The 212,358-nt window shown below is 46.9% G+C and overlaps 1 protein-coding gene across 2 annotated transcripts; it reads right to left on the reverse strand.

The window, feature by feature from the left end:
* Window positions 1–48,617: 48,617 nt before the first annotated feature.
* PLB1 (phospholipase B1) lies at window positions 48,618–197,921 on the reverse strand. 2 transcript variants are annotated; one of them, XM_011956290.1, is made up of 58 exons: window positions 197,829–197,921; window positions 176,999–177,060; window positions 175,385–175,451; window positions 174,174–174,232; window positions 168,693–168,733; window positions 168,055–168,098; window positions 164,571–164,663; window positions 164,192–164,241; window positions 161,797–161,883; window positions 155,388–155,450; window positions 154,590–154,669; window positions 153,020–153,095; window positions 151,690–151,794; window positions 150,215–150,271; window positions 144,604–144,675; window positions 143,463–143,537; window positions 140,436–140,499; window positions 130,367–130,425; window positions 127,968–128,041; window positions 126,481–126,524; window positions 119,692–119,800; window positions 114,805–114,856; window positions 113,267–113,347; window positions 110,850–110,915; window positions 110,492–110,592; window positions 107,136–107,217; window positions 103,130–103,234; window positions 102,914–103,009; window positions 102,607–102,678; window positions 101,547–101,585; window positions 100,958–101,018; window positions 99,967–100,025; window positions 98,626–98,699; window positions 94,697–94,740; window positions 93,976–94,084; window positions 91,870–91,921; window positions 91,398–91,478; window positions 90,775–90,840; window positions 89,837–89,937; window positions 88,744–88,825; window positions 88,044–88,148; window positions 86,851–86,946; window positions 86,231–86,302; window positions 78,390–78,455; window positions 74,697–74,757; window positions 74,079–74,137; window positions 71,834–71,901; window positions 71,542–71,585; window positions 71,233–71,332; window positions 67,130–67,181; window positions 65,741–65,821; window positions 63,645–63,710; window positions 63,091–63,182; window positions 61,616–61,694; window positions 60,182–60,286; window positions 59,287–59,382; window positions 51,369–51,443; window positions 48,618–49,529 (listed from the first exon to the last, which is right to left on the reverse strand). In XM_011956290.1, the coding sequence occupies exons 1-58, from the start codon at window positions 197,881–197,883 to the stop codon at window positions 49,326–49,328; spliced, it is 4,380 nt and encodes a 1,459-aa protein (XP_011811680.1). In that variant the 5' UTR covers window positions 197,884–197,921; the 3' UTR covers window positions 48,618–49,325. The 2 variants fall into 2 exon arrangements, with proteins under 2 accessions (XP_011811680.1, XP_011811681.1); XM_011956291.1 differs by lacking the exon at window positions 110,850–110,915 and having other exon boundaries at window positions 155,388–155,483.
* Between the last annotated feature and the right edge of the window lie 14,437 nt (window positions 197,922–212,358).

The raw sequence follows: 212,358 nt of genomic DNA on the forward strand, positions 1-212,358 counted from the left end.
GAGCCACCGTGTCTGCCCCGTTTTTGAAAATAAAAAGTTTTTTTTAGAACACAGTCATGTCTATTCATTTACATATTGTCTACGGCTGCTTTCACACAACAACAGTGGAATTGAGTAGTTGCAACAGAGGCCATGTGACCCACAAAGCCAAAATATTTGTTATCTGGACCTTTATAGAGAAAGTTTGCTGACCCTGGAAGATGGCTATATAATCAGGATGAAGCTATTTGGAGGAGAGGTAGAGATCATTTAAAATGATGGCCCAGAAGGAGAGAGAATCAATTCTGACTTGAGTGGGCATCAGGGCTTTAAGCCAGGCTGTGAAGGCTGAGAAATAAATTAATCCCCAGAGCCTGAAAGTAGGGGAGGGGTGGGAATGGGCATGTAAAGTTTGAGCACAATTTTAAAGGGATATGATCCATATGCGGTAGAAGAGACTAGGGATTAAATGGCTAGTCCAAAGTCATGCAATTTGGAGTCAGAACTTGAACTTGGCTCATGATATGGTTTGGTTCTGTGTCCCCACCCAAATCTCATCTTGAATTGAAATCCCCACTTGTTGAGGGAGGGATCTGGTGGGAAATGATTGGATCATGGGGGGCGGTTTTCTCCATGCTGTTCTCATGATAGTGAGTGAGTTCTTTTGAGCTCTGATGGTTTAAAAACGGCACTTCCCTCTTTGTTCTCTCTCTTTCCTGCCACCATGTAAGACGTGTCTTGCTTTCCTTTCACCTTCCCCCATGACTGTAAGTTTCCTGAGGCCTTCCTAGTCATGTGGAACTGTGAGTCAATTAAGCCTCTTTTCTTTATAAATTACCTAGTCTTCGGCAGTTCTTTATAGTAGTGTGAAAATGGACAAATACAGCTCAGGGCCTTGGAGAATTTACATGACCTTATATTGATGTAGCATTTTATAGGATGTAAAATACATAAACACATATAACATTATTCAGTCCTGGCAACCACACTCAGAGGCAGGGATTGCTAGTCTTATTTTATAGATGAGATTAAACATTACATCCACGAAGCAGCATTGCTGGCCTTGAATCCAGGGAAGATGCCTGTGACTGTGACAAGGGTACAAAGCCTCTGCAGTTTCCAACTCTGTCACAGGATATGTCCTGGTTATCTGGCACAGATGCAAATGATGTAAAAACATAGGCAGGGGAGCTGCTGCTGCTGCTGCTTTTTTTTTTCTTTTTCTTTTTCTTTTGAGACAGGGTCTTTCTCTGTTACCAGGTTGGAGTGCAGTGGCACGATCTCAGCTCACTGCAACCTCCACCTCCTGTATTCAAGTGATTCTCCCACCTCAGCCTCCTGAGTACCTGGGATTATAGGCATGTGCCACCATGCCTGGCTAATTTTTTTGTATTTTTAGTAGAGATGGGATTTTACTATGTTGGCCAGGCTGGTCGTGAACTCCTGAACTCAGGTGTTCCACCCTCCTTGGCCTCCCAAAATGCTGGGATAACAGGCATGAGTCACTGCACCTGGCCCTGGGCAGGGTAATTTCTGACCTGTACACCCTGTTGGTTATTTAAAACCCAATATGACTTTAATGAAGGTCTGTTGTATAATAGGCAACATTTCTCTAAATGCTGGGAGAAAAACCCAAGGAGAAGCACAAGACAAAACCACCCCTGGCCCTCCAGGGGCTGTGGGTTTAGCTGAGGACATAATCTTCAAAGACCCATAATGGCATGAGACAGTATATGCCAAGTCACCAATGTGTGGTGCAGACATGGGGACGGGAGTTGGAGGCTGTAATCAGGAAGGCTCCATAAGGGGTGTGAGGCTGGAGCTGGGGTTTAGCTGATTCTATGCCATGGATTAATGGAGGCGGCCATCTTCTCACATTACAAAATCCCCATCAAACCCCAGAACCTCAGAGCTGGCAGGGATCCCAGTTCTTCCTTTCCATTTACAGATGGGAAAACGGAGTCCCTAAGAAAGGGCTGAGTAGCCCATGAAGTCCTGATATGGAGCTCAACTCAGGTTTCCCTTTGAAGTCCAGGACTTTTCTGTAGCATTGTTTTGTCCCTTTCCTCTAAATTAACCCCCTATACTTCAGTTTTTCCCTTTTCCTTTCCAAATTTACCCTATAGAGAGTTGGTAGATGAAGACTCCAGAGCCTCCAGTGGTGTGTGTCACTCTTCTTGCTCACCTCTTCCTCCTTCCCATTTTCCATATCTCCTTGCTTCCCTCAGAATAAAGACCAAGACTTAGCTTGAGTGACTGGAGAGGATAGTGGCTGAGAGTGTAGGTTCTTGCACCAAGTTCTCAGGGTTTGAACCCTTCCCTTCTCCACCACTTAACCACTGTGTGGGCCTGGGCGAGTGGGAGAACTTTTCCATGCTTTAGTTTCCTCATCCTTTTTCCTCAAAGTGGGTATAATCATATGCAGACTGTGTAATCATAGTAATTGCCTCATAGGACTATAAGGAATACATGAGATAATCCATGAACAAAACATAAGTGTTTGGTATCCAGCAGGCACTCAATGAAAGTTAGCTAAAGTCATTGCCATTAAGCCTGGTATTCATCAGCCCTTGAAATTGGACTCCGCCCATTTCTCCAACCTGGCCTCCCCAAACCAGTCTATTCATTGTCTCTTATTAGCCATGCACCATTTCTCCCTTTTGAGCTCTCCCTTCTACTCCCTGCTCCTCCCTGTGTATTTGTTTTACTGTGTGCTGTTGGGTCACCTCCTCTTCCTCAGAAGCCCTGCAGCACCAGTCTGCACTTCGTTCTTATATTATCCATCCTCTAAGTCCATATCTAACGGTTTCCAAGCAGCAGGGCTTCTGGGTTCTCCTAGCACTTAACACTGGATTTTGCACATGGCAGGCGGGCACTCATCTAATATGTCTTCATTTTTTGAGCATCTACTATAAAAAGACCTTTGTACGCCAGGTGCGGTGGCTCATGCCTGTAATCCCAGCACTTTGGGAGACTGAGGCAGGAGGATCACCTGAGGTCAGGAGTTTGAGACCAGCCTGACCAATATGGTGAAACCCTATCTCTACTAAAAATACAAAAAATAGAGCCAGGTGTGGTGGCTGGTGCTTGTAATCCCAGCTACTCTGGAGGCTGAGGCAGAAGGATTGCTTGAACCCAGGAGGCAGAGGTTGCAATGAGCCAAGATTGTGCCACTGCACTCCAGCCTGGGCAACAGAGAAATACTCCATCTCAAAAAAAAAAAAAAAAAAAGACCTTTGTAGACACTGGGGACATAGGATTGAGTAGCCCCTTCTTCATCCTCACAGTATGGAGGGAGACACAGACTCATAAACCAAGTGATTAGGACTAGAATGGAAGGAGTACCTCACTCGGGGAGCCCAAGGAGGGAGGAAGTAATTGGTATTGTATGTTTCAGGGTCTTGACAAAGAAGGGTAATAGGACCCAAGAGAGAGATTCCAAAGTCATTATACCAGAGGAGTAAATGGGTCTGGGCACTGAAGGAGAGAGAGGAGTTAAAGCTGATTCTGGGCTTTTCAGCCTGGACAACTGAAGGCATCTTTTGGAGACGTGCCTGAGCTAGTTAGGGTCGCCAAGAGGAGGGAACAAAATGAGAACAAGGACCCCACTGATGTCTGTTACTTCATTCTCGGGCACAGCCATGCCTGGGAAAGGAGGAAACTCAAGTCTGAGGCTGGAAAACAGCAAGAAAGTTGAAAGTTAAGGAAGAGGGATTGTATTGGGTCGTTCTTGCATTGCTATAAAGAAATACCTGAGACTGGGTAATTTGTAAAGAAAAGAGGTTTAATTAGCTCATGGTTCTGCAGGCTTTACAGGAAGCAGGATGCTGGCATCTGCTTGGCTTCTAGGGAGGCCTCAGGAAATTTACAGCCATGGTGGAAGGCAAACGGGGAGCAGGCATGTCACATGGCAAAATCAGGAGCAAGAGAGAGAGAATAGAGGGAAGTGCCACACACTTTTAAATGACCAGCTCTTGCAAGAACTCACTATCACAAAGACAGCACCAGGCAATGAAGGATCTGCTCCTGTGATTCAAACACCTCCCACCAGGCCCCGCCTCCAGCATTGGGGATTACAATTCAACATGAGATTTGGGTGGAGACATGTATTCAAACTATATCAGGGTCCTTCCATGCATGATGCAGGAGAGCGTGGCCTGAAAAAGATGGATGGGTTACAGGGGAAGGCTACAGGGGAGACAGGCATGGGTAGGGTGAAAGGGCATTCAAGAATGAATTCTGAGAATGCCCATTCCATGAGTGGCTGTGAGCATTTGGGGGCCAGGAGGGGTTTCAATAGCCCTGCGTGCACTGGGCAGTGACTTCAAGGGACTACCTTGAAGTCAAGAATTGCATGTCTCCCAGCTTTGTACATCCTACACCATGGCAGAAATAGGGAGGTCAAGGAAGAGGAAAAAGATTTCACTTTTGGATTTATGTTAGTGAAGGTAGTTCAGGTATTATGGGGGCTATAGCATGCTGATTCCAAGATGCTAACTGCATGTACAAGCACCAATGCTCAGAGAACTGTCTGGAGGTAGGAACTTGAGTTTTGGAGTCCACAATTCTGCAGAAATGGTGGAACCTACAGCAGCAGCGAGTCCATCCTTTAAGGGAGAGAACCTTTGGCATGTGAACCTCCGGGGATGGGAGATGGAGAACTGTAAGATAGAGAGTCTCATCTCAGGGAGCTTCCAAGTAAATGGAATAAGAGAGACCCAGTCCTAGGTGGGGTGTGACAAGTGACACCACCCAGGTCTAAAATGCAGGAGAAGTCAGAGGAGATGGAGGTCATTTCAGGAAATGGGTGGGGCGAGGAGGAAGAAGGGGTTTTGGGAAGTCTCTCTGAGGGAAAAGGTATCTAAGGCAGATCTGAAAGTGTGGGCAGGACTCCAACAGTGGAGCCCGGGCGAGGCGGGCAAGGTGTTCTAGGTGAAGGAACCAGCACGAGTACTGGGGGTGAGGCTGGAAGGGCAAACTGGAGTCAGATGGTGAGGGGCACCAGATGCTGGGCTGAGGAGTTTAAATAGGAGTTTGGCACGGGGAAGCAGTCACTGATGGTTGAGAGTTGGGGACAGACTGATACTGACATGACTCAAACTGGCTTTTAGAGTTCAGTGTGGAAGCCCTATCTAGTGGACTGAGTAGAGAGCCCCTGGCACCACGGAGACCAGCTAGAAGGCTGGTGCTGAGTGGCCCATCTTCCTGATGGTCCTGGAGCCACTCTTCCGGTCTCCTAGCTGTGCTGCCCCTCACTCCTGGAAATAGACCGAGCTCCTGATAAGGCGGGCCGGGTTACAGAGGCTAGCGGGCAGGCAGGCGCTAACTGCAGCTCAGCAGGCGTGTCACTGATAAGCGGTGATCCTCTTGTATTTGACCTTATCCTGTGCGGAGCTCTTTGTGGGAGAGGGGAGAGAATCTGATATCTGCACCTGGCTCTTCTCTTTCCAACCAGGCCTCTGCTCCAAAACTAGGGGTTTTTGTTTTTTGCTGGTGGTGGTATTATTATTATTATTATTACTTTTTACAAGCGCTTAATGGCCTAGAGTTCTACCTTCCTTTCGGATTATTTCTCCTTTTTTATTCACCACTATTTATTTACTCTCTTGTCTCTTTTCCAGGTACTAACTAGGCCTGACCCTGCTTAGCTTCCTAGATAAGGCGCATTCAGGGCAGTATGTCTGTAGACTCATTACTCTCTTGTGTTACAAACTACCTTGAAGTCAAAAATTGCATGTTTTTCAGCTCTGTACGTCCCACACCATGCTTTGTACATAGTAGGCCTGCAACATTTTTGGTGACCTCAAACCCAACCAACCAAAGTCTGTCTTCTACTTCCAGAATTACTCAGTTCTGCTTCTGAGGTGCTCAAACAGGTCCTCGCCTTGGATAACCAGCACGACAGCATGTCCTCGAGAGGCAGGAGATAATAACCAAATGAAAACATTATTTTGGCATCAGTACCTTCCAAGGACAGAGGAGGAATTGTTCTCCGGTGTAGTATTTTGCAAAGGCATGTAAAGGGTTAATTAAATCCCAGCCCACAGGACTTTGCCATATAAAGGCATTCCCGCAGCAGGAATGTGGGAGTAATGTTGGGAAGCAGGTTTCTCTCCAGGCTCCAGGGCCTGGGGTTGGAGGCTAATGTCTTGGGCTGTGCAGAGCTAGGCAGACCCAGGCCTCTGGGGGCCAAAGGGCATGATGCTGAGTACCTGGTTTGCTCTGCCTGGCCTGTGCCTACTGAGGAGGAGCCCATGTGGGTCCAAACAGCGATCTAGCTCCTGAGTAGAGAAGGCTTAAAATAGTGGTAATCATTCGAACAGCTGCCGTTTGCTGAGCGCTTGCTGTGAGCAGGCACCCTGCCAAGAGCTCTTCGTGTGTGACCTCATGTCCACCTCTCTCCCTGGGAGCCAATGGCTCTTAAGGACACTTGGCTATGGCGTCCACCCGGAACACTGGGCCTCGAGCAGCACAACTAACCCCCATGGGGCACTCACCATGCGCCAGGCCCTTGCATGCACTTCACCTCGTTGAATCCGTACAGCCATATTTTGGGGTAGGTGTATTTGTCTCCATTTTTCAGTTTAAGAAACAGGCTTTCTGAAGTTAAGTCATTTGCTAAGATGACACGAGTGAGGGGCAGAGCCAGGACTCAAGCCCAGGCTGCAGATGCCGAATCTCTGAGCTGTTTCACAATGGGACCTCCTCAGTGACCAAGGCCACTCTGGTCCTCGGACCCCATTGACAAGGAGCCCAGTTTGCCTTCTTTTGGGGGCCCCTGATCTGGGAACAGCATCCTTTAAGGACCCTGACACTACTCAGGGTTTCAGTCATCCTCCATCATCTAACGCTGGAATCAGGGACCTTGTTTCATTTCTGTCTCATCAGTGTCCCAGGAAGATTGGCATAGATGACAACTCCTTTTTCAAAATCTCTGTGTCTCTCTGTTCCACCTTCTGTGGGCCCTGCTTCATCTTGAGTTTGATTTCCCTCTGGGTGGTAACATGGCTTCAACTGCTCTTGGCCTCACATATACACCTGGCCCGACTCAGGAGAGATAGATAGGGTTTCGGGGAATGGTTCCAGAAAAGCAAGAGAAGCTTTCCCCGAGGCACCTGGCACACCTGCTGTTCCATGGTCCTGAGATGGGTCAGGATGTGGCCCTTGGACTGAGGAACGTGGAAGTCCCCATGATGGGTCTGTGCTCAGGGCCCCTGCCTGGGGTCAGGCCCACTTAGCTGCACTGCTTTCCTTCAGGGGTTGTCACAAGTGAAAACTCTCTAAGCTCTCTTGGCTCTTGCCAAGTGATCTCTGACCAGCTCATGTGTCTTGACCCTCAGAACGAAACCTGTAGTCAGTGGGTGAGACCCTGCCCCAGAGTAGGTGGGGGTCACAGGGCTGGCTTCTCCCAAGGCCTGAGCTGCACAGGAATCTGGGTTTACCAGGAATGGACACCGGGGAGGCCCCCCAACATCCCCATCCATCTTCCGTCCCCTTCCCTCCTCTGGTCCTAGACCTGCTGTGTACCCGCAGTGTCTGCTTTGTTTTTGGCTGAATCCCTAGGATCAGGCACATAGTAGGTGCTGAAGAAGGCGTACATTTAGTTGTCCCACCTTTAATTTGAGCATAAAGAAAACAACTCATTATCTTCTCCCTTCAATTTCTCTGGCCCTATGAGGGGTATTATTATCCCTTGGCTTTCTGGGTAGAATATTTATCTTTCTTGTTCTCTGTTGATTAATGCTCAGTTGCTGGAAGACTGCCCTCAAATACATTTGTTCTGTAAAGCCTTACTAAATGCATGCTTTCAGATCTCCTTCATTATGTATGTGTATATATGTAGGTAATTATATGGTGCATATGCGGTTGGGAAATTTCTTTTGTATTAATCAGGGTTGTTGTTGTTTCTTTTTCTCTCCAAGCATTTCATTCCCCTGTGCCGCCTCCAGCCCCAAGTGGCCAGGCATTTCTGAATCTATTGCTTTGGGGGAGGGCTGTGACAGGACAAAGAAGGAAACAAAGGCGGCTCCTTGGGGACAGGAGAGGAGATCTAATCAGCAATCGCTTGGCAGGGGCCAGTAGAACTTAAAAGTTTTGACGTGGGTTAACTCTGTGGCAAACTGTAAGGAATTATTCCTTAATTTCAATGATGAAACCTTCCAGGAAAGTGGTGCAAGGCAGCTAAGTGGGCCTGACCCCAGGCAGTGGTCCTGGCCACAGGCCTGCTTGCTGCGGGCGTGGGGATTTCCCACACGCTTCAGTCTCATTTCCTGAGTAGCGTCAGCAGGGCACAATGGTCCTAGATGTAGAATCGAAAGTTTAACTTCGCCCCATCCAAGAGGTGTGATCTTGCCTGAGTGACCTAATCAACCCCTTTACATCTCAGTCCCATCTATAAATGGTAGCCTATAGCATCCACTTGGAAGGATTCCTGTTGGGATTAGATTATGCATGCACAGCCTTTTGTCCTGTGCCTGGCACAGAGGAGGTGCTTCCAACTGTGGTTTTCATCTCCTTTCTTTCTTTTCTTGGAAGAACAGGAGTAGTGAGGAAAACCCTGAAAGCAGGCAGTGGGAACTTTCATCCCGCCTGGAAGGAAATGGTTCGCATAATATTTGCCTGTGATTAGGGGCAAAATTTTACCAGGTGTGCAGCTGTTTAAGGGATGCCAAGAGTCCTCCGCCTCCTCTGGGTCATAGAAGGGCAGGAGCTTGTTTGATAAGCAGCGTATTGTGTTCAGGAGACATTAGACACTGTATCAATATTGGATGAGGCTTGTGGGGTACGGTTGGCCGACCAACTGCTGTGTGGGACTACAGGCTGTCCTGTACCTGGCATGGCACGTGAAGACTGATGTGTTCAGGGCTGGAGAGCAGCATGTTGTCTTCTAGGGAAGACACCAGGGCTGATCTGGCTCCAGCTTGGCCATTCTCTGTTTCCTGCTCTCCCACTGGAGAGGAAAATCGTACCAATACCTACCAATTACCGTCTGCTGCTTCTGGGCCAGGCACTTAACAGATGTTATCTCTTTTAGTCTTCAGAAGGCTCATTCAAGGAAAATGCTGAGAAAACTGAGGCCTGGAGAATTAAGAAACTTGCCCAAGGTCAAATAGTAAGCCATGGTCCTAGGAGGACCAGCTAACAATGTTTAGGACATGAGTCAACTTGACGTGAACAATGAGGTCTTTAGAAGCACCGTTTTCATAAACTGGGCTGTGAAGCTCTGGAGAATTGGAAGGACACAGAAAAAGGGGTGAGAAACCTTGTTCCCAAACACCTGCTACCCTGCTTCAATCTTTTTTTTTTTGAGACAGGGTCTCACTCTGTTGCCCAGGCTGGAGCGCAATGGCATGATTGCTGCTCCCTGCAGCCTTGACCTACCAGGCTTAAGTGATTTTTCCATCTCAGCCTCCTGAGTAGCTGGGACTACAGGCACATGCCAGCACACCTGGCTAACTTTTGTGTGTGTGTATATAAATATATATATATTTTTTTAAGGTTGAGATGGGGTTTTGTCATGTTGCGCAGGCTGGTCTTGAACTCCTGGGCTTAAGCAATCGGCATGTCTCAGACTTCCAAAGTGCTGGGATTATAGATGCAAGCCACCATGCCTGGCCCTGCCTCAATCTTAATACTCACAAATTGTGGGATTGACCTTCATCCCTTCATTTTTTTCGGGGGGTGGGGTGGGTTGTTGTTAGAGACAGGGTCTTGTTCTGGCACCCAGGCTGGAGTGCAGTGGTGCGATCATAGCTCACTGCAGTCCTGAACTCTTGGGCTCATAGGATCTTCAAGTGACCTTGAAATGGCTGTGGCTGCTCCTTCAGAGGACCCCATCCTGACCCTCTTCTAGCCATGCCTCTCACTGTGGGTAAGGAGTCTATAGGGTCAAGGAGATGTGACTCTGTGAAGCCCATGCCTCCCTTCTAAAACATTCTCTGCATATTCTCTGTAGTCTTGAACTCCTGGGCTCAAGTGATCTTCCCGCCTCAGCCTCTGGAGTAGCTAGGATACAGGTGTGCACCTCCACGCCCAGCCCTTCCTTCAGTTTGAACTTTCCTCTTTCAACTTTTGCTCATTTTCCCTGACCCAGGCCTCTCCCTTTAAGAGCAAATATAGTAATTCCTGGAATTCCCCACCTGAATGGCTCCTAGCCTGTTCCAACCTTTTCCAGGCTTCTTTCCCAGGTCTATCCTCCCAAAGACTGAGGTCACAGCCAGTATGGCTAGTCTGTGCACCCCTAGGCTCAAGGCATAGCAAAGGGGTGGCTGTGAGTGGGGCATGTGGATGGAGCTTGGGCCTGGGGGTTGGGCTGGGGGCAAGTAGAGTGAGAGATGGGAGGATAAGTCCATGAGTCCAGGACTAAGCATCTGGGAGCTGGCATTCTCTAGGAGACTGAGAATTCTAAATTTGAAAGTAGCCTTCTAAGTCATTGTGCATATATATTTTCAAGATAGGCTAGTAGAACATGTTTAAGTTTGTTAGCTTGATGTGTAATTTTAAAGTATTAGACCTACCTCTGAGTGCCTCCATTTGTGCTCTTGCACCGGGTGCCACAGATATCAGGGAAGTTTGTGTCACTGTGATCTGTTATGAGAGCGCCAAGGGGAACCCTGATGAGTAAGAGAATCACCCACTGAAATGACTGCAAGAGTGTGACTGTTTCTCTCTCTTCTTTTCCCCACTGCCTATGAATGTTCAGACACATCAAAAAGCATAGCCAATCACATGGGGAATGTGAATGGGCTGTCAGTGAGGGTCAGAGAATCACCTGCACTATTGTGATAACATGATAGACATTCTTGGAAACAGGTGACTCTTTGGCCTTCTGATCAATTTTACATTAAAATTGAAGCAACCATTTGAAAATGCTTTGAAGAATTTACATATGAGGCTTTTGAAGGCTTTCATCCAGACCAACAAGGCCTCTAACAAGTAGCATTTTATTCCTCATTTCCCAAAATAGAAGGTTCAGGGAGGGTGTGCAGTTTGCCTTACATATGACTCTTTCCTTTCCTCCTTCCCATGGGGAGCTGCTTCGCCACAGACCCCACCCTCTTGCTGTAGGTGACTGTGTCCTTGGTGCTGTGGGCCATGCTGCCAAGGTTTATAGGAAGCTACACCCCTGGGTTATTGTGTTGCCTGTTCTCCCCGAAGGCAAATCTCTTTCCCTTCTCACGAATGGCATGTTCCGCCATCTCTATTTATTGTCTTGCCCAGCATCCAGTTCCCAGAACTCCCTGGAGGATTCTCAAACCTCCAACAATGAAGTGTCTCATTCGGAGCAAAAGTAAGAGCACAGGAGTCACCGGAGTCCACGTGAACGTAATTCCACAAGTGACCTTGAAATGGCTGTGGCTGCTCCTTCATGTTGACCGAAGCCAGCTGGCAGTGGTCAGGATTCTGACCGTGTTGCCAAAAAGAAGAGGGGCAGGAAGTGCTCCAGCAAGTGCTTGGAGGGATGGCTGAGGGCTCATCTCAAAGGTCAGAGGGTGGAGTCTTGTGGCTCCTCATGTAGTATTGCAGGCTGTAGTTATTCCCCTATAGCCTAAGCTGGAAGGCTGAGCTTCAACAGGATTATGAGGTCAGACAAGGTTGTATTGGTCAAACCTCCTTCTATGCCTCTCCCCTTAGAACCCAGATGAGAACCTTGCTGTCCTGGCCTCTTATCCAGCATTTGTTCATGGCTTCCAGCTTCTCAGGGCTAACACTGGGTTTCCTGGGGCTCCCACCATCCTACCCTCCCTCGCCATACCCTTGAGGACTAAGGTTTACACACACACACGTGTGCATATGAGTGTGTATACACATGTATTGAGCATGTGTATGCACGCACATGCACACACACACTCTCATTCCCTCTCACACACATGCACGTGAGATTCACTGGTTGGAGTTTCATTTTCCCCGAGCTCAGTTCCATGTATTTATCAATGGGAGGCAAGAGAAGAGTGATCCTTCCATTTCAGATCGCATTTGCTCATTTAAACCCTGATAATGTGTTTTCTAACCTCCTCCAAGCAAAGTATATGCTGGCCCGTGTGGCAAACCACCCATAAGAATTAGAGAAAAGCACCCTCCCTCTGGGCAGTCAGGGGCCTTGGTGGGCAGAGTTTGGGTGGGATTCTAGTCCCTACTTGCCTCTCCCCTGGAGACCTTTGTGCTCTGAGCTATCTTACAGATATTTTGGAGGAGTGATTCTAACGGGAAGAACTCTAGGCTGGGGAAGGAGGGGAAAGTTTTGGGGGTAAATGAAGCCTTGTAGTTGCCCACAAATCATCCCATGTAGGTGTCTGTCTATTCGGTGTACTCAGAGAGCTGGCATTGCGGGCTGGGCTATGGCTCACTGACACGGCAGGATTGATTGCTAGGTGCCCCTACAAAGTGCCTAACACTGCAAGGAGCATCAGTGCCCATTTTATGTGCCCAGTTCATATGGCCCCTTTAAAGTGGGCCATATTTTTAGAAACATGACCTTAGTTGATCACTTGATCATGTTTGATCAGTCAAGGTTGACCTGTGACAACTCTGGGAAGTAGGCAGGGTAAGAATATTAAAACCATTTTAAAGATGAAAAAATGAAGACTCAGAGAGGTAAAGTGCTGTGCACACGGTCACCCAGCTGGTGAGCAGCAGGGCTGGAACCATGATCCTTTAGTTCTGTCAATTAGGCGGCTATGTCACGTTGCTTCCTACCAGACAGACTCACGAATGCCAGATTGAAGCTTAATTTTCTAGAAAGTATAAATATTTAAGAAGTCCTGGTTGGGCACAGTGGCTCATGCCTGTAATCCCAGCACTTTGGGTGGATCACTTGAGGTCAGGAGTTGAGACCAGCCTGACCAACATGGAGAAACCCTGTCTCTAGTAAACTACAAAATTAGCCAGGCGTGGTGGTGTACACCTGTAATCCCAGCTACTTGGGAGGCTGAAGCAGGAGAATCACTTGAACCCGGGAGGCAGAGGTTGCAGTGAGCCAAGATTGCACCATTGTACTCCAGCCTGGGCAACAAAAGTGAAACTCCATCTCAAAAAAACAACAACAACAACAACAAAAAAGTCTTTTGTGCCTCCGAAGTATGGACCATTTGCCCCACACATTCTCTCATGTCCAATCAGCCATTCTGACGGATTCCCCTAACAATATTACACATAGGTTTAGCACTTAACATTCTACAGAAGCCTTTTGCTTACAGCAGTCTAGGAGGGTGCCAGGGCAGGTGTTCTGTCCATTACATATGAACAAATGGAGACCCAGAGAGGACAGGTGAACTGCCAAGCTCACATGCCTGATTTGGGACGAGCATCCAGGTCTCCTCATTTTCAAGTCCAGTGAGCTTTCAGCCATATCATGCTGCCTCTTCCCCAGAGGGCTTAGGAAACAGGAGCAACTGCCTACAGGAAATATGCTTCACCTTCCTCCACAGACGCAGGCTTCCAGAAGAACCAAGCTCCATGGAAACAGAGGGAGAGAGTGTGTATATGGCATTTCTCTTAGGGCCACTCCAGTTCTCATTAGAAGCTGATGAACCACAGCATATTTTCATGGTGGGTCAATCCTAATCCATGTTCTCTTCAAGACAAACCAGAATAATTGAATCACAGAATGTCAGAAAAGAAAGAGAACCCCAGAGTCTTCTTTCTAGTCTAATGTCCTCATTTTACAGATGAGAACATCATTTGGGGCTATGATGAGGACATCATTTGGGGCTGCTCAAGGCCACCCACCTAGTTATGGGTAGAGAGAATATTCTACAGTCCCACGTTGAATTTGTTAGTTTGGTTTCTGCCTATGTATATTCACAATCCGAGGATTAGGTCCTGAGAAAGGTAAATGGCTATTGTCATTTCAATCCTATACTTTACTCTGAAGGAGGCCCAGGAGGGTGACAGAGTGAGGAACGTGGAATAGATTGGCATCATATTGGTCACTCTTTGAAATCTGAAATCTGGCCCCCTCCCACCTTGATTTCCTATAACCTGGAAGAAAAAAAACAATCTTTACCTCAGCATTGACCTTGAAGACTCTCTGAGTCCTAAGCCTGTGCTCGATCACCTGCAGATTCCCACTCTTCTCTGGGAGCAGTTGCTCTCTCCACATACATTTACTGAGCACCCATTTCATACCAGGCCCTGTGCTAGGCCAGGGGACACCCAATGAGCAAGGCAGACATGGCTTTGGTCCTCAGTCTAGCAGAAGCAGAAAGGCTGCTTAAAAGGATTCATCCTGTAATTTATTATTTATTTCCTATTTTAAAACCTTTTTAGAGACAGGGTCTTGCTGTGTTGCCTATGCTGGAGTGCAATGGTACAATCATAGCTCACTGCAGCCTCAAACTCCTGGGCTCAAGTGATCCTCCCACCTCTTGAGGCTCTTGAGTGGCTGGGACTACAGGTACATGCCAACATGCCCAGCTAATTTTTAAAAATTTTTTGTAGAGAAGGGGTCTTGCTATATTGCCCAGGCTGGTCTCAAACTCCTGGGCTCAAGTGATCCCCCTACCTCAGCCTTCCAAAGTTGAGGATTACAGGCGTGAGCCACCATACTTCTATTATTAATCCTAAGAATGCCCTGGCATCAGCCTTCATAACTCGGGGTGTTAGGTGTTCCTACTCATCTGTTCTGGACCCTGAGTTGCCTTTCCCAGTCTCTGCATCTGAAAACCATTCCCTGTTTGTTTCCTGATGCTCATCCCAAATTGGATTCCAAATCCTGATTTATGGGAGCCTACATGAATGACCACACCCATGTTCTCCTGCCTGGCTTGAGCACCTTAATTTATCAGTGTGCTGGGTATTGGGGATAGGATGCTGAACAAGTGACACATCATCCCCACTCTCAGGACTGGATGCTGGCTCCAGGCTGCTACCCTCCAGCCAGCGCTAGGCAGTGTTTTCCCTGTTCTCTTGGAACTGATGAGCATTAGCCATGGCTCTCTAATTCAGATGCTAAGTCTTTTGCATGTTTTTGCTTTGATCTCATGTCAGTCTCTACCCTTTTTTGACATTTGGATTCATGGTAACCTCCCTGATGAAGTGGCCCCCAACTACAATCTCAGGCATGGCAACTTCCTGCCACTATGCTCACCAGCTTGGTCTACCTCCTAGTTCTCCTTTTTCCTGGCTCACTTCATCTGAAGCAACCACGGCCTAGAGCTGACCTGTCACCATAAATATTTATGAAGTTGAATCAACTCAGGAGCAGTTCAGAAATTCCAGGAGCCTCTAAAAGAATACCAAAGACTTGGCTGTCATATCATGGTATGTTCCAAGTTGAAAAGAACTCTTTTCATCTCTGTGCTTCTCTGTGCTCCAGAAATTTAAAAGAAAGCAGAATCTCATGGTGGGTGAGTCAGGGAGGGCCAAGGGGGCAGCTCTCCATACAGGACTTGCATGTCTAGGAATAGTTTGCAGCCTCAAGCCCAGCCCTTTGGGAGGCCTGGACAGCCCTGGTTGTTGGAAGTGCTGGGAACAGGTCCTACGTAATACTGGCTGATCTGGTATATTCTTGCCTCCACACCTCTGCGTGACAGGCTCTGTCCACACAGAAAGCAGAAGTAGTGCCCATTTCCCTTGAATGCCTCTTTATGTTTTTTTATAGGCTGTTCACTCTGGGTTAGAAACCTCTCAGCCTTCATGAACTTTCTTCATACCCACGTAAGGTAGGTGCAGGCAACTCACCTGGGGCACCAAAGCTAAAGCCTTGTGCAGTCAATGATGAGACCTTTCCTGAGGGGCAGTCAATGGCCATTTTTCCTGTCATCTGGCTCAATTCAGCCACCATGTCACTAACTGGAGCACACCCTGGTCCTGGCTTACAGTAAAGTAAGCATTAGCTATGGCTCTCTAATTCAGATGCTAAGTCTTTTGCATGTTTTTGCTTTGATCTCAAGTCAGTCTGTACCCTTGACTTTGACATTTGGATCCATGGTAACCTTCCACTTTTCCTGAATTCTGTTTGCATCTTGATGATTTCACCCCCAGGATGAGAGAAAGATTTTGCCTTGTGAAAGAGTGGTTGAGCCTGTATATCCTGATGACCCAGCCTGTAGGATGGCCCCCAGTGCCCCCCACTTCCTGGTATTCATGGCCTTGTGTAAGGCCCTCCCCTTGAGCTATTCATGTATTCTAACAAATAGAATACAGCAAAAGGGATGGACACCATTTCTGAGATTAGGTTATAAAAAGACTGTGCCTTCTGTATCAGGTGTCCACTCCTTTCCTTTTCCCTTCCCTCCTCTTCCTCCCCTTCCTTCCCCTTCCCTCCCCTTTCCCCCCTTCGTTCCCCTTCCCTCCCCTCCCCTGCCCTTCTCTTCTTTCTCTTTCTCAGATCATTCACACTGCGGCAAGCAAGCTGCGGTGTTGTGAGCAACTTTACGGAGAGGCCCACATAGCATGGTGAGAAAGCGAGATCCTCAGCACAATAGCCTGTGAGGACTGACGCCTGCCAACTTCCCAAAGAGTAAGCTCGGAAATGGATTTTTCAGCCCTAGTTGAGTCTTGAGATGACGGAAGCCCCAGCCAACAGCTTAACTGCCATGTTATCAGAAACCCTGAGCCAGAATCACTCAGTTTAACCACTCGTAGATTCCTGATCCCCAGAACTGTGAGGTGAGAAGTGTTGTTGTTTGAAGCTGCTAAATTTTGAAGTAGTTTGTTATGCAGCAATTGATAAATAATACTTATCCCCATATAGGAACTGCAAATACACAGCTTTCATTTCTCCCCTAGTCACTCATTTATAACCTTCTTGTCATATGCCTTCTCTCCCCAGCAAGGCTGCTGCTAGCCCATAAGGCATCTTTGTGCCAGTTATGAAAAGGACTCATTCCTCAAGATGCTCTTCTCCCGTTGGCTGGAAAATTGTCATAAATCTCCAATCTGTGAAGGGAGCCATGCTGTATTAGTCCATTCTCATGCTGAAAATAAAGACATATCCAAGACTGGGTAATTTATAAAGGAAAGAGGTTTAATGGACTCACAGTTCCACATGGCTGGAAGGCCTCACAGTCACGGTGGAAGACAAAGGAAGAGCAAAGGGACATCTTACATGGTGGCAGGCAAGAGAATGTGTGCAGGGGAACTCCTATTTATTTTATTTTTTAAGTTTTATTTTACTTTAAGTTCCAAGATATGTGCAGAATGTGCAGGTTTGTTACATAGATAAACATGTCCTATGGTGGTTTGCTGTACCTATCAACCCATCACCCAGGTATTAAGCCTGGCATGCATTAGCTATTTGTCCTGATGCTCTCCCTCCCCTCACCCCACTGACAGGCCCTGGTGTGTGTTGTTCCCCTCCCTGTGTCCATGTATTCTCATTGTTCAGTTCCCACTTATGGGTGAGAACATGCGGTGTTTGGTTTTCTGTTCCTGTGTTAGTTTGCTGAGGATGATGGCTTCCAGCTTCATCCATGAGGAACTCCCATTTATAAAACCATCAGATCCTGTGAGACTTACTCACTGCCAATGAGAACAGTAAGGGGAAACCGCCCCCATGATTCAATTATCTCCAGCCGGCCCCACCCTTGACATGTGGGGATTATTACAATTCAAGGTGAGATTTGGGTGGGGACACAGCCAAGCCATATCACGTGCCCTGTAGATTGCTGACTTTGTGCAGCGCATAATCCACACCACTGCATATAGCAACCCTGGCCCCACGCCTGCTGAAAATTTTGCCTCCACTGTTGTTGATGACTTGCTGTTTTGCAAGCCTGATGATCTTTCCTTAGTTCCCCTTTGCTTTGATCTCTCAGCTTTACTTGACACTGTGGACCACCCCTTCACCCTCACAGTTTGCTACGTGGGATTGCAGGAGAAAGGACTGACATCTTGCTGGAGAGATGGGTGATTACATCAATCCCAAACCCCAACACAGCTAAGCTGGTCCTTTAGGGTAATATACCCCAGATGCTGCTTGGGGTCTTCTTGGTGTCATTTTCACAGTCACTTCTGGTTCCAGCTTCCTTTCTCCAATGAGCTCTTGTCCCCTGCACTTGCCTTGGGCCTCTGCCTTTATTGGTACCCTGATGTTGTGCCAACACGGAAGTCATATTTGTTCCTTCCTTTTCCCCCAAACCTCCCTACTTTGCTAAAGTTTGAGGAGACAAAGGGTATACATTTTCATTAACGTCACAGACAATGGCCTATGAGAAGCTTCTGTTCTGAGAAGTTCTTTGGTGCCTCTGCAGAGCTGCTTGCTCCCTCTCTGTCCTCCTTCTCCTGCACTGATGCAGCTCCCTTGCACTTTCTCTTTTGCTAGCTTGCCTACTGAGAGCCTAAGCTCCCAGGCTTACCTTCTATCTCAAGGCTTCTAAAGGTACTATGCTATGGCAAAACAGTTTCCTCTCTAAGAGGAATTCTGTTTGCAGATATTAAGCTGAGTTTTTTTTTTTTTTCCCCTGCATGCCTCAGTTAGTCCTTAAAGTGACCATACATTCATCATGTGTTAAATGTCACCTCCCCACGCAAATTCTAAGTGGAAGAAGCTGTTTGCAGACAATGAGGCTTCTTTTCCAGAGTCCTTTCTCTCTGGGACCATCTTTTACCTCCCTCTTTGTTGGTATTTCCCCCAGCATGCTGCAAGTACTTTTTATTCCACATTGCTGAGTTTCTACCACAGCCCAGAAACTCACTTCTAATTTGATGGATTTTCCATTGTGCTTCATGCAGGCAGCCTTTTACTTTGAAAATGATGACAATGAAATAGATGCCTGGGTTGCTCTTCATGCAGGCCCAGTCTTGTACGTGATATTTTCTTTGACCAGCTTTGAAAAAAATCCAATTTAGATGGTCACCACCTGCAGTTTCAGCCTTGCACTCAGCGCTAACTCAGAGGTTCCTTTGTTATCAAAACAATTTGGCTAGAATTTGTTGAATAAACCCCTTCCTCCGCCCTCTGGCATTGCTACTTTTCAAAAATTTGCTAATGGTGTCACAAATTCTTTCCCTCCCTGGCTTTTGTGACATGAGATCTTTCCTCCCTCTCTTTCTGCCTCTCAGACCACCCGTCTCTCTTTCTCTGGAATTGCTTCCTTCTGCTGTCACTCAAATGTGAGTCCTTCCGGCTCACTCTTCCCTCTTTCCCAGGATGTTTCATCTACTTTTGGGGATTTTGCTATTGCTATTTGTTAAGCTACTAAATATTTCCTTCATTTATGTATGTATTTTGTATCAGCTTAATCAATTTTTGGGGGAAGGGGACAGAGTCTCTCACTCTGTCTCCCAGGCTGGAGTGCAGTAGCTCGACCTCAGCTCACTGCAACCTCTGCCTCCCAGGTTCAAGCAATTCTTGTGCCTCAGTCTCCCAAGTAGCTGGGATTACAAGCATATGCCACCATGCCTGGCTAATTTTTCTCGTAATTTCAGTACAGACGGGGTTTTGCCATGTTGGCCAGGCTGGTCTCGAACCCCTGACCTCAAGTGATCTGCCTGCCTCAGCCTTCTAAGATGCTGAGATTACAAGTGTAAGCCACCATGTCTGATCCATCTTAATCGTTTAAAAATGTACAGTTCAGTGGTATTAAGTACATTCAGCTGATTTTGCAGCCACCACCACCATCCATCTCCTCTCAGCCCCTGCAACCACCATTCTACTGTTGTCTCTAGGAGTCTGACTACACTAGGTACCTTATATAAGTGGAATCTTACAGTATTTGTTCTTTTGTGACTGGTTTTTTCACTTAGCATAATGTCCTAATGTCCTAGCATATTAACTATTATTTTCACATGAGTGATTCCAGCTGTGCAGCTCCAGTTCTTACCCTTCTCTTAAGATTTGTTCCTGCATCTCCACCTCCTTTTGGAGCCTTTGACACAGATGCATTGCAGTTGCTTCAAAGATACTGAGAAAAAGTGGCTTTTTATTTTATTTTTTTGAGACGGAGCTTGCTCTGTCACCCAGGCTGTAGTGCAGTGGCATGATCTTGGCTCACTGCAACCTCTGCCTCCTGGGCTCAAGGGATTCTCGTGCCTCAGCCTCCTAAGTAGCTGGGATTATAGGCATGTGCCACCAGGCTCATCTAAAATCAGGCTCATCACCCTTCTCCCCAAATCAGAGTTGCTCATTTCTATCAACGGAAATATGCTTTCACAGTCTCCTTCAATCTTGGGTTATTTCTATTCCTTTTTCTTTTTTCTCTTCCACATCAAGTTACTCTGCAGCTTATAAACTGTCTATTCTATAGGCTCCTTATTGCCTATAGAATGAAGTTCAAAGTCCTTAGGCCACTTAGTTTGGCCTTGAATTGGAATTAGTCTCATTTGTATATGTGTGAGAAAACCCAAAATAATAGTGGTTTTAAGAAAACATAAAAGTCCACTTTTTCAGCTGGGCACAGTGGCTCATGCCTGTAATCCCAGTACTTTGGGAAGCCAAGGCAGGCAGATCACTTGAGGTCAGTTTAAGACCAGTCTGGTCAACATGGTGAAACCTCGTCTCTACTAAAAATACAAAAATTAGCTGGGCATGGCAGCGTGCACCTGTAGTCCCAGACATTTGGCAAGCTGGGGCATGAGAATCGCTTGAACCCCAGAGGTGGAGGTTGCAGTGAGCTGAGACCAGGCCATTGCATATTGCACTCCAGCCTGGGTGACAGAGTGAGACTATCTCAAAAAAAAAAGAAAGAAAGAAAGAAAAAAAATTCACTTTTTCTCATGTTAATAAATTTTGGAGATAGCCTGGAACTGGTACAGAAGTTCCACAAAGCTGTTAGGGATCTAGTTCCCTTCCAGTTCACTGTTCTACTATCTCAAAGACATCACTATCCTCATGGTGTATAATGCAGCTGGAGCTCCAGCCATCACATCTGAATTCCAGGCAACAGGGTGGAGGAAAGGGTAAGAAAGGGCACATGCCAACTGCCATTTAAGGAGGTTTCTTAGAAGTGTCCCATTGGCCAGAACTTAGTCACATGGTCACATCTAGCTCCTAGGGAGGAAAGGACATATAATCTCTATTCTAGGTGAATTCATATCAAACTAAAAATTGGGAGTTTGGTTACTAAGGAAGAAGGGAGAATAGATACTGGGTAGGAACTAGCCTTATCTGCCACAGGCCTTCTCTCTGCATGTCCCGTCAACACATTATGCTGAAATGGAATTATTTGACGCTTGCTATCACCCCCACTAGGCTCTTTAGAGCCAAGAATCTTGTCTGTTTCATTTTGGACTATGGTGTTTGGTGCTAGGCCTGACAAGGAGAAGGGGCTTAACAAGTGATTGATTAATAAACAAATACCACTAAAAAAAATGTTGAGGATGGAGGGGACTCAAGAAAGTGTTCCAGAATACAGGAGAGGCTGCTTTTGGATAAATAATACTGTCTTAGAAAACAACCATACTAACAAAAATAAAGAATGTCACACATCATCATTATGTCATTTGTGATAACTTACTAAATGCGACAGGGCAGATTTATTTTTTGCTTTGACAGAAGAAAAAAAGGATTGAGGGCTGTCGAGAGACTCCTTGGGGTCACATACCTAGTTAGTGGTGGGCAGGCCTGGAACCTGTGTTCTTTCACTCCAAGCCCAGTCCTCTCTTCCCTAGAAAGTTGGAGGCCAGAGCAGGCTGCTGAATCGCTCTACCTCCACTTCCAGATACTCCTTAATCCTTTTGCTTTGTAAACAAACGGAGGCCTGGAGGCCTGCTTCAGGAGGAAACAGCAACTCCCGGGAGAGGCCCCAAAAGGAAATTCAGGGCATGCCTTCCCCAGGTGGGGCTGCCCCTAGCAGGCCCCCAGCAATCACCAGCCTTGTAACCCACAGCAGGGCAAGAGCCTGGAATCTGCTGCTGCATGGATTTCATAGGAAGTTTATCTTGGGCCCATCCTGCATGGTGTATTATTAAAGTGCCATAAAGGTCTCATTTAATTGTTGATTGCCCCAACACAGGAACGCAAGGACAATATTATAGCCAGGCCTCTGCTCAGGGTGAATGATGCCTTGTGTTAGATGAGACAGCAGGGTTGTTGATGCATTTTCCTGTCTGGCTCCTTCTTGGGCTCATGACAGTCAAGTTTTGGAGGATGGTGAAGGAGTCCCCTCCACCGAGTCAATGCACTCTCAGTCATTGCCTTGCACACGTGGTTCTCCTAGTGTGGTCCCGGCACCAGTGGCATCAGCATCACCTGGGAACTTGTTAGAAATGCAAATTCATAGATTCCCTCCAGTCCTGCTAAATTAGATGGAGCCCTGCCATCTGTGTTTTAACAAGCTTTCCAGGTGATTCGTAGAAACACTGCTCCTGTAGGTGCCCAGGTGAAAGTTGAAAAGGGCAGTAAGCAATAGTTGGCAGACGCTCTGGGCTGTGTGAGGACCGTGGGGAGGCTGATGAGGTGGGTCCTGGCCTACCTGGGGTGCTGGCTTTGAGAGCCTGAAGGCCTCCTTCCACGGCACCCTGATTCCTCGAAGAAAAAGCTCATTCAGAAGGAGGAGCCATGGACAGCAAAGGACAGATGACAGGTAGGGAAACTGAGGGGATGGGACATTGAGAAGCAGCTGGGACAGGCAGGCCTGGTCAGGCACATCAATGTCTAAAGTGCAGGCTGGGCCAGCATAGATACCGGTCTCTTGGCCAGCTTTTTTTATGCTCTTGGGTACATGTCAAAGATTCCAGGCCACCCTGCTGACAGGGAGTTATTGATTCCTGCCTGGTTGTTGGGTAATGCCATTCACAGCTGCCTTACGTGAGCAAACATTTTCAATGAGCAATTCAGCTTCTCCATATTTCACAGTGTACTGGGCACCTCTCACACCTCTTTTTTTTTTTTTTTTTTTGAGTACGGAGTCTTGCTCTGTCGCCCAGGCTAGAGTGCAGTGGCGCAATCTTGGCTCACTGCAACCTCCGCCTCCTGGGTTCAAGCAATTCTCCTGCCTCAGCCTCCTGAGTAGCTGGGATTACAGGCATGCACCACCATGCCCAGCTAATTTTTGTATTTTTAATAGAGATGGGATTTCACCATGTTGGCCAGGCTGGTCTTGAACTCCTGACCTCGTAACCCACCCGCCTTGGCCTCCCAAACTGCTGGGACTACAGGCATGAGCCACTGTGCCCGGCCTCTCACACCTCTTATAACTCATCTTCCACCAGTGGCTTGCCATGGTCATGTGGGACTGCACATCCTTCCAAGGCAGTGCAGTTGGATGTTATGGATACAGGCACCGTCCACTTGATTCAGGCTTTCATTTCACATCTTTGCCTCCTAGAGCTATGTCATTCCAGCGATGGGAAGATGAATGAGATATTGAGATGATGTGTGGTCAGGAATGCCTGAGTTAGATGTGTCCCGTTAAAGTCAGTAAGTCATTTTAATGAAAAGTTGTCGATGAGAAATCATAAATTATTCCAGTGCTGTGACTAAATCCTGTAACTGCATTCCTACTGTCGGGCAGGGAATGTTCTGTTCTACATGTCTATTTTGCACATTTATGCTAAATAATGCATCAGTCCTCTGTTAGCACATCATGGTCACTGTGTCTGTACGTGTGAACAGGAATGGCTCAGATAGGCTGGGCTGGAAGGCATCATGGCAGTGGAGGCAGGGATGAGGTTGGAAATAGGAGGACAAAAGGAAGAAGGCACTGGGGGAGGAAGGGCGACCTGTAAGTGGAACTGGACTCTGAGGGAGGTGGCCAAAAAATCACTATGTCTACATCAGTTTGAAAAATGATGTGGGCTTTTCAGGGTCCAGCTGTGGGACACAGGAAAGAGTCTCTTGCATCGGTGAGAAACAAGGGTAGGTAGATAACCACCTGAAAGCCCATCAGACGTGGAGCTGGGGGAGATGAGCTGGGAGAGACCTGCCAAATATACAGTGGCTCCAGGCCTCGAAAAAGGAGCTACCCAGGAACTAGGGTGATAACTGGGATGGTGTAAAGACAGTTGGTGGACATGTGGCATCTGTTGCAATAGAGGTGTTTCTGGAACGGTAACTCCATCCTCCATGACTGGCCACACTCTTACCCAGCACTGGCTCAGGATGGTGAAGGTGTCGGGCCTGCAGGAGGCAAGACTGCCAACACCTGGGCCCCAATTCCATTGCTGGAAAACAACGTGGGGTAAATTATCAGTCAGATAGTTTCCAAAGATGTCATGGATTTTCCAAGTGTTAATTACAAGTCTACCTCTCCTGTCCATGGCCCTGCCCATGCTCTCCCTGGAGGAGGTTTCAGAAACTTTGTTGGCTTCTCAAACACGGTGAGTTATAGTGGAAAGCACTTTGGAATCAGACCAACTAGGCTCTGAATCCTGACTTTGCTTTGTAAATTCAGCTCTTTCAAGGGAATGTCTCTTCATCTTGCTCAGCTTCAGTTTCCTCATCTATAAAAGGGGATCATCATGTCTTACAAATACCATTTCAATAGTGAGGATGAAGGAGATCAAACACCTATGGCGTCATGGAGAAGGCTGGGAGTCAATGTCAGTCCTCTCTCGTTCTCTCTGCTCCCTCTTCCAGTCCACGTGCATTATAGGGCTGGAATCATGCAATACAGGGCCTCTGGCGTTTGGGTTTTCAAAGTAGGAGGGGACTTCAGCCTCTATAATGCATGTGGACTGGGAAGAGGGAGCAGATTATAAAGACACACGTACATTCATTGCAGCGCTATTCACAATAGCAGAGACATGGAATCAACCCAAATGCCCATCCATGATAGACTGGATAAAGAAAACGTGGTACACAGACACCATGGAATACTATGTGGCCATAAAAAGGAATGAGATCATGTCCTTTGCAGGGACATGGATGGAGCTGGAAGCCATTATCTTCAGCCAACTAATGCAGGAACAGAAAACCAAACACCGCATGTTTTCATTTATAAGTGGAAGCTGAACAGTGAGAGCACGTAGACACAGGCAGGGGAACAACACGCGCTGGGGCCTGTGTGGGGAATCGGGGAGGCAGAACATCAGGAAAAATATTTAATGCCTGCTGGACTTACTGCTTAGGTGATGAGCTGATCTGTGCAGCAAACCACAATGGCACACATTTTCCTGTGTAACAAACCCGCACTTGTACCCCAGAACTTAAAAACCCAAATGCCTTGAGGTTCATACATATTAGTCTGTCCATGTTAGCTTTGTTGTAAATAGGGGCTTGGAAAGAGGGAGTCCAGCTAAGTTTCTTTCACTTGGAAAGCTAGAGGCAATTTTCTTTCTTTCCTTTTAGTAAGAGAGCATCTATGTCAGATATTCTATCTTGGAGATCAAGTTCGGTCCTCTGGGCACAGTCTGGTCACACAATATCCATCGCAATTACAGGAGAGGTTGGGATCTGGGCTTCATCCACAACACTGATCGTGGACAAACAGTCTAGCTCTGGTTTCACATTGGGAGGAGCCGAGGTGGAGTGTGGGCTCAGGCACTCGGGCAGCCCATCCGCTCTGTACCACAGGTTCAAGACAACTCAGTGATTTATTCTCCTCTGTAGGAATACATTTCTGAAATTTCTGCCTCATAGCCAAGACACGAATTTGGATTCTGCTGCTTCAAACAGCCCTGCTTGCTCCGTGTTCTCCCCCTGTCCCCATAGGAGTTTGAGCTGCATTTGCTGCTGTTGGCAGAATCTGCCAGAGGAAGGGGAGGGACTTTGGACCTTCAAAATGTAATTCAACTGCAGGGTTGTCTGGCACAGCAGAGCATCACAGCTGTACTTAATCTTCCTGGAGCAGAGCAGCTGGAGGCCTCCCAGCGTCCTGGCGCCTGCGGGCGGATGATTGGCTTGCCCCAACTATGCATCTGAGCCAGTGTTCAAAAGGAAGAGTCAACGTTGCAAGGCTATAGCTGTTCCTAAGTGCTGTGTGTGACGTGTGTGTGTCATCCTGGCTTTAAACAGGAACTTTTGAGAGCTGTAGCGTGTCCAGTTGTTTTTGCTGCACAGACTAGTAAAATACATGTGGAGATATCTGGCAGAAACAGGAGGAAACAAATGGTAGGAAAGAAGATAGGAACCCTCTTTGGGGTCGGACAATTCTGGAAGAGGAGAAAGAAGAGGAAGGGAGAGGAAAAATAGAGGAGAGGACCAGGAGGAGAAGGGTGGCCAGGAGGAGAGGCCCCACTCAGCAATTGTCAGGTTCCAGCCCCAGCTGAGATCCAAGGGGAGTGGGTGGACAGGGCAGGGGGGTGGCTGAAAGAACACTCGAGAGACGGTAGGTAAATGAGACATGGCTTTATTCAGCAGCTGTCTCATCAGCAGTTCTCTTACACTGTCTGCTCTGTCTAGGCTGCTTATTCTGGCCACTCCCACACATAGCTGCGCAGCCAGATCTCCCTTGCCTTCAGGGTCAGCAGCTTAACTCTTTCTTTGGGTACGAGTGGGCTGAGCTGTGTCCTGGCTTCTCTCTGTTCATCTGCAAAAGACAGACAGCTCGCTCGCTCTCTCTCTGGGTGTGAGCATGCCTGCACAGTGTCAGCAGGGCAATTATGCCTTTACAGACAGTAGTGGCTTAGAGCCAAATGATAAGCCTTCCTGTGTTATGGCTACATGGCTGTGATAACAGGTGGAGTTACACGCCTGCACTCTAAACTCACTGATTCACTCTGGATGTATACCTTGACCTGTCCTTGACCAAAGCACAGTCATGTTCCTTCCAGCAATTCAGCTCCACATACTGTGCCCTCACTGTAATCCAGCACCTGTAGCCTAAACAGCTTTCTGTGCCCTGCTATTCAGCAAGGTGAGGTGTCTTCAGGGGAAGGTGTCAGGATGAATGTCCAGTGCTCTGGGCATCTCCGAGTTCAGCCAGGTAAGCATCTGCCCCAGCAGATGGGCTATGACCGTGATTTTGGTTTTCACTTCTTTTGACAACATTGCCATAAGCTCTATGAGGACCTAGACTGTCAGTGTTATTTACTGCCGTATCTCCAGTGTCTAGCACAAGGCAGGTACATAGTAGTTATCTGTTGAATGAACAGGAATGAATATTCAATTGAATACTGTGGAAAACACACCAGAGACCAGCGAGGGACTTTAAGCGCAGACACAGCACTTGGTATCAGTGCCTCTTAAATTTTAATATGCGTATTAATGTCCTGAGGATCTTGTTAAAGTCCCTCATGCACTTCACTTGAGAGGCTGCTAGAAAGGCTGAAGGTGGCTTCACCAGAAAGTGGAAGATTGCAGGTTGAAACTCAAGTTTAGACCCCGGTCTTGTCTGTAGCCTCCTGAGCTCTGTGGTCCTGTGACCCAGCACCAGATAAAAAGAGAAAGCCAGCATTTCCCCTCCTCCCTCTGCTGGTGCCCTGGGACATTCCTACAGCAAAGAGATTTTCCTGCAGCCTGTACTGTGCACCCGTTGTGATTAAAGCCTTTCTGAACTCCCGGGAGGTGGGCAATAGAGTCCCATGGGCACAGGAGGCCAATGATCATTTTGCTAGGGGTCTTTGCCAACTTCTGGGCTCTTTGAGGTTCAAGGTTCTTGTCTAGCTTGGATATTAATTCTGGTGATTTGGGACAGACTCACTTATTCTCTTCTGGAATTCTAGCTATCCATAACTACCAACAACACCTCCATCTCCACCTACATTTTACTACTGCTGCCTCTACCACTTCTGCAGCTTCACCGGCACCACCTCCAGCTTGCATTCATACAGTGCTTTGGCAGTTTTGATACTGCTGTCACTTCAGCCTATAAAGTAGGCACCATTATCACCATTTGAAAGAAGTATAAAGGCTTGAGAAACTAAGTCCTGTGTCTGAGATCTCACAGCTAGTGAGTGGCAGGGCTGCAGCTGGAATCAAAGTCTTCTGACTCCAGAGCAAATGCTGTTACTCGCTCCCCCGAGTGTTGGCTCTAAGGGGTGCTACATCCCTCTCCCTTGGCAGTCTTGTCACCAGGTCTTCGGCTTGTACTCTGGTGGGGGGGCTGGAGGCAGACTCCGCCTACCCTTGGCACGGTGCTGATCTCAGCCAGAGAGGGAACTCAAACCTCCCTGGGCACAGCGGTCAACCCTGGCTTGTTTATAGCCATGCATCTGTGCTGAAGCAGCCACTGAATGGGCCACTTCATTCATACAAACTCTCAATTCACTGGAATGGATGGGGGTGTGGCCAGTGATGTCACCATCACTTCATAGCTTAAACTTGGAGAGTCAGCCTTTGAAAAACATTTGTGTCGCAAAATAAATCAGCTGCCTCACTCTGGCCCCATCCTGACCCTGTGATGTAGACAGAAAGATACAAAGTCATAAAGCACTGATAATAAGCACCTTGCATTGTTTTGGTGATGTGCACTTTCAAAGAGCCCATAATACTTTATTTCATCTTAATCCTCAGAATGCCTCCTTTTAAGGTAGCTAGGGACAGGTGGTATCCTCACTTTATAGATGGGAAAACAGGCTCAGAGAGGTTGAAGGTCACAGGTCTAGGACCAGCATGTAAATAGTCTGCCTCCAATTCTTTTGACCACACTGTACACATTGGCGTTTTCACCTGCCTTGGACACAGTGTTGCCATCCAGCAGAGACGCCACCCAAGCCCTGACAGATTTATTACCAGCAATTTGTCATTGCTTATTTTATTACCAAAAAATGCAACTCTTCAGAAAAACATCTGAAGATTAACCAACAAAGTGTGCAGAGAGCTGAGCTGGCATTGGAGTGATGAGATGTTATGCCCAGGGGAGAGGCAGGGATGTTTCTAGATGGGAGGGGCACAGGTACTGGAAACAAGCAGATCAGAGGTCACACCCAGAGATGGAGGGAGCAGCAGGTAGAAGTGTGCCAACTGGCAGGCCTGGAAGAAGCAGGGTCTGGGTTTTAAGAAGCCAGGCTCAGAATTCTCCAGGAAAAATGGTCAGGGACTCATATCTGACAACAAACAGAGACTGGGCAAAAAAACCAGAAGGAGTCCAGGCAAGAGACCAAGAATACCAAGAGTGGAGCCTGATACTGAGCCTTGCATAGAGCACAGGCTGTTTCTAGGCTTCATGTCTAAAACAGAACTAGATTTCAGTGTTTAAGTTGGCTGGAGCCCATGGAGGGAGGCAGGGCGGTCAGTGGACAGCAGTGAGAGGCCAGGGAAGTTCCAGACGGATGATTTTTGTGGGCTGTGTTTCCCAAGCTGACATTCTGCAGAACAGAGCATCTCTGTGGGAGGCTGTGTGTCACGAAGGGTCTGTACGCGATGGGAAATACTGGACCCAATGAAGTTCAACAGGTTCCTTTATTACAACATTTCTCTGCATCTTAAAGAAATGCAATGTGTGTTTCCAAGGGAAAGCTATTGAAAGCAGAGTTTTCCAAGCTTTTTTGACCTTGGCCCACATGTTAACATCTGGAACACAGTTTGGGAAAGTCAGTCCAACTCTTCCTTACTAGGGCCAATGGTCACAACTGCAACACTATTTGCTTTCTATACCTGACCCCTGGCCTTTTCTCTTATTACAACTATCCTGGAGGAAGGGATTGGGGTAGACACTTGAATAAAAGAGTACTGTGATTTTAAGAATTAGTCCACCCTTTCACCTCTGATTTGGTGTGTTTCCTTCCTTTTTTTTTTTTTTTTTTTTGACAGAGTCTCACTCTGTCACCCAGGCTGGAGTGCAGTGGCATGATCTCAGCTCACTGCAACCTCCACCTCCCGGGTTAAAGTGATTCTCCTACCTCAGCTTCCCAAGTAGCTGGGATTACAGGTGCTCACCACCATGCCCAGCTAATTTTTGTATTTTTATTAGAGACCAGGTTCTACCATGTTGGCCAGGCTGGTCTCAAACTCCTGACCTCAAGTGATCTGCCCACCTCTGCCTCCGCCTCCCAAAGTGCTGGGATTACAGGTATGAGCCAATGTGCCCGGCTGCCTCGAGGCTTTTAAAAATCCACATTGCTGGGGCTGGGCGTGGTGGCTCCTGCTTGCAATCCTAGCACTTTGAGTAGGCGGAGGTGGGTGGATTGTCTGAGCTCAGGAGTTCGTGACCAGCCTGGGCAACATGGTGAGATCCCTTCTCTACTAAAAATACAAAAAATTAGCTGGGCATGTTGACTTGAGCCTGCAATTCCACCTACTCAGGAGGCTGAGGCAGGAGAATCACTTGAACTTGCGAGGCAGAGGTTGCAAGTGAGCTGAGATCATGCTAGCCTGGGTGACACAGCAAGACTCTGCCTCCAAAAAAAAAAAACCAGATTGCTGGGTCTCAGCCCTAGAATTTCTCTTCTGATTGAATAGGCCTAGGATGAAACCTTAGGGTTTGCATAAATTCCCACCAGACGCTAACGCTGCTGGCTTAAGGAACACATGTTGAGAACTACGGGTCTATAGTTTCCAAACCTGAATTGGTTGGGAAGCTTGGTTTTATTTTTTATTTTAAATTTCCTTATTGTTTAAAACACTTTATTAAAAAAGCACTTTTTTTAATTTTTATTTTTTTTGTAACAGATACAGGGTTTCACCATATTACTCAGGCTGGTCTTGAATGTCTAGGCTCCAGCAATCTGCCCACCTCGACCTCCTAAAGTGCTGGGATTACAGGCAAGAGCCACCACACCTGACCTAGTTTAACAAAAATGGATTCCTGGGGCTCATTTCAGACTAAATGAATCAAAATTGTCAGGGGTCAACATCCTTCCTGCCTCTCCCAGGCCTTGCCTCTGCTGGTCTGTTTCCTCTCACCTGTGCCCAACAGAGATGCTGGGATGAAGGCCCCTCAACTGCCTGTGTTCACAAAAACTCATCACTGCAACTGGGCTGCGAAAGTTCAGAAGAACATACATTTACCCTTTGATTAGTTTTAAGATGGTCCCTACCTGGGTATATTGTTTTTTCTCTATAGTGGAAGTAAAAACAATCACTTGTACTTTGTCAAATGTTGAATTTTTTTTCAACAATAATCCTGTGGGATATCATTAGCCCTATTTTATATGCGAAAATACTGTGGCTCAGAAGGTTTAAGACATTTACTTATGACTCTGAGTCCCATGAGTTTCCTATTTTCCAGTGCTTGGAGGCCAGGTTCCAGGTGAATGTAAAAACCTTGATCTAGAGGTTAAGTGCCTCTCCCTTCTACCTGGGGACAGGTGTGCAGGAAGAACTAATGGATCCACCTGAGGCTAGGCAACACTGCAGTGAGCCCTAGAGCATCAGCCTGTATTTTATTTCAGGTAGTTTTTATACAAAAACATCTTGATGAGGCTTTTATATTAGAACTTCAGACAAAGGAATGGAGATGAACTGAATATATGTGGAATATATATAATATGTACTGAATACATATAATGTGGATGTAATTAGATATGTTAATTGAATTGAACAGTTTTCATTTTCACTTGTTGCATAAAATTCCCTTGCTTGAAAAATTGTTATTCTCATTTTAAAAATGAGGAGACTCAATAAGATCAGATGACTTATTTATGGTCATGGAGTTAGCAAGTGACTGAACTAGAATTTAAAGCCTGTCTGACTGTTAATCCTGTGTTTTTGAAATTAAAAAGACTAACAATAACAAGTGTTGGTGAGGATGTGGGAGAACTGGAACCCTCATACCCTGTTGATGGGTATGTAAAAATGTCACAACCACCTTATAAAACAGTGTGGCAGTTTCTCTTAGAGTTAAACGTATTTTTGTCATATGATTTAGCAATGTTATTCATAGATTTATACCTAATACAATGTTGATAGCATTTTTGTTCACAATAGTCCAACACTGGAGACTACCAAAATGTCTAACAATAGGTGAATGAAATAAACTGAGGTATATCTGTACAACAGAATACTACTCAGCAACAAAAACACACCATGAAAAAGACTCACAATGTGGATAAATCTCAAAAATGTTAAAGAAGCCAAATATCAAAGTGCCTATTCTCATTCCATTTACTGAAAATTTTAGAAAAGGTAAAACAAATCTATAGGGATACATGTGCAAGAATCAGGGTATAAAACAGGCTCTGTTTTTAACTATCCATTTGACAGCTGAGAAACTGAAAGATCAAATAGCTTGTCCAGGATTACACAGCCTGAAAACAGTGTACTGGGGACAGGCGAGCTTGTTCTGGAGCTTGTCTACTTAATCTCTAAGCTGTGCTGAATCTGGACCTACCCTTCTCTTCTTGATCTTGGGCTGTCCTGTTTGACTTTGGTCATTTTTCTGGTTCCCTCTTCTCTTTGAGAAGGAGTCCACTTACTTTTCCTGGAGTCTAAGCCTGGGCTTACTATTTCCCTCTGCAAGTAACTTGATACCCTGTAAGGCTGATGTCATTTGGAGTTTTCTGCTTTTGCTCTATACCTTTAATTTCACTTGATAGTCCCTTTTCCCACATTTGCTGTCCTCTCACCAGTCTCTCAATGCTCCTGCTTGCTCTCCTCAAATCTTCTCTTTTGCTTCCTCCTGGTCTCACTCTGTCTACATCTGTACCTTGCTGTTTGAGTGGGAATCTTTTTTTTAAAATTTTTTATTTACTTATTTATTTTTTGAGATGGAGTCTGACTGTGTCATCCAGGCTGGAGTGTAGCAGTGCGATCTCAGCTCACTGCAACCTCTGCCTCCCAGGTTTAAGTAATTCTCGTGTCTCAGCCTCACGAATAGCTGGGACTATAGGTGTGAGCCACCAAGCATGGCTAATTTTTGTATTTTTGGTAGAGTCAGGGTTTCACCATGTTGGCCAGACTGGTCTTGAACTCCTGGCCTCAAATGATCCTCCTGCTTTGGCCTCCCAAAGTGCTGGGATTACAAGCATGAGGCACTGTGCCCAGCCATTGGGTAGGAACTTCCTGTTAGGCTAAGATTCTCAGACAAACATGACAAACATACTCTTTGATAAGGAAACTCTGCCCCTCCTAAGGTTGGCAGATTTAGGGTGACAGGATGACCAGTTAAATGTCAATTTCAGATAAACAACCATTTTTTAGTATAAATAAGTCCCAAATATTGCATAGGACACACTTATACTAAAAAATGGTTGCTTATCTGAAATCCAAGTTTAACTAAATGTCCTGTTTTCTCTGGAAACTCTAGGCCCTCCTAATATGCCATCATTTTGGTAAGAAAGGGGAGGGTTTTGACAGAAACTCCAAGATAATCTCCCTGGGAAGGAAAGTAGACTGGCCCTTCAGGGCTTCTTCACTCACTTGCCTCTCATGGTCCTGATCTGGTTTCAGCCTTGATCCCTAAGTGTTTCCTCTTGGTATCCCTGGCTCTCTGCCCTGTCCTTCATCTCCTTAACTCCTGCCACCTTTCCTTGTCTCCTACCCCCTCACGTTGCTCATTGGCACGTGGCTTGATCCCCTTTCTCTAGCCTTGTACGTATTATACCTTCTCAACTCCAACTTGCTTTTGCTGTAGGTATATACCCTGCCCCACCCGATCTGGGAAGGCCCTGGGACTCACCATGCCGAGATCAAAGCCCTAGTCCATTCAGCACATCAGTGCATTCCACTCATTCAGAGCTTTCACTCCTCTCATTTTCCACCTACTACGTGTGAGTCACATGAATAGACCCACATTCATTGCCAGGGTGGAAGCTAGAGAGGTTTCTGATCTTCTAGGTTGTTTCCAACTGGTTACTGGAAAAAAAAAAAAGGACTTAGAAATATATCCTTAGTTGGCAAAGGGCAAAAAGGGCCTATGTTTAGTTTATGTCAATAAGATTCTGGTGATTGTTCTAGGCAAGGAACAAAGGAAATCTTCTATTAAGCTACCTGGTGAGAGATTTTGTAATTCTTTCTATTTCCTTTAAGATTTTGTAGGCACAAAACACTTAAATCACTTGGCCTTTGGAAAGCTAAGTGAAAAGTTGTTTGTGGGCACGGTTGGCTAGTTTATAGCCACAATATTTTAGAGGGAACAAAGCATTTGTTTCAGACATTGGTCCAGAAGTAAAGGTGGGATCAATCAACCAGTCCATAAACATAGCACCATTTCCCTGTAAGAGCAGCAGTAAAAAAAAAAACCTATCCCCCTAGTTTCAGGGAAGACACACAAAACAAGAAAATCTCATATGAGGCTGGGCTCAGTGGCTCATGCCTATAATCCCAGCACTTTGGGAGGCCAAGGTGGGCAGATCACTTGAGGTCAGGAATTTGAGACTAGCCTGGCCAACATGGTGAAACCCCTTCTCTATTAAAAATACAAAATTTAGGCCAGGCATGGTGGCTCATATCTGTAATCCCAGCACTTCGGGAGGCCAAGGCAGACAGATCACGAGGTCAGGAGTTCGAGACCAGCCTGGCCAACATGGCGAAACCCCATCTCTAATACAAATACACAAATTAGCTGGGTGTAGTAATAGGCGCCTGTGGGAGGCTGAGGTAGGAGAATCACTTGAACCTGGGAGGCAGAGGTTGCAGTGAGCTGAGATCTTGCCATTGCATTCCTACCTGGGTGACAAGAGCAAGATTCCATCTCAAAAATAAATACATAAAAAATTAGGCCGGGTGCGATGGCTCACACCTGTAATCCTGAGACTTTGGGAGGCTGAGGTGGGTGGGTCACCTGAGGTTAGGAGTTCAACACCAGCCTGGCCAACATGGTGAAACCCTGTTGCCACTAAAAAGTACAAAAATTAGCTAGGTGTGGTGGTGGGCGCCCATAATCCCAGCTACTCAGGAGGCTGAGGCAGGAGAATCGCTTGAACCCGGGAGGCAGAGGTTGCAGTGAGCCGAGATCATGTCACTGCCCTCCAGCCTGGGTGATAAGAGTGAGACTCCATCTCAAAAAAATAGAAAATAAAAAAGTAAAAATATAAAAATTAGCCAGGTGTGGCAGTGCATGCTTGTAATCCCAGCTACTCAGGAGGCTGAGGCAGGAGAATCAGTTGAACCTAGGCGGTGGAGGTTGCAGTGAGCCGAGATTGTGCCACTGTACTCCAGCCTGGGCGACAGAGCAAGACTCCATCTAAAAAAACAAAAACAACAAAAAAGAAACTCTCATGTGCAGTATTATTTCGCGTGTGCAGTGCTGGAAAGGAAGCAGTGGTCCTGGCTGGGAGAAGAAGGAATCAAGGAGAAGATGCTATTGTGTGTATATATATGTATATTTTTGGTAGAGGTAGGGTCTCACTCTGTTTCCCAGGCTTGTCTTGAGCTCCTGGCCTCAAGCAATCCTCCTACCTTGGCTTCTCTAAATGCTGGGATTACAGGGGTGAGCCACCACACCCTGCTGAGAAGGTGCCATTTGAAGTTGGGTCTGGATCGCTGAAAACGTGTGTTTCAGGGAGCAGAGAATGTGCCCTCCTTGGGTCCTCCATAGGACTGTCCCTAGTACATGAGGTGTATAGGAGGAGGTGGGGGCAGGCAACAGCTTGGCCATTATTCCTGGCTTAGGCTCCCACTGGAAGGTTCCTTTGCAGGGTGCTGGGGAGTGGCAAGGTGAGTGCATCTCCTGGAGGGGCTGCCCTTCCAGCCCAGAGGACCCTGAACTCAATTTTAATGTTCTCATATTTTAATGTGTGCCTGAGTCGTTTTGGGGTGGGAAGGAGGCAGTTGAGAGATAGATTATTGTAGGAAAAAATTTAGCTGGAGAGTTTGTTGAAATACAAATTGTTGTCTATATCTACCCCCACAAAATCCAGATTCTGAAGTTCTGGCATGGGGCCTAGTAATCAGGCTTTTTAACAAGCTCTCCAGTGATTCGATGTCAGTGGAACTTGGACTGTATTTCAGCATACCCTCAGCAATGCTGTAGGAGATAGCTAATCATGCCACACCCCTGCCTGCAAGATACTGTCAAATGCATCCTGGGCTAAGTCCAACTCTTTAACATGGCTTTCAAGTTTCTTCACAATTTTCCAGACCCAAGTACTAAGGAGGATAACAGAAGCAGATACCATTTCTCACCAAAGAAATAAAGCATCCCCAATTCTCTCTTACGGAAACACGACACGTTGTTAATGGGAGGCAGGCATATGCTAGGTTAATAGAAGCCAGTTTCACTCCCGTTCCTTTTGATCAATTCTGAAAATCTTGACATTCCCCAAACATTTCACTGTTCACTCCATAGCTCTATGCCGTGGCAGATACTGTAATCTGTGCCCCGGCTGCTTTCTCCCTCTTATTAAAGTTCCAACCTTCTTTTAAAACTCGGCTCAAAGGTCCCATCACCACTGCTCTGAAGCCTTGTTGAGTTTTCCCTTATTCTGCCTAATGCAGGCCCTTGTATGTATCCTTATGATAGCATTCACTATGTTTGTTTATGTGTTAGTTTCTCTGTCTAGCCCAGAAGTTCTCAACTATTTGTGGTCACTGCCCAGGACAGGTGACATCTACTTTCCCCTCCCCCATGGGACATTCCCCTGGTCATGCCCAGTTAAACTGGAATCCAGGTGCCAGCTTTAACTTCAGACCATCTGTTCTTATTTAGGAAAGCACATTGGGTCGCAAGAGGGTTAAAATGATAGATTGCAGTGATAACTATGCTACTTTGATAAATTGCTCCCTGGGACATAATACATTTTAGTAGAGAAGGCATCTTCAATCCGGAGTATGTGGGATGATTCATTAGGATGTAAGAAGAAAATATTAAATGTTCTACTTACATGCATTCTTAAAATCTAAAAATAAGTTAGCCTTCCTAATATTGTATTCGTGGATGGAATAAAATTCCATCGCTAGTGGAATTAGTGCCCTCACTAATGTGTCACATGTCACATACTGTATGGGCAGTCTCTTGAGAGTTGACAGGGTAGGCCCAGCACAGAGGGGTTGAAAATGCCCTTTGTTTACTTGTTCACTTCTAATGTGCTGTCATGATTGTCCTCTAAGGCCGTGGAGTTAGCAAATAACAAAACCAGATTTTGAAATCTGTCTGACAACACGTTGTCAGATAAATTAAAGCAAAGTTCTTGACAGTAAGGACTCTTCATAGCCCCATTGTGAGATAAAAATAATAACAACCTAATTGGATCTGACAAGAAACAACATTGAAACGATCAAGAAGTCTCTATCAAATATGGATATATATGTACCTCTTCTAGTAATAATAAGCCATACCCCCAGGTGCAGGTGGCACGTTAGAATATAAGCAAATGATATGAAGCCATATGGATTAGCAAGATATTTAAAAACTAGGCATTCAGGCCAGGCACGGTGGCTCATGCCTGTAGTCCCAGCACTTTGGGAGGCTGAGGCAGGTGGATCATGAGGTCAGGAGTTTGAGACCAGCCTGGCCAATTTGGTGAAACCCCGTCTCTACTAAAAATACCAAAATTAGCTTGTCATGGTGGCATGCGCCTGTAGTCCCAGGTACTTGGGAGGCTGAGGCAGGAGAATCACTTGAACCCGGGAGGCAGAGGTTGCAGTGAGCCGAGATTGCACCACTGCACTCCAGCCTGGGCAACAGAGTAGACTCTGTCTTAAAACACAAAGAACAACAACAAAAAACTAAGCATTCGGTCCATAGTAACAAACTACTACACTCTTTAACACTCTTTTTTTTCCAAACAGAGTCCCGCTGTCACCCAGGCTGGCCACAGTGCCCGGCCTAACTACACTCTTTAAAAGCGATGTTTCAATAATTGAAATAATTCAATACCTCTTAAATACCTTTTTGAATTCAATACCTCTTAAAACTTCACTAAACGTAATGATAAATATTTACAGATTTTCTTCTGCCTCCTTTTTTTTTTTTTTTTGGTTTTTACTAGCAAAGAGCCACATGCCATAAATGACTAAAATAAAACAAGCAAAATCACGTAACAATGAAAAGAATAGGTAATTCTCTGCACACACAGTTGGAAGATGGATAAAAAAACATTGCCAAGAGTTAGAAGAAATTATGAAGCCTTGGGCAACTGGACACGATATAGATTAAAAAAAAACCAAAAACACATCTTAGACTATTAGATCATTTCAGTTATGAAATATAGTTGCTGTGTGTGTGTATGTACCATAGAAAGAAAAATGTATCAGTGAGGATACTCTCAACGGAAAATTACTTCTTTAGTAAAAATAATGTTTTGAAAAGAACGATGGACATGTTCTTACTAATAAGTTACTGCTTTGACTAGAATAAAAAGATTACTGGGTAAAAATACATACAATAGTACCAGAAATGAAATTCCTTCACGGTATCATTTCCTGGTGAGTTTTTGCAGCAAATCCGGAAGTACACAATCTGTGATAGTATACCATCAATGTGCTAATTGTTACAAGAGCAAGACTTACAAGTATAGAATTCTTGTTTGGTAATGAAATGGAGAGTCACCATAAAAGTATTTTGGCAATGTGCTTAACAGCTGTCAAGCCTGAAGGTGAATTCTGCATTTTAAATCAGTAGACAACTGTTCAAACTTGCCGAACTGTTCTGTGATGACAATCGGTTGTCAGTAATATGTTACCTAACAAATGTTTTAGAAAAAATAAACTGACTTCATAGCAAAAAGGAGAGGAAATAATTGTTTTTTGAAAGTTACATGCAGTGTGGGACGTGGCAATTTTTTAAAAAGGTCGGGGGAAAGTTGATTTTTGAAAATAAATGTTTGGAAATGTTGCCACTGTTACATGATGCTGTAGATAAAAATGAGCCCCAAGTATATCATGTCTCATATCTATGTACATTAAAAAAGTCTGGAAGTAGACTTTTTAAACTCTCTCTAAAAATTTCAAAATCAAGAGTATCAGTGGGGTTTGAACTCATTTGCAAAGAATGGAGCAGCTTCTCTTCCAGAGAAAGAATACAAATTAAAAAACCCCAAAACATAAGTATTAAAATAAATAAAAAGAACACCTTTCAATTAGGTTGCCATCCTCCTCAAAAATGATTGACATAAGCCAGGTGGGGTGGCTCACGCCTGTAATCCTAACACTTTGGGAGGCTGAGGCGGGTGGATCACAAGGTCAGGAGTTCGTGACCAGCCTGGCCAATATGGTGACACCTTGTCACTACTAAAAATACAAAAAATTAGCCAGGCGTGGTGGTGTGTGCCTGTAATCCCAGGTACTTGGGAGGCTGAGGCAGAAGAATTGCTTGAACCCAGGAGGCAGAGGTTGCAGTGAGCAGAGGTTGCACCATTGCACTCCAGCCTGGGTGACAGAGCAAGACTCTGTCTTGGAGAGGGGAAAAAAAAGACATCAGGGAGAAGGGTAGTCTATTGGTGACATTTTAACAGAAATCTTTCTATAGTTGAATGAGAATCATTATTTATGTAATACAACCAACAAGAGGCATCTTCCATTTCGAGTTACCCATCTTTGTAAGGAACCTTACAAGTAAAACTAATGATGTTTTAAATCAAGATTTTAAAAATAGTGAAACATTCACTCAAAATACTTGGCCTTAACATATTACTATTTTAGCAAAAGCAAAATGCTTACTTCATCTTAATCTTGTTCTTTACAATTTTTATTTGGTGATTGTTTTGTGATTTATATAGTATGTAAATTATATATGTATATAGTAATACCTGCATACTGTGGACCCTCCATATCTATGGGTTCTGCATCTGTAGATTCAATCAGTCTTGAATTGAAAATATTTGGAAAAGAAATTGTGTCTGTACTGAACATGAAGAGACTTTTTCCTTGCCATTATTTTCTAAACAATACAGTATAACAACATTTATATAACACATTGTATTAGGTATTATAAGTAATCTAGAAGTGATTTAAGGTATACAGGCACACCTGTAATCCCAGCACTTTGGGAGGCTGAGGCAGGTGGATCACTTGAGGTCAGGAGTTTGAGACCAGCCTGGACAACATGGTTAAACCCTGTCTCTACTAAAACTACAATAATTAGCCAGGTGTGGTGGTGTGCGCCTGTAATCCCAGTAATCCCAGCTACTCAGGAGGCTGAGGCAGGAGAATTGGTTGAACCTGGAGTTGAGGTTGTGCCACCGCACTCTAGCCTAGGCAATAAGAGTGAAGACTCCATCTCAAAAAAGAAAAACGAAAAAAAAAGTATACAGGACGATGTGCATAGGTTATATGCAAATACTATGCTATTTTATATCGGGGACTTGAGCAGCTATGAATTTTGGTACCGTCAGAGGATCCTAGAATGAATCCCCATGGATATGGAGGGACAACTGTGTCTAAAACTTGTAAATAAATCTCTATATTGATGTGCATGTGCTAACATTTTTTGTGGGTACAGGTACATTGTCAAAGTGGTGATCCCTGCACAGACTGTGAAACCTTGCAGGCAGTCATCCAGGTTTCCTCATGGCCTGCACAGGACACATGAGGAGGCTCAGCCGTGTTGGCTGAGTGAGTGACTGAACGAATGGAGGTGTATAGGGGAAAAGGTATTCCTGGCATAGGAACAACATAAATATCCATTTGGGGTGGGGGAAATACTGAATAAATCATGTGACAAAACAACAAAAGCAATAAAAAATATGAAAACAGAAGAGGCATTTATGACTAACGCTAATATCTAAACTTACTGAGGGCTGATGATGAGCCAGGCAGTGCTCTCGCCCCTACACCCAGGACCACCCCAAATTCTCACACCAGCCTTGTGAGGTAGAAGTCAGCCTTAGGATGCCAGTGGGGTTGATTTCACAGGCACCTGTGGTGCCTTCTGGAAGGAAGGCTGCCCTGGGGACAATTTGGGAAACTGTTTGTCTCCCTAGGGGATTTCAGACCCAAAGAGATCCTGATCATGTGCCCTGCTGTGTACAGTGAGTTCCAGAATTAGAACCGGAAAAGAAAGGTCGTCATTGAGCCTCCATATACAATGATGTTATAATCCATCCTCTGGTCACAGGAGACGTGCTCTGAGCAGTTTTCCCAGCAAGTGGAAAAAACCAAGTTGCCCTGCAGGCATTGCCATGGGGCCATTCCACCTTCCTCTCTAGCTGGTTGAGATCTCTTGGCCTCCTCCCTTTTTCTGCCCACAGAGAGAGGACAGAGGTGCTGTCATGCCCTGTCACTCCCGCTTTTGAAGAGCACAGAGAATCAAATGGTTCAGGCAGGGCCAGCGTCATGGGTGTGTGACCCATGAGTCACACAGGGACCCACCTTCAGAAGGGCCTCCTGCTTGGTTTAATGCTCTGCTGTTGCTGTCTTAAAATTCATCATTTTTCAACAAGGGGCCCTATATTTTAACTTTGCACTAGACCCCAGAAATTCCACCACCAGTTCTAGGTCTGGGTCAGGATGGGGTATTCCTGACAGGGGCTGGCTTGGGGGACTTGCTCCAGCTGGTAGCAGACCTCAGGCCCACTGCCGCATTTGAAATCAAGTCTAGAAATGAATTTAACCTCAGACCAGACTGAATAATTGTGTTACAAAGTCCCCTGGCAGAAGTGGCAGAGAAGGCATTTGCCTCCCATGGTGATTTGGGGTTTGGGGGGGTTAGGAGCCCGCCCTTCTTTTATTCCTGGATGCTGAGATGTTCCTGAGGTTTAGGGCCCACCCAAGACGCTAGCACATGGAGGCTGTACTGTCAGGTGCTTTCATTGACTTTTTGGGACATCAGTGAAGACAACTCAGAAGAGAATTTTAATAATGCTCAAAAGAGCAGTCACAGGCAGGCTGTGTGAGTGCTGTGCCCATCATGGAGTGTGGGACCCAGAGTTGCAGCTTTAGTTGTTCCACCTAACAGAGGGACCTCCCTGTAGGCAGGAGCATAAGGCTAATACTTTTCTTCCAGGCTTTGGATGAAAGTGTCTGGAGAACCCGGGTGGGTGATGTGTGGTGGAGCATGGTGGGGAGGGGGTGCAGGTTGGCAGGTCTAATGGACACACTTCCAGCCCGGGCTTGCACACGGGGAATGAGAATAACTACAGCTTCACTTATCAAGCACCTGCTCTATGCCAGACCCTTTCACACACTTTCTCATTTAATCCACAGACAGCCTTCTGGGGAGGCATGATCCCATTTTGTTACAGTTGAAGAAATAGGGTCATTCCTATTTACTCAGGATTAGAATCATTTTTCTCCCATCTTATCCCCTACTCCCTGAGGAGTGCGGATTCTTCAGTCATTGAGGTTGATTGTATTTCAGACCTTAATTGACCATAAAAAATAAAATTCAAATGACTAAAACACTGGAATATTTAGGGGATTCCTTAATTTCCTCTCCTTTTCATCCTCCTCACTTTCTTTTCTGTGTCTACTCCCCTGAGCACTGTTTGAAATTGTTCTGACAGCAGCATACTTCTTGCTGGACGATGTAGCCAGGGTCCAATAGTAGTAGACTCTAGGCCTCTCCAAGATGGCAGACAGGCCCTTGCTATGTCACAGTGCCAGTTGCCAGAATAGTGGATCGAGCTTAGAGTGACTTATTCGGTTTCTTCTGAGCATTGCACGAAGATGGGAGTGGTGGTAGTGGAGCAATGGAGTGTCATGCTTTTGCTAAGCCCTGGCAAGCTAAAATGCTTTTGCTAATAGATACAAAACTGGTTAATGTGCTATAGAGGCATAAAACCATAACCCTGAGGTTATCTTTTTTTGCCTGTCAGAAATCCGCAAGTCAACGTAACTTCATAGTGTTCAGGCTCTAATTAAATAGTCATAAATGGCAAAGTCAAACACAGGTACGGTCTAGATAACTAAATATTTCTTAGAATATTGTTAAATAACATTGACAGGACATGTGGTCACTTATTTCTAAGTTTGAGATACATTTTCTTAATGATATAGTCACCCCTCCTTATCTACGATTTAGTTTCTGTGGTTTCAGTTCCTCAAGGTCAGAAAGTCAATAGTAGCCTAACCTCATTCCCCTCACTTCATCTCATCCTGTAGTCATGGTACCATCTCACATCAACATCAACACAGGAAGGGTGAGCAGGCAAGAGAGACCACGTTCACATAATTTTTATGGTATATCATAATTCTTTTATTGTTGTTCATCTCAAGTTACAAATTAAACCTTATAGGTGTGTATGTATAGGAAAAAGCATTGTATATATATAGTTCAGCACTACCCATGGTTTTAGGCATCCAGTAAGCCACGGGGTTCTTAGAATGTATCCCCTAATAGGCCAGCCATGGTGGCCTGTTACACCTATAATCCCAGCACTTTGGGATGCCGAGGCTGGTGGCTTACCTGAACTCAGGAGTTCAAAACCAGCTTGGGCAACATGTTGAAGCCCTGTCTCTACAAAAAATAGAAAAATTAGCTAGGCATGGTGGTGTGCGCCTGTAATCTCAGCTCCTTGGGAGGATGAGGTAGGTGGATCGCTTGAGTCTGGGCGGTGGAGACGACAGTGAGCTGAGATTGTGCCACTGCACTCCAGCCTGGGCAACAGAGCGGGACTCTGTCTTGGCGGGGGGGGGGGGGGGGGGGGGGGGGGAGAATGTATCACCCACTAATAAGGGGAGGCACTGCTGTACTGTACTTTGCTCACCTTACAAGTTTGTGGTATGGATCAAATAAGAACATATTAAAATGTTTTGTTAACTGTAAGGTGCCAGGTATATTTTAATTATTGTGATTATTTTACAAAGCCCCTGAATCATATTGTATTGGAATTAATACTGACACAGAAGAGAGAGAGAGCGCGCTAATTATTAAATACCTATTTTTTGAATATTGTTTTTATCTCATTTAATTCTTACAAAAAGACTGAAAATATACAGAACATGCTTCATTTTCTCTGTAAGGATTATAATAGCACCCACTTCAAGGGGCTATTGTGAGAATTAATAAAAAATACAGACTTATTGCTTAAAAACAGTACCTGGTATACAATGAACACACAAATGTTGGTTCACTAAGGGCCCAGCCTGTTATTTGAACACATTTACTCAAGTTTATTCCTCTCTAATAATAATGTATTTCATCTCTGTAAGTTTTATCTGGACTTAGTTCTTTCACAAATCTGCCTTTATTTTTAAAAAATAACATGGTGTTCTTGCCTCATGTTTTAAATTCCTTTTGTCTTTATCTTTCCAAACATAGTCTTTTCTTCAATGTTGCTGTTATGTAAAATGTGCAAGTCTAATCTTGCTAGTTGTTACATTTGATTCTCACAGGGACTGCTTTTTCTAACTAAATGATTTATTCGCTGCTAGAACAAAGGTATTCAATCTTTTGGCTTCTCTGGGCCACATTGGAAGAAGAAGAATTGTCTTGGGCCACACATAAAATACACTAACACTAAAGATAGGTGATGAGCTAAAAAAGAAACATACACACACACAAATCTCAACATGTTTTAAGAAAGTTCACAAATTTGTGTTGGGTGGCATTCAAAGCCATCCTGGGCCGCATGTGGGCTGTGGGTTGGACAAGCTTGTGCTATAATGTCACACATACACTAGCAAAAGAAATCTTAGTCCCCATAATGTTTTAAATCATAGATTATTGGCTGGGCACGGTGGCTCACCCCTGTCATGCTAGCACTTTGGGAGGCCAAGGTGGGTGGATCACTTGAGGTCAGGAGTTTGAGACTAGCCTGACCAACATGGCAAAACACTGTATCTACTAAAAATACAAAAATTAGCTGGGCAAGGTGGCACATGCCTGTAATCCCAGCTACTCAGGAGGCTGAGGCAGGAGAATTACTTCAACCTGGGAGGCAGAGGTTGCAGTGAGCCAAGACTGCGCCACTGTACTCCAGCCTAGGTGACAGTCAAAAAAAAAGAAAAAAAACCGATGGTAGCAAAATACAAAATTTAACCGGGTGTGGTGGCGCACATCTGTAATCCCAGCTACACGGGAGACTGAGGCATGAATTACTTCAACCTGGGAGGCAGAGGTTCCAGTGAGCCAAGACTGCGCCACTGTACTCCAGCCTAGGTGACAGTCAAAAAAAAAGAAAAAAAACCGATGGTAGCTACCATTATAATTATTCCACCAAATTAACGTATTTCTAATATTCTTGAATGAGGGCAGAGGATTTTCTTAAGTGGTCCCCTTTCAAAGTGATTTAATACTGCACACACCCAAGACTGTCTGCCTTGTTTTTTTCTGACTGTTCAAGTTCATTAGCCCCTGTTTTTTGTTTTTCGTTTTTGTTTTTGACTGTGGGAGCTTCCAGTCTAGGCCAGCTGGGCCTGGGCACGTAATAGCAAGCTACTCACCTGAACACGCACCTCTGGAGGGGCTCTCAACTCACTTCCCTCCGAGAAGTCAGGTGAAATTTTTGGATCCACCCAAGGTAAGCAACTTCCCCACCCAAAGTGTGGAGATAGATGTGGAGCCCCAGAAGGGTCCTGGGAAAGCATCCTGTATCCAGGACACCTGCGAAAAGCTCCCCAGATCACCTTTCCAGACAGTAAAGAACTTTGTTCTCATCACCATCTGAAAGAAGACCGGTGGCCACACACATGTGCGACTTCCACTCAGCATCTAGCACACCCCTTCCCCAACCCTTGCTGAACTGTCCCTGAGCCCTTAAGAAGGACACGCTGCGGTGTCCACCCACCTTTCAGCTACTAACCCACGCACCCGAGTGTCCTCACACTACACCCGGAAGCCCCGCTGAAATCTGGTAAGCTATGTCCTGGAGGGTATGTTTCCATCATACTCACTGCATGGCAGTTTATTCACAGACGACCACCCAGAAGAAGCCAAGAATGCTTAGACATTAATTTCAGGCCAGGAATCAAGGTCACATTTGGTCTGAGCTCAAAGACATCAAAGGGTTTTCTCATACTGCAAATGCATGCACACAAGATGCTCCGAGATCACGGGAACACCAGTCAGCGCTGGCCAATCACGATCACTGCGACTTCCACCTGCCCTCAGCCTGACTGATGTGATGAGGGAAGGGGACAAAGAATGAGCTCCGAAAGGACATTTCAGGCAACGACCAGAAAATCAGCAAATGCAGTGATCCCCACTTAACAATTTCACAAATTCCAAGACTCATTCCAAGTTTCCCCCAACTGAAAGAAAATAATATTAAGGGTCGGGTGCAGTGGCTTATGCCTGTAATCCCAGCACTTTGGGAGGCCAAGGTGGGTGGATCACCTGAGGTCAGGAGTTCGAGACTAGCCTGGCCAACATGGCAAAAGCCCATTTCTACAAAAAATATAAAAATTAGCTGGGCATGACGGTGGGCACCTGTAATCCCAGCTACTCAGGAGGCTGAGGCAGGAAAATCGCTTGAACCCAGAAGGTGGAGGTTGCAGTGAGTCAAGATCATACCACTGCACTCCAGCCTGGGTAACAAAGTGAGACCCTGTCTCAAAAAAAGGAAAAAAAAAAAAAGAATATTAAAAACATGAAGTGGCTGGGCGCAGTGGCTCACGCCTGCATACCCAGCACTTTGGGAGGCTGAGACAGGTGGATCACTTGAGGTCAGGAGTTCGAGACCAGCCTGGCCAACATGGTGAAACCCCATCTCTACTAAAAATACAAAAATTAGCCAGGCCTGACAGAGTGTCTATAATCCCAGCTATTCTGAGACAGGAGAATCGCTTGAACCTGGAAGGCAGAGGAGAGGTTGCAGTGAGCCGAGATCACACCACTGCACTCCAGCCTGGGGCACGGAGCCAGACTCCATCTCAAAAAAAAAAAAAAAAAAAAAAAAAATAGATGATTAACTAGAGATAGCTGAGTTTTTCAAACCAGTTGGAAGCAGAGGAACAATGGTGCCATCATGACATTCTAGGTCTTTATTTTATACCACATTTATTTGCAATTTGGCCCAATTCACTGCTGGAACTGGTGGTGGTTTTATTTTTCTGGGTTACCACCCTACTCTGGGCTCTAGTATTCATTTGGACGAATGCTGCATTATGTAATGAAAGTATAACTCTGGGCCAGTTACTTCTTCCCTGAGTCTTGGTTTCCTTCTCTGTAGAAAGGGAATGGTAATAGGGATGTGTGAAGTTTCATTATTGTGCACCACGGTGCCCACCACAGCATAAGCACTTTATGTCAACTTTTATTAGCATTTTCTTTGTACAAACCTTTTCTCACTAACATTTATATTCCCTAGTCAAGTGTAGCCTGATGTCACAACCATCACAACAACGTAATCGCTATCAACTCCTCATCCTTTCCATCACGTCCTCTAACCCATATCCAGCTCACCCATCTTTATTTTTCCTGGCCGCCTCCTGGTCCCCCATATTCACTATGCTCATCTCTCCACTTACACAGAGTTTTCCCAGTCTGGACAACACCAGTCCTTTTGGTAACCATTCTCCATCTTTTCAGAGCTCAAAGTTCCATGTCCTTTAGGAAGGCGTGGACCAGGTTTAAGCCACACGAATCTTTCTTTTCTGAATTCAGAAGCCTTTATGGGGAGTGCCATGGACTGTGGCTTCCTCGGGATTTGGTGGCTTTGCTCATGGCGTGGCTGTGGGTGCCATCCTAACTAGACTGGACATTTTCCTACAGAAAAACAACAGGGCGCATAGCCAGTGTATGTATGTAATACCACCAGTTTCAAGTGGGTGCTTCTCACATATTTTTAATTTTTGGCTTCTTAGCACGTACTTGCTGGGAATTTGGTGCCTGGTTTGTAGCTGTGTCTGTGTCGCTCCAGAAAGGATTTCTTTGTTTTGCCAAGTGTTCTCTGGTGAACCAGCTGGGACCATTTGTTGATGTTTTAGTCTGGATTACTCTGGCAGTGTGAGTTCCAACACCCTCCCCTCCCCACACCCAAATGAGGGGCGCCTGTGGTTATGAATCCTTGCTGCTTTGAAGTAGGAACTGCTGGAAGAATAGAAACTTGCAGGAGAGAAAAGGGGTAGGAGAGCGGAGGGGCCGTGAAGCGAAGCGAACTCCTAGACTTCCTATGTTACCTTTGTCGTTACACTGTCTCAAGCCAGGAGTGTAAGGGTTACCTTTGTCGTTACATTGTCTCAAGCCAGGAGTACAAGGGTTACCTTTGTCGTTACACTGTCTCAAACCAGGAGCCTAAGGGTTACTTTTGTTGTGACACTGTCTTAAGCCAAGAGCTTAAGCTGGGATGTGTGACTCGGTCACCACGTTTTCTAGTCTATAGGAAAAAGTAGGGGAATGCATGCTGTTCCCATTGTATACAGACAGACACTGAAGCCCAGAAGAACATGGAACTGGGTGTAGGTCCTCCAGGTTCTCTGTTGTGCCAGAAAGAGATAAGATGATGAACCTCTCTGAGAGGAAGGCGGGCAGTCTCCACCCATATGTTATTACCCCATTTCGCCAAACTCATCTCTGGGTCTCACATCTTCCCCAACAGTCTGGGCCTTATCCCAACTCTTCACAGAGGAAAAAGGCCATTTTCATTTGTGCAGCATTTTAGAGTTAGAGGTTTACACACAGTTCCTTACTTTTCAGCAGTGCTGTGAGATAAGCAAAATGTGTACTCTTATTCCAATTTTTACAGATGCGGAGTCTGAGAAACTGGGCTCAGGCTGGCGAAGGCAGCTTCAGGGCACAACATTTCAGTGTTGCATCCGGGATTCTGACTCAGGCTCTTTGTCATCCCGGACTTCAGGATCAGAGAGAGGTTTAAACTGCAGATGATGTCTACCTCCCTGGATTCTTTTATATTGAAGTGAAATTCACATGATACACAATTAATCATTTTAAATGGAACAATTCGTGGCCTTTAGTGCATTCACAATGTTGCGCAACCATCATTTCTATTTTCAAAGCTTTTCCCTTTACCCGCTCCCTGGGCTTTTGTGCAGAATAAAAGACACCATCTGTAGAAGGCCTCCAGCGCGGGGCCTTGCCCCTAGCAGGGGCTCAGTGAATGCAGCCTATATTTTCAGACTCTCTTTAGCTTTCTCTCAGAAACCTGGTCATATAGAAATAGGATTTTTTCCCTAAATTTAGCACCTTGAGAAAATCAGGTGGAGGATACAGGAGGTATTTGTGTCTCAATCATTTTTTTTCCTTTTTCTCAAAATGACATGTGAAAGTTGCTCTCTCCCAAGAAACTGTCCCCGAAGAACCCTTTCTATTCTTTAAAATAAAGAGACACATTTACCTACTGATGCCCTAGTAGTTACACATCATTACATGGCTTCTTGGTTACTGAAGGGGTTTGACTTCTCGGCCAGGCTGTGACATGCACAGCCTAGGAGGCACCTCAGTGCTCCGCATTGTCCTGGACACAAAACAGTTACTTAATAAGTATGTGTTGGATTGGACTGAATGGCGGCCAGCCAGCTCCAAAATTCCAGCCACCACCTGGTGACCAGTGTTTTTTCTGCCTTTGAAATAGTGAGTTTGGTGACTTGAGGATATGCTCGTGGTGGCAGGCAGTTTGGGCTCTGACTGGCCGTGGCTTGGGCAGCCCTGCCAGAGGCAGGCCACGAAAGGTGGCAGTTCCCACACCTGGGCTGCACAAGAGATGACAGGCAAGTGCTTACATAGGCAAATCCAGGAATAAAACAGCTTTGAACTTTATTTAAATGTACCCCTTCCAGGAGCATAGGCCTGGAGGAAGCCCAGGCCTCGAGAAGTTGTGACTATCCCCTGGGATAGCACCAGGTGTTGAAGCATGTCCTGGTGGCTGGGAGTGGCTGGGGCAGAGGGCAGTGAGGAGAGTGGCTAGGGATGGACCCACCCCTGGGCCTAGAGAGCCACAGTGCGCAGGCTCATTGGAGGATCTTCCCTCCGGCCACCTCTTCTGCACCTCCAGACCACTGCCCCGATGACGCCGACCACAAGGCCGACTCCCGCCGCCACTGGCACGGCCCAGTAGAGCACACTGGGGGCTTCTTCAGCCTGGTCTGGGAGCAGCCGGCTATTCCGCAGGGTGTAGAGGTAAGGGCTCTCCTGTGGGGGGGAGGGGGGGAGCAGCGGAAAGGACCTCAGTGAACCATCCATCACCAAGCCAAGACTTGCCTAGTCCCCATCCCTGAGACGCTGTGATAACCCTGCACGTTTTCACAGCACTTCCCGTTTGTAGAGCTCTCGCATTTACACTGTGCCCAAACCCTCTTTAGCGGGATGGGCCGCTGAAGAGGTCAACACACAGTTAGAACCTTCTTTTGGTTTCTCACCAGCATTTCCTTTGCTGTCAAACCTGATTTTGAAAGATTGGGAACTGATAGGTGACCAGTGGCAGAGAGCCCTGGGGAGCCTGTAGAACTCCTGCCTCTACTTCTTCTTGGTCACAGCTGTCCCCATTCTCCCATCCCAGGAGTGCCCAGAAATCAGGGAAGGGCAGCATGGAAGGACAGTTGGTTTTGTAGTAGATGAAAGATTCCCAAATCAGAAGGGCCGGGAGGGGAGGCATGTGGGCAGACAGTGTGCATTCCTGCCTTCCTACGCCCCTCTCCACTCTCCTTTCTCTCAGTGAATGTGAATTGTGTGCCTGCTGTGTGGAGCCCCCATGCTGGGAGCTGTGATGAGACCGGAGGGTTAAGACGTGCTATCTTTTCTTGTGGCCCAGGAGGAAGGTGAGATGTGCAGAAACAATCACATCATAAAGGAGACTGGGTCAGTGTCTTATGAGAGGTACAAATAGAAAAGGAGACCCATACGGGTGAGTGTCTGGAGACAGAAATGGTAGGTAAGAGAAGGTGAAACTGGAGCTTAGTGAAGGCAAAATCTGGGCCTGGAGGGAGGCAGATGTTCTCATAGGCAGATGGAGGATGAACCTCCAGGAGCAGATGACAGAAGGAAAGTCCTGGACACGGGCACTCCCATCCTGGGAGATGGATCCACCAGCCAGGAGTGTAGCATGTGTATAATGGAGGGAGGTGACCCTCCCTCCGGACTCTGGTCAATGGGCAATAGGGATCAGGCAAGGATTTCAAGCAGCCTTGATGGGGCAAGTTATTTCCAGGAAGGTCTATCTGTGTCTGGCAGCAAGTGTAGGGTAGATGAACAAGAGGGAGAGGAGAGTTGGGGAGACAAGTCACAAGCTTCGAAGGTGGGCCAGGCGAGGGCGGTGGGTGTGGTGAGGGGGAAGACCATTGCGGGCTCCAGGAACAGACACTGAGTCTTTTTTATCTTTGCCTCCCGATCCCCAGATCTAGTATACTGCCTGGCATGGGAGAGCTGCTTGATGCACTTTTATTTTTGAATCAGTTAGTCTGGAGTGCAGTGGCATGATCTCAGCTCACTGCAAACTCGGCCTCCCGGGTTCAAGTGATTCTCCTGCCTTAGCCTCTTGAGTAGCTGGGACTACAGGCGCCCGCCACCATGCCCGGCTAACTTGTGTATTTTTAGTAGAGACGGGGTTTAACTATATTGGCCAGGTTGGTCTTATACTCCAGACCTCAGGTGATCTGCCCACCTCGGCCTCCCAAAATGCTGGGATCACAGGCGTGAGCCACCATGCCTGGCCTTGATGCACTTTTAAGACTGAGGATGCATCGGAGCTTTCAGAAGGAATGGGTGACCCCAGACACCCGCCAGTGCTCATCTGCCTCCCTGACCATCCTCACTTCGGCTGGAGCTGTTGAATGTCCTCTCCCCTCATTCCATGGCTGCCCACACCTGAGAAGTTTCCATGGCAGTGGGGACAGGTGGGATTTGAGAAGATGGCAGTGAGTGAAGCTGCATTTGAGGGAGCCTCCCAGGGGACTCCTTTGTGCTTCTAGGGGACAGGACAACCCCCACCCCAGCATCTCTGTTCCACCTGGGGCGGGCGGGATGTTTACTCACAGGAGAGGGGCACTTGAGTTTGGCTCGGCTGTGGGTGAAGTTGTTGGAGGTAGTCTTGCGGCCCACTGGTTCCAGCTGGAGAGAGAGAAAGGACACCTTGATTCTCTCCAAAGCTGGGAGACATTTTCTTCTCTGAGGGGGTGTCTCACACCAGAGCCCCTCCCTCGGGAAGGGGGTGGGGGGTAGAAAACAGCAAAGTGGCTGGTTTTTGGCCCACAGCAGGGACCCAGTAGCCTGGGGCTGAGCGGGAGCTGACTTATGAAGCACAGAGGGACTAGGCAGCATCTGTCCGCAGGGCAGGACCCTGAGTCTGTGCCCCTGGATTTGCCAGGTACAGCAAGGCCCAGGAGAGACCACTGGTCCTGAGTCCACAGGGAGTCTTTGGAAGGGTTGGGACCATCTCTGGCTTCCTTTGTGAGTGGCTGTGATTGTAAGATACCGTGTTCTCAATGTTATAAAATGATGACAATCCTACTTACCAACTTCTCGAAGTGCATGGGGCTAGTCAATTTCAGGAAACGTTGAAAACATATTGGTTACAATGACATCATTACTGCACTTGACTTGTCAACCTTAGGAAACTGGAGTTTCTCACTTGAGCCACTTTGTATGTTTTCCACATAGATGAAAAGATTTATTTGAAATATTCCTGGGTGTAAATACCTTTGATCCCAGGACCCTCTGAGAGTGAGCTAGGAGCTGCTGTATCCCCCTCCCCAGCATCTTTTAGCCAGTAGCCAGGCCCAACATGTGGCCAGCACTGAGAAGAATGAGCCCCTAGCACTGTCACCTATTCAGAGTCTGTCTGGAACATCTAGCCTCCACTCTCTGTGTAATCTCCCTGCTCCTGACCACAGGGCATTGCCAAGGAGGGAGGTGAAAGTTCACTATCTGAGCTCATGACCATACCTGGCCCATGATCTCACTTTGTGTTGTCTGAAAGTCTTTTACACCTGTTCCTTAGTAACACAATTGGAGGAGGGAGGGCAGTTCTGTTCCTGGGAGAGATGCCAGGGTGACTAGATTGAGCACAATGGGCTGGGATCCAGGCTCTGCTGGTAACGGGCTGTGCAGTGCTGGGAAGGCTACTTCTCTGAGGTTAGGGACAGGCATGACATCCTGTCCTGACACCTTGGTTTGTTGTGAGCATCAAATGAGAAAATGGCATGAAAGCACGTGTGATTGGGGTGGCTTACATACATAAGGTAGTATTATTTCCACTTTCTTAAGAGCTAAGGAAACTCAAGCCTATCGTAAACTCACGCCTATCGTAACGTGACAGAATAAACGCTAAAGATCAGGGTGGCTGATTCCCGATGCTATTCCAGGAACCCAGGAAATAATTCACACAGAAGATGATCATGATTACAAGGGTCTGATGAATGTGTCAGTTTCTCCCTTTCTACTGGTTCTCCCTTTCTACTGGTCAATAGTACACAACCTGCTCTGACATCTCCCCTCCTTCACCTGCCCTCTCTTTGATCCACATCCCCTCCAGTGACATTGGCTGTTACTTCTCATAACTTCCTGAAAGAGTTTTCTATAGGTGCTGGCAGCACTTTCTAATCTCTCCTTCTCTCTGCTGCTCACTCCAGTCTGCAGTCTCCATCGCTGGATGGAAGCTCTGGCCCTGGCCACCAATGATCTCCATATAGGCAGAGCCAAAGCTTTGTGTGTGTGTGTGTGTGTGTGTGTGTTCATCTTGCTTGGCTTCTCAGGAGCATTCATCAAAGTTGACAGCTCTCTCTCTCTCTTGAAACACTGACTTCTCTTGGCTCTCTGGACACAGCATTGCTTCTCATTTCCTTTCTACCTCCACACTCTCCTTCTCATCTCTCACTGGAGTTGAAAGCTGGAATGAATGCGCAGGGCTAGGTAGTTGGCCTTATATTCTTTTCTACTTATTCTTTCTCTAGGAGCTCTTAGTTGATCCTGTAGTGGTTGCTTTTTTTTTAAAGATGAAGTCTTACCCAGGCTGGAGTGCAATGGCACAATCTCGGCTTACTGCAACCTCCGCCTCTGGGTTCAAGCGATTCTCCTGCCTCAACCTCCCTAAGTAGCTGAGATTACAGGTGCACGCGACCACGCCTGGCTAATTTTTGTACTTTCAGTAGAGACAGGGTTTCATCATGTTGGCCCTCTATGCTAATAACCCCACCTTTTTTTTCCTATCTCCAGCCTTGACTTCCTCTGTGAGCTCCAGACTTCTGTACCCCGATACCTCCATGTGGATGTCTGGAAGGCAGTTCACACCATGTCCAAAACAGAAGTCTTGATTTGTTTCCTCCCAAGCTGATTTTTCTCTACCTGCTCAACCATCTACCCAGTTTCTTAGACCCCAAACCAAAAAGTCATCCTTGTTCCTCTTCCCTATCATCCATCTGCCAGCCCACGACACATCCTAAACCTCACCGCTTCTCTCCTCCTCTGCCCTGACTCTAGTCTCAGTCCCCTTCTTCTCTCACCCATCACCAGTGGCCTCCTAGTGGTCTTTCCAGATCCACCCTTGCTTTCTTCCAGTCCAGGGGTACACGGATCCGGGGGTAAGCCAGAGCATATCACCCTCCTTCTTAGAAGCATCCAAAGAGTTGGCCCCTGCCCAACTCTTTGACCTTGTTCACTTCCCTCTGGTCACATTGGCCTTTAAGTTCCTCAGACAGTTCAAGCTCATTCTTGACTCTAGGCCCACGTGGGTCCTATTTCCTCTGCCTGGCAACCTCTTGACGTGCACTTCTCAATCCACCGTCACTTCTTCAGGGAGGCCTCCCTCTCCCCCACCATCACTCTGTGTCACATCGCCCTGCTTGAGTGTTTCTTAAGGTACAGATGTGGTCAGAAATGACCTTGTTGATTATCTGTCTTTTCCCTACTATCCTGTATGTCCCATGAAAGCAGGAGTCATCTTTTTTCACTGCTGAGTCCTCAGTACCTGGAGCAGTACCTAGCACACAGCAGTGCTCAGTAAATTCTTGTTGGATGGATGGATGGATGAATTAATTGAAGTCACAGAGATCTGAGTGGAGAAGCTTGGCAGGGGAAGGCTTGGAGCTGGTCACAGGGAATGAAATTGTTTTTCCTAGAACCAGCCTTTCCTAAGCCAGGCACTGTGGCTACCAACCACGTAGCAAATGACAGGACTGGGTAGGGTGTAATGGACCTAGGTGGGCCACTGGCCTGTCCTGGAGATTCAGAGGAGGCTTCCTGCAGGAGGTGGCACCTGAGTTGAGAGGTGGAGTGGGGAAGGGCAATCCAGGGGGAGGAGGAGAGCAAGAGTGAGCAGAGGTGTGGAACACCACGGGTGGTGCAGGACGCTGCTGGAGTCACTAGCCTGCAACATGTGAGGCAGATGCTGGTGGAAAGGGTAGCCAGAGAGGTTAATCAGGTGAATCAGGCCAAGTCCCAGAGGCCTAGTGTGCTGTGCTATGGGGCCTGGACTGCCTCCTTCAGAGGTGGGAGGCTTTGGAAGTTTGAGAGCAGGGGAGTGACTGGGTCAGGTTTTCTTTTATACAGATTACTTGATTTCTCTGTGGGGACCAGATCTAAGGCAGTGGGTTCATAAACCCTGCACATTAAAATAATCTCAGGAGCTTTCACAAAGTACTGAATCCAGCTCGCACTCCAGACCAATTAAGTCAGAATCTCTGGGGATAAGCCCGGTCAGGCACTGATACTGTTTTTCAAGTAAACTTTCTTTTCTTTTAATTTGAGGAAGAGTTTTACTCTTGTCACCCAGGATGGAGTGCAATGATGTGATCTTGGCTCACTGCAACCCCCGCCTCCCAGGTTCAAGTGATTTTCCTGTCTCAGCCTCCCAAGTAGCTGGAATTATAGGCACGTGCCACCACGCTTGGCTAATTTTGTATTTTTAGTAGAGATGGGGTTTCACTGTGTTGGCCAGGATGGTCTCAAACTCCTGACCTCAGGTGATCAGCCCGCCTCGGCCTCCCAAAGTGCTGGGATTACAGGTGTGAGCTACCGCGCCTGGCCTCAAAGAAACTTTTAATTGAAGCTAACATACACATAGAAACTAGTACAAATCGTAAGTGAGCAACAGATAAGTTTTGATAAAATGAACATACCAGCATCCAGTCAGGCAATAGACTATTATAGTCCTCAGAAGCTCCTTTCCACTTTCTTTCAGGACCATTCACCCCCCAGTGAGTCTCTACACCATCATGCTGACTTCTAACCCCGTATGCCAAGCTTCTTGCTTTCGAACTTTATAGATATTATTGTATGTTGTTTAAGTTTGCTCAACTGTCACTTCTTCAGTGAGGCCTCCCTCTTCCCAGCCACCACTCTGTGTCACATCGTCCTGCTTGATTTTTTTTTTTTTTTTTAAGTCACAGATGCGGTCAGACCTGTATGGTATTCCTCAGTATGAATGTGCCACAGTTCATTCATCCATCCTACTGTCAGTGGACATTTGGGGAGTTTCTGGTTTGGAGCTGTTTATAAATAGTGCTGCTATGAATATTCTTGTGTGTATCTTTTGGTGGACACATGTATACCTTTCTTTTGGGGATATACCTAGGATTGAAACCGTTGGATCACAGGAAATACATGTGTTCAGTGTTATTAAATAGACCAAAGAGTTTTCCAAAGTGGCTATAGGCACTGATTGTTTTTAAAAGTCCCTGGATGACCGAGCGCAGTGGCTCACACCTGTAATCCCAGCACTTTGAGAGGCCAAGGCGGGTGGATCTCCTGAAGGCAGGAGTTCAAGACCAGCCTGGCCTGGCCAACATGGCAAAACCTTGTCTCTATTAAAAATACAAAAATTAGCTGGGCATAGTGCCATGCACCTGTAATCCCAGCTACTTGGGAGACTGAGGCAGGAGAATCGCTTGAATCCAGGGGACAGAGGTTGCAGTGAGCTGAGATCGCGCCATTGCTCTCCAACCTGGGCAACAGAGTGAGACTGTCATTCATTCGTACATACATACATACATACATGTCCCTGACTGATTCTAATATGCAGCTGGAGCTAAGAGTTGCTATTCTAAGGGCTGTGAGTCTGAAGACAGGGATGTCAGTCAGGAGGCTAGAGCTGTCACCCAGCACCTGGGGAGATTCAAACACTGGCTGAGAGCAGGATTTCCGCAGAAGACGGAGCAGGCAGCAGTAGAGGACTAGGCCTCAGGAAAGAGTAACTCTTGATAAGAAGACAAAAGAAGGCAGAGGAAGAGGAAAACAGCCCCTGGTGCTGCTGGTGCTTCTGGCTTTGCCTTTGCAAAGGTCTGGAGAAGGACGTGAGAGGAGGGGCGGGAGGTGAAATAGTTTAAAGTGCTTTTTGTTTCCTAGTAGGGAATCCTGGGAACATCAGCCAAAGCCTGCAGACACTATGTCATAGGACTCTAATTGTGAGACATGAATTCACCGGGTATATATGTGCTTAGCAGGTTGGGAGTAGCAGGGAGGGTGGTGGTGTGGCCAGGTCGCCAGGAAAGGGCTAGAAAAACCTGGACTCTCATCCCCCTTGTGCCATGAACAGTCTGTGTTATGTTGGGCAAACTGCTTCATGTCTCTATACTTTAGTTACAGAATGTCCTGGCTAGATGATCTCTCAGTCTGTTACAGCTCTAATGGTCTATTATTTATTTTCTGTTACTCTAGGGGTGAAATTCCAGCCAGAAGCCAATCTGAAAAGTTGGCATGATGCTACAGCTTTATGTCTGAGATTGGCTTTGGAGGAAAACATTAGACTGTATAATTATTTCCCCAAATTATAGAGCCTAGGATAAGAAACCCCTGGATGGCTTTAGCTTTGTTTTTGTTATTTTGAAGTTCGGGCTACGGCTGAGATAATAATGTCTGGGGAACCATGGACAGTCTTGTTTTGTTTCCACAATAGCTCCAGTGCAGTGTTGACGTTTTGTTTTCATATCTAAACTCCTCCCACTTATCTTTATGAAATAAAGGCCTCTTACCAGGGTGAATGGGAAGAGCTACTGAACCGCTTTGGAAGAGAAGGCCAGAGTTACATATATATTTTTTCTTTTCTATTTGTTTTCTGAGATAGGGTCTCACTCTGTCACCCAGGCTGGAGTGCAGTGGTGCCATCTCGGCTCACTGCAGCCTTGACCTCCCATGCTCAAGTGATCTTCTCACCTCAGCCTTCTGAGCAGCTGGGACTACAGGCATGTACCACCACACCTGGCTAATATTTTGATTTTTTTTTTTTTTTTTTGGTAGAGATAGGATCTCCCCTGTGTTGCCCAGGTTGGTGTCTAATTCCTGGGCTCAAGGGATCCACCTGCCTCAGCCTCCCAAACTGCTGGGATTACAGGCATGAGCCACTGTGCCTGGCCAGATCTACTTTGTTAATTCACATGAAGAGAAACCAATGGCCTTTTTTTCATGTTCCAGCCATCACTGTGGCTGTCCAGCCCCAGGCGATTCCTGAAGGGTCCCAGCTTTAAGGAGACTTTGAGTTCCACCTGGGTGGGAAGGCCATCCCTTGATGAAAACACTGGGAAGGAAGAGCCAAGGGCTTAGCTCTCTTTGGCTTTTCTTGGAATCTGTGGATTCCCTTGAGGTCTCAGGGGAAAAGGAACAGGGAATAGGTACCCTTTCTTTTGGGAGGATTTTTACAAAGGAATAAAGTCACATGATTCAGCCACTGAAGGACAACTAGGCTTCAAAACAAAATCCACAGAAGAAACAGGAATTATACCATATCAACTGATTTAAAAATTGTGGGGCAAACTCAAAGATATTTTGGTTGCAATCCAGAGTCTTGGGCTGGAAGAGTACAACAGAGGTTCTTGGAGTGGGCAGATATGTGATGTCCACGGGAGGAAAACCCCAGGACAATGGAAGTCAACGTAAGCTGAGTCTGTCATTAACTAGGCCAAGGATAAAGCCAGTTTACATGCTGTTCTTAAAAGATGTTGCTAGAGAGGAAGAGATGGTGTAGCTAAGGAGAAAGTCAATATTGTGAGTCAGCCGAGTGAGATGCTGGACACACTGGATGAGCTGACAGGGGTGAGAATGTTTGCACAGCAGTGGTTGGCAGAGACACTCTGGGCCTGAAACTGTGATAAAAGGAGCTGGAATGTAGCTTGTTTAGTTGTCATAGGACAAAGGAAGGAACACACAGGTTGGGGTGGGGATTGTGTTACCCACTGAGCCTGGATTAAAAAAAACCATTGGGTTGGGAAGGCATTTCATTTGCTCTGTGCAAGAGGATTCAGTTGTTGGGGGTGACAGGCCAAGTGCTGTGCAGACACCGTTCAGTTGTTGGTGGCCAGCCACAGAGGGAAGAGTGGAAGCACCAGCCAGGTGTCCCTGAGAGATCCCTGGTCTGGATGTTCATTTCATAAGGTACCTTCTCCCCATCAGAAAGGACTGGAATAGGTATCAGCCTGGGAAAACAGGCTGTGTGGATCTCCACTTTGCGATGTTTAAAGAAATGAGTTGGGTATGAGTTGAGCCCGGAGTCCTTGGAAGGCTGATGGTGCTGGCATTTGCTGAGTGCCAACTATTGTGCTGGGTGCCACGTACACATGATCTCAATGCGTTTTCTGAGACCTGTCTTGTTTTCAGTTTTATAGATGTTGATATAGGTGGCCAGAGAGATCGTTTGCCCAAAGTCACACAGTAAGAGGTGGAAGTCGGTATTTTCATCCAGCCAACCTATTTGATTACAAAGGGATCCCCTCACAATATCTGGGCATTGCTGAAGGAGCAAAGAATAAAGTTGTGTGTGTGTGTGTGTGTGTGTAACTTTCAAAGGGTGTTGCATATAGGGTATTTTCCCTTTGGAATTAATCTATCAGGACCAATAAGGTGTGCTGCCATTTTGGGCTTCAGGGAGAAAGGAGCCATGTCTCCAGTAGGTTTGCCATTGTGAGACAGAGAGTCAATATCCTTGGATTCCCCCTTGACAAGGCCCACCAGGCCCTCGGCTGCTCACCATGTTATTCCAGAGCGCAATGGCCATCTCGGCATGCCCACGGTCTGAGAAGTGAAAACAGTCCTCGGAGAAGAAGGTGAGGTCAGTGTCCCCTCTCTGCAACCAAAGGCAAGGAGGTTACCATCCTGGGAATAGGGCTCTGCTACCTGAGCCCCAATCCCACTCCCAGCAGGTGCCCTGGGCATGTCTCCTTTCATCCTTCCAACTCTCCTGCCAACTGGATCAGATACTGTTGGAAAAACTCCCAGAATTTGGAATTTTTTTTTTGTTTGTTTTTGAGACGGAGTTTCGCACTGTGAGCCGGGCTGGAGTGCAGTGGCATGATCTCAGCTCACTACAGCCTCCGTCTCCGCCTCCTGAGTAGCTGGGATTACAGGCGCCCACCACCACGCCCAGTTAACTTTTTGTATTTTTAGTAGAGACGGAGTTTCACCATTTTGGCCAGACTGGTCTCAAACTCCTAACCTCGTGAGTCACCCGCCTTGGCCTCCCAAAGTGCTGAGATTACAGGCATGAGCCATTATACTTGGCCAGAATTTTCTTTTTAAACAGACATGAATTGGACCCACCCATAGCCTCTCCCTTTTCTTGCAGCACCCCTATCCTAATAGTTGAAAAGAGTAACATTTTTAGGAAGCTTTCCATTGTATCCCAATCCAGAAAATATCAGGGCCAGGCCTGGGGAGCTTAGTCACTGTAGATTTCCTTTCCAACCACATCTGAGTTCCAATCACAGCCCAGCCCCCACAAAAAGGAGATTATAATGTGGAAAAAGCCACCCTCAGGAGCCCTCTTGGAGAGAGATGGTTAAAAAAAATGCCCACTTAAAGAAGTACATCCATTGTCTGTGATAAGGCCTCCGTACACGAGCCTCCCTGAAATGCCCACGGCTCACCTCGTTCAGTGGGATGAGTGTGTTTTGGAAGAAAGGCTGGACCACAACTGTGAAGTCCTCACGCTGTGTGTATTGGTGCCAGTAGGAGAAACTGGAGATGCCATTCTGGGGATGGAGAGAGAAGCTACTCAACCCTCCTGGCAAGGCTGCACAGACAGGGTTCAGTCCTGCTGCCTTGGATTGGTTGTGACAGGAGTCAACTCACCCTAAACGACAGTGACTTTAACACACTACTCTAGTGGGATGCATGCATGCTTTTATTCTCCACCCATTCATGGGCACCCGCATTTCAAGGCCCTATCCTGGTTCTCAGGATCAGAGATGAGTTGAACCCAGCGGCTCCTGGTGGGAGAAGCTCCCTATCCGCACAGCTCTACCCAGTCCCATTCCAAAGCCTCTGCCTGCAAGGCTGGGTCTGAGCCACTGATCAGATTGCCTGGGCCAAAGGCCTCCCTTGCTCACTGCATGAAGAGGTCAATTAGAAAATGGGGCTGCAGGTCAGATGGGGAGCATCTCAACACCAGCTCCCAAGGAGAGTCCATGGTGGCTGGATTTAAGTACCCAAGCATGGAACATAAAAGGAACAGACTAGATGTACTTATCTTCAAGGAGTTTCTCATCTATCTGGGAACATGAGACAAGATGTGAAAACATGAGGGCCATTTGGGGCTTTCAGGGCCCATCAAGTACAGACTGAAAGTGATGTAGGGAGATGTCTGCGGGTGAAGTTCAGGCAGGGGAAACTCCTCAGGAGGAAAGCAGACTTGCCTTGTGAATGAAGGCAGGTCAGTTTGCAGAATGGAAATGCTACCTGAGCTTGAGAGGGAACAATAGAGGCAGAGACATGAGCAGGAGCGGAGGTGGGGAGATGGAAGCGGGTAGAGAGAGGGCCAGGAGAATTGGAGGTAGAGGTAAGTAGGGCAGGGCTAAGCCTTTTTCTCTTTTCGAGATAGGGTCTCACTCTGTTGCCTAGGCAGCAGTACAATGGCATGATCATAGCTACTGGCAGCTTCCAACTCCTGGGCTCAAGCTGTCCTCCCACCTCAGCCTCCTGAGTAGCTGGGACACCAAGCGGGAGCCATTGTGCTGGGCCTAAGCCTTTTGTTTTGAATGAAGGGAGGAAGTGAGTAGTAATTATTACACATGGTTCTGGACGGGGAAATGGGCCCCACCACAAGGAGTCTACTCCAGGAGTCTCCTGCTGCCTGCCTGCTGGGAGGAAGATTCTCTCAGCTTCCACTTTGGGGTCTCTCATTCCTTCCCTGGCCTTGGTGTTCAATTTGCAGGGATAAGTATTTCAGGGGCTGTGATCTGCTTTTAGGGAGTGGCTTGCTCTTGGCCAAATCCTGCTGAGCATTCGACTTCCGAGTCCTTGCTCAGGAAGTACAGGGGGCCCCCCAGCTGGGTCGGTAAGAGAAGGGCTGCAGGGCTTACTTGGAGGTTCCAGTTCACTTTCTTCAGTTCTTGCTTCTCCAGGGAGCTTTGAGAGTGTCTGAGGCAAGTGCAGTTGTTCCTGTGAGACAGGGAGTTTTGTATTGAGGCTCCCTGGGGCACCGTGGCTCTGCCCTCCTGTGAGGCTGGTTCTGACACACGCGCAGGCTGCCACCCCAGGGGCCTGCAGCCTGTGCTGCCTTACCTGGGGCAGGTGGTGACACACAAGTATTTCCACAATACACCTTTGACAGACTCTCAGACCCAGGTTCAGAATGCTAACTCAGGAGCCCTGAGGTCCAGAGGATGCTTGTTCATAGAGAAAGTGGGAGAGCTGGCCCCTGGCGCCTGGACCTTCTTGTGGACAGAACGCCTATTCCCCTTCCTCCTTAACTGCTCCTTCCCGAGGCTGTGGTCCCTGGGATTTCTCCAGAGCAGGACTGGGTGGGCAGGAGACTGGAGTTCAGGAAACCAGCCTGGGATTTCTCCAGAGCAGGACTGCGTAGGCAGGAGACTGGAGTTTAGGAAACCAGCCACAATGGCTCTCTCTGTCCCTGGGTTTGGAATCACTCATGTTCCTGGGGCCTCTCAGCTCTTCCTGCTACTACTTAGGACCCTCCCTCAGGGCTCCAGTGTGGGAAGTCTGTGGGAAAGCTGGGGAGGGCCAGTCCTGACAACATGGAACACGATACAGACAGACTCTGGAGGAGCTGTTCCCTGTGAGAATGGGAACCAGCTGGTCACCTTTGCAGCAAATCCATTTGAGCCCAGGTATAGGACTCCTCAGCTCCCTGGAGAACCTCCTCTCTCATAGCAATAATCACTCAAACTTTGGGAGGCCCTCTGCCCTCAGAACATGCCAGCCCCCGACAGGAGCTCCTGTCTTGCCCATCAGCACCTTGCCTCCACGCCCAACTGTCAAGGACCGGTCCCATTAAGGATGGAATAAGAGCTATTTCCTAAGACCCTGCTCTCGGTAGGCCGGGTATCTTAATTGTTTCCTCTTGCCCTCACATCTACCTTGCAGGGAAGGTGTCATCTCCCCCACTTTACAGATGAGGAGCACAGAGGCTCATAGAGGTTATGTGGTTTGTTCAAGGTTCCACGGCTCCTAAACGGCAGAGCAGGTGAGGCCGGATATAGCAGCCTTGAAAGCTCATGGCCCCATGCTGCTGCTCAACAGGGAGCAACATGCCGAGGTTTGACCTGGCAATCACTGACAATGTCAGGGAGCCTTAAGGATCATTTGGTCTGTCTCCTTCTACAGAACAGCAAACAGGGGTCCAGAGAAATGAAGCGTCTTGCATACAGTAGGCATTCACAAACGTAGAGGTACTTCCTGATGTTGTCCAAACCCCTGAGCCATGTCTGCCCTCTGGCAGGCTGGCCTGGCTCTGCCTCAACTGGTCTCCTCTGGCACCTGCAAGCCCTCCTCACCCCAGGTGCCCTTGCCTTGGGACGGTGACCTGTCCACTTACTGAGCTGGCAGCACAGCACATTTCCCATCTTGGCCCTGGTACAGGCTGGCCAGCTCCATGACCTCCACCACGTTGACAAAAGTCCTTGGGAGCTGCAGAGAGTGGAGGGTGGCTTTGTTAAGGCACTGGCTACTGCTGGGAGGAACCTGGGGGTCATCTGCAGTCCAGTTCCCACCCCCCAATTTTACCAATGAAGAAACTGAGGCCCAGAGGGTGGATGCGACTTGTACTATCTCACTGAATCTTCTTGAGTGGCCCCGCTTTATGGATTGAGAAGCTGAGACACAGAGCAGTCACTTGCCTGAAGCTACAGTGCTGGGTGCAAACCTGGGCCGACTGGTGCCAAGGCAAGCTCATTGCTGCCACACAAGCCTGTCTCTGGCCAAGTGAGATTTCCCCTGCAGAGGAGCTTGATAGCCACCTCCCTCCCTACCATCCAGGTGCCCACTCATGGCGGGTCTCTGCTCAGTGAGCATCTCAGTGAACACAACCTGCCTAGATGCAGCCCAGGGAGGTGGCTGGCAGGACCCGGGAACATGCAACCCCTCTCCTACCTCCTGAGAGAGGATGTCCAGGGCCTGTTGGATGTGCTGAACATACTCTGTGGCCAAGTGGGCCTCCTGTAAGGAAAAAAGGGAACTCTCTTTAGCCCCTGGTGCCCACTCTGAGAGAATGGTAAGAGCGTAGGAGGGCTCTGGGGCCTGGGCTAATGACTGAGTGGGTACAGAGGGGCTTTGGTGGTCCTGGTCAGGCTGGGAAGCCCAGTCCTTGTTGCTACTGAGTCTCTGTAAGAAATCATCCCTTGTCCCCTACTAGACGCCATGAACAATCCCAACCCCCTACGCTGCTCCACATAATCTCAGACCCAACAGTGGGCTCTGCCAGTGCTGGGTCCTGCCAGTTTTCGGCCTTGGCTCTTGGCAGTCCCATCTATCATCTGACCTCAGCCTTCTCCAGCCACTTGCCGTGCCCTAGGTGGCCACACTTTTTTCCTTTGGGCTTTTTGGTCCATGCTGGTCCCGCTGCCTGGAATGTTTTGCTCTCCTGTGTTCCCCTAACTTCTATCCCCTGTGACTCAGTGTAAGGTTCTCTTCCTGTGAACCATCTCCCCAACAGGAGGCTGATTTAGAGGTGTGCCCATAGCATCCTGGGTGATGCATACGAGGTACATAGTAGGTGCTCAGTAAGTCCTTGCAGGCTGAATCTTAGAGCTTTGCTTTATAGCAGAGGGAGATGGTCCTATATTTTCAGATGTGGCTCTGGGCTCCTTAGAAGGTGTCCCAGGCTGATACCAGCGCAGGTGTGGGTGGTGACTTGAAGCTCTTATACTCATGGAAGAACGCATGTCTGCAGGACGTGGGAGTTGAGGCACCCACGAAGCAGCACCATTCAGGCAGGAGGGGATAGCTCAGACAGCCCATTATTTTTCCTGGAGACAAAGAGCTGAGGCCGGGTGAGATACTGTGCACTCAATTCCAGCACACTGATGGGCATAGAACAAGTGCTGCTCGCTGAGTTTCTGCCCACAGCTACCAGAAGGGGTACTGGGAGTTGGGAAGGAGAGGAAAGGAACAAGAAGAGAGACAGTCCACGCTGAAGAGTTAAAATAAAGGAGAGGGGACTTCATGTCCCCCAGAGTTTCTGCCCTTCTCCCTTTCCTTCTTTTTAAAACAGTCTGAGTTAATCCTGGTGGTGGCATCCTAACCCTTTCAACTGAACTACACTCTCAGGAGTATAAACCTGACTGTTCCCATGAAGAACACACATTCTGGGGCTAGTAGAGGGCATTTCCCTGCGCCAGTGTCCACGGGCAGCTCTGGGGTCCAGGTCTCCCCCGGGGCCAGGACGCAGCAGTCCTTAAATCCCCACGAGGTAGGGCTGTTTCTGCCTCTCAGGGAGAGAACTGAGGGGAAGGGGTTTGGAAAACCAGCTCCTGTGTGTGGGAGGACACTGCTCATCAAGCCTCTGGTAGTCGGCCTCTGTGAGCCACAAGGAGTGATAAATGCCTTTTCCCCCCACCACCATCTGTGACTGGCAAACATTCGACCACAACCTCTGAGGCTGGGCAGCTGCCTTTTCCTGGCCAAATAAAATACAGAATGTCCCCAACTTAGAACAAGATGTATTCCAAAATAAAAACTTTTGGAAGTTACAACTTCCAGAAGTTTGAGAGTCTGGACATATTTCCCCATGGAAACATCAGGAACAGGTTTGGGCTGCCAGGGCCACCGCTGAGGTCTGGTTAACTCATGATAGGCCATCCAACCCCATCTGGAACATGGTTTTGCCTTTCCTCAAAATGAAACAGGGCAGGGACGGGGTGACAATGGCTAGTCCCCTATCTGGTACCAGAGGTCATATTTGTGTGGATAACAGAGGCCCCGCCTCAGCAGTACCTGCAGTGGATCCACCTAGATCTTACTTCCGGAATCGGGGAACCAACACACCTGCTCTTCCAGGGGCCACTCAGGCAGTAGAAAAGGCTGGGCCTCACCCGGCATGTGTAAACCAGGGAGGGCCTGGGGCAGCAGGCAAATGTGGCTCCTATGAGCAGGGAGCTTGGGGCAGGGCCAGGGGTGGATGGGCAAGGATGTTGCCAGAAGCCAGCAACTTCCCTCTCAGGTCCTCACGGGGTTGGTTGGGGACCTACCGGATTCTCACAATAATGACACAAGTCGTTGCCCCCAATGAAGAGTGTGACCAGCTTCCAGTCTTTCTCCAGGTTGATGTCCTGAGGGGACAGAAGATCCTGAGTTTAGACCTTGGTGGGAGGCACATGCAAATGTTGCTACTGGGCCAGCCCCTCCGCCTCCAACTGCCTTTTGTCCTCTTTGTATTGTAACAGAGCAAAGCAGCAAAGTGGGCCGGGCGCAGTGGCTCACGCCTGTAATCCCAGGACTTTGGGAGGCTGAGGCGGGTGGATCACCAGAGGACAGGAGTTTGAGACCAGCCTGGCCAACACGGTAAAACCCTGTCTCCACTAAAAATACAAAATGTAGCCGGGCCTTGTGGCAGGTGCCTGTAGTCCCAGCTACTTGGGAGGCTGAGGCAAGTGAATTGCTTGAACCCGGGAGGCACATGCTGTAGTGAGCTGAGATCGTGCCACTGCACTGAGCCTGGGTGACAGAGTGAGACTGTCTTAAAAAAAAAAAGCAATAAAGTGGGGCTCCCTAGCCTTCAGTTGGTGCTGGGATAAGGTGTTCCACAGAGAGGATTTTTTTTGGGGGGGGTGGGGTGGGGGAGTCTGCTTACACAAGGGAGAAGGGCTATTTTCCCCTTGAAATCTTAAGAAAGTTGTGTCCCTGGAGAAGTAGAATGTGGATGTGGCCTATTAAATGCCGAGGAGATTACCACCGTCCCACGCCCCCCACCACGAATGAAGGCCTTCCAGGGAGCTGCGGACAAAGGATGCAGCTAGAAGCAAACGCCCTGAGCTGCCCCTGGGATGAGTTCTTAGGGTCCGGGAAATGAGACTGGAGGAAGAGCCCAGCGTGGACTGAGAAGTGGGGTTGGGAGGCCCTCTAAGCAGCTGGCTTTCCACTTGGCCACCTCCATAATAGGAATCCCACTGGGAGCTGAATTCCTAGGTATAAACACTGAACAGTAAAAAAAAAAAAAAAAAAAAGCGCTAGTGAGAAGTTTCAGAGGGGCAGGGTGAGGGGAAGGAGGGAGAACCGGATTGAAACGAGAAGCCTATTTTTAGAACCTTGCATTTACATAATAGGCCTCTGGGAAGCCACCTCTTGGTTAAAGTAGGAAGCTGTCAGAGGCCATGGCCACCACTCTCAGCCAACTCCCTGTTCCACCTCGCCCTCCTGCAGCTGGCCCTGGGGTGGGGGGTGCTAGAGCCTACATCTAGGGGTGTGGCCAAAGCAGCCGCCTCCTTGGTAAGGCCTGCTTCTCGGGGATCTTTTGGCCCTCTACAGAGGCCAGCCCAGAGCAGAAAGTGCTGTGGTGAGAGGGACCCTTATGGGGCTGTCCCCTCCCCAGTCAGCAGGAGATGGGCACCTTTCAGGGGTGGCCTGGGGCCTGTACTCACGGGGCTGTTTTTCATTCGCTCTACCAGGTCCCAGGCCTGGGCTGGCATGTCCCTAGGTAGGAGGAAGAGAGAGGGGCGTTAGTGCTGGTTCAGGAGCGAGGACTCAGGATGTGGGATTTTGGCCTAGGAAGAGAGGTGTTTCAGGAACGGTGATGTTACCAGTACACAATTCATTCCATTCTCAAGAAATCTCAGCTGCGTAACAATTACAGAGATGCCATGGACCCTGGAGCCACACTGATCTAGCCCCTGCCACCCAATAGTCTCATCGGCCACTCGGGTTGGGATCCTGTCAATCTTCCCCTCAGAGACTTTTCCTCAAGCTCCTTCTTTGTAAGCCAAGCCTGTTCATTTCTTCTTCAGTTGCCTGTTTTAAAAATAACCTTTTGTATATTTGAGAAAAGTCACAGCGCTCAATTATCCCTCAGTTTTCTCCTTTCCAGGCTTAATGACTCCTTTAACCTTTACTTCTAAGCCTTGCTCTCTGCTCCTTTAATCCTTTTGTTTTTCTTCTCTGTGGTTACTTAGATTTCTGCACCATTCCCCATCTCCTTGCTTTTCTTTTCCCCCTCTCCAGTAAAACAGGATGGACAGGATTAGTTCTCCCTCCATCCCCTGATGTCTGCCATAAATAAAACAATGCCATTTGGTGTTCTGGATGAGTGGCATGAATGCCAATGGAACACTACTCAGCCATAAAAAGGGATGAACTATTGGTATACCAGTAACATGGATGCATCGCAAAATCATTTTGCTAAATAAGTCAGATAAAAAGTATATCCTCTTTGATCCCATTTATATAAAATTTTTTAAAATGCAAACTAATGTACAGTGAAGGAAAGAAGGTTCGTGGTTGCCTGGGGTGTGGGGGTAGGGACAGGAAGGAGCAGGAGGGAGAGATTACCAAGGGGCCTGAGAAAACTCCTGTGGGTGATGGACACGTTTTTCATCTTGATCGTGGTGATGACTTCACAGGTACAATATTAAATTGTATCCTTTTTGAGACAGGGTCTTGCTCTGTTGCCCAGGCTGGAGTGTAGTGGTGTGATCATGGCTGACTGCAGACTCAACCCCCGGGAGCTCAAGTGATCCTCCCATCTCAGCCTCCTGAGTAGCTGGGACTACAGGCCCATGCCACCATACCCGGCTAATTTTTTGTATTTTTGGTAGAGATAGGGTTTCAGGATGTTGCTCAGGCTGGTCTCCAACTCCTGGGCAATCTGCCTACCTCGGCCTCCCAAAGTGCCGGGATTAGAGGCGTGAGCCACCGCACCCAGCCAAATTGTATCCTTTTAACATGTTTATTGCATGTCATTTATACCTCAATAAAGCTGTGTTTAAAGAAATGTCTATGAGAAGTTAGGTCAGCAAAGGGGATACAGCCAATGAAAGCTTCCATGGAAGAAGCCATAAAAGCAGTAACTGGTGTGAGTTGGCCACTGAAAATCTTTGGGTGTCCCCAGTAAGCTAGGTATGTGGCACCAGCCCCACCCTTGTTTCTCATTAAGGAGAATTTACAGATCTAGGATCATATCCCATACATTATTGCTATTGATGAGTACATCAGAAAGCTATAAAGACAGATTTTCCTGGTCAAAGGTGACCACAGAAGTGCCATTAACCTTTTAATAGGTTCAAGATGTGACTAAGACAATCCACGGGCAATAAGCCCTCCTGGGTAGGAGGGGAAGTTACAAACACTGCTTCTTCCCCTCTTCCTAGCCATCTTCTTCCCATCCTTCAGGCCCAGACCAAGTCCTGCTTCCCCTTGAGCCACCTCTCTGGGCTCACTGATCCACACATCCTGCATTTCCTTTTTCACCCCAGTGACCAGTGGTTCTACTTTCAGCTCTGCTACTGACTTGCTGTGTGAGCTTGTACAAGTGGCAGAATCTTGCTAGAATTGACTTTTTCCATCTTTTAAAGGAAGAAGTTGGACTGGAAGATTTCAGGGGTCCCTTCTGGGTCTGCATCTGTCTTTAGACAGTGCAGTTCCCACTGTGTGCTCTCCTGTTCTCTTAATTGCACTCCATGACGAAGCACTATATTGCTGCCATACCCAGCATTTTCTTCTTCGGAAAGTTACTTCCCATTTGTTTAGTCTCCTTACCTAGAGTGCAAGCTCTTCATGGGCAGGGAGTTCATCTTTTGTTTCCTTTGTATCTTTTATTTATTTTTGGAGATGGAGATTCATTCTTGTCATCCAGGCTGGAGTGCAATGGCACAGTTTTGGCTCACTGCAGCCTCCACTTCCTGGGTTCAAGTGATTCTCCTGCGTTAGCCTCCTATGTAGCTGGGATTACAGGTGTGTCCCATCAAACCCAGCTAATTTTTGATTTTAGTAGAGACAGGTTTTCACCATGTTGGCTAAGCTGGTCTTGAACTCTTGACTTCAGGTGATCCACCCACCTTGGCCTCCCAATGTGCTGGGATTACAGATGTGAGCCACCATACCTGGCCCTTTGTATCTTTGAGTAACCACCTTGGGGTTGAGTCCTTTGCAGGTGTTGAATGAATTCTTATTGATTGATGGAAGGAAAGTTAGGTGAAAAGAACTTTGAAACTAAAGATCCATTATTAAATGGCAAACTTTTGGTACATTTGTACTGTGCTACTTTTTTGGTGGGTATTACGTACTGTACTACATTCTTTTCATGGATTATATGTCTCATTTAATGCTTATGACAACGCTGATAAGTACTATTATTATCCCTATTTATTGCTGAAGAAACTAAGACTCAGAGATGCTAGGCAACTTGCCCAAAGTCACACAGCTAGCAAGTCTTGGAGCTGGAATGTAGACACAAATTATCTGACCCCACACCCTATGATATTAGGTACTCTGCTATGGCATATATGTTTCTCTTTAGGTGAACTCATCTGTATCTATGCTAATAAACAACAGAATAGAGATAAAGGAAAGTTATAGAGCAATTATCCAACCTTCCTTTCTTAAGTCAATGGATTACTTTCCTTTCCCCTAACATCAGACATCAGAGATACCCACAAGCAGCCACATGTCTCAACTACTTCCCTGGCCACTGACTTCACCTGGCAGAGGTGCTGAGCAGCAGTCAAAGAGAAAAGGCAGTAAGAGAAGTGAAGTTTGAGAAAGGAAGAAGGGGTTTGATTGTCAACAGAGTGAGAAATCAACCCCTGGAAAATGAAGCCTGTACTGTACAAGAACAATAGAATGATGATGACAATAACAGTGATGATAGCAATCACAGTAACAGTAATTAGATGTTGCTATAATGACCCCACAAAGCCCAGTTTTTGCAGAAAAATAAGTTCTTCCTGCTCGTGACGTTGAGGAACTGACATCGCTTCCTGTGGCTTAGAGACTCAAACAGAGCATGGGGCCCACGTTACCACTTCTGAAAGGAACATTCCCTGTAAACAGAGTGAGTCAAGCCAGTGTCGTTTCCCTGGTGATCAGAGCATAGTGATCCTTCTACAAAGCATACACCCAGCACGCTCCATGCAGAAAATCAATGAGCCTGGTCAGGCATTTCAGCTTTAATTATCTGAGTTGTTGTCAACAACAATCCCAGTGAAAACAAACAGCCACCATGCTGTTTTGGGGGCCCTGACGCCTAACTCCCTAGTGTCAGAATGTAGCTTTTTCAGAGCCAAAGACTGAAGAGAGGTGGGGAGAGAGAAAGGGCAGCTATCACCGGTGTCATGCACTCAGTTCTCCAGGTGCTGAGAGCCACCCTGCATGTTTGACCTGCTGGGCAGGAGGTGGAGCTGGAGCCAGCAGGGACAGCACAGGAGTCCAGGGCAGATGTGCACCTCCTGCTGCCCTGGAGAGGTAGTAATAGCACAGCTGTCAGAGCAAAGGCTCCTGATTCAGCCATGGTCCGATCCTGCCTCCTCTGATAACTTGCCGGATAATCTTGGTGGTTCTGGAAAGCTTATAAGCCTCAGTGCCCCTGTCCAAGGGTGTGAGGATCTCAGGAGATAATTCACATGGAAAGTCCTGCACAGCTGCTACTGCCCCCAGGACCAGGCTCCTGGACACCACCCTCCTCTCCTCCGGTTTCCCACCCTGATGTCTCCGCCTTGCCTTCCACTCACCCTCCTGTATGGCATCTACTCACCTAGCTCTGGCCCCTTCCACTGCCACATTTAGTCCTGCTGTCCCCTCCCAGGTGCCGGTAGAGAAGCCAAGAAGGTAAGGGTTGAACTTCTTCAGAATGTCTTTAGAGGAGGAGGAGGAGAGCACAGGTGAGAGCCTGCAGGACCCTCACAGAACTGAGATGAGCATGCAGGGTGGGGACACAGGGGTGGGACACAGGAGTTCTGGGGATTTTCAGGGCTGGCTGACTTCCCTCATTGCAGATAACCTCCTCTTCCCCTCCTCTAGCAGGAAGGCCACAGTGATGGTGCCTCTCCGGGCTGCTACTTACTAGGCAGTGTGGTGTGAGTCTCCAAGTTCCCATCCCCTCCGATGCTGGGGAGGAGAAAGCATATTTATTAAAATCATGCCAACATGCTGCTCCATGTGTCAACATATGCATAAGTCAGACCCAGAACCAGAGATTCTGCCCCTGGGGCATCTCTCCCATTACCCTCAGGGGTAATGCAAGCACTGCGCCCTGGGGACCCAACTGCATCCTGGAGGGGTGACAGGGGAAACACACTACTCATGCCTCTTCGAGAGAGCATCATCAATAGAGCATGCGTCAAGAACATTCTCACCTCCAAGAAAGACCCCTCCAAGATGTGGGTAGGTCACTGGAGTTGTTTGGTCGAGCTCCCAGTGCTGTCTATAAAAAGCAAAAAGAAATTTCAGGGCTGGGCTGGGGTATAGGCTGAGGGCACTGGAAGAGCCTCCTCTGGCCCTGGAGTAGCAGCTGGGACCTGGATTTGCCTTTTCTACAAATAGTACCGGCTTTTCTCCAGGCCACCTTAAACTTGGAGTGGTCTTGATACATTCTTCTCCCCAGTACTCTACCTACAACCAGTAACCAAGTCCTGTTGGTTCCTCCTTCCCACCCTCCCTAGCACCCGCCCCTTTCTTTTTGTTCCCTTTGCCATGTTCCTAATTGAGACCCTCACCTCCTTGCCACGGGCAACACCCTGGCCTCCGGCCTGAGCAAACTGACTCCAGTTTCTGTTCCTCCTGAACATGCCTCTTTCTTCATGTTCCCCAACCCCAGCCCTGACCCTTCAATGAGTCTCCCTTACCTTCAAGATCAGAGCCAAATCCCTTCACCAATCTTCTGAGGTCACCATAATCTGGTTTCTACTTTCCTTCCCCTTGTTTGCTCCCTCCTTCCCAGTCCACACAAACCTTCAGGCCTAAGCTAATTACCTGCCATTATTTTGGAAGCCTGAGGGCCCTGAGCTGGTCTACCCCATTACCACCCACTCCCATCCCCTCCTGGAATGCTGAACTCCCTCCTTTCCAGCACCTTACATTTCCAAATTCATTCTCTGAGACCCTCATCAGTTCCTATCTCCTCTATAAAGCTTTCTCTAAATGCTCTGTCTTAAAAAAAAAAAAAAAAACCTTGAAATTTACAAAAGTAACATGTTAAATGATACAAAGATTTAAACAAATGAATGATCTACCCCTACCTTAAGAATCCTGCCCCTTGCCACAGATTCCACACGCAAATACCACCAGAGCTCATTAGTAGTGAACAGACTCGTATGTGCCTTTCCACATCTTTTTCCACGTTCACGCCAAAATGGAAACACCTTCACACATGTGGGGCTGGTGTTTGTTTCTACTGAAATAAATACCCTATTTTAAAAGTCCCATGTGGAGGCCGGGCGTGGTGGCTCAAGCCTGTAATCCCAGCACTTTGGGAGGCTGAGACAGGCGGATTACGAGGTCAGGAGATCAAGACCATCCTGGCTAACCCGGTGAAACCCCGTCTCTACTAAAAAATACAAAAAACAAGCTAGCCGGGCGAGGTGGCGGGCGCCTGTAGTCCCAGCTACTCGGGAGGCTGAGGCAGGAGAATGGCGTAAACCCGAGAGGCGGAGCTTGCAGTGAGCTGAGATCCAGCCACTGCACTCCAGGCTGGGTGACAAAGCGAGACTCTGTCTCAAAAAAAAATAAAAATAAAAAAAAATAAAAGTCCCACGTGGAGGGGAACAACGCACACCGGGGCCTATCATCAGACAGTGGAGGATGGGAGGAGGGGAGAGGATCAGGAAAAATAACTCAGGGGTACTAGGCTTAATATCTGGGTGATGAAACAATCTTTGCAGCAAACCCCATGCCACAAGTTTACCTGTGTAACAAACCTGCACACGGATCCCTGAACTTAAAAAATAAAAATAAAACATCCAAGTCCTATATGTCATCTATGTGATTATGCATTTCTTTCTGTGTATGGTTCTTGTTTTTCTAGCCAGACAGGTTGCTGGGGGGATATGACTGTGTTGCATACCTTATTTCCTTTAGAATTACTAATAGAGTATTGTTGTACACAGCAATGGCTAAGTAATCGGGCGAACACAATTCACTTAGCAAGACTGTGCTATGTGCGAGGAACTGGGCTCCCTCTGCCCCAAAGCACATGTCCCCCCACATGGAGTAGGGAGCATGGGGCAGTGTGTGTGTAAGACCTGCCACTCTGAGTCTGGGTAGATGGAGATGAGTCCCTTGATAAAAGCAGGCCGACTTGGATGAGTGCCATCACATACCAACAAAACGCCTGTCCCTGCGAACAGCGGGGAAGGCTGGGATTGCTTCTCCGTGGGAATTGAGGGGAGGCCTCGTGGAGGAGGGGGATTTGAGCAGAACTGGGAAGGTGGCGAGACAGGGCATTCTACACCGCCTGGTTGTGTTTCAGTGCCTGACACAGGTAGGCCCTCAGTAACATGGGCTCAGCACTGAATGTGGAGCCAATGTTGGGGAAGAATAGATTTTGCAAGGGGCCTGGCTGGACTCTGAGCTGCCCATCCTGGTTCACGGCTCACTACTCACAGTCAGAGAGTCACCCAGGGCGGCCACCACTTTGATGTCTGCTGGTTGGAGCTGGTGGACTAGGGGAGACAAGCAGAGAGGTGGTTGTGGGGGCTGGGGGTGTCTACCTTTTAAAGTACACATTTTACCAGAAGTCTATAACTCTGTCCCACTGCTCCCCATTGTACTTATTTTCAGCTTAAGGCTTTAGCAGATTTGCCCCTTCCATTCATTCAGAGCAACCAAGGCACTGAAGGGAATGGGTTTCATGGCTATTGTCCATCCTCAGAAGAGCCTGATTCACACTGGGGTGGTCCAGGAAAGTTCCAGCTGTGGGGTCATGTAGCACAGGCAGGTTGAACCCCAATCCCTGACTCTACCTGCCTCACTGGGCAGGGACGCCTAAGGGACTGCCACTGGGACTATAAGGAGACAAGAAGTGCATTCAGTGGAGAGGTCTGTGCACCTCCACCTGGAGGCCCAGCTGTGGCTGCAGAGGCCGTGGGGCAGGATCTAGGTCTGCACTGCATGGGAATTAGCAAGTCCTGCTTAAAGCTCCAGGGTATATTTGTAGGGTCTCCCCCACCCTGATATTTGGCAAGGCCCTTAATCAAAGGGGATGACGATGATTTCACTCACCAGAGGTTGGAACACTATTGGAAGCCTTCCACTCTGTACACGCGAAGTCACTGCCCCAGTTCTAAATCAACAGGAGAAAAGATTCAGTGCCCAACACTCATTGTGCAGGGAGATAAACTTCAGCCCAAGAAGAACCAGCTAAGGGATTTTTCATGCAGGCTAGAAATGAGTCACCATACAGGATCATGTGAGGGAAAGAACTGTGAGCTATAGATGGGCTAGGAGGGAAATTAGGGGAAGAAATGGGTGTGTCTAGCTACCCCTCTGCACAACCCATAGTGCATGTCCCCACATGTGCACCCACACACAACCTTTCTTATGCCAATATGTCTATGCTTTGAATGGAACCAGTGGCTGCCCCAAAGCAGGGAAGAAAACCATAAAGTCATATACAGGTGAGTCTCCCAAAGGAACACAGCATTTGGATGCCTAACATGAGATTACAGGTATGTGTGTTTTATAAAATTAAGCTAATTGACACTAATTATAATGCTAGAACCTAAACAATAATTAAAAGATTTTTAGAATAATAACACAAAATATTTTACAATTGTAAAGCTCCTAGTTTCTGCCTATCTTTTCTGGATACCTGTATGTCTTTTTGCATATTTAACTTAACAGCCTTATTCCTTATATGTTTGTAAATTAATGCAAGCAACCCTGGATGCTTTTAGTAAATTTTCTCTATCTCTAACACAGAGTATATTTTCCAGGTGCTGGGGGAAGGAGTGGGAAGGGAAGCAGAGGGCACAGAAATGATTAGTACCAAAAATCTGGGGGCAAATTGAGTATCTTCCCAAAGTCCCAAATATATGCATGCTGAGTGTGGAGTAGGGCTTGACCAGGTTGACTGATTGTCCAGGAGTCTGACTGCCAGACACTATGAAAGCTTATCCTTCTCTTCAGTCAGATGATGAAGACAAGCCTTGTTGAAATATTCCTATCATGAGGGAGCAAAAATGGAACTTTTAAATATTATTTGCTTAGTCCAATGGAATTTAGTTTTTTCCAAGGGACTGCTCAATTCATCATACTGATGGATTTCTTGTTGAAAGATTTAATGAAATCAAGAACATGCTTGTGTGCAGATGACAAATACTCAGAGAAAATGCAACGTAAAAGTTATTCAGCCATCAGCACATGAGATATAGCTCAGATAGTTGGTGAACCAGAGATAAGCATATTCCCTGTAGATGAACAGACCCTGGCTGGAATTTAAACGTGTTCATCTGTCACAAGGGAAGAACTATGCACCGCATTCAAAATCAGTGCATCCAAATCCCCTGAAGATCTTAAGCTGCAGATTCTGATTCAGCAGGTCTGGGGTGGTGCCCAGGACTCTGCATTTCTAACAAGCTCCCAGGTAAAGCCTCTTTGTGCCTACTTTATCAGTTTTGCTTTTATTATTTTTAATTGACATATAAGTGTACATATTTATGAGGCATAGTATGATATTTTGATACATCTCTACAATGTGCAATGATCAAATCAGGGTTATTAGCATATCTCTCACTTCAAATATTTATCGTTTCTTTGTGTTGGGAACATTCAAAATCTGCTGTTCTAGCTATTTGAAAATATATGGTAAACTGTTAACTATAGTCACCCTACTGTGCCATAGAACACTAGAAATTATCCTTCCTATCTAGCTATAATTTTCTGTTAATCAATTTCTGCTGTCCCTACTCTGCAACCACCATCCACCCTTCCCAGACTCTAATAACCACTCTACTTCTGTGAAGTCAACTTCTTTAGCTTCCGCATATGATGAGAACATGTAGTATTTGTCTTTCTGTGGCTGACTTATTTCACTGAACGTAATATCCTCTAGGCTCATCCATGTTACCTCAGATGACAGAATTTTGTTTCTGTGGCTACTTTGAGTAGAAAGCTGTTAACACACGCCCTTCTAGCTCTGGGATTTTTAGCTTTTCCAGCAGCAAAAGCAAAGACACATGAGACTGAAGAACCAAGAGGGCAGATCCAGACCCATTCAGCTCACCATTGTCTACCCAGCATTTAGCATAGTGCCCATTCCACGTAGGCATCCAACAGGTAAATGTTGAATCAATGAAGAAATGCCTGATTCATAAGATGCAGCTGACATTTCAATTCTCATGGAATTTGGTCACTGGTTCAATGAGGACAAGCCTCCACTGGGCTAACGTGAGCCTGAGAAAATTCAGAGAGGCTGGACACAGCATAACCTGCAGCCAGCAATCTGGTATTGCTTGTACTGCAGAGCTTAGCATCCCACAGTCCTTAACAATTTCATATGGGTTAGTTTCTTCAGCTGGCTTATAAAACGTCTTTCCCCAATCACTCCTGCGGATGCCCAGTCCATTCTACAGATAGCAGTCAGGGAGATCTTTGAAAGACATGAACCAGATCATGTCACTCTCTCCTGAGACCACCAATGGCTTCCCACCTTTTTCCACTTGAAATCCAATGTTTTTACTCAGGAATTCAGGCTTTGTGTGATCTGGCTTCTTGGCACTCCTGATCTCATTTCCCCTACTCTCCACCTCATTCTCATGCCCCTAGTCACTCTGACCACCTCTCTCTTCCCCAAATACACCCAACACAGTCTCACTTCTGAGCCTGTGTGGTCCATGGTCCTTCTGCCTGGGACTGTGTTTCTGGCTCTCTGTGTAGCAAGTATCTCTTCATTATGCATTTCTCAGTTTAAATCTCCCCTTAGAGAGGCCTGGACTGCACGGTGCACCTGAATGTGCCTCCCTTGCCCCGGCCCCATCACCCTCCTCAGAGCTGTCATCACTATCTGAAATGACCATGCCTAGCCATGTACATAAGATGCCTTTCTCTGTAGATTGTAAGTTACGTGAGGGCCGGGAACCATCTGTCTGGTTGACACTTCTGTCTTCCTGGAATAGTGTCTGACACATAGTGTGTGCTCAATAATTGTGAAACTCCACTGGGCTCTCACTTCTCCTGGTCTGGACCATGTTCGATACTTCTCTGCATGCCTTCTAGCCCCCAGCATGAGACTGGATATAATATAGGTGTGAAACCGAAACTGCTGGTCGAACCCTATCCTGGTGACCAACAGACCTGATCTGGACCAGGCCTGACTGCCAGTCATGGTGTAGTCCAGGGTCGTCCAGGCCGTCTTTGCAGTGGCCGTCCTAGGCCCACAGACATGGTTCATCCAGTGGAATTAACCATGGGCTCTGAATCCTCAGCACTAGAATGACTGACTTGAACCAGACAAGGCCTAGGGGCCCACAGGAACATGAACATGAACATGAACATGAACACGAACACGCCTCCACTTCCTTTTGGGCCCCACCCCTGGAATTGCAGTTCCCTCGCACTCAGCTTTCATCTTCTGAGAAGTCAACGCCACATCACACCCGCAGCCTCTCCCTCTTGAGAGGCTGAGCTGCTTAAGCAGTAACCATGTCTGTGAGCCCAGGATTGCCAAGGTCGAAGAAAATCAATCCACAGGCACTTCCTCTGCTTGGGGGCTGACGTCAGGTAAGCAACTTGAGAACATGTTAGGGCAATCCTGGGGCTTCGTGGTTCGGGAGCCTTTTCTGTACATTCCAATCCCCAGTATGTAAGAAGCACATTTCTGCTTCAGTGAACACTCTGAAACCTGTACCACACCCGAGTCCCTGGCAGGTGGAAATGGTTTGTGTCTGAGAGACGCCGATGTGAGTCAGGGGTTACCTCAATGGCTGGCTGGGTGGGGTATGTGTAGTTACTGTTCCGAGGGGTTCTCAGGAAGGGCTCGTTCTAAGAGAAAAGAAACCACATGGAGAGGTTATCTGACAGCACCGAAGTTTGCTTGAGAAGGAGAAAAACTAACAACCCTGCCCTGTAGGCTTATTTAACATGATTCTTCTGCACTTATATAGAAAGAACTATATAAACATAATTTCGTTCGTTCCCCAGAGGGTTTTACATAACAGCTCTGGCAAGGGATGGACAACACAAGGTGCGCAGAGGGTTTCATACCCACTGTAGTCTGGGGTCTGCACTTCTGTGTTCCTCCCAGCAACTGCACAGCTCCCTAATCCTCAGACCTATCTATTTTCTTGGCTTTGTCATTTCTCTAGCAAGGGATTCATGTTTCAGCATTTTTTTTCTCTTCCAGAAAGTATTATGATTATCAATATATTTGAATATCTGTTATGTTTTTTCGTTCTGCCTCCTTTGAATTACATGTCTTATCCTCTTTAGGTTGGGTTCCTGTATCTTAGTCTTTTTTTTTTTGTAAAACATCCTCTACTTACCTATCTGTTTCACAATCAGTTTTCACACAAGCCCAGTCAAGAACCCAAGTCCACCCAGTTGCAGGTAAGGGGTTAATTAAAGAAGGAAGAAGGAAGCAGACAAAGGAGAAATGGGGAGAAAGTTAATGAGAAAACGTAAAAATGACAGGGAAGCAAGATCAAGTTGATAAGACTGAGATCAGGAAACATTAACTGGGCCCAGGGCTATGAAGACTCCCACAAAATGTGCTCAGTGGAGTAGTAAGCCCATGGTCTGAAAATTTGGGAATAAAATGGGAACAAGCAGAACAAACCAGGCTGGCACTGTGGCTCATGCCTGGATTCCCAGCGTTTGGGGAGGCCAGGGTAGGAGGATTGCTTGGGGCCAAGAGTTTACTACCAGCTTGGGAAACATAGCAAGACCCCATCTCTACAACAAATTACAAAAATAAATTAGCTCAACATGGTGGCATGTGCCTGTAGTCCTAGCTACTCAAGAGGCTGAGGCAGAAGGATTCCTTGAACCCAGGAGTTTGTGGTTACAGTGAGCTATAATTGTGTCGGTGTACTCCAGCCTGGGCAACAGAGTGAGATTCTGTTTCAATTAAAAAAAAAAAATTTAGGCTGGGTGCAGTGGCTCACACCTGTAACCCCAGCACTTTGGGAGGCCAAGTGGGGGTTGATCACATGAGGCCAGGAGTTCGAGACCAGGCTGGACAACATGGTGAAACCCTGTTTCTACTAAAAATACAAAAAAAAAAAAAATTAGCTAGGTGTGGTGGTACACACCTGTAATCACAGCTACTTGAGAGATTGAGGCACGAGAATTCTTTGAACCTGGGAGTCAGGGGTTGCAGTAAGCTGATATCTTACCAGTGCACTCCAGCCTGGGTGACAGAGCAAGACTCTGTTTCAAAAAAAAGGAAAGGGAAAACCAGAATGTTGGAAAAGTGATCTTGTCTCATACCTGACCACACGTACACAACCATATTCTTGCCTGGCATTGTCAAAGGTGACTAACTTTGCACCCTCCAACTGCCCCACTTTACAGATGAGCAGAAGCTGAGCCTGAGTGAGGAAGGGACTGCTTCCAGGTTAGGGAACAAGTGATGAATGCCCAACTAGGGCCAGAGCTGACCGGACAGGCCTCTTGCCTGGTTCCATTCCTCACACTGGAGGTCAGGCCAACAAAAACCCTGTTGGTCAGACAGCGGGAAAGGAAGAGAAGGACTCAGCAGAGACTGGAAGGACAGAGTCCACCCACACAGAGCTCTCAGCCCCCAGCTCAGATCCTGGTTCCCTGAGGCACCCGACAAGTCTTCCCTTTCCTCTGGTCTCAGCATTCCTGTCTGAAACAGGGGCTGGTAACGGATATCCTTTCTTTTTTCTTTTTTTTTTTTTTTTGAGACAGAGTCTTGCTCTGTCGCCCAGGCTGGAGTGCAGTGGCGCGATCTCCGCCTCCTGGGTTCACACCATTCTCCTGCCTCAGCCTCCCAAGTAGCTGGGACTATAGGCACCTGCCACCACACCCGGCTATTATTATTTTTTTTTTGTTTTTTGTATTTTTAGTAGAGACGGTGGTTTCACCATGTTAGCCAGGATAGTCTCGATCTCCTGACCTCATGATCCGCCTGCCTCAGCCTCCCAAAGTGCTGGTATTACAGACATGAGCCACCGTGCCCGGCCCCTGACATCCTTTCAAGGAGAGGTACTCAGGGCCAAGTGGGAGAAGTGAGCCCTGGACCACCTACAACAGCATAAGACAGAAGAGGGCTTATGGTGACAGGTCCATGTAGCTACTTGGGCTTGTCTCGGGTTAACAGTTAGCATTCCCTCAGCATTCACCAACAGAGAGGGTGATCTGGGAGCATTCTATAAATAACTGACCCATGCTGGTTGAGCAGCTGAAGCGTTAGAGAGCGTTTCTAGGTGCCAGGATGAGGGGAGGAGAGAAAGAGACAACTGGCTCAGGTGGGGAGACAGACTTGAGAAGCTGAGGCCGTGAAGCATCAGAGAACGGCGTGGCCAATCAGTGCAGCACCTGCTGAGGAACTGTGGCAAGATGTGGAGATGTAGGGTCCTCAGAGACAAGACTCAGTGGCATTCTCCCTGCACTTCAAAGGAGCCCAGACTGGGCTTAGAGTCCAGCGGCTGGAGCCAGTCCTACCGTGACCAGCATGGGAGGCACTGAGGGAAAGACAAACCTGACCTTTTTGGAAGTGCTGTGAGTGCAACTGGAGAGTGTGCTTCACTGAATCTGTTTGATCACAAGATCTACAGGTTGGGGAAAAGGAGGCAGAGCTAGAGGGCCAGAAGTCAAGGAGACACTAGACTGTGTTACAGACTGAGGCCATGGCGACAACAGTAACAGCCCAGGGTTGTGGCGGGTGCCTCAGGGCTTCCTCCCCACTCCCCTTCTTTTCTTTTTTTCCCAACTCCTATGTCCCTGTCTAATGGGTTTTTATTGGGTTTTATTGGGCTTGTTTTTAGCTGGGTTTATTGACCATTGACCACTTGGTACATGCATGAGTCAGAGTGGTTTAAAGGCCTGGAGCCAAGCAGATGACGTGAAAGACGGGTTCGATGGAGCCTGACTGGCTCTTGAAGGCTAGGTTTGGAGCCCCCGTGAGTAAAAGGGGGGGCCAACTGAATGGTAGCGCAAGGAACCGGTCTAGTAGTTCCAGCCATGCAAAGATGGTGTGGGCTGCCTGGGGAGGCAGAGCCCAGACAGCCTCCTGATGTGAGTCAGCAACATGAGTCAGTGGCTGCGGGACAAGGCCATTAACATCCTGGCTGCATTACTAGGTGTAACGTTCCACAGGGAAGGAGGCGTGATTTTCTTCTCTTCTGTGCTGGTTGGATGAAACCAGATGTACAGTCGCCACCTTACAGGGGGCCACATTCCAAGGAGAAATACCCGTATGAGGCAGGGGTTGGCAGCCATGTGTGCAACGAGTGGTTGGAACTGAGACGACTCTCAGCTGGGTGGTGGCAGTCAGAGGCAGAAGGACATAATGGTATTTCATGGGATGTCCTATGAGGTTTTCTTTTTTTTTTTTTTTTTTTTGAGATGGAGTATCGCTCTGTCGCCCGGGCTGGAGTGCAGTGGCCGGATCTCAGCTCACTGCAAGCTCCACCTCTCAGGTTTATGCCATTCTTCTGCCTCAGCCTCCCGAGTAGCTGGGACTACAGGCGCCCGCCACCTAGCCTTGCTAGTGTTTTTTTTGTATTTTTTGGTAGAGACGGGGTTTCACCGTGTTAGCCAGGATGGTCTCGATCTCCTGACCTCGTGATCCGCCTGTCTCGGCCTCCCAAAGTGCTGGGTTTACAGGCGTGAGCCACCGCGCCCGGCCCCTATGAGGTTTTCTATCCCATTCTATTCAAAAAGTGCTAGCACCGGGTGTGGTGGTTCACACCTGTAATCCCAGCACTTTGGGAGGCCAATGTGGGAAGACTGCTTGAGCTCAGGAGTTTGAGACCAGCCTGGGCAATAGAGTGAGACCCCATCACTATTAATTAAAAAAAAAAGTGCTGGTTCCTACCTACACTGATTACAGGTGGTTTGAAAGTTCACCTTAAGAAAGTGTGAACATTTGGGGATGGAGAACATTAGGACAAATACCTAATGCATGCATAGCTTAAAATCTAGATGACAGGTTGATATGTATAGCAAACCACCATGGCACATGTATACCTCTGTAACAAACCTGCACCTTCTGCACATGTATCCTGGAACTTAAAGTAAACTAAACTAAAAAAAAAAAAAAAAACTGTGAACATTTAAGCAGAGGCCATAGGGTGTCTTGGGAGGGATGTGGTAGAAGAATTCCATTATTCTCTGAGAGACTGCATCCACAGAAGTCTAAGGCCCTCCCCACTGAGAACCTAAGATTACGTAAGTCTATTGTTTCATGGGTGGGAAGGTGGGACTAGTTAGCCTTTAACGTGCAAAGTGATGAGGATCTGAGCCCCTGCAGTGGCAGTGGGAATGGGAAGAGGGCCAGGTGGGAAGAATCCTATTAGATTCTGGAGGACTGGTAAGAATCCTGTTGGATAGGGTCCCTGACATTTCATGCCTGCAGAACTTGAAAACTCCAATGACACTGACAGAAATAGAGAAATCCTAAGGAGCAGAGAGTTTGGGAAGACAAAGAATTAGTTCCTATTTAGACACTCCTTGCTCAGAAAATTATTTTTTGAATGAATGTGAAGCATGAGATGGATGGTGGTGGGGTCATGGCAGGATTAGATTTAGAAGCTCTGAGCATCAAAAAGATAACAATGTCACTTATGTAATTCAATACAAAACCACTGCTAAACAGCAAACTAAATTCAAGGGAATTTGACAGACTTCTGCTTTTTCTTACGAGAAAAGACAGGGTGTAATACATGAACTTATTTCAGCGCCCCTCCTGCTTGATCACACATTAATCTGCCTTTTGGGTAGCCTTATACCATATACAGCATCCAAGGAGAAATGTATTTTAAAGGTCGGAAATAGAGGATTGGAGTTCGGGAAAGAAGAAATGAAGACACAGATTGAGAGACTGAGGAATCCAGCACAAAGAAATTTCACAGGAAATCCTGAAAATGGATGTCTCAGAGTGAAAGGATGTGGAGACAGAGAAAAGAAAACAGAGGCCAGGCACAGCAGCTCACACCTGTAATCCCAGCTCTTTGGAAGGCTGAGGCTGGTAGATCACTTGAGTCCAGAGTTCAAAACCAGCCTGAGCAACATGGCAAGACCCCACCTCTACCAAAACAAACAAACAAACAAACCAAAATTAGCTGGGCATGGTGGTGCATGCCTGCAGTCCCAGCTACTCAGGAGGCTGAGGTGGGAGGATGGTTTGAGCCCAGGAGTTCAAGGCTGCAGTGAGCTGTGATTGTTCCACTCACTTCAGCCTGGGAGACTGAGCAAGACCCTGTTTCAAAAAGCGAGTGAAAAAGGAAAGAAAACAGAATGGAGACATGAAAATTGGAGAATATCTACATTTTCAAGACTGGGGAAAGGGAGGAGGAGGGTCACTAAAGGCAGCAACCAGAAGACCAGAAAAATAAAGGCAATTCAGTGTCCACAAACCCAGGAAGGAGTGAATTTCAAGGGGGAGGTGGTGACCTTTGACAAGGGCTTCAGAGAGGTCAAGAAGAATGAAAGCTGAAAAAAGGACCAGGCATTCAGCCAGCTGCCCTGGGGTTAGGAAGGGACTGGGCAGAAAGCCCATTAAGGCAGAGTATAGGCTCAGTCCACAGAATGGTTAGTCAAAAGTTGGCTGTAAAAGAACTGTCCAACTTGAAAGTACAACAGAAATCCACGGTATGCTGTTAAGTCACCCTACCTGGCTCGCAGAGTGTATGAGCAGTTAGACTGGGGATGGGAGGAGGCTGAGAAAGCTCATGCTCACAGCCATCTCGGCCTCCTGCCTCCCGCCCCCCACTGCGTCCTGCCTGTCGCCTGTTGCCTCTATGTTTAGATACATCTAGGACAAAAATATGTGCTGCCTGGCCCCTGTCAGCTCACACTGAGATGCTGGTGGACTTTTATATCACTCCAAGGCACATGGGAGGGAGCAGATGGGACCCGAGGAATGCAGAATGCTCAGAACGCAGTGAAGTTGGGCTGGCCAACAGATGGACCCTTTCAGAACCAGCTCCAAGGTTGCTTAGCAACACCTTCACCCGGGCTGGGCTTCTACTGGTTCCACGAGGCTGGATCTGCTCACCTCTGCAAATCAGTGCAGTGGCTCCATCAGGCTCTGTCTAGAAGGGAGGCGCTGAGCCCACTGTGCTTAAGATGCTGCTGGGTGGAGCAGCCTCCTTTTGGGGGTCTCTGCCTGATCTGGGGCAGAGCCTGGAAGCGGCTGCCTTGAAGCCCACGGTGACAGGGCTCTCCCTGACCCGGGGCTTAGGCTCCAACTCAGTAGTCAATACACGTTTGTTGAAAGAAAGAGCAAATGATGGCTGCTTTTGTTATGTAATGGAAGGGGAGTGGACAGTTTGGAAAGGGCGCTCCATGGCTGATATTCAGTATGGCTACAGGGCTGGTAAAATATTGAAATACCTACAGTATGGCTTATGGTGGGTATTTCTGAGTCCCCAAATGCCCCCACTACTCACGTTCCCTGGCTTCTCCCCTAGAACCCCCAGGCATTCTTAGGAAAGCAGTTAAAGAGTTTACACCTGGCACAGTAGGGGCCTCTAAGGTTTTGCTCCAGGCCTTTGGCCAGCATCTGACCACCTGGAATAGAGGCATCTGTGTTGCACTAGTTGTTGCAGAATCTGACAATCTCCTTAGCTCCAAGCACAAGACCCAGCAACTGAGCCCTCTGCTACGACTATCTTCACTTCCCATCCCCTCTTCCTGCCATTCTTGCTCTCCTGATGGCACACGAGACTGAGCCTGAGCCCAGGACTGGGGTAGGGCAGGCAGCCGACAGGGAGCAGGCAGTGAACAGGGGTGCCCACTCTCTCAGGATTCCCAGCAGACACACGGGGGAGCTGCAGGTCCATTCCCCAGCAGGGAGGGTGGGAGAGGGTGGTGTGGCCAACCTAGGAGGGAAACCCAGCCTCCCAGATTGGGTCAGGCTTTCTGCTTTTATTGCTGCTGAGGGTTCTCTGGTCTTGGCCTTATTTGGTTAAAAAGCCGTAAGACAGGGCCTAGAAACAGGAGCTGAAGACAATGTGGCTGAGAACCTGCCCCCACCCCAGCCCTGAAGTCAAGCTGAACAACCACTTACAGATTCCTCCTTAAAAGGAGCCTGTAGCTGTCGTGTCCTTGTAGGTCCATCCTCGTCCCTCCTCCATACAGCTCTGGGCTCTGCCCTTTGCTGCTCTCCTCTGTGATCCTTTCCTTGTGGAATCTCCCTAATCCAGGCTCTCCTGTCTCCAGCCACAGCTCCTGAGCCTGCCGGGGTCCTGCCTGGGCCCTCTAGCCTGTAGTCAGACTTTTTCATCTGCCCCAAACACTGCTGCTAAAAGAAGCCTTCCTGCCATTTTCCTGGCATCCCGATTGCCTCTCTCAAGAGCCCACTTTTCTCACCAGGATCCCCTCCTTCTGCTGGGGCCTGGGCCTCCTCTCCCTGGTGCGTCTCCTGTTCCCAGTGGCGGCTGCACTCTTGTCTCCCCTCTCGCCTTCCCTGTCCATTCTCATGGACTCCCCTCCATCCTCCAAATCTCTCAGGTGTCAGTAAGGGGGCGAGACGGGTGCTGAGGAAGCTGGGGTGGAAGACGAAGTGGGAAGGGTGAACTGTGTGCCCTGGTTTGTGGAGAGGAGCCAGGCAGGTCCTCCCCTCTTACCTGAGTGGGGCAGGTGATGGGGATCTCTGCTCTCAGGTCCAGGGTCTCTGTTTTGCTTCCAAGTGGTTCAAGCTGATCAGGGAAGAAAAGAGAGACACGGGTGTAGTGGTTTGTTTCCATGGAAGTGAACATTCCCTGGCAGCATCCTGCAGTGGGGAAAGCTCAGAACTCAATTTCAGGGGGGCTTGGCTCCCGCTTCTGGCTCTGCCAGTTGCCAGCCGTGGGGTTTTGGGCCAGTCGCTTTGCTTCTCTGGGAGTAGCTTCCTCGGAGACTCGTCATGCTTCTCTAGCAGGGATGTGGAGAGCCGTAAATGAGATAACATGGCTTAAACTCCCTGACATGGTGGCTGGCACACAGGGAAAGTTGAATGAACGTGGGATTTTTGGCTTGCGTTTCTGTAGAGAGGCCCCTCCTCAGAGTTCAAAGCTCTGAGGAGAGGGTGCAGCCGAGCTCAGGCCGAGCAGGCTCTTAAGGACTCCACATTTCCAGCCACATAGACGTCTACAGATGTGCCAGCCACTGCCCCCTCAGCCTCACTTGCAAGGCTCCATTCTGTAGGGGCTGGTGCTCTGCCCTAGACTAGAACCCCAGGGAACAAGGGACATCCCACTTATTTTACCATATTGGCCCAAAGGGCTCTGGCGAGCTGGGAGTGGAATTTCTGACTTGGGTGGATGCAGTCTGGGGCGAAGAAGGACGTATCTGGGAGCCCATCCTGAAAGAGACCAACATACCCCCTCAAGATCCTATTGCTTCAGAGGGAGCCACCACCAGCAGGCCTGGCCCCTGGGACTGACCACTCCACACCTTCCTTCCTCTGGGAGTGCTCCAGGTCACCAGCCCCTACAGGGCCCTCTCACCTTAAGAGACAGATGAGGGCGATCCCACAAATAATAGTTTCGGGTAACCCCAACCCCTAACCTTCCTTTTTGACCCTATAAGTGCCCCTTATTTAATTAGAAAAGTGTCATTTATTTTGGGGCACATTCATGTGATGCCTGAGGCCATGCCATGGATGAAGGAGTGAGATCCTGGTCCCGCAGAGAGTCTTGGTCAGCCAGATGGGAAAAGCGACTTCCCAGCTTTTGGTCTGCTGGTCCTGCTGGTATTGGTGGGGAGAATGGAACAAAGCCTTGGGGAAGGCCTGCGTAGCTGGGTCTCCTGACACCAGCCTCTTCGTCTGGAGGTGCTGGGGGTGCATAGAGCTGCTCTCCTTCCCACTTCCCTCCAGTTAGGTGAGCCTCTTGGGATGGCAACCCAGGGGAACAGACCTCAGTCCTCACTGGGTCCACTCACAGATCTGTTCTGTTCAGAGTGGAAGTGCCAGGCAAAGGGCATGGCCCGGGTGGAAACAGAGAACCCCCAGAATGCTCCCTTATAACCGCAGTGCTGCACACGAGAGAGACCACGTGTGTGGCAGAAAGTTAGTCATCTGGAGCTGGCTGTGTTCGTGTCGGCCTCCCTGTCCCTCATTTCCTAAATGATCTTAGGAAGGACGCTTCACATCTCTACACCTGTGTTCCATGCGGATGATCACACTCATTTCCAAAGACAGATGTGACAATTTTATTTTTGGAAAGCACAGTGCCTGGCACTAGTAGTTGCTCAACACAATGGAGGCTGTTACAGGGGTCATGGGAGCCTCACACATACGGATACGGCTCAGGCATTCAGGGAGCCTGCACCTGCCAGCACAGCCCCTGGAAAGCTGTGTCTTTCCCATTTTATGCACATGCTCATGGAAGCAAATGGCATTTCTGCCTTGAATTTCTTCCTCTAAAAGAGCACCATGGGTGAGGGCAGGGGACATACCGCCAGGACGGGGAGCTGGACGTTCTGGAAGAAGGGCTGCAGCACCACAGAAAAGTCCTCCCGTGTGTCATAGCGGCCTGACTCCACCAGCTCACGCATGCTGCTCTGGGGACACACGCACAGGGTCTTCAGCACAGGCCCTGGGTGGGCCCAGGGCCCAGTGAGGCAAGAGCAGGGGTGATGGGCAGCCCATCTCCCTAGATGAAGGGGCCGACTCAGCCTTTCCCTTGAGAACACAAACACACCTGATGGCAAGTCCCTTTCGAGAATTTGGAAACAGGTTGGGTCACCTTTTTGTATTGATGGTAAGTAGACTACTGTCTCTGAAGGGCTAGGCAGGAAGTCCCAAAAGGGATAAAAACCTGGGAAGACCCTCCAGAGGCTCGGCACCTGCCTTTGGAGTGGGAGTGTGGGGGAGGGAAAGGGGGGTCTCATGAGGCATCCAGGGCTACGGGCCAGGAGTTGGGGTTAAGCCCTCAAGGGTAGCTGGGCCATGAGGGCTTTCCCACCTGGATCCTACTGGGATGATTCCAACCAGGGGGCCTGAGACACCACAGTGACGCGAGACAGAGGAAGGGAACCAGGGTGCTCCCCGTCTCCCCGCAAGCCCTGACCAGCTCTTCCTTCCCTGGGGGCTCTGGGCTGTGTGTCAGAGTGAGCGTGGGGGAGAGGACACAGGATGGTCCCTTCTTGGTCTTACCTGGTAGGCTCGGCTGAAGGACTCCAGCCTGGCCAGCTCTTGGGAGTTCTCCCGCAGGGTCAGAACGCAGTTACACAAAACGCTGCACAAAGATAGGGAGGCAGGAGGTCCCAGAGCCTAGGCTTCCATCAGGTGCTGGTTCTGATTGCCCAGGTTCAGGGGAGGGGTGGAGAGGCTCCCTCCCACCCTGGTTTAGGAGCACTGAAGTCCTGAGCTCTGGCGCACATGCTCAGGGGCAGGCTTCAGGCCTGACAGGGGCATTGGAGAAAGCCCAAGGGAGGGAGCCGCTGTGGGAATGAGGACCCTCTCAAACCAATAGAGCACAAGTGTTGGACTGCAGGTGCTGGGCCTGCAACTGATTACTCAGCTGAGCAAATGAATTTGGGCAGTGAAAATTTAGTGTTTAATTAAAAAGAAAATGCATCCTCTGGTGTTGGAGCTGGTATTTTTGGGCCTCTGATGCTATGCCCTAGACCTCTCCTTCATTCACGTAAGTGCCCTTTTCACACCCATCACATCTACTTAAAAGAGAGATTTCTAAAGCACTTGAAACAATGCCCGGTACACAGGAAGTTCTGTGAGATTGCTAAGTAAATAGATGTGTAAAATACAAAGAACAACAAAACACACACCCATGTACTTATGGCCCAGTTTAAGAAACAAAACATTCCCAGTTTGAAACTCCCTGTGTCCCTCCTAATTCTCTTCTTCCCCTGAAGGTAACTGAGTTGCTCATACCTTTTCCTTGCTTTCTGTTACAGTTTGACCACACATGTCTACATCCCTAACCACTGCCCATGTTCCGTCTGGGCTATCCTGTCTCTCAGACACCAGCCTCTGTCCCAACTTTGATCCCCCCCCTCTGTGGCTGCCTGGTATCACAGAAGTTCCTGCCAGGCACCTTGAGGTTGGGTAACAGGGGAGTCATGGCTCCAGTCTCCCGGAAGGGGATCGTTCTGGCAGAAGTCATCCTTTACAGACTTGGACACATGGATAGACCAAGTCACAAAGACCCTGAGGCAGCACCACTGCCTGTGGGCCAGACCAGGAGGTGAGGGCATCTCCAGTGTGGGGACAGCCAGGACCTGCCTACCTGGCCTGCTGCACTGGGCACTTGTCCGGGTTTCCCAGGAACACCTGCCGCATGACACTGGGGTTCAAGAAGTCCACGAGGTTGACCAGGGCTCTGGGCACCTAAGGGAAAAGCTGCGGATGAGAGGGGGGCTCCGGGGGCTTCTTCCTGGGGCTGTCTCAGGGCCCTGAGGAATGAGTTCCTTTAGCAATCCAGCTTGGTCTTTCTGGAGTTGGGTTCCGAGGAGTCTATACAGGTCTACCTTGTAGGGTCTTACAGGCCGTACATCACACAACTCCATGGGTGCCACCCAAAGGGGCTGCAGCAGCAATGGCACCTCCTGGAGTGGGACAATAAAGGCTAAGAGATCATCTCTGTTTGGCCATCATGTAGTGAGCCCAGATACATTAGAATGACCTTCGGTGAGATAGGCGACCTGTTCCCTCCAGCCCAACCTGGCCTAACTCTGCTGAGTAGGCACGTGGGCTCTGCCCGCCAGGGGAGCATCCGGTGCTCAGAGTGCCCGTGTCAGGCAGCCAGGGCAGCTTGTCCTTGCCAGAGGGTGGTGGTGGTGGAGGGGGAATGTGCTGCTGGGTGCAGGACCAGACAGGAGCTTGCTCTAGACCCACCCTGTGGCTCAGAATGCAGTGCCCAGCCTGGGGGCCACCTGGCTGCTACCACCAAAAAAATGTCCCAGATAGTAGTGGGGAGACATTAGACAATTCCACCCAGTGTCCCAGGTAGTGGTGGGGGAACAGCCTTCCCTTCTTCAGACCTGGGACCCTTCTGGGCTGATCCCATATAGAATAAGCTTTCCTTGGGGTTCTGAAAACGGAAGGAACCTATGCCCCTAGCTGTCTCCTTGAGAGAAGGGGGTTCTTCTCCCATTCTTTCCCCCCATCCACCTTCACCCTCACCATGCTTGAGCTGTTACCAGCTTGTGGGAGCCCCCTACCCACCTCTCTATGCAGGACATCCAAGGCATCGCGGAGATGGTCAACAAAGTTGGCTGCAGAATACAGATTCTAGAAAGAGACAGGAAGGAGGAAGAGGAGAAATTGATTAGGGTGAGAGGGCAGTGGAGGCAGTTCTCAACTTCCCTTCTGGCTCCAGCCCTGAGGACTTGTTCCCCCTCTAGCCTCCAGCTGTGGCCAGCTCACCACGTCAAAATCTGAGATGAATAGTTGACTACTTGCTGTTGTCAAAGATGGGTCAGTGGGAAGACTAGAACCTTCAGCCAGAGCTTTGGTTCAGGAGCAGAAAGTGGAGACTCCTCCTTCCAATTGCTTGCTACAGTTTCCTCTTTCTGAATTCTCAGGAGTTATAGGAGAGAGGAGTAGAAATACCATATATCTGCCACCTGCTACCTCACCACCTAGGACATGGAGATGGTGCCAAGAACCTGGAGGGTGGCGGGGTAAGAAGAGTATGTGTGTGTGTGTGTTGTATATGTATATGTGTAGACATGGGTGTAGCTGGATAATCCTAGGATTGGTTTTAGGAACTGTTCTCAGGGAAGATCTCCAATGCCTACTGGGCAAAGTTAGGAACAACACATAGGCCTGGACCTGGCCCCCATTACCGAATCCGTGCAGTAGTCACATAAATCTCTGCTTCCAATCAGCACTGTGATGACCTTCCAATCTTCATGGAAATTTACTCTCTATATGGAAGGAGGAAAATGCTTGGTAATTTCCAACAAGGAAATGAAAATATCCCTGCCATAGGAAATCCAGTCAATCCTCTATAACATCCTTGCCCACTTGAAATAACGAAATCGGTATCTCTGAACTGAAGGAATTTTAGAGGTTTATTTACAGACCACAGAATCTTAGCATCAGGAGGGATTTTCAGTGTCATTGTGCCCAGAAGCAAAGCTCTCCCCACTGACATAATCTCCTCCACAGGACCTCTGTCAGGGGGCTGTCCGACCACTGCTTGAATGTCTCTAATAATACAGGGCTCACTGCTTTTCATGGCAGACCACTTCATTTGAAGACAACTTTAGGGAGTTAGAAAATTAATATTTAGAAATAACCATAAATCTGACTCACATGGTCATCTTTCATCTTCTGCATCAGAGTTTGGACTTGGCTCACAAGATCCCTAAGAAAGAGAGAAAACCCATCCTTCTGTTGAGGAACAGTACCCATAGTTTTCCTCCTAGGGGGCCTGAACCAGCGGCTTCTACAGTATCATCCCCACTGCATGAGCTGGCAGAGATCCCGAGGCTCAGAGACCAGGAGCGACTTGCCTCTTCTGGAAAGTTATTACAACAGATAATCATTTGAAAAGCCAATGATGTGTTTGTCCTGCAGCCGTAATCAAAAGTACTGCCAATTATATTTGTTACTCATGGTCTCCTTTCTGGGACTCCACATGCAAAAGGGCTTTTACGATTCCATGTGAAGAAACCACTCATCTCTTTTGGAAGACTAGTTTAGATCCTAAAATTAGACCTATGAAACTTTTAGCATGCTTCCTCTTCTCACCCTGGCTGCCAGGAAGCTGAGTTTGATGCTCAAACATAATAACCATAAAAATGTTCATATCGACACAGTTACTTCTTCATTTCCTCCAATGGCTGTGATTTTTCTCGTACATATATATATTTTTTTGTAAACCTGTCTAAATGCTTCTTTCAGAAAGAGGTAGGGAATCACATGTGCTCTACATATGACTGGGTTTATAATTTATGGAAGGTGGCAGGCCTGGTGGCTCATGCCTGTAATCTCAGCACTTTGGGAGGCTGAGGTGGGTGGATTGCTTGAGCCCAGGAGGTTGAGACCACCCTGAGCAACAGGGTGAAACCCTGTCTCTACAAACATTACAAAAAGCTTAGCCAGGTATAGTGGTACATGCCTGTAGTCCCAGCTACTAGGGAGGCTGAGGTGGAATGATTGCTTGAGCCTGGGAAGTGAAGGTTGCAGTGAACTGAGATCATGCCAGGGCACTCAGCCTAGGTGACAGAGTGAAATCTCATCTTTGAAAAAAAAAATGTAGACTGGGTACAGTGGCTCACGCCTGTAATCCAAGTACTTTGGGAGGCTAGGTGTGCGGATCACTTGAGATCAGGAGTTTGAGACCAGCCTGGCCAACATGGTGAAACCCTGTCTCTACTAAAAATACAAAAATTAGCTGGCCATGATGGTAGAAGGCTGTAATCCCAGCTACTGAGGAGGCTGAGGCAGGACAATCACTTGAACCCAGGAGGCGGAGGTTACAGTGAGCAGAGATTGTGCCACTGCACTCCAGCCTGGTTGATGGAATGAGACTCTATCTCAAAAAAAAAAAAAAAAAAAAAAAAATTACAATTTGTGGAAGGAATAGATTTCAGGCACCTGAGCTCCCCACTTCCACTTGTTCAGGGCCCTGTTATAGACCTGGGTGGGATGGATCCATAGCAAGGTGAACTCCCAGGACATGGCGGTGGGACCATCTGTCCCCAGCTGTTTCTATTACCAAGAGTCCTCCCAGGCTGAGGGATTAGGTCTGGGGGCCACACCCCTCAACCAGAAGGTTGAGCAAGAAGATGACATGTGACAGAGGCTCAGATGGCTGAGCCAGGAGCTGCACACAGCAAGAAGACCTAGGCTGCTGGGGTCTCTAGGAGCAGGGTAGGGGCCCCCTTGGAGACCATCCCAGGAGGCTGGCAGTTGCTCTTCTTTGGGTGCCTCTGGGCTTCTCCATTCCATTTCTTGTTAGCTCCATCATGGGGCTAAGGAGGGGACATGACTCATTACTCCAGATGCGTCTAGGGCCAGAAGGCTTGCCCCATCCATTTGGTTGGCCCTCTCTGATCTTTTTGGGGAATTGCCACTTGTGAGGTTCTGGGGGGAGTGGATCTCTCTAGCACTGTTGTGCCTTGGTGAGTTGTAAACATTGGATAAGGTTAGTCGATTCATCCAGTTATGAGAACATGCTGCATATAAAGGCAAGGTCAGGAGTTCAATCTGTAGGGGCATCACATCTCTCCAAGGCCATAGCCTCTCTAGCCTGTTACAACCTTTGTCACAGGGGCAGCAGGGAAGAGGGCGGCCTGAGCCTCACAAGTGGCTAAGTGCCCCTTTGCACATAGAGGCCAGCACTATGATCTTAAAGGGTACTATTCGCATTCCACTCCCTACCCTGCAGGCTCCCTCCCTCCCCAAATGCCGTACTCAGCCTTTGCTCCAGGAACAGCTTGATTGAGGAATGCATTCATGTCACTGGCGTCACCCGTGCCCACGGCGTAGCCTGTGAGGTTTCTGTTAAACTCCCGAAGGATATCTGGAAGAGGAGAGGGTGAACAGAACGCAGACGGCTCAGAACAGAAAGCAGGAGAGCTTCTCTGGTACCGTGGGACCTAGGACCCCAAAGTGGGCTGTGTTATCATCCTCATGCTTCCTGGGGGAGAGGCAGGGAGGCAGTGTGTGTCCTGGACATAAGCTGGAGCCACCCTAAGTTGAAATGACCTGATGACTATGTGGGCCAGGGTGGCAAGAGCCTCTCACTCTTGTATTAAATTGTATTAATACAATTAAATTACATTAAAAATACATTTTTAATACAATTCACAGTGCATTGAAGGGTCACTACCTAATTTGTCTCAGCACCTCCTGGGCCTCTTGGAAAAACCCGAGGTTAAGAATAGTGGGTAACTTGTCCTAGATCACCTGACAAGCACATTGGAAAGCCAGAGACTGAACCCAGATCTTCAGGCTCTAAATCCAGTGTTTATTCTACCCACCTCGGCTGCTTTTTCATAGCCTCCTGTCTCCTACTTAAATAGTGGGCCATGAGGCAGATGTCATTTTTTCCTTAGCTGGGAGGCACTCTCGGGAAACCAAGGGGCCAGATAGATGAACAGTAGACAGATTCAAGCCCCTAATGGCTACTTACTAGGTAAGGTGGTCACATTCTCCAGGAAGCCGTCCCCTCCCGAACTGCAGGGCGTGAGCAAGCCAGTGAAAGAGAGGGAGAGACAGATTGGTTGAATCAATCTAGAAACTTGACCAACGAGCAGCCCCCACCCTTCTTAGTGCCCATCGGCACCTCTGAGACAGGCCAGACCCATCTCTTTGTGTTTGAGGAATTCTAAGAAAATTTTGAATTCCCTAATATATTGGTTCCCTACCGAACTCAGGATTTGAAGATGAGAGAGCTGTTTCCTTACCAAATCCAGGGGGAGAATGCTTAGCTGAGTATATACTACATGCCCAGACATGCACTAGATTCCGTTATTTCACATCTCCCAACAAGCCAATGATGTAGATGTGACTATGTCCATTTTACAGAGTAAGAGAATAAGGTGCACACGGGCTAACTTGCTAAAGGTCACTGAAACCCAACTTGAGCTGGAAGCCTTTGCAAAATAAAGCTCTTCTCTGCTCAGTAGTCAGGTAAATTCCAATGGAAGGTTCAGAAGAGTGGCCGCTCACTACCTTTCAATGCCCCATCTAATTTTCACTTAATCTAACTTCAAGGTACACCATGTTTCCTTTTATGCATTTATTAATAAATTGAGTATGACACACAGAAGTAGTATTTCTATTTTAACAAAATCTGATGTTCATATATGTGGTATTTACTGTTCTTTTTCTTGTCTCTTTTTCAAATCCCAGCATGTTATTCCAGGCCAATGGATTTTAAGAACATGGCCTTAGCTTCCAGCCTACCAGCAGAGACTTCTAAGGGACAGGCCATGAGTCATAGTTGTTCTTCATTCATGGAATGCTTGGAATGAAGTGGACTGTTGCATGCCAGAGTAGTCAAGGACTTAAGTCAGAGGCTCTGCAAGCAATTCAGATGGTAGAGAGAAAGCAGATGCCGTAAATCTTGCCCTTCTCCTTCACTCAGTTCTTGCTCCCCACCTTTCCATTAGATGTCTGAGCCTAACTTGCTCAGTGGATGGGCATTTGTTTGAGCATCTGATTCTTTTCCAGCTCTGCATGAAGCTGTTGCTTTCTGATCCTTCTTTCTCTGGACTAAAGACACCCAATCAGAATATTTTACATTTGAAAAGAAATTATAAGTCTATATACCTCCGCCAATCACTCTGTTCTAATTCTGCCTCCTTTTCTCCTCCAATAAAGATATAAACATAGACATGCAAACACAAACGTATCAAGTACTTCCTACTGTAATTTCTTGTTTAAAGGTATCCTCGTTTTAAAACAAGTATGGTGGCTGATCAAGACTAACAGTCTATGAACATCTCTCCCTGACTTCATTTTAAAGTGAAAACTTCCAGGAGAAGAAAAGGATTATGACAAATAAACACAAAAGCGCAAAAACGGTCAAACTCTCATTTTGATCAGAACTGTGTGAAACGTGAAAGGAAATAGACCCATATCAAACAGCTAGTCCACCTTAGACCCTTCAGATGCATATCATTTATGTTACACTATGAGCTCAATGGCTGGGCTCTGGTCATCTGTTGTCACCTAACGTGTACAGAAAAATAAGAGTAGATGCCCAGTAACATTTGTTGAAGGAGTTTCAGTCATGTGAGATTGAACCCCTAGTTAATAAAACAAAGGCATTGTTTTTGGTAAATTTTATTCTGGTCCTTTGAATGATCCCAAACAAGCAAACTTATTTCAGTGGAAGAAAAGGCAATGTTCTCAAGACCTCTGGGCCCGCCACATTGTTAAACTGGCCAAAGCTGGAACCGTTCACTATAGAATCTCACAGGTCAAGGGGCCTTGGAAATATTCATAGCCAAGCCTCTTCTGCAGGTCCTGTTCACAGCCACCCACCCCCCATGAATTCCGGGTCTACTTCTCCCCTAACTCCATGAGATCCACTCTTTTCACTTTGTTTCCTAGGGGGAAGAGGCTCAAATTGCATTCTTAATTGATCTAGTATCAATAATTGTCTAGTTTTTCCAATCTAGAAGCTTTAATGGCTCAAAAATTGCTTTTCTCAGATGAGTCTACTACATGAACACTTTCAGGAGATGTAGAATTAAGGGAAACATTGGGTTAAACAGATAAAACTTAAATAGATTTCTGCATTGCAGGCCTTATCAGAGCCTTTAATATGCTAATACGCACATGAATTCCTCAGAGGAAGGCTACAGTAATGTTTCCCCCTCAAATACAAAGGATTTTCTCTTCTCCAGGAATAGGTCTGGAATTAATGTCCCATGGAAGACACTTTGAGACACAGTAGTCTATGTATTCTATCAAGTGTCAAGCTGTCTCTCTGACCCTGACCTGGAGCTTCTATCTTTAACACACGTGCATTTGGGGGAAGCTATTTGAAACATTTAGGACAAATGAAGGTTTAAAGGGACAGCAGCCATTGAACCTGAGACCTTAGAGCTAGAGCTAGAACTAGAAGACTGAGACATTAGGCTGTAATGGACTTCACTTGCAGGAAGAAACAGAGCAATGGCTGAATTTTCCCATTGCTGCAGAGAGAAACTTTTAGTAGAGGATTGCTGGTTCATATCTGAATCCCACGAGCCTGACTGGTCGATCTGTTTGTAAAGTTGGGCACATCACCTCACTTACCCAGGTTGCCCTACCAGGTGCATGTCGTGTATCTATCACCTGCAATGTGGTTTGTCTACTTGATTTTTCTTTTTTCCCATGCTATCGTGTGAGGTCATTGCCTTCTTTAGCTGAGACCAAGGGCAGCCTGCCACAACCTCATGCTCTTTCTTGACTGTAATAAGCTCTGCTTTCTCTCGTCTGTTTTTTTTTCTTGTAGCCTCATTAGGAGCAGAGTGGTGAGTCAGTGAGGCTCTGATTTGTTCCGTGGCAGCCTGTTAGGACCAGGTACCTGACCAAGGACTTGTAGAAACAGAGGGACCTTGGCGCAGGAGGCAATGACCTCTGTTCTTGAGGGGTTGATATTCTCAAGCTAAGGACACCCTAGGTCCTCGTTGTGGGTGGTACAGGCTGAGTGATGGCGCCTCCCTCCCGCCCTGGAAACCCATCCTCTCTGGGACTCTGGTCAGGTCTGGGCAGAGAACCGTCATAGTCCTGATCACCTCCTCCCTGCTCCCTGTCACTTCCCCAGGAAGCAAATTGACTCAGAAGAAAAGGGAGGCGGCAGCAAAGGTGTTCTCCTGGCTCCGCCGCTCAAGAGCACGCTGCCCCCTTGTGGCCAGCTAAGTTCTAGTTGTTTTCCCAAGTAAATTCTGAGCTACTCGCCACTTACTTTGAAGCCTACAAGAATGAGAACTTTATTAGGAAAGAAAGAAACTTGAGAATATCTACACGCAACCGCTTGCCTGACACATCCTGAGCTTCTCCACTTCTGTGTTCGGGATGCCCTTTCTCACCCTTTCCTCTTGTTGAATTGCTAATCTTTCAAGACATGGCTGATAGTGATCGTGTCTTGCTTATGCCCTCTCGAAGTGCGCAGTGGGTTCCAGAGGTTTTCTGTGCAGATGTGTACATATATGTAAAAGCAGTCGTGTGACTACAAGACAACATGAATAAACACAAAGACAGTAAACAGAGACGCAGGAACACCACGTGTACACGTATACATGCAAGCAGGGAGGTGAAGATTCAGGGATTTGGTGCTTTTCTGGTGCATTTCCTGTTGGATTTGCTGACCCAGGAGTCTGATAAGAACCCTGGTTTACTTTCTCTGCACAATCAAAAAAAAAAAAAAAAAAGATTATCAACAGTAAAATATCCTCTCCACTCACCAAATGTTCACATTTTACAGAAATACATAGCTTTTTCTTTCTGAAAGCCCCTTCCAGACCAAGTCTTCGACCTCTGAGATTTACATATTTACAGAAGACAAAGCCACACCCAATCTCTGCTGTGGGGGGAGCCCCAGGAGAGGCCAAAGGTTAACATTACCTGTATGACAGTCCCCGATACTGTGTGGTGACATCGGGGAGGTCGTCTGGTTTGGAGCCAATTCCATTGCCAGCCTTTGAAAATATACCAGAGTCCACAGGAAAATTAGCAGGTCAGAGAACAGGGAGGCCATGAATGTGCAGGGCTTCCAAAGAGAGGGTTCCCAATGCACTCGTGGTGGCAGGAGCAGACCCGGGACCAGGAGCCCCCGGCTCTAAGTCTGCCATCCTCCTCTCCAGCTGTGTGCCTTCTCCAACTCTCAGCTGCCTCCTTGCTGAGCTGAGGACATACCCTGCTCATTTCACAGGGAGTGTTTTGGGGATCAAATTGGATTACAGTTGTAAAAACTGCTTTGAAAACTCTCAAGTGCTTTACAAACGTGAGAGTGTTAATAATATCATTCCCAGTGTTATGCCCATATTTTTTTTTTTTTTTTTTGGAGACGGAGTCTCGCTCTGTCACCCAGGCTGGAATGTAGTGGCACGACCTTGGCTCACTGCAAGCTCTGCTTCCCGGGCTCACGCCATTCTCCTGCCTCAGCCTCCTGAGTAGCTGGGACTACAGGCGCCCATCACCATGCCCGGCTAATTTTTTGTATTTTTAGTAGAGACGGGGGTTTCATTGTGTTAGCCAGGATGGTCTCGATCTCCTGACCTCCTGATCCACTCGCCTCGGCCTCCCAAAGTGCTGGGATTACAGGCGTGAGCCACTGCGCCCGGCTGCCCCTAAGTTCTTTATGAGCATGAAGAGAGAGCTCGTTGGCTTAAGCGACTGCAGTGGACAGATTTCTCTTAAGTCTCACGTTTCTCCTCTTTCCCTCTGGGGCATTCTGTAAGGTACCCTCAAGGCTTTGGACATGCTGCTGGAAAGTGATGATCTGGGATAGTAAAATAGCCCCATTTCTTGGAAGTTAGGAGCAGAGCTTTATCCACAACTAAGGAGCCATTGCTGCTTTCCGGGCAGATGCAAAGAAGAAACAGATGTGAGGGTCTCAGCTGATTATAAAGCGTAATCCAAAGGAAAAAGAGCACCCGCACAGGGAGGTTTAGGAGAATTTTGAGTCAAAATGACATATTTTTACATACATTAAAAAAAGTGTTATTGGGTGTTCAAAATCTCTGCCCTCTGAGACGATTCAGTTCACTCCCAAAAAAGATGTCCTTTGCATATGTTTGAGAAAGTGGCCGCAAATCGAATCATTGGCACGCTCTTGGATTGACAGAGCCAGGTAGAGGGGTAAGACAAGGCAGAGGACAGGCATGCAGGCCCTTAAGTTAAGGGGACTGGGATCTGGAGCTGACCTAGTTATTCCCAAACCACCCAGGGCCCAAGAGTCCTTACGGTCAGAGAATCCCCCAGAGCAGCCACAACTTGGATGTCTGCAGGTCTCAGAGCATGCACTGGAAAGACAAGCAGACACACTTAGGGCTGTAGGAGGGAAGCTGAGTCAGACTCTAGTGCCTCTGGCTTCAAGCAAGATCCGAAACACAATCTGCATGAGCACAGGGCCGTGCAGGGCTGGGCGTGCAGAGTGCCATGGAGGCAAAGTTACGTGAGGACAGTTTTCCCATAAGACACAACTGATCCTGGACCTACAGGGAAAGAGAGGTGCAGAGAGGGAGAAGGAGGGAGAAGGAGGGAGAAGGAGGGAGAAGAAGAAAAGTGGGGAAAGGGAGGAGAGACAAAGGGAAAAGAAAGGAGGGAAGAAAGAAGAGAAAGGTGGGAGGGAGGGCAGGGCAGAGTAGGAGCCCATTTTAGTGCCAGTGGTCATGGGAGATGCCAGCCATGGCCTGAGTGCACAACTAGACGGGCATCAAACCACACAAGACGAGGTGTAGGACCTGACGTGCAGCCCGTTTAGAGGTGGGTTCTGAATTTCCACCGAGAGTCTGAGAATAGTCATGTTGGGCCTTTCTCTGCCCCCACATCTCTTCTGAAGAGCCCAGGGAATCTTCCAGGCCCTACTGTAGGCAGCAGTGATTGCAGAGCCTGGGGCCACAGAGCCACCTTCCTCCTGGGACTCGGGCCCACCTCTGTGCTGAGGCACCAAGGGTGTGCCCACAGGGCTCCTCCGCCTGTGCTCCCTCTAAGAGGTGCAGGTGGGCAGGAGACAGCTCCTGGTCCTAGGTGCCTTGGTGCCTGCTGGGCATGGTGTCACCACCCGCCAGAGTAGTGCAAAACAGGGACTCGTCCCAGGTGACCACCCAGGCAGGCAGCAAGCACTGGCCATCACTCTGCCATTTAGTGAGGGTGAAAGTCAGTTCAGAAGACTCACTGGCATAGAAGCCCCTGTGGAGGGGCCCTGGGTCCTGCTGTGCCATAGGGGGCTTACCTGAGGTAGGGGGCGAGGCAGAAGGGGCTCTGTCCCTGCATGGCAGCCAGGTCCCATGACCCTAAGGGCACAGAACAAATCCCAGAATCTCAGGGTTGAAAGGGACCAGAAAAACTGGCTATCAGATGTATCTCAAGAGCTTTGAAAAATATAGATTCCTGGGTCCTACTCCTGGGGAGGGGCCTCAAAAGGGCTTTTGAAGAAGGCACCCTAGGTGATCTTGAGTATCGGCCACAGGTCGAGGTCCACTCATCTAGTTCAGACCCCTCCACCGTCCAATGCAAGAATCAAGGCAGCAACAAATGACCCCACCCCACAGCAGCCACTGCTTCTGCACCAGCTCTACAAGGAAGGGGATTTCTCTTCACTTATGTCTCAATGAAGCTGGGATTGGGTTGGCTGGATGCCTTGCAGCTGTTATCCACAGCATTTATGCTGCCCACTACTCCATCTGAAGGTCAGGTGTGTGGCCTTTATGCCCACCTAGAATTCTTGCCCACTTTCCCACCCTGTCCTGTTGGGCCTGACCCAGCCCAAGGGTTGCCCATTGCATTGCCTGGTGAGTTAAGGGGAGGCAAGAGGCAGGTACCTGCACGCTGTTCTTGTAAGTCCTCAGAAACGGCTGGACCTGTGAGGAGATGGGGATGAGCAATGGCAGCAAATTCTGCTCGCTTCTCTGCTTGCCAGCACTCAATAAGTGTCGGCCTGGCACAAACAGCTGCAGCCTCCCTGCCCTGTGTCCCAAGCCCGGCCTCTACCAGGCTGACTCCCTCCCAAGATGCAGGGGGCCATCTCTGCAACCTGAACCCAGCACGAAGAATGAGCATCAATTCATGCTTCACGGGAACACGCCTGTCTTCCTTCCACCTCCCGCGCGGCTGGGTGAGGATAGCTGTGCTGCCTCCCTTTCTCCACCCTCCCCTCTTGCAACCATGCACCTCTTTCTGCTGGAAAAAGCCCTTGTCTCCACTCCCCAGGCTCCCTTGCCACTCCACGCCTATCCCACCCTGCAGTGACTACGGCCCCTTCCTGCCCAGGCAAGAAAAGTCAGATGATTTTGGTCCTGCCTCACATAAGCCCTGTGCACTGGTTCCCAGTGTCAGCCTAGGAGCCCTCTGGATATACAGAGGGATTCTTGGGGGTGAGGGCAGCTGCTGCAGAGCTCCAAGAATCTTTCTGAGAACTTGTGAGTAAAAATTGTCCTGCTTTTCCTTCCCTAGCTCCAGCTTCCAATTTACTCCCCTGCCCCCACCCAACTAGAGATCTAGATCTTAGTTCCTCACTCTGCCCATATTGTCATGGAGGCAGGGGCTATATGAAAACAAGAGATCCTTCCACCCCATCTGCCCTTGAAGTTCTCTGCTGCCCTCAGCTTTCAGAATGACAGGTAGATGTGGCTGCCATGCTCATCTTGCCTGCCTCAAAGAGTTGTCTCCAGCCCAGACATGTGTGAGGGCTCCCAGCCATGCAGAGACCAAGTGCTCCCAGGCCTCTGGGTCACTGGGGGTGGTCATCGCTCTCAGCACAACCAGATGGGGCATTTGGGGTGGGTGGGCAGGCAGAGTTGGGGTGAGGGTGAGGGCCTAGGATGAAATGAACCAAGAAGCCCAATGGAGCCGGAGCCTGGAAGGACGTGCTTTCCACTCTACCTGGTTCGGACATGTGATATTGATCTCGTTTTCAAACTTATGATGTGTCGTCTTCTGGCCAACAGGCTCCAGCTAAACAAAGAAGCAGGGAGATGGGGAGTGCGGAAGAGGCGGTCAGAATGGAAAGCTCAGGACGCAGGTCAGGGGTGCGGGAGGCAGGGAGGGACGAAGGAGATGGGGTTTGTTTATCATCGCTGTGCACAGAATCACACGGCCTGCACGATGGGCCTGCAAGGTCCTCCAAAGGCTTTGTGGAGTCTTTTTCTTACCACAGGGAGGATGCATTTTCCTACTGCAGCCACCTTACCATATTGTTCCAGAGGGCACTAGCTGCACGGGAGTGAGACTTGCTGCTGAAGTGGAAACAGTCAGGCGCAAAGAAAGAGTTGTCAGGCAATCCTTCCTGGTCACCGGGCAGAAAAAGAGAGGCAGTTATAGACACGCTGGATCATGTAAATGACACTCAGAAACAGCCACACACTATCTGTGGATTCTCTTTATCCACGATGCTTGCTTTCTTTACCGAGGTCTTTGGCATGTCCACGTTTTCAAAGAATGGCTGCACGACCACTGTAAAATCTTCCCTTGTGTCATATCGCCCACTCTCAATCAGTTGGTGGGTCTTCTCCTGCAGGAGGAAAAGGGGACAGAGGTCAGGCGGTCCTCTCTGCATCTGCTCGGTCCTTGATCGATCTCTTTCTCCAACACAGAACTAAACAGAATCTGACTGTTGAGTGAAATCAACCCGGCGCAAAATCTCAACTGAGATTTTACATTTTAGATCATTTACATTTTAGATCAGCCTTTATCTCAGCCCCTGGCCCCAAACTCTGCTGCGATTGCATATATTTGAGCTAGTCTGTGAAAAGGGAAAGGTAAGAAAAGTCTATCAGCTTGACTTTATTTTTTTAATTAAAAAAATTATTTATTTATATTTTTTATTTATTTATTTCATTCTGTTGCCCAGGCTGGAGTGAAATGGTGCGATCTCGGCTCACTGCAACCTCCACCTCCCGACTTCAAGTGATTCCCCTCAGCCTCTGGAGTAGCTGGGATTACAGTGCCCACCACCATACCCGACTAACTTTTTGTATTTTTAATAGAGACGGGGTTTCACCATGTTGATCAGGCTGGTCTCAAACTCCTGACCTCGTGATCCACCCGCCTAGGCCTCCCAAAGTGCTGGGATTACAGGTGTGAGCCACCGTGCCTGGCCAGCTTGACTCCTTTTAAAGCTATTCTGATTAAGGACTTGAGGGGTGGTCTTTGGTTAAATGACATTCTGAATAATCCTAAGAATTTATTTCTGTCCTACATTTGTTCAGAAAAATCAAAGGCGAATCAAAATTTAATGTATATGTATATTGCCTGTGCATGGTGTGTGTGTGCTTCTTTGAGGCTCTCAGATCTGTGTAACCCTCACAGCTTCTGCTTGGGGTCACTTCTAGGAAAACCTGTTACCCCAGTTCCGGCTTCCACTCTAGCCTGACTCAGCCATTCCACTGCTAACCCGGGTTTCTACCACCTCGGGATTACTCTGGCTGGAGAGGGAAGTCAGGGTTACATACCTGGGAATGTGAATGGTGTCACTTCAGAAGATACCACACACTGTCTTTTCCCAGGGTCAATTCCTAGGCCAGGAATGTCTCATGTCTGACCTCCCAAGCCAGTGTCTGCCTTGAGTAAGGCATGAGGGAAGGAGAGAAGGTCATCTCTCAGAAGACGGGAAGGAAGTGAGGTGCTGCGAACTAGCAGGGTGACTTCCAGCATGCTGCTTCCCTTTTCTCTGTTTCCCCTTGTAAATGGAGGATGTTGGCTGAGTCCTGGGCCATCTCTTAAGTCCTTTCCGATGCTACTGGTTACTCTGGGGATAGCCAGATGGGCTCACGGTGGAACCACACGCCTTTTGGCAGTGGAAAGAAATAGTGTGTAGCGTCTCTGGCACATGGCAAGTGGCAAGTGAGTGACTGTGGTTATTAATAGGAATGATCATCTCCAGGGAGAGTGATGAGAGCCGCAGCTATTGTGGGAAGTAGGGTGTGAGATGATTCTGAGAGAGGGCGTGATGGCCACACACGGCTGACACGTGGGCATCTCCAAAACACTAGACCAGGGCCTCAGTGGCGACCAGGATCAGCCTGGGAACAGCTGGCCTGTCTGCAGAGGCCGGCAGGGCGATGTTGGTGAATCTTTCTCCTGCTTTTCGGCTGCTCAGCATCTGAACCCACTTCCAAGTTTGAAGACCCCACTACATAGAGGGCAGCCTGTCTCCCACTGTGGAGGCTAAAAAAGACGACAATGCCCGCTTTCCCAACCCCTCTTGCAGCCAGGGCGTGGGTACATGACTGAGGCTTCACCAATCATTGCCTGTGTCAGGGATGGCAAAACATCCATTCTGCTGAAGGTGGCAGCTGCATCCAGTTCCTAGAAGCAGCAGTGACAGTGGAGTCTGTGATGTCTTCCCTGGACCAGGTCTGTGGCCTGATTCTTTTTTTTTTTTTTTTTTTTTGAGATGGAGTCTTGCTCTGTCCGGGTTCACGCCATTCTCCTGCTTCAGCCTCCCGAGTAGCTGGGACTACAGGCGCCCGCCACCACGCCTGGCTAATTTTTTGCAATTTTAGTAGAGATAGGGTTTCACTGTGTTAGCCAGGATGGTCTCTATCTCCTGACCTTGTGATCTGCCCGCCTCGGCCTCCCAAAGTGCTGGGATTACAGGCATGAGCCACCGCGCCCGGCCCTGATTTTGATTCTTTTTATTTTTTATTTTTTTATTTTGAGACAGTCTCACTGTGTCACCCAGGTTGGAGTGCAATGGTGCAATCTCGGCTCACTGTAACCTCCGCCTCCTGGGCTCAAGTGATCCTCCCACCTCAGCCTCCTGAGTAGCCGAGACTACAGGCATGTGCCACCACGTCCAGCTAATTTTGGTGTTTTTTGCAGGGTTTCACTATGTTGGCCAGGTTGAACTCCTAACCTCAAGTGATCCACCCGCCTCCGTCTCCCAAAGTGCTGGGATTATAGGCATGAATCACCCAGCCCTGATTTTGATTCTTATGGCTTGGCCCCTAGAATTCCAGGATTCCATGATTCCTCATGGCTTAGCTCCTGACCCTAGCTCTCTAGCTCTGTCTGAGATTCTGTGTAAATATTAAGTCTGTTTAAATTAGCCAGAAACTGCATGAACTTTAGTTGCGTGCATCCAATAACCCCAATTGAAACAGGGTTGCTCTCATGGCCATAACCTCAGCTGTTTTCCCTCTTCTGATGTGGGCCAGGGAATTCCTCCTCCAGAGTCCCAGGTGCCTGCTCACAGCAGAAGGAAGTATGGCTTGGCGCGGTGGCTCACGCCTGCAATCCCAGCACTTTGGGAGGCTGAGGCAGGTGGATTGCTTGTGTGCAGGAGTCCAAGACCAGCCTGGGCAACATAGTGAAACCCAATCTCTACTAAAAATGTAAAAAGTAGCCAGGTGTGGTGGCACACACCTGTAGTTCCAGCTACTTGGAGGACTGAGGCAGGAGAATCACTTGAGGCTTGGAGGTCAAGGCTGCTGTGAGCCGAGATTGTGCCACTGCACTCCAGGCTGGGTAACAAAGTGAGACCCTGTCTCATTATAAATAAATAAATAAATAATAAATAAAATAAAATAAAATAAAGGAAGTCCAGCTGGGGAGTCATCCCGAGTGCTAGGTAGTAGACACAAAGGATAATAAATACAGGTTCATTTCCCTGAGCCCTGATACACCTGGCAGGTATAGCTGCCCCCAAAATGGTCTGCAGGGAAATGGTGCCGTCCCCAAGGAGTCCATGGACTCCTGGAAGGATGGATCCACTCTGGCAGCTGTTTGCAGCCTAGTCTAGAAGAAAGGCCTACCATTGTCCTCTTTGAGTGACTGGACAAATTTTTTGTTGGGGAGAAACTCGATCTGTAAGGGAGTCAGCTGTTCTGGTCAAAGATATGCTAGAGAAAGGACTAAAACGAACAACTCACAAGATGGAGATGATCTCCTGACTTTCTTTCTCCCTGTGCTCCCCAAGAACACCCATTCTATCGGAGCGGAGGGCAGAGGGAATGCACCTTATCTCACTGAACCCTGGAGACCCTCGAGGGAGGGAGGTCCTTTCAGCCTCTGTTTCCCACCCAGGAGCTGGAAGTTCAGAGAAGTTTCATCGCCCACGTGTCTAATGTTCCACAACCAGTGAGCAGAGTCGAGGTTCGGATCTGGATAGATCCGCTCTGAAACTTCTTTCCACGATCCATGTTTGCCATGGACAAGTGGAAACGTTCATTTCATGTAACGACCAGGAACTGAGATTCAGTGGCTCGTGTTCAGGGACTTGGTTCTGTGGTGTGATTCAAACAAACCAAATAGCAGCCCCCGCTGCGTCTCAGGGTGTTTTAAAATCAGCAAACTAGTCAGTGGTCATCGCCCACACAGGGTCAAAATTACTGAAGCACTGACTTGTTCTCTAGACAGAGGAATCAAATCACACAGCAGTTCTGGGAAGTCTCAGAACCTTCCCAGCTTACCTGAAACTTCTTGTTGAATTCGATGAGGGTGGCAAGTTCTGTTGAGTTATCATCAAACTTCAGGACACAGGGACACAGAGACCTGCAGACCAAAGAGAGAAACCCTCACTGCAACAAGATCACCATCCTGAATAAGGGATGCAGAAACATTGGCTTGAGACTCAATATATTTCTTTTAACTTGGAGTTCAGAAATCCGTGCTAATGAGGAGCCTGGCTGGCTGACCTGCTGACCACACCAAATGAAGTTAAAGAAAATTTCCAGGCCAGGCGCGGTGGCTCACGCCTGTAATCCCAGCACTTTGGTGGAAGAGGTGGGCAGATCCCTTGAGATCAGGAGTTCGAGACCAGGCTGGCTGACATGGCAAAACCCCGTCTCTACTAAAAATATAAAATATTAGCTGGGCATGGTGCTGCATGCCTGTGGTCCCAGCTACTCAGGAGGCTGAGGCATGAGAATTGCTTGAACCTGGGAGGCGGAGGTTGCAGTGAGCTGAGATTGCGCCACTGCACTCCAGCCTGGGCGACAGAGTAAGACTCTCTCCTGAAAGAAAAAAAAAAAAGAAAAAAGAAAAATTCCTAGACCTGGATTTGCTCTTGAAAATGAAATAGGCTTCTTCTGCCATCTGTAGGAGTGACTTTTATGGAGCCGACTCATCTTGGGGCTGTCTGAGGAAAGTGCTGTGCGGATGAGGCATACTGCAGTGACAACAATAATAATTGCTGAGATACACTGATTTGAATGTATTTTAGTAATTATTATTGAATAATTAACATTGAAAGGTATACCAAGCACTGCAATAAGAACTTTACGGGTATTAACCTGTTTAGTCCTCCCAGCCATTCTAGAAGTGGTATTCTCATTATCCCTGTTTTAGAGATGAGGAAACTGAGGCTCAGAGTGGTTGAGTAACTTCCTCAAGGTTGCATGGGTGCTGAGTGTGGGAGCTAGGACTTGAACTCAAGTCTGCCTGGCTCTGAACCTGAGCTCTTAATCTCTATATTAAATCTCTATATTAAACTGCTTCCATCCAGTCTGCATCTCTGACCTGGCCAGCTATCTGGCACATCTGGGCTTTTGGTCCAGGGGGATGAGGTGATAACAGCAGGGATGGCTCCGTGTAGACTCAGCACTGCAGAGGAAAGCACAACCACCCGATGAAGCAGTGGAGAGGTGGGGAGTGCAGGGCACTGCAGAGGCGGCAGGAGAAGGTGACCTGAGTCTATCCAACCTTGACCTTCAGTGACTTGGCCATCTCACACCTGTGAATGGGCCTGGCAAATGTCTATTCTGAACCTTTAGTTTGAAAGGTCTAAAAAACCCTGCCGGGATGGGTAGCAAGAGGCTTTCTGGTAAGCTGCTCTGAAATGGAGTGAAGACACTGATCCCCTGTGTGGCCCAGTGACTGGAGAAAGTGGGAGCCAGGGGATGAGTCAGCAGTTGGAAATAGCATGCCTGACACCAGCTGTGTTCATAGGCACGTGTCACCCAGCAGCCATCCTGTCTCTGCTCACAGCACTGCGAGGCCTTCTCCAGGGGACCTGTGCAGTTTGGGTCCCCCAGGTGAGGCATGGCGTGGATCTGCAGAGGAGCAGGAAAGGTACCCCTTAACTTCCAAGAGCAAGTCTGGCCCATGCGAATTATTCTGTCATTCAGCAAACAGCAGCTGAGCCCCTGCACTGTGCTAGCAGTGACTCAGACTGAGTTCACAGGCTGTGGGGGAGAGAGGCACATGAAGAATTACCATGTGATGTGCTCAGGGCTGGGATGGGGACCTGTACCGAGTAACAGAGCTGGGGGGGCAGGGTAGGGGAGCACAGCCTCAGTGACCTCAGCTAACAGTTGAGAGGAGAACTTGCAGGAAGGAAGGCTGTGGGAAACATTCATGCTTCACTTAGAGAAACGTCTTATTCCAGACTGTCCTGGAGATGTGTGATACAGACTGGGTCTCCCTTATCTGAAATGCTTTAAGCCAGAAGCATTTCAGATTTTTTTTTTTTTTGGGGGGGTTTTGGAATATTTGCATTACCCTATGGCTATCGTTTTCAGCCACATCTTTACAACACAGAGAATGAGCAAAAACTAGGTGAGCAATGCACGCAGGTCTTAGCCCCACATGAGCCCTCGTGGGAAACCTGTTGTTGGAGTATCCGGCCTGCACATGTGCCATTTTGCTACCCTTTGTGGGCACGCTTGAGCCACAGGATCTGGGCATGCCCAGAAAAGATAGTGCATCACAGCTGAAGGGGGCTTTTCGGGGCTGCTGAGTAAACTGCGTGCTGTGCACCTGTGTTTTGACTACAGCCTGTCACATGAGGTCAGGTGTGGAATTTTCCCCTTGTGGTGTCATGTTAGCATTTTAAAAGTTTTGGATTTTGGGTTGGGCGCAGTGGCTCACGCCTGTCATCCCAGCACTCTGGGAGGCCGAGGAGGGTGGATCACCTGAGATCAGGAGTTCGGGACCAGCTTGGCCAACATGGTAAAACCCCGTCTCTACTAAAAATACAAAAATTAGCTGGGCGTGGCTGTGTGCCTGTAATCCCAGATACTCAGGAGGCTGTGGTGGGAGAATTGCTTGAACCTGGGAGGTGGAGGCTGCAGTGGGCTGAGATCGCACCACTGTACTCCAGCCTGGGTGACAGAGTGAGACCTTGTTTCAAAAAAAAAAAAAAAGTTTTGGATGTTGGAGCATTTCAGATTTCAGATTTTCGGATGAGGGATGCTCAGCCTGTATTAGATGGGGAAGCCAGCTGTGTCTGGCTCTGGAGGCTGAGGGGTGAAGACGTCCTCTCAGGCAACTTCTCAGGACCAGTGCTTTCTACTCTCTGGGGAGGACTGTATCCTCTGGACCCTGCTGTTTCTGGTTTGACCTCCTTCTCTGGCTAGTGACAGTGGCCCTGTATCTGTGAATGCTTTACGTGGAACACCCATACCAACCAGAGGCACCCCTGTCCTAGAGATGGGCCTCTAGGAGGGGACAGGTCAGCTCTGGACACACTTGGAAGCAGGTCCCAGCAGTGGCCTGGGCAGTCCCCGGGCCTCGCCCACACAGCTTGACTCCATTCCTAGCGTTTACTCTTCCCTCTGGAGGCCTGGAGGGTGCCTTGTGGCTGCCATGGCAACAGAGGTGGGGTGCGAGGGTAGTTCTCCATGCACACCCTGAGGTGGGCTGAGGCCTATAGCAGGGTGGAAAAATCCTGGGATATCCTCCCCTTAGGCCTTTCCAGGTTAGAAGACGGAGTGGTCACAGCCCTTTCACACTTTGGCCCTTGGGTTTTCTAAGGAATTTGCTAAGGGTGCCACTGCCCTTAGCAGTGAGGATTCTTAGCAGAATTGGGGAGAAGTGTCTGTCTGACCTGAGGATCATCCTTGGGCAGTAGACTTTTTTCTCCTGGTACAGCTCTCTCAGGTTGACGATCTCAAGCACCGTCACCAGGTTCACAAATGCCCGAGGAACCTGAGAAAAGGCAAAAATCAGTCACCAAGAGGATGAGGCTGGGCAGCTCCAGGCTCTCATCTGGGTTTGGGACCTGATCTTCCTGCTGAAGTTTCAGGTCTAGGGACTTCCGTCTGTCCCCATCCACTTCCTCCAACCGTCCCTGCTCCCCATCTACGCATCTGGGCTGGGATCCACAACAAAGGTGACCTGCCGGGCGGTCTCAGCAGGATGCCAGAGCTTCCTCTAGGCTGGGTCTCACGGCCTAGCCTCCATACCTCGGCGTGGAGGATGTCCAGGGCCTTCCCAATGTTGTCTGAGAAGTTCTGGGGAGAATAGCGGACCTGCAGGAAGAGAAGTGCCCCTTGAACACCATTTGTCACCAAATCTCTCTACAGAACCGGCTACTTTCTCTCTTGGGTCCTTCTTCTTTTTTTTTTTTTTTTCTTTTTTTGAGACATGGTCTCACTCTGCCTTCTGGGCTGGAGTGCAGTGGCATGATCACAGCTCACTGCAACCTTCACTTCCTGGGCTCAAGCAATCCTCCCACCTCAGCCTCCCAAGTATCTGGGGCCATGGATACATGACACCACACTTGGCTAATTTTTTTTTTTTTTTTGGTAGAGATGGGGTTTCACCATGTTGCCCACGTTGGTCCTGGGCTCAAATGATCCATCCATCTCGGTCTCCCAAAGTGCTGCGATTACAGGTGTGAGCCACTGCACCTGGCCAGAGTCCCCTTCTTTCTGTATTCAGTCACAGCGGGCAATACTGAAATGCAGTGTTTGTCTTTGGGGCCCCAGCCTCGACACCAGCCCCATGATCCGCAGGTTTGCCACGGCTGTGGCCCTCAGGGAAATACCGTTTTTCTTTTTGTTTTGTTTTGTTTGTTTGTTTGCGTGGAGCTCTGGACCTACTCCATATCCACTAGCTGTAGAGCCGGAGCATCACATCTCTGGGCCCCTCTAACACGGGGATGTCAGAGCAGAGGACCTCTAAGATCTCCTGCAACCTGAGCAGCCTCTGTCCTATGGCCTGATCGCTTTTGCTTGGAGCCTCAGTGTCTCGGGCTACTGAGCACACCCTATACAAATCAAAGCAATAACGGGAGGGGAAGAGGGGAAGGGGGAAGAGGGGAAGAGGGGAAGAGGGGAAGAGGGGAAGAGGGTCCTGTGAAACACCCGCCACACCAAGCCTAAACACATTTTAACTGTTTCTCCTGATCTCGATATTTGCAGTTCCAAAGCTTTCTCGCAGTGAAACTCTTTCTCTGATTGGAATCTAAACAAAAGCCCTGATGTATGGAACATACCAAAGCTGTGTCACTTAACGTAAGCAGGGGAGGGGCCCAGGGTCCCACCTCCCCATGGGCCACCAGCAGCCCCAAGGCTCCCCTCTGGGCCTTTCAGATCACAGCTTGAAAACTCCTGACCCCTGGTGACTTTGATGCCAGGAAAGTGGGTTGTGAGGGGCCTGGGGGCCAGGGCGTCCCTCCAGGTAGGTGCTTACAGGCCACAGCAAGACCACTACTTCCTAAACCTGACTCTGCTGGTCCTCTATCTGCCTGACAAATCTCCTCATCTTCAAGCCCCAGCTGGAAAGTCTCCTGCTCTGTGTAAATCTCTCCAACAACCCCCGCTTCCCCACACACCAGGGTCCCACAGCAACTTTGCTTTTTTTTTTTTTTTTTTGAGACGGAGTCTCACTTTGTCACCCAGGCTGGAGTGCAGTGGCGTGATCTCAGCTCACTGCAACCTCTGCCACCTGGGTTCAAGCGATTCTTCTGCCTCACCCTCCCAAGTAACTGGGACTACAGGCACTCGTCATCATGACTGGCTAATTTTTGTAGAGATGGGGGTTTCACCATGTTGGCCAGGCTGGTCTCGAACTCCTGACCTCAGGTAATCTGTCTGCCTTGGCCTCCCAAAGTGCTGGGATTACAGGTGTGAGCCAGCACGCCAGCCAGCTTTGCTTTTAGGCCTCCCTTCTGTGTGCAACCCTACAACCACATCCTGATGTCTGCCTTGTGCAGGATGAATTGCCTGAGCCTCTCTCCACTGGCAGTGCAAGTTCCTGAGGACAGGGCCTGTGTTTCCTTCGCCACTGCTTTGCTCCTAGTACACTCCTGGCACAGGCGCGGGTGGGAGACTAGTGGGTATGCCCTGCCAGGCTTCTATCAGCTCAGAGACTGAGGTTCCAGGTTCCAGGAGGACATGCAGCATCCATGGAGCAGCAGCCTTGATCTTGGGTTTCCCACCAGCCCAGAACGACATGGCTCTGAAGCTGGCCCAAATGCCTGCAGGAACTCGACCTTTCCATACAAGTGACAGCACAAAGGTGGAGACGGCAAGGCCGCTGGAGACTGGGGAAAGGAGCTAACCTGTGACTCTCTGTGAACACAGGAAAGATTTTTCTAGTCAATGGGTGTTATCTTGGTTTCTAGAATGATATGATCAAGCTCCCTTGATAGGAAACTTAATCAGGATCAACCTTTTAACCAATCCTGCTTGTCCAGCTGAATGGCTCCCTGGAGATGAATGCCTTCTCAGTCTCGGGATTCATCCCAGGCTGGATCCAAGACAAACCACGAGCCTGAGTCCCAACTTAGCTGTACTGCTCCCGGGCAGAGCAAGTGACGGGGCTGTGAAAATCCTTCTCTGGGGGTGAGTCTTGAGTAAAGGGCCTGGAGACCTACCGGATCACTGCAGAAATCACAGAGGTCATTGCCGCCTATAAACAGGGTTATTATCTTCCAGTCTTCCTGAAAGTGTATCTTCTGAAATGAGTAAGAAACACACAATCAAGCACCTTGTCCCAGAGTCAAGCCAAGGAAAACACAAAATGCTTGACACTAGAAAAGATGGGTCCTCACACACTAGAGTCTCATGGACTTTCAAATTTTCTGTTCCTTGGTTTTGGGCTCCTGAGATCATAGGTGCTAATGGGTCATTATTTTAGGTGGAATCACTGAACTTCCATGTGGCTCTGTTCACACACAAAAGCACACACCTCACAGTTTCCACGTGTCCTGGTGGGAGTGGATACAGATGCCCTCTGAGCTCTGTTCCTCCATCTCCAGCATAGCAAGGAAGTGGGGAGGGGATAAGGAAGCTGGTCTTGGCCATGGGACAGGAACGTTTGTTCCAGAATCTTCTAGAAATCCTGAATTCTAATTTTGCCTTAACAGAGAAAGGACCACCTTTCATTAAGAGGGAGCTCTCCAAATTTGGAGTACTCACCCTGGTGACTAGCTCTGCCTATGAACTAGTCAAGCCAGAGAGGATGGGTAGAGTAAGGTGGCAGCTCTAAGCACAAGCTCTGAAAAGATTTTGCCACCTCTGGGATCTGTCTTCTCCAAGGAGGACCTGGAGAAGTATGTGAAGTCACAGGGCTGTGTGGAGAGGGTGCAGCCATACACATTCCATAAACTATGGCCCCAGGGCAGCCACAGCCCTTCAAGCCTCTTATATTGCCCCAGGCCTACATAGCTTTACTTCTCTGATCTGCACTTCCAAAAGAGGGTGGAAGGAGGAAGGTGAGAACAAGATCCAGAAAAGTTTGACATTAAGGGTAGAAATACCCTGAAAACCTCCCAGTAATAGACTTTGTTGTACATTAAAGTATATATAACATAACTCATCCTAATCTTCCTTTTTATTTTACCCACCTAGAAACAGCCTCTGAATTGACAGCCAAGCTTTCATTTGAGGGAGAGCCTCATATTCATCTTTCAGAACCCGGCTCAAACATCTCCTCTACTTTTATTTTTTGGTACTGCTCCTTGCAGACCAGGGCTCTCCCATAGGCCATGTGCCCAGAATAACAGCCAAAATCTCCTTCTCAAGCCTTCCCTGACCGTCCTAAGCAGAGGGGCCGGTCCCTTCTGCACCCCACCCTGTCTTATACACAACCCTTTTGATGGAGCACGTGGCAACTGTTCTATAATTTGCTTCTTCACATTGGTCTCCTCTTCCAAGCTCCTTGAGGACGGGACTGTGTTGTATTCTTTCGCGTATCTCCAGCCCCAGCCTGATGCCTGACTCACAAGAGATGTTTAATTTCAACAGCCGACTGACTGAACAAATAGGAATCACCTTTCCAGAGGAGCAGCGTTTTAGGCTTCAGATGTGTCTGCTAGAAACCCACGCCAGGCTCCCAACCACCCCTCAATCCACAGCTGATCTTTTCTGTGTCCAGGGATTTCTCTTGCCTACTCCCATCCCAGGGACTCACCGTGTCATTCTTCATCAGGTCCACCAGCCTCCTGGCCTGGACAGGTAAATCCCTGCAGACACATACCAGAGGAAGTGCTGTGAGGAGTGGGGACTGGCAGGGGCCCTTAGCAGAGAGAACAGCAATCAAATGTACAGTGGAGGAAGGCCCAGGGTGGGCCTCCTGCAGGAAAATGGACTGAAGGCCATGTCACAAAGCTCCTTCCCCATTCATGCTTCCCTGCGGGGGTGTTGGGTGGTGACTGTGCTTGGGAAGGCCAGAGCACTGCACATAGGAGGGGGTGACTCTCAGTGTGACTATTTTTCTTTTTCTTTTTCTTTCCCCCCTGAGATGGAGTCTTGCTCTGTCGCCCAGGCTGGAGTGCAGTGGCACAATCTCAGCTCACAGCAACCTCTGCCTCCTGGGTTCAAGCAATTCTCCTGATTCAGCCTCCCAAGTAGCTGAGATTACAGCCACGTGTCACCACGCCCAGCTAATTTTTGTATTTTTAGTAGAGACGGGATTTCACCATGTTGGCCAGGCTGATCCCAAACTCCTGACCTCACAATCCATCCACCTCGGCCTCCCAAAGTGCTGGGATTCCAGGCACGAGCCACCACGCCCGGCCAGTGTGACTATTTTCTGATTGGCATATTTGGCATGATGTACTTTTCTTTTCCTTCCAAGCCAGGCTTGTTCAGGGCAAACAGAAGGTTTGCCTGTGAGTATTTCACATCATGCACATGTCATGGCACCCCCCATTTTGGCAGGTGCCATGGCCTAAGCCCTCCTACCCTTAAGATGATGTAGTCTAGTCAGATGCACCTGGGTTGGACACTTAGGTGCCTCTTGCTAACTGTGTGAAAGTGACTCTAATTCTCAGCTCAAAAAGACCGCAAAATGGAGACAAGCTCACTGATCTTGGACGGTCATTGGGAGCAGTAGATGGGAGCCACTGCTGGTGCCAGACTGCCAGGGTTTGAATCCTGCTTCCACAAATGACCAGCTCTGAGACCTTGGCTGACTACTTGATCCTGCAAACCCTCAGTTTTTCCCTTTAGGAAACGGGGATGGTAACATACCTTCCTCACAGAGCTGTTGGGGAAATTAAATGAGGTGCCATATAAAGAACTTATGACAGTGCTTGACACATAGTATGCAACCACTGAGTTATTTCTGCCATCATTCCCACCATCATCACTGACAAAGTCCCTGGCACAGGGGTTAGCAGGAAACATTAGTGGTCATCCTCTTCCCCTCTTATCTATTCGCCCTACTGGCCTGATGTGTGTCAAAGTACACTAGGTATTTGGTTACCTGGATGGGGACTTCACGTAAGTCACTTAACCTTTTTGAGCCTTGATTTCCTCATCTGTAAATCTGAAGTTATCAGAGCAGCTGCTCTGCTGATGGAACAGAGTTTGAGGATGATTACTCAACCACTCTGAAACTCTTTTTTTTGAGACTGAGTCTTGCGCTATCACCCAGGTTGTAGTGCAATGGCGTGATCTCAGTTCACTGCAACCTGCACCTCCCAGGTTCAAGCAATTCTTGTGCCTCAGCCTCCCAAGTAACTGGAATTACAGGCACCCGCCACCACACCCGGCTAATTTTTGTATTTTTCGTAGAGACGGGATTTCACTATGTTGGCCAGGCTGATCTTGAACTCCTGACTTCAAGTAATCTGCCTACCTCGGCCTCCCAAAGTGCTGGGATTACACGTGTGAGTCACTGTGCCTGGCCGAAGCTCAATTTTATCATCGGTAAAACATGGGAGTCAGATGTTTTGCTCTGTTCATCTCATGGTTATTGTGCAGACTACAGGGACGATAAATGTGAGGGTACCTTGGAAATGGTGCACTGCTGTATCCGCATGACAGCTGTTGTCAGACCTGGAATAAAGCCTGCAGGGCACAAGGCCAGACTATGTGGTCAAGTCGATGCATTTGTTCAGGCCATGTGGCCTCTTTGTGCTATAGTTTCTTCTATTGTAATACAGGAATAATAACCCCTAACTTTTCCCTGCCACCCAGGATGTGCTTAGATTGCTTGCATGAAAGAGCTGCAAGTCCTCTGGCAAAGCAAGGACAGAAACCCAGGGCCAAACGAATCACACTCATTTTGGTTACTTTTATGCTCTTGACTCTAAGGTTTCAATCTTGGATGCCTCCCTGACCTAATCACGCTTACAACTGTCTTTCCTCTTATACTACCAGTCCACATATGCTTGGAAAAAGCAAGATGATGGTACTACTAAAGCAGTAAACCTGTAGCCTTTTAACTCTATCACCATCAAAAGGAAAAGCAAGCCCCAGAATTCATCATAAAACCTATTGGGCCTTCTGGATGCGGTGGCTCACACCTGTAATCCTAGCACTTTGGGAGGCCGAAGCGGGCAGATCATGAGGTCAGGAGATCGAGACCATCCTGGCTAACACGGTGAAACCCTGTCTCTACTAAACATACAAAAAATGTGCTCATAGTCCCAGCTACTCAGGAGGGTGAGGCAGGAGAATCACTTGAACTTGGGAGGTGGAGGTTGCAGGGAGCCGAGATCGTGCCACTGCACTCCAGCCTGGGCAACAGAGCAAGACTCTGTCTCAAACAAACAAACTAAACCTATTGGGGTTTGTGTTACCCATTACTTTGGATACTGTGTCACCTTTCCTACTGGCGATGAATAAGAAAGCTATTTAGGTGGCTCACGGTCTCAGGATGGTGCTGAGAGCTGGAAGGATGTCAGGAAATCTAGGAACCAAACCACATGATTCCTAGGAACCACAATGTAGTGTGATATTTGTGATTAAAAATAGGATCTAAAAAAACCAAATCATCCCATCAAAAAGTGGGCAAAGGTCATGAATGGTCAATTCTCAAAAGAAGATATACAACCAGCCAAAAAACATGAAAAAGTGCTCAACATAACCAAATATCAGGGAAATGCAAATTAAAACAACGAGATATCATTTTACTCCCGCAAGAACGGCCATAATTAAAAGGTCAAAAAATAATAGATGTTGGCCTGGATATGATGAAAGGGAACACTTTTGCACTGCTGGTGGGAGTGTAAACTAGTACAACCACTGTGAAAAACAGTGTGGAGATTCCTTAAAGAACTGAAGGTAGAACCACCATTCGATCCAGCCATCCCACTTCTGGGTATCTACCCAAAGGAAAATAAGTCATTATATGAAAAAGACACATGCACATGCATGTTTACTGCAGCACAATTTGCAATTGCAAAGATATAGAACCAACCTAAGCGCTCATCAACCAACAAGTGGATAAAAAAAAAATGTGGTCTATATACACCATGGAATACTACTCAGCCATAAAAAGGAATGAAATAATGTGCTTTGCAGCAACTTGGATGGAGCTGGAAGCCATTATTCTAAGTGAAGCAACTCAGGAATGGAAAACCAAATATCGTATGTTCTCACTTATAAGTGGGAGAGCAAATCTATGAGGATGCAAAGGCATAAGACTGATATAATGGGCCAGGCATGGTGGCTCATGCCTATAATCCCAGCACTTTGGGAGGCCTAGCAGGCATATCACTCGAGGTCAGGAGTTCAAGACCAGCCTGGCCAACATGGTGAAACCCTGTCTCTACCGAAAAATACAAACAAAATTTAGCCAGGAATGGTGACGTGTGCCTGTGATCCCAGCTACTTGGGAGGCTGAAGTGGGAGAATCGCTTGAACCTGGGAGTGGAGGTTGCTGTGAGCTGAGATTGCGCTATGGTACTCCAGCCTGGGCAACAGAGCAAGACCCTGTCTCAAAAAAAAAAAAAAGAATGATATAATGGACTTTGGGGACTCAGAGAGGAAGGGTGGGAGAGGTGAGGGATTAAAGATTACATACTGGGTAGAGTGGACACTGCTCAGGTGACAGGTGCACCCACATCTCAGAAATCACCACTAAAGAACTTACTCATGTAACCAAAAACTACCTGTACCCCAAAAAGTGTTGAAATAAAAATTAAAAATAAATACAAATAGCATAAAAAAGGATCTTCCAATTTATGCTTCCTTGATTAGGTATGGCATTCACTTGCTCTCTGACCAGGCAGCAAACCCAAGCAGCACTCAAGGCCCTGGAATCCTGGAGTGCAGTGGAGGGATGGGACCTAGGAAAGCTGACCTGCCCACTCTTGAGGACCAGCCTGGCCATGCCCAGGGACCATGACAGTCATGGCTGTGCTCACTGATGTCTCTCCCCAGGTGGGCTCAGGGGCCACGACACAGTCATGGCTGTGCTCACTGATGTTTCCCCCGAGGTGGGCATTACTGCCAGGACCACCATTTTGACCAACACGTGTCATGTGTCCACTATTTATAGCTCACCAGAACCTTCATATCCAACACGACATTTGAGCTTCATGACCGCCCTGTGGGAGAGGTTCCTAACCAGCCCCACCTCTTAGAGTCTGAGGCTTAGAGAGGCCAGGGAGGAAACTGAGCTTGCACTTAGGGCCTCCCCTCCCAGGGCTGGTGCTCTTCCCGGGATCCTGGAAGGATGCAGAGTTTAGAGCCCAAAAGGCACAGCTGAGGAACGGAGGGAGAGCAGGACTCTGAAACAGCAGTGACATAGCAGTGACAACTGGGATGCAGAGTGAGCCCGCTTATAATCTATGTCTTACGTGAGATTTACAGGCAGGCAAAGTAATCTGCTCAGAGCATATGCCTGGCATCAGAGTCCATTGTGACTAGTTTCTGGGGGTGGGTATTAGGGCAGGCTCACAGATTTCTGTAACACCTCCAAGACAGCCCCGTTCAGCCTTTGGCCCTCAAACCCCTTCCTCTGACGAAGCCCTTCAACCTTCAGCCATAAACCCAGTTTAGGCCAAGCCCCCCTCTGGTCCCCAGAGGACCTGTGCTGTTCACCGCCCCCGTCACCCCAGCTCACTTAGCTCGGCCTCCTGCCACAGCCTGGTTTAAGAAGGCATTAGAACTGGTTTCTTTCCCAGTGCCAACAGAGAAGCCCTTCAGGGAAGGGTTGAATTCCCGGAGGATGTCTGCAAATACAAGGAAAAGACACGCTTAGTGACTACCGCAAAGCAATCTTCAAATTCCTTTGATAAGTACCAGCGGGATAAGTACCAGTGGGTGTTAGGGAGCAGAGTCCCCACTCCACAGCCCTTACTCTTACCCCAACCTTCACTCAGCATGGGAAGAAAATGTTCAGCAGGCTGGTGCTTAACAACAGGGCAGCACACAACAGACGTTTCATCAATTATTGCTGAGGAAATGTGAGTCTGGGTTACATGCTTTTCTCATGTAGTTTTCTTTTTTACTACATACATAGTAGCTTTATTGAAATATAATTCACTTACCACAAAATTTACCAGTTTAAAGTATATAGTTCAATAACTTTTAGCATATTCACATAGTTGTACAATCATCACCAGGTAATCAACTTTAGAACATTTTCATCACCCCAGAAAGAAACCCAGTACCCACTAGCAGTCACTCCCCATTCCCTGCAACCTCGTGGCAATTGTGGATCTACTCTGTCTCTGTAGTCTTGCTTATTCAGGCCATTTCACATGAATGAAATCGTATAGCCCAACATATCTTTTGTGACTGGCCTCTTTCACTTAGCGTACTATTTTCAACATTTGCCCATGTTGTAGCATGCATCTGTACTGCATTCCTTTTTACTGTTGAATAATATTCCATTGTATGGATATACCACATTTTATTTATCCATTCTTCAGTTGATGGGGCTTTAGGGTTATTTCCACATATTGGGTACTATGAAAAATGCTGCTATGAACATTTGTGTACAAGTTTTTGAGTGGATTTCTCTTGGATATGTATCTAAGAGTAGAAAAGGTTAAACTCTGTTTAACCCTAGCCCTAACCCTGTTTAACCTTTTAAGGAACTGCCAGGACTTTTCTCAAAGCAGCTATGCCATTTTTACATTCCCACCAGCAGTTTCTGAGGGCTTCAATATTTCCATATCCTCATCAACACTTATTATCTTTCTATTACAACCATGCTAGTGGATGTGAATTGGTATCTCATGGTGGTTTTTTTGTTTTTTTGAGATGGAGTCTCGCTCTATTGCCCAGGCTGGAGTGCAGTGGCCAGATCTCAGCTCACTGCAAGCTCCACCTCCCGGGTTTACGCCATTCTCCTGCCTCAGCCTCCCGAGTAGCTGGGACTACAGGCGCCCGCCACCTCGCCTGGCTAGTTTTTTGTATTTTTTAGTAGAGACGGGGTTTCACGGTGTTAGCCAGGATGGTCTCAATTTCCTGACCTCGTGATCCACCCATCTCGGCCTCCCAAAGTGCTGGGATTACAGGCTTGAGCCACCGCGCCCGGCCTCAGGGTGGTTTTGATTTGCACTGATGGCTACTGATATTGAGCATATTTTCATGTGCTTACTAGCCAATTGTAGAAATGTTTATTCAGATCCTTTGCCCAATTTTAACTGGGTTACCTTTTTATTATTGAATTGTAAGAGTTCTTTATAATTTCTAGATACAAGTTTCTTATCAGATATAGGATTGGCAAGTGTTTACTTCCACTCTTTGGATTGTCTTTACTTTCTTTGATATATGATATGTTATCCTTTGAAGAGCAAAATACCAATTTTTCTTTTGTGACTTGTGCTCTTAGTGGTATTTTGAAGAAGACTTTGCTTAGCTCAAGATCATAAAGATCTGCTCCTATATTTTCTTTCTAGAGTTAGTTTTAGCTCTTACATTTAGGTCTATGATTCATTTTGAGTAAATTTTTGTATAAGGTGTGAGGTAGGGGTTCAACCTCATTTTTTTGGTGTGTATCTAGTTGTTTCAGCACAATTTATTGAAAAGATTATTCTTTCCCCCATTGGTTTTGGCATCCTTGTTGAAAATGAGTTAACCATCAACATGAGAGTTTAATTTCTGACTCTCAGTCTTAGTCCACTGTTTGATATGTCTATCTTTACACTAGTACCACATGTCTTGATTACTATAGCTTTATAGTAAGTTTTGAAACTGGTAAGTATAAATCCTCTGAATTTGTTCTTTTCTAGATTTCTTGGGATAGTCTGGGTCCCCTGAATTTCCACATGAATTTTAGGGTCAGCTTGCAAATCTCTGCCAAAGAGCTACCTGGAATTTTGATAGGGATCACATTGAATCCATAGATTTGGGGATTATTATCATTTTAAGAATATTAAATCTTCTAATCCATGAATGTCAGATGTTTTTCTACTTACTTAGGTCTTTAACTTCTTTCAGCAATGTTTTGTGATCTTAACAGTAAAAGAGATGCTCTTTTCTGGTTAAATTTATTCCTAAGTATTTTATTATTTTTTATGCTATTGTAAATGGAATTTCATTTTCATATTAATTGCTAGTATAAAGAATTACATTTTTGTATATTGATTTGTACCTTGCAATCACTGAACTCACTTATTAGCTCTAATAATTTTTAGTGGATTTCTTGGGATAGTCTCTATATAGTATCATGTCATCTTTAAACAGAAGTGGTTTTATTTCTTTATTTCCAATCTTGGTACTTGTTCTTTCATTTTCTTGCCTAACTGCCATGGCCAGTGTGATGTTGAATAAAAGTGGCAACAGCATGCATCCTTGTCTCACTCCTGATATCAGAGAGAGGGGGCAGCATTCCATCTTTCACCATTGCCTGTGATGTCAGCTGTGGGCTCTTAAAAGATACCCGTATTGGCCAGGCGCGGTGGCTTAAGCCTGTAATCCCAGCACTTTGGGAGGCCGAGACGGGTGGATCACGAGGTCAGGAGATTGAGACCATCCTGGCTAACACTGTGAAACCCCGTCTCTACTAAAAAATACAAAAAACTAGCCAGGCGAGGTGGCGAGCGCCTGTAGTCCCAGCTGCCTGGGAGGCTGAGGCAGGAGAATGGCGTAAACCCGGGAGGCGGAGCTTGCAGTGAGCTGAGATCTGGCCAGTGCACTCCAGCCTGGGCGACAGAACGAGACTCCGTCTCAAAAAAAAAAAAAGATACCCGCATCAGAGTGAGGAATTTTCCTTCTATTTCTAATTTGTTGTTTTTTTACTTTATTTATTTTGAGACAGTTTTACTCTGTCACCCAGGCTGGAGTGAAGTGGCGCAATCTCAACTCACTGCAACCTGCCTCCCAGGCTCAAGCGATTCTTGTGCCTCAGCCTCCCAAGCAGCTGGGATTATAGGCACCTGCTACCACACCTGACTAATTTTTGTGTTTTTAGTGGAGACAGGGTTTCACAGTGTTGGCCAGGCTAGTCTCTAACTTCTGACCTCAAATGATCCACCTGCCTAGGCCTCCCAAAGTGCTGGTAGTACAGGCATGAGCCACTGCACCCAGCCTTTGTTGAGTGTTTCTATCGTGAAGTGATGTTAGATTTTTGTTAAATGCTTTTTCTGATCCATTGAGATGATCATGATGTGTGGTTTTTGTCTTTTATCCTATTGACACAGAATATTACATTAATTGATTTTGAGGTTGAAAACTAACCTCGTATTCCTGGGCTAATTCCACTTAGTCATGAGGTATATATATGTATATATATATATATATATATATTTTTTATTGCTGGATTTTGTTTGCTAGTATTTTCTGTAGGATTTCTGTGTCTACATTCATAATACTTACTGGTCATACTTTGCTTCCCTTGTGATGTCTTTGTCTTATTTTGCTATCAGGGTAAAACTGATAGAATGAGGTGTGAAGCATTCCTTCCTCTTCTGTTTTTGGGAGGAGTTTGTGAAGAACTGGTGATTGATACTAATGTTCGATAGAATTCACCAGCGAAACCAGAGACAGTCTGGGCTTTTTTGGGTAGGAAGTTTTAAAATTATTAATTCAATCTCTTTGCTTGTTTTAAATCTATTCAGATTTTCTACTTTTTATGGAGTCAATTTCAGTGGTTTGTGCCTTTCTAGGAATTTGTCTATTTCATCCAAGTTATCTGATTTATTGGCATACAACTGTTCATGGTATTCTCTAATAATTCTTTTTATTTCTGTAAGGTTAGTAGTATCTCCTCTTTCATTCTTGATTTTGATTCCCCCTCCCTTTTGCCAGTCTAGTTAAAGTTTTGTCAGTTTTGTTGAACTTTGCAATCTCATGCATTCTAATTGCCTTTACTAATATGGATCCACACGTTTCACTTTTTCATCTTTCCAACTTGGCGAGCCCTCCTGAGAGCAGAGTCTATATACCCCAGGGCCTCATATAATGCTCAACACGTTTATGGACTGAATTAGAAATAAAGCAAAGTTCAGACAAGCTTGGAGACTTGCTCAAAGTCATGTAGCTGCTGAGAATGGCTGGTCTCTCAGCTCCAATACAAGGGCACTTGCCCCCGCTGTCTCACAATCTGCTAGGATGTGAGAAAGAAACTGGGTGGGTAGCAGCCAGGACTTTGGGGCCCCTTCCAGTAGAGTGCTTGCTAGAACCCAGCACTGCTGCAGGTTTACTCAGCACAGACGGATTGGACTCGTTCCTTGAGGTTTGGGGACATCACACTAATAAATGGAAATTGCTCCGATTTCTACTCAAGAGAAGAAAGGACTGTGAAATCACCTGAGCAATTTGAAAGTGGAATGGTTTGTCCTAGGAAGTGGTAGGTTCCCTAGGAGGTAGAAGGAACTCAGCACAGCCTACCCAGCTACTTAGGAAGAATGTCATAGGGAGGAACCACACATTGAATAGGGCAACAACTTGCTGGTGCAGGCAGTTATCTCTGCCAGGAACATTCTCTCCCCTTTCCTTACCTGGCGAATTCTCATTCTTGAAGCTCCTTTTCAGAAGACAGGGTTAATAGCCTCTATGTTTATTTTCCCCTAAGCTTTGTACACATCTATAAATATTAGTCATGTGTCTGTCTTTAGGAAGACATGCTGCCAAAGAGACTTTGGTGATGTCACTGGGGCACTGTTCTCCTATTTTCCAAGCACTCCAGCACTGGAATATTTGCTGGATTAAATTGAACAGGGGGTTGAATGGGGATTTTGTTCTGTCCTTACATTCTTATGAGTTTTCTAACACATTTCCATATAGTTATTTCCCCGTGGATTATCTAGCCCCTACAATCAAATAGTCTTCACATCTCTAGCAAGAAGAGTCTAAATAGCTGGTAATCCATTTCTGGGCTAAGTGTGTCAGGAGAGTCATCCACCTGAGGGGTGACATTGTCTCAATCCTTTGCAAATTACTTTGGGGAAAGAGGTGAAGCCAAATAATATTCAATTATCTTGTCCATGATAGGAGCATGGAAGTAGAGAGCCCAGAAAGCTGTTGTATACATTGGGCCATCCCACAGCCAAGTTCATCACACTCACAAAAGCACCCTGAACCATCTCCTAGCAATAGAGGAACTGATTTATAGCTCACATATGTAGACCTAGATATAAAGAAAGCAAGAAGTGCTTGTGTCACAGAACCCTGTCTACCTATATTCAACAGGATTTACAAAAAACCAAAACAGGTAACCTGAAGTCTGCTCAACTCTGCTCTGCCTATGTGGAGATCAAGCTATGATGTCCCCCTCATCCAAGTCTTGGTGGCTTCAAGTTCAAGTTGTTAGCTTCTAAAGATATATTACAAAGGGACATGTACCAGGGAAGTAAATGAGAATGGTACCAATTAAATTCCTCCCAGATAAAATTATCAGCCAGAAGATTCCAGGGAAAGAATTCAATTTAAACATGTATGGCTTGCATACTTTAAGAACAAGCACGGAGATGTGTATGCACTGGGGAGAATTTTAAAAAGATGATAAGACCAGACCCTTCAGAGAATACAGTCAGGCTTTAAAAAGTCATTCCGCCTGTAATCCCAGCACTTTGGGAGGCCAAGGCGGGTGGATCACGAAGTCAGGAAATCGAGACCATCCTGGCCAACATAGTGAAACCCTGTCTCTACTAAAAATACAAAAATTAGCCGGGCATGGTGGCGGACGCCTGTAGTCCCAGCTACTAGGGAGGCTGAGGCAGAAGAATGGTGTGAACCAGGGAGGTAGAGGCTGCATTGAGCCAAGATGGCGTCACTGCACTCCAGCCTGGCAACAGAGCAAGACTACGTCTCAAAAAAATAAAGAAAAAACAAATCATTCCGAGCAGGTTGGTGGGAAGTAAATTAAGAAAAGTATTGAGTCCCAAAGATGGCTGTGTCTGCACAGCCTGGACAAGGTAACTTCATATCCTCCTGCGGCAAGAGCAGCAGTTCCTACAGCAACCCCGCAATTCAATGTCTGTGCGCAGCTGTGCCTACGCTCCAAGTGCCTGGATGATGCCTCTCGCAGGGGGGTCACCTGCTCGGAAAGGCAGGCGCCGCACACCCTGGTTTCCTTTTCTTCTTTCTTCAATCACTTTTCTTTATTCTCTCTAATCTCATGCCAGATTATTGAATCAGTTTTTAATGACTTGCACTAAGATGTGATCTGAGATCTTTTTTTCCCCGCTTTACTTTCTTCCTTCCTTGGTCAAAGACAATTTCTTTTTGACACCTCCCCACTCCCGGCCCCCAAGCCTCGAAGCCCGCTCCGCCCCCAACTCTAAGGCTTTCGTCACTGTCGGAAGCGGAGCTGGGAGTCTTGGGAGGCAGCGCCCCCTGGTGAATTTAGTGGGCTCCTGCAGCCGGGGCTCCTCCCGAGGCCGGCGCCACCTGCCGGGAGAGCGGGAAGCTTGCAGGGGCCGCCCCAAATCAAACAGCCCGGCCGCCGCAGTGTACTCACTGGCCAGGGTGGTAACGGTGCTGACGCTCTCATCTCCGCCGACGCTGTATTGTGGGTCCAAGAAAGAAAATGAAAGGTTAAAATGCCAGCCACGCCGAGACCCTTCAGACACTAGCCAGAAACGCCCGTCTCCCGAGAAACAACCGTGGGGCTTGGAGCTTGCCCTTTCCCATCACTTCAGCACAAAAACGGAAAAAGCAAACCAGAATATGGCTCCCCTCCCCATAGGCCAGCACATCAAATAACAAGCCAGCTTTAAACCGGCGGCTGATTTCCACTGATGCTGGGGCAGGGGAGGTAGGTTGGTTCCTTGCACCCCTGCTTTCTGCCAGCCCCTTTCCAACTAGCCACTGCACCGTGCATTAATATTATTGGTGTAAACGTAGTCTTAAAAACGTTGGCCCTATTTTTTTCTTTTCTCTTCCTGCTTGGCTTGTAAAAGCCGTTTTTAAAAGGTGTCTTCTAGAGAGTCAGCCATCTTCCAAGCCAATACTAAAATCCAAGGTGATCAAAGTTAGAAGGATTTCTAGGCATGCAAATATGCAGCATTCCAGAGTGGACTGGATTCCCTGCTTTTCCACACCCCCGTCCCATTCTGTGCCAAGTGTGTCTGGGAGCATCTAAAAGGTTCTCCAAATGTTTGGGTTTTAACTGTGCAGCAACGTGAGGAAGGATGCCAGAGAGTCAGCACTCAGGTTAAAGCAGGTGTCAGATGGAAATGCCAGATTCCAGGTGAGGAAACACCAACCCTTCCCAGACTTGCAGCAGAGGTTTGATCACATGCAGAGCAGAAATAAGCCTGCCCAAAGTGATACATGATAAGGGAATGCACTGGTAGGGGCCAGGAAGTATCTACTCTGCTTTGTGATCTTTTACCTTCTGGCTCTGTGATCTTGGTCAGGTTACTTGCCCTCTCTGAGCCTTGTTTCCTCATCTGTAAAATAAAGGCCCTATAACAACAATGCCAACTAGCAGATACTTACTTTGTGTCAAGCAGTGTGCTGGACACTTAAATTCTTTCTAGTCCTCAGACAGTGCTCAGGTAGTAGCATTATTTCTGCATCAGACATGAGGAGAGAGGCTCAGAGAGGTTAGGGAACTTGCCCAAGGTTACATCCAGCTGGGTAGCTAGGGCTCAGTTACAACTCTGGTTCCAAAGGCAATGATCTGTACATCACTCAGGCCACTGCCTCCTTCTGAGATTATATCGCAGAGGGAGAAATGGAAGCCAGAGAAGCATTTCCAACCCAAACATTTATGTAGTTTCTCTCCTAGACTCCTGGCTCAAGGCTCAGCTACTGTTCTGGGCAATGTAGTGGTTTGAGGAGGCTGGTGAACACCTTTTTCAAATTAAACCTAGAAGTTGGTCATAGAAAAGAACAAAGCAGCCCACCTCCTGCTTAAAGTGTTGTTTTCTAGAATGCTCAGGGGGTTTCCCTTGCTCTGCAATGAAGGGGTCTTTGGGGCCTTGCCACTCCCTCGCTCACCTCCAGGACAGGCCTCGGTACTGAGTCAAGACGTCCAAGAGGTTTCCAGGTGTGGACCCAGCCCCATTGCCTGCCTGAGAGAGAACAACGAGGGGCTGAGTTTCTTTGCCTCCCCCAGTCGCCCACCTCCGCCTGCCTGACAAAAGGTCTACGTTCTTATGCCAGCCAGGACCGCCTGGGCACTGTCTGGGATCTAGGGTCTAGATGGCACCATATCTCCATACGCATCCTGCCTTTTCAGAGGTGAGTGAGAGCGCCCACTGGGAAGGCCTGGTGCTGTTCACAGCTCTGCTTCATTCCAAGAAACCCTGCCTAGGCCAAGACCAAGTGAAACTTGTCTAGCAAAAGTGCTCTTGAAATTAGACTGTACCTTTTCAAAAGGATACATTTCAGGGTCCTGTTTTTCTCATGTTTTTAAAGTCATGAAGTATATCATAAAAGGAAATAGATCATTATCCTTTTATACCAATATCTCTCACCTATGCACACTTTAAAATGTAGTAATAAAATGAAATCCCACGTAGCCATCATCAGCTGAAGAAAGCACAATGTGGACACTCTTCAGGGGCCTGTCCCTTGCCTAAAGCACGTTGTTTCTGAGCATTTGGAAGAGCGTGCCGAGACAGGCCTCCCAGGCAGTTGGGGATGAAGTCTGGTCTCCACAAGAGGCCCCCAGGTGTGATCCCTGCTCTCTGGTGCCCAGTTCCTTTGCTACCTGCCAGGCAGGTTCACACCCAAAGTGCTTCCTCCCTAGGAACCCCTGAACAGCTGTGCTGAGATGTAATGACCCCTTGTCCTGAGAGTATCTTCAATGAGACCAGGGAATTGGGAGGAGGTGATGCCAGGCCCCGCCGGGCAGGAAGAGGTTGGGATAAGCAGTATAAGAAGCTGCTAAGGCCCAGTCTGCCAGTCCTTCCTGGGAGGTTATGAGCAGTCAGGCCTTTGGGGAGAAGAGTGGCTGAGGGGCCATGGAGGAGGCTGTCACAGCACAGGGATAGAGCCCTGGACTTAGGGTCAGGATCCCTGAGTTCTGATCCTGACTCGAGCACTTACAAGCTGTGTGGCCTGAGGCACTTCACCTTGCCCAGCTTCATTCACCTTCTTACTGATTTAGAGACACGGCCTTGCTCTGTTATCCAGCCTGGAGTGCAGTTGCACCATCATGGCTCATTGCAGCCTTGAAATCCTGAGCTCAAGTGATCTTCTAGCCCAAGCCATTCAAGTAGCTGGGACTATAGGCATGCATCACTAGGCTTAATTTTTTTTTCTTTTTTGGTAGAAATTGGGTCTTGCTATGTTGCCCAGGCTCATCTTGACCCCCTGGCCTCAAGTGATCCTTTTGCCCTGGCCTCCTAAAGTGCTGGGATTACAGATGTAAGCCACTATGCCTAGCTATTTTTTTTTTTTTTCATTTTTGTAGAGATGGAGTCTTGCTATGTTGCCCAGGCTGGTGTTGACCTCTTGGCCTCAAGTGATCCTCCCACCCTGGCCTCCTAAAGTGCTGGGATTATAGATGTGAGCCACTGGGCCCAGACTTTATTGGTTGAATTTAAAGAAAGTCATACCTCACAGGATTTTGTCATGAAGATACATCCCACTGAGTGGGACGATATCACTGTGATAGGCCATAGACATGAGAGGTGTCGGCTTGTTCTTGGGGAGGATTCAGCTGGAGACCCTGTATTCTACTGGCCCAGGGAATAGCAGCTGGACTCTGATGAGAGGCTGTTGAATGGAAGCTGTGTCTAGGAACCTCTGGGACCCCCAGCCCCCAGGCTCTCAAAAGGCCTGATTCTGCTTTTCATGGATAGTGCTTGGCAGGGTCTGAGGTGTCACCCTGGGGCAGATGCAGAGGTGGATTTGGAACATCTCTGGCCTATCTGCCTCTTCCATAGACTCCCGTCTTCCCACCCTCCCCAACCTCCCTGCCCCCATTAGCACTTGCTCCTGTCTCATCATCTCTTCACCCCACGTCCTGGTACCTTCCCTTAGCTTTTCTACATGGACAAAACCAAGCACTGGATCCTTGGAGGAGTTAGTTCTACAGCATGGTCTGGAGATCTTATCCATCCTGCCCCACTGCTGACCAGCTGTGTGACTTGGGGTGGGTCACTCCTGTCACCCACACTCCCTCTAGGGTCCCTCCATTTCCTGCTGTCTCCTTCATCTCAGCATTGGGGGAGGAAGATGAGACCAGAATGGAGGTGGGAAACCATGATGGGAAGTGAATGCTGTTGAATGCCAGAGTGGGTCGGACAATGGAGAGATGGAGATCAGGACCCGAGATGGCAGCATCTAAGAGCCAGGAGTGAGACCTTCTCTCTCCATTTTCCTCTCCAGGTTCTCATATTAGTCAAAATCTTTTCCCCTCCTGCCCCTTCTGCATCAGGGTCACTTACCGTGAGAGAGTCACCCAGGGCTCCAATTACGTTGATGTCAGCCGGCTTCAGCCTATGAACTAAGAATATAAGCCGGAGTGAGTGGAAAATGGGGCTTCCAGGAAAGCACGGGACCCATCTACTCTGAAACAAAGGAATAACTTCTAGGATAATGAAGAAAAAGTCAGTTTTTACCACCAAGACACCTTGGATAAAAGACAGGAAAAACCCATTCTTGTCAATGGGCTCTGCAGTGCCAGCCGTGGAGTCTGACTGCTGGCTGACTCTGGGGCACCTGGACACCGGAACAGCAAGCTTAAAGGTGGATCCTGCTTTAAGTGGGGAGCTGTGTTCGCGTTTGGTGAGACCAGATGCTACAAGGTGAGTGGTGGCAGGCCCTTGGCAAGGTGATTTGGGAAGAGGGAAGGAATTGCCATGGAAATGCAACCAATACTTAATCTATTCTAGGATCTGATGATATTTGGGATAAAATATTACATCATCCTATCAAAATCAGTTCAGTTTCTCTAAAGTGAAAAGGGAATACTTTTATGCCACTGACTTTTTTTTTTTTTTTTTTTTTTTTTGAGACGCTGTCTCGCTCTGTCGCCCAGGCTGGAGTGCAGTGGTGCGATCTTGGCTTACTGCAACCTCCACCTGCCAGGTTCAAGCAGTTCTCCTGCCTCAGCCTCCTGAGTAGCTGGGATTACAGGCACGCATCACCACACCTGGCTAATTTTTGTATTTTTAGTAGAGACGGGGTTTCACCGTGTTGGCCAGGATGTTCTCAATCTCCTGACCTTGTGATCTGCTCGGCTCGGCCTCCCAAAGTGCTGGGATTACAGGCGAGAGCCAATGCGCCCAGTTGACTGTTTTTTAATTGAGATGAAATTCACATAAGTAAAATTAACCATTTAAAAGTGAACAGTTCAGTGGCATTTAGTACGTTCACAATGTTGTGCAACTATCACCTCTATCTAGCTTTGAAACATTTTCATTACCCCAAAAGGAGACCCTATACCCATTAAGTGGTCACCTCCATTTCTCCCTTCTCCCAGTCCCTGGTAACCAATACCCTGCTTTCTACCTCTATGGATTTATCTATTCTGGATATTTCATGTACATAGAATCATATAATATGTGACTTTTTATGTTTGGCTTCTTCTATTTTGCATAATGTCTTCAAGGTTCAATTATGTTATAGCATGTATTAATACATTCGTTTTATTTTTATGTTTTGAGACAAAGTCTCACTCTGTCACCTAGGCTGGAGTGCAGTGGCTTATGATCATGGCTCACTGCAGCCTCGACCTCTTGGGCTCAAGTGGTCCTCCCACCTCAGCCTCCTGAGTAGCAGGGATTATAAGTGTATACCACCATGCCCAGCCAATTTTTTATTTTTTGTAGAGAGAGAGAGTCTCCCTATGTTGCCCAGGCTGGTCTTGAACTCCTGGCCTCAAGTGATCCTCCCACCTCAGCCTCCCAAAGTGCTGGGATTACAGGCATGAGCTACAGAGCCCAGCCACTTCATTCTTTTTTATTGTTGAATGATATTCCATTGTATGGATGTACCATACTTTTGTTTATCCATTCATCCATTGACAAGCATTTGGGTTGTTTCCACTTTGGGGCTATTGTGACTAGTGCTGCTATAAATATCTGTGTACAAGTGTTTGTTTGAATGCCCGTTTTCAATCATTTTGGTATACACCTGAGAGTGGAATTGGTGGGTTACATGGTAATCCTATGCTTATCTTTTTGAGGAAGCATCAAGCTGTTTTCCACAGCTTGACTATATATATTTTTTATCTTTTGAGTTTAAGCATTCTGTGTGATGTGGCAGCTATTAACTCACAGGACAAACATACTGAACACCAAGCAGTGGCTGGGTGCTTTGGAGACCACACAGTGATCAGATACAGAGAATGCCCTCAAAAAGCTCACAAGCTAAGGAGAAAATGAGAAATAGCCATAGTTACTATGGTGTGAGACTGATAAACACTAAGAGACGTGTGAAGTGGTGTAAGGTTATAGAGCTGGAGGGATGATCTTCCCCTGGCGGGGCCTGAGGAGAGGGTCACAGCAGGTTTCATGGAGAAGGTCGCATTTGAATTAAGCCTCAGGAATAAGAGGAGGATGAGGGAGCGCGAGATGGGGTAATGGAGGGAAAAGCCTGATGGATGGATGTGGTAGGGTCAAGCTTGGATGTCTTGAAAGCCCAGTTAGTCACACAGTTTGCTTCCATGAAGCATATATGAGACAGCAAAGAGAAAACCACCTTGGAAAGGTAGGTTAGGGCCACAGGGCCTAACCAACATCTGGTAATCAATAATCTGCTTTCTGCTTCTATGGATTTATCTATTCTGGATATTTCATATAAATAGAATAATATAATATATGACTGTGTCTGGCTTCTACTTTGCATAATGTTTTCAAGATTCAATTATATTATAGCATCTATCAATATATTCATTTTATTTTTATTTTTTAAGGCAAGGTCTCACTCTGTCACCTAGGCTGGAGTGCGGTGGCGTGTGATCGTGGCTCACTGTGGCCTCGACCTCCTGGGCTCAAGTGATTCTCCCACCTCAGCCTCCTGAGTCACTGGGATTGTAGGCTGTTATGCCTGGCAAACAAGTTAGGAGTTTAACATAGATATTGCTATATATGTAAGTACTCACATACACACGCAGATACTGTATCTACCTACCTCTTTACCTTATACACATAAGAATGTGAATTGTAGTGTATTTGGGGGACCACACCTAGAATTCCTTAAGCTATATATAGCTTGGTCTCTCACGTCACAAGCTCACCTCCCACTCCCCCAATTACCTCACCCCCAAAGTCACCCTGACTTGGCCACAGCTCCACCATTGCTGATGTGCTTCTGTTGTCTAGTGGTGCAACGCTGCACTAAATTGTTGAAATAGTTCTTGTGGCTTGGAAGAAGCCTAGTACAGAGTTTGTACCGGGGAGTGGCCCACCCTGGTACATATCAGTGGGCCATTGCTTAAGAGGGATAAACTGAAAGTTGTCTGCAGGAGGCTTTCTCAACAGCCTTCTTTGCAAAAGACAGCTTATAAAGCCTGTGGCGTGACCAGATTACAACCCCAGCACTTTGGGAGGCCGAGACGGGCAGATCACCTGAGGTCAGGAGTTTGAGACCAGCCTGTCCAAAATGACAAAATGACGAACCCTCATCTCTACTAAAAATACAAAAATTAGCCAGGCGTGGAGGTGTGCGCTTATAGTCCCAGCTACTTGGGAGGCTGAGGCATGAGAATTGCTTGAACCTGGGAGGAGGAGGTTGCAGTGAGCTGAGATCGCGCCACTGCAAGCCAGCCTGGGAGACAGAGGGAGACTCCGTCCCAAAAAAAAGAAAGCTTGCAGGCCTGCAGTGAAACACAGGATGAGATGATTTTGACACAGCTGGCCTACATATAACCCACAGCACCCGTCAACATCCAAATCGTGGCTGTGGAATTATACCTGTGCAGGAAGCCAGATTAACACTGAGTGGAAAACATACTTAAGGACTTCCAGGTCTCATCTCCTTCCATGGAGACATCTTGTCTACTTCCTTCCATGCTGTCTGCCAGTGGGGAAAGCCGCTCCCAATGAGGATTTGCTCTCATTGGAAAAGTAAAAGTTCTTGCCTCTTCCTACGAAAGGATACAAACTCACACATACATAGTTGTAAATATATGCGTGCAAAATATATAGAGCAGCAGTCCTCCAACTTGAGCCTGCATCAGAATCAGCTGGAGAGCCTGTGAAAACACAGATGGCTGGGCACCACCTTCAGAATTTTTGACTCAATAGGTCTGGGGTGGGCCCAAGGATTTGCATTTGCAACAAGTTTCCAGCTAATGTTGATGCTGCCAGTCCAGTCTGGGTACCACATTTTGAGAATCACTGATAGAGACACTTGGTCTCTATCAAAGTCATTGACTGCAGTCAAGTACTGCGCTTGGACCTGAAAAGCCTGGAATCAAGCCCAGGAGGCAGAGGCTGCAGTGAGCTATGATTGCGCCACTGCACTCCAGCCTGGGCAACAAAGTGAGCCCGTCTCTAAAAATAATACATAAGTAAAGATTGGGCTGCATGCAATGGCTCACACCTATAATCCCAGCACTTAGGGAGGCCAAGTTGGGAGGATCACTTGAGCCCAGAAGTTTGAGACCAGCCTGGGCAATATAGTGAGACCCCTTCACTAAAAAAGAAAAAAAGACTAGAGTTGTTTCTCCCGTGTATATGTATACATTGTCTTGTGGCCCTCACAACTGTAGCTGCCATTGCACAGACTGATGACAGCTCTGTCTCTTAGATTCAAGAGGTGCTGAGTATCTTTCTTCAGTGTTCTTTCTCCTCCCCCTCACCATGCCTTGAATCCACCCTCACACACACACACACACACACACACCCCATGCACACACTCAGCCTTCCACATGATTATAGCCTACTTGGCTCTTCCCAGTCATCCACAGCTATACCATGTGGTTAGAAGAACAATATCAAATCACAAAGCCAGCTGTACACATTAGCGCATGTCCACTAGGCTGAGCAGGAGAACTTTAAAATGACCTCTTCTCAAATAAATCAGGCGATGGGGTTAAAAAGGCAACAAAACCAAAAAATAAGACCTTCTCCCTTCAACTCTAGAGTGGTTTATTTTAGCTCCTGGTGATAACAGTCAAACACTATATTCTTACTGCCATAATGCATCATACACTGAATCCTGTGAACACTAGCTAGTGTGCAAAGGTTAGCGGAAATCTTTGGGGCTGGAAAAATATGGAAGAGATAGATAAATTTGCTTCAAAAGTATTATCACTACAGTTTGCTAAAGAGGCAGCTGAAACCTACCATTCCTGTCTCCTAAATTTGTAGTAGGCAGAACACACACACACATACACACACACACACACCTATGTTTATGTCTATGTGTACGTACACATGTATAGATAGACTGATTGGTCTACAGCTATACCACCCTGAACATGCCCGATCTCATCTGATAGATTGGTTGATTGTGGTGGGGGTGGTTCTCCAGTTGGCCATTCTGAAGGAGTCTCAGGAAGAGATACAGTAATAAACTAGATGAAGCAAACCTGGGTGGGAGGAGTTGACTTAATCTGGGATTTTATTGTTAAGATAGAGCACATCGCATTTCATTGGCCTAATTTCCGTAGACCTTGATTTGAGGTTTGTTAATGTCATCATTAATGACAAACACAGCTTAGAAATACAGTAAAGCACTTTAGCAGTTGCTCTCCCTGGAAAAAGAACTATTTAGTGATAAGATTAAATTTGTATGGGCTGATTAGCTAAACATTATCTGGTACAAACTGTCCACCACCTTGAGAGAAGCTGATAAACACATCATTAACTCATCATGATTTCTACAGAGGGGGCCTCTTATCAGAAGGCCATCCAAGCCACGATGAAGTATCACAAATAGCAAGGAAATTGCACACTAGACTGTAGAGTGGGGACACTGCCCACTGTACACGGAAGGTCACACCCAGGAGAAAGGCTTGGCTTGCTGGGGCTTTGTCTTGTGTAACTCAGCAACTTAAACCACGTGGGGCCCTAATCTGAAAAACGTGCTTTCTCTCAATTATCACCAAGCGTTGCCCAACCCATTTGCCGTCTGATTTTAGGGACTTAGGTTAAGATTTCCACCATGGCAGTAAGCAGCCGCCTCCAGATTGGAAGCATGTTTTGCCTTTGGAGTCTTCGGTGTGAGTTTCCGTGAACCAATGTGTGCCTTCCACAGGGGAGCTCAAGAAACGCGTTAACTGGAATTAAAGGCTAAGTGACTCTGTGACAGGGACTTTACAGATCTCAAAGTTTTAGATGATGAAAACCATAGGGCAGGGAAACACTTACTCCTCTACGTGTTGGGGGAGTTTGAACTCACTCAGTAGGCTGGTTGTGCCCAGGGACAAGCAGGCTGTTATTTCCCACAGGGCATCATTCCTTCCCGATGACACAGTAGGTCAAGTCACAGGACCCCTGAGTAGGTGGTGACCACAGAAACAGCCTCATGACCTACACAGCACATTGCACTGCTGGCTCACGATGAGATGATGCCCCTAGTGAATGACCATCCAGTGCTGTAACCTGGTCATTTTTCAAATTGACTTCTGAAGAGCTAATTTTAGCCAAATGGGTCAAATCAATGACCTCAGGGACTTAGCAAGGAATTGATGGCTTAAAATAAATGAATGAACTGTTCTGGTTTATACTATTGGTGACAGCAGCACGTAATTAGCTTTGTGGATCCTTATTTGCAAAAGCTCTGAATTTTTCCCACTGTGTGGAATTAGCCATCAAGATAAGATAGCCACCTTCATCAGAAAGTCAATAAGCCGTGTCCCCCGTGACTCCTCATTGTCACTCTTTTATTTGCAAAAAGTGACTCCTTTTCTCGCTGGGAAAATCCTAAGCCAACTAGTAGGCCCAATATGTTTTTCTTGGTTATGCTAACTATGTTAGGGACAGGGCCATCTAGCAATGGAGCATGATGTAAGTGTTCACAAAGTTGTAAAGTCCATAGGAGAGAGCACTTGGTAAATTGCATCTATGTGCTGACTAGGAGGAAAAAGTTGCAAGTTTTTAGTTTTTACCGGTTACCCAATACCAATTGGTTATTAAAAAATAATCACTTACATTAACTCTATGTGTCTCATCCCAGGGCCCCGTAGGTCATTGGACAAAGCACATCACTCATGAGCTCTGAAGTGTACTCAGAATGAGGCACCTAAGTCGCCAGGGCCACGGCCTGTTGATGACAGGTAGCATCTCATTTTGAAACATCATTTTTAATGACGTTTAGATGCATGTATCTGTGGTCAGTCTGGAGAAGCACTAGAAAATGAGACTATAGAGAAGGTTTTTGAAAATAATTTTGGACCAGCATGGTAGCTTATGCCTACGATTCCAGCACTTTGGGAGGCTGAGGTAGGAGGATCATTTGAGCCCAGGAGTTCGAGGCCAGCCTGGGCAACTTAGTGAGACCTTGTCTGCACAAAAAATAAAATTAGCTGGACATGATGGCATGGGTATATAGTCCCAGCTACTTGGGAGGCTAAAGTGGGAGGATCTCTTGAGCCATGGAGGTCAAGGCTGCAGTGAGGTGAGACTGTACCACGACACTCCAGCCTGGGCAACAGACTGAGACCATCTCAAAAAAGAAAAAAAAAAAAAATAAAGTAACTTTGAAGGCAAAAAGCAAAACAGTTATTGTAAAAGATATTCTTAGTGAAAAGTTGTTTTAATGAAAGGCATTTTGGTGTAGTTGATTTTTTTCAATATCTTTTTTCAATCCTAGGGATTGTTGATCTGATGATTTAGAAATGCTCATTCAGATTAGTTCAGCAAACATTTATTGGGCTCCTACCATGGGCTTGAGTCATTGGAGGTATAAAGATAAGATGATCTCCTAAGACATATCTCAGGTTATTTTGATTAGAAATTACAAACATGATGTCCAGAAGAGTGCATGACCTCACCTGAAATACATGATTCACACCAAAGGAAAATAATAATATGCGCCTGTGCTGTCTTTTTACCTACCCCATCAGTCACAAGGATGGTTAGAATGTTCAATCAAAATCACTGGCACATGGCTGGGTGCAGTAACTCATGTCTGTAGTCCCAGCTTTGGGAGGCCAAGGTGGGTGTATTACCTGAGGTCAGGAGTTCAAGACCAGCCTGGCCAACAGGGCAAAACCCCGTCTCTACTAAAATTAGCCAGGCGTGGTGACAGGCACCTCTAATCCCAGCTACTCGGGAGGCTGAGGCAGGAGAATCGCTTGAACCCGGGGGGTGGAGGTTGCAGTGAGTGAAATCACGCCACTTCACTCCAGCGTGGGTGATCGAGCGAAACTCTGTCTCAAAAAAAAGAAAAAAAGAAAGAAAATCACTGGCACAATAATGAAATGTATTTTTCATTATTGGCCAGTTAACTGTGACCGTTTTTCTGAATGACACTTTGCAGGTGCGACTCAGAAGTGCGGGCCCAACACTCTTCTGTGAGTGCTGATTCCAGGTGGAGAGTGAGTGAGTGGGTCCCATGCTCACCTCGGTCAGATCGGGGAGCCTAAATCTACCCATCTTGTTATTATATAAATGGCTCCTGTCACCACAGGATCTCAGATTTTAAGGCCTTGAGATTTATTGATCTTCAATCTTCAAGTGCTGATAAACACACTAATCTTCAGGGTCAGGGAATAAGGAAGAGGTTTACATTTTACCCAGCTTTTAGATGTTGAGATATGCTCTAATGAGCATGGCTGATTATCACTGTCATGACAGAAACATTATCTAGACAGATTACAAAATGCTTTAGAGAGCATTCTTTCAGAATAAGATTAAAAAGGGAATGGATATGACTTTGCTGTAAATGTGTGTGGCTATTAAAACATTCAGATGTTCTCTCTAGACCAGGTGAGCTGGTTCATGCCTGTAATCCCAGCGCCGGAGGATCGCCTGAGCCTGGGAGTTCAAGACCAGCCTGGGCAACAGTAAGACCCTATCTCTTAAAATAAAAAAAAAAAAAAAGGCAGGTGTGGTGATACATGCCTGTAGTCCCAGCTACTTGGAGGCTGAGGCAGGAGGATCACTTGAGCCCAGGAGGTCCAGGCTGCAGTGAGTCACAATCATGCCACTGTACTCCAGCCTGGGCAACAGAGTGAGACTCTATCTCAAAAAAAAAAAAAAAAAATTCTCTCTCTCTCTATATATATATCTATAGACATACACCTATATATACACACATCTATCTATCTATATAAACACACATCTATCTATCTGTATCTATACCTAATCTATCTATTTTTGAGTAAGGGTGTTTACCATAGGAGGGTCTACATATGAAGCTGATAATTTATTTCTGCTAATAAAATCCTGCTAGTAAACTAATAGGAATGAGTTGGCACCATGTATGGGGGGAAATAAAGACTAAATGTGTATATGTAAGATCTATATCCCCTATTCCATTCTTCTGCAACTTAGAACAAGTGTCAGTTATATGCCAAGGTTCTGGTTAGAATATTTTTAACTTCCCTGCCAGCCATGTGGCTTAGTCGGAGCGTGGAGAGCTACGGCATGTGTGAAGGGCAGCCAAGCATTTATTTGCTCTCCTGATGCTCAGCACAAGGAGACAATCTGACTACAAAGATTTGCATCCCCAGAAGATTCTTGCCAGGCACTATGACATCCCCAAACTTCATTTTCTGTTTTTTTACAATTCTGAGGCCATGAGAGGCAATAGATCAATTAGAATGTAAACTCCTGAAGGCAAGGAGGCACTCAACAATCCTCTAACACACGAATGAGTAAATAAACGAACAAATAAATGGACATGTGAGTCCCCCTTTAGGATCAAGCATGGGAATCTATAACACTGCTACAGATGCTCCTAGGCTGATGTTTTGAGTCAGTCAGGTCACCAGATGGCTGCGACTTCCCACGGTTACATGCCCATAGCTATCACCCCCAGGCTGCCTTGCCTGGAGGCAAAGGTACAGCCCTTAGGCAGACCGTCTTTGGGAAGGTTGCTGATGACTGCCTAGAACATCCCATTTTGTGACCCAGCAACAGACATTTTAGAAATACTGAGAGGCAGTGAAGACGGCACGTTCATAAGACGATGTGCTTTCCTGCTCTGCGTGGTGTCTGAGTGCATTCTGTGTGTGAGTGAATCTGCGGGCGACTCAGACAGGGACTACGGACTGGCTACTTTTGCTTTCTGCTTAAAGGCAGTTTTGCTCTTTTGGAGAACAAATTCACCCATCAAGGCTTCAAGGCAGGGACCATGGCAACTCACACAACTAACACTGGGTTCTTTGCAGAACATGGCCTGGTACAGGGTTACTGCTCAATAAATGCTTTCTGATAATGATATCACATTTTAGTTAAAGAATAATCAGACACAGACATGGCCTTACAAATATACATAGAGTTATTTCCACTGCCCCTGAGAAACCACTCTGGAGTATTTCAGGTTATGTGGAAAGCCCTTACTTGGATGATTTCAGGCCTTGACAAATTTAAAAATCCCTGGGTGCAAGCTGTGTACCTGAGGTGGGAACCGTATCGGAGGGGTCCTTGTCAGGACATCTGATTTCTGTTCCTTCTCGTACCTGAAACGAGACACACAGGGAAATAAGGAAAATGGATTTTGCTAAATTGGAAATGGGTAAGTGGGGCCTCTATTTTGGAAAACATCATTTAAGATAAAGTAAAACTTTGATGTCTTTTAAGATTTCTCCCTCTCCTTCAACACTCATATCCAATTGTCCACATCTTTTCCAAGTGCCCACATCTTTTCCAAGTGCTCCCAAATCTGTTCCCTCTGCTCCAGTGCCTCTGCCTCCACCTAAGTTCAGGCCTTTGTTATTTCTTGCCAGGATATTGCAATGATTCACCAGTATCATGGCCATCTGTCCCACAGACTTGCTCCTCACCCTCTGAATCTATCCAGAGTGGTTGTTCTCAATGTGATATGATGTGTCACTCCTCTGCCCAAGTTCTCAGTGAAGGCAGGGATTTTTATCTGTGTTGTTGATTATTGTGTCCCCGGAGCCTAGAACAGTGCCTGGCATAGTGGATGCTCAACAAATATTTTAGTTGAACAAATACATTACTACTCTGTATTAACTTCAGCAAAAAGTCCAATCTCCCTAGCATGGCCTAAGAGGCCACTAAACATCCTAAACCACCAGCCCTTGACCTAAGTCTCCATATTTTCCTGCATCCATGCATTTGCCCAAGTATTACCCTCTCCCCTTTCCCTTTTCTTCCTTCTATTTGCTCACCCTCCCATCGATCTGCCTCAGCCTTAGTCACCCTTCAAGACTGAGGTCATGGGCATCCTTTGGAAAGCATTCTTCAACTTTCTCCTGTCTGCGTTGGTTTCTCTTCCTCTGTGTTCCCAGAATACCCCATGAAAACATGCATTACCATACCTATTATAGTACCATTGTGCTATAATTGCCTGTTGACTTGTCCATTTCTCTACCAGACTGAGTTCCTTGGGACAAGTCCTATTTTTTATTTACATTTTAATCTCTCATACCTGGTATCCATCCATCCACCTATCCACCCATTTTTTCATTCAACAAATAGTTATTGGTGCCTACCCTGAGTTCCTGCCTCACTGAGCTTGCATTCTAGTGGTATATAGCAGATAGTTAATAATGTATCCTGAAGAATTGTATCACTGCTTTTATCCAATGATAAATGATAGCAATACTTACATAGAACTCATGGTATGTTAGATTCTATTATAAGTGCTTTATACTTACTGACTTATGACAATTTATTAATAACTCCACAAGGTAGGGCTATTACTGTCATTACTTTCCAGGCTAAAAAACTAAGGCACAGAGAGGTTAAGTATCTTGCTCATTGACACAGAGCCCATAAGTGGAAGAGTCTGGATTTGAACCGAGAGCTGGCTACTTTACCTCATTGTGCCATGCTGCGTCTCAGGTTTACCCTCATTGCTATACTGGTTAGTGTGAGTCAAGTTGATAAATCGAGTCTCTCACATTGTGTCCCTCAGGGTGGAAGCCCAGGCCATCAACTCTGCCTCCACTATTTGGAGTAAATCTCACTCTTTTCCATAAAATAGGAAGGGAGGGATGTCACTAGGACCAAATTTGTCTCAGCCCACCTCAGTCCCTGCTTCTCTGGGAAAGAAGACACCAACCCTCAAGTGTTCCTTGCTTTCCCAGAGGAGCGCAGGGTGCCCTGCCTGATCTCCACGGGAAGTCTCATGTCAGAGGAGCTCAGGGTGCCCTGCCTACTCTCCATGGCAAGTCTCATGTCAGAGGAGCGCAGGGTGCCCTGCCTACTCTCCACGGGAAGTCTCATGGGGAGACTCCTGAGAAAAGCAGTGGTCAAGGCATGAGTGCCTATCAGGGGCCCCCTACCAGTGTGGACCCACTCAAGAACTTTTGAGTTCCACACTGTCTGGGTTCAGACCTCACCACGTATCTCTGCTCTTTGTTAATTTTCTCTTCAGATGAAGTTCTCAGATGATTTTAGAAGAATTTTTCAGAGATTTGGGAAGGGTCAGAAGAATCTGTCTCACATCACAACAGATTGGGAACAGGAGGTGCTGGGCAGTACACACTCTCTGTAAAGCCCCTATGCTGGTTGCGGAGGCAGCTCTGAAGATAAACTGTGGGGGAGACCTGCTTCTAGGCACCCAGGGGACGGCCACATGCTGGATCCTTCTCCCTCCTCCAACCTGTCCTGACTGAACATCAGCGGTCTATGGCAGCCCTCCATAGGTCCAGAGGCAGCGGGAGTTTCAGGACGTTAAGAACCACATGGAATGGCTGAGTATAGTGGCTCACATCTGTAATCTCAGCACTTTGGGAGGTTGAGGTGGGTGGATCATAAGGTCAGGAGTTCGAGACCAGCCTGGCCAACATGGTGAAACCCCATCTCTACTAAAAATACAAAAAATTAGCCAGGTGTGGTGGTGTGCGCCTATAATCCCGGCTACTCAGGAGGCTGAGGCAGGAGAATCGCTTGAACCCAGGAGGCTAAGGTTGCAGTGAACTGAGATCACACCATTGCACTCCAGCCTGGGTGACATAGCGAGACTCTGTCCCCTCCTACCCACCAAAAAAAAAAAAAAAAAAAAAAAAAAATTGTATTGAGGTTGCCAATCTGGCCAGTTGATCTGCTTTAAAAAAATCTAGGCCGGGTGCAGTGCTCGCATCTGTAATCTCAGCACTTTGGGAGGCTGAGGCAGGCAGATTGCTTGAGGTCAGGATATCAAGACCAGTCTGGCTAACACGGCGAAACCCCATCTCTACTAAAAAAATACACAAATTAGCCAGGTGTGGTGGTGCGCACCTGTAGCCCCAGCTACTCAGGAGACTGAGGCAGGAGAACTGCTTCAACCCAGGAGGTGGAGGTTGCAGTGAGCCGAGATGGCACCACTGAACCCCAGCCTGGGCAACAGAGTGAGACTCCATCTCAAAAGAGAGAAAAAAAAAGAACCACGTGAAAGGTTCCAAAGATTCAGCAAAAAGTGCAGCCCCTGGTTCATTTGCATGTTTGTCAATTACAGAAACCCTTTCCTTACCTCAAGCTTGTCTCGGGGTTTCTGCAGTCTGGTCAGGTAGTTGCTGTTCCTGTAGCTGAACAGATAGGGGCTCTCCTGCAGGGAAAGGTGACATATTGGAATCGCGACCCAGAAGTCTGTATCCCTTAATTATCAGGCTTGAGCATCCAGTGATGCTTTTGGCCAACTCGGAACATTGACATCATGTTTCCAATGAGGACCAAACCATTCTCTGGCTCTTCTCTCTGGTCCCTGAAGGACTCATGAATGCGCTGACATTTCCCATTTGTGACAGCCAGTCTCTCTTGCTCTTTACCCTGGGGGTTCATGCTACCAGGCTAAGTACATATATTTTGATGAGAAGGGAATCTAATTTTAAGCTTCTTGGCAGCCAAAGCAAAAAGGGAAACAAGGTGAATTGTATACTTCTTATTGCATAGTAACAAAAAACTTACCAATTCATCAAGAAAGCCAAATACCTGACTAGCATTAAATGATAGACTAAAAATACAAAAAACTTAGCTGGGTGTGGTGGCACGTGCCTGTAGTCCCATCTATTGGGAGGCTGAGGCAGGAGAATCACTTGAACCCGGGAGGCGGAGGTTGCAGTGAGCTGAGATTGTGCCACTGCACTCCAGCCTGGCAACAGGGCGAGACTCCATCTCAAAAAAAAAATCTCATTCATTTATGTCCAGTTATTTGGTCATCCACTTATTTGGAAACATTAATTATAAGCCTACTACATACTAGACACATATTTAAGATATAGTCAAAATGATCTGCCTTTCAGGCACCTAGATACTCACCATCCCTCCCTTCTTTGCCACTCTGAGGTAGAGGAAGGTCTGGAAATGGCATCTGAGGCAGAGGGCCAGGACCCAGAGGAGATACGTGGGGGCAGCATTTGGGGCCAGGTGAGCTGTGGCCTTGTTCCTATGCCTTCCACAGGCATGGAGGGGGCTGCTGTTTTGCTGAAACAGCTCTCATGGCCCACAGCTGTAAACATCAGGCCTGCTATGTGTACAGAACTTTGTGCAGGCCCAGAAGAGCAGAGCCAGGACTCTTATCTCATGTAAGACCCACATCACAGCAAAGCCCACTTGGCCACCCCCCCTGCACCCTCAATTCAATAAGAGTCCCTCCTCTGCCCAGTCCCTCCTACCTGAGAGGGACACTTCATTGGCCTCCTGTGTTTTGCACTCAGTGGCTCATCTTTCTCTCCTGCTGGCTCCATCTAGAAAGGAACGTGGGCTTTAGAACAGGGAAGTTTTGTGCAGGTAGCAGCCTGCCAAGCCACCAGTGAGAAAGACTTATAAGTCCAGCAGCAGCACCAGGGAACGCATTAGAAATGCACGTGTCCAGCCCCCATCCCCAACTGACTGAGTCTGAGACTCTGGGGCTGGGGCAGCAGTCTGTCCCTGGGACAGCTCTCCAGGTCATTCTGACGCACACCCGAGTTTGAGAACCACAGAATGAGAGGAAGCTTTTTTTTTTTTTAAATATATTGCAGGGACTTCCTAGTCTACGTCTCCTAGAAGGAGAAGCTGCACAACAGAGGTTGAGGTAGGTCCCAGCCAGCCAGGGCAGAACTGGGACTCCAACACCGGTAACCTGAATCCATCCAAACATTTCGCGATGGGTCACGCAGCTTTCTGATCACGTGGGGGCCGGTTATCCAGCTTGGCTTCTTGTCCCCTCCTTGCTGCCCAGCTACTTTCTGGCTCAAGTTCCCTTAGAGAGGAGAGCCGGTATGGGAAGGAAGGGCAGATGCATCGCTTTTGCATAAAGCATGTCTTCTTTCCCAAGTCCTGCCTGCAGCCTGTGTCCACAACCCAAACGCAGGTAAATCTGCGCACAATAGAGAATGGAAACCCTCCGGTCCCTGAGAACTGCTTCCACAGCTTTGAGGGAAGCAAGTTATGGGGCCTGGGTGAAGTCTCATGTCTTTCACGGGGTCACAAATACAGTGACGTGGGACACAGCACAGCCAGCACTCACAAACCGCTAGAGTATCTAGTGAGCCAGGAGTGGGTGGTGTGGTATCCGCTCTGAAATAGGCAGCTACTTAAATGACAACCACAAAGGCCATCAAATGACATCTAATAACACAGATAAAATATTTATGGTATAACAGCAGGAGAAACCAGCAGATTATCAACTTAGTAAAAGCCTTAGACATAGGGAAGTGAAGGCCGTTGAAGAATTAGAGGAGGGAGGGATTTTTTTTAAGTTTTTTTTTTGTTATTTTAAAATGTTCATTATACATATATAAACACTTAAAAAGAAAAACGCAGTGGCTTGGAGGGATTGCAGATTTTCTTCTGCATGTGCTATTTCCTACTGTTTGAGAACCAGTTTTACTGTCATCTGGCTGCCCACAGCTGCTGGGCTCTGCTGGTACCTCTGGCCCTCACCTCCCCTTCCAATGACTCTGCCAAGGGACGTGGGAAGCTACTGGATGGGGCAGCCTGTCTGGCTCGGTTGAAGATTTCAGATTCCTCAGCGGTATCTTACCCCAGCATCTGTGCCCCAGTAAACAAGAAACAAGAAAAGAACTTTAACCCTTAGTGGAATTGGCTCTTCAGTCAGACTGAAGGAGAACCAGATAAGGAGGTATAATTAGCTGAACATTTGGAAAAGGAGTGACAACTCTCTAACTCAAGGCCTAGGGGAGGAAATAGGCTCCATGCTTCTTTCTGTTTTATTCTGATGGTGGCCGCTCCTAGAAACAAGGTCCCACCTGGAACATTCAAGGCGGCTGTCAAAAGAAGTACTGAGCAGGCCTGGGTGAGGGCCAGGTGTTGATCTGTCTTGCCACCTTCTCTTCCCCATTTTTTTTTCTCTTTTTTGAGACAGAGTCTCACTCTCATTGCTCAGACTGGAGTGCAGTGGTGTGATCACAGTTCATTGCAGCCTTGACTTCCCGGGTTCTGGTGATTCTCCCACCTCAGCTTCCTGAATAGCTGGGACTATAGGCGTGTGCCACCATGCCCAGCTAATTTCTCATATTGTAGTAGAGGCAGGGTTTTGTCACGTTGCCCAGGCTGGTCTCAAACTCCTGGGCTTAAGCATTCCTCCTGCCTCAGACTCCCAAAGTGCTGGGATTACAAGCATGAGCCACCACACCCACCTTTCCCCAGTCTTCCAAGAATTTAATCCATAATGGAATCTGGAAAGAAACCTTGAAAGAGCCGTATCTAAATGATTCTGATAAAGTGGATACAGCAGAGACTATTTTTTTTAAAAGGGCCTCAAAGAAGGAAAATTCATAGGTTTTCCCAAGAAGCCCATTTCTGTTGAGAACTTTGTCCTAAATATCTCTTTAGGAGTCTCCTCCATCCTCCTCGCTTCCATTCATTCCCTTTACACTGACTCTGACCCTTTCTTCTCCTGCATCCCCAGAGAGGATGGAAACGACACAGTTACTTCAAATAATTTCTTGTATGTGCCTCTTTCTCCTGCCACGCTGTGAGGCCCATAAACGCACGTGCGCTGCTATTTACTCCAGGGACAACCGGGGCCGGTCTGGGCTTCCACTCCACTCTGCACATCTCACCAGCGTGGCTTCCCTGCCACCGAGGAATGAACTGCTGTGTGGGAGGGGTGAGGGCAATGACCTTAAAAATCCTCTCCGAGCAGAATCCTCCCTGGGCTGTGAGCAATCCCCAGGTTCCTTATTCTGCCCTTGGCTTGGGCCCCTGGTGTTGACTTGGCATAAGGTGGGGTCAGTGATTGTGAAAAGGGCCAGAGACATCAGTTCCCTAAAGGTGGGTCCCTTCAAAACGACCGATGTACAAGAACTACCAGAAATTATTGAGGCAGCAGCAGAAAGGGCCTAGGGAATGAACCGTGTCCCAGACACAAAATCCTCCTCGTCTTGGCACCAGTACAAGCTTCAGCCTGGAGGCCTCACTCAGCCAGGACGTTCCAGGCACGTTTAGATGGGGCTGCTGTCACCTCCCATGCTGGTGTGTGGAGCTTTTCCTTTGCTGGTCCTCAAAACTCACCTATGCTAGGGCTTGGGAGGATGACGGAGGGAGGGAGGATGCTGACATGGTCTGGGTATGTGGCTTTGTAGGCTGCAGAGCTGAGAGCTCCTCTCCTTCCCCACAGTTGTGTCCAGGGGTGGTTGAGGACAGAGTGGTGGACCTGGACTCCCTGTGATCATGAGATTCTGCCGGTCCCTCTCTGCTCGCCACACAGAGGGCAGCCCTCACCTGGACTCTGTGTGTCTGCGAGGATAGACACAGAACAGGCACACCTGCTTTCCCCCTTGGTGTCCCAGTCCAGCCCAGCAAAGAATCATAGATGTGGTGGCAGAGACTCCTGCCCTCCCTGCACCTGGAGGTTGAAATTAGTGAAACCAAGGGTAGGAGGAGCCCAGTGCCAGTGCCCTCCTGTATCTTCGACAAGCCCTCAGGTACTGGCTAAGGGTGGTGAGACCTTTTTGGCAGGTAAAGAAAACGGACACCCTGAAAGACCATGTGACTTACCTCAAGAAACCACCGAAAGTGGGACTGAAACCAGAGCCCAGGTTTTCTGGCTCCCGTCCAGTGCCCTTTGCCCTAACCTGTGACACTCGTTGCTTCTCATGGCTGAATTTGGGTCTGCAGGAGCTTCTGATGTGTTCCAGCAGCTGTGCTGGATCTGGGAACTGTGGGATGGTCTGGCATTTTGCTTGTGAGGAAACTAGGGATGGGGGATGCTTGGGGGAACCCCCTCTTATCCTGTCTCTCCCTGCTCCCCATGTCCCTGCTGGCTGAGGCCACAGGAACCTCGGGTTTGCACTGGGAAACTGGACTTGTCGTATGGGTGTGGAGAGAGGGAGGTCACTGCTTACCCGGGAAAGGCACATCCTCCTCCTCTTCTAAGCCCTTGTGACACTCTCTGTGTCACAGGCCTTTGGCCTTGAGGGTGAGACCTTCCATTCCTGTGTACATGCTCATCCTGACCCTCAAGTAGTTTTAGGAGACCGTACGTGGGGTGTACCTTATTTGTATGCACGGGACCATCACCCGGCAGCTCTGTAAAGGTGGTTGTGATTGCTATTGCTACCAACATCAAGGACAAATAGCATGATGAAGGGAGAAAGCGATAGGAATCCAGCCCCTCCCTGGACCTGCCCTCTCCAGCTTCTCTGTCTGGTGCTCAAGGGCTCCTTTCATGCTTGGAGCCGTATTATCTCTGTATCTCTTCTCTTATCAGACAGGCCTCTTCCTGCCCTTGCTGCTGCATCTGACGTGTTCTTCTCTCCATGCCCTTTGCTCACAAAGGTCCCTTTGCCTGGGAACGCCCTCCCTGACCTCCTCCAACACATTTCACAAAGCCCATTCAAATTGCCTCTTCATGGGCTCTCCTGGCCTCATCGTTCACATTGCTTCCTGGTGCATGGCCCAGCACATCACTGCTGGCTAAGTCCCTGTGGACTCTTGTTCCTCTGGGCTGTCGGGCCCTTCCCAGCTACACCTGAAGCCTGGTGAGGACAGAAGCCACATTTGGTGGGTCTCTTGTGTCCTTCTTGGAACCATGGAGGGTACAAGGGCAGGGTACAAGGTGGTATGGCACCTCCAAGGGCAGGGCATGTCACAGGTGTCCTTTTGTTAGTTGGGAGAAAGATGGCAGGAAGGGAGAGGTTTGGCTGCGGTGGAATCATCAGCCCTGCTCTCCCTGAGAGAGGGCTTGGGAGAGCAGTCCCTGCTGGAGGGGCCAGATTCCTCTTCTCTGCCCATCATGGGAGATCAGCAGCAAAGTGGATTTCTGGGGACATATTCCCTGCAAGTGCCAGGCACACTGAAAAACGTCCCTATTCAGAGAACTCAAATGCCTTCTTGAAAGGACAGTATGTTTCCAGTGTCTGGGACTGTCGGAGGCTGTGCCCCTTCCCTCCCTGCACTCTGTTTCACACTGGCTCACGTGTGCTGAAATGTAGCTGTCCCTGGTACTCAACACACTATGTCCGTTGTAGAGATGGATCCACGAAAGAAGAACAATGAATTTCTGTCACTAGAATTCTAAAAATAAGGCAGCTTGGGTGGGAAGAAAATAAATGGCAAAATCAGGTCTCCGTCTGATGCCCTGAAAAGGTTCAAAGCCTTGACGTCACATTCCATCCCCTGACTAATCCCAGATATCCCTGGGGAGGGGGGGGTGGAGGCTTTGGAATCTGGGGAAATCCTGTTACAGTTACAGTAAAAAGGCCAACCCATGTGGAGTGCTTACTACAGGCCAGGAGCGAGCTGCGCGCTAGACATGTTGGGCCAGGGACTGACCTGGATTTTGCAGAGCGAGCATTGAGACCTGAGTTCACAGAGCTTGCGAGTGGTGGGCTTAGCATTCCAACCCAGGCCTTCATCACGCTGAAGTCCATGCTTGTCCCAGGCACCACCCTGGGCCTTGACAACCGCACACCACTGCCGAAGTGCGAGGGCAGGCTGAACAGGAATGGTGAGGGGAGCATACTTCCCAGGGTTAGACTCAAGCAGGTCTTCCACACAGACTCTGAGAAACGGCCCTGCCTCTGGGAAAGCAGGCCTGAGGCTCCGGTGAGACCCCTGCTGCTCACTGGGCTGGCTGTAGCCCAGTACGTGTGGCGAGGCAAACTCTCATTCAGTCAGAGAGGGGCATCCCCAGGAGAGAGAAGCATCCCTGGTGGCCCAGAACCATTGTCCTGGGATCCTGGGGCGCCCTGGGGCCCCTCCTCAGCACGGTGGGCTCAGTGGTGGTGGAGACCCTGCCCCTCCTCTGTGGGTCCCACCCCAGGCCCATCTACTCACCATCCTATTCCAGAGATGCCAGGCCAGTGTGGTAGAATCCTGGAGTGGGGGGTCCTCCTGAAAGAGAACCAATTGACAGCGGGACCTTGTGTCTCCCCAGGAATGCAGCGGACCTGCTGCACACTTTGAAGCTCTCTCTGGCGTAGAGTTTGGGTGGCCTGATCTGTCCAGGCCCTTTCTCTCAGCCCCTCCTCTCATCAACAACAGGGGCACTTATGGGACCACTGACGGGGGTCAGGGCTCTGAGATCAGGGCCTGCAGAAGCAGGTGGCACGTCAGGCAGCTCCATGTCATCATGGGGTTCTCTGTCACTGAACCAAATAATGGAAGGAGGGGGTGGCAGGCAAATGATTCAGGTGTGATCTGAGTAGGAGGATGAAGGAAGGGAACGTGAGCTAATATTTCTCCTCATCCTCTTAAACCATCACTTTAAACACTGTTTATGGCATGGAGATGGCACAAGGATTCCAACAGGCAGAAGCCAGAAGCCTGGAGGGAGGGACTGTCCCCAGACACAGGACTGAGGCCCCAGAGGCTGCAGAGACCTCAGTCAGCAAGTGTGGACCAAGTGCTACATGGTCTGGGCGGCCCCTTGCCCAGTGATCTGGGGGAGGGGGCAAGGGAAACTCAGATTCCCCTCCCTTCCAGAGATGGATGGAGAGGAGCGTGCAGCAGGAGGGACAAGAGCTGGAATCCCTGGAGATTCTCTTCGGAATAACCACGATGGCCAAGAGGTACAAGTGCTTCCCCGGCACCAGACGCCACTCTACGTCCCCCCAAGTATTAACTCATGTGGCCCTGATGGCCACTGAGAGGGAGGACATGTTACTAAACGGCCCTGATTTTACAGAGTTCAATACCTTGTCTAAGGTCACACAGCCGGCCACCCCAGAGCCAAGAGGGGAAGCTAGGCCATTCACCCTGGGCTACCCTGCCTCTAACAGCCCGTCTCATGTGGGCTGTTCAACCCTGTGAGGAAATTGTACAGGAAAGTATAAGAGAATATGGGGGTATTTCCCCTAAGACTACGCATCCTGGGTTCAGGAGAGCTGAACTGGGCTGAGGCTTGCTGGGGTAAGGGTGGGAGAGGGGGCAGGAACAGATGTATGGCCCAGGCCTTCTCCCCACCACACTCTTCACAGTTTTTATTTTTTTAGACTGAGTCTCGTTCTGTTGCCCAGGCTGGAGTGCAGTGGCAGAATCTCAGCTCACTGCAGCCTCCGCTTCCTGAGTTCAAGCGATTCTCATGCCTCAGCCTCCCGAGTAGCTGGGATTACAGGCGCCCACCATCATGCCTGGCTAAGTTTTGTATTTTTAGTAGAGACAGGGTTTCACCACATTGGCCAGGTTGCTCTCGAACTCCCGACCTCAGGTGATCCGCCCACCTCGGCCTCCCAAAGTGCTGGGATTACAGGAGTGAGCCACCACACCTGGCCCCAACCACCCTCTTGATACACCATGCAGCCCTCACTTACCGAGGGTAGAGACGGGGTGGTTTCATAGAAGAAAGGCTGGAAAACCACCGTGAAGGACTCCTGCTCACTGTACCTGCTGGAGGCCAGGAGGCTGTTCCAGGCTTCCTGGAGAAGGGAGCAGAGAGGTGCCCATCCAGGAACATGAGCGAGGCAGAGCTGGCCCCAGCCCTGACCAGATCATTCTCAGCAGCCCTGGGACAGAATCTGCCCCTCGCGTTGTTCTCAAGTGCTATTCTGAAGCTCCCTCTTGTCTCACCCTTCAGGGCTCTTTGATAGCTAAGCTGAGTTTTCATTTGTCTCTGAAGTGCCAGCATTAGGTAATATCAGAGACAGACCCAAAATATATTCTTTAGAAGCTTAGGAATGACAAGACAGCCCAGCGTGTGGCAGGGCCCCCTGCTCTCTTCAAGAGCTAAGTTTGGTAGAGGCAGGGGCCTTAACCACTCAAAACATGTTGTCATTGCCAGAGCGAGAGAGGTGCCATGCAACATCAAATAAAAATTCATCATGTTAACACATGCTAACAGAAACTGTGCTTTGTGCTGTTTGCTAAGAGGGATGATGGCTTTCATTGAGCCCTTCATCCTTATTTATTTATTTATTTGACGGAGTCTCGCTCTCTTGCCCAGGCTGCAGTGCAGTGGTGTGATCTCGTCTCACTGCAACCTCCGCCTCCCAAGCTCAAGCGACTTCTCTTGCCTCAGCCTCCCGAGTAGCTGGGACTATAGGCGCATGCTATCATGCCTAGCTAATGTTTGTATTTTTAGTAAAGACGGGGTTTCACCATCTTGCCCAGGCTGGTCTTGAACTCCTGACCTCAAGTGATCTGCCCGCCTCAGCCTCCCAAAGTGCTGGGATTGCAGGTGTGAGCCACCACGCCCAACCCCTTCACCCTCTCTTGAGGTCTCTTCTGTGAACTGGAATGTGCATCTTCAGGAGCCCTGGTTTGCCTTGGGGCTGTAGGCTGGGGACAGGCACACTGGGCAAAACCAGTTCACCCGCCCCAGCTGTGGTACTACAAGTGGCACTGATGACCAAAAGCATTCCAGAATGAATCTTCGAAGTTCCTCACTATCTTTTGCCTAAAGTGCCCCCACTGTCCCCCAACTCGCACCCCTACCAGTACTGCAGCCCCCATTTTACACGCAGGAATCCCAAAATCACCACCACGATGTGAAGCAAGAGCAGCTCTCTTTGCTCCTGACTTAGTCCCGAATTCAGCTGGAGACATCCTAACATGAGCAAACTCAACTAATTGTCCCGTTCTCCTTGGCGACCTCCCCACCCCTGCGAGCCAGCAGCCCAGGCTGGGCTCCCAGGGTGGGCTCACCTGATAAGACCACTGCATCACCACCTTGGCCAGCCTGGAGGTCTTCTCTGAGCAGTTGCAAGGCTCTGGTGCAGGGCTGCAGGTTGAAACACACCAGGAATGAGAGAGGGGAGGCAGTGTGGGGGAAGAGGGTGCATCCAGGCCGCCTCTTATGGAAGGCGGTGCCTAGGAGTTGCTTAAGGAGTAGGGACAAAGAAGCTTAAGTCTTAGAGGACACAAATGTTGGGAAGAACAGAGGGTGGGTGGTCCCTTCCTGGGGGGTGGGTATGGGATGGAGGGAAGCTCTCCCTGGGGGGTGGGTATGGGTTAAGGGGTGAGAATGGGATGGAGGTGAGCTCTTCCTGGGGGGTGGGTATGGGTTAAGGGGTGAGAATGGGATGGAGGTGAGCTCTTTCTAGTGGGTGGGTATGGGATGGAGGGAATCTCCCTGGGGGGTGGGTATGGGTTAGGGGGGGTATGGGATGGAGGGAATCTCCCTGGGGGGTGGGTATGGGTTAAGGGGTGAGAATGGGATGGAGGTGAGCTCTTTCTAGTGGGTGGGTATGGGATGGAGGGAATCTCCCTGGGGGGTGGGTATGGGTTAGGGGGTGGGTATGGGATGGAGGGAAGCTCTCCCTGGGGGGTAGGTATGGGTTAGGGGGTGAGAATGGGATGGAGGTGAGCTCTCTCTGGGGGGTAGGTATGGGATGGAGGGTAGCGCTCCCTAGGGGGTGGGTATGAGTTGGGGGTGGGTATGGGATGGAGGGAAGCTCTCCCTGGGGGTGGGTATGGGTTAGGGGGTGGGTATGGAATGGAGGGAAGCTCTCCCTGGGGGGTGGGTATGGGACAGAGGGAAACTTTTCCTGGGGAGTGGATATGGGATGGAGAAAAGCTCTTCATAGTGTATAAGTATGGGATAGAGGGAAGCTTTTTCTCCCTCTTCATCTCCCAGTCCTCCTCCTCCCCGCTCATTGCTCGTCACACCAGACACCCACACCCCATTCTCCTTTCCCTACCTTCTCTGTCTGGCGTCCTCTTCAGAGCCCTCCTTCCCCTCGGTACCCCCTTCTCTCCTTTCCAGCACCCTCTTTTCTCCACCACCCTTGCCCTGACTTTTTCTACATGAACTTCTTTTCTAGGTCCAGAGCCAGAATTCTTAGGATTTGGCTCCAAAAAGTTTAAAGTCTACGAACATTTTCAGAAATATATAGGAATCAAGTTCTGTGAAGTTAAACTACATTTAGGCTACGTTTTTCTATCCAATTTCCAGAAGTAACACTTCTTAGCTTATGAATGTTTTGCCAAGGCGAACTCTCAAATCACTCTGGCACGGAGGAGAGCCTCTGGCATGACATCAACCAGACCGAGTATTTTATTCTTTGACTCAGTCCCCAAAACAATGCTTGGCAGGGGGCCCGCCCCACCCCGACTCTGCCACTCGCTCAGGTGTCAGCTCGCACGTGTTTCTTGGCCTCCCTTGGCCTCTGTTCTTTAGGGCCCCTCACAGATTAAGGCACATGAAGGGCCCCCACAGGACGCACACATGACAGCCATGTCACAGATGCGTGTCTCATTCCCCTTCCCCTTTTACCTGAGCCAAGTGCCCTGATACCGACGAGAGAGCTCCGCAACCTCAGAGAGGTCCACCAGGTTTACAAATGCTCTGGGGACCTAGGAGGACACAGAGAGAGGAAGGTGAGTATTTGCCAAGTCCCCATGGCTGCTGGCCTTTCTAGAACTCCTGCTTGGGCCCCGTTTGGGGTGTGGTTGAGTGTGATGGGCCTCCCCTTGATTAACTTGGCATGATCCTTTGGGAGATGTTTGGTCGGGGTCAGTCCGTGCTGCCAGCCCTGCATCTGTGCCATCCAGAAACAGGACTCTCTGTCCCTCACGGTGGGTGGGGAGTCTCCCACCAGTGTCCACGGGGGAGTGAGATCACTGGGGCTATGGGCCTGCAGCCTCCTCCAGCAGAAAGCTGCCCTCCAGGAGAGCAAAGCGGAAGGCAGAGTCACAGCAACCCCCAGCCGATTCTCAGACCCTGCAGCAGCATCACGGTCACTGAGCAGAAAGGTCTTGAAAGTCCTCAGGCCCCCTCCATCTCATCCTTGACCCAGACTCAGCTATAGAGTGGCCTTAGGGAAGAGCAGGGCCACCAAGGACTCAAGGAAGAGTCGAGTTTCTCTCAGAAGTTTCCTTTGCAGGAGGAGAGTGTGCTCTCCTGGCCCATATTCTCATTTGAAAGGATGAGAAGATGGGGTTCTCTAAAGTTTCCCCTTTTCCAAGGGTCGCAGTCCCCCTCACAAGGGTCCATTTCCCCACCCTGGTGGAGGCCATGTGAGGGTAAACAGGCCCCACCGCCCTCAGGGGAGCCCTGGGCCCATAGTCTCACCTCCTGCTGCAGGTAGTCCAGCACCCCCACCAGCTCGTCCATGCTGCCCGCCACAAGCCCATTCTGTGAGAGGAGAACCGTGTTGAGTGAGGGTGCCTGCAGGAGGACCACGAGGTGAGGCCACCCAGACTCACGACAGGCCCGTCCCTGCCAGGCAAGACCACGGGCAAAGGTCCCATCTAGACCTGGCATTCCACAAACAAAGAGTTCCCATAGCTTCCTAGTTTTGTCTTTGTTTTGTTCATCCATTTTCTCCCCAACCCATCATCCACCAGGGAAAAACCGAACTCCCCCTAGCTGACAAGTTCCATCAGGAAAGGGAGACTCAAAGTCAGAGCAAGATCAGAAATACCTGGTGTGATTCTGAAGCTCACACTGAGGGACGGGAGACTTACTCCCAAAGACTTGAGGAGTCACTTTTTCCCAAAGAAAATCAGGTCCAACAGGGAAATACAATTAACCCTATATTTAAGGCCCCAGATGGGCCTCGGAACCTTTGCACAATCTATTTTATCAGCCTTTCTCTTGCCATGCTTGCTCTAAGATAAGGGTTCCTAGAGAAAGAGTGTGAGTGGGCCCTGCCGCGTGAGTATTTAAAGACATCTCCCACCCACCCAACACACATACCACTCCCCTTCCTGCAGGTAATGAAAATCAACAAATGAAGGACTTCAAAAATTGACCTGCTTTACCATTTTTTTTTTTTTTTTTTTTTGAGATGGAGTCTCACTCTTTTGCCCAGGTTGGAGTGCAGTGGTGCGATCTCGGCTCAGTGCAACCTCCACCTCCTGAGTAGCCGGGATTACAGGTGCCTACCACCATGCCCAGCTAATTTTTGTATTTTTAGTAGAGACAGGGTTTCACTATGTTGGCCAGGCTGGTCTCAAACTTCTGATCTCAAACGATCCATCTACCTCAGCCTCCCAAAGCGCTGGGATTACAGGCTGGGTACAGTGGCTCACGCCTGCTTTACCTTTTCAATGTGAAAAATAATAAAAATTACAAGACAAACTCCTAGTCGCCTGCAGACTGGCTGTCCCCTAAGGCAACTTGGCTCAGACAGGAAGACAAGGCCAAGGAGCTGTTCTGTTTCCCGGAGGGGACACAGGCAGTGATTCTGGAGACAGCTGTCAATCACCCGGGCTGGCACCGCACAGGAAGAAATGCAGTGTCCCTGTCTCTCTGCCCCTTCACCGGCTGTCTCTGTTTCAGTGTGAGGCTGGCTTCCGGGAGGCCGGTTCAGCCAGGTCTGTTACCCTAAAGCCTTCTGTCTAGTTTTCTCCTAAGTGAGCCACTCCCTGACCATGACATCAAACATCACCCTTTCTTTCCTGAAAACCCTGGGGGGAACTGTGTCTAGAGGCACCCTCGCTGCCCATCTGTACCATATCCACTGTCTCTGGAGAGGCGGGGGACCCTGCATGGCCCTCCCTAGAGTGTGACTCTTGCTGTAGAAACCCCTGGTCAAGGTGTTTGCTCGCAGCTGCAGAGGAAATCGGGGCCCACCCAGTCATTCCAGACACTGCATGGTTGTCACTCGGGACACCAACTGTCCCCATTTCTCAGTAGAACACATTATGCTCCTATAAGATGTCCCTTCTCTATAAGGTCACACATAATAAATTCCTGGAACCCAAAGTCAGAAAAAAGCTGATTTCTTCAAATGAACTGGTACATTTCCATTTGTATCATTTGCCCCCTGGTTTGGAAGAACGTCTATTATCAAACATGTGCCTGAGACCCAACTTTAACTCTTTCTAATGAATTATTTTCTCGGGGTTTATACCAAGGAATGGGATTATTCTGTCAAAAACTAGAAACACGTTTAGGTTTCTTGACTCACACAGCAGTGTACCCTCCAAAAGGCTGCCACCTGTAGTTAGAGACATTTACAAGGGATAAATGTGTCTGTTTTCTTGTCATCAGCTCTTTTTTCATTTTCCTCTGATTTTTAAAATCTTACTCATGAATAAAGCTAAATTTAACTAGAGAGCAGCAAGCAAGTTTCCAGACACAAAAAGCATCCTCAGGTCACTGCTGTGAGCCAGGTTATCATTCACCTCCAAAGCACCTGCCTTTCAGAGCCATTGTCACACCTAATGGATAATTCCTGACTCGACTCTCTGACTTTGGTCATAAGAAACTCCTGAAGAACAACTGGACACAGGCCTTTATTTATTTCCCATTAAAGGAGCCCAAAGGTCTCGTGGAAGAGAATTCCAGGTCCTAAACTGGGGCAGGACAGTAGCTCAACATTTCCTCTTAATGGTAAAATGTGTTTTTCTCGTGGGAACTTTTAGGAAAACCTTGACACATGCTCTGTAAGGTCAGGTGGCAGCCGGTGCCCACTTTCTCAGCATTTGCCCACAGAAGGATCTCCAGTGGCCCCTATGTAGAGCAATTTTTTTTTTTTTTTTAAAGACAGAGTCTCACTCTGTTGCTCAGGCTGGAGTGCAGTGGCATGATCTCAGCTCACAGCAGCCTCCGCTTCCTGGGTTCAAGTGATTCTCCTGTCTCAGCCTCCCGAGTAGCTGGGACTATAGGCGTGCGCCACCACACCCAGCTAATTTTTGTATTTTTGGTAGAGACCACCACGTTGGCCAGGCTGGTCTCGAACTCCTAACCTTAAGTGATCCACCTGCCTTGGCCTCCCAAAGTTCTGAGATTACAGGCATGAGCCACCATGCCCAGCCATCTACAGAGCACATTTTCACAACCACCAAGGGAGAGCTTATACCTGAGATGTGCTTTGAGGAAAATAAAAATGCCACGTAAGAACTTCTCAAACAAAGATGCTGAGCTATAGCATAGGATTAGCTTAAACAGGGAGGTGTGGCCAGAGGTACCACTAGGAGGTAAGTGTGGGTCTGGGCTGTGAGAAGGGCAGCACCAGTAGGCCTGGCCAGGAGGCCAAAGAAGCCAGGCCTAGGAGCCATAGGGCCTCTGGGGGAAGTGGAAGTGGAGGTGAGATTTATTCCAGGCATCAAAGCCTTGGTGTTTTTTGTGCGACAGGAAAAATCAAGATGGAAGAAGAAATAGAATAAAGAGGGAATTTGAGTTGATGCTGGCAGGTGTTGCTATAATTAAATTTATGGACATCAAGTTATTGGTTTACAGCTGTTTAAAAATGAGGAGGCATGATTACTTTTGTCACATGTTTTGAACCAATTAAAAGTGTGAGCTGGCTGGGCACGGTGGCTCACGCCTGTAATCCCAACACTTTGGGAAGTCGAGGCAGGCGGGTCACAAGGTCAGGAGATCGGGACCATCCTGGCTAACACGGTGAAACCCCGCCTCTACCAAAAAATACAAAAAAAAATTAGCCAGGCATGGTGGCGGGCACCTGTAGTCCCAGCTACTCGGGAGTCTGAGGCAGGAGAATGACGTGAACCTGGGAGGTGGAGATTGCAGTGAGCAGAGATTGCGCCACTGCACTCCAGCCTGGTGACAGAGTAAACTCCATCTCCAAAAAAAAAAAAAAGGAAAAAAAAAGTGCTAGCTTCTAAGTGTGAATAAACACAATTCGTATGTAATCAATATGACTAGATCTTGCAGGAATTTCTCATGTTGACAAAAATCATTAAGTCTGAGAACAAGCATTGGGAAAGTTGTAGAGAATAGGCGCTCACTGCCATTAGTGGAAATATGAGAGTTCAGCCACTTTGGATGGCAATTAGGCAGAGCCTATTAAAACCCAGAATGTGTGCACCTAAAGACTGGCATAGGAATCTACTCCAGGTGCTTTTCTTGAGACTGTTTTTTTCTTGTTTTTGTTTTTCTTTTTTTGAGATGGAGTCTCTGTCACACAGGTTGGAGTACAGTGGCACAATCTCGGCTCACTGCCACCTCTGCCTCCCGGGTTCAAGCAATCCTCCTGCCTCAGCCTCCCAAGTAGCTGAGACTACAGGCGCCCGCCACCACGCCCGGCTAATTTTTGTATTTTTTAGTAGAGATAGGGTTTCACCATATTGGCCAGGCTGGTCTTAAACTCCTAACCTTGTGATCCACCCGCCTCGGCTTCTAAAAGTGCTGGGATTACGGGCGTGAACCACCACGCCCGGCTCTTGAGATTGTTTTTACCTTGACCCACAGTGTGAGATGCGTTTCACATCCCAATCCAGTATAAGTATCCATGTAGAAATGATGCAAAAATCTCATGAACCAATACTTACCTCACTATATACAATGAACTCAAATATTTTATTCTCTCTTTTTTTTTTTTTTTTACAATGTTGGTTGCAATCCTTTAAACTGATTTTTTGACTCACTAATGTACTTCAGTCCACAAAAATCACTGTATTTAGGAAAACTCTTCCACATAGTCAAGTAAATGAGCAAGACTGTTTATTGCAGCATTGTTTATAATAGTGAAAAACTAGAAATACCTACATTGCCATCAGCATAGGAAAACGGTGAAATAAAATGTAGTAACATTACACAACAAAATACTCATGTAAGAGAGACAAACTCATTCCATATGTATCAACATGACTAGATTTCAATAATACTTGGTTAGTGAAAAAAATTGTTTTCAGTAGTACACACAATATAACATTATTTATATTAAATCTCTCTCATACATACATGCATGCAAAATAATGCTTGGATTTATAGATATGTAAGAGGTTTGCAAAGAAAAAGAGAGAGAGGATTAGGGAGGTGGCCAAAAGGATACGTATTTTAGCTTTAACTGATGTTTTAGTTTCTAGAAGGAAAATATTTGTGTACTGCTTGCATAACTAAAAATACGAATAAATAATATGTAGATGAATACATGTGCACAAGAATACAACATGTATTCGAGAATGCTTGAAGGTATAAATACATGAAAGCATGCAAGAATTTATGTAGGAATGTTTAAACACAAGACAAAGTACATGGAAAATCATCAATGAGTCTAAGTATTCATAAATGGATTCATACATTAAAAAAATGCTAGCATGAACAAACTAATCACAAACACAATAGCGTGTGTCTGCGTGTAAGATGAGAAAGTGAATTTATACATGAATATAACTTATGGATGAATGATTCCATTAGTGAATACATGGAAGAATGCAGCAATGTCTAAATGTTTGAACAATTCAGTGCATAACTGCATAAATGCATGAGTTAATGTCCTGAATTAGTGAGTATACAGAAGAATGCACCAACGTCTAAATGCTTGAACATGTCAATGCATGAATGCATACATTCATGAAGTAATGCATAATGATCAAAAAGGGGGGCTGTGCAGAGAACAAACGAGGCATGTAAATTTCACTTGGCACTGGAGAACACAGAGGGTAAACTGGAACAATAAATCTTCATTATCTATATGCTGGAAACCCAGAAAGGCTGTAGGAATATCGGCCAACGAGAGCTAGTCAGGAAGGTGGATTTCCATCAACATTCTCCCAAGGCTTGACATTACTAAAGGAAGGGGAGTTTTGATGGTGAGCCAGGAGTCAGTGGGAGTGTGGGGCACTTGAAGGAAGGCAAGAGTATCTATTGTAGGAGAGAGGCACAGAAAAGAAACCACCACCTCCAGAAGCTACACCATGCCTGTGCCCTGGCCTGGAGGGTGGCGAAGGGGACAAGCTGATCCCATAAGTGGCAGGGCCAGCATGGTAGCAGCCAGGCTTCAGGATCCTGAAGAAGAGTCCAGGTGCCATTTATTTTACCATAGCTTAGATTTCTAAACCACCCCTTACACTTTCAACTGATCCTAATCTGAATGATCTTCAGTAAAGACTTAAGTCATAGATATTCACCTCCATAAATAATAAATGAGACCACATGTTTCATGTCCTGTTTCTAGAAAAGCCAAGGCACTTGGAAGATACAGTCTACTTCAATAAACAGCAGCCTTCCCACTACAAATAGAATTCATGGGCCAAGGAGTGAGGATGGTATGCACCCTGCTTTATTTCTTAAATTCAGAACTTACATGAAATCAGAATTAAGAGGCAAGATAGTTTTTAACCAACTAGAACGCCAATTTTCTCAGTTGCGGAATGACTGTTGACTCAACTTATCTATGCCTCTACTTCCTTTTCCTGATATGAGAGATGGTAAGTAAAAAACACCTGTTCCTTGTGACAGTTATGAATGCATGTAATATGTACATTATGAATTATTTAATGTCACTAAACTGTACACTTAAAATGATTAAGATGGTCTTTATGTGTATTTTATCACAATAAAAAAATTGAAGCAATAAAACTCACAAAATGCCTGTTCAAGCATGTTTCTTTGAGTATCTGACTATCTGTCTGTCTCCCATCCATCCATCCATCCATCTATGTTCTAAAACAGGTGGCATTAGCCCCACCCTGATAGCTGGGGATCAGGTAATCAGGCAGGTTTGGTTCACTCCCTCTCCATCCCCAGCATCTGCAATCCCTCAGTCCCCAAGGCTGCCATTTACCTGTTGAGCAGAGGGACACAGGTAACACTGGCTTGCATTACTGAAGAACACATTGATGAGCTTCCAGTCAAGTTGAAAATCAAGTTGCTGAAGAAAAGGGCAACAGCATGAAAAGGAGATTGTGGCAAGACCTTGAACCAAAATAATGTCTTTGTTTTCATGTCTTTCCATTTCATACAACCATTCCTGAAAAACCCATGTAGGAATTTTTTTTCGATAGTAGTATACGGCAGGAGTTTAAAGTGGTATAACTGCTCTAGGTTGATAAAATATATCCAAAACTTTTTTTAAATTAAAAGACACACCTTTTGATCTAATTATTCCATTTCCCCAAAGATAGTTTAAGGAAATAAGGATACGTGAATGATTCAGCTACAATGATGAAGCCTTATGCATAAGAAGGAAAAACTGGAAACAACACAAATGTCCAAAACAGGGGATTGCTGTGTAAACTGTGGAATACTCATAAGATGAAACACTATGTAGCTTTTAAAATGATGCTGAAAAATGTAATTATCATGGGAACTAATCTATTGAGAAAAGTAGGTTATAAAAAGCATCTTTGGCTGGGTGCAGTGGTTCATGCCTGTAATCCCAGCACTTTGGGAGGCCGAGGTGGGTGGATCACCTGAGGTTGGGAGTTCGAGACCAGCCTGACCAACATGGAGAAACCCCGTCTCTACTAAAAATACAAAATTAGCCGGGCATGGTAGCACATGCCTGTAATCCCAGCTACTCGGGAGGCTGAGGCAGAACAATCGCTTGAACCTGGGAAGCGGAAGTTGCGGTGAGTCGAGATCGCACCATTGCACTCCAGCCTGGACAACAAGAGCAAAACTTGATCTCATTAAAAAAAAAAAAAAGCATGTTTATCCAGTAACATCCCTATTTTATAAAATATATAAAGATATATATGCTAGGAAAAAATATGGAAGGTAATATACACCAAGTTATTAACCATAATTATCTTTGGGTTATTAGGATTAAGGATGGTTTTACTTTTTGCTTATCTGTGTCTTCTGATTTTTTCAGTAATGAACATGCATTTTTTGTGTAACCAGGAAACAAACTGGTTTTTTAAGAGGCTGCACGGTGTAGTTGAGGAACACTGGACTATGAAGCAGGCACTTTAAGTTTTGGCTCTAACTAGCTGTGTGAACTTGCACAGGCCACATTACTTCAGTTTCCACATCTGGAAAATTACAGGGTTAGACGCAGGATCTATTCTCTATTTTACAGAATAATGATTATTTCAGAAATTCTGGAATTCTCCTGTTCGGGAAAACAAATTTTATGGTGTAGCTCCTGCTCTAGTCCCTGTCCTCATATGCCTTGGAATGACCTTCACTTCACTTCCTGAACTCTTTAATGTATGCATGGCTGGCTGAAACAGCAGCTTCCCTTGGTTCCAGCAGTCCAGGCTCAGCGCTTAGATACAGTTTGCTAGCAAGGCTTGCCTTGGTTTGATACTTGCCCATGCTAGCAAGGCTTGCCTTGGTTTGATACTTGCCCATAAGGGCAGTGCAAAAGATCAAAGGATGCTTATTACAAACTTACATAGGTTATTGAGTAAATAGTTTAAGAACTGTTAGGAGAGTGGTACCAAGGCTCCCAGCATGTCTGTGACAGAGGCCTCCACCCTCAGAACTAAAATTAATATGGTAATTATTAGTAACAGCACTCACCACTACAATAACAATGCAAGCTACAGGCTTTTATATTATGTATTGAGTCTGTGCCAGGCACATCCAATATCTCATTTAATGCTCCCAAAACCCTACACTGCAGCTCTTTTATCATCCCATTTCATGAACAGGAAAACTGAGGTTTACGGAGGTAAGTGCCTTACCCAACATCATACAGTTAATAGGTAGAGAATTCAAGACTCAAACTCAAACCAGTCTGACCTGGAACTGAAGCTAGCCACCACCTCCCTTTGGGAGAAGTCGTTTAGTCCATCTGTTGACTTTCAGCAGGACCACATGGAAAACCATTCTGAACAGGATTGGTCCTTTTGGCTGAGCATTATGACTCACCCTGTAATCTCAGCACTTTAGGAGGCCGAGGCAGGCAGATTGCTTGAGCCCAGGAGTTTGAGATCAGCCTGGGCAACATGGCAAAACCCCGTCTCTATCAAAAATATAAAAATTAGCCAGTCTCATAACTGGTTTCAAAATAAATAAGTAAAGAGATGGATAAAAATTAACAATGAAAAAGAATTGGTCCTTTCCTTTAATGACCACCAGAGAATGGCAAAGACATTTTTTAAAGAATCCAGGCCACACTAGTTGCTGAGTTCATGGTAAAAAGGTACCAGGGCCATTAGCACTTTGATCTGCCCGCCTTGCAGCAAACCCAGGCAGCCCAGCCATGCTGGAGTTGGATGGATGCTTACCAGGTTCTCTTTCATGTTTCTCACCAGTTCTTGAGCCTGAATCCACAAGTCTCTGTGCAGAGGGAGGGAAACAGAGAGGAAAATCAGCTAAATGTTATTTTGTCAAGGGCTGGAAGCTTGCCCCTTGCCATAGCTCAGGTGCCAGTCTCTGAGCTTGACCCACCCCTGGCTCCTGAAGAGTGGGCACTGACCTGCTTTTCAAAATGAGGTTCATCAGGCAGACTGAAATCAGCTTGAGGAGGCTTTTGGGCTTTGACTTAAATACTTCTATTTTTAAGCCTCTTTGACTTTGCCAGCCCCCCAAATCTTCCTGCCTATATGTTGAGACCAGTAGGAATACATACCCCAGAGAGAGACAGAAAGGGAACTTACTCAGCACCGTCAGCACCATCGTGGGATACGACTGCCTTTCCAGTGTGGCACACAGGCATTGGAACGGAAGGATTGAAATGTCTGATGATGTCTGAAAGGACTAAAGAGAGACCTGGTTTGAGGCCCTGGCCTTCACCAGCTGAAGGTCACCTCTAAAGACTGACCTACCTACTGTCGGGAGTGGTGGCTCATGCCTATAATCTCAGTACCTTGGGAGGCTGAGGCAGGAGGATCACTTGAGCCCTAGAGTTTGAGACCAGTCAGGGCAACATAGCAAAACGCTGTCTCTATGAAAACAAAAATTAGCCTGGTGTGGTGGTGCTCACCTAGGGTCATAGCCACTTGGGTAGCTGAGGCAGGAGGATCGCTTGAGTCCAGGAGGTCAAGACTGCAGTGAGTTGTGTTTGTGCCACTGCACTCTAGCCTGGGCAACAGAGCAAGACCCCATTTCAAAAATAATAATTAAAAAAAAAAAAGACTGACCCTCTTCCTCTAGAGTGAGCTGCCAGGGTTGCTGCCCCTATTCCAAGGCATGGTCCTTCCTCACACCCTGCCTGGGGCTGTGAGGCCACCCCTGTAGCCTCTGTGAGGCTATCTGTACCTCTGGAGCAGTCCTCTGGAAGTGAAGGAGCTAAAAATGAACATCTGTAAAGTGCTAGGCCAGGCCCAGTGCTAAGCACTTTACATGCGTTATCTCACTTAATCCTCAGTAACAAACACATGGCAATATGATCTCCAAGTTAGAGAAAGGGAAACTGAGACAGAAAAATCAAGCGAGCTGGCCAGGGTCTCACAGCTAACTGAGGTTGCTGGGGTTTGAAACAGAGTTTTGGGACACCGAGGCTTTTCACTGTCATGTGCTACTGCCTCATTAGAGCAAGTGATGCTGGGACAGGGACTCAGGCTGCCTTCCAGCCCCCCTCCCTCCTCCTGAGAGTGACAGCAGGGTGGGAAAGCTCCAGGGAACATGCAGAGAACACGTCCCAGAGCTGACAGCCAGAGGACCGCTAAAAATAGTGCTGTCAGGAGCAGTTAAGTTGTGTCTTGCTCCTGAGAGGGAAGAGGGCAGAGTAGGGAGAGAGTGTCATGGAAGGGAGATGCCTCCACTCCTCCACTCGACTCCTCTTTCTTTTTGCCCCATCCAGAAGCGCCTCAGGGCTTCATGGGAGCAGGATCCAGAAGGTGGCATTAAAGGGGCTCCCTGTGAAGGAGACTGACACTGTGCAGGCAGCAGGCAGGGTGCGGGTGGGAGAACTGGCCTGGAAGTCAGGGGACTGGTCACTCGACTTTGCAACCTTGGGCAGCCTCCTAACTCGTGTGTGATTCCGTTTTCCCCATCCTTAACCCAAAATAATGAACTTCATTCTCTAACCCCTGATTGGCTTACAAAGAAACCCATTTCCGCCTGTGGTGGGAAAGCGGGGAAAGTTCTGAGCTGGGTTCAGGTTTATCAGGACAGCATGAACATGTACATGGGTGAGGGGTACTCTTGCTCCCTCATCTGAAGATAGTCTGTAAGGATCAATGACAAAACACAAATATTTGGTGGTAGGTCTCAAAGAGATTGCTTTCTGAAAGAAAGGTACCTGTGTCAGTGCTCTGTGATCAAACATGACTTTGCATCTGTAAATTTGTTGGTCATTTTGTTTTAAGTCTGCTATACTTGGTCTGTCCTTGCTGCCTCCGAGTTCCCTGGCAGCACTAGGGTGAGAACAAAGGGCACAGCCCGTGGGGTTGGACCACCTGGGTTCACAGGGACCGTGCCACTTACTGAGCACATAGCCTCAGGAAAGTCCATTTACCTCCCTGACACTTGGCTTTCCTACCTGCAAAATGGCCATGGTGGGCGAGGGCATGGCTACGTTTGGAGATCTCAAAGGTCAGGAGGCCTCTAAAGTTCTGACATTGACGGTCAGGTGGGCTGAGTCCGAGCCAGCCCCAACCCACACTGCACAGCACAGGCCTGGATGTCCCTAGAGCACTTTCTTCTGGGAAGACCTGCTCCTCCTGCTGGCTCAGCCAACCAGCTGAGCTTGCAGCTGTGGTCTCCACTCCTTCCTCCTTCCCCACTGAGTATGCTGGAGTAAGGCCTGCCTTGGAGGGCTTCAGAAGCGAGATCTGCCCTCACACCTGCTTTCTGCAGGACCTCTGACCAGCTGGGACTCCTGGCCGCTCTGCTTAGAGAGGACCACTCAGACTCACTGCAGGGCAAATTGGGAGGAAACCTTGAGACGAATTGAGAAACTAGGCAAAGCAGCATCTGCATTTGTGGCTTGAGGGTCTAAACTATATCCTATCTTCCCAGACACCCCCCAAACATGCCGCTTCTTTTTTTCTACGACTTCAAGATAAACAGGGCCAAGCCAAGGCACAGCCGTGATAGCCACGGAGTTGGTAGTGGGCCTCCTCTTCCAGAACCCTTTGATTCTCTCCAAGGGGATCCTTCTGCCTACTGCTTTGGCCACCAACATCCTCTCACCTGTCAATCAGATCCGGGAGGGCTGAACCGCCAAGCCCAACCTTCCCTGCTGGACCATGAGTTCTGAAGGTAGGGCCAGCATCCTGTTCATCCCTGTGCTTCCCAGGGAACCTAACAATTCATGGGCCCCTCCTTTCAATTCACTGGCTGAACTGACAGGGCACTAGCTGCCTCACTTGTTTGTTACTCTCCGGGAGCATCAGCTCAGCAGAGCGCTTGCATTGTAATCTATGTCTTCTCGCTCTAATATGGACGGCAAAGTGGTTTCCCTTATTCTTGATTTATGAGCACCAAGCATAGGAGACTAACATCCCACTAGGCTGACCCAGCTGCCATTAAAGGACTTAACTTCAGGATGACTTAACAGAATCATAAGGAATCTCTGATATTACATTTTCAAAAAACTAAATTATGCTAGTATATTCACATGCACATATGTAAATCAAAAGGCCAAAATGCTAAAGATAAGTATCTCTAGATAGGTGATTATAGTTGACTTTTTTTTTTTTTTTTCATTTCGTTTGCCTGAACCCAACTGTAGTCTTGTATTTTACAAGAAAGGGAAATATTGCAGGATGAAATAGACTGAAAATTCGGCTGGGTCCTCTCCTTGGGTGGGAGGAGTGAACCACAGGCATTTTCCCTGGATGAAGTCTAGCCCTGGGTCTGGGTGGGCAGGAACCTCAGGATTCTGGCCCAGATACCCATTCCAGCTGGCCCCTAATCCCTCTCCTAGGTTCCCCAATCTTAACCCAATACCCACTGGCTTCCGTTTGCCCGGAGACCCTGGATACATTTCTCACACCCCCCCCCCCCACCCGCCCCACCTATTCAGGGTATGTAACTTTTCATATCCTGGCTTCCTTATCTGTCCTCTCAGAATACCCTCTCCTTTCTCCTGGGCTCCAGTGATAAAGAGGCTGGTGGAGTCCATTCTCTTTATTAGAGAGGATGCTGCTTGTTGGGAGGGAGAGAGGCACTCTGAAATCCGGCCATGAAAACCAGAACTCACCTGTCATCACTTCCATGCACACCTGCTGTGGCCTTTCTTCAGTCCTGCAGGTAGAAGCAGGCATGTGAGTGTCAGGCTGTGTTTGTCACCTGCCAACAGCCCTTCCCCTTGGTTGTGGTCTATTTCATAGCAGTCTTTGGCCTAGTCTTGCTCTGGTTTTGGGATTATCCTCCCGGGGGTTAAAGGCACACCTCAAGTGGCCATGGAGTAGCCAAAATGGGGACAACAGCTCTCTGGATCCTCCTCTGCCCTCCAACCTGCTCTCATCTGGCCGGAAGCTGGAAGGGGAAGCAGACCCCAGGGTAGAATGAGACTGAGCCTGGCCCCAACCCTGCATGGTTCCCCAAGTGCAGAGCAAGGAGAGCTTGTGGGGCAAAACAAGAACTCCCTCTATTAGCCTTTCCCACTTCTCCTCATTCACCCCAAGGACCCACTGGGGTTCTCAGGCAGAGGAAGGGTTGGACCAGGAGGCAGGATGCTGGCTTCTGGGAGCTTGTCTGCCACCTTCTCAGAGGGCAGCCTTGAGCAAGGCACTGAGCCTCCCTGGCCCTCAATCTTTCCCATCAATAAGGCAAGATTCAATGGGAGCATCTCCCTTTCTGGGGCTCCTTTCTGTTCTGTGTTTTCAGGATAGTTACCATTCTTGCTTCTCCAGATCGCCCGTCCCTGGGTCTGGAGCCTGGAAAAGATACCCAGTGTTAACACCCAGCCAAGGGAGGTGGCAGAGCCTCTTCTAGTTAGACCCCAAGCTGCCAGTTAGAACTCCCCCTCCTGCCAATAAGAGGGAACCTACAAGCCCAGGCTCCATGGCTCACGCCTGTAATCCCAACACTTTGGGCAGGAGGATCACTTGAGGTCAGGAGTTCAAGACCAGCCTGGCCAATATGACAAAACCCCATCTCTACTAAAAAATACAAAAATTAGCCAGGTGTGGTGGCATGCGCCTGTAATCCCAGCTACTCGGGAGGCTGAAGCAGGAGAATCGCTTGAACCCGGGAGGCAGTGAACCAAGATGGCGCCATTGCACTGCAGCCTGGGCCATAGAATGAGACCCTGTCTCCAAAAAAAAAAAAAAAAAAAGAGAGAGAGAGAGAACCTACAGAGAAAGATGAAGCTCCTTCTGCAGGGAGGAAAAATGCTTGGCTCCCTCTGCAGCATGTTTGTCAGACCTTGGAGCGGTAGAAGGTGTGAAAGGTTTTCCTCCGCTTAGATTTCAATGGCCCCTAAAGTCATTCACTGTCTCCATAGAAACAAAGGATTGTTTTATTATGACCCTCCAAAATCTAGAGTTTATTTAACTCTCCCCCCACTGGACATAAGAGCCGTGAAGGCAGGAATGTGTCCATTTTGTACTTGACTATGATCCTTGGACCTAGAACAGTGCCTGGGCATGCTGTAAGTATTCAACAAATATATGTTGAATCCATATGTTTGGAATGAACAAGATAAGTTTCCGATTTCCCCCTTGGTAAAATGCTGGGCAACACAGGACTTGAGCTCTCTGCTGAAGTTCCTAAGTCTAGGAGGAGATTTGAGACCGTGGTAACTTGCCTGGGAATCAAGGCCTTTCGCAAGCTCCCAGAAAGCTTGGAATCGTGCCCAGGACATATAAAACACAAATCTTAGCTCTCCTTGGTTATATTACTTTCGGTTTCTGATATGGATTTTCTCTCTCAAAATTCCTAGAAGACAGTATCTCTGGGTGTGGTGGTGACAGGCAGACAGCTACACCACATCACCTACTCCAGCCTGCACCACTTCCCTCTAAATGGTCCATCTGTCCTGACCACCCAGCCACACCAAGCACCTGCCTATAGACCTGGGTCAGGTCTCTGCAGCTCTCCAGGCAGGGCAGGCTGACCGGGAAATCTCACCAATTGGAGACAGCGTCCTTTGCTCCTCAATAAGACAGAGAAGCTAAATCTCCCAAGGAGACAAACAAAAATCACACTAAAATGGAAGTCAGGGATTATTAAAAAAGATACCCGACAGGTTAGGTAATGAGGGGAGCAGGCCTCCTGGGGCTGTGGCAAACTGGACAGCCTGAGCCCAAGCAAAGGGGGCACCCCCACCCCCCTCCAAGAGTCATTTTTCAAGAGGAGCTGGAAATGTGAATATTCATTTGAAGTCTGATTTCAATGTTGGCAGCTGATTCAATTAAAGACAAAGCATCACTTTGGACCATCAATTTGTTTCTGGTAATTAATTGATAGATCACCCCTCTCCCCTAGATGAACTTGATTGGAGGAGAGGGTGGTAAAGAGAGATGTTGGGAGGAAAGAGGAGAGAATAAGAGGAAAGAGGCCAGGAGAGGGGGTTGGGGGAAAGGCTCAGAGGGCAGCCACAGAGAGGTGAGGCTGCGGCTAACCCAGCAAACTCTATGTCCCCATTGTGCCCACTCCTAGCACCTTCCCTTCACACTGTTTGTTTGCTGAATGCCTGCCTTATGGCAGTTCCTGTGACCCTCGGGCTGCAAAGCTAAGTAAGACACAGGCTCTACCCTCAAGGAATTTGATAGAGTGAATTGTAACCTCCTTGGCAAGATAGGATATTACAGTATGATCCGAGTTAGGTTTTATATATACCCTGTTTCCCTACGTATTGCTGTACGTTGGAGAATGAATGAGAACGTATATATGTGTGTGCATGAGTGTGTGTTTGAGGTGGAGGAATTAAAGATGTCAACAGGGTCTTCCACTGTGCATACATCTGTTTTGTTTTTTCTTACATTGAACATGTGTCACAAGTGTTATTGCAGAACCTCTACAAACATTTACGTAACTGATTTTTGAAGTTCTACAAGGAAAAGGGGGTCTATAGCAATTAAGCAAGTGCTAGTTGTAGTCCCAAAGAAGGGCTTATACCTTAGTTACAGAATGCTCCAGACACTCAAGGCAGAGGTGTTAGCACTATGGATTTTTGTCTTTTTAAATTCACTGTCTTCCATTATTTTGCCCTGGTTTAGCTTTTAAAATACACATCCCAGGTAAGTTCGCGATGGCCATCTCTCCCTCAGGACAGACAGAGGAAAAAGGCTTGCAAGGAATTATGTTTTCAGGTTTTATCCTGAAGGTGGAGGCACCCATTAGTGCACAGACAATGATTCTGGGGCTAGGAGATCATCCTGATGGAGCCATGCTCCCGAGAAGCGGGAGCCGAATGACAGCAGGAACTGCCAGCTCTGAATAATTCATGGACAAACAGCTCTTTCCGAGATGAGACCAAGGGGTGCACGGGCTGATAGGCTTAAAGTTAGAGACCGGGGCTGGGTGGAGATTTCCCTGCCCCGGGCAGAAGGACCTGAGAGTCCTGTGGCAAGTGTGTTCCATATCTGGGGCTCTGGGATGTAAATATCAGTGTGTGCAGACACACAGGTGTAGCAAAGTCAGCCTGCTATCTAGTACATGGAACCTCTTTTCTCACTTATTTCCATGTCTGATTTCACCTCTCTTATCAAGGGTAACCCTCCACCCTCACCCTGACCAACACCACAGTCACAAGCGCAATTTAAAAACCACCAGCATCGATAAAAAAGAATGCGAGTGGGGAGCTCTGCCTGCTTCCAGTGGGCCCACGGTTGGTTTCCTAAGGTTCAGTCTACACCTCTACACACCACCATCTCCTCACCCTTCTTCCTGCTATGCCCATTCCCACCATTTACAACTGTGATCAGGGAAAGGTTCTGGGTCTGGCCAGCTTTATTCAGTGCCCAAGCAGAGCTGGCATCAATGAATGTGGTGAGGCCAGCACTGTCTAGGCAGGGAGTCCAAGGCAAGTTCCAGATAGATAGCAACTGGTTATTTGAGAAGAAGGGAAGGTGGAAGACAGGTCCAGGGTCTCTGGGAACACTGAGTGGATCGGCATTGTGCATGGAGTGATGGGCTGGGGTTTGCAGCTACAAGGGGAAGGGGCTGAGGTTGCAGGGAGTGCAGGCTGCTGCAGGGATAGTGGAGTACGCTGGGAAGGAATCATGGGAAGGGGAGTGAGGAAGGGGACTCTGGGGGAGCAAGGAGAGTATTCTGGTTCAGGCGTGGGAGGTGCAGTAGGGCTCTGGGTAGGGTGGAGACTGATAAGGAAGTGCTCTGTCCAGCTGGGGCTGCCGAGATTGGGGGCAGTAAGGCTGTGGAACTTTGCTAAGACCAGGAGAGGGGCTGTGGGGCAATGTTGACATTCTCCTCTGCTCTCCAACCTTCTGCTCTCCAGATCCCTCTTTCTCTGTTCGTCCCTTTCTCTTTTTGTCTATTTCTATTTCTTTCTTTCTCCCTTATTTGACCATATAAAATATACCACTTAGAATTTATTAACAACAAACATATGAAAAGATGCTCAACATACTAATCATCAGGGAAATGCAAATCCAAACCACCATGAGACATCACCTCATACCCATTAGGATGCCTACTATTAAAAACCAACCAACCACAACCAACTAACCTCAGAAAACAGGCATTGGTGAGGATGTGGAGAAATTAGAACCCCTGTACACAGTTGCTGGGAATGCAAAATAGTGCAGTCACTGTGGAAAATAGCGTGGTGATTTCTCAAAAATTTAAAAACTAGAGTTACTGTATGGTCCAGCAATCCCATGTCTGGGTGTATATATCCAAAAGAAATGAAAGCAGGGACTCGCACAAATATTTGTACACACAAGTTCACAGCAGCATTGTTTGCAATAGCCAAGAGGTGGAAGCAGCCCAAGGGTCCATTGACAGATGAATGAATACATGAAATCCGATACAGATGTACATGGAAACATCATTCATCCTTGAGAAAGGAAGGGAAATCTGGCGTATGGATGAACCCTGAGGACATTACGCTAAGTGAAGCCAGTCACAAAAAGACAAATACTGTATGATTTCACTTATGTGAAACATAAGTATATGATTTCATTTTTTTTTTTTTTTTTTTAGATGGAGTTTTGCTCTTGTTGCCCAGGCTGGAGTGCAATGGCATGATCTCGGCTCACTGCAACCTCTGCCTTCTGGATTCAAGCAATTCTCCTGGCTCAGCCTCCCGAGTAGCTGGGATTACAGGTGCTCACCACCATGCCCGGCTAATTTTTTTGTATTTTTAGTAAAGATGGGGTTTCACCATGTTGACCAGGCTGGTTCCAAACTCCTGACCTCAAGTGATTTGCCCACTTCAGCCTCCCAAAGCTCTGGGATTACAGGTATGAGCCACCACACCTGGCCAGTTTCACTTATATGAGGTACCTGGAACTGCCAAAACAGAGAAGGAAAGTAGAATGGTAGTTGCTGGGGGCTCTGAGAAGAGGAGAATGAGATGTTATTTCATGGGCAGAGTGTTTCACTTTCACAAAATGAAAAAGTTCTGGAGATCAGTTGCACAATAATGTGAATATATTTAACACTAGTGAACTATACACTTACAGATGGTAAATTTTGTGTTCTATGTATTTACCACAATCGCAAACAAAATTTAAAAAGTTATTTACAAAGATCGGTGTATTTTTAAAAATTTACAAAGCAGGTAAGAAAATTTCTTTAAAAATTTAAAAGATTACTTTTAAAATTCTGTATGATCTTTGATTTAATGTATTAATGGATTTAATTTATTAATGGGAAACTCCAAAAGTTTCCTCACCTTGATGTAAAGAGAGGCATTCCTTTTATTGTAAAAAAATAAAAAGATTCTGCTGGGGGCGGTGGCTCACGCCTGTAATCCCAGCACTTTGGGAGGCGAAGGTGGGCAGATTACCTGAGGTTGGGAGTTCGAGACCAGCCTGACCAACATGGAGAAATCCCATCTCTACTAAAAATACAAAATTAGCTGGGCGTGGTGGCGCATGCTTGTAATCCCAGCTACTCAGGAGGCTGAGGCAGGAGAATCACTTGAACCCAGTAGACAGAGGTTGCGGTCAGCCAAGGTTGCGCCATTACACCCCAGCCTGGGCGACAGAGTGAGACTCTGTCTCAAAAAAAAAATAAAAAATAAAATATAATAAAATAAAGTAAAAAATAAAGATTCAACCTCCTGGATTTATCCAGTTCACATATACTCTTCCAAAATGAAACGTTCTGCCCAGTTACCAGGAGCCCATTCAGAGGATCATCAGTACCAAACTCTGTCTCCTGCCCCAAGCTACTTCAAATACTCACAATTTCCAGATTGCCAATGGCTGCCACAAATTTAATATCAGAAGGCTTCAGAGAGTGAACTGTGGAGACAAGAACCCATATAGGAAGGTCAGATCTACATTCCTCATGATGTCAGCCAAGGATACCTTACGGGAGAGGAGACTCACATCCCCCAGCCCCTGGACAGCTGCGGAGGTACAGTCTGTTGGCCATGGAAGTGGAATGCCAAAGACCACGCAGTGCCTGGGAACCCTAGGAATCCTGCCAGAAAGACACTTGCTCCTCTCTGGGAACCACACTGTTAACTGGACTTGAGCTGTCCAAACAGGTGACCCATGGAAGGTCACTCATGGCCCTCATTTTCCCCTCACCTGGACCCCATTCTGCCTCTCACTTCCTTCTTTGCCATAGCCCTGCATTTCTGGGTCACCATGAATGAGAGGACAAGACATTAAGATTAAAACCACCTGGTTACCAAAAGGATCACTTTAGCTTGAAGATGACCAGAGAATAGCATTCAAAGCCTATGAACACATATCCACACCAGATGCAAGCTGTATGCAAATGCCATACAAGGAGGTCTCCTGGATCTACTTGAGTCACTGGCATTTTTAGCAATTAAGTCTCCCTAGAAATCACTGATCATACTCCCTGGTCATGTTATGGATCATTTACATGTAAGCCACCTAAAGATGACATTTCCTTAAAAGTGCATCAATTTCTTTTTCAACCTGAAGTCCCTATATAACAGCAAGAATAGCATGCTTAAATGGAAACCCCAGTCAAGGCAGAATAGTACAAACATAAATCTATTAAATACGGTCTGTAATGCAGCCTCTCAATGTGATAAAGCCAGGGAAGAAGGCCCACTCAAGAGAATTCATAGCATCCGGGTCATTAGACAAACCAGCCATTGTGGGGAAAAAGGTCCGGAGCTGCCATTGGGCTACATTGCAAGAATAGAGAAGCCACATGAGCGGCTGTAACTCAGAGTTCCCACAACACCATCCACCCACAGGAAGGCAAGATCCTGGAGATTACCCTCATCCAAGCAAGCCACCATGGAATTATGACAGATGACTGGGAACTCATCTGTCACACAGGGATTGAGGATAAGGAAGAGGGGGACTTGAAGGGCCAACAGGTACAAGAGGAATAGGGTTAGAGCCTCTGCTGGCCACTTCAGAGAGAAGATACCAGGCTTTTCCTGCTTATGGCCAAGGGTCACATACCTGATTCAGAAGGCATATTCACTCCTAATTTATTTGGGTTGCATGGGAATGGAGAATTCTTCAGGGTCTGCAACTGAAAACAAACATCAGAAACATCAACTGCCTTGTATAGAAATATTGCAGATCCTGAAAACTTGGTATAGAAATGATCATGTACTCATTCTATCTAGGCTCAAAATCTAGAAACAAGAATTGCCCATAGTCATTTTCTCCTAACCCCATACTCAGTTCAGTTCATCTGGTAAAAGGGGAAGTAACTCTATTGACAATGACTTTAACAGGTGGCAAGAATGTCTCAGAACACTGGAGTAGAGAGGAAAGAAAGATGATGAAGAAGAATGAGAAAGTTCTGGAAATGGGGCTGGGCACAGAGGCTGAGGCAGGAGGATCACTTGAGATCAGGAGTTTGAGACCAACCTGGCTAACGTGGTGAAATCTTGTCTCTACTAAAAATACAAAATACAAAAATTAGTGGTGGTGTGTGCCTGTAATCCCAGTTACTTGGAAGGCTGAGGCACAAGAATCGCTTGAACCCGGGAGGCGAAGGTTGCCGTGAGCTGAGATCATGCCACTGCCCTCTAGCCTGGGCAACAAACAGAGCAAGACACTGTCTCAAAAAAAAAAAAAAAAAAAGAGAGAGAACATTCTAGAAATGGATGGTGGTGATGGTGGCAGAGTAATGTAAAGTACTTAATGCTACTGAATTGTGCGCTCAAACATGGTTAAAATGATAACTTTTGTGTATATTTTACCAGTGAAAAGAAGTAATTAAGAAAAGACTCAGGATACCTTGACTAAAACAAGAAAAAACAATCAACCCCATGCTATATTTTATATTCCATGCTACATTTATCTACTTTTCATCTTTTAATTTGATAACTTATACAAAAGTAAGTATATGAGGCATTATGTTTATTTGTTGCCAAAAACTGGGTACATTTGAAACTGAGAGACTCTCATGTCCCTACCAGTGTCCTGAGCCTGGAGGAAGGAATTGGTGACCAGTGCTCAGGTCCTCAAGACCACCTGGACCTCTTCAGCTGCTGGTACTGAGTCCGGGGCAGCTTCTGCTTTTGTGAATACCATGGAAGGCTCTGGGAAGGGAGATTGTGTCTTTTCCCCAAAAAATTGAGAGTGGAAGGGGGGAAATACTCCAACAGGGAAAAACATGCAGTAAATGAGGTGACTGAGGACATCTGACATCACAAGAAGACACAGTTTCTCTTGAAGTACTGATTACAGTAAGAAACCACAGCATTTACTCTCAGCTCTTATGTTATGGATGTTCTGGGAAGACCTCACCCAGATTCCTTCAGATAACTCCCAACATCTGCTTCAAGGTTCACGGAGATAACAAGCCCATTTATAACTTCTTCTGGACACTTCTGGGAACCGCCCATTCAGTCTGCAGGGATGATAAGCTCCAAATTCCAGGACACACACTCTGCTGGACACCCCGGCTGTCCATGGGGGAAACAGTTCATCCAGCCCATTCCCTCAAGGCCTCAGGAAGCGGCCTGTCAACTTGCACCAAAACTTGGGTTTACCCACTATAAGGAAAATCTTCCCTCTCCCCTCCACATACACGTACCTCCTACCAGACAAAGCCCTTACCTCTGGCCATAGCTGCCCTTCCAGTGTATTCTTTCCAAAAGAGGTATGGATCTGAGGGGTCCCTGAAAGAAGGCAGAAATAGTTCAAGTTATTTAGCTGGAATTAACTCCCACCCAAATTTGTAGCTTTCATGCCCTTCCTCCCAGTCATATCTATGTGCCCAGCTCAGTAATGGCCCTTGTGTTAGGGAAGCCCAGATTCTATTTGTCCAGCTATCCCCTCCATTGGGTAGGACCATGCTTCCATTAATACAACTATTTAGGGCAGAATCCCCAGGTTAAAAAGCAAAAGTGTTACCTGGGAGGGGTCGGCAATAACATTACACCATGCCCAAGCACATTATCACAGATTGCTTTTTGGGCTCCTTAGCAAAGGGTAGAACCCACAAAGAAAGTAATGTCAGACAAATAGTTATTGTTGTTGCAGATTCAAGACAAAGCAGGGAAGGCAAAGGATGTTATAAAATAGTTTGAAGGGTAATGTGATCTTAGGAGAAGAGTTAATCACAGGATTCCTAGCAGCCATGACTGTACTAAGTACCCGGATAGGGGCTGTATTGAGGGGTCTTGCTGAACATGAGGAATAAGGGGAAGAAAAGGCAGGTAGGGAGATGGCAAAGACACTGACCTTCTCCCAGCTTACTTCTGGCCAGTCTTTAAAAATATTTACTATTTTTTACTTTTTAAAAGTATAATTGACTTACAATAAATTAAATTCATTTTAAGTGTACATGTAGATAAGTTTTTCCATGTTTTTTAACTACACAAACTATAGTAGTTTTAAATTAACAGTACCCTAAATTTAAAAAGGGGAAAAAACCACCCACAATGCTACTACTTTTACAATCAAAAGTGATTTTGTTTGTTCATTTTTTTCATGACCATAATCAGGCACATGTTTTATTCAGTTATAATTTGTGTGCATGCAAATTTGTATCCTGCAAACTTCCTTTGACGTATCATGAGCATTTTTAATGTTGTTATATAATTGTGATGCTTATTTCAATAGCTACATGATACATCAATGATAATGAGATTTAATCACAGGTCAGTGTACCTTACTTCCTCTGACTTCTCCCCACCCAATGCCTGCCCAGGGTACATACTCCTTATAAAGACATGCGATACAAAACCCCCCCAAACAACATTAGCAATGCCAAAAGGAATTCTGACTTGGGCGAGAGGGCTTGATTTCTTTTCCACCACAGCCTTCTTCTGCAGCTTTACTTTTTTGACCCTGAAAATAATTTATCTAGAGTTTCATGAGGAGCAACAGTATATTTCCATTGTATGCTCCCTGTGAGATCAGGCATCGATTTCCACGTTAGAGCTTGCACAAGGAATGATGACTGGAATTCGCCTCCAGATCTCAGCGATTCCTTTGAAATTCCCAGAAGCAAGCTTTCTGGGCAGAAAGGGCCACATGACGGGAAGGCATAGAGGTGTGGACAAGCACAAAATGCTGGAATAGGCTGGCATAGGGGTAACTGGAGGCCAGGGAAGTGGTGGGCAGCGGGGATGAGGCTGCACAGACAGATGGCAGCTAGGCTGGGGAGCCACAAATGCCAGGCTAGTCCACAAGCAACAGGGAGCTGTGACCAGTCTCTGAAAAGATGATTTTAAGGTAATCATCACTCCAGGGGGAGTGGGATGGAGGAGTTAGCAGGGCAGAGATTTGAGACTATTTTGGTAATTTTCTTTCTAAGCCAGGATAAAAATGTAAATGGTAGCCAACACAAATACAGTTTCTATGTGCCAGGCACTGTTCTAAACACTTATGTGAACTAATTCATTTAATCCTCATGACAACTTTATGAGATAAATGCCATCATCTCCACTTTACAGACAGAAAACTGAGGCCCCAAAAGGTTAAATGGCCTTTTAAAGGTGGCAAGGCATAGTGGCTCATGCCTGTAATCCCAGCACTTTGGGAAGCGGAGACGGAACGATTACTTGATCTCAGGAATTTGAGACCAGCCTGGGCAACATAATGAGAATCTGTCTCTAAAAAAAAAAAAAAATATATATATATATATATATATAAATTAAAAAATATGACATTGCTAGCAAATGGTGATGGTGGGGTTTGAAAACAGGCAGTCTGGCTCATCTGACTCCATGAGCCACGCTTGTAACCAAAAAGCTAAGTGTAAGCCACATGCCCAAGGTCTAGACCAGGGCCAGCAGATTTTTTCTGTATAGGGCCAGATAGTCAATATTTTAGATTTTACTCACCATATGGTCTCTACTGAAACTACTCAACTCTGCTGCTATAGTGTGAACGCAGCCACGAACAATATGTAAACAAATTAAATTTATTTATGGTGACTGAAGTTTGAATTCCACATAATTTTCATGCGTTACAAAATATTCTTTTTATTTTTTGGAACCATGAAAAAATGTAACAACCTTTGTGGATATCAAGAAACTGATTCTAAAATTTATATGAAGAGGCAAACGACCTAGAAGAGCCAACGTGATATTGAAGAAGAACAAACTTGGAAGATTGATACTATCTGACTCCAGGATTGACGATACAGCTACTGTGATCAAGACAGCGTGACTGGCAAAAGAATAAACTAGATCAATGAGACAGAATACAGAGCCCAGAAATAAACCCACATAAATAGAGTCAACAGAGCTTTGACTAAGGAGCAAAGGCAATATTACATTACAGAGAGGAGACAGTCTTTTCAACAAATGGTGCTGGAACAACCATTTTTTAATTAAAAGAAAATCACTCCTCAAAAGCTTTTGGACCCCTTCTTTAAATAGTAGTATTCTAAAACAAATCTTATGACAGCTAATCTACTCAGCACTCTATTATAAAGTTTAAAAAAATGAATTAAATAAGCAGAAGATCTAACCCAGTGCCTGTACAAAGTATATGTCGAAATATGTTAATTATGATGAAAGATGCTCTCATTTGATTATCAAAACAATCCAGGGAAATAGATGGCATTATTAGTATAATTTTAAAGCAGCAAAAGTTTTCAATGTTGTTTAGAGGGTTGGGTCTGGGTCCAGAGTTTACTGCTCACTCCGGAATTCAAAGGTTTTAATGAGGCTCAAAAGAGGATGTTTCTGAAGACAACAGGTGTATCCCCACATTTTTTCCTGAAACTGTTATGGAATCTTCTAGGTCTTTTATTTTTTTCTGCTGCACTCCCGCATTCTGTTATGCACTCCCACACTCTGTGTGGTGTTTGTGTGTGTGTGTGTGTGCGCGCGCATGTGTGCGCAGGCGCGTGCTTATGTGTGTCTGTTGAAAATTATAAAAGCAGCAAGAATTTGAGAAGTCAGGACCCCAAAGAAAAAGTAAGTACAGAGAGTAGGCTCAGCATTTGATACCAGTTTTATCCTTGAAGCATTTGTCAAATCGTAAGTAACAGAAATCAGCAGCCAAGAGGCTAAGATACTGCACAGAGCTTCAGGCAGTTTAATGGAACTGGGGCAAAACACTGAGTTCAGCACACATCGAGGAGGAGGGACCCTGATGAATATTGCAGGCTTTCAAGTGGAACCTAAAACAGACCTGTGGAGTAGGGATAAACTAGAAAGGGGCTGATCTGTAAAAAGTCTAAAGACCAGACTTGAATCAGTTTGATTCCTGATTAGATAAAAGTGATCTGTTCCTCCCTAACTGCCTGCCAAAAGCAAGAGGAAAACCTTTATGGATGAAAATACTACCAGCCAGAGCATGAAAATTATCTAATTTTTTATATACAATGCCTGGCTTTCCATTAAAAAATTTCCAGGAGACAACATTAAATAAACCAAAGCCAAGAGAAAATTTAAAAACAACAGACAACAGATTAGTGAAAAGCAGTGGACTAATATGGAAACAAATGAAGGAAATCCACAATCTTTCCAGCTCAATGTTTCGTACCCAGTTACAACAAGAGGTAGTCAAATCAGAAATTTGGACAATGGGGCAATCTAGGAAATAAGAAGTACTGAGATATGCTCCTCACATATCCCTGAGTAACTGGAAATTGACGTATGTGCCAGAAAGACTGAAAGAGCCACATGTAAATCTAAAACCAAGAGAGACTTAAGAATTGGCTACAACTTTGTGCTCATTCTCTAACCTACACACACAGCAAGCAACAGAACCTTATAGTCTCAAGGTGTTTGAACAGAACCTCTGTCCAAATCATTGACTGATCACTAAACCATGCAGACTCAGGGGTGACTCCTAGGATGCCAGGCCAAAAAACAGAAACAAAAATAATAGGAGAGAGAGAGAGAGAGAAAGAAAAAAGAAAGAAAGAAAAAAAAAACTGAGCAAAGACATCAGTGGTTAGCTGCACACAATGAGAGAGACAGATTTCACAGTTTAAGTCCAGGCAAGTTGCAAGTTATTAAAAAACAAACTAATGACCCTCAGAAAAATAAAACAGAATCCAGAATTCTATGTTTGATCAAACATGTCTAGTCTTCAAACAAAAGTTACTAGGCATGCCTTGATATTGAAACAACCGTCCCAGATGAAGAAAAAAAGCAATCAATGTAAACTGAGTTGACACAGATGTTGGATTTCACAGGCAAAGTCTTCAAAGCAGCTATTATATGTGTTTGAAGAATTAAATAAAGCCATGAAGACAATGACAACAAATAGAAGTGATATAAAATGGAAATTCTGGAGTTGAGAAGTACACTAACTGAAAAGAAAGATTCACGAGGTGGGTTCAGCAGCAGGCTTGAGAAGACAGAATAAAAGATCAGTAAACTTAAAGATAGTAAGAATATTTCTAAAAAATACAGAGGAAAAAAGATTGAAGAAAAACAGAACCTCAGATCTGTGGACAGCGTCAAACATACAAACATACATGTAATATGAGCCCCAGAAGAAAAAGAAAGACAGAGATGGGGTGGGGCGGGGGAAGGCAGGAAATGATTTAAAGATAAAATGGCTAGGCTGAGGTGGATGGATCACCTGAGGTAAGGAGTTCGACACCAGCCTGGCCAACATGGTGAAACCTCATCTCTACTAAATAATTTTTTTAAAAAAGTTAGCCAGGCATGGTGGTAGGTGCCTGTAATGTCAGCTACTTGGGAGGCTGAAGCAGGAGAATTACTTCAACCCAGGAGACAGAGATTGCAGTGAGCCAGATCACACCATTGCACTCCAGCCTGAGCAACACAGTGAAACTCCATCTCAAAAAAAAAAAAGATAAAATGGCTGAAAACTTCCCAAACCTCCCACATTTGATGAAAAATATTAAACCACAGATTCAACAAGCTGAAAGAACGTTAAGTAGGATAAGCACAGAGACTCTTACTTACATGCATCAACTATAATAGTCTATGTATCTAGGTATAGTTCTAAAACCAAAGAAAAAATGTTGAAAGCAGCTGGAGTAAAATTCTTCAAGTGCAGGAGACCAATCTTAAGATCAGACTGACTTCTCATCAGGAACAATGGAAGTCAAAAGGCAGTAGAATGACAGGCAAAATTCCAAAAGGAAAATGATCCCAGTTGGGACGTTGGTGATGTAAAAAGGAATGAAGTACAGAAGAATAAATATGTAGGTAAACCTAAAATAATATTTACTGTACAAACTGTAGACCAGCAAACTATGGCCCATAAGTCAAATCTGCCCACAGCCTATTTTTATATGACCCTGTAGATAAGAATCATTCTTAAATTTTTAAAGTTATTATAAAAAACACAAAGAATATGATATAAAATATATGTGACTCATAAAATCTCAAATATTTACAACCTTGCCCTTTTCAGAAAAAGTTTGCCAACCCTAATATAAATAAAAAATAATATATTTTAGAGTTTAAGATATGAAACAAATTGCTTTGTGGGCAGATTTGGATGGAATAAATGGAGTTAAACTGTTATAAGATTTTCCCCTTATCTGGGAGGTGGTAAAAGTACTGATTTATACTAGACTTTAATAAGTCAAGGGTGCATGTTATCACTTTAAACACCAAAACAATGATGAAAATTGTATAATCCACAAGCTAGTGTTGGGCAGGATGGGGTGGTGAAACCTAAACCATAAAAATACTTAATCCTAAAGGAGGCAAGATATCAGGGGAAGGCCAGGCACAGTGGCTCATGCTTGTAATCTCAACGCTTTGGGAGATCGAGGTGGAAGGATTACTTCAGCCCAGGAATTCGAGACCAGCCTAAGCAACATGGTGAAACCCTGTCTCTACAAAACACACACACACACACACACACACACACACACACACACACACAATTATCTGAGTGTGGTGGTGCATGTCTGTAGTCCCAGCTACTGAGGAGGATCACTTGAGCCCAGAAGTTTGAGGTTTCAGTGAGCCATGATCACATCACTGCACTCCAGCCTGGGTGACAAAGTGAGACTCCATCTCAAAATAAAAGAAAAAAAAGGAAAAGAAAAAAGGAAAAAAAATAGCAGTAAAGAACACAAAACAGGTAGGATGCATTGAAACATAGATATTATATTTAAACAGAAGCTGAGGAGGGTGTATGAGAACTTCCTTCAGGATCTGATAGGTCGGATGCCAAGTGGGCTGGCCTTGTTCCATGTGGCTCTCAAACCAGGACTAGACCAGTGGAAGCAAGTTGCCCCTTGGCAGAATAGCTGGAGCTACCCAAACAAGATAGGCTGCCAGGGCACTGGTCCAAGTAGAGAGTGGGGATCGTGAACATGTGGCACATACACCAGGCAGAGGTTAAGAGCTTGGAAATCCTTGGTCTGATCAACTTCTCCAAGCCTTACTTTCCTCACCTGTAAGGTGAGGTTGATAATGCCTGCCCCATGGAGTTGCATGAGGATTAAATGCATGTAAATATCCAGCACAGTATCTGACTCACGGAAAGAACTCAGTAATTGCTAGTTACACTTATAATTTCAGCATCTGAGAGTTGGTTGGCATACACTATCTTTTAGATCCTTTCAGCCTCAATATTCTGGAATTTCTTCACATAACTAAATGCTCAGGAGTTCATGTTTTTACCTTGATGATGTGAGTCATCCATGACAGCTGCTCTGGGGTGTCACAATAAAGCTGTTCCTGGGATCTAAATGTTAAGCGTCCAGACCTGAAGATCCAAAGGGAAACCTGGTGCCTCTTGGTTCTGGCCCCACTAACTCTTGGAGCGGCATGAGCCCTCACTCTAGTTCTCTGCTTTCACCAGCTACAGTGCGTGTTCCCACAGTACCCCAAGGCACTGTGGAAGAAATTACTGAATCTCTGTGGCATCATCAAACCCCAATCATGGAATCCCAAGGGAACCTTCCCCTTTTTGAAAGGCTGTTTTAACATCAAGCTCATGGATATATGAAGGGCTTTGAGCTGTTTGAAAAATTCCCACCTGAGTCAGGGCAGTCAGGGGAAAAAAACAAGTACTTTTCCATCCTGATGGGAATGCAAGAGAAAAACACTTGTGCATGCTCTGAGAAACAGCTTTGGCTGAGATCAGTCATCCAAGTTGGACAGAGCTGTGACCACTGGGGTCCGGAACCAACAAAGCACCATGGAAACATCAGGTCTTGGCAAGGTAAAACCACATGTGCTTCTCCCTTAGCGGGGTACCTTCTAAAGCAGTGGCTCTCAGTCCATCACCTGCTGCCTAGCCCCCAGATACAGAGACTTAGATTTGACTGGCGTGGTGGGGCATGGGTATGCTGTGTATGAGAGTTTTTTAAAGCCCCTCCAGTAACGTTCACGTGCTTCCAAGGTTAAAAGCCTGACTCTACAAGGAAACCCAACTTGTGTTAGTCCAACAGCTGACCACATATGGGTGGGGTGATTTCAAAAGCAAAATTAAAGCAGGGCATGCTCTCTTAATTTATAGATTTCCTTGATGTTTGTATACTTATGATGTGTCTGGAGTGTGATTTTCTAGCCCCTGTCCCTTCCTTGAGGGAATACAGCAATTTCACGACCTTGATTAAACATCGAATCTATCTGAACATTGACTTCCTCATCTATCAAATGTGAATAGGACTAGCTTCCCTGTCTTCTTCATGGGGTTGTTATGAGGATCAAAGAACTGGAAAGGGTTGTATAAGTGAGAGAGGGCCATACACAAGGGAGAGGTGACTTGTCTTCCTGGATGAAAGGAAGAAGGATCTCCTAGGCATCAGGGAGGACTTTCAAGGTCAACTTATGTGGCACTGAGGTCACTCTTCAGTGCACATTAAATTCCTGGGCTCTTTGAAAAGTTGTAATGCTCTCACTGTGACCTTAGGGGCAGGGTTTACGACCTTTTTGGCATTTTTACAGGCTCAGAGGGCCATAAGTGCATGCAGACCACACCAGCAAGGGTGCGGACAACACTGCTTTCCACTAAGCACTGAGCTGTGCTGATGAGCTTGGAAGGGGAGGGCCCAAGTCAGCCAGTGTCATCCCCTGCATGGTTTTGAATGATAAGCAGGTCCTGTGGGTGACTATGTGCTCCACTGCACAGGGTAGCTGTAAGCTATCACCCTATGTGACCTACAGGGACTGTAGGATGCTGCATGGACCTGTGGGCAGGTGCTGGATGTGACTAGCTGTGGATGCTGAGTCAGAAAACCATGAGTCATGCCTCGCTGGCTGCTCCATTAAAATTCCAGGTGCTCTAAGGCGTACAGGATGTTAGCACAGCGTCCTGTCCTGTCAGTGTGGTGCTTGACTAGTCACATGCTGCCACCAGTGGAAGGTGAGAATGAGGAACAGAGAACCCTTCTGAGGTAGCTGGGTTGACCTCTGAATATATGTCTCAGAATTCTAGAGTAGATGAGGTGAGCAGACCTTCAAGATCATCTTGTTTACTAGATCCAGAGAGGCTAGCAAACCTGCCAAAGGCTATTCAGCAAGGTACTAACAGAGTCATGTATAGAACTGGATTCTCCTTAACCTAGTCAAGTACGCTTTCCCTGAGACCAAAGTCTTTTAGAAAGTATAGAAAGACTTATTACATGTGTTGTCTTCTATCCCGAATTTCCAGAAGAAATCTATTGTTTTGCCCTGTCTGTAGATCAGTATTTCCAGCTGTCTTTATTACCATTAGTCATTCTAGATTTACCATCAGGAATACTGGCCAAAGAATGATTTAGGATCAACAATGTCACAACCTTTGGGTAGACACAACCTCTAGTCTGATTACAAAAAGCATTCGAGATGGCTTCAAAAGTCTCAAACCACAATTAAATACTCTGTCCTGTGCTGATGGTCCCAGAGAGACCTCACCACCAATCACAGACCTCATTCCAGGCAGAGACCAGTGCATCCTCCTGTCTCCATCCCCTGATGCCCACAGATATCCAATATTATACACCCTGTGCCCCAAGAGAGGGAAGTAGTCCCAACAGGAAATAACATATTCAAAGTTTACTTGTAGTTTTGCCCTTGGCCTCAGACAAGGGGATGTCTTACTTTTAGATCACATTTTCTTCAATTTCCTCATGGGATTGCTATGGTTGGATGTGTACTCCAAAGTTCACATGTTGGAAACTTGATCCCCAATGTAGTGGTGGTAGGAGGTGTGACCTGTAATAGGTGACTAGGTTCTGCCCTCACAGATGGATTAATGTCATTATTGTGGGAGTGGATTTGTTATGAAAGGATGAGTTTGGCCCCTTTTGTCTCTCTCTCTTTCCCTCATTTGCCCTTTTGCCTTCTGCCATGGGATGGCACAGCAAGAAGGCCCTCACTAGATGCCAGCCGCTCAATCTTGGACTTCTCAGCCTCCAGAACCATGAGACTATAAATTTCTGTTCATTATAAATGGCCCAGTCTGTGGCATTATAGCAGCACACTACAGACTAAGACAGGGACAGCTGAGGCCAACCCAGAGCCAGGAAGGAGCAGCCTGTAGAAGACAGTCCCATAGTGAAGATGAACAAGCAGACCTTAATGATGGCAGGTTCCAGAGCCCTGACTCCTCCTATACTGATGTCTTCCACAATCAGCAGCAGCTCTAGCTTCGCCTCAGCCACCATTGGCCAGAACTTTAAACAGGACCAGGGATTCCTCAAAGCTGGATGGTGGCAGGTGTGTTAATCAGTGAACCCCAAAGGAAGGGAGTCTCAGGAAGGGAGACCATCAGGAAGGTCTCCTCCCAGAGACAACTGGGAAGTAGTGGTATGAAGGAAGGGAGGCTTAGGACCCCTCATTCTCAGAGCTGCAACAATGCAAAAGGAGATGGTGGCCTAAGGCATGAAGAAAAGCACTCATCTTTCCCAGAGCCCAGCAGTATCCCTGCTGGGCCCCTTCCTATGATCCAGGGCTCTGTTCACCAAGGTGGTGCCTCTTTTGACTCATGACCTTTTATGTCTGGAGCTGGAGGACTCATCTTGCCCAAAATACCACTTGCATCATGCCACTCCCCTATTAGAGAACCTTCTATAGCTCCCCATTTCCCACTACAGCAAATTAAAATTCCAGGCTTGCTGCATGATCTTAGGCCAGTCACTCCATCAGTTTAGTTTTTGTAAATGTAAAATAAAAGATTTGGTTTCAATCATTTTAGAAGTCTCTTTAAGCTAAAAGGCACTCTGAAAAATCTCCATTCTCCTTGCACTGGGGTTTAATTGTCCTACCTTAACTCCTCATTTTGCCCCACACCAACCCCACACTCCAGTTCAGCCAGCCTGCTCCTGCTCCTCAAACTCATCATGCCATGCCCTCCCCTCGCCTGCCCTCTCTCCTCCTTGGTGTTTATCTCAGTCCCACTCACCCTTCTGTGAGCAATTGAGTTTCACCTCCCACATGAGATTCCTCCAGCCCACATTCATCTCTCAGCTCTCTGAATCCTATTGTTTTTATTACAGCTGCTTGCACCTATTTTGGTGCTTAATTCTTCTCCGGTGATTTTATGCGGATCCGTTTTCTCTCCCCAGAGGGTTCCTTAACATTTGATTTAGTAACTACCAGCCAGGCACAGCCCAACTTGGGTTTTTAGAAGGGTGCTCAGACAGTTAATTGACAGTAGCAAAAATGCAACTTGATGAAAATGATGATTGACAATAAAGTCCTAAAAATCTACAAGGGACAGATGACACCCCAGGAAAGTAGAACTTTTGAGCCTCTAGAGAAAACCCCATACCTGTGCTCAGTGTCCAAAGCAGACATTTGGAGACAAGTGTGTGAGTTGAAGTGGGGGGTGGGGATGGGGATGGAGGCATTGGGATGTAGAGTCTAACTCCAGAGATTCGGGGATGGCTATGCCACCAACTAGGTATGTGACCCAAGCAGGTTCTCCCCGATCTTGCATCAATAATTTGAAGGACTCAGACCACCAAAGGTTCTCAAATATCCCTTTCTACTCTTATTTAGAAAGACAGTATTTCTAGAAGGCTTGGGAAAACTTCCTGCAGGAAGGCAAGGAAAACCAACCTTCAGGAAGAACCCTGGGCTGCTGCAAAACCAATGTTACCTAGCTTGTTTTAGTAATGAAAAGGTATCCTTTTCTCATTTAATGAGTTCACCCAGCTCCCACCGTTGGTTTTGCATTGACAGGCCTGTCATGGGTATGCTACCAAGGCAACAAGTGTTTTTCCCATGGGCATGACAATCTTCTGGGAACTTCTGACCCATTCGAGGAAAATAAAATTCTAGCAAAAATGGTATTTTATTAGATACAATGATTTCTTGCCAACTTGCTTTTGCCAACTGCAGTTTTGAGTTAATGATATTTCAGTTTTATAAACCAAAACATTCAAAGCAGGAATCTGTTTTCATATGTATTGCTTGTTGAGTCCATTTAAAAGTTTAAATAAAAGTCTAATTTTGGTTCTTCCCTTGAGCTCTATTACATTGTAAGGTGGCAAAAGGTGCTGGCCCTGGATCCAAGCTCAGGACTGACCTCAGCTTCCTGTACTAATTAGCTGGATGATTTTGGACAAGTTACCTAGCTTCTCAGTTTTCTCATCTGTAAAATGGGGAAAATAGCACAGGCCATCTTAAAGTAAGGGTATTATACATGAACTGTGCTTATCATAGAGCTTGGTTTTTCTAGGGAGGCTCACACCATGAATTTAGTTTTAAGTGATCCTCAAATGATAATATCCCCAGTGCCCAACAGAATGAACTTATACCTTCTCTGAAGACACTCACCTTCATCCTAGGCCTCAAAGAATCTCATAAGCACATTTTCAAGGAGTCTGAGCAGCATGCAATAAAAAATAACCAGGTACAGTACATAAAGAAATTAGATACATATGAGCAAGAATCAGCAGGAAAACAAAAGAAACAGATCACAAAGACTTTGGATACTAAAATCATCAAAATTGTAAAATTATAAAATGAATTTTTGTTGTTGTTTGTTTTTTGAGACCAAATCTTGCTCTGTTGCCCAGACTGGAATGTAGTGGTACAATCTTGGCTCACTGCAACCTCTGCCTTCCAGGTTCAAGCAATTCTCCTGCCTCAACCTCCTGAGTACTGGGACTAGAGGCACACACCACTATACCCACTAATTTTTGTATTTTTAATAGAGACGGGGTTTCACCATGCTGGCCAGGCTGGTCTTGAACTCTTGACCTCAAGTGATCTGCCTGCCTCAGCCTCCCAAAGTGCTGGGATTACAGACGTAAGCCACTGTGCCTGGCCCTTAAAATGACTATATTTTTTAAAAATAAGACAAACTTGAAGTTTTTATGGGAATCCAAAGTTATTTAATTGACAGTGTGGTAAGAAATTGAATGTTAAGTTAAGTTTGAAAAATAAAAAAACCAGTTTACAAAATCTTCAATGATCAGAGTTAACAGAAAATTAGACACAATTGAAGGAGATTGAACAAACTAGAAGATGTATCATAATAAATTACTTAGCATGCAGTATAGAAAGACAAAAAGATGGTAAAGTTGGGAGAGAGGTTAAGAGACATGGCACATGGAGTGAGCAGGCCAAATGCCGTGCTGGCATTCCAGAAGGAAAAGGCAGAAATGATCAAGTAGGGGCAACACTTCAAGAGATACTGGTCGAGAATTTTCAAAACTGATGAAAGTAATCACGCCACAGATTCAGGACACGCTAAAAATGCCAAGCAAGAAAAATTTACATAAATGAATGAACTAGAAAACAAACATACAATATAGACAATGGTATATTTTTCCAAAGATGGCCACAGCATTTTGTCTCATCCTGTATGCCGTTTTGCAATGTGATTTTTGCCATTCTTCCCATCAAGAGGTGGCGTCTATTTCCTTCACTTTGAATCTAGGCTACTACAGAAACTTGCATTGACCCACAGAAGCAGCAGAAATGACTTTGGTGCCCAGACATTAGAAGGCTTTGTGGCTTCTATTAGTGCTCTTTTGGGACTTTGGGTCCCCATGTAAAGAAGTCCAGACTGCGCATACAGAAACAAAGGCCAAGTGGGGGAACATGAAGACACCCAGGTCCCAGTACCAAGTCCCCAGACATCTCATTTGCAGCCTACCAAATCCATCCCAGATGATACTATGTGGAACAGGGATGAGATGTTTTTGCTGAAGTCTTCCCCAGCTGCAGGTTCACAGAACTGTGAGTAAATATAATGGTTGCTACTGTAAGTCACTGAGATTTGGGGTATTTTGCTATGCCTCAATAGAGAACAGTGACACAGAAGATCAATAAAAGCCAGGCATGGTGGCTCATTCCTGTAATCCCAACCCTTTGAGAGGCTGAGGTTGAAGGATAGCTTGAGCCTGGGCGTTCAAGACCAGCCTGGCCAACATAGCGAGACCCCCATCCCTACAAAAAAAAAATTTTTTTAATTAACAGGTGTGGTAGTATGCACCTGTGGTCCCAGCTACTTGGGAGCCTGAAGAGACAGGATCTCTTGAGGCCCAGAGGTCGAGGCAGCAGTAAGCTGTGATCATGCCACTGCACTCCAGCCTGGACAGCAGAGCGAGACCTTTCTCAAAAAATAAATAAATAAATAAATAAATAAATAAATAAAATAATAAATTGGTTTGAAAAAATAATAAAGTGGACAAACTTCTAGTAAGATAAATCATAAATAATCAGTACCAGAAACAAAAAGCAGGGCATGACTACAGAAGCTGCAGGTACTGAAGGGATAACAGAAAACCATACACAAAGTTTATGCCAAACCACTTGCAAATTTACTCGAAATGGACACATTCCTAGAAAAAAAAACCTTCCAAAGTGAATTTAAGAAAAAGAAAACATGACTAATTCTATAACTGCTAAAGAAATTGAAGCAGGAGTCACAAATCTACGGAAAAATAATATTCCAGGCCCAGATGGCTTCATTGGCAAGTTCTACCAAACATTAAAAGGAAAAAGATCCACTATTATTACACACTATTCCAGAAAACAGAAAAATAGGAACACTCCCAAATTCATTTTATGAGACTATAAAATATTGGTACCCAAAGCCAGCAAGGGCAGAAAGAAAAAAGAAACTTACAACTCAATCTCATTCATGAACATATAAGAAAAATAACCTGAAACAACTGTTAGCAAACTAAGCCTAGCAATATAAGGAAAAAAATACGCCATGATCAACTAGATTTTATGCCAGCAATGCACAGATCATTCAGTATTAGCAAGTCTATTACTATAACTCAACATAATAGATCTAAGAGTAAATAATTATATGATTATTTCTATAGATGCTGAAAAGGCCTTTAACAAAATTTAATATGAATTTCTGATTAATTAAAACTCAAGGAGGTAGAAATTTATGGTTATTTCCTTAACATGAACACACACACATACATATGCTATGTATGTACGTATGATTCCCAAAGGCCATCATCTAACTGAATAGGAAAATATTCATTTCCCATTGCTTTTTGTAACCTTAAGACCACATGGTCCTTAAAAATATGAAAACATAATCAAATTACATTGTAATAAGATAAATTAAAATATTTCTTACCTGTAACATTTGCAAAAATTCTAAGTCTTGATTGCATGTTTTATTGTCAATATAGCTTTATTGTCAAGCTATGGAAAAATAAGCAATTTCATATATATTGTTGGCAGGAATGCAAACTGGTACAATCCTTACAGAGGGAAATTTGTTACTATCTAGCAAATCTATATGTGTGTTCATTCTCTGACCTAGAAACCCCAGTTCTAGGAATTTATCCTAAGTTAGATGTATAGCCTAGCACAAGCTGAACTTGAAAAAGATACATGCATATGACTGTTCATGACAGTATTATTTGTAATAGCAAAATATTGGAAACAACCTAATGGCCATGTTGGGAGGCTGGTGGAATATACAATACATATTGGAATATTCTGCAGTTGGAAAAAAATAAAGATCTCTGAACCGATATAATATTATTTCCAGGACATATAATTAAGTGAAAAAAATCAAAATGCAAAAAACACGTATAGTAGGTTATCTTGTGTAAGAATAAAGGAAAATAAGAATGTATTTTCTCAAAAAGAAACAAAGGATATTAAACTAATAAAATTGGTTACCTACAGGAATGATAGAAATGAGATAGAAAGGGTAGGGGAAGGGGATGGGACCTCTCTGAGTACATCTTTTCATATAGTTTCGACTTTCGAACCACGTTAATGTTTTATATATTGAAAAAACTTAGTAAAAAGCAAGAATGGAAGAAACAAAATTAAATACAAACAGACACACTTAACTGTATGCCAACTAGGTTATATAATTACACAGAGAGAACAAAAAATAATTCAAGCAATTTCGAACACAATATTTTGACGATACACCCTGAGTGGCATATATTCTAAAGGACAGAAGAAGGGCAAAGGAATTTTGAACTTCATTTGTTGTCAGTGGTGTTGTCACAGCAATTCCAGTACTGTGTTGTAGGATTCAGCAAGTGAGTAAACACTGATGTGTATGTAACCCAGATTTGCGTTGTGGGTGAAGGACAATACAAACATGGAATGAAAGATGGAGATGAAAAAGTGTAATTCTACCTAAATGAAAGATATCTTTATAAATTTATTGCGTGCTTTTAAAAAAGAAAACTATATTTCTTAGTTTCGTCACTGAGAAGGCCTAGAGGCCTAGACGATAACACTTCAGCAGCAGCCAACATTCCCAGCACCTGGACTTTGGTTTCTAAATAACACTCCCCTATCAATGGAAGCCTTGAAGAAACAGCTGATTCCAGGTTTGGGATAGAGGAAATACGAGGTTAGCTGGGAAAATCTTGTACCGTGAAGTTTAAAAGTGCTTAAAAATTGATAGGGACACAGAAGTCACCTTGAAGAGGCTCTCACTGGCCAAATCTGTCATAACTTGGACATCAAAATGAAAAATAACAGGCCTGGATTACAATACACAGGTTAGTAAGAGTCCATAAATGAATTTCTTTTCTTTTCTTTTTTTTTATTTGAGACAGGGTCTCACTATATTGCCCAAGCTGGTCTCCAACTCCTGGGTTCAAGCTATCCTCCCTGCTTAGCCTCCCATAGATGAATTTCATATGAAAAAGATAAGACAAAAAGGAGTGGGGAGTTCAGTTAAATATTTTTTAAGTGGGGGAAAAAAGGGAATCTCGTTTTTATGGAGGAAACCCAACTAACAATAGCAGAAGGAAGAAGGAATGATAGAAAAATCACTGTCTTACAATCACCATGATAAAAATTTAGGCAAGAAATATCAATGGATGCTAAAAAATCCCTGGGAAAAAGGGTAGTCAGGGTAGTCACACAGTCTCACAGTATCTCCCTATGGATGATTTATAAACCACATGGGGAAGGTACCTTCACAAGGGAAAAAGGTCAGGTAGCTGCCACCTTCACCAAGTTATCAAATTTGGCATCACCAACTGGGGGATTCAAGAACATCACTGTTTGTTGTTCACACACAAAAAGTAGCTGAAGATGTTCATCGACACAAGATAAACAAAAAGCTGAGAGAACTATTCTTGATGAAAAGAGATTAAAGAGACAGGACAAATAAATGCAATGTATGGTCTTTGATAAATCTAACAAGCAATGACTGAAGAAATGAACAAAATAATAAAAAGTCAATTTATTTAATTCACAACATTAGCAGATGAAAGGAGTAAGCCATGCAATCATCCCAATACGTACAGAAAAAGCATTAGATGAATTTCAATACCCACTTCTAATTTTAAAAAATCTCTTAGCAAATTTGGAATAAAGGTTTCTTAATCTCAGAGCATATCTACAAAAAAGCCTTTAGCAAACAGCACAATTACTGATGAGAAGTTAAACATTTTCCTTTTTTTTTTTTTTTTTGAGACAGAGTCTGGCTTTGTCACTCAGGCTGGAGTACAGTGGTGCAATCTCGGCTTACTGCTACCTCCACCTCCCAGATTCAAAAAATTCTCCTGCCTCAACCTCCCGAACAGCTGGGGTTACAGGCAACCACCATCACGCCTGGCTAATTTTTGTATTTTTGTAGAGATAGGGTTTCACCATGTTGGCCAGGCTGGTCTTGAACTCCTGACCTCAGGTGATGCACCCACCTCAGCCTCCCAAAGTGCTAGGATTACAGGCGTGAGCCACCATGCCCAGCCTAACATTTTCCTTTTGAACTTGGGAATAAGACAAGAATACCTCCAATCATCACCTCTTTGAAAAAAAAAAAAAAAATGTGCAGGTACCAGCCAGCACAGTAGGGTAAGAAAAAGAAATAAAAGGTATACGGATTGAAGAAGAAGTAACAACACCGTCATTATTGGCAGGATTATGTGTGTTAGGTTGGTGCAAAAGTGACTGCTATTTTGCCGTTGCTTTGTTACAAAGAAATAGAGCGCTAATCCAGACTTGAGCCTGGATTCTCTATTTTTTAAAAGGTCAATTGGAACAATGCTATGTGAATTAGCTCTTCTGGTGGGAGCATTAAGCAGCATTAAAAGTAATGGCAAAACAGCAATCACTTTTGCACCAACCTAATAGAAAACCCAGAAGAATATACAGATAAATTATTACAATTTATAAGTTTAGTTGAGTTCAAAATCAACACAAAAATTTGTTTTTTATTGTTATATCAATAAAAAACATTTTCAAAATAAAAATTTACAATAACAAACATTTTCAAACTAAAATTTAAAAACCCTCTTGCCACACAACAAAAATATCTAAATCTATGAATAAATTTAACAAAGTACGTCCATGCCTGCAACAGAGAAAACTCTGAGAGGCGTTGAAGATCTAAATACATAGTCATGACTTGAAAGACTCAATATTGTAAAGATGTGTATTTTCCCCAACTTGATTCATAGAATTCAAAGTAATCTCTATCAAAATCCCAACAGGTTTTCTCCAGTGGCAATTGCCAAGCTGATAGTACCATCTACATGGAAATTCAAAGCCAAGGCACTTCTGAAGAAGAAAAAGTAGGAAGACTTCTTTTCTCAAAAACAGAAGTTAATATAAAGTTACAAAATGAAGACAATGTGTTATTGGCCCTGAGACAGATAAATGAACTAATGGAGCAAAAAAGAGTACTGACAGACGGAAACATGCACGAATCCTTAATGTACAAACAGAGGCAGCTCTTCACAGTGGTAGGGAAACAACTGCTTTTTCAATAAATGGTACTGAGACAACTGGGTATCTGCATTAAAAAAAAAATGAGGGGCTGGACGTGGTGACTCATACCTGTAATCTCAACGCTTTGGGAGTCCAAGACAGGAGGGTTGCTTGAGCCCAGGAGTTCGAGACTCGCTTGGGCAACATGGTGAAACTCCTTCTCTACAAAAAATACTAAAATCAGCCAGGCGTGGTGGCATGTGCCTGAACACAATATTTTGATTATATAAGCTGAGTGGGTGTGTGGTCCCAGCTACTTGGGAGGCTGAGGTGGGAGGATTACTTGAGCCTGGGAGGTTGAGGCTACGATGAGCCATAACTGCACCACTGCCTTCCAGCCTAGGTGACAGAGTGAGACTCTATCTCAAAAAGAAATAATAATGACAGCATTGGGTTCCTCTCATATACTATTCATAAAAGTCAATCCCAGATGTAGGGGGATTGGCTTAAATGAGAAAAGTAAATTTATAAAACTTTTAGAAGGAATTATAGGGTATCTTCATGACCTTGAGATAGGAAAGGAGTTCTTTAAGATACAAAGAGCACAAACCATAAAGGAAGATTTAAAATACATATACTTAAGAATAAAGGCTGGGCACAGTGGCTCATGCCTGGAATCCCAGCACTTTGGGAGGCCGAGGCAGGCGGATCACTTAAGATCAGGAGTTTGAGACCAGCCTGGTCAACATGGTGAAACCCCGTCTCTACTAAAAATACAAAAATTAGCCAGGCATTGTGGCAGGCACCTATAACCCCAGCTACTCTGGAGGCTGAGGCAGGAGAATCACTTGAACCTGGGGGCAGAGGTTGCAGTAAGCCAAAACCAAGCCACTGCACTCCAGCCTGGGTGACAGAGCCAGACTCTGTCTCAAAAAAAAAAAAAAAAAAAAAAAAATAGAGAATATACAAATGGAAATGGTGAGACTACATATGATAACAGAACTCTGAGCCACAGTAGGCAATCGGCCAGCCCAGAGAACCGAACTGCAGCCTCTGCAGCAATCAGCCCAGAATGGTCAGGTTTGGTTAATGACTGCCATCTTCTCTATTTTTTGCTCTGCTTCCAACTCAGGACCACTCAGAGAAAGCCAGATACACTCCCAACTGGATAACTTCAGATGCCCTGCCTCTAGTCAGATGGTTCCCAGCTCCCTGAAACCAACAACCTCCAACCAGATCAGATCTGAAGATTTCCCTTTTATTCCACTGTGAAGCTTTCCCACTCCCCTGCCTGCCTTTGAATCTTGGCCAAACATAAGTTACGTCTTGCTACAGCAAGCTCTGAATAAATAGCCTCTGTTTGTCCTCATTTGGGTGGTCTTCATTTATTTACACAAAATTAAGAATTTTGCTCATCAAAAGTCCGCATAGAGTAGGACAAGCTTCAGAGTGGCCGAAGATATTTGTCATATATGCAACCACCAAAGAGCTAGTGTACAGCATATATGGAAACTCCTAAAAAATCAATAGGCAAAAGACTTGAACAGGCACTTCACAAAAGAGAAACTCAAACAATCCATATGAAAACCCTCCTTGGCCTCATTAGTAATCAAGGAAATACAACCTTCCTGCTCTGAAGGCATAGCAAGCATCGCCATTCTCCCCCACGGCTCAGAGCAGTAACTGACTTGCCCCAGAGGAGCCTCAAGCCTGGACTCAGACCCTACGCAGGCCCAGGACTCTGTCCCGTCCTCCTCCTCTCTCTCTGGGGAGTCAAGGGCAAGTGCCTTCTCTCTCCAGACCCCGTCCTCTCATCTGGAGAAGATGAAAGATCATCTTTAAGGCCCTTTTCAGTGTGAAAGAGTCTGCCTTCCTCTGCAAAGGGAAAGTTCAGCACTCTGTTTCGTAGCACTAAAGAATGTAGGCAATCTTTTAGAATTTATCTTCCGGAAATCTGTCTTCCTTTGTCCTTCAGCAAAAAAAAGGAGAGAAAGAAAAAAAAGCTCATAAATAGTAACAGTATTAAATGTGCATTAAATAGTATCAAAATGTGCCTAGTAGTAGTAGCAGTAATATTTCCTTTCTAAGGATGAAAAAAATCAAGGTCCAGAGAGGTGGAAGAACTTGCCCAAAGCCACACAGCACAAATAGAATCCAGGTTTTTTCTCTCGTACCATGGTGCTGCTGCCCGACCGCCCTTCTCTCCTGTCCCAAGATCTGCCTCTCTCCCGGCAGCCTTTCGGACAGGTAACCCTGTGCAGGCATCCTCTGCATCCCATTCTACAGGAGGCAAACCAGGCTTTTTATTCTTGAACTGTACACTTTGTGCTTTATCTCACCAAAAGCACACACTCCTTTCGCACGTCCCTTGCCTAAGCAACATGGGACACCAGCGGGGCTAAACCATTGGTTGTCCTGTGAGCAAAAGGCACACTTACCTTGTCCCAGAAGCAGCAGCAGCTCCAAGAGGAAAACACCTGGCCGCAGCCCCATGCCAGAATGCTCCAGGTGACTCAGGCCTCTGGAAGAGCTGCTCCAGCAGATGGATGGGCTATCACACCTCCTGCTTTTATGCTCCTCTGTGTTCTGATAGTGCACCTGTCATAAATTTTACTGTGCTCACCTTTGAAAGGGGGCAGTGGCGGGCTGTAAATGATAAATATTAACATTTAGGTGGAAGAGTTCTTAAGGCAGATGAGTCAATGATGGGTAACATGTTCTAGTCGTAGACACTGACAGACCAGGGCTGCATAGCTGCCTCCATACAGCCTTCCATGATGGCGGGTGCCCGGAAATTGCCAGTGTTGGGGTCTGCTGGGAAGAATGCAGGCCTGGGAATCCCAGGTGCTGGTCAGAATTCCAAATCAGCCACAGCTGTGGGAACTTGGGTGTATCCCTTAACGTGGCCTCAGCTTTCTCAGCTGTAAGCCAGGAGATCAAAAGCACCTTGTAACAACTGTAAACCATAAAGCTACCTCCAAACGTGAAACGTGTTCCCCCCCGTGTCTCAGCAGCTCTGCTAGGTTCCCTGGTTTGCATGGCACAGAGACGTTTGTTTCTGGTTCCCCCATTTCCAAACCCATGGGTGGCCAGTTGTGTTGGGCGGATGTGCACACCGTAGATTTGCTGTCTGCATATTGAATTCAGAGGTACAAGCCAGAGAGGGAACCAAGTTTGATGAAATCAGCTGTTCCCTTTGGGCAAACTAAGTCAGGAATGCTGGGCTGGGTCCAAACTGGGCAGACACAGAGCTGGCATTTAAAGCCTGAGTGACAAATACCCTTGAGAGTAGAATTTAAATTTTTTACACAAATATCCAGAAACAATTGCCTTGCTTGATAGGAACAAATATATTTAAATTATCCTTACTTTCTGGCCACACTTGTGGGCATGAGGCTGGGATCCTGACTTCTGAGGTCCAGCTAAGACTCTGGGGCTGGTTCCCATGACCCAACCTCAGATCCTGATCTCCTGGCTGACCCACTTTTCTCATATTTAAAAATCACAGCCAGGCACAGTGGCTCACACCTGTGATCCCAGCACTTTGGGAGGCTAAAGAAGGAGGATCACTTGAACCCAGGTGTTTGAATACCAGCCTGGGGAACCACATCTCTATAAAAAATAAACATAAATTAGCCAGGCATGGTGGCATGCACCTGTAGTCCCAGCTACTTGGGAGACTGAGGCAAGAGTCCAAGAGTTCAAGGTTGCAGTGAGCTATGATTTCACCACTGCACTCCAGCCTGGACAAGAGCAAGATTCCATCTCAATTAAACAAAAAATTAAAAAATTACAGTTATAACCTCTATTGTCTTGGGTAGAAAGTGAAGACGAAGTGGGTGGCCCTTTGTTCCTGAATCTCTGGGTTTAGGATATTGTCTCCCTTTCTCAACTGCTCAGAAAATGTGTGACTTGTGGGTCACCACTGATTTAGCCAATGCCAAAGGCTTAACCTAAGCCTTAGTACTGTAGAGGGGTATTGGGACATGCCAGAGGTGTGTGGTCACTGATATACTTCGTCCAGCTGGCCATCAGCTAGTTCCAGAGCCTGGAAGAGGGCAGCACATGCAGACACACAGAAAAGGAAGAAGAAAATACACCCGAGGCCAAGGTCTGTGGGGGCCAAGTGAGCACAGATGCCCCTGGACATGTGGACACTTGTCAACTTCACTAAACTGCCCCCAAGTTCAATGAGAAGCCAGAGCTGCTGTCCCACTACTAAGGATGTCAGGAGCTCCACGCCACCCGCAGCTTTGAGGAGCATCACTGAACTTGCCTGGGCTGAATAGGCCAAGGTCCCCGCTCATGTGTAGGCCAGCTAGCGGTGGAGTGGGAAGGACATGGGGCATGGGCAGAAGTGAGTTGGTTCCACGCTCCAGGTACTCGCTCCATCTCTAACTGCTTCTCTCCAGGACTACCACAGCCTAACTGGGTTACCGTCCTTCCTCTAACCTCTTTCACATTTAGAAAAGTTGAGAAATGCCTTAAAAACATTTAGATTTCTGGGAAGGCATTTGGTACAGGATAGACTAGACGTCCTTTTAGGTAGAATAAATCTCGGAGTCCCATCCATGCAACAAGGAATCTCACCAACTGTGAGGCTGTGGGGGAAGCAACATTTCTCAGGCACTCTTTTTTTTTTTTTTTTTCTTTTATACTTTAAGTTCTAGGGTACATGTGCACAATGTGCAGGTTTGTTACATACATATCCATGTGCCATGTTGGTGTGCTGCACCCGTTAACTGGTCATTTACATTAGGTATATCTCCTAATGCTATCCCTCCCCTCTCCCCACACCCCACGACAGGCCCCAGTCTGTGATGTTGCCCACCCTGTGTCCAAGTGATCTCATTGTTCAGTTCCCACCTATGAGTGAGAACATGCAGTGTTTGGTTTTCTGTCCTTGTGATAGTTTGCTGAGAATGATGATTTCCAGCTTCATCTGTGTCCCTACAAAGGACATGAATTCATCCTTTTTCATGGCTGCATAGTATTCCATGGTGTATCTGTGCCACATTTTCTTCATCCAGTCTATCATTGATGGACATTTGGGTTGGTTCCAAGTCTTTGCTATTGTGAATAGTTCTTGGGCACTCTTTTTAAAAATTTTTTTGAAAAATAGAGATGAGGTCTCACTATACTGCCCAGGCTGGTCTTGAACTCCTGGGCTCAATCAGTCCTCCCACCTTGGACTCCCAAAGTGCTGCATTTACAGGCATAAGCCACCTTGCCCAGCCTCTTGGAATCCTTACAGGTATGGCAACTTAACTGGTACCTGCTATCTACATGGTCTAGTAGCAGCTATGAAAACAAGGGGAAAGTCATTGTCTGAAGTCAAAGGCTCCACCACTTGTCCAGAAACTTTTGTATCTCCGACTTTTGCTAGAAAATGTCCTAAGAGGATATGTCCTATAAAAGGGGATAAGAAATATTCTCCATTTCAGATTTTAGCAAGAATCACCAGGTGCTCCTTTTGGGAAGGCACAGGCCCCTGAATTAGCATCTTTCAGGGATGGTAGCACATACCTTGCTCAGAGGTTTCTTGGCCACTGAAAAAGCTGAGCATTCAGGCCGGGTGCAGCGGCTTACGCCTGTAATCCCAGCACTTTGGAAGGCCGAGGCGGGTGGATCACAAGGTCAGGACATCAAGACCATCCTGGCCAGCACAGTGAAATCCCGTCTCTACTAAAAACACAAAAAATTAGCCAGGTGTGGTGGCGGGCGCCTGTAGTGCCAGCTACTCTAGAGGCTGAGGCGTGAATCCGGGAGGCAGAGCTTGCAGTGAGCCAAGATCACGCCACTGCACTCCAGCCTGGGTAACAGAGCGAGACTCCATCTCAAAAAATGAGCATTCGCTGCTGTCTAAGAATCCACAGGGAGGTGCTAGACTAAGCTCCTGGCACAGAGCCCATGTGGATTAAAGCAGTACAGGCCTTCCACAAGTATTTTTCCAAACTGGGGGTTTACAACCCATTATTATCCCATCAGTTTGATTTGGTTAATGATCAGCCCATTTAAAAAAATGAAATAGAATGTAAAATATCTGAGGACATTGCAATATAACAAGGGTAAGTAACGTATCAGGAAAACTTTTGTTTCAGCTACATGTAGTGATGCAATGTATTTTTCTTAATGTAGGTCACAGTCAAAAAAAAAAAAAATTGAAAACCACCACAACTTTAGAGAGTAATAAATCCACAAAGAAATCCCTAGACTTTGAGAAAAATAAAACAGGTTTGTTTTTCCTTCTGGTTAAAGATGTAGCCAGACCCAATTCCCTTGTGTTAGGAGCTAGAAGCAATGTCTATGAATGGCCCTGAGTCTTAGGAAGAAGGGTAAATTCAAGTCAAGGTTTTTTTTTTTTTTTTGGAGACAGGGTCTTGTTCTGTTGTCCCGGCTGGACTGCAGTAGTTACTCACATGCATTATCATTGCACGCTATAGCCTTAAACTCCTGGCCTCAAGCAATCCTCCTGCCTCAGCTTCCTGAGTAGCTGGGATTACAGGCACACGCCACCACACCCAGCTTCAGGTCAAGCTTTTCAGTGACTGTAAGCAGAGAGTAAATCAAATTGTCCTCTTCTTTCAACGAGGAAAATTTAGTCCCTGGCACCTGAGTGAGCTCTGACAATGTGATGGGAAGTGTGCACCAGCAGCCTGCCATCTTGGACAAGGACCCCTTGATGCCCGTTTTAGGAAGACACACCAGAACTGTGGGAGGGGTGGAAGCAAAGTACCATATATCTCAGGGTAATCTGCATTATGGCAGTAATGCCCTGGGGATTTTCTGCCTCAAGTTTCAGCTTTTCTGAAGTTCCTACTGAAGCTCACCATGACGGCTTTGCATTGCTCGTGCCTTCTGCATGGAGATAGTCCTATGTTCCCAGCAAGGGAGGGGCTGGACCTTTCTGTTCCTACCATCTTAGCACCCCCAAAACTCTTCCCCCAGGAGTACCTAGCCCAGTGTTCTGAATATACCAAGCCCCCCACAAATCTTCGTTCACTGGCTGAGAATTCTCCAGGGGCAAAGAAACAACTGGTTTAACTGGCCTGTGTTCTCCATCACCCCTCCCAGTCACAGAAGTAAAAGGAACCTTGGATTAGGTTCTCCAAACCTGGCATATTATCTAGATGCCAGGGCTCCTGTGTATTTCCAATAAGACCTGGGTATATGCATGCAAAACATTGTCTAATGCAAGTAACTGGGCTGACTTAGCTTTCCTTGGGCAGAGGCTTTCCTTATAATCAAGATACTAAAGAGAAGAAGAGATTAACTAAGGGATGAAAAAGGAAGAGATAAAATGAAGAAGGTACTAGCAATACATTTCTAGAAAAAAATATAGTTTTCAAATATCACAGCCTGATTAATAAAAATAGAAAGACTGACAGGGCAAATCCCAGCAGAATGCACGCTCCATGAGGGAAGGGACCTGGCCTGTCTTGTTCTTTGCTATGTTCCCAGTACTAGCATACTGCCTGCCATAGCAGGCATTTGTTGGATGTTGGATGAATGAATAAATAAATGAAACTCAGAATAAAAGGAAAGAGATCAAGACACTATAAAAAGATCAGATCAGCAGAGTAGGATGTAAAAAGGAATAAAAGCATATTTTACGATAGAAAGCTGAGGAAGAAGAGAGGTACACTGCCCAATACCATGAAGCATGATGGGCACACACCATGGAGAAGTAACATGGGGATTCAGGGGTCAAGCTCTTCCCCAAGGCCACACACAGCATCATTCTTCCACATAGTGGTTCTCAATCCTGTCTGCACACTGGAACCACCTGGGGAACTTTTTAAAAGAATACTCGTGCCCAGGCTTCACTCTCAGAGATTCTGATTTAACCGGTCCAGGGTGGGACGTGGGCATTGATCCTTTTTAAAGTTCATCAATAGATTCTGATGTGCAGCCAGGGCTAGAACTGCTGCTCCAGCAGAGCCAGAGCTTTCGGGGACCTGCCTAGTGCCCAGCACTGAGGCACAAGATGGCTCCATCTCTGCTGCCTCAGACAAGGAAGAGGTTCACCAGACATGGCACGATGCCAGGACAGGCTACTCAGCACTGACAAAATCAGGCTGGCCTGGCAGCCTCTCCAGATGGGAAACCCAGGGAAGAGACACTGGGTAAGGTGCTGGGACTTCTCTCCCAGAGGTCAGGGAGTAGGCGGGAAAGGGCTGGTTTCTGGTGCCTGAGGAAGGCCCGTCACTGAGCACCAGGATGCGTGGGCTGGAGTCCCAGATCCACTGCGATGCCTGTGATCACTCGCAGTCATTTCCTCTTCCTTATGCCTCTGTTTCCTCAGCTGTGAGACCGGCAGCATGGATTCCATTCTTTTGCATGCGGTGTAAACTCATCTCATCCCTTCCCCACGGTGGCAGTGGCAATGTGATAGGAAGCCCAGGCATCCTCCAAGCCACATGGCTACTTTGCCTTTTGGTCCCTTTCTCCCTCCTCTCCCTCTTGCCATTTCAGACTCAGGGTCTCCTAGACCCCCAGAGCCCTTTTAGCAATGACTGGGAACTTTATTAGTGCTTTGCTTCCCAACCTGTACTCCTCCCAGCACATGGAAGATGGTGATCTTTGTACAGCACAGAAGGAAACCAGAGAAGGCAGTCTTTGGCCTGATATGATCAGTTAGGGGTCCTAAACAGCCCCATGGCCCTCCTGGCAGTCCTGAAAGGCTAGGAGGGTCAACATCTTTGCCCACCTGTAACCCATGAGAGCTCCTACAATCCAGGTCCAGATTTAAATAGCATTTGTTGAGCACCTAGTAGGTAACAGGCATCTTGTTATTCGAATTTATAAATGTTGTCTCATTTAATACCAGCTACATTCCTCAGGGTAGGAGTCTAAACTAAGATCACCCAACTAGTAGGTTTAAAAGGAGGCTCTGATTCAAGTCTTCTACCTGCTCCAGCAGCGTGTCCCCAGCGTGACTGCGAGCTGTACCTGTGAAATGTCCTAAACATCCCCAGGATGAAGCCGGGAAGGCTCTTGATTCTCAGCCAGCAGGGAGCAGCCCTCAGATCATGCACACACTTTTTAGGAGAGTCTGGCAATAGGCCCTTCTCTCCTGGACCTAGTCTGAGCTGAGCATCCACCCCAATCATCATACAGCCTGAGCCCCGGGGCCCTCACTACCCTGTGGAGGAAGCACCACTTGTCCTGGCAGAAGGCACCCGAAGAGTGTCCCCCTTAGTACCATCTCAGAAGGACCAGAGACCCAGATGGGATTCTCGCATCCATCTGAGCTTGTGGAAGCCCAAGTGTGCCCCTTCCTTCTCCCCTTCTTGGGGAGAATCCCACCCAGTGGCAGGAAAGCAACAGGGACTAGGTCAGAACTGGTCAGTGAGCACCTGGACCTTAACAGCCACCTAGTCCCGTCCTCTTCACATCGTACAGAGGAGGACACTGAGGCAAAGAAAGAGGCAGTCAAGGGCCTGAACTGGGTTTTGGGTTCCCTGATCCAAGCCCAGTGTTCTTTCCCACTCATGACATAAGACTGGATCACCATGGCCGTGAGCAGCAGTGGTATTTCTAGTCCAGTTTTGCTGATAAGACAACCCCAAGAGGATTAGTAAGTTGCCTAAGGCTGCTCCGTGATTAAGGCAGAGGCCAGAGCCCTTTCCTCTCTACCACAGCCAAGGAGTGGCCAAGTTCAAGCCAAGGAGACTCAATACAGACCCTGTGCTAGCAGATACCGCATAAAACTCGTGTCCACCCCATCTCCATTGTGGGGAGGAGGGTCCCATGGAGACAGGCTAGTATGGCTGCTGGGCCCTGGTACATGGGAGAAACTTCCCTGGATCTTCTCGAGCTGAAATTCCGTGTCCTGGTCCCATGTGGCAGGGCCAAGAGACGGCTCTGGGGAGAGAAGTGGTGTGAAATTTGATGCTCTGCCCACCAGGCAGATCCTGTAGGACCACCTGCTATGGGGCTAATCTTTCTCTCACTTAATTCCCTTTGCATTCTGTCCATGGAAGCTATAATCTGTCCTTCAAATCCAAAAGAAATAACCAAAGGCTCCCAGTCTTTCCCTGGGAATCTCATGTGCTCCAGACCACAGTGGGAGGCTCCTGCCTCCAACAGCCCCAAGCATGGGACACTGACCCCACATATCCCCCTGGCCTGTGTTCAGAGGAGATCATCTGCTCAGAAAAGCTTCCCCTGGACATGGGGTCCAAGGAGGAAAGAGAGCCTTTCCAGCCCCAGCCATGGCAACTTACCAGCTGGGGAAATCTCTTTATCCTTTCTGCAGTCACTCTGGAACGGGCCTCTGAGCCTTTGGCTGTGTAGCAGGGGGTTGAGGTGGCGTGGCATGGGATGGCATGGCTTGGTGTCATCAGCTTGTTGGGGCTGAGCTGTCAGCATCATCAGACACTGGCACGTGGGTGTTAATAGCTTTGGCAATGATGTGCAAGCTTGCTTGCTCTCCCAGCTACGCAGTCCCCCTGTTTACCTTGATGTCCTCCCTGGGGAGAGGGTGGTGGTGTGAGAGTAGGCAGGAGAGGGTGAGGTGAGACTGGGACTGGCCTCCGTCCCCAGGGCCCTGACGCAGACTGGCCACTAGGCCTGGCTAGGCAGAGAGATCTGTGCTGATCTCCAGCCATGGGGACATCGAACTGGACTGGGCACAGCCCTGAGGAGTTTTACCATCTCAGCTGACTCCATCCTGAGGGACTGCCTATGACCTCTGCCTCTGGGCACCACTAGCTGACACTGCAGCCTCCTGTTCCTTCCCCTCCTCCCCCTCCTCCCCCTCCCCTCCTTCTCCTCCTTCTTCTTTTTGAGACAGGGTCTCACTCTGTCACCCAGGCTAGAGTGCAATGGCTCGATCTTGGCTCACTTGGCTCACTGCAACCTCTGCCTCCTGGGCTCAATCCATCCTCCCACCTCAACCTCCCAAGTAGCTGGGACCACAGGTGTGTGCTACCATGCCAGGCTAATTTTTGTATTTTTTGTAGAGACGGGGTTTCACCATGTTGCCCAGGCTGATCTCAAACTTCTGTGCTCAAACCATTCGCCCACCTCAGCCTCCCAAAGTGTTAGGATTACAGGCATGAGCCGCCGTGCCCTGTTCCTCTCTTCCTTCATGGATTCGGTAAGGGCTTTGTTCATAATTGCAAGGTTAGCACCTGAAGAGAAAACTTGAGGAGACAGAATTTTCAAATTCCACATCTTCTCCGTTCTAATTCCTGCATATTTTCATAGTACAATCCTTCTGAAACAGACTCTGTCTTATAATCCACAAAAATGTTCAGAAACTTGCCACACAGAGAGCAGGTGGGAAAGCCAGATTTTCAATCCAGTTTTTCTGCACCAAAAACTTGTGTCTCTTAACCCAAGACACAACACCACATCACTTTTGTTCAGTTGGGTATGGTCCTTAAATGACTCTCAGAGGCCTTCTAGGAGTTTGTGGAAGGGGGAGCATCCAGGGACGTGGCTCTCCAGAGAGTGGCTGGAATCTCAGTGTGGTCTCTGTGGGAAGCCTGGACGCCTCCTTGTATCTCCTACTCACTTTCTGCTTTGCTTCTGGGACAGAGCTGCTCAGACCAAGTTTCTAATTGTTCCTCTCTGTTGACCTTGAGATCCATGTTTCCTCAGTCATCCTGAGACTCTGAGTTCTTGCACCTTAACCTCTCTTACCTGAAGTCCCGTACAATCCCTTCTGGGTCAGCAGCCATCACCAGGGTGACCTTTCTAAAACACCGTCTGCTCACTTGTCCCTACCCTTCAATGTAGCTTCTGCTCCTGCCACACTATTAGAATTGCTTGAAGGTCAATAATTTGTTCAATCCAATAAACAATGAGGTCCTCAGACCTCACCTTACTTGCCATCTCAGCAGCATTTCACAGCCAACCTCAGCCCCTACTCTTGGACAACTTGTCCTTGGCCTCCAGGCTTCCAGTTTCCTGGTTTCTTCTCTCCAGCAGTTCCTTCTTGGCCTCCTTTGCCAGCTCCTTCTCTGCTGCTGAAGTTCACCTGGACCCTCCTCTTTCTACTTGTCTCTCAAGGTGACCACATACACCCCATGGTTTCCTTAAAAATCTATGTGTTGACCATTCCCCCATTTCAATTTCCAGTCAGACCTCTCTTCGAAGCTTCAAACCCCATAAACACATTCACGGACTAAGTTTCCACTTTGATGTTTCAGAGGCACCTCAAACTCAAGGAGTTAAGAACCAAATGTACGATCTTTCCCGACTCATTTGTAGTCTCATTGGATATGGCAACAGTGGCTCATGAAACCACTCACTGTTCTCCATCTCCACTGCCCCTAGCTGGGCCCAGGCCTCTGTCCCTGCTCCCCTGAATGGCTGCCCAGCTGCTCCATGTCCACACATGCTTGTTTCAGTCTTTTCGTTTTCACACACAGCAGCCTGAACAATCTTGTCAAAGGGCAAACCTGATGTCACACCCTTGTATGAAACACTCACCAACTTCCCATTGCCCTGCAGATCAAGTCCAGCCATTGCAGTGTGACTTACAAGGCCCTGTGCTCCCTCCTCCTCTACAGCTTCGAGTCCCACTTGGCCCGTCTTCTCTGACCTCAGGCTCACTGAGGCTCCATCATGTCCTTAAAAATGTCAACCTTTTTGCATCCTGGCAGCCCTAATGTGTGCTGTTTCCTCTGCCCAGAACTCTCAGACTGTGCCAGTACCCTTCCCACCTCTTGACCTCCCTAGTTCTCCTTCTGGTCTCAGTTGAAATATTTCTTCCTACAATGGGCCTTCTCTGGTCTAGTCAAGGAGACGCCCCGACCTCACGCTCCTCTGGCCCCCTGTACTTCTCCAATACTCAGTGAGCTTGTAATTGCTTGTTTAAAGTCTATCCTGCCAGGTGTGGTGGCTCACACCTGCAATCCCAGCACTTTGGGAGGCCACAGTGGGAGGATCGCTTGAGCCCATGAGTTCAAGATCAGCCCAGGCAACATAGCAAGACCCCACCTCTACAAAAAATACAAAAATTAGCCAGGCATGGTGTTGTGTGCCTGAGGTCGCAGCTACTCAGGAGGCTGAGGCAAGAGGATTGCTTGAGCCCAGGAGTTCAGGGCTACAGTGAGCTGTGATCGTGTCGTTTCACTCCAGCCTGGGACAGAGCAAGACCCCATCTTTTAAAAGCATAAATAAATAAAAATAAATAAAGTCTATCCTGTCTGTCTGATGGTAAACTCCAGGAGGGCAAGGACCATGCAGTTCACTGCTGTGTCCCCAGCACTTAGCACAGAGCCTGGTATCTGTAAGTGCTCAATAATTACTGCATAGATGAATAAAATCCAGACCCACTTCAGTCACTGCCCCAGGGCCCTGATGAATTGAATGAAGTTTTGCGTCACAGTGGCTTAACTCCTGCTCTCTCTGGCAGTTTGCTTATAGCTTCATTACATAACTTAGTTCACCTTGTTGGGGATCAAAAAATTAGCCAACTGGGGCTGCATCCCCTGCTGGAATGGGTATAGCCCATGTTTTATTCATCTCTAACTGCCTGCACGGCCCCCAGTATGGTGGCTTTGCACATGGTAGAAAACTGTGTCCCAAAAACTGCACTCTTGGGACTAAGAACAATATATTGCTGGACAAAGGGAGACCTACTTGGCCTCTCCATGGCCAGAATTCTGCCCCTCATTCTTACCTCCATCCGACAGAATTAATAAATCTCTTTAAATAGTCCTCCTAAAAACCAAGAAAATCTGAAATTTTCCCAGTCATGTAAATAAGGCTAGTGAACCAATCAAAGACTGCCAAATGTTTTGAAAGGTCAGTTAGGGTCCCCTCACTTTCAAAACTCCACCCCAGTAGAAAACCTGCCAATCAGAGACTGCCTCAATATTCCCTCTTTTTTCTCAAGGAAACTTACTCTTCTTTCAGATACCTTTGAACCCCTGCTGAAACCAAAACGACTATAGATGTTTCTTTGTAGATGCAAGTTTATAAATAAGTAGTCTTTGCTAATTTTGCCTTGGGTTTAGTTTTCTTTTTGACTATAATCTTGGTGCCACGACTCAGATCCCACCTGACCTGCTCATTGCTGTGTACCTTGGCTTTTATCAGGTGGGAGCCCACCAAGACCCCTTGAACCACACACTGACAAGTAAACTTGCCCTGGGCCTCAGCTCCATTCTCTCTCTCTCTGTTTTCTGGTTTTTTTGTTTGTTTGTTTTTGTTGTTGTTGTTGTTGTTGTTTTGAGACGGGGCCTTGCTCTGTCACCCAGGCTGGCGTGCAGTGGCACAATCATGGCTTACCGCAGCCTTCACCTTCCAGGCTCAAGTGATCCTCCCACCTCAGCCTCCCTAGTAGCTGGGACTATAGGCACATGCCACCATACCTGTTTTTTTTTTTTTTGGTAGAGACAGGTTTCCACCATGTTGCCCAGGCTAGTCTTGAACTCCTAGGCTCAAGCTATCTGCCCACCTCAGCCTCCCAAAGTGCTGGGATTGCAGGTATGAGCCACTGTGCCTGGCCACCTCCACTCTCTTTGTGCTGAGTTCCCTGGCTGTTTTATTTACATGTCAAATTCAGTTATTTATGTTTGGTTAATGATTACCTTTGGAGCTGTATGCTTGGTGATTTGCTTCCACCTGTCCCTTGTTTTTTTTTTTTCTGTGTCCTTAAGTGTTACTTGTTTATTTATTTTAAAAAATTGTTTTTGAGACAGAGTCTCGCTCTTGCCCAGGCTGGAGTGCCATGGTGTGATCTCACCTCACTGCAGCCTCCGCCTCCTGGGTTCAAGCAATTCTCCTGCCTCCCGAGTAGCTGGGATTACAGCCTCCTGCTACCATGTCTGACTAAGTTTTTGCATTTTTAGTAGAGATGGGGTTTCACAATGTTGACCAGACTGGTCTTGAACTTCTGACCTCAGGTGATCCACCCGCCTCGGCCTCCAAAAGTGTTAGGATTACAGGTGTGAGCCACCGTGCCTGGTGCTTTAGTGTTATTTAATTATGAGAAGGAAGAATTTAGAGTAGAACGCAAGCATAGTTCCTGTAATTTGGCTGTTTGAGATAGCCTCACAGACTGGAAAGTTTGCAGTTCTCTCCAGACCAACATCCTCTAAGAACAAACTTTGCTGTAGGTGACCAATAACACTTGATGAGAGTATTTTCCCATCTTGGCTATTTGTTCTGAGAGCCTTGTTTGGATTCTCTCTGATACATTCCACCTACTAGGGACTCAAGACTGTTGGGTCTAAATTCTGAGGGGCTGACCATTAGGTCAGGGGTCAAGACACTAAGCTGTCTAAGCACCTTCAGCTGACTGTAACTTTCAACTGCAGTAACCAGGAGTCTTCTCACTCTAACCTCCCCCTCTGTGAAAAATTCCACTTCCTATAGGTATCCACATGACCACTATAACTTCTATCTCTCTAAATGGCAGAATTTCACCAAGGATGTTCTGGCATTCAACGCACTCTTTGGGGGAACATTTAATTTCATTCAAACTGCTCATTTGAGAGTTGCCTTAAAATAAAAAGAATAAAATTCCCCTGGCCCAAGAGGCACATCTTTCTCTCTCTCTTTTCTTTTTTCTTTTCTTTTCTTTTCTTTTCTTTCCTCCCTTCCTTCCTTCCTTCTTCCCTTCCTTCCCTTCCTTCCCTTCCTTCCCCTCCTTCCCTTCCTTCTCTTCCTTCTATTCCTTCCCTTTCTTTCTTTCTTTCTTGCTTGCTTGCTTGAGACGGAGTCTCACTCATTCTGTCACCCAGGTTGGAGTGCAGTGGTGCAGTCTCCACTCACTGAAACCTCCATTTCCTGGGTTCAAGTGATTCTCTTGCCTCAGCCTCCCAAGTAGCTGAGATAACAGGTGCACACCACTATGCCTGGCTAATTTTGTATTTTAGGTAGAGGCAGGGTTTCACCATGTTGGCCAGGCTGGTCTTGTCTAAAGATTACATCTTATTTGATGACCCCGAATAACTAAAACAATGTTGGAAATGAAGAACAAAGCTGGAGAACTCACACTTACTGATTTCAAAACTTACTACAAAGCTATAGTAGTCAGAACACTGTGGTATTGGCATAAAGACAGACATATAGACCAATAGAATAGGATATACCGTCCAGAAACAAACCCTCTCATATATAGTTAAATGGTTTTCAGCAAGGGTACAAGGCCATTCAATGGAGGAAAGGACAGTCTTTTCAACAAATGATGCTAGGAAAACTCAATATCTCATGCAAAATAATGAAGCTAGGTCCTTACCGAATGCCATATACAAAAGTGAACCCAAAATGGATCAAAGACCTAAATGTAAGACCTAAAACTCTAAAACTTTTAGGAGAAAGCATAGGGCAAAAGTACTATGAAATTGGTTTTGGCAGTGATTTCTTGAATATGACACTAACAGCACAGGAAATAAAGAAAAAATAGACAAATTGGACTTCATGAAAATTTAAAAATTTTGTGCATCAAAAGACACTATCAATAGAATGAAAAGGCAATCTACGCAATGGGAGAAAATATTTGCAAATCATATATCTGATAAGGGATTGATATCCAAAATATACATAGAATTTTTTTCTTATTTCTTTTTTTTTAAAATCACTATATTTTAAGTTCTAGGGTACATGTGCACAACATGCAAGTTTGTTACATATGTATACATGTGCCAAGTTGGTGTGCTGCACCCATTAACTCGTCATTTACATTAGGTATATCTCCTAATGCTATTCCTCCCCCCTCCCCACAATAGGCCCCAGCGTGTGATGTTCCCCTTCCTATGTCCAAGCGATCTCATTGTTCAATTCCCACCTATGAGTGAGAACATGCGGTGTTTTGTTTTCTGTTCTTGTGATAGTTTGCTGAGAATGATGGTTTCCAGCTGCATCCATGTCTCTACAAAGGACACACACTCATCCTTTTTTACAGCTGCATAGTATTCCATGGTGTATATGTGCCACATTTTCTTAATCCAGTCTGTCACTGATGGACATTTGGGTTGATTCCAAGTCTTTGCTATTGTGAAT

Source organism: Colobus angolensis, unplaced genomic scaffold, assembly GCF_000951035.1.
Source record: "Colobus angolensis palliatus isolate OR3802 unplaced genomic scaffold, Cang.pa_1.0 Scaffold413, whole genome shotgun sequence".
Lineage (NCBI taxonomy): Eukaryota > Metazoa > Chordata > Mammalia > Primates > Cercopithecidae > Colobus > Colobus angolensis.

Bases quoted from the DNA above. Each gene is read 5' to 3' on its own strand.
- PLB1 (XM_011956290.1), bottom strand. From the start codon at position 197,883: ATGGGGCTGCGGCCAGGTGTTTTCCTCTTGGAGCTGCTGCTGCTTCTG. The intron at 144,676-150,214 runs GTGAGTAGATGG...GTTCCTTTCTAG, and splicing joins GGCATCTCTGGAATAGGATG to ATGGAGCCAGCAGGAGAGAA. The intron at 71,333-71,541 runs GTAAGTAGCAGC...CCTCCTCTAAAG, and splicing joins GACTCACACCACACTGCCTA to ACATTCTGAAGAAGTTCAAC.